Source organism: Chroicocephalus ridibundus, chromosome 5 (assembly GCF_963924245.1).
Source record: "Chroicocephalus ridibundus chromosome 5, bChrRid1.1, whole genome shotgun sequence".
NCBI lineage: Eukaryota > Metazoa > Chordata > Aves > Charadriiformes > Laridae > Chroicocephalus > Chroicocephalus ridibundus.
Window position 1 is genome coordinate 65,827,009 of NC_086288.1, and position 288,358 is coordinate 66,115,366.

Below are 288,358 nucleotides of genomic sequence, written 5' to 3' on the forward strand. Positions count from 1 at the left end.
GATTCAAGCTGTGAACGTTATCATACAACATAGGTCAGCAAGATACATTTCTTTTTATTACATTGTAATAAATGAATACCAGAGTACATCAAATACCCAGCCAGAACTTCAAGTATTACACAGTTTTGGTGACTTGCATAAATCACTACTCGCTTTCTATGATTTCTCTTAAAATTTTTGTTCCTCTACACTTTTTCTTCTTCCAGGAAGTAAGTGTTTCTGACATTCTCAGAAAAAAACTAATGGATGAGAATTCTCATGTTTTTCTCCCTTTTCCCATCAGTAAAACATCATGATTCTTTGTTTTTCTGGTTTCTCCCAAACATTTCTCAATGCTGCTCTTCCTCCTTTTGATTTTCTTCCTTAGATTTTCTTTCCAACTGGAGTATGTACGTTTAAAATAATATTATGTCTTGGTATCTCTAACTCTAAAAAAGCCCCCAAACTAAAACAAAACAAACAGAAGGCAAATAATGTATTCTGAACTCACCTGTCTTTCTTTCCTATATCTCTGTTTTACCGTGATGTGACTTTTAGGATTGGGTTCCTTCCACTCTGTTCTCTTCAGAGAACAACAGAACTCTTGGTTCTCTTAGAACCAAGTAGTTAATAACATTTTTTTCTGATAAAATTCCTGAATTCTTTATAAATCTTTCTAGCCTTATCCAAAATGTACATGAAAAACACCCCTTCCTTGTTCATGGAATTGTTAACGTTCTTGAAAGATCAAGCCTTCCCTCCATCTTTCCTTCTTCTCTACAGTACTTTTGGCATAGATGAGTATTAGGCCTTACATCAATTTCAGGTATTTTTATAGCGCAGGGTAGAGCAAAGAAAGATCTTAAATACATCAGCCTCCTGGCATCGTATACTGGAAGATCACTTACCCCATGTTTGTCTCACTAAAAGGAACTAGCTTTCTCTGACAAAAATAAACTCAAACAAAAACAAAAAGATACTTATAATGTTTTAAGTGCACCAGATTCTCCTCGGGATTTACAGATTTCACCCTGGTCAGCAACAGAGCCGCCTTCTTTAGCCATGTCCTCAATATGAAGACACAACTGCAAATAAAGCATGCCGTATCTTCAGCAGACAAACAAACCCCCAAGTACAAAGCCATTTTGTCTAATTCCCAGACAAAAGAAAGGACAGACTTCTTTTTTCTAGTAATTCACTTTTTACAAAGGTATTTCACAATGGGAACTATGGTGCACAATTATATAAATTACTGCTTTTTAACAAAAGGTGATTGAATTGGGATTCATGTTCAGGAAAAAAATGAACAAATTCATAGTTGCACATAGAAAGATACAGGAATATGCAATGTGTCTGGTTCTAACTTCACTGGATTCAAAGGTTTCCCAGCTTTATGCTAGTGACATTGACTAGTTTTAGTGCTATACTTAACCCTGTGTACATTGGAGAAACAGCGTGAAAAAATGTGAAATTGCTTTTACAGAATCATCTCACTTGTGAAGTACACATGCTTTTTGTGCAGTGTCCCAACAGCGTCTACATTAATCCTATAATACAAAAATGTCTAATTAGAGCAAATTCGATAAGCAGTCAGTTATCTGCATTAAACATATGTGTCACCATTCTTTGTACAAGTAAACCTATTATTTCTAAATGAAATCAGAGCCATTAGATCAGAAAGGCTTACTAAAATAGAACTTTCTTCGTTACTAAGCAAAATTGGGGATTTCTATTTCAGAAGGGAGCACACATATCATTTCAAACTAAATGACAGTAATAGACATAATTAGCACTATAAAGTGTTCAAGAGTCTTGAGGAAATTAGTATGTGTTGAGTTTGAATGGACTAGATTACTTCTTAGGTATTGCAAATAGGTATTAAGTATATTAACGTTTTAAACAGGCTTACAGAGAAATAGATAGTCTAAGAAGCAGTGCGCTGGAAAATAAATCTGAATAGACTGTGAAACTCTTCACATGATTAGAGATTGCTTAAAATGAGGTTTCTTCCCTGGATCTTTCCTCAGTCATGAAACATTATTCATCGGTCATGAAAAGATCTGTGGTATTGTTGTTAAATGGATTTTTATATAGCACTTATTACGTGTGACAGAAGCAGTTGAGCAATCTAAGAACAGGAGCTTTATTCACCACTTTGCATTCTTCTGTGTGTCTGCTAGGTTTTGGATAACCACAAGTCTTAGTGATTTCCACGGACAATAAGGAACAATGTTATTTCACCAAAACCTGTGTTGTCACAGTTCATGATTAGTGATTCGATATTTGTGGGAATATTAACCGGCTTAACCAAATATCTTATATGTTTCTAATCTTTGAGTAACTACAGTATCTTTGGAGTAATACTCATCTCAGGCTTTATAAAGTCAGATGATGAAGCTTGGAATTCAGCAGAACCTTACCTGCAATTCTGTTTTAATGAGCTATTTATAGAGCGGCAAACTAGGGTGAAGTAAAGGTGACTAGGAATTTTCCCAGATGCTACTGTAGCCTTGACCAGTTACGTTCCATACAGGTGACAGATCCGTGTTTGATTTTCAGTCACTAAGAATGCTTTTCATTTGACCGAAGGAAAATGTGCACTACACGCTTTCCCCATTAGGATGAGAAAGGAACAAAGACGTATTGATGCTTTATTCGCTCTTCTCTTACCCTTTAGAAGAGGCGGGGCAGCCCCCTAAATAGCATAAATGGAAGCATAGTTGGTGAATGGCAGTTATGATACCATTGACTTGCAAATATGTTTTCCTTCTTAATGATGCTAAGCAACAGAATTGTATTTCCAGAAGTGTGGAATTAATATACAAATGAGATACCGGTAGAAAAAAAAAAAAAAAAAAAGAAAAACAAACCAACCCAACCCTGGCTTTTGTTTCAGTGATGGCAGTAACCTGTTTCGGAGGGCGAATATGCCTTGAAGTCCCATAATCAGGCCTTCTTTAGCTAGGATGCTGTCTGTCGGCATTCAGCCGTTTTGTCAGGGGGTTTTCTGACAAGCAGTTTTGCTCACACTGAAACAATATATTTTTTTGACACAAAAAATAATTCGTTTTCCTCCCTCACTTCTTTGTTCAATGAAGTTACTGTTTCTGTTTCTGGGTTCTGCTATATTTTTGTGTGGATAATACGAAAAAAAAGTTCACTGCTTTACAGTAGCAGGGAAAAAAAAGCCCAAAGCTGAAAGATTTCAGTGTGTGCTTTGGTGCAAACAATTAAACCCCAAATAGCTGAAGGTATGTTTCAGTAAGCACGTACGTACATCAGATTGGCATTTGGAAAAAAGATCCTAACCTTATCATTCAGTGACTGAACAGTATGTTTGGAAAAGCCCAAGCCTTTAAAGCTTGTGGATGTCTAGGTACAGGTTTTATGGGGTTTTGGTATAATTTTTCAGGAAGCATTTTAGATGATGAAAATATACTTATTCTTGGGAATATTTGCTTCTGCCTTATTGAAAATTTACTTCCTGTTTTTGTTTCTAGGCATTTATAAACAAAATCAATTACGCCACACCATGTTTGCTGCTACATATTTTCATGATTGCTTACAGTATATTGAGCATGAATATTTGATGAGAAATAGCCATACGCTTTCATTTTCACACATATTTTGCACGCATTGCAAATATTTGCCCGTATGGATTTGCATTATCTCTCTTTAAGGTTCTTGATATAATTGTGCCATTTTGTTCATTTATAGCGCCTCCTTATTTAGTTATTTTGTTCATTAATTTTGCATAGCAGAATAGTAACAGGATTTATGGCAATTGGGATTAGCTTTTCTGATTCCAATTTGGTTTTCTAGAAAACAAAGTATGCACAGGCAAATGGTGGTTAGTGTTTAGTCCCCTAAGTTTATAGATATTGGTTTATTCTTTTGATAGCTCTAGACACACTGAAAACCAATGTGTTCTTTTATGAATTATGGGCTGTTCCTATTCTATGGAATTGCCCTATTTATTTCTTCTTTCTTTTTAGTAGTAGCACTTCTTGTCTGGAGCTATTTATCAGAAATAACCTAACCACATTGGATCCACACGTCTTATTTTCCTAAGTTTCTTAAAAGCAGAGGGCAATATCTTCATATCTTTTATTTATGTAAGTGTATTCTTTAACAGTTCAGCAAAAATCTTCATAGCCCTCACTTACCATACAATATTATAACTGACAGAAAATCGGTTTGTTTATTCAGCCATTTTCACATTTATCTTCAACTCAGTAGAGATGAACAGTGAAATATTAATAGAAAGAAAATCCTCAGAATGTTTTTCTTGTAAAATAGCAAAAGTTTTATTTTGCATTTTTGATCAGAGCGGGGGGAGAAGCATTTCTGAAGTTATTTTTACGACTCAAATGAACTGGCCAAAATGTTTTCTGTTGAGATGCCCTTAAAACATAAAAGATTTCCCCTTACAGTAAGCATAGTTTGGGCATCAGTGTTGCAAGGGTTAAGCTGGAGGATCAATTTGCCTAAACTAATAGCAATAATTCTGACCAGTAGTGCCAAGGCCGTGGACATACATCCTCTTCTGGGACTGTCTGTGCCAGTAAAAAGCTTCCTGCCCCTCTGACTGTCTCCAGCTACTAGTTACTATCTCCCCCCCGCCCCCGAGGATGCTTCTCCACAATGTATTCTCAAAAACTGTTCCACCATAATCCATCTCAGCCTAATTGAGATGCTAACAAAGAACTGTTGTTTAAGTTAAACTGGGTCATTTTGCCTGAAGGTTAGGAATCATTTGTCTGCTCCCTGAGTGCATGATTTGTACTTTATACCAATAAGTTACATCCCACCTCTACTTACTAGCTTAAAGTGCAAATCATCATGCTCAAGATCATTCACTTCTGACTATGGATGTTTTGACCCCCTTTATCTGATGGGTTCCCCAGTTTTGCTCACTGAAATTTTCAGTAGAACTTCATACTTCTGTGCCTATTTAAAAAAAAAGGAATGAAATTGGTCCCCAGACTGATCACTGAGAAACTTTTGTACTAACAGCACAGCAAGAGCCTTCTGGTTTGTTTCATTTTTCTCCCCCATTCATTTGCTTTTTCTCTGCCAGAGCTGCGACTTTGCATGCCTGTGTGCCTGCTGGACGGGTCACACAGCAGCAGCGCTTTCCCGGTCTTGACATATACTTGGTTTTTAATAATGAGCGCTATGTTTGTTTTGCAATGATTATTCTAATGAATAAATTAACCTGTTAATGTGCCAGTTGACATTTACCTACATTTCGTACCGAGTTCTTATGACAGACCACCTTCTGCAATTAAACTAAGGTCAAATACACGACTAGTGCATAGTTGCGAACACAACAGCAATACGTAAGTCCAAGCCCTCAAAGAATCCTCTGAGGACCTAGGCTCTTGTTCCTAATTCAGTCCTTAGCCAACAATTGAAAACTGTAGGATTAGAAAATGAATTTCAGAGCAATTACCTTGGAGAAACTGTTATAATCAAGAGACTGGAGAATAGAAATGTCTCAGAAGTGTCAGCAAGTTTTGCTCTTTCCACAATTTGACTGAAATGTATTAAATAATAATCTCTGCATATTGAGAGATGAACAATTGGAATAATACTCTTCTAAAATACAGTCGTGTTAGAAATGAGCAGTCTTTAGAAACCCCATGACTATAACAATTTTGGTGAACTAACATAAATGCAGTAAAGCCTTACTGTTAATTTAAAAATTATTTCTTTCTATTCAGTGCTGATTAAAGAAGACTAAGAAATTTACATAAGTATAGAGCCTACTATTAAGACACCATCACTAGAAGAACCGACGTTTATCAGAAGTTACTACTAGAATCTAGGAATAGCCATGAGCCAACAATCCTGCTGTGTGGTAACTTTAGAGAGAGCAGCCACACAACATCTGAGAACATATTCTTATTTTAGACTAATCTTGGTGCGCAGCAATTGATCTGACAGAATAATTTGTTTAAGAATATTTGTATCATTGGAAGATTGTTATTTCTTAAATGTTCTCTGAGTCTCTGTGTGTTTGAGTATACTATGTAACTATGATACTCCAGAGCCAAATAAAATATTCTGTGTTTGAACGCTGGTCTGGGTGAATTATGTTTTCACAGGATTGGATTTGAGTTAAATCTTAAATTGAGATTTGGAGTGACTAGGAATGGACTTCTTCACTGGCACTGTAAATACATTCTTTGCTTGCCATTGCTCTAGCAATGGCCATTCTTCACAGTTAAGAAAGGGAAATATAGATCTAAAGCACAAATTGTGTGTTTTTCCTATACAGTAGGATTTTTGTCTCATCCAGATAGAGCAGCTTTCAAGATCATAGAATCATAGAATGGTTTGGGTTGGAAGGGACCTTAAAGATATTAGGATTGCTAAAGTAACTGAAGCGGTACTTCAGAAAGCCCACCGTCAGTCTTCCCGCGTGCCTGACTTACACAGGCTCAGCCTCCTTGAAACTGCCACTCAGTGGCTGCCTAACCTCATACCAACCTGCGCCCAATATATCCCAGTATTTCTAATGAAAAGTCTTCACCCATAGGTTTACTTGGGGCTTTACTGATCTAGTAGTCCTTCAAGTCAGAAGAATTCCCTAGCCACATGAAATCTGTGTTTCTTTTCATGTTCTTTTATTGATGGACTCCAAAAATCATGAAAAGGCAAATTGCATATTTGATAATAAGACTGTCCCATTTTTAACAGCTATTTACTATTCAGCAAGATAAAACTAAATGTTCAGAATGCATTATGGATGATGTTTAAGATATTATCCTATACTGTAAGAGGAAAGACTCAGGTTCTTCAAGCAAATAAGAATCTGAACTCCCATATCCTCTCTCATTGATGTAACTCCCTCGGTATTAAATAAAAGGCAACTACTTCACCTACATCTTTTCTGAGGTCCAGTCCAGCATGACAGTTCTCAGTACACAGAACGTAGATGTGCCTATAGAATAGGCATGAAAGGAACTTCAAGAGGACATTTCTAAACCATTTTCCTGTACAAGGCGCAGGACTAACATAACTCTGTTTTTTCTAAGATACTCTGTGAAGTCTACTATTCTAATAAATCAAGCCTGCAAATGAGATGGACTCATGTGTGCTAGATCGTAGTGTGCTAGAGACGAAAATGGCATAGCACAAAGTAGTGAAAGCCGGTGTCATGACACTAGGAAAGTTGCCCATCTTCAGTTGTACAAAACTGTTACTTAGAGATTCTAGTAGGCAACCAATGTGCGCAAATGACATTATGCAGACAACTCTCATGATCTGGAAACCTAATTGAGTTGTGAGTTGTCCTTAAATGCTAAAGAAATGCCCTGCTTGTTTCTGTCCACTAAAGCTGTCATAGGAAATAAGACAGAAGCTTTAGATATACAGGTTTCTGGCTGCAAACAAGTTGTATGAAAACTTGTACTACAGCTTTATGCTTTATTTCAGATATATGGAAACCTGCAGTGGATACAACTGATTCAGTCTACAGCCTCCTTCCTAACCATCCTGACATCAATTTGTCGGTGGGTTCAAGTAATGAAACCAAGAAAATTATCAAAGCTCTGTTAAAAGCCATTGCATGTGTCTAAAACTGGAGTAAAAGTGTTTGCACATATCAGCAACAACTATGTGTGATCACTAATGGAGAACCTGAGCATTAAGCACCGTGAATGCTCACACAGTTCTAGAGATGTCCAGGAACAGACACCTTACCAATGAAAAGTTTAAAATCTTTGCCTGTGTACTACAGGTAACTCTAGAATTAAAAGACAAATGGAAAAATGTTTTGAGGACCTAAATTTTAAATTTATGTGCCTTATACTGGTGTTTGAGGGCTAATATCTGTTGTAGATTTAGCCTTTAGTCTTGAAGCACAGAGCTAAATTCAACTCTGAGGTAAACAACAGCAACTCTATTGGAATAACAGAAGAGAAATGAATTTGCTAGATGTATTTGGCACATAATCGTTAATGTTCAGAGCTATATAGAGTACAAGTGCCTACTTTTTTACTGAGAACAGTTATCCCTCTCAAAACCTATTTAAATAGACCAATGTAATAGTAAATTGCACTTCTCTTTCATGAAACATATCAAAGCTTTATTTAGAAAAACTGTTGAGGTAAATCTAAATTGCCTAACCTGAAATTGTGATACAGTTGATAGCTTGCTTTCAATTTTATTCAGCCTTTTATTTCCCCTGAATGTATTCACTAAAGATAAACCATTAAATATTCAGGCTCATGATTGTATGAAAAGACTTTTTCACTGAAGACAGTATTTCTCCACTGAAATCAGATGTTACATGTGCTCAGATTGGTATTATTGCACCTTCCCATAAGTGGTCTGTGCTTTCAGGAAGGTTTCATCATGTTAATGAAATCATTAAGACTCTGTTATCTAAATTTCAGTTGACATATTTACATTTTAATGAAATGATCGCCTTTTTTTCTTGACCTTGTGTTAAAAAAAGAAAAATACCTTATGTAATTCTTTTAATTGCTACTAATTATGTTAAGCAGGACTTTTTAGTTTAAAAAACAAATGAAAAAGCAAACCCTAAGGCCTTAGCTGACAAATGACAGGCAATGAATAAAGGTCAATCTCTGAGTATTAGTCTTTTTTTTTTACACAATGTGACTGCAAATTCTATAATTCTTATATTTGCCACAACTGACTAAACTGACATGTATAAATCTCTGTCACCTGTATATAGTAAAAAGTAAGATCAAAAGGTTGTGAAAAGAAAAAACATACAGATATAAGTCCTATTTTGATGGTGAAAAGTATCTATGACCTGAATTTCTTCTGGATCTAAAGCTATGGAGCATATAACAAGGGGTGACAATCAAGGTGCTTTCCTTTCAAGAAAAACAGAAAAGAAAATCACTATTAACTTCGAAAGGAATCTTCATCTACCTTTACACATTTCTCTTTAAAACAAATAACAAGGTAATTTGAAGATTTTGGTAGATCATAACACTGCCTTACTTCCAGCTAAATTCTTATGAATGCATCGTGTAATTTTGAGAGAATTTTAAGCCCTTAGTTCCACTTCTCTGAGCATATGGTTGAACCAATAGAAAGAGGAGCAATCGGGTCAGAGATACAGCCTGTCAAATATACAAAATACAGGATTTAAGATTATTCATTTCAATTACAAAAGACTGTTTACTTCAATCATGTTCATATCCCATGATTTTCATAAGTATAAAGTAGCATTGCTGTTATTGTTTAGGGAAAAAATTATGCATGCAAATAAATACATTTATCCACTATTCAGTAGTACTCAGTTATTGAAATGTGTTGAACTGGTATGAATTTCAATTTCAGTTGATGGAATTGAAATTCAATCACACTTTTTCTTCCTGTTTTAGTAAGTTTGTTATACCATTAGAATTAATTTCACATTATTTTGATAACTAGTCACCAAAACACTAGCAAATAACAAAACAAGTCATCAAACCAAATAGATATAAATCAAAGTATTCTGTGTAAATTTATACAAATCACAGAATCACAGAATGATCATGAAGATCATAATTTGATCATCGAGACTTAACAGACACCCAACTCGATCCAGAGCCATCTTACTATTCAAGATAGGCTGAAAAGAACACATTGACTTTTCCATGAAATTTAAAGGAATATAATTGGATTATAGACAAATGTGTAAATTTAAAATGGAGCTGCTTAAGTGTTGATCTCTTCAAAATGGACCCAGATTTACAAATAAATTTGACTTTTGTCATTATACTGTGCGAAATATAATTGAACAACCTTCACTGCAGTTCCTGTTTAATTTTTTAAGGTGGGTAGCAATAAACTCACGTAGACATTTATGCACACTCTCAACTTTTTAATTTGCATATGTATGAATGTAAATATTACTCAATAGGGGAAAAGTTCTAATATTATTGCTGAAAGAATAAAAAAAAGTTTTACATAAACATATTGAATAGACAAGGGAATATGCCATAATTAATCACACAGTTTTACTTTCCTATGGCAATGGTTGTCCCTGTATGCTACTTATCTTTTAAGCTCTCCAATTAACAGCAACAGTATTCAGGATATGGTGTTTTGGTCAGAGGTTAAAAATGCAAAATAATTCATTGGATCTTTGATCTGTTTCTAAGCACTTGTTCTAAGTTTATTGTGCCCTTGAGGTTGAGCCATAGTATAGCACACCCAGCAATCATTCTCAAATTCGTTTCATCTTTCCGGGCTTATTTCATGAGTAAAAACCAGAACAGATGTCAGAGATTTTTATGTTTCCCCCCACGTTCCCCTAGACATTGTTTTCCCTTTGCTGACAAAACATTTAAAAATTAGAAAGTGTATTGTTTTGGTAAACAGGGATTGTCATTAACCTTTTAATTTCCCTCGATGGAATGTACGATACATATCCACTATGACATTTACACGGCCGTATGTTTCAGTCTTATCTCTTCACACATCTTCTACAGCTTTTGCCATGTCAGACAAGACAGCCCTGGGTAGCTGTCACTCATAAAATTACTTTTCTGTTCAGACATACAAATTTTATTTCATGAAACCAGCTGTATCAGATAAAAATTTCTTGCCCCCCCTCCCATTTGAATTCCAGACTAAAGGATAGCCGAAACATCACTTCTTCCTCCTGCTAGAATCATAGAATATCAATGAATATTTGAAGGAAATTGACCCGAGAGATAGAGTACAATAATGATATTTACTTAAAAAAACCCCCATGATTACTCAGTATTGGGGTCTATTCCTAGGGTTCCTAGGGTTTTCTGTCTGTCCTTTCTCCCTTTCCATCTGTATTCTATCAAATTCAGTTCTGAGAGTGCCAGATAAACTCAACGAAAGCTGAAAAAGCTCAATTCAACATTACTGAAAATCAGCTTAACAGCTCACATATTAAAAGTTTCAGGGTGCTTATTTTTTAATGTTTTTGAAGAGACAAGGGGTTACACTGATCTCCAGAATCCTAAACTTCAGTCATAATCAGGTTATTAATATAATTTTCTTTAAGACCCTTACCTTCAGGATGATTACTGATACATGTATTGTATTTTTCATGGAAACAAAATGTTTACATTTAGATTAGTAGTGATGTTTATTTTTTTTTTTTTACCTTCTCCATTACCTTAACCATTGTAACTGGAGAAAAAAACATAAGTCATCACCAATAACGAGCAAAAAGATTTGCAGAAAGAAACACAAACTGAAAGTGAATGTTTTGTTTCTCCCTATGAACATGCTTGAATGCTGTGTCTGGCATTTTTGGATGTTTTTAAGCAGTTCTATACCCATACATCTTCCTCTCTCATCCTCAGAGATAACCACGCTCCCTCTTCACCCTTTGTGCACTTGCGCTTAGTCTTTCAGATATGCATTTTTTTCCATTTACTGTTCCTCAGTTCAGATATTCTTTGCCTACTGATCACTTGCCAGGAAACACACCTCTTCCACTGACCTTCTCTCTCACACAAAACTACGGGTGTAACATTTTTATGTGCACAGCTGGGTAACATCTCAGATACGTGCTAGCCTTTGGAGACCTCCAAATGACAACGCTCTAAATGAAATCCTCCATCAGCATAATATCCTAAACACTAGAATTTTAAAGGGGTTTCCAAACTCTTATCAATTCTCAGTCCACTCAGATCTTTAATAATACAGGACAAAGGTAAAAAGAATAAAAGAAAAAAAAAATCAATGTTTCTTAGAACTTTAAAAGCTCAAGATCTACTATCCAGTAAATGCTACATCTAAACTATAATGAGGAAAAATCAATCTTTAAAATAAATAAATAAATAAATAAAATATAAAAAAATTCATTACGATGTCATTGCACATGACATATCTGACAGTCCATATCATGGAAACATTCTCTACTTCTCAACTTTTTAAAAAAAAAAAAAATTCTCTCCAGCTGCTAATTTACTATTCAAATGTATAACACCATGCATTCTGTAAATTAAAAAAGTTTCAAGCAAGACGATAATTTTATTTTACCTATTTATTAAAATTTAGAATTTCCCTTCAGCGTACCCTTGACTGCAACAAATATCCAGCCGTATTTCCTTGAGTATCTCTTTCATAAAAGACCCCCTCATTGCAAACCAACGTTGTATGCACATAAGTCAACACAGAGACATTAACGGGGGTCTCAGTTTCTCCAGTCTTTCCTCTCCCCTACTCAGCATGGTGATGGTATTAGGGAAAGCAGGACCAGCTCCACACTTGGAAGCGTCATGTTAGAAGCGGTTCCTCAGCACAAAGTCCTTCAGCAGAGAAAAAAATGCTAAGCCATGTTGATGTTGACTATGTGTGTCTGCCACACAGGAGACCAGAGCAGCTACAATGGGATGCTGGAGTTACAGCAGCGCTGCAAAACATGGAGAACCCTAGAGACAAGGGGAAAGGACATACAACTCCCTCATCACCCCAGAGAACACATATTTTGTGCTGATATGTCTCTGGGCTTTGAGTCTTTTTTCCAACAAGTTAGAGGAAAACGTTTTACCAAGTTTTCTTAGCTGATAGGTTACAGAAATTCTTTCTATATTTAATATGCTCGGTTTGTTGCTTAGTGGAGGAAGAACAGGGACAAATGGATATGCTCTTTCACCTTCCTGGACATTACCCTTTCCAATTTAATAGTGTTAATTGATCCTGAGTTAAAAGCAGTGTAAAAGTCTTTCACAACACTATGAACCTTGAGTAAAGCATAAATCACATGTAGGGTTTCTATGCTGTTCTTAACCACATAAAGATTATGTAATACAATGCATATTATTAATTTGAGCAAGTTAAAATTATAACATCCTTTGTCCTTATGAGATTAACTGCTTATAACAGCCAGGCAGACAGATACGAACAGTTTTTTAGGAAAAGTAATTTCAATGCGAAGCTGGCTCTTATCAATCAGTTCCAGGTTTTTCCAGATTTTTCTTGGCTCCTTTCAATGTGCCTTTGTACATTGGAAAGTGGTAACACATGAATTGCTGCATCTTTAAGTATGCAATCGGCACTGCATATATCAAGGCAGGAACCAGAATATTCATGATCTGTTGCAAATCATAACCTGAGCATGCTTCTTTTCATTTCTTATAATCTCCACAGTAGTCTTCCTGAATTAACACAGAAACCGAAGAAGAAATGGCAAAGATTGCCTGTAAGACTTAATCCTTATTTTTCCAAGGTGGCATCTGTTTAGTAAGACTGCTTCTTGGATATGGGGGTTTTGTTTTAAGTCCAAATATAAGGTTCCATCCAGTTTCAGAAGGAAGAATGTTGTTTCTGGTACACTACTTAAATGATGTAAGTATCTATTATGTATAGGGTTCACTTAGAGCTAGTAACTATACACACATTTTACATTTGATTTTCAGAAATGCCAGGATATATATTTTACCATTTTCATTCGGCAATTTTTTACTATTCTGTTTGGTACTTGTAGAAAAAGAAACAGCAGACTTGGGGATCTTTTGTTCCTTTGGGTTTTGTTTCTACTTTTAATGCTGCAGAGTAGACTGGGAAATCAGACTATACCTCTATTTATTTTAGATACTGTATTAGTTTTCCATCAGGCTTGATAGAAAGGTGAAATTGATTTGGAAAGTCCTGTGCCATATGGTTAAAATTCAGTAAAGCTCTTGACAAACGCGGTTCTTAAACCTCTCTTCTTTTTTAATAGCATATTGTTAGACCTCCCTCCTTTTTCCAGTAGCATAAGGAGGTAGTTGCTCAGTCTGTTGGGATTTTTTTGTAAGCATATATGCCCGCATATGCATAAGGCAGTAGGCAAAGTTTTCAGAATAAAATTGCCATTAAGACCCATTTGTATTGCACTGACGTTTTAAATAATTTTGTCTTAAAGTCATACTGTGTTGTTAAAGACCATCTACACTGACGTGTATTTCAGAACTGTTTTAGCACATCAGATTTTCTTTGCAAATTGTTAAAACTCAAAAGCCTTCATATCCTGCCACAAACTGCACATTAATCACCCCAATGGTGTGTTATGAAATTCTCTCAAAATAAGACAACCTTTACTCTGAACAGAGTTTGTTTACTGGTGAATAACAGCTATATTTTTAGGCTTTTAACACTGCGAAGTTCTTGGAATCTTCCAAACATTATTTTCTTTTGTACTCCGGCAAAGAGACTCTCGTTATCTCCCCATATGCCTGGTCCTGCTGCCCATTCTGATCCCAGTTTACTTCTTGGTTGTACGCAGTGTGAGGGTTAATCCCTTCCTCAGTAGTTCAGCCTCTCCTGCAGGCAGTAGCACCCTCTGTGGAGAGGTAAAACGCTCTGCCTCCTCGCCCAGTTCCCCGGGACTCTTGGCACGCTGGGGTCACGCGTGCGGTGCGACGCAGGCAAACTCAGCCACGCTCCTCCCAGCGCTTCCAGCTTTTCTTTCTCTCCTTTCCCCACACACAGAGAGTACAGCTTTGATGAACTCTGCGGTGGTACCAGAAGACTGGGGAAGTGCTCCCGCATTCAGACAACAGCGTGCCATAAGCTTGTGAACAGAGCTGAGACCGTATACTGTGCACAAATGTGGACTTGTCTCCCCAGCTGCTGTCGTCAGACTATAATGGTTCACCTTTTGAGGAACTCCAGAGACATTCACACGGATTAGCTCTAGCAGTTTTGCATAATATAGTAATCAACCACTTTGCTGACAAATCAGCATAACTCCATTTCACCAAGCTAATTCATACGTGTTTGGAACCTGAGACCGTATTCCAAAATAGGAGGTGGAGATCTGAGTATTTATGAGCTATTCGTGATCACGGTGACAACTTACCATTTTTCTGTCTGACAAAGTAACTGACAGAGGTCAACTTCAGTTAGTCAAAGCACTGCTTTTTTGTATTGTTGTTACTGGCAGCAGTTGCTTGTCAGGACGAAATAAATTCCTGATCTGTAACTCTTCCTGCTGTTAACATTTCACCAGCAGTAGGACTTTTCCACTTAGAGTATTTTCTTACTGGGCTTTAGTCTTGTAACTTGGTTGGGTTCAAGATTCGCTCGGAATTGTGATGGAGGTTTCATTGATTCAGAACCTGAGTTGAAACGAAGTAGTGTGACTCTCTGCATAACGTAACTATTCCAGCTCGCGCATGCAAGAAATGCTTAAAAGTGCAGTTCCTTTGTAGGCAAAGTAAGAATGTCTTTCAGTAAATACTGTGCACACATTCGATCAAAAGATAACCTTTGCATCAAAGAACTTTAAAACCTCCAGAAAGCCTAAATATGAACAGTATGGTGTGCTAATGACTGTTACAGAATGATTATTTTTTTAACAAAATCCGTAACATTTCTAGGAAATCTTAGGACATTTTTGGGAAATCGAGGAGAATACTGTTGAGGCCACCCCCCATCCTTGTTTCAGAAATTGGTTCTCTAATTATGCATGAAGAGAATCCAGTAGCTGTATTTTGAAAAATGTTCCAGGAACGTGCTGTCAATCAAATTACAAAAAGCTTTTTAAGAATCCGCACACAAAATTCTCATGTATCTCCTTGCAGCTGCAAAGGAGTCCTTTAAAGGACCCTCCCCGTTCGATGAAGGGCCTGTTTGCAGGTTAGTCTTGAGCGGATGAGTGGAGACAGGACGGCTGTGGGGATGAGCTCCCCTCCACCCATCCCGCTGTTCAGGAAATACCAGGGAGGCCAGGTGCATTCCCAGACCAGCTGCATAAGCGGGTTGCCCTAATCACCATGAGTTCATTATCAACCCATGAGTTCTTTTCTGCATTGCTTCAGGAGCTGGTTTCTCAGCAGTTGGGGGCTATTGGCATCACTCAGCTGTCCACAGGTGTTCGAGTTCAGACCGCTTCAGACTTTTATCAGCAGCAGCAGAATGTAATAGGTGGGTTTCGTGTATGGGAAGCTTAAGTTCTGACAGTGCTTCCTGCGGTCTGACTTAAAAGATTCCTTCCTGGAAATATCTGGCCTAGAAATCTTCAGTACGCTATAAGAAGACTCACAAATATTTTATGAAGGCGAAAATGCCACAGTCTGGATGAATCGGGCTGCGAGGCTGGTGGTGGTGGGACTGCACAGCACTTGAGCCTTTTCTTAGTCACAGACACTACACCGAGCAATGCTAAAAATGCTCCATAGCCTTTTCAGTTTCTCCCTGCCTCATAAATTTGTGCCCACTAACAACGGAAATATTAAGCATTCAGAAGCACTGGAATTGCTATTAAGGGAATTAGAGTGAGGAACTGTGACTAGAATGAATCATTACGTTTCACTACTAGCAAACATAGATAACAAAAAGGCATCAAAATATTGCCTGTTTTTCATTAAACCTGGCCACTTCACATCTTTCTCCAAGTCTGGTATCAGCATTTTGAATCCGGGTACGTTCTAAGACTGCAGCACAGATTTTTTTTAACATTCAACATTTTCAAAACATTTTTAAACTTTTTTTTAGCATTCTTGTCCATCTGCATACTGGCCTTATGAATTACTGTGGAGAAAGCTTAATTGTGTGACACTTCATTCTGATGGCTACTGAATTGACTATTACCGAGAATAAACAGAGAACAACAGTTATTTTTTAAAAGCTCTAAAAGAATCACTTGGTTTATAGATTTTTTTTCTGGCAATAAAGAATTTGGCTCTGCAAACTGAATGTGGGTTGGAGCACACAAACCAAATGCAGAATAGCTGTTGCTTCTATCACAAGATACGCACCTATGATAGCACCTCCAGGAATGCTTTTCCACCCATCTGAAGATAGGGTTCTAAGAAATGTGAGATTAATTTCTATCAGGAAATATTGCATATCTCTACTGTCTATATGACCTAAGGTGCTTACAAGAGTGGCTTGGAATATAAACTTGATTCTTAGATTAAGTTCACCTCACCTAAATGTAGTTGCCTACAGGACTAAACAACATAACTAAGAAGAAATTAAAAGTAAAGTGTTGGTGCAATTAACAGGCAAAATCCTACGACGGGAAAATTGCTTAACATGAGCTTGCCAGAGATTTTGTGTTCATGAGCTTTCACAGAGAGGGTTAGAAGGCTTTATTTTGTTAAATTCCTAACAAATAACCTGACAAACTAATCTACATCTCAGATTTGCAGAAATAGATGCATTCGTTACAAATATAATGAACAGAAAACAAACCTCCAAATACGAATGTAAACTAAGTAAAGAACGCAGACAAACCTAGAAGTCCCAGGAAAACACTAGTGAAAACTGGGATACCTTCTGATAAAAACAAGGTTGGTTATTGAGCTTGACATTAAATGTAGTAGGCAAACAAAGGTACTTGAGGACAAAGACGGAGTGAGAGGAGCAGGTACTGCTCAGCAATACATTGGTTTTTGAAACTTCTTTAACTGCGTAGAGGGTGAGACTGGAGACAGGTAGACTAAACTACAGCAAAATGAACTTAGAGTAAAACCAAAACTTCAATCTGTGAGGAGTATCTCATAGTTGTGAGATCCACTTATTAAAGAGCTAGAGCGGGAGCACGCAAATAAAGCTACTACTGCCTTCATAAACGAAGTAGAACTGGTTTTCACTGCTCCAGCAATAAAAGGAGAACAGCTGCAAAAGTTTTTAAAACTAACTTTTGCTGAATTTCAAAAATCGTTTAACAATTAGAAGATAGATGATTCACTTCCTTCTGGCTGCTACTCCGATTTTAGTCCCAAATACTGTTGAAAGGTCGTGGAAGAGATCATTGTCTCAACTGCACTTGGGATAATGCATTTTTATACCATCTTATCCAATCAAGTTGGAGAAAAATTATCTTAATTCTTTGATATTACTTTTAATGAATAAATTGACATGGCTTAACAGCAAGACTTAGATGTGTCTTAAAACAATGTTTTACTTTTCCCTCTCTTTGCTTAGTTTATGTCCAGAGTTACTAAGGGAAACTTAGACAACTGAGACGTAAAGTAAAATTGTATCTGTTTCATTTAAGTCTAGACATAAGTAAGTGTAAAGGATGTTCAGACACTCTCAAAAAAGAAAGTCTCAAGAATATGAATTTATAGAGAAATATAAAATCAAGGCATTAATTTGTCCATGCCGTGGTATGTGCAATACACGAGAAGTTTCAGTGCCCCAGAAAGTCCCATATACTTCTCACATCCAGCTACCATTTGCGAATGTTTCCTGGCTAAAAATGAAGACTTCTGCCATAAAATTTCCGGAGGGAATCTAAATGTCGACACGGGAGAGCTCTGGGAGGACAGGCTGACCTTGAGTTAGAGCAGTGCCTACTTAAACGCAGCCATTTCCTTTCCTGACTGGCTGTTGAGAGGAGGTTGCCAGACCCATCTTCTTGCAGTGCCTTTGCAGAACAACTTTGTTTAGATTTATTTTGTTAAGAGACGAATTAATGTGAAGGCTTTCTCCTGCCATTTCATGGTATGCTAGAATGTACATAGTAAGCCTAATAGTTAGACATTATGTTTTGATTATTTTTGCTAAAAATTTCAGAAGTGCCAGTGGCATGAGATTTAGTGCTGCAGACTCAGAAACACAAACAAGAGTGGAGTCACAGAGTTCAAACATGTTTTCTTATCTTTACCTTATGTCTATTTAGTTAATCATCCAGTTATACTAGAAATTATGCAGTGTAGTAATAATACTTGTAGCACACTCTTCAAATCTTTCTTTGTCCTGCTTTCCAGGCAAACACAGATTTCCTTGCATCTCTTTCAGCACATTTTGAAAAAGATGTAAGGTGTTTTATGTAGTCCAGTGAAGAAACTTCTAGTGAATACCAAAGCACAACAGACATTAAGAAAAACAAAATTACACGTGATATACATTCACCCCCTGAATCCTGTCTTTCAAATACATAATGACACCAAGGCACAGGCTGTTTGCCCAGTTAACTAATTAACAAAAAAAAACCCAAAAGGCAGAATTATGTGATTATTTTCATACACTTTAAAATCCTCTAAATTTTTTCCACACTGCTAGTGAGTAATTCACGTTTTAGAGGCACAAGCATGATAAAACCGTCCCACAGAAAATAAGTTAGAAGTAATATGCACATAAAAAGATCAAAACTGTGCCTTCAGATGTTTCACAGAATATTTTTTCTTCAAACTGAGGTGCTTTTAAAGTTCAGAGTTTCATGAAAGGCAATCTTTGGCTAAAATCAATGTACCAGCAAGATAAAAGGTGCAACAATATGACTGCAGTGATCAAAGCTTTTCAAAAGAATGATCCACTCTTTTTAAACCACATCCCAGGCAACAAGTCCTTTAAATGCAATATGGCTTGTACCAAAGGTAGAGATGATGAAACTCTGTAAATCCACAAGAAATACAGCAGCTATGTTTTACTACACTGGGTGCTTTAGAAGTGACAATGACTTGACAAAAAATAGGTTATTTTATATACAGTGTAAAAAAACAGGCAATAATGAGTACAGCGAGTAGTAAAAAATAGCTTAAGAAAACGGGTCTGTTGCAAAGTCCTGCGCATAAATTCCACAGCCTTCTGTTGTAGTAGAAAAAAACCTTCAAGTAAGTAGGTTGATATGCTCAACTTGTGAGAAAGAAACATGTTTTGCCCCTTTCTCGAGTAGCAAAACCACAAAGTTGACATGCAACTGCAGGAAAAGTAGCAAGGTGAAAAACCTTATTTAAACTTATATGCCATAGACGGCAGAAAAGAGGACAGAGAATGACTGGTTACGTACCACGTTTTTTGTGTGACTCGGGCCTCTTGATCTTCTAGGTTCTTCTGTGAGCTACATGGGATGATGTGGTGGCATCAATCCCTTTCTTTATGGACAAGTATCTGTACCTAAGAAAGCTCATCACAATTAATTGTCCCCTTTGTCGCTGGGCTCAGTAATGAGGAGAAAAATTAAATGACACACACGAAAAATAAAGAAACACCGATTCCTAGAATTGATCTCCAAGCAAAAGGATCAAGCCATATTTACATGGAAATGTTGGAAAACTTCATAACTTCTAATTAGGACTTCAGCTGTTTTAGAGACCTAAATTATTTATGCATTGAAAGATCTATTTTTCAGAGTCTAAAGTGGAACAGGCTGCAACTGGTCAGACTGGAGGAGAGCGGTGGTAGGGAACATCCCTGCTTTCTCCCACTTGCTGACTGAAGGGGCAGGGTGCCCGTGCTCTTCAGGGGCTGACAGTTCAGGGGTTAGCAAGCCAAAGGATTTTCATGGCTGATAAGGGGTGAGGGAGCGGAAAGGGATATCACCTTTACACCACAAAACAAGAGTTTGGTTGCTACCAGCTTCGTGAAGGCATGGGACGTACCAAAATCAAAACAAGATTAGCTAAAGGTCATGTATGTATGTTGACATACCAAATAGCTGGCTCTAGAGGAGGGACTTCAAAAACTCCATTACAGAAGAGAGCATCTCCTTAGTGAAAACAAAGCGAAAAGCAGCCAAACTGTGCTAGGAAATACGCAGAATGATTTGGTCTAAAGAACAACTTCACTCTGCTGAAAGCTCCCAACCAGTGCAGCAGTGCCAGGAATTGCAAGTGACACAAGTCAGAAACCAGTCCTCAGCATCAGGAAGTATTCGGGACGGCAGGGAAAGGCCAGTTCTTAGGAAAGTCCATAGCTATTACTTGATACCAGATATATTAATTGCTTGTCATGTCATTAATAGGTATACTTAAATACAGGGAATACTATATTATGGCTAAATAAATTGTACAACTTCCCCTCAGCATGTCACTTTAATATAAATCCCTGTTAAAGGCTCAGGGTTTAGATGAAAGTTCTGATTCATTTCAAGAGCACTGACATCGCATCAAGCATTCCTGGATTTGCTTACTGCTTCTCCAGGGGGTATTAGTACAGGACAAGAACGTGATTAATGTGTGAATAGTTCCTTGGACCTGCTTAAAAGATCAGAGTCAACCCTTCTCAAAGATTTTAAAAGGGGAAAAAAAAAGAAAGAGTGATTTCACTTAAGATTATTGGCGTTGGCTGTTCAAGGTGAGTGAATGACAGCTTTCTGAGAGCAATTCCATTGTGCTTTTGTTGTTGTGTCCCCCCCTCCCCCCCAGCAACCTGATAAAACATAACCTTGAGACCAATCAAGGGGCATTTACAGTTCTATCTGCAGGTTAGTTGTAGGAAATATCAAAAATCTTACATTGAAATGGATTCACAGAAGTCTGAGATCACACATATGCACCCCTCAATGAAAAACTACCCAACAGTGATTACAGAATGCAATCATTTTATCAAGAAGGCTAGAAAAGGACTTGATTAGAGACCTTTAAAAGATCTTCTGTTCGTAGAGCGTTATCTGTGTAATACAATGTCTTCCATCAAATAATGGACTTCACCAACATAACTGTGCTCCCTTCAGTTTATTACGATGTGGTAATTGCTTAAAATTATTAGTTCTTATTCATTTTGTGCTCTTCATTTGTATCTGAAACAATTGATTTTGTATCTCTGACCCCCCCTATGAAAGATACAGGCTTGCACAAGATGTTACTCCCAGAACAAGTGGTTAGATTGTATTAGCCAACCGATCAGCGAGCAGTGCACTACTCAGCATCAGTTCACTCCTCTCTCTGAGGGCATTTGATCCGGCATCTCCTGTCTCCTCAAAGAACTTCCTCCAACTTCTCTTGCTGAAGCTTTGGTACACAGCAAAGAACTATTCAATAAGCCAAATGAAGTGAGAATGTCTGTATGTATTAGAGGTTATAACATGCTCTCACTAGAAAATCTGGCAGTCTGGATGTGAAGAGAAAGCAAAAGGACACTCCCTCGCTTTTGCAACAAAGCAGTTATCCTCAGGACATTTCAGATCAAGAAAGTGGACCCATGGGACGAGGTAATAGGTAGGTAGAATAACAGGTCTAGCCGTCATTACAGACTCGCTTGAGCTTATTACCTCTAGAGCACGCAGTCAGAGAGAACACCAACTGTGCAATAGTACTCCCTGTTACGAGTAAGAACTCACTGTTTTATTAGGGAAGAAAGACGTGGAAGAAATGAAGTTTCCTTTGCCACCCGTTAATTTCTGCCTGCCTAGATCTCACTGTGGTTCACTCCAGCTTAAGAAATCCTGAAGATTTCAGTGTATATTAATAGAAAAAAACAGTCTAAGGAACAAGAAAGGCAACTCATAAAGACAAAATATGTTTGATTTTAACTGATGAATAATGAAGAACAAAAAGCTCACAAAAGCTCACAAAATTAAAGCACATTTGAAACTTAGGAAATCTGTACAAAGTTGATACTGCCCCAAGATTATTTTTTTTTAATTAGTAATTATAAACTGAAAGATTTTTAATGTACTATTTCGGCCCAGAGAGGCATATATCTGATTTTTAATTATTTTTTTTTTTAGACCTGAAAAGACATCTTTTTAAAGCATGCCCTCTGAGGAGAGATTTTTGTTGCAACAATTCTTTCTTTCTCCTTGGGATGAGCTACTTTACTTTTTCTTTCTTCTTTCATATCACCTTCGAGGAAGCCTAATTTCTTCAGCCTACAGGGATTTTCACTAATCCCCCTGTGAGATTATCAGAAAGCCCACATTCCTGCCCTGTGAAGGCTGTATGTGGATTTATTCTTCAGAAGCACTTATCATATATTTCTCCCACCCCAAAAAATAAAGACTGCCAATCCTATTTTGAGCAGATAAGAGCTTATTCCATTTTATTGCATTTTTACCTGGAGGTTTTGTTACCTTCATGTAGTTTCATCATATCTTGAAGAAAGGTGTCTCTTTACTGTCTATTGCTACCAGCCCTTACTTAATAAATTTACTCCTGTACTAAGAAATGTAAAGGACTTCTAGGATTTAAATTATATTATACTGTATATTTTTCAGATCTAAAAACCATAAAGTTCTTTAAAGTAATTAATCTATGGAGGATACCTTCCAACAGGACTTGAGTATGACATTCATTTCTAATCCCCAGCAAAAAATGCCGACTTGAACCCACTTTGGGTGTTTTGGTTTTTTCTAATATAAATTACTAGCATTGGTTATGCTGAAATATGAATCTTTGTGTCTGTGAAGTTTTGTATGATCAAGGAATCAGTCTCAAGATTTCTTTCTATGTAGTTTTATTGTGTCATTTTATTTGTGCGTCTGCCACATGTATTCAGTGTTCCTAACACAAGTTCAGCCTTAGGCACCTGGGCCTTGGAGAACTGAGTACTGTGGTTTGGGTGCTGTTTTCCTCCCATTTCGTTAAGTCACTTCTTATTTTAAGTCTTAAAATTTATGGGGTTTGTTATTAAATCACCCAAATTTAAATCTTGCTAGAACACTTGTATTTCCCTCACAGATGGGTGAAAAAGGGAAGTTCACTGAAGACTGTTTTAAATTAGGAATTCTTTTTTTTTTAAAAAAAAAGATCTTAAGCTTTACCTCTGAAAACAGCCAAAAAAATTAATACTATTCAACAAAATCCAGTCCAATACATATCTTTTAAATATTTCATAAGGGCATCAGTGGGAAAAATAGCAACCTGTAGAAGTTTCTAGGTAATGTGCAATTAACTCATTCAACACGTTTTTTGTACACATACCTTATTTGGATCCATGATTCAGCATTTCTGATATTACAAATCTGTATCAAAGCGATAGCTCTTTTTATTTCTCATAAACACTTTCTAAGGGCAGCAAGATAGCGAAACAGAGTTAAGTGTATGCAGACTGATAGAGTGCTCTCGCCACATTACTTCAAGCTGCTATATGGTTTATCACTTTGCCTCAGAAAGCTTGCAAAATACAGCAAATCAAATCTGTTTTTAAATGCCTGTCTATCTCTGATTTGTTCCACAATTCAGGGAAAAATTCTTCTTGACATGTTATATTGCAGGCATGGTGCCAAAGACAAAAACAATGATATGTATAGCAGGCGACACTTTGTGGTAGATAGTCAGGATCTTCTAGGTGAAATTAAAAGTGAACAGTTATTATGCTATTGATCTGGCCTCTCCAAATTTGGAATACGCACTGCACAAAAGACTTATTTTCTTAAATGATGGTACTTTTGAGAAGCCCGTCTGTCTAGTGTGCATCCATTATATTAAAAAGGTGAATCACAGATGTTCAATTTATACTGATGAAAAGTAAGAATGACCCTTTCAGGGTAAAATTCTTTTTTTCCATGCAGACAAACAGAATACCTTCCTAAGAACAAAGATTTATTTGCAGTTTGGAAAAAAAAAAAAAAAAAGGAAAAAAAGCATCATCAGATCCATTTTTATACTGTTAATTTCTACATTCTCAGTATTAATTTCTACAATTAAATTTTATTATTTCATTGAATTTTATTCCTCTTTCAATACGAGTGTAAAAACATCTTAAATCCATTTAATAGCAACTTTCAAATACTTAAAAGGAGGTTATCAAGAAGACAGAGCCTGAGTCCTTGCAGTAGTGCCTGCCAGGAGGTTGAGAGACAATGGATGTTGAAGCCAGAGAGATTGTGACTGGATACAAGGAAAAACCTTGTGAACTGGAGACTGGATACGAGCTAAAACTGGGCAGTGGAAAAAGCTGTCCAGAAAGGCTGTGGAGTTTCCAGCATCGGAGGTTTTCAAGCCCCAACTGGATTAAGCCCTAAGTAACTTAGTCTGACCTCGTAGCTGGCCCTGCTCTCCGCAGGAGGTTGGCCTACAGCCCTCCTGAGATCCCTTCCAATCTGAATTATCCTATGAGCCTATGAACTTTTTGGAAGTACTCACTGTCTTTGATGAAGTCTAGGTCGTGGCCTCAAATACGTCATAGACGATGCACACATTCTATACCATACCTGTTGCCATTGAAAAGTCACATTAACTTCAACTGAACCTAGAGATTGAAATGCACCAGAAATCACATTTCAGTTGAGGTACCTCTGTGGCCTCTGAAAAACACACTATTTTCTCAGGGATATCACACAGCTTCACGTTGGCAACCTCCTTGACCAAATTGTACCAATCAGGATTAAACACCTAACTGAGCGCCAGCACCAGAGGCTTCCCTCACTGCCATCTGCTCTCCCTAACAGAGACTTCTGGTGCAAGACCACAGCAGAAATGCTGCTGGACAAATGAAATCTCACCAAGAGATGGACAAGCCAGAATCTGACACCTGCACTCCCAGTCACAGTTACAGAGAACTTCAGGGTCTGGTGGAAGAACCTGGTAAAGATATCTGGTTGCTTAGATTTTCTCACACACATGCAACCCAGTTTTAAAATAGCTGTAATGCTTTAGAGGTTCTCATGTATAAAGAAAACAAGTTTATGTACATATCTAATTCAAAAGATGTACAAGGATGTGCAAGAATGGAGTGGAAAAGTAATAAGCAATAATAAACAAAGAAAAATCAAGACTAGTTAATGTGTTTAGATAAATTATTATTAATATAATATCTTCAGTGAACTTACTTTTGATCAGATTCTTCCAAAATTAAGTCTTTTGAGAGAGACATTAGAAAGTATGTGTTAAGGCTGTAACCCTGCAGCCCAGAAGCACAGCAGTAGGCCACAGGCTGCTGAGTCTACATGGCCTCAGGACTAAAACTTGTCAGGCTTGCACTGTCTGAACTTGTCTTGACCTGTCTGGAGCTTTGTTTTCACTCAGCTTCATTTTACCAGACTTTTTTTTTTTGGACTTTTTTTTTTTTAATGACCAAGTGAGTCACCAAGTGACCATAACTACTTCTATTTATGCTTAGCTTTTTATGATACAACCATAGTTTTTATACAGATAGTAACAAGTAGCTATTCTGTGTAAAATGATATATTTATGATTACAACATAATAATGTACTGAGCAGAAATACAGGCCTGGTAGAGGCCTTGAGAAGTGGGACCACTGGCCATGGTGTGCAGGACTACGGGCATGGGATTATAGATGGAGACCCAACTAACACTGGAGACCCCACGGATGGGGGTCTCATTGGTGGTCAGTTAAAGAAATAGAGTTGGGAAAAAAAATCAGCTTTAGGGGTAATAAAGAGAATGAAGAATAAGTTAGAAAGCATAAAAAATTACCGCAAGAGGATCCCAGAATGGCAAAGAGGCCATCAACATCACATTCCTCCCCGCAAAGGACTTGCTGCTAACGTCACACTGTACTCCCCCTCCACCAACACAGATGCACCAGACTCATATCATTGACCCTAGGAGCCAGAAAGGCAGTAGCAGGATGAGCGTAACACCAGGACAAGGCGCAGTTACCAGCAAGTCTATATGTAACAGTTTTAACTGGATTGCTATTACTGACACTTTTCCATTCTACTTTTCTTTCAATTTTTGTAATAATTAGATGTGGACTAATAATGATTCCTTGATTAGACTGTTAAGATTTCAATTATAGTAATAATAAATTCTTGGCTTTATACACATAAGTTCCCTTTTTGCCCATAACATGACTTTGAGCATAACGAGTTATATGAGTATCTATAGAGTTCTTAGTAGTAGTAAAACCAGAAGCAGCTTAGTTATTCTGTATGCAAAGCAAATTCAGTGCAATGATTAGTACGGCTTTCATCTTATTCCAATAACTATGAATTAAGAGATAAAAAAAGCATATCCCAGTTGAAGAAATAATGTTTTGTTCCTCCAGTTCCTCTGCAGATAAATGTGATTTTATTCAGTTGACCTCCAATGTTTCTGCAATGAAATTGTGATTGATATGCTGTGCATATCATTTTAACTTGCTGTGAAAAGGAACCAGCGTATAGTTAAACAGTCTTTCATCTAGGCCTTCATCGCTGTGCTAGTGAAACTTCAGTCAGTTACTAGTAATAACATGGAACCCACAGCTGTATTTTATGAATGCGAAAAGAAGTTAGTCTACTTCTCACTGTATCTCCAATGAAAATGAAACACGTTAAATAATAAATACTTTACACACTTTTTACTTCAGATTATGAATGCAATTTGAATAAAATATAGCACGTATATAGTCATTTTTCAACAGTGAAATGATAATCAAGAGGAATAATATATAGCTCCCAACTACAAGGATTTTTTTTTTTTTTTTAGTTTAAGATATACTCAAAACCAAAATCATAAGCTAAGAAAGTATTAAGCTGGTTTCCCGAACTTACGATTTTAATTTACTGCACTGAAGTTCTCCAACTTATCATTCTGTTCCTGTGATAGGTGAGAAGAATTACAACTTTTTCCACTAACATTTAAGAGAGAATTTAACGCACAGAATTTTCTGGGAAGAAAACAGCTTAGGAGTTCTTCCCTCAGATATCAAATAGGGTTGTCAATGTGCTCATGGGTCTTTCTCAAAGGTCTTCTAGAACTGCTGTGGTCTATTTTGCTGCATTAGGATTCTGAATGAGGAAAGCAGAAGATACAGCATGGAAGTAAACAAGGAAGCATTTTCTTCACACTGTTCTGAAAACCAGTCCTGGCATCCTGAGGCTGTTCCACAGTTCTTTCTTCACAAGTCTTGAAGTCAATTCAGCAGCGACAGGCTTGTATCTCTGATAGCTCTTGTGGACATTCTGCCACCATCGCAGGCTTATGGAAGAGACGTTTATGAAAACTGTGTGTTGATATGTAATGTATTCCAAAATAATTATGTGGAAGAGCAGAAATGCCAGCGCCTGTGTAGTAACTCTTCCATAAATGCCGTGGTGGTGGCGATTGGGGGAGGAGTTAACAATTTTATTCAAAAATTATGAACTGAAAGAAATTTCCACAGACATAATACATACAGCTCTTCAAGCACAGAGTTATTGTATATTGACAATACAGAAATACGGAATTGAAAGTTAAAAAACTTGTTTACAAATTTTAGGTTATAATTAAATGTTACTGGGATTACAAATGGTCTGCTATCAAAACAAACTGAAATCTGAAATAGAATGGTACAAGTTTCTAAAAGATACACATCAATGTAAATCCTCCATTCAGCATCACATAGTGTGAAAACAACTGTAATCATAGACTCTCAGCCATGAAGTCCCTGATGCTCATCACATTCTAACTTAAACATCTTTCACAGACCTCCCAAAGATTAACCTCTTTATTCACTGAAAATATTGTCTAAGAGCATAGGAAAAGCTCTAGTGGCTTAGATCAGTGGTCTTTATCCTGTAGCAGGAATGGGACATTCCGTTTAAGGACAATACGAGCGCCTAACCTCTGCCATTCCCCCCAGACCCTCTAAGCAGTCACAATCATTTGAGATGTTCAAGGCTATGTTCCTGCATATTCACTTTAGTAACCCCTGTTTGTGGATCTCTTGTCCACGAAATGTGCACTCTCGTTCTGAACTTGATGATGTCCTTTGATATTCAGATGCAACTCTAGACATAATTTCCTTTTCTGTGAGTTGCTAATTACTCCCTTTTCTCACACCTCTAGAATTTTTTCTTACTTTTCCTCCTTGAAAAGGCTCTTAGAATGCAGCCCAACATTCTATTTTTTTATATTCTGTGGAAAACAGGCAATCACGAAATCCACAGTAAAGGTACCAGTCCACAAAGTAGGAGATGATGACTCTCTATAAATATCTGGCAGACTTCTGGCAAAATGGGTCTTTGAAGATCCCTCACACGGATCATGACAAGAGCAGATATTCTTAGACTCCACCACAACTTATTCTTGGTCTCAATGAAAAATTTAATCTGTATTTTATTTTTACCCCTATGCTAAGTACTATGATATACTGAAACATTCATGTTTCTTTTCTTTAAAAGGAAAACAATTTGAAATGTTAGATCTCCTCTGAGGATGTCATTCTCAGCAAAGGGAAATTCGTAATGAATGTTCATTAATGTTCTTTATCAGTTCATTAAAGCTGCTTGTGCTCTATGTTTATGAACATCTTTGATAAACATTTGGATTTGTTGTGCATGAACTGCTGATGAATAGTCATTAAACTGTCCCTAAGTTTATTCATTATGACTGCTTATTAATTTCTCATGAATTATTATAAAATTCAAGCTGCTCTAGCAGTCATCCATAAACAAAGAACAATCATTCACAGTATGTATTACTTATTAGAAATAAATTAAAAATATAAGTTCATTTCTAATGATTAATGCATAGAAAATGTACTTTGTTCTGGCAATAACTTAATCAAATCTAAGGCAATTTCAATGAAGATTACTGAAAATTATGTTATAATTTGGAGACACGCTTTCACTTACGAATCATCTGACAGCCAAATTCGGTCCATATTGCTGCAGAGTAGCACTCAGCTTCTTGAGTATGAGTGTAAAGATGCCCAGGTCTGTCCAGCATGTTGAACATCTCTCTTCCCTATATTGCTAATATTAAGGGAACACTACCTGCTGGGAGTATAGGTAGCTAACACACTTACATTAACTAAATGCTAAGTAATGCAAAAACTTGTCCTCAAAAAAATCCAAACGCATCACAATTACAGAAACCTATACAACTTTAATTTCCTTGTCCTGCACCCAGCTGTCATTACTCAGCCACTAAGTTTTTCCCTATCAAATTTCATAGCCTCCAGTGTCAAGAGGCACCATATTGCTTTGACTGTAGGACAGAGCAGAAACTTCCGAACTAGATTCATATTATTTAGGTTGCATACTGATAACATTTTAGGCCTTGCTGTCTCTATGCTGTGACAGATACATCAGCGCTTAGCATCTGGATAGCTCAGATATAGAAAACATAAAGCTAGCTCAGATACGTCTGCGCTATACTTAGCTATCTGTAGTCATCTCCGCTGCACTTACACCTGCTATAAAGCTGTTCTTTTGCTTGTTTGTTTGTTTTGTTATTAACCAAACAATGAATATTTAAGGTTTGGCCAGTTTTGATTAGTAAACCTTGACTCTAATTTTTCAGTTCGATTGGTTATTGTAATAGAGAGTATTTTTCACTAATATCACAAACATAGACTTCCCATCCTGTTTCAAGGCAAGAAAGAAGGAACGAAAACAGAGTGCAAGGAAAAGAACGTAGTTAAGTCCCTGTATCACAGTCTCACAGCAATTGCTGCAATTGGAAAAAAGTTAAGTAGGCTGGTCATGATAAATGCCATAGAAAGGTCAAAAAGATGCTAGCAAATGCTAAAAAAGTGTTCACACAGGGTAGTTTCTGAAAAACTGGACCATAGCAAAAGAGAGGACTTTCAGCACTAAGAACACAATCACCATAAAGGACTCACAAAACAAACTGATAATGTGGTTTTGTTTTTAATAAGCTCAAGTTTGATGAAATTCCCTGTAACAAAATTCAAACTGAGATGAGATCCTTTGGGCCTCATCATCAGCATATTAGTTTCACAGTATGGTACTTCAAGACTTCAGTCGTAACTTCTAATCTCCAGCAATACATTTGTATAAGTATGTACTGTCTACACCAATAAATATTCAGTCGTTCTGCAACGTGATTGTTTTCTATTCCTCAACAGACTACTCAGAAGTAATTTAAAACAAATTGGACAGAAAACATGTACTCTTCTTATTTCTATTTTATAAAAATGGTAGCTAGTACTCCCTTTCCTCCCTTTAAGGGCCTGATTTATTCACACAGAAAGGAGGTACAGGATTTCAGGCTTTAGGCTTTCCTCTCCTGTGGCCCATCCAGGGCCACACACATCTCAAATCTTACGCAGAAAATGTGCGTTACTCACGCGGCCTTTCAAAGTCACTTGTAAATAAGAACATCCATTGGAGTTGCAGTAGATTTCCATTAATGTAAATGAGAAGAAAGTCTATATTGGGGAGGGTTTAATCTAATTGCTTCTCTCCTTTATCTTCTCTTTTGTAGCCTTTTTTAAATTACTTTTTCTCTTCTTACTGGAATCTGGATTTTATTCTTTGTTTTCCCCACATAGTTATTTTCCCCCTTTTCCCTTTTCTTTTACTGAAACCCAAACCAGAAAGAAACTCAATGTTTTGCTTGAATTCACTCCTTCAAATCAAACGAGACCAATAACTTAAAAAAAACCAAACAAAACAAAAACAACAAAAAACCCCAAGAAAAACCCAAAAAACACTGTGCAATCATTAATATTCTAAAACTAAGACCATACTAAGAATTTTAGGTGGGCATATGAAAACTAATAAGCTTATCAGTCAGCAGTAATTCATCCATAAAGAAAAAACTTCTGTGTTCTCAGTTCATATTCAGTTGCAACAGCTACGAACAGGGAGGGAGAGGCGAGGAGCTGCCAAGCAACAGGGTGGTTAGCAGGGAGCACCCAGAAACACCCAACTTCGACGCCAGAGACACGACTCCAGTACTCCTCAAAATCTACTTTAATAATCTAAAAGCTTTATACTATTTTAGGATCTAGTCCATAACACACAAATAAAAAAAAGTGGTATTTGCTTTCAATATTTGAAGCAAAAACTGTGTTAATAGGAGTTAAGATCATACATCAAAAAGCAGTAAGAGCTAAAGCTACTTAATTTAATAAATTAGGCACTTTTGTCATTATTTAATTATCTAAAAGTAATCAAAAGCTATAACTGCATTTTCATAGATAAGGAAGTAATTCGAGAAAGAAGGCTGATTGAGCAAGACTACCTCATGGATTCTTTTTCTGGAATAAGCTAATTTGATAAGTATCATTTGGAAGAGCAAATCATTAAAATATACACATATGGAAGTGGTAGCTGTAAATTAACGTAAAAAAAGACTTCAGTAATCAGAAAATATACTTGGAAAGAATGTTTTTAACCACTGAAGAGCTGCATAGAAAGATCAAAGTCCTTTCACACATGTGGATGCTTTTTTTCCTGTATCACAAACTAACCTTCACTTGGTTTGCTGCTTACATGGTTAAAGGCAGAACAGATAGTAGCTCTTCAATATTTATCCAACACTTATGCAAAATGCCTTTTCAGGTGCTGAGAGTATGTATATTTAGGTAATTTCCAGTCTAAAGTAAGTTTTTCTTTCCCTCGGTGTTTGTCTTCAAGCTTTAGGGGCCTTCTCCTAAGGAGCGAACGCCAGTTTTGGCCTTATCCCAGCAATTGACAGCACACAATAAGAAGGGAAACATCCAGAAAATTACCGGGGTGGTAGAAATGACAATTCTTTTGTCCTTTACTTTTTGATCAGATTATCTGAGTGACCAGAGAGAGGTAACATCATACACACTGGTAAGAATATGAGTTCAGACACTTCTGTAACTTCCTTTAAAAACCTGCTGAATCACCTCAGACAGCAGTTCATCCAGCTGAGATGAGAATAGATAGTGGCTGATGGCTAACCCCTGTCTCAAGCACGAGTGGGTTCACGTACAGTGAGTGAAGTCTCCCTCTTCCTCCTGTCCTCAGTGTTGCTTTGATTTATGAAAAAAATACTCTCAAGTCAGATAACCTTAGTTCTTCAGCACTGAATGAATTTGTATAGAAACCTATTAAATAAACAGCTTATGATATATTAGTTTAAAATTGGTGTTTTCTAAGGTACCATCAGTAAGATGGTTTTTTGTCCTAATTATTCTTTATAGTGAAATACTGGAGCACTCAAACTCTCTACATGGTCTGGGTTAACTGACAATTTGTCAACCATCTATATTGGAATTAAATTGAACTAAATTAGTAATAGAGTAACTGTTGCACAAGGCCATTGTTCAGAGTAAGAGAAAGAGCTAGTTTTCCTCAGGAACTGGCAAGAAAAGTCTTTGTATTACTACTGCTTCCAGACCTGGAATGTGTCTAGTCCTACATACTAACTCTGGTTCAGAACAGAGCAAGTTCACGTTGAGAGCAATACGCTCAAACTTTCATGCTGCGTTCTCCTTTGGGAGTCTGAATATAGGACTTCAGACGGACTTTTAAAGATGCCCACTCACTGGTCTAAACCAACCAGGATTTCTCTCTGCCACTGTGCTGCTACTTAAGCTTAACTGAGCACTAAGGACTTCAAGAGAACAGTTTTGAGAACAAAAGGGGAGTCCTGGACTATGTCAAATTTACCATCCTACAACTGGGAACCTGGGATATCTAAGCTTCCCCTTCCCACAAATAGTATCAGCTTAACAACCCACTTTCTAAAGCAGCTACAAAGACCTGCATTCCCTTGTCTAGTCCAACAATATTCTTTCTGTTATCGGCTACCGAATTTTACATCTGACACTGTCAGTTAGACGTAGGTAAGATGTGGGGAAAAAAGGAAGAGAAAGTATTTCAACATGGAAAAGAAACAATAGGAGAGTGCACGGAAGGTGCCCAACTTGTCGGTTTTGTCTCTCATTTTTGTAAGGGGACTCGGAAGAGCAGAGAATGCCAAGAATAAGATGAAAGGATGCAACGTACTGGGGGTCCACTGGAAAAAACAGGCACGTGGAGACAGATAGGCACTAGAAGCTTAAGTGAACACAAACTCAGGCTTTTAATAACATGTACAAAGTGACTGGCGAGTCAAAGATAACATTATGTCTTAGAAATCAGTTTTTAAAAACACCAGCATCTCCTGATTTAGATCCTTTTTCCAGTCACTTTGGATGGCAAGCTCTGTGAAAGAAGGGAAAAACATATACAACTTCAAAATATTTTGTGTTTATTAATATACAAAAATAGTCTTCTAGTATTAATACTACCAATTGTGTCCACAAAAATGCCAAAATGGCCCTAAAGGAAGGGGGACTCACATCGAGAACACAGGCTATAATAATGGCAACTTCTCTAACATGCTTTGGTAACCTAGGATCTCTCTCCATCCTTTAATCTGAGTGAAAAGAGTTCAATTGCTTCAATTAATAAAAATATTTAAATCAATATCATGATCTGCATGGACCTGTAAGATGCGGTCTGATTTCTGTGGAGAAACTACCCAGTTGGTGAAAGTCAAGAGGGGACAGGGAAGATGGGACATTCCCCTCAGTGTGTAATCGTACAACAAAATGAAAGTCCTCTTCAGTCTGATTATCCTGATGCTTATCATAATAGCAGAGACACTACTCTCACATCTCTAGATTTAAGTCCTATTTTCAAGCGATTCCTTTTTCTTCAAGTCAATATTATTTAAGCTAGGAAACAAAGACTTTTAGTAGAAGACTCCTAACTTTAGGAACCAATCCTTCTGCTGATGCCAAGGAGATATGCAGATCTATAAGCACTGGGCAGGAAAGAATGGATCATTTCCACACTGATCCCTTCAGAAATCCTGGGTGATTACAAAAGGCTAATATTTAGAAGTGCCTTTGGAAGTTAGGAACACAAATTCCATTAAAAGTTGAAAGAACTTCTAAAGCCCAGAGTTTTAGAAAATCTTCGTTTAAAAAGCAGAGGACAGGGACATTCAGAACAAGTTGCTCTTTAAGCTACTAAACTCGTCTATCTCTAATGACTGGGCACACATTAGTCTGCACTCTACACTGAGAAAGTGAAGTTAAAGAAAATTATTTTTCAAACTATGAGTCATAAAGACAGAGAGACAAAGTAATTAACACAAGGTCATCCTGTACCTGAACTCAGAACCAAAACTGTATCATTAAATTTCCTAGCTCTCATCTCAGACAGTAACCTATCCTATTTCTCTCTGTCTTTTAAATAAACACAAACTTCTACTTCCACCCCAACAGAGGCTTATGCATGAATTGCTCAAGTTAATTTCAGCAATTAATTGATATTCTAACTAGGCTCTTTGGATTAGGGGCTGCTTTTTTTTGGGTTTGCCACTCTTACGTATTACCTGCACATATCTTTAAGGCACGTCAGATGAAAAATGATTTTTAGAGGCTATGTGGTCCTACAGAGGGATTGCTTCTCCTTTATGTCTGTGGTTCCAGTTTGCTGAGACACAAAGGACCACACTGAAGTCACGTGTGCAATGCTAGGTGAGCCACCAGCTCAGAAGCCCTATTGAAATGCTGCCTACATTGTGTGCACACAAAGGGCTTCTCCCCTTTGTGAGTCTTCCCATGGATAATGAGGCTGGAGCTGCGGGTGAAACGGTCACCACAATTTGAACACTCAAATATGCGCTCCCCGCGGTGTACCCCCTGGTGCTGGGTCAGAGCTGAGATGCGGCCGAAGCTCTTCCCGCACTGCGTGCACTTGTAAGTCTTCTTTGTCGCGTGGCTACGCTGGTGCCGGAGAAGGTTTGAGCTGCTGCTGAAACTTTTCCTGCACACAGTGCACTGGTAAGGACTCTGCCCTCGTGAAGCTCTTCCCGAGGCCTCAATGTCCTGGAAGTCTCTCACATTACTGTTTCTCTTCCCAGACACCTCTGTCTGTTCACCCTCAAAGGATATTTTCAAACTGGTATTTTGAGACATTTCACTCTTCTGACAACCTAGGTCACCATTGTGGAGTATGTTTTCTCTTTGATCTCCTGATGACAACTTGTGTTCTTCCATATGCCCAAGCCTTTCCTGCTCACGAGTCTCCATTTTTTTCTTCAAGTCTATCAACTACTGCAGGTTAGGAGAAAAAAAAAAAAAAAAGTAGTTTGATATTGTCTTCAAATAGCAAACTTAATTCTTTAGTACCGGTACTTTGGAGATAAGAATAAGCAGAGTAGTTAGCAAAATTAGGCTGCGGCCAGTTAATCTGAGAGCTGGAAGGCTCCCATAATTTTACAGGAGCTGCCATTTTCAGCGAGGTCACTGCAGAGCCTTTAAAGGCTCTGTAAACCTGGGAAGATACCAATCATTGTTGTTGCCTTCAAATCACTAGAAGTCAGATCAGGTATCCTTGAGAAATAGCACACATCTCACCCTGGTTCTTCACGCTGCTGTGGTGCTCCAGAATGGATCAAAGAGCAACACTATGTTGTATATATTCTTACTCCCAATTTGACGCAGGCACAGATGTTTGCCTATGGAGTTGAGGTAACTTTAAAATGCCACGAGAGGAGCGTTCTTTCATCCCAACACAAAGGAATATGCATCGCTTTTCCTCTACAGAATCTACATTGTCTACAGCCTGCTATGTCAAATTTGAATTCAAATTTAAAGAATGGTGGATTTAAGATACTCGTACTAGCTCCTAGACCTACTGCGAGTAATGCTAAGTAATTTTAGAGAGTCCAAATAAAGGTTTGAGTCAATACTTCCCATCTCTGTCACTTCCTCCCATGTGCGCTCTCGGGTGAATCACTTGGAGAGTTTATTTGCAAACACTTCCAAGTCCAATGGAAGTTACATTTTAAACATGTCCTCAGTCTTTTTGAGCTTTCACTTGTGTAAGGCAGATAACAATCCTTCTACTTTAAAAATGACACCGATGTCGAAATGCATGAATGTTCACCAAGAGCATAGATATGACAGAAAGAGATAACTCATCCATCATGTGTGTAATTATTTCTTTAATGCAGGAGATTTAATGTATAAGATTTAGTTGTATCTTAAATTTGTAAGCAGGAATGGTCACAAAGTTTTGTGCAAAGTACTTCTTAACAGAAACTGCAATTTGGTCAGGACAGTCTCAGTATAGTACTCAAACCAGTACAAATAATCCTTTGTTTTCCACATGAATTTTAGAAAAAAGTTTCATTTCCATTTTTTCCTTCAGACTTTTGGTTCTTCAGTCCATGAAGCAGAATTAATCATATTATATTTAAGTTTTCATCAAAGTGCACTTGTAGATTTGAGTTACCTAGCTTTCTACTTTGTGACAACTTGTACGCCACAGCCTTAAGCCTCTCTCTTTTATTCAGTGAGGTTTTTTCTGTTTTTCAACATAATTCATGGCATGCTCAGGCCTCCAGTTCCCACCCGGCAGGTAAAAGGAAAGAAGCCCTCCTGTAGGTACTAAGGCTGACCTACTTCACTTTGCATACCAGTCACGAGGATCTCATAGGTTCCTGATACTTTCATAGCTCATCATCATCATCCCTTCACAAAATCCCTCATTAGATTATCGCTCCCTAAAGTTCTGAGCTGTGCCCATGAAAAACTGCAGGTGACTGCACTTTGGGAAAAGCTAAGACAGCAAAACTTTAAAGCTTTACTATAGACAAATTATTATCATAGAAAGGAGGAGTCAAAGGCCTGACATTTCTATAGTTTCCCTCCTGCCTTAGGGATAAAAACCTCAGATTCAGCCTCTGAGTGGTCCTAGATGGAAACTGCGTGCTGGAACAGCTGCCCGCACTGAGCTCCCCGACCCAGCTTTTCTGGCGAGTTATGCAGGAACAGTTACACGATATGTGGACCCTTGACGATTGTCCTTTGTACGTCTCTGCCTTCAGCTTACAACTCCAGATGCATAAGCCCCACAGGTGCACCCAACCTACTGGAAGCAGAACTGTCTGAGCCGCTGGCGCTGCTTCTCCGTGCTGACACCTTCCTCTTGCAGAATTACTGCCTTCGCTGTTACGATCTCTGCCGTCTGAAGCGTTCAGGTTCCTAAAGAACTATCAGCTATTTCTAGGTGACAAGCAAGCTTTACCCGTTCAGTGTTACCCAAATAACCATCACTGAGCTCGAGCTGTGTGGCAGCTGCAGATTTCCGTAGGCTGACACAAAAAGGGAATGCAAGGTCTGAAAAACCTGCTGGCACCAAGTACCTTGACATTTTGCCATGCCTATATAGCATGGCTAATTACTCCATTGACACGCATCCTACTTTTCTCAGAAATTAACGACAGCGTCTTGTCAATCCACAAGTTTCCCAGTTTGTCAGTCTCCTCCCGTATTTCAGAGCTAACCCTGCCTCTGTTCATCATTATATTAAAACATATCCAAAGTAACATTCAGGCAACAGCATTCTAGTTCTAGCACTACCATCCAGGTAGTGGGTAGCCCTTTCTTCCCCACATCCAAATGGTGCAGAAATTGCTGAGCCTTAGTATTTAGTACCTGGTGAAGGTCGATCAAATCTACTCTTGCATCTCCGAGTCAGCAGCAGCAGGAAAAGAGTATTGATGGACTGGCAAGGGCAACAAAACACAGGCACATCAAGAAGCGTCACCTGTATATGTCACAAAAAGGAAGAATTAAAAAAAAATTACATACTTTACTGCTACCTACCACAAGATAAAAAAGAAAAAAAACCAAAACAAACAAAAAAGCAAACCCAAAACACCAAACAGGAATTACTCCAAAACCCAATCAACACAAGGCTCTGAAACCACCAGTTTTCACCGAAATCTCATTATCACTTATCTAGAATTTCTGTCTTCCTTGGATGCAATCCAAACACAAAGTAGGTGATAATTCTGCAATTTATGAAACACCATTTACAAGTTGTTAGACTTACACCACATGATTTTCATTTTAAAAGCTGAATGAGATACAATCTATACAAGTCGCGTAATATTGAGTGTATTTTGAGGGGCAGTTTACCTCGGAATTTCACAAATATGTATTTTTACTTTATAAAATTACAATTCAGTCCGATTATTTCAGACAAAAGTTTTAAAATAGAATTTAAGTACATTCTAATAGAAAAGGACAGTACATAAAAGTATAGCACTTTTTTACTATTTCATTAATGATAATGCAATTTTACAGCATTTGAACAGCTCTTTCATGAACCCATGAAGTTCTGTTATGCTGTTTACATAATTCTCATACTACAGAACCGCAACTTTAAATGTAATATGTAAGAGCAATAGAGTTAAAAATACATATTTTTCTCCTCACTGCAATTTAGAATTCGCATTTTTGAAAAGCTGAGTGCTTTCCCAGCTTGTGACAACTGGAAATCTATTAATACTGAACTGTCAGAGTCAAATAACTGAGATGGTGGATCTTCAGTCTCTGCCAGCATGGCAGCTCTTACGAGCTCAACTTTGGGGAATATATAAGAACTGCTGGACAGCAAATACTGTCACTTGCGCTAGCTATAGACTCCTCTATTACCAACTGCAAGTCATATTGAAAAATACGTTTGTTATGCTATATCAGCCTTTAAAAGGAAGGCATGCTTAGCACACTACTGCAAGAGCTATCTTAAGGCAGACGCATGCGAGTCCTGCGGTGGAGGGAAGCAAATGCACAGGCAGAATGGAGGTAGAAAACTTTGAAAGTCTCAAAATAACATTGACTTTGAGGAGGAGAAACTTTCTACCTGGTCTGAACAGACATTTATTCTCCTTTTCTGGGCAGTGTAACTGACATGCACAGTATGTCCTCATAATTATTTCTTACAGTACATTGTACTAAAAATATAGTCTTTAAAAACAAGCAAGAAAGATCAGGAGCTACAAGGCCTTGCCCGAACACCCCCACCTGGCCAGGGTCAGGGAGACGGGGGGGGGGGGGGGGGGGGGGGGGGGGGAGGGGGGGGGGGGTGCTTCCACCCTCCTGCCCACCTGTCCTGCCCCTGGAGGGATCTTGCACCTTGGGGTTCCACCAAACCCAGGTTCCTCAAGTATCAAGGTTTTAGGCTGGGCTGGCCACTAAACGAGTGACAGATGCTCTCTATTAACCCCTAAACCAGCTTTTATTTATTATTAACAATAAAGTATAGTAAGAAGACAATTAAATATATACAAAAATCAATATCAAGCTCCCAGGATGACGATCATGTCACCGGCCAGCACTGGGACTGGACTCAGTGGTAGACAGGAACTGGATTAAAGAACCGGATTCAGGAATGCACAGATCGGGACCAACGGTGGAACGGAATGGACAGAGTCCTCCTTGGACACCAGCCATTGAAGGAAGAGGCTGATCCCTCTGATCCCTCGGCTTTTATACTGAGCGTGATGCAGATGGGATGGAATACCCCGTTGGTCAGTTTTGGGTCACCTGTCCCGTCTGCTCCTCCCTGCGGGTGCGACCCTTCTATGCTCTTCTGCTTCTGACCCACCAAATTGGTACATAACAGTGTCAGCTGGCCTTGGTTGTCATTCCAATAAGTATAAGCAGGAGCCTCTCTGCGTACCATTCCTTGGTGTTAAATGTAAACGTCAGGCCTTATCCCTGCTAGTACCAGACACTGTCTGAAGAATACGTCACTAATTTTAGAGAGCACAGTCAGTTAGAAGAGACTTAAATTGAAAAAGTAAAATCACTGACAAAAAAATGGGGTTTGTTCTACCTCAAACCAGGACACTCCGGCTGGAACAGGTGCCGTCCCCCGCACACCTACTCAAGCGCCAAGCCGTAGGTGCAACAGGAACACGGCAGGCACCAAATCCCCCTTCCTGTTGTTCGTCTGGACCTAGGAATAATATTGCAAACTGCTTATCCTGGCACTTCAGTCACATTTCAGTTCTGCAGGGATGCCCGCCCTGAGGGAACCATTATGTGTCCCAAGCAGAAAACATAATGCCCTGGCAGACCTTTCAACAGCTCCGGAGGGCTAATTCACTGCTCGGCAAGAGGTCGGAGTTCAGGGCCTCCCTAGAAACGTTTCTCAGTTCTGTCGCATGTCACTGCATCCCCTCTCCGACTCCTCCTGTCCCCACGCACCTGGGGAAGGCAGACCTGAGACTTTGAAAAACTGGCTGAAAAACAGAATCCGGTTTCCCAAGCCCAGTCACGATCCGCAGTTCCCTCTTCGCGATCCGCTGCTGCCTGGACAAGCCTTTCATTCTCAGCTCACTATGAGATTTCACCTCAGGAAAGAGGGGGAATCCAGGCCTTGATGACAAACACTCCTCCGTCCAGGTAAAACAATACAGGGCTACCTAAACTAACAAAATGCTCCTAGTTTTTAATTAGTTTTTAACACAGGCGCACACACCACGCACCCCCCAAGGCTTGTTAGTCCAGCCGCGCGTTCAATGCCCTCGTTGCTCCTTTTCTTTTTTTTTTTTCCTTTACAATGGACAAAGTTTAGGCCACAACAGAAAGATTGTAAGGTACGACAAACTATCCACAAGAGCTTTCCTAAGAGATTTCTTAACTCTGGCAGGAAAACTATAAATAGGGAAAAAAAGAAAAAAAAAAAAAAAGAGAAAAAAAAGAGCCGAGTACCACCGACTGAGCGCTCTCTTTAAGAGTTCAAATAAACACATGCAGCACTTACGAAAAACACAAACATCCCCAACTCCGTAACACCCTCACTCGGAACTCTGTTCGCACACATTCAAAACGTTACGAATTCACGTCCTCTGCCACATTTGCCAAAGCTTTAGGCAGCCGTCGTTTACCCGCCCTGCCCACGGGCACCGTCCGCCGCCGGGGCCGGGTGCGGCCTTCCCCCGCGCCCCTCGGGACGGCGGGCTCCCCGGAACGCGAAGCGCGGCGGTTGTTTGCCGACGGCGCGCAGGGGACGGGTGGAGCAAGACAAACAGATACAACCGTCTGCAAAGCATCTGTCTTAGAACACGTAAATTGTTCTTGCACGTGAATATATGGACATATATATATCTATATCGATCAGGTTTTTAAAAAAAAAAAAAGATTAGTGTGACCAACGAGGCCACTTTTTCAACTCGCAAGCTAAACCTTTATAAAAATTCCTTCATGACCACCACACTTACTGCCGGCGACCAATTCCTACACAATATCAAGCACCACCACAAGAACGAACCTCCGTCTTTACCCCCTCTCTCAGCACACCCTCCCGCGGCGGCCCGGGCGAACCGGCGGCGGCCCCGCAGCGCTGGGAGCCGGGGTCTTCCCTCTCCTCCTCTGGGTCTCCTCGCTTATACCCGCTCTTTCTAGGCTGTTGCCCACCCCCCGCTCCCGATGCCGCTTATCTGTCTCTCTTTTGTCTTGCCTGGGCACGGGGGTGGGGGGTCCCGCCGGTCCGCGCCCCCGGGGCCGCCCCGCGGGCCCATCGCCCCCATCCTTATGCAAGGATGCACTCACCCAACGCTAGTTACGCTCTTTTAGCATGCTTATACTCAGGTGCAAGGCAAGCTAGTGTTAATGGCGCGCTCATTAACACGTTTTTAATACGGAGACGTTACAGGCTCTGTTTTGGCTACCACGCATATGCTCCTACAGCAGGTGAAGTAAATGGGCTACGCGTTGCTACTTTTTAAAAATAGCGTGGTTCTCTATTAATAGACTTAATGAAATACTGAATTTATTTACTATTAACGCTTCACATCCATGTAAGCTGTTGTCTCCTACGTACGGAAAAAGGGAAATGAGTATGCCACTAGGAATTGTAGAATGAGTAGTCCCAGGGCCAGTCCATCACGCAGCCTCTCACACTGTGAAGCACTAAGAGCAGTCCTTTTCAGAGTCCAGTGCTCTTCAGCCTGGTTCTTCTAGATACTCCATGCGTGAAGGGTGTAACAACAAACTTACTCATTTCAGGACCGTTAATGTTACACGGGATGTCTGATTTAGCGGAGTCATACAAAATACGCTGAAATCCCAATTACAGACGTTAAGTTAACGCTTAAGGAAAACGCCCGGGTACCGCGGTAACACCCCACCGCCCGCGCCATTCCCAGCAGCGGCCCCGGTGCCGCGCAGGCCCCGCCTGGGAGCAGCACGCGGGCTGGGTCCCGCGGGAGCTCGTCGCTCTCCCCGCAATACTTCTGCTGATTGTTCGGGGTTTGTGCTCTACGTTAAACGGAGCCACGTACTCACTCCCTCTCCTCCCCCCACGCTGGCCTGGCTAACCCGGGGAGGCATTCACACCCCTTTAATGGACTCGGGAAGAAACGCTCGTCCCACCGGTTGATCCACTCAACTGCTGATAGCTGCTCGGCGCAAACAAAGCCCACCCTCAGGTCCCCTTTGTGTTGAGATACAGTCGGCTTCTTTCCAGCGGCTGTGGGCAGTTACAGCCTGCATTATTCCCTGAGCTCATCTCCCTTGTCCATCTCCTCTGAGCATTGTTCCATTGTAGGGGTTTATTAGTCAGTCACAATCTTGGATCCTTTTCTTAAGTCAAGAAAGTACAGCAGGCTCTATAGAGAAAATATTTATTCTGTGTTTACAGCGGTTATATTGCTTCTAAATTAGCAGAAACAATTGCTTCCTGTTAATGGAGAGAGGCTTTTGAGTCAAATATGCATATGGAATTTCATCAGACTTGAGTTTGACACGCTTTTTAAGGAATACCAGTGTAAATAATCCATCATGGCAAATTTATGGAGTGATGTTTTCTACAGAGCTATAGAAAAGGCGAAATTAATGCTAGAAGCAAAAATAATACAACATAGAGAAAGACATACTCTGTGCAGGTTAATTAGGGCTGAGACCTATATTTGTTAACTTGTGAGTAGTGCTTTTTTCTGAATAGGTAAATACTGGCCTTTATTTGTCCAAAACTGCAAAGCCAAGGAGAATCTAATTATTATTCCCATTGAGATCCTGCCATTTTTTTAGATATCTATTTTCTGTATGGAATGGCAGCAGGTGTCATTATCTTCTGTAGATATTCATACCATCTCTCCTCTATCGAATGTTGCCTGTATATGTATTTTGCTTCAGTTCCTCCTCTGCCCAATGTTTCTGTTTCTCTCGTATTACCTAATAAAGTTAGAATCACAATTACATTCTTTCCATAAGTGTCCATTGAATTCTTAATCTAGAGTATTCAGAATTTTTTTGAAGGTCAGAGTCTATAGGAGTATTGACTTTATGAATATATTCATGAGGGTTTTGTGACAAACTTTCATTTAAAAATCATCTCTCTCCTTACTCTATACTACAGTAGAATATCTGCTGTGAAAGAATGTGCCTCCCATTGTGCCCACATGGACAAACAGCAAAGAAAAATGTGGACTATGCCTAAAATGCAAAAGGTGAAAAAATTGCATATGGATAGAGTTTATGACAATGGAACTGGAAACTATAGCATGGGGATTAAGCATCCCATCCCACTGGAATTTTTGTTGCTAAAACATTCTGGTATCTTCTAGGCAAGTAAAGATATCTCATTTGTGATGCACTGAAACAGCAAGGTTTTGTTGTGGGGTTGTTTTTCTTTTGAGGGCATGAAATTCATCATTTATTTTTATTCCTGTTAAGCGCGGAGCTCTGCTAGTTTGCAGAGCAAAACAGATGCAAGCTTGTTTTCTGTTTTTTAGAAAGAATAGCTCCCCTGCTGTCATTTCCAAGTTAAAGACTAATTAGACTTAGAGAGATATTTCCAGGAAGATGAACATAAAATGTAGGGACCTGATCCTGAGAAACACTGAAAACTTGCAATGCCAGTGAAACCAGTGCCAATAATAGGGGATTTGCTTGTTTATTTTTTTCCCTCTGGGCCCAATTTCATCTTCCCTATAATGGGGCCCATGCTGAGACAAAAAATAAAAGTTCAAATATAATCTGTTAAATATTGGCAATTTCAAGGCAGGTTACATACTTTGCCTTGCAAGCATATGGAGGTTGGTTTTTTTCATTCCAAAACAAGAGGAATTGTTCCATAGCCTGCAAACAGTTCTTTTATGCTCTATGAATTAGTATTGAGATATTACACCATTGCAGAACAGAAACTATCAGACTGTGTTATATTACTGGCGAAGAGAATCTTCAGCCCTTCTTTTCCCTTCTGTTTCTAGCAGAAAGCTAGTGTTTGAAGCAGTGTTGATATTGCTATAGTCTTAAAGACTTTTCAGAAGATTGAAAATCAAACTTTGAATACACCAAGGCATTTCAGAGAAGTATTGCATAGGTTAATTATCATATAAAGTTGGAAGGGACCATTAGATAATCCAATCCAATCCAATCCAATCCAATCCAATCCAATCCAATCCAATCCAATCCAATCAGCATACAAAAATACCTGTATTTCTTGTACTTATGTATTGTGTCTTTGTTGAAGTGAACCTTCCCCAAAACACATCTTTCAGAAATGTCTCTGCCTCAAATCCTGGTGTGGGCTTTTGCCAGTTTGCCTCAGTGGTTAACATCTCATTAACACCTTAGCGTTATTTCCAGTCTTGTCTAGCTTCTAGCCAGTGATTTTTTTGTTGTGTTTCTCTGCCTACCTGGATGGTTTCAGAATTAGCATTTTCTCTACATGTATTTTTCATCTTCAACAGAATAATCAAGATACTTTTCAACTTCTTTGGGAAAGTAGCCTAAACTTTTTTAAATGTCTTACTAAAAACATGACTCTTTCAACATAGATTTTTCAGTTTTCTGTACTTTCTCCTACATTTCAACTTCCCATCGCAACTGTATGTTTTATTCACATAATTGTAAAATTCATAGTGTTCATACAAAATAGGGCTGGGAAGATACTAGGCAAAGTCATCCAGTTCATCCACTACTTCAGGGCAGGATCAGCTGTACACATTCTTGATCCAGGTTTATCTAACTTATTCTTAAAAACTTCCACCACTGGAGAGTCTATAACCTCTCTAGGCAATCTATTCCAACGCCTCGCTATCTTTACTACTAGAAAGTAAATCTTCTAACTAAAATGGGGCACAATACTCTAGACGAAACCTTCCTAATGCTGAACAGAGCATAAGGATTACTTCACAGGCTTGTTATCCCTCACAGTAACGTATTTGATTTTTACAACAGCACAGCCCTTCACTCATTTTCAGTTTAAAATTCACAGTAGGTTCTGAAAGTCTTTTCTGTAAAATTAATAGCCAGCCAGTAGTTTCCCTCCTTGTATTTGTTCAGGTGGCTGTCCTAACATTGTTCTCTCCAGCCTTGTATAAAGAGGTTAAATTACTCCATTCATATTCACTACTGCCTCTTTTGTACATTTCTAGGTTTCATCAGCTCCTTTAAGTTACAACACAGCACTGAAACTGAGTTAGTTTCTCTGCCTTACGACTCCACAGCTCTCCCTGGTGATTCAGCTTTTCAGGAATGTATGTAATCTTTCAATCAGGCATTTATTATTCCTAGGAAGGCAAGCCAGTATTCTGTAGTGGGGAGCTGTCAAAGCTAGTCAATGCTAACGTGTCTTAAATTCTGCCCCTCTGTAGCATTTAGGTGCATTATTCAGAATTATCATGTATGTGCCTTGCTCAGGCTTACCAGGCAAGTTTGCTGATGACACAAAGCTGGGGGGGGTGGCTGACACACCAGAAGGCTGTGCGGCCATGCATAGAGACCTGGACAGGCTGGAGAGTTGGGCAAAGAGGAACCTTATGAAATTCAATAAGGGCAAGTGTAGGGTGCTGCACCTGGGGAGGAATAACCCCCTGCACCAGTACAGGTTGGGGGCTGACCTGCTGGAGAGCAGCTCAGCTGAAAGAGACCTGGGAGTCCTGGTGGACAACAGGATGACCATGGGCCAGCAATGGGCCCTTGTGGCCAAAAAGGCCAACGGCATCCTGGGGTGCATCAAGAAGAGTGTGGCCAGCAGGGCAAGGGAGGTCATCCTCCCCCTCTACTCTGCCTTGGTGAGGCCACACCTGGAGTACTGTGTCCAGTTCTGGGCTCCCTGGTTCAAGGACAGGGAACTGCTGGAGAGGGTGCAGCAAAGGGCTACCAAGAGGATTAGGGGATTGGAATGCTTCTCTTATGAAGAAAGGCTGAGGGAATTGGGTCTCTTCAGTCTGGAAAAAAGACGGCTGAGGGGGTCCCTTATCAATGCTTATAAATACTTAAAGGGTGGGTGTCAGGAGGATGGGGTCAGGCTCTTTTCAGTGGTGCCCAGGGACAGGACAAGAGCCAATGGGCACAAACTTGAGCATAGGAAGTTCCACCTAAACATGAGGAGGAACTTCCTTACTTTGAGGGTGGCAGAACCCTGGAACAGGCTGCCCAGAGAGGTGGTGGAGTCTCCATCTCTGGAGACATTCAAAACCCGCTTGGACGCGTTCCTGTGCAACCTGCTTTAGGTGACCCTGCTCTGGCAGGGGGGTTGGACTAGATGATCTCCAGAGGTCCCTTCCAACCCCTATCATTCTACGATTCTACCACATACTTGGATTTCTCATAGTTATGTGCCTTACTGAGAGCTTAAAATCTTTGCCTGATGATAGGTGCCTGCAGTCTTTGTTTAAAAAAATCAGAGAGATTGTTCTTAGCACAGCATTTACATACATACTGTAGATTCTTTTTTTTATACTGACAGAGCAATGTAATTGTGAATGAGTTATGACTTAGCATTTTGGGAATATTAAAAAATTGAGGTCTGATACTACAAATAAATTGACATGGAGAATCTACTCTGACTTCTTCATAAAGTAATTTGCACTGTCAGGTGTCAAGTTAACTACTGGAAAGAATCATATCTGGTTTCTGTATAATATAGCATCGTTCCTTGAAGAGCATCAGAAAAGTGTGTCATCCCCTCCACCCTCCTGAAATTTAACATAGAACTATTTTAAATCAGATGAGTTAATCTGCAAGTATATTGAAAAATCTGTGGATAAACTAGTTGAATTGCCATTTGTCACATACTTCGCATATTTATTTTATTTACTACACATACATTAGAAATAATGTTCCTGAGATGCATTGGATGTCCTAAGACATGATGGATATGGTGCATCTAAAAAATTGAGCAACCTGTCAAATGGAAACAGTGAGAATATGGCAAAAATGCACATAGGAGAAGATAATGTTGGACCATGAAATCATGAACAGGCTCAGATCCTGCTAAATTGCAAGGATAATAAAATACTGATCGGTAACAAAAACTGGTATTTTGTAAAGGATAACTTTGAGAAAGGAGAAGAAATGATGAGGCCAACAACACTTGAACTAAAGGCAGAATGCAGAGGAGGCACCAATTAATTTTATTCAAAAGTGCAAATACTATCTGGAACTTCAGTTCCTGATAAGAGGGTAGGAAATGGTCAGGAAGGATTTCCTTGGATCTGTAAGCCCCTTCCATAAACAGGATATTTAAAGAGAGAAAAAAAAACAAGAAGGATGGAAATAAAATTGGTTAACAGGTATATTCTGTGCGTTAAAGATTAGGCAGTGTAGAAAAAATAGAGCATGGAAGAGATTTAATTTAGACTTTACACAGAAAATGAAAATGAATAGCAAAAATGTCTTTTTGCCCATAAAGACAAATGTGCTGCTACAGACTTCTTAGTGTTACACATTGAAGGCAAATCTTTTGTTTCAATTTAGCTTAAAGACTGATAAGAAGTTAATGGCATAGTACCTAATGACAATGATATGAGAAAAGAAAATTGTAACATTAGATTCCAGGGTGCAAGCAAAACTTTTATTGCTTACTATGAAAAAAATTAGGGACCCTTAAACCTTTCATACTGAAGTAATTAATGCATGAAACTCTGAGCTGAATGGAAACTGCCATTAATAAGTATAAACACAAGCTTTTGTAAATGCAGTAATCTACTTTCACCTAAATGCTTGTTTACAGCCTTACAATATTACAATGGAAATACTTTAAATTTCCAAATTATGGTGATGAATAAAATAAAATAATAATACAAAAGTAGTGTGCAGCTTTTTGGTAGTGGGCACTGCTTTTTGGTGGGAATCATCATGTGTATACATTATCTTATCCATCATCGCCTAAAGGTGATATTGCTCCCTATTAGAATATATGACTGTAACGTTGCAGTACGTCCTTGCTTGAGAAGACCTCATTGGAAACACCTGCGTCACACAGACTAGACATGTCCATAGAGAAGGGAGTGACTGAAGTTTTCTGAAGTCAAAGTGTGCCTGAGTCTCAGGTGTTTCCTGACCCTCAAAGCTGGAAGAGAGCCTTGGGGATGTTTTGTGCATCCTTCCTCCTTTCTATAGACCCTTCTCTGAACATCCACTTTTGGTCGTATGAGGGAAAAGATACTGGACTACCTGGACCTGTGACTTGACACAACACCAACTTCTGCTGCTCTTAAATATGTCATATGTACAGTAACAACTTGTCAAGAGGGCCAAATTTTTGTTGGTTTGTGTTGCCAGTTTTATCAAGGAGACAAATTTTGGCATGCCTACATAGCCATCTTTCTTAGTGTCATCTATATTCCGTCTGTATTAGATCTGAATAGTCAGGGACTCTTTCATTCTAGAAAATTCTGTAGGGTTTTTTGGTTGGTTTTTTTTTTCTCTCTCCCTTCTAAAGTGGAAGTTTCCTCAAAAAACAGCTTGAGCAGAATCACTGTTGAAACTATCTTTTCCCTTGAGAAACTGGCAGAGATTAAACAGTCTTTTGTTCGGGTAGAGTCTGTGTCAGAAAGCTTTGTTTTACTATAAGGGAAAACTTTTTTGAACATGTAGGTTTTGGCCAGTTTTTGAGTTTGCAAGAACATTTCTTGAAGTGTAGAATTCTTTTCTTTAGCTCTTAAAAAGAGCCAAAAAATGATCTTTTCATTATTTGGATTCTAACTTCAGAAACCTTTTCTATGAAAAAGCTCTCTCAAATACTCATACATATACATTTTACTGGTAATTCTGCATTTTTTTATCAAAAAACTCTACGAATGCTTTTGTAATTTAAGTGCTACTGACATGAGTGTTATTCAATGTCACGTGTTTTCAACAGTGAACCCTACGGTTGGTTCATCAGTATGTATTGTCAGATCAACATTAACCATTTCATGTTTCTAACCCATGCTAAATGATAGTTTATATGCCAGTGGCAGCTGTGGCAAATGCATTTATACCTGTGAACAAATATTTCAAGGGAATGAATATGGATTATTACTCTGCATTCTGGTTCACCATGCAGTAACTCATGCATGTAGCCATAACCCTAGCTCCAGTATTAACATAGACACTCAAATTCATAAATCGTGAGTTACTCACTGGACTCAAAGACTACTCACAGAGAAAAAGCTGAAGGCTCAAATCCTGCAACTAGTTTTCCATGTGGTTATAAATCCTCCAATGAAAAAATAGAACTGATGAAAAATGAGAATTCATACTTCCCCTCCAAAATTAAAAATCTTTCAGACAAATTTTGAAAAATTGAAAGAAAACCTGATTGGCTGATAATAGATTATATCACCTACTAAAAAGTCCATAATATGAACACTTAATTTTTGGGGAAGCAGATATCTGTTTTAGGAATAACTTTGCATTGTCTGATTAACCTAATAGGGTAATAGGCTTGCCACTAATTAGAAAAAATAGTGTGTCTGAGGTGAGGACAAGGAAATCCTACTGGAAAAATATTTTTTTGTTTGTTTGTTTGTTTTGGCAAAAGAATGGCTGAAAGAAAAAAAAAATCTGTTTTGTGTGTAGGCAGATCTCTAGGCCAGCACATTCAGATTTTAAAATTTGATTATTTTTTTTCTTCAGTAAATTTCATAGTCTATTTAGGCTGTTAAGATTGAATTTCAGATAATTATTACAAGAAAGAGTGAAGAACTATCTAGTAATTTCTACCAGCAGCGGAACAGGAAAGCCTGGAATTGCATCATTCAGAGAAGTAGTAAGGGACTGCAAATGTATGTTGGCTAGAGAGAAATGTTTCATCATTCCATTTACTACTTAAAAACTAAAGAAAACAACTTTTCCATAAATTTCAAAAGTGGCATAGGTTTAAGAAGAAGTGCTTCAAGTCATTGAATATTGAAATATGTCCCTGACTTTGTAATCCTTCCTGCTTTGCTGCTGCTAAAGAACCCGCTTACCGTGAACTCCAAAGTTGACATTCTAGGCTGTGATGTGATAGTGCAAGTATTAGAAATGTAGATACAGGAGTGGTTTGATTTCACACTACAATGAAAGTGAGGCATCCAACTATGCATTCTTCCCCTGTTCAATAAGAATTCAATCAGAAGACACTTAAAGACTCATTTGTAAAATACATATATGTAGACAATACTTCTGGTGAAGTCAATAAGAACAATCATCTTACATTATATTGCCTTTTGAATTCATGTATAGATACTACGTTGGTTATTACATTAATTGGCTTTTGATTTCATGTACAGATTTGAAATTATTAAAAAAATATATCAGTCTACATGTTACATCTTAATTTCTTATGTAAATATTTATTATTATTAACAAAAACAATTTTAAGAGAGGACAAGTGGTCTAATTTACATTTAGATCCAGTCTTCAAGAAAAATGAGCTTTTAAATCAACCAGATTTATGACAGAGAAATGTTATAATACAGTATCCAATTGGTATCTCACTTATGGTCTCATTAAATTACTTGCATTCAGAATATCCAATTTACAGCATTCAAAATTTTTCATCTCACATCTTGTTCAGCAGATATTTGTGAATTTTCTTCTAGTTAAAAGTTATTTTTGTAAGCACTAAAAATAAAATAACAAAAACCCTCTTGTACTTATTTTAGTCTTTTTCTACTTAAATTTTTTTTTCTTGCAGAACCATTACATTTAATAGTTTCTTTTCCCTTTTATATATGACCATCACTGCCACTAACAAGTGCACAAGCAATCCAACTCAATACACAGTCATCACCACTGCAATCTTTACCATTGCCATTTGTTAATTAACATTATTTTGTGGTTGTTCCAACACAGAAAATAAATGTATTTATAGATCTTAAAATAAACAGCTTGAAGAGGCTTTTCATTCTGATATGTGTGGATTTGAAAACAAATCGAAATTTATCTTAGTGAATGACACTCCTTGTCGAAAGCCCACTGAAGAAACTGGCTGCTAAAAAAAGCAGCCTTTCTTACTCAAACATTGCAAAGAAATCAGAGAACTAAGGAGTTGTAAAATTCCGGGATAGCGACCTTTTCAGTAGCATAAGCCTCTGTAGTGGTTTAAAGTCACCGACACGAAGGTTACAGCAGTCCTCAGATTTCTCTCGCTCGATCACAGGCCAGAGCAAGCATCTGCGCCTGTGACTGGACTACACACAGTAGAAAGTCTCCAGATCCTGGGATTGTGCCTAGCCAAAGTTACGTCTGCAATCCCCTGGCTTCCCTACCTGTAGACTGATACAGTACCAAGGAAGGACCTTCTGCAGGGATTGGCAGAGTCAGTGTTGATTTGATGTGTATGGATTCTCTGGCACCCTGGGCTGATACAAGAAGAAACTCTGGGACTCATGATCCATACGCACTGTGATAACTCTCCTGTAAGCATGTGTAATAAGCTCCATTAGTTTGAAATGCTGAAGTTTGTTTTCAGAGAACATTTTAGTTAGCAGACTGTCACCTGGCCGTTTGTCAGATAACTTAGGCTACGGAAGCAAAAGCTGTTCTCATCCAGCAGATGCACAGTAACTGCTGCCGTTGCCCATAATTGGCTGGCTCTTTGTCACCCTGCAAGTTTTCCACAGTGATCGCAGCAGTGCAGACCCCAGACCCCTGTCTCTGTGCCCAGTAACACAGTAACTTTCTGATAAGTTTTGCACTGTTGCCCTGAGCACCTCTGTCAATAATGTTCCAGCTTACAGGAATGATCCAGAATGAGAGGAACTATCAGGTTCAAAACACAGAGAGGGAGATACTTTTTCATGCAGTTGTTAAATTGCAGAACTCATTGCATCAGGATGCACACCCCAAAGCCTGCATGCCACTTTGATAAAGGATAATGCAGGTGGCTCTTCATGACTGAAGACTCTGTACGTGCTGCTGGTGGACAACAGTGGAATTCCACTAGCAGATCACATCCCTCCAGAAGTGGTTCCCTGGAAGAGCAGAGGAAGAAGAATCAGCTGCAATACTGCCTGCAATGTTGGAAGCACATTTGTAGGCAGTCTTCCAAAGAGGATGGCAGCAGCACGAAGAACTTCTCAGTTCTTCAGGTTATGGATACTTTAATCTGTCGCTGAAGAGTCGGACAAAGGCAACTGAGAAACCAATGAGTCCTGCAGTTAGTAGTTTGTATGATCAAGTTGGAAGATCATTTATTAGCGCTACTTTTTCAAAATTTTTACAAACACAGGAAGACATTGCTGCATTAGTTGCATTCAGGTCACTGTTTTATGTTTGATAGCATTTTGTGGAACAGGGAGGAGGGGAGATAGATGGGTATCTTTTTAAATTCAATTGATTCTGATGTAGTCACATAATTCCAAGATGCGAATTGTAGAGCTAGATACACAGATGGTGAATTCAACATTGTCATGTCAAACTTGCCTTTCAGCTGAGTCGCAACTTTTCAGTTACATGCTAGGCTGCCTTTTTGAACAAGCCTGACTTGTTCTGACCAAACTTGGTTTTGTTAGAAAATTTTCAGTTCATGGAACCTAGAATAAATAAGTGTTTATATTTCTCCAAAGCCTAAACAGGATTTTATTTGGCTAATGCAATGCCAGGTACATCCACACAAGTACTCCTTAGACAAGGCTAGGAAATTACGCCGTGGGCAGAAGCTGGAAGGAATCAATGTTCTATGCTTGGTGCGCTCTGGAGCACGCTATTCCTGAAAAACTTAGAGATTATTTTAAGCTTACATGAGACTTTCAAGGTTAGATTTTTTGTAGGCCCAGGGATAGACTAAAGGTTTTGAGAATTTAAATTGCAGACGTAGGCGACCTATCTTTTGTGGACCTAGACCTTATCTGGATAGTTTCAGGAAGGTACCTCATTAACTGATTTCAAGTGCAGCCAGTTACCAGTTTACATTATTTCATTTTTGTGTTTGATACTGACTTTACAAAAATTTAAATCCATGTTTGAGAAAAGATTTCAACTGTGTTGTGGAATGTATTAGTAAAAATGTAGCCAGCGGGTGAAGGAAAGTCATCCTTCCCATTTTTGGCACATGTGAGATTGCATCTGGAATACTGTGTCCGGTTTTGAGCTTCTCAGTGTAAGAAATATACTAACATGCTGGAGCAAGACCACCAACATGGTCAGGGTCTAGAGTACATATGAAAAGAAGTTGAGGAATCTCTGTTCAGTCTGGAGAAGCAAAGCTCAGAGGAGACCTTGGTCCATGCACTACCTTGATCAAAGGATATGGAAAAGACAGAGACAGACTTTTCTCAGAGGCACATGATGATATGATGAGACTCAACAGACGGAAGTTGCAACAGGCAAACTTACAATTAGGTACAAGGATGACATGTTTTATAATTCTATAAAATAGAATTCTGTAAAATATGTAAGTAGAACTATATGGAGCAAGCAGGTTTTAGTTTCCATGTGCATAGTCTTCTAGATAGATTTCAACTGAAATACACAAAAAAACCTCTAGTTCATTTTCTATCAAAGTCATGCTTGGTGTTATTTTAAAGAAAGGATATATTATTTTCATTAGTGCTCTTTCAAAGAGCATTTCATGAAGGAACCTCTTTTATGTTCTGTTCAATGCTGTTCATTACCTTCAATTCAATTAAGTGGCTCATCAAACAAGACAGATGAGTGGAGTTTTTTATTTATTCCTGACCTAATAGGTGGCAAGTGTGGGAATCTAACTTACTCGTTTCATTGTTCCAGGGAGTTACAGAATGGATGAGTCATTAAAATGAGGAAACCAAAGCAGGAAGAGTTAAAGGGGAGAAAAAGCTTTTTTTTCTCATCACTGAAAACAGCTGTCCTTACATGAACGACATAATGAAAACCTCTTGGCAATTTTCTTATTATTAAAGACAACAGACACAATTATTCTGGCTACATGTGCAGCCATTTAGAGACAGACTTTGTAGACAGTATGCAGACAGCTTTAAAAAAGCTTGGAGTCTATCACAGTATCCTCTGAGCTTGCCAGTAATGCTAAGCACATATGTTGGTGATGGCAGTACAAAAACAACAACTGGTCGGTCCTCTGTTGCATCCCTCTGTTGTGGAACGATCAGGCCTTTGCAGTTAAACACGTGACATACGTTGTTGTAGCTGGGTAGTTTGATGGTGTGAGCTGAAACTTGAAATGTTGTGTTAGGTAAATGTTGGGAGCTTTGCTGGTCCTGATTCCGATCTGTAGAATTTCTCGTGTCCCTCAGGTTTGCCCATACCAGTCTGTTTAATAAACAACATCCTCTACATAAATATCTCTTTTAAAACGGATTAAAAATACGTAAGTAATCACAAAAGCCTCAGGTAAACTCCAGGACAGCCTTTCTCAGAGAGGTAAGCTCCTGAACGGCCAGCTGAGAACAATATTTTCTATTGGTCATGGCACAACTTTATGAAGATGGGAGAACAATCCCACTAGAAGATAAGATAATCAGGTAATTGGGTTGTTGGCACCTGGAGGATGTGAATGGGTCTGAGAAGGAAAATAAGTTGGAAGTGTTTCAAGCCATTATTCGAGTGTTTTCATGGCAGAAAATATTTCTGAAACTTTCACAGACTGGAACCTGTCCTGCATTTTTATGGAAAGGCTGTACATATTAATGTTCAGAACACAAGTTTGAAAAATTGGCACCCAAGTAGGTGAAGTTATTTCCCAACACAGATGTCTAAATAACCAACACCAATTTTTATTCATGCAGTGTTTCTCTTTGACTAAGTCCTGGTTCACCTGCTACTTGTTCTGAAAACCTTTCTGTGACTTATATTTCTAGATACCTAAAAGAAGAATGTTTTAGCACTTCTTTTAAAGGAGTAAAAGTCCTTTAGAGCGTACATGTTTTGCATTGTAATTCAATAATGAACAACTGAGAGCCCTGACGTACAGTGATCTACCTCATTCATATAGTTGCACAGGTTTTATCAGGATTTATCCCACAGTCCTTTCTGACGCAAAACTATAGTGGTTTGAAATACGGTTTTCCCCCAGGTTGGACAGAAGATTTAACAATATAAATGTAATTACATGATGAAAAGTATTATCCCAAAGTATACGGATACAGTGGTCATCAGTGGCAGTTACCATCGTTCAGCAATTACTCATTTCTATGCTAGTGACGGCTTTACTCTCTTGGGCATTTTTGTACAGTAACTTAATAACTGCTGATTTTCTAATGGTTCATATTGTGCTACTCATCAGCATTCAAGGAAGACCCTTAGTATTCAATCATGTTAATTCCTGCTCCCTGACTATTTTTTTATGTTAAGCTGATATAAAAGTTGATACCTTCCCTGTATGCTAATACATCCCCTTCTCCTTGAAATTTTTTAACTTGTAATGCCTTTCCCCCACTGTTTGAAGATAATTCATTACTTTCTGACTTTAAAAATCTAAGAACTGAAACAAGCTTATAGACTTTACCTTTGAGGTCTGATTCATTTCCCCTTTTATCCTTCTTTTTTTTTTTTTTTTTTTTTTTTTTTTTTTTTTTAAATGGCCTTTTCAGCAGTATGGTAATCTTTCCAGAAGGATATTTTGGATTTATAATCCTTTGTACACTCACATTCTTTATGTAACTAGTGGACTAGTTCAGGTAAAAGATTTTTTTGTGTTATTAAAAAGTAGAATTGAAGTATTAATCTCAAAATCCTTACTATCTAAATTTAGCTTAATTGAAGCACATACATTTTACCTGTTCAAGAAGTCTTTTGGATTGACTGTTTTTATATTTACCAACTGCATAATTTATTATCCATTAGAACTTAATTACATCCTTGCTCTGCCTCTTTTCATTTACCGGGGAAGTATGAGCAGTGATAATCCAGTATAGCCCGAACATTTAGGGACATGACATCTCACCTTACTTTGGAGGGTTGGATTAGAGCTAGTAATCCCTAATTTACTATGCATTTTGTATATATTCCTGTCTTTACAGTTCTACCCACTATTCCTCCCACATTTGGAATAGAAATAGGATACATAAAATGGATTGTGTAACAAGTACACCGGAGGTCTGCCTGAAACATGTTTTCCCTAACACAGGAGTAAAAGGAAAGCCTCGATGACCTTCTGGAAATAGGAGGCTGTAATTTTTAAAACTTGTCTGTAACCATGCTGTTTATAAAATTCAGACTAGCAGTTGTTACTGTTCAGTGTGTTTCTCACAGGTCTCACCAAAATTATCACAAAATGTCTCAAGTTTATTTGATCATTAATTGAAAAGTAAAGGTAATGTTTTTATTTTTAAAATCAAAGCATGCCCGCCAGTACTTTGGAAGCAAGGCAAAAGAGAAACGTAACTTTGGGAGTATTTCTAAGAGCTAATCTCCGAAATGAAGTTTGTATCTATCTGTTTACATAATGATTTTCTAAATATCTTAATCTTAATAGTTACTATATGAAAACATGACTTTCTGCATCAGACCACTTTTAAAAAATTACTTCTATACATACTGTCAAATCACATTAACCTTATATTTCATCACTAACCATGATTTTTGACAAATATTCTAACTAACCAAAAAATCACATCTTTTTCACAAAAAAGCAAGGTAGTTACAAACCTTTTGGATAACAATACTGTATAAACAGGCATTTTGCTAGTATCAACCCTTCCCCGACTAGTATTTTACTAGTATCGACCCCACCCTGACTCACATAGCCTGGTATGATTTAGTAGATAAACTGACTTTTAAATTCCTTATCTAGATTCAGCTCCCACAGTTCATGAGAGGTTTGTTTCAGAAAGGGAAGCAGTATCAGGGGACTACATGTGCATACTTTGCCTCATAGCGATAAAACAAACTAACATATGTTGTGACTCGTTCAGATTTTATTATTCTGTTTTGCACATTTCTCTCTAAAGATCACTGGAAAGCTTGCCCTGAAAATAGATATTTTCCTTGGTAAGGGTCACCACACAGAAAGTAGCTCGCAAAGACACGATCAAGGCTTGTCCCGGTTTGTGGTGAAGTAACACCCGCTTTCTGTTCGGTGAGAGAGGCCCTTGCTCACACTCGTTGCCGTGGCAACCAGGGTCAGGTGACTCGGGTGTTTACCCTGTGGGCAGGTCAGGTGACCCAAACTGACCAATGGGGTGCTCCGTCCCATCTGCCATGCTCGGTGTCAAAGCTGAGGGAGCAGAAAAGGCCTTCCCTTGTGACGAATGGCAGATACGGGCACGAGATGGTACTACGGAACAGATAAGCGGCCCACGCGCCACCCGAGCCAAGATTTCGTCAAATGTTGATGAAATGCTGTCCTCTGTGCGAACTTTGCTCACCACAATGTACCAAAACACACCTCCATCCCAGAGGCTACCTGCCCCCGAGGTGCGAACACTCCTCCTTGAGTACATAAATCATAATAAAAGTACGTATGACTAAAGTCACTCAAACTCCACTTTGAAGATAAAAAAATAGTACAAAAATAGCCCAAGAGAGAGGGGATGCCAGGGAAGGCACCATCGTGAAGAATTCCATCACTGATTTCCAGGATCAGTCGACGGGCTGAGCCTTTCTTGCCCCCCATAGGGACGCCTTTGGGTAAGACTTCGATTATACCGAGTGCTTCCTCGGGGACTTAGAAATTTCTCTAGAGAATCTCTGCCCTACATTTATAGCCAGGCTGTATCGTTTATAACTTTGTCACATGTTTTGTATACTTAACAATATCTATATTTGCACGTGCTTTGCAGACAGTGTATTTATCACCGGCAGTCCTAAGAACCCGTATATCTGTTGTTTAGACAAACTGCACTGTTTCAGTAGCTAGTCGTTTCGCTTTCTCACTGAACGCGACCAAAGACTCCAGAGAGGCTGTGCTAGTTCAGGAGCACGACTCGACTGAAGGTGCAGTCCACTATTAGTGTAACCAAATCATAATAGTTTAATACATATTAAACGCGATTGGACTGATAGTGCTGAATTGGGCATCACTCAGAATTTAAACCTAGCCACACCTAGCTTCCCACCTCGGTGAGCAGTGTTAGAACGCAAGGGGGTTTATCTTCTGCCAAAACCGCTTGGCCCCTTTTCACACAACAGTTGGCTCTTTTCCAGCGGGTTCTTGTATGAGGGCTCCTTGTCTTTGGCTCTTCTCTGTTGGCTCTTCTTCAATGGACTGCTTCTTCAATGGCTCTCTTTCTTCAATGACTGATGTCTGAGGAGGACCCTGTCAGCTCAGCTGCCTTTTGATCCCGGTCAGTGTGTTCCAGTTCTCATTTGTCACTGAGTCCAGTCTGGAACTTTCCCAGTGTCTGCCAGTGACATCCTCCTAGGAACTTGATCTGGCTTTGTATATATTTATGTATATTGTATCTATTTCATTATATCCTTTTTTAATTTTATTATTAATTTTTCATTAGTTTTTAGTTTTTTCTAAACTCATAACTCTCTTTATCCCTCTTCTTCCTCTCCTTGGAGCAAGAGGTTGTCTTGGAGCATCTGTGGTCTTGTTGGCCAGCCTGCCCAAACTGTGACAAGGCTTCATGGATAGGAAACCTCCTCTGACCTCATTAGTCTGCTACGCAAATGGGACAGATAATAGGCTGTAGTCTCTCAGCTTTGCTGAGAGGAAGCAGAATAAGTTCTCACTTGTCATTGCTAGCCAATGACACCAAGCAGTTTCACATGGACTCCACATTAGAAGTATAATTCAGCACAATTAATTATACTTCAACATACGAAATTAGCTTACAGCCAGAGTGCCTAATATACCCAGAGTTCATACTATAATATATAGCCTTTTTATACCGTTACTGCTTTTTTCTGTAGTATGAATTAATGTGCCATGAGTCAACAGTCATTGTGATATTCAAGGGAAGAAAATGTGTTTATATCCACTCTGTCTTTCTCTCCAACCCATTTATTACACAACCGACCCTGAAGATGTTTTTAATTAGTTGATAAGAATGGCAAATAATAAACTTCATGAACATTTTATTACAGTGTGTGTGAGTATTAATTGTAGCCAATTCATCAACCCTAAAGCACTTCAGTTCTGGAAAGATTTATTTTATCTGTTCTATATTTATGAGTACAATCTCATCTTCAAAATATTAGTAAACAAAAAATATCTTTTGAATATAAATTTTAGCACTGGCATTCTCCTATCTCAGCCTGACCTTAAATGCTATCCTAGGAAATATTTTGTTCATTAGTAAGTGAGTTTAAATTATATCCATGAGATTTTGCTTGTTCTTGTCCTTTTTAATTACTATACTGGTAATTCCTTGGACTCGTATCTGTATTTCACCTGAGATTCCATTATTATTAATGTTTTCCTCCTTACCTGGTTCGTTTACCAGTGCTATAGACACTAACTCGTGCCCAGTTTGCGATGAAAATCTAGACATCTGCACCAGCCTGAAAAGTGAGTCTCGGTGACGTTTACAGAAGGAATTAGAAATAGATGTAAATGCACAGCAGGACTTAAACACTGCCTAGAACAGATTAATAAATGTGTTAATTCAAAAGAAATAAATTGTTACAGTAAGGGACAATGCTGAAGGAATTGTTTTCTTTTAACTTGAATCTTTCAGTATTGAAATTCAGTTTATATGAATTCAGTATTCATATATACAAAACAAGGGAGTTTTGTATATAGCAGAAACCTTTTATAGAGTATCATCCATTTTGCCTTGTGTTACGCCCCAAGCAGCAGGTACTGGTATTATATCCCTCTTGACAGCACAGCAGAGGACAAGTTCAACATAGACAATGAAGTTCTTCAGTGCATGTTCATGTCGTGCCAAGAGAAAGGAGAGACTGTTTGCAGTCTTCACCCACACACAGGGTGTTACAAGGGAATTTTCCAGAAAAGAAGTCAGTCTCCTCACTTTTTAGAGTTCCCAGTTTTTCTATGGCATATATTCTTTTGCAGCATGTATACAGTGCCAAGGTCAATTACTCTCTATATTGATGAGTTCTAGGAACTGTCCTTAGAGAACAAAGAAGAACACTCAGTTGTATGTTACTAGAAGTTTCAGCTATTATGCCATTCATAACAGTATTGCAAAGTACAACAAAAAAGGGAAAAGAAAGATCTGTTAGAATAAGCAGCCTAAGCCAGTCTCTCCTGGATGCACTGGCCCTTTAGTTTCACCCAGTTACCTCTCTGGTGAACCCAATAACTACTGTGACAAAACTTCTCTTCGTTCTGTTTTTGTTTTCCTGGCAAGCAGCATTTCTCAGCCTATGGGCTGTCATCGGCTTCTGACAGGACATCTGCTGTCAAACGGGAACGCAGTACTTTTCAGCAGTAGACTGGAAAGCATGTGAACTTGCAACCTGGCATGTAAAACAGCGTTTAACCCCTTTCTACAAAGCCACAAGAAGAGCACTAGTCCTGGGAGTGCAATAAAATTGAAATAGCAATTGAAATCTGAAGGATTTTTTTAAGAGAAAAAAGAGGTTGTCTGCTTTACAGAATCAAGGATGATGTTGCAAAATACAGAAAAGCATAAGGGAAAAACAAAGTCCTAGCAAATGGTGATTTTTTAAAACATGGGGCAAGCTGAAAGGGTAAGGGATATGATCTACAGCTCTAATGAGGTGAAACGTAGAACACACCAGTCACCCCAAACACTCTTTACTTCCCAAAGTAACCTACATGGACTGCACAGGAGCCACGCTGTACTTTCATTTGTCTGTGATCTGGGTGGGGACTGGGATTTTGTAGAATGTCATGCTTATCCCTATTTATAAGAGTAGATGCAGAAGTGTTTGCGCTGGACACGGAGCCAAGCCTTACAGAGCAACAATGAGATGGCACTCAGTCTGTACAAAGCAAGCTAGAGAGGGGAGGAGTTAGAAGATTGCTCTAGATCTGTGTAGGCGTGAAATCTATGCCTGACAGTAATTAAACATGTCAGAATTTCTGGACCACTGGAGAAATGAGTGATGATCTGTGCCACACTGTGTAAAAGAATATTTAATTGCAAGAGTGGCTGTACTTGGCAGAGAAGTAGTTGGGATTGTCTTGCCACTGAGACTGACATTTCCAGGCTTCTGAATGTGTGATGAATGTTACCCTGATCCACAATGTTCTGGGTTTGCTAATGTTTTAATTTACTTTTTTTCTAAAAAGTTCAAATAAGCTGTTGCTTGTAGAAGTGCTCATGGAATTTTTCAGAATTTTCAGGTATTTTGGGCCTTGGGGCTTCACAGAAAAGAAAGAACGTGGATACCAACACACAGCATGATTTTATTTGCACTCCAGAGGATGTCGAAAACAGTCTCTAAACAAACAGACTGAATTTATTTTTTTTTCTGCATGAACATTTAGGTGCACTTATACAAAACTCAGCTCTAAAGTATTGTTTTATTTTTCCTTGTAGTGCTTTCTAACCCTCCACACTGTGCATAGGCAGAACTCCAGAACAGATGCTCAGTCACCCCAGCCTAGATTATGCTGTGTTCCTCACAGGTGATTTCTCAGATCAATTTTTATAATGGCAAAGACTTTCTGACTTCTAACCAGATCTTTACAGCGCTTCTTCAAGCAGCAGGAGAAGTTAGCAACACAAATATTTGCTGTCTTGTTACATGAAGAGCATTACGGTATTTTTCTATACGGCAATAATCCTTTCACAATAAGGTAATTGTCTTCAAGTTTATTCACCAAGGAACTGGGTTACTGCCTGACAAAGCAATACTGTTTTATTGAATAAGCGTGGCGTTTCCAAAAGAACTTTCAGACATTCCCTGAAATAGCATCATTAGAAATATAACCAATCCCTTTTTGATAGCCTTGCTGTTTTAACTGCTTATACAACTGCTATTAATGCTACATCTACCTTTGAAATACTTTTCTAATGCAATGCAATTTTTAAACATTTGCAGTCTCATGATCTTCCTTGAGTGAATGGTATTTGCAAACTAGCTCTATGCCTTGGTCCTCTTTGTCTTTGAAAGTCACGTGTTTTTCAATTGCATCTGTGCAAGGGCCTGGGGGCAGAAAGGTCCAATGACTCCTTGCCCCTCTTTACTTTAGCAGTGCAAGTAGAAACTCTGTGGAAGCTATTCTCCCTGTTGTGCTGAGACACAGCTAAGCTACAAAGAGTGATAAAATGTTATCATGCGTCCTTCCTTCTCTAATCTCATTCATATACCATTGTAGGGGCGGCTCATGGTCTTTCCATTTACACCCTATGCTCACTTCTAGAGAACACCTGACCGTAATTTGTCACATCTAAAAGTATTGTTTCATACTAAGCCACTGAGGCTGTTCATAGGCTTCTCTGTCACTACATATCAGTCCTAGCACTGGCTTAGGTTCCAGATAGCAATTACCCTGGTGAGCTATACTAAAAAATATTCTTCTAAAAGAATACTTTCTTCCGTGTAAATCTAAGTGATATACAAAATACAAACACGTAACAAATATCTTTGTACATAGCTGTTTGGATTAAAAGGTATTTCAAAGTCATTGGTGTCAGTGCCCAGTAAATGCTCTTGTATGTTTGAATTCAAAAATAGGTTAGAACAACGAATGGCTTTCTTAAGACAGCTGTGATCCTTCTAATTTGTGCACAGGCCATTTAATGACTCTCACATATCTTCCTTTGTGTTAACAGCATATAAGTTCAATTATTCCAACACATATGTTTTTCACTAAATTTTATAAACAGTTCTTATACTGAAAATCCATCACAGATCACAAAAGACTGAACAGGAATGTCTCCAAGTGCACTACCTCATTTGCATAACTGTAGATAGGTTACATATTAACAAGGTTATTGAAGGCTGGGGTAATGATTTTGCATACTAAACAGCAATGCCTTGTGCACACTGCCATACCATTCTTCTCAGTTATGTCATGAGCTATCTAAATGTAGTCTAAGGTAGGTGAAGTTTCTGTAGCTTAAAAGACTTACTATTAAGAAAAGAAAAACAAATAGAATCTCTAGTTGGACTAATTATTTTGCATAAAGGTCATCCTACGAGTACAGAAGCTCACAAAGTGCCTTAGCCTCAGTACAGTCAAAAGTACAAATGAGATACGAATTCCTTCACGCAAAGAGACTAGCAATCACTCACAAATCTGTTTGGTTAATAAGCAGTCACACTTTTGATTTTTTAGGGAGAAGTGGTATAATTTATTGGACCAGCTGGTACAGTTTGAAAAAAGGAACAAACGCTTAGCAGACGTCTGAAATAGACTCAAACAATTCCAACCAAAGTACATTGGAACAAACACTTCCAATTGCATTTGGTTAAGTAACCAATTTTAGAAAATAGGATAATTATTGGAGGAGAATAGTAGCAAGAGAAGAGGTGATAAAATCCTTGGCCTTGTGACAAGACGTCAGAAACGGGCGGTTAGTCATTTTGAGACCAAAGCATTGTATGGCTTTTTTCCCCAAAAAATCTATTTCCCCATCATTCTATTAAAGATATTATCTCCCTCTGGAAACTTACCTCAGTTATATCCCTAGACTATTACAGCTTCAACACCACTACACTTCTGATTGATGGCTTAGTGCACAGAAGACGCATCTGTCATTTGCTCTTTGGCAGATCTTAAAAACCGGTAAAGCTGTAGAAATACCCTTCTGAAGGTGGGCACCAGATAAAACCTAATATAAATCAGAGCTCAGAACCTGAGATATTCCCAAGCATTATGATCTCCTACTGGAATAATCCTACTCTTCTTACCCTTAAGAGAAAATAAAACATGCCCAGATGTAAACTGGGGAGTTGGTATTATCTCAGAACAAAAATTTTTAACTAGCAGTTTTGGCATACATTGTATGAGTATATGAAATTAGGCCCTAAAGAACTGAGTCAGTGAAGGAATTCATTACCTAAATTGGTGCTGAAATAGAAAATAGATATATAAATCCAAAGATGAGATCCCAAATCCTCTTGCTTATGTTGCTTAACTCGAGAAGTCCTTCTTTTCCAATCACTTTATTTGTCAGGGTTTTTATCATGAAAAGAAGGGCTTGTTTGCTTTGAACTCCCTTCTGCTAGAATGGGAGCTGAACCTGGATTTTCCATTTCTAGGTGGGTGTTCCAGTCACTAGGCCATTGTGTAAAATAGAGTACCACTGTCGTAGGCTTTATATCTCTACCTTCAGCGTGAGTTTCCTACTTGCAGTTATCTCTCAGTGTAATCTCCTACTAAAGCCACGGAAGAAGACAGCATTTTAGACACGTTCCTGTACTTGATGTTTCTTTATGCTTTGATCTAAACCATTGCTAATTAGTGCTATGAAATCTTGGCTTCTTACTCCCCCCCCTTATAAATTGCCTTTCATTGGTGTAATTTTCTGTTCGTCTGAAGACTTGCAGAAGATTACCAGTGTATAAAAAGTAGCGTGCTTTATTCTTTCAGTACATATTTTAAAATAGAGCTTCTATAATAAAGGTTAAAGGTGTTTTTTTTAAGCCTTTAGAGATATTCATTGCAGACTTGATGCTTTGCTCATTCAAGTCAGCAAGTTCCTATTGATTTTGGTACAGCCCAAGAACAATGTGCTAACTCACTATCTACATCTCCAGTATTGGTATGGATTTTGAATATGGTGTTAGCAGCAGAGAAGAAAGAAGGATTCACTAATGTGAGAGGTTCAGGTTACATTCCTATTAATTAGGCTTCCGTTTGTCTCATTGACGACCACACCAAAAATCTATGCATGGTCTCAAGGGACTTAAATGTAAGTTATATTCATGGCCCTTGGACAGTGTGAAAACACACAAGAACTTGGAGCTAAAACTATATGAAGAAAAGAAGGATTTAAGTAAACACCAGAAACAACTAAGCAGAAATACAACTATGCTAAGAGATTTCAGGACCAGATGGAATATTACATTATTTTACTAGATGCAGTATTACAAGCCATAGAACTCTCTCCAGTTAATCCATATATTGTGCCAAAAGCATTATTCAAAAGGTATCCAGCTTTGACTTCCTGAGAATTTCCCTATCTCTTCATGCTTGGTTCTAAAGGCAATTCATATTTCCCAGAAGCAAACAAGAATAGGAACAACAAAACCACATCAAATATTGAGGATTTTTTATTTCATCTTAATGCACCTATATACTTTATTATGAATATCATCCTATCTATTTAAACTTCCAAAAGCTTCAGGTTTGCAGTCATGAAGCATCTGAGCTCTACAGAAACCAGACGAATATTGGAATTCCTTTCAGCTGGTGTTGATTCTGTAGATTATTCCAGACTAGTGATATACAGTCAATCAATCAACCTGCTTGAGCAATCTGCTCCACTCCATCAGTGCCATATTTTGTCTATTCCACTATCATCACTGAAGACATTTGTCTTATTCTCAGTGCAGCCCAAAATTATAATGACTATCATGATTCATTTTAAAAATACTTACCATATTTTGCACAGTTTGGGTACATATGTCAGTCCTGAATATTTAATAATGTGATAGACATCATCTAATTGAAGGGTGTATGAAGTGAGTTTTACTTCAGTCATTTTCCATGCAGATTTGTTCAACAAACTTCAAACTATACACAAGCATATATGGAAATTTGTACATAGAAAACATTCAGTAAATACAACAAAAAATTCTGTTTGCTGAATTCCCTGTATTCCTAGACATTTCTGTACTGTGATCAAATTCAGAATGAGAGATGTATTTAAGGTATCTTCATGTATCTAACTACACTGCAGAGAGGAATATAAGCTTTCTTACATCCTGCCCCTATGATGGTACTCAGCTTTTTATTATAAAATTGTTGAAGGAATAGTTAGGAAATGAAGATTAGAAATCTGATGAGTAATCTAGTTTAATAAGAAACTATTTACCCTGAAGAAGTCAGAGCAGTTGAATCAGGCTTTTCATGTCAAAACATCATGTCCCCCAAATGGACTTCTGTGTCGTAAAACAGTGACCCTCAAATAACCCAGGCAATCTGATAACACAGAAGAGGAGGTGACAGTGCATAGTCAAGTTTATAACCTTGTGTTTATATACTGATTTCATGTAACTTAAGGAATAAAATCCGTGTGAATGCAGAAACCTTTTCTTGTGATTTCAAAAAAACTTCTGTTGATATAACTTTCACAGAAATAGTAGTGTGAATAGCAATGCTTTTTTTTTTTTTTTGTCACTGGCATGATTAGAATTTTCCTTTCCAATTAGTCCATATAATTAACTAGTTTAAGTTGGATCTTAGTTCATATATTAAGAATTAAATTATTTAAATAAACATTTTAAAATATTGAAATATAATGTAAAGCATTCACTTATTTAATGTTTTGTTGTTCAAGAGTTATTAGACCTACCTTTATTAATAAATAATTTAATACACAGAATAAGATTTAAACCAATCTCTTAAATGTGTTACTAAATAGACTGAATGCTTTTCTAAAGCAAGGTCTTACAGCTGTTGATAGGAGAAAATTTACTTGTCAAGTCCATTTTTCAGAAATCTGACATCAATTCTATATGATACATTCCAGCATTATTAGCTGCAGCTTTGCTGATTAGGAATTACTATCTACTATTTCCATAAATTACACATCATTAACAGTGACAGGCAGGCACAAGGAGCTGCTTGGTTAAAGCACAGGTCTCACACAGGTCTTGAGCTGTAAGCCAGTGAAGAACTTACTTTGTAAGAAGCTGTATGGCCTTCGATCCTTCTGACATCAAGAGTCTAAGTAAATGATAATTCATAATTGCCACATCCAAATTTTCATGAGAGGTGCTAAGGTGAGGGTAATTTAGAGATACACCACAGTATTAAAAAAAAAAAAAAAAAAGGCTTTTTTTAATGTATGCCTGAAAACCTCCTCATTTCACCCATCCAAGAAATCCTATTGATGACCTTGGATCTGGTAAGATGAATATAACAGAACCAAGTCCTGTATCTTGCATCAAATAAACCATTTGTATTTATTTTAAAATGAAGCAGCCAAAGTTAGTAAAGATGTATCACAACATATATTTGTAGAATTATCCTACTTATTCGGCATAGCTTATCATCTATTACATGTTATAGACTTACAGTCCGAAGTGCCCAGTGACAGCTCATTTTGAGTAAGCACAATAAAACCTGATATATGGAAACCATTTCATATCTACCCCTTTCCCTAACATGTAGAACTGTGGAACTCATGACAGAACTGGGCATAATCACAGTCTTAAGTATCCTGCAAGGTTGCTCTACTGTCTAAAAGATTCCTCTGAAAGGAGATGCCATGTCCTCCTACAGCTCTTTTTCTGAAATAGGGAGATGTTGATCTCCATGTTTTCCATAAAACTCAGTTCTGTTACTAAGTAAGTGTGCTATGTTCACCCCTCCCAAATCAAACTCGTTAGAGAATTTATATGAAAAGCACTTAGTTTAATGCAACTTGTTATACATATCAAAGCCAAAATGGTTATCAACCTGAAACAGATCTTTGGAATCTGAAAGACTCATGGATTTGAAACAAAGTTTTAAGTTACTTAGAAGTTCTTAGAAGAATAGATAAAAGTTCTGGGAATTGCATTCTTGGATATTGCTGCCTAAATGAAGAGTAAGTGTCGCTTTGAGAATTCAGTCTTCTGTTTGGACTTCATAACATTTTACATTTATTTTCTACTCGCTGTTGTAAAGGGGCAAATAACATTCCCCTTGGACCATGTCATCAGTGTAATTTACTGCTCTTGCATCTTAATTAAAACTGAAATATAATTTCTTTCTATTTCTAACTAATTTTGCAAGAAATGCCTCTACAATTAAGATACGAAGGTCATGTTCTTTCCTATGGTACTGAATTGTATCAGCCAAATTTTAGAATTGTATTTTTGAACTGTATGTTCGAATAAGTGAACATATCTGGAACCTGGAAGGATACTTCTGTACTTGTAACGTTAAAGCTGTGAGCTTTATCAATGATTTGTAGAGGTAAACAACCCCGTATGAACATAGCTCTCATTCATGCTTCTTCCTCTTCCTCTTTTTTGTCTGTTACTGCTTCCAGTTTGGAATGGCATTGATAGTTTTGTTCCTTAATTTCTAAGCTTCCCATGTAATAAAAAGATAAATATATACTTTTGTTTCTTACTCTTCATTTTACAAAATTAATATCTAAGAATAATATACATAAAAATAAAAAAAAATACCCTACAATTTTAATTAGTTGTGAGGGATTAATCGAATAATAGTGGTTTCTGGTCCTGAAAAGGAAAAGTATGTATGAGAACTAGTGGAACTGAAATTTACCTTACAGGTATATTTAAAAACATAATTCATTTTTACGTTCAATTCAGAAATAGAGGAGGAATTTGGAGAGTTTTATGCAGGAGGAAATAAAACTGTTCTCACCATCAAAACATACTCAATGGCTTTGTACCTCAGAGTAAAATTTAGTTAATATACAAAAATTTGCATTAATTTAAACATTTTCTCTATGGTCTTCAATTTTCAATGAAGTGGTTTATGCTTTTTCTTTGTTGACGTGTTTCTAAGATATGTGAAACTATCCTGAAAAAATATTTTATGCTGTTTATATGTTGCATGCTCTTTCTGACCTTTGGCTAAGGCATGAACAGAATGGTACAGCATTGTGCCCTATCAGCCAATTTTCTGTATTACAAGTTGGGGTTTTTTTATTGAATTATGGTCGTTGAGGACCCGAGTACATTGTAATAAATATTGAAAGTTGCTTCTTGTCAGGAGATTAATGTGTGTGGTCATTGGTCTCTCTGGACATTACTTCTTAAAAAAAAGCAATTTACTTAAATTACTTTTCTCACTACTTTTGTTAATATTGCAAAATTACAAGCAAGTAAAGGGAAAGCTTTTAACTCTGCTTTGCAGGAAGTAGTATTACATTTGTTCATTTAGGATCCTAGAGTAATTGATTGACCCATGGGAAACCTAACCTGACTAACTGTAACACAAAGGAGAGTTGGCCGATTACAGTTTTGCACATTCTTCAAAGATCTCATCTAAAATGTAAAGGGAGCTGTATGTGATAATGAATCATTACAATACCATGGCAAGTTAGATACAGATGATGTATTGTTATGCTCTGCTCTAGCAAAGATATATCAGTCTAACGTTCACCATTTCCACACAGGCATTACTTCAGGAGAAAAGTTGTTCTTCTCAAACAGATGCCAGAATTAATTTAAACATAATTCTCACTTCTCAAAGAACAGTAAAAGAATTTTGTGGATTTATGTGAAGGATTTTATCAGTGACTAAGCATCCTCCAAAAAGGTCTGTCTGAATCAATGATAACTCAAAGCCTGTCAGAGTAATAGGCTGGTATTTTTCATGTAAATAAATTTTATTTTGTTGGCTTCAAAATGAAACACCCGGTTTTATGGTAAAGGCAACTTTGCATTTGAAGATTTAAGCTGATTGTATTTAATAATCAAATGTAAATAACTAAAACTGAAAGAAAACTTTAAAGCAATATCTGAAGAAACACCCCAATGACTGTTTTATTTGCTTTTTATTTTACTCCTAATTGACTTCTTATACAGAATTCACATGACAGAAGTTTTCCCTATCTTGAAAACTTTTGCCAGTTAGAAATAGTGTTTCCATCCCGACCACCTACTCTTTGCTCTATGTAGTTGTTCCATGCCAAGGTGACTGGCACAATCAGGAATAATACTAATGTATTTTACATCCACTGTAAGAATACCTTTCTTCTAGAAAAGCCCAATGGCAGTCTAAATTACAAAAAACTAGTTTCACGATGTTTTATTCCAATACAGCAAGACAATGAAAGATTAGGTTTATTACAGATTTCTCTATATATGGTCCCTGCAAGAGTTAGGATGAAAATAGTTCTTCCTCCTTTGTAATTCAAAAGTCTGCACAAAAACTTATCTCAGTCACAAGAAGCTCTACAGCTGAATATAGGAAAAACAGCAACATGGGTAAGAAAATATTTTTCTTATATCTGACCTTGTGTACATGCATTATTATTAATTTTAAGTATTCTGACTGGAAATCTTACGTCATGTAAAACACTTCCCATTTTTCTAGGAGTTCAGTACATCAGGAAAGAAAAAATTCAGAAAGTTAAGGTCATGATGCAGCTGGATTTCTCTGAAGACACCACAAAAACATTGCCTTCACTAACTGTGAAGGATTTAATGGTTTCCAATGACATGGTCAAATGATGGGACATCATTATCCAGAAAAGGTCACAGACAATTTTTCTGACCTGTAAAACATGAAAATACTGTGACAGCTGGGAATACAATTTTCCTGCTATAATTTTTGAATAGTGGATGCTAAAAGCTATTTGTTTTGCAGGCCACAATAGCTGCTTTCAATGCAGTACCACAAAACTGATCTTAACTATACAAACTGGCATGAACACTGAAAATGTAGGTGTTTACTTGACTCTGGAGAGTGATAAACTAGCAATTAAATGTTAATTATCTCATATCATGCTGTGTGTGACTGAAAATAATGTATATAGTGCACTAAATACCTTCTGAACTACTCTGTCTAGATCTGACCTTAACTTGTAATGAAACTCTGATTAATATACAGCACTACAAGTATACCTGTGCAACAGAATATTCATCCATATTCTATTGAAATAAACTTTGAATTTCGTAATAGATTTTCACAATGTGGAATCTTTCCAACTAACAGATCTATAAACTTACAGAGCCGAAACAAGTGCTGTTAAAATAAGAATTTGAACAGCCATGATTAATGGCATGGCCAGGAAGCGCAAGTCAGAAGACATATATTAGTTAAACAATTATAGCTATTTTCTGTAACAAATCTAAACCTGTGGATGAGTCAGCAACGTAGCTTAATTTTCAATTGCTTTGACTATTTTTGCCTACCACTGAAGACCCTTTTTCTCTCTTTAGACAGCTAGCGAAGGTACAAGCTAAATGTTGTGTGCTTACACAATGTTTTAGACCTTTGAACACTCTAGGCATAAGTGGCTTATGTTATCCTCAGTGGTGAGGAATCACCTCGCACAAGATGAAAAGAAGCAGATTCTGTAATGCTGATGCAAAGCTCACTGAAATCAGTGAGATCTTTCCATAAATGACAATGAGCTTGATCAGTTTCTAGGGCCCTGATTCTATAACACCAGGCACTTTCTGTAGCTCATCATTTGCACTTGTCCAAAATTTGAACAAATCAGAATGGTAGCTTTTCCTGTTTTGTTAGATTGTTTATGGTCAAAGGAAATGTAGATCGTTGCTGCCCCGATGCATCTGATATGTTATTATGAACAGAATTGTGTTCAGTTTTATCAAATTTCTTCATTTCCATCAAAACCATAATCTCTACATTTCTTACTTTTAGTAAGAAGTAATTAAGATAGAACATTTAGGCAGAACAATTAAGACATACAACTTGTGTGTGATTATTTCCATGGTTCCAGTCATGGACTAGTTTTTTGTACTCAGAATATTTCATGTTGACCATTTTCTTGAAAAAGATATGTTGATAGTACTAAAGATACTGAAAATAAAAATATAATTTGTCTGTGAGGGATGTCACAATGATTTCCTACTGTTTTCCACCTGAGGCCTCAAAATATATGTGCTCATTGTTGACTTTTTACTTGTCTGAGCACATGTATTTCAATTCTTTAATTAAATTGGTTCATTTGATCTGTTCAAAACACCTATGCAGCTACTCTTGCTTGTGACTGGAGCAATTTAAGACGTTCAGAGCAGTTCAAGAAGTTTCCAGCTAGATTTCTGGTTTCCAACTAGAGTTTGCCAACTGTCAGCTGATTGGAGACAACGTGTGCATCCTCTGTCTGTTTAGCCTGGAGAAGAGAAGACTGAGAGGGGATCTCCAATGCTTATAAATATCTAAATGGCGGGTGTCAAGAGCATGGGGCCAGACCCTTTTCAGTAGTTCTCAGTGACAGATCAAGAGGTAATGGGCACAAACTGGAACATAGGAAGTTCCACCTAAACATGAGGAGGAACTTCTTTACTTTGAGGGTGGCAGAGCCCTGGAACAGGCTGCCCAGAGAGGTGGTGGAGTCTCCATCTCTGGGGGTATTCAAAACCCACCTGTACGCATTCCTGTGCAACCTGCTCTGGGTGACCCTGCTCTGGCAGGGGGGTTGGACGAGATGATCTCCAGAGGTCCCTTCCAACCCCTATCCTTCTGTGATTCTGTGACTTACGGAATGCTACTTCATCCATCATAAGAATTGAAAAGGAACATTCCTTTATTAGGAAAATACACAGGGTGCAAAAATCTCCCACTAAAAGAGTTGACTTAACCCAATCAAATACAATGAAAAATAACCATTTGAACACATCCTTTTTCAGTTTACCACAGTTGTCGTGGATGAAAATATTTGACATGGTTATGATTTAGCAGCTATTCAAAATTTATTAATGATATAAAGTAGATTGAGAGGTTGAATTTTAGCAGCAAGTAGTCATTAACTGGTTTAGGGGTTTACAAAGTGAGTAAACAAAATAATTGAACAGTGACTTAGTTACAGATTCGAAGATGGCAAGATTCCCACTAACGTAGTAGAAGGTATCCCTAACCAATACATATACGTATGAGCAGAGGTACAAATCATAGATTAATAGTTATATATCTCTCTCTAAGCAAAGCATATAAGCACACACACATACAGGTCTCTGATAGGAAGTTTCTTAATAGTGGGCAATGCTGATGAGCCAAAAGGTGCCACTTTTAGGTCCTACACATGCACAGATGGATAGAAGAGCATCCACATCCATAAAGCTAATGTGTGTCTCACAACATATAGGTGGAGAGGTGGATGAGAGAGGCTAGCCTATAGTTAAAATTTCCGTTTCTCAGATTCAGGGTAAATACTCATGATGCATCGGCATTCCTCAACGGGTGATAGTTGAGGCTTGAGAAGGGTCTTCTCTCACCCTGGCCTTGAAGTGTCAGCCTGAGAGGTATCTCAAGTCAGGGGAGTTACTGGCCACAGCCCGCTGCGATCCAGAAGAGCTCAAAGGGTCCTTACTTGAATAGCTACTTATAGGATCCAAGACAATTGACTTTTGTCAGGTACTTTTCCACTCCAGCCCAGCTCCGACAATACTTACACAACCCCAGAGCTTGCTACATCTTGGGGTCCAAGTGCCCCCCACTTGGTGTCCACGATCTATATGGTGTCAGGAGTGAACAATTATAGTTATTATCTCCCAGCGGTAGGACCCATGAGGACTAGGCACGCTCTTGTGTTCTTGGTCTGTTGCTCTCTACCTTTTCTTTCACGTTAGACCATTATGTTACGTTCTGGTCTATTGTGTTGTTCTGCGGCCCAGGTTGGGAGGGAAATCACACCAAGTACCGAGTGACCTGAAGTGTGTGTGAGGGGGTTGCACCACCACAACAGTACAAAATACACATATTCCTAGTACGTGTAGCTGAGTGGAAATAAGCATTCTCCAAACTATATTGCTCAGCTGTTTGTTTGGTTGTTTTTTTTCTTTTTCTTCCTAGTTAATAAAATTTGTTTACAGGTATCACCTAAACAAAAGTTAGACCATGAGGATACCAAATGCCCCCATTCTCTGCTGTCAAAACATACTATATTTCATATGATCTAAAGAATTCTGGCTAAAAAGTATAATGCATCATAAATAAAGCAAGATTTTCATAGTGTTTTGTTTCATCACCTTCTTAGTAATTCAGTATTTTGTCCTGATTTGAAGCAAAAAAGAGTCATGTAGAAATCCCAATTTCTACTTAGCTCTACTAAATTAACTTTGTTCCAGGTGACTGAAAGATGTTTTTTTCTTGCAGATGTTTCATTCGTCAGAATAGACTTAGATGAACTGCCTTAAATATAACCATTTTGTTTATTCTGGGTTTGGAAAAAGAGTGAACGAATGAGCTTTAAAGCAACGTTTGTCATGCCTTGGGGGACGAGTGAGTTTCCTGTTTCAAGAAACCTATCTGCTTTACATATATTGCTTTTTCTTTTTTGTTTTTCTCTGTGAAGCTTCTGGTTTCTGTATTTTCGAAGAATTGTTTGTGAATTCATCCCTACAACTACCACTTAAATCATGGGAAGATTTATTTAAACTCTGAACAATGCTTTGCCAAATTAAAGGTATGAATTTTGAGAAGATTCCCTTTAAGATACACTTTCAGGCAGAATTGTTTATTGCTTTAGCTGATGGCACTGAAACTCAGAATTACAGATGAAATGAAAACTAACTACAGGCTGTTTTTTGAAGACAAAATACAAAAAGAAATTCTTTTTATTCAAGGAAGATACAGATAATCTGAAAAGAAGTTGTGCAGAACATAAATATAAGGTGATTATAAAATATATACTTTTCCTATCCTACTCAGTGTCATTGCTGACACTTATTTTTCCAGCTTGGAACACCAGTAATGCTGATTCCTTTGAAACTGATGAAGCCTGCTGTTTTTCCCATTTTTATGTATCACTTGGTGCAGTAATCACTGTGTTTCAGAGGGGGAATAAGCTAATATGAAATTAGATAACTCTCTTAGGAAATTCTTTATTTTGGTATAGTAATAAGATGCTGCTTCATTGGGCATATCTGTGACAGAAAGTTAAATATAAAGACTTTTTTTCACCATCATTTCTCAGTATAGGCTTTTTCCTATACATTCTGCATTCATGAAGTCTGATGATAGGTATTTAAATAGGGAAAGCATTTTTGAAGATTTCCTCTACAGACTAGAAATATGCCAGCACTGTTGTCAATTTAATTTAGATTATTAAAGATACAAAGTGTAAATGTGACCCACAAGCCGATATGTTTTCTGAAGGAGCCTTACTGATAACAGATACGAAGGGATCAGTAGCCATCTTGCAGAAAAAAGGTGAGCATTATTCACATCATTCCTAGGACAAAGATTCCAGGGAAGGGTTCCATTTCCAAAAGCTTTTTATGTATTTTGCCTTGCAGCAATGTTGATTAACCATATAAATTTTCCACCGGTTCGATTGGACACTCTAGCTTTAACAGTCAGATTGCTGGTTTCATGAGGCTGGAGCCTTGCAGGTAAGATACTTTATTTTGAAGTATCACGTTTCCCATCTTTAAGGCAAGTGCACTATGTAGAAGCAGTTTTCCTGATCCTCTGTGTGTAGTGCAGAAAGAATGCAAAGGAGTCCAGGGACAGGCAAAATTCAAGACACTTTCTGCCCGCAACTATTTCCTGGGAGTTATTGCATTGGCTTCTCGCTTGGAGTGTTAGTCCTGCACTCTCTAAGCATTTAACATTCCCTAAGCACTGCGTTGTCGATGAGTTCAGGGGCTATAGATTCTGTTTTATTCAGCCTGTATTGATTGGCACTGAAACACTTTACTTTTGATTGCAACATGAATTGCAATGCTTAATTTGTCCTAAGAATGGTCTTGTGAGCTAAGCAGAGAAGTGCTACTTTCTGTTTTACAGATGGGAACTGAATTGGAGCACCTATGAAGTCCAGCTCTTCAAACGTACTTGGGGGAGTTCATCCACCACGTACGTACTGGACATCAGCCTAGGTTGCCACCTTAGGCCATGGGCATCTTGGTCTCATGCAGCGTTGAAAGTTTTGCTAGTTGGTATTTGCAGAAATCACTGAATAGCAAGCCACCTGCAATGGTACAGAAGTCTGTCAGATGTCTCCCATATAGCAATTGACAAAGAAATAGTGAAAGTTCCTTCTCCAAATCAAGCAGAGCTTGGCTTTGAAGGTAAATGCCATGTATCATAGCCGTTATAGCTGTTCAGGGAATAGCACACCTGCTCTGGCTTCACACAGGGTAGAGACAAGTACGGACTCAGAAAACCAGGATGGTACACAGATGGAAGCTCCTGACTGGCCATAAGCAGATGCCTTCCTCTCTACAGTCAGTCTCTTAAATCTGCCCGATTCTTTTATTCTTAATGAATGCTTAGCTAACTTACAGAGTTTCCTGTCAGCCTGAAGGGTATGCTTCCCTTTGGTGGAGCATTAACTATGAATTACGTGGAGCCTGGGCATTCAACTCGGGACGGAGGATTCCAGTAAACCGTTTTCTTTTCCCTTGTGCCATCACCCTCCCTTTAGTTCTCAGCTTCAGTTCTCAGCAATAAAAACAGCAACAACTTCCTGGATCTGAATCTTTTCTACTTTAGATACAAACACTGTCTTTCTTTGCTACTACACAAAATGATGGGCAGTGAGAAAGAGGAGGTAAAGGGAAGCAATGGCCTTGAGCATGTGTATTTTCTTCAAAGGTTTGTAAAATTTGAGTTAGCTGTGCCTTTTCAGAGATATGGGGGTTTCTCTGCATATTTATAAAGATTATCTAATAGCCAAAATGAGCATAAACAGAATTTTTTAATAAACATTCCTTATTCTGATCGAAACATCCTGTTCTAATCACGGCATTGTCACTAATTTCAGAATGAGCTAGTCTATGTAAAATATATGCTAACAGACATATAGTACAGTTTAGCAGTTTATAGAAAGTCTGGTTAGTTCTTCGTATTTTTAATGTCTGTGTTTCCAGAGAAGCCTGAAAGAGAGATGCCAAAGCCCTTCTAAGATTTTTTGACCTTCTAAATAACAAAGGTCCTGTGAAGCGTACAAGACAAGTTGTTACAAAACGACCGGAACCAAACTATTGGGTTAACTTAATGCAAGTGCTTTAGAATTCACTGATTAGATTCTGAATTTAGCCAAACACCAGTTCACAAAATAATATCTTTCCTGTCTCTTTTAGTTTCAGGTATTGTTGCAGTGAATATAGTGACTCCATTCACTGCAATAAGCAGAACTTAAGCTTCTCTGATCAGTTTTCAGTTAGTAATGTTTTAAAAACATAAAATTATTCATTCCATTTGATTTGCTAAATTTAATATTATGTCACTTGGGAAAAAAAGCAATATGGTAACAAAGTGACTTATCTGAAGAACTGTGCATTCAGAAATAAAATTTATTATTTTAACTGGTAAGATTTAAAAGCAAAACAAACAGTTTATATGCATAATAGAGTAAATAGAGCTTACTTGCTTCAAACAACATATTGACATCTCAAAATATGTAGTTTAGTTCTAAAGTAATACTGTTTCTAACGCTTTCTCCAACACATTATTATTTCTGCAGTGAAAGCAATTTTCGTCATTTATTGCTCCTTTTAGATATCTACCATGAGCTTATTTGATCTAGAAGAAGCTACATTAATTTACATCTTGCAATCAGCACTCTGAAGTACTGACTTTGAATGACATTTTCTTCAGCTCCTTTCAGAGATGACAAACACTGGCACTATTAGATGAAGCCTTAGTACTTTGCCTAAGAGTAAGTCTTAGGTCCATAGGTCATTCAGCAATTCTGCTGTTGCAAATTATGATATCTCTTGTATTAGACGAATTCCTTGCTTGTCAGAAATTATTCTTGTCACTGGGCTAAGACGCAGTTTGGAATGAAAGTGATAGTGTAACATATGGCCTTTGCTGTAGGATGGCAGACACATATTCACTCACTCAGAGGCTATTAATCAGCTCTTGATGCAGTGCCCTTAACTCGCTAACCTCACTTCTGCATTTTGCAGTAGAAAAAACACTCAACCAAAGTCTTTAAAGAAAGCTGTGCTTTGTATCGTACATTTCAGGCAAGCAGACTACCCTACAGTTTTTAATTTAAGCTTTTTGGGGGGGTTAAATATCATCTAGCAACCACAACAATATCCATGGGTGGATAATTTGGTAATAATAACTGATTTTGTATAATGAACTTTTATGAAAACAGTTTTGTTAGATAGATTCTGCATAAGGAGAAGGAACCAACAATATGCAGCTCATATTTTCCTTCCATCTCATTATTTCTCTTTTCAGTCATTTCTTCAGTATAGTTCTGTTTATTAAAGATCTTAGAAGGGCAGATGGAGCTGTTACTTGGACACAGATACTCTGTGTGGGCATAGCAAATAAATATATATTGCAAATGTAATAATAAAATAAATATAAATTATGTTAAGCCAATATTTTTACTTCGTTTTTCTAAAAAATAAATTCAGAGGCTGTTTTAAATAATCGTGAAAAAAAAGAACTAGAGCTAACAATGAGATTTACTGTGTCCATAATGAAAGAAGAAGAACATGCTGGCCAATCAGTACACAAATAAATTATGTCAATCCTTTTACAGCTCAATTAAAAGTTTAACCAAATCAAATTGAATTCAATGGAAGGATACACATTCAGAAAATCACAGCATCATAGCCAGATTTCGGTGGCTTCATTACCTCATGAAACAACCCCATCTAACAACAGTCACCATACAAAACTAGTCTGCTTTAGAGAATGTGCAAAATTATTTATTCTCAGTCAAAAATTTTTGTTGAAGCTTTATAGTGTGTGCAACCTCTGTTTTTGATTTGGTACAGCACTGGAGTGTGTGTAGTACTTCCACAAGAAGTAAAGTATGTAACAGGAACAGCAAAACACGTGCTCATATTTGATTTCATTTTGGGCAGGCAGTCAGCCTGTGTGTATGTTGACACCTGGATAATTGTCTGGCATGTGGAATTATATTCTTTTTTTTTTGATTGTATTAGGTCTTTCGAGAATAAGAGGTACCTGGCTTTTCTAATTTATTTGTTTGAGGAGATATTATATTTTCATTTTCATAGAAGAGCCAGTATACTAATTTTTATGTATCTGGTAAGAAAACTCTTACCTGAAGATAGTCATGCACATAATTCTTTACAAGACTGACACCTGTCTAAAACCAAATAATTTAGGTTTGGATGTGGGAAAACCTAACTGCCTTGTCTACGTCCACGTTCCTTATGGATGTCTCTCACAATATTTCACACTATTCTATAAAAGACTCTTGTAGTAACTTTGAGGACTATCCTGAGTAACACTTTACTCATTTCCAAGTATTTTTGCAGAAGCCAGCCTCAATTTAGAAACATAATTTGGTCTACAAAGTTATTATTATTTATTGTCACTTGCATACAGTGATGTAGTCTCTACATCACACATTTATTATCATTAGTGCTGAGAGAGGATAGTTTGATAAAAAAGAAAACCTACCATAGGTGGGGTTGAAGAAAAGACTGGGGATTTGGAACATGCAACAGGAAACCCCTGCTAAATTCCCTGTGATTTAGATAAAACTGTTGGCAACCCCTAAGGTTTAGTGAAGAGCTAGTAACAGAGGCTGCAGTAACATCCCTCGTGTCTAGCGCTAGGTTGTGGTCTGTGTAGGCAGAGCAGGAAGGCTCTGGCAGGCTCACTGGGGAGAGGCAGAGATAAAAAGTGAACTGGTAGGGTGAAACGCAGCAGTGAAGGTTCAGATGCGGAAAGGTGGAACGGAGATTGTATACAGAGCAGGAGCAATGTATACCAGAAGACAGTGAGTAGACCTAGTTATTTTTTACTGGAGGTCCTAGGGAGGACTTAACACCTCCCAGCAACCATGGGCTCCTTTTGTTTTTATTATCCAGAAAGTGGATATTCTATGGCACTTCACTTACAAGTACTCAATGTTTGCTTGAAGACCTGTTAGTAGGATGCATAAGTGCAGATAAGATGGCTGGATACTTGGTATAATGCATGGAATAAAGTCACGGCTTAATGAAATGTCTGAAAGCCAGAGCCGGGGGAGAAGGGAGGATTTCCCAGTTGCTGCATTTATGCATAGCTGGGAGCTGTCAGAATGATGCAGCAGGATATACTGAGGAGAGGATACCATTTAATGTTCATCCCACAGAAATACGCTTAACTGTTACGAAGTGGTGGGCTGATGATGGTCTGGAACAGGCACCAGCACAGTGATATATTGAGGTGCTCGCTCCTTCTGTCTGGGTGTACGCTTGCTAGTGAGGGGCAGCAGTCCTCCACCACTTCCACTCCAGTTCTCCTGACCAAAAAAAGAAGGCTCAGCTCTTACAGTTTGTTGACCCGTTCCACCTGTAATAAATAAGCACAAGGTTCCTTGAGGAGTACCCCATGACAGCCCTGGCCACAAGATCTGCATTGTCTGGCTGTCCTTCTTCACATCCTTGTACCTTCCTTTCTCAGCCCCAGCCTTCTCCCAAGTAAACAACCTATCTCTAATTACTTTTCCCCTATTGGTCCCAGATTTATGACATCCATACCCACATATGGCATTATGATCTAGTATCAGCCACATATGGTATCACTGCTATGGCTACATAGGTGATGTTGCCCACCTATGGAGTTGACTGTGCTCCCCTAAGGGTTCCAAATACTCCCCTCCAACAAGCTGTAGAGTTTAGCTGTTTCTCATATAACTCCTTCACTGCCTTTGAGATCCAGCCACCTTTCCTCGAGTTATCCATAACTTTTGTCAGCAGTTTCTCGTGTCATGTCTAGTAATTTTCCATAGTTAGCTTAACCTCAAGCCAGGGTATAGTTAATGGCCCACTGATTTGTCCGTCGCTCTAAAATTAACCCCAGAGATCAGGAAGGTACCTTTCCCAGTGAAGATTCACTATCAAAATCTTTCCCCAAATGAGGTGCGGTAGCCAGCCCTTTTCCTTGGTGGAACAGGGAAAGAAGCGGCAGCAGCACGCCGGTAACACAGTGATCACTGTACCTTTTCAGTGTACAGAAGTTTTGCCTGAAGACACTTAACCATGCAAGATCCACTTCCCCAAACATGTTTTCACTACAAAACTATGTGGTATTCTGCTGTCCTTAATCTTTTCTCTTGAGTCACTTGACTTTTTATAAATGTATTGTGGTTTCAGTTGGGATAGAGTTAACTTGTGAATCTCCGTGGGGTTTGCTGTGAACAAAGCACCTCATCAGTCAGTTTTTTCAGGTCTTTTTACGGACCTTCTAACAGGGCCAGTGGTGCACTAATATAAGTACATTTAGGAAGTATGACATGGTAGGTACAGTATTTTAGCAGCAAAAAGACATTTTGCAGTTTGAGTAAGCTACATTTCTCATTATTAGGTGGTTATATAGTTAAAAATTGCAGCAAAAGAAAGGGTTTACACTGGATTACAGATGAAAAGACAAGTGTTGTTGAAGATATTCAGAATACTTATGGAACTTCAGACATTTTCTAATTCAACCTTTTTTTCTTCTTCCTCTTAAATATTTCACTTTAAGATCCTCAGTTGGCAGTAATTAGGCTTCTCAGGTTAATTAATCCCAGAAACTTCATTAGCATAATCCAGATGACCATAGGAGTTGACCTAAACTTAATCAACCCCATTGTCAAATTGCTCTAGCATGACACACAATGAACTGTAAACACTATATGCTTTCATTTACTGAGTTATGATTTGATTCATAATTTACATATATTAATATGTAAATCACACCTACGAACAGCATTTTATCTTTTTAATGATATTACATTATGGAAGGAAGGTTTAGAATGCAATAATCATTTGCATACCTTTTTGAAGAAAAGCACTACTAATGATGCCTTACAGAAAACATTAAAAATCAGTCTATTACATATTTCTTTTGTGTTTCTTTTCCCTTATTCTTTATTTCTAAGCCAGTTAATCTTTGTTTCCTACACTGTTCATAGCTTTCTGAAGCTTCAATTCTTTACTACTCTATTCTCCCCACAAGATACCAATTATGATGAAATAAAGTAAAGAACAGTTTCTCTTAAAATTAAATTAAATATTGACATGAATGGAATCATACATCACTGACTTGAATCCAGTGTACCAGGGATAAAGGTCTAGGCAATATTTGTTAAATAACTTGATTGTTTCCTGCATCACCTCTGTTACTCCATTTATGGCTTTATGTATTTGTATATATTTTGTTATATAAACATAAATGTCTCTATATATCCAGTATGCATTACAAGATGAGAATGCTCTTCTCATCCTGAACATAAAAGGTGAACATTGGTCTAGAGAACATGAGAGTTGATTGCATTAACTCACCAGCATTGCAAGGAAAAAACAATAGCAGGCACAGACTTAAGAACAAAATGTATCAAAATGTAAGAAAAGGAGATCCTGATGTCAAATGCATCTGTAGTCATAAAGACTAGGCAAAGAGAAACACAGGTAAGTTGTTTAAAAGCTCACATGGTATTTGCTCAAACTTCTGTAGTAAAAAAGTCTGAAAACTATAAACTAAATGGCCCTTCATTTTACCATGCCAGAAAAGTAAATGTTAAGTTTTTCCTTGAATTTAACTTTTTTTTTTAGCTATCTGTGCTTGAATTACCAAAAGAAGACAGAGAATATAAATTAATAATAGGGAAGGTCTACAGTTATTATAGATTATTGAAGTCCATATTTGAAAGTAGAGTGTGATATGATAAAAGATTTAGATAACCACTAAGAGCTAGACAAAAACACCTGGCTGAATTCACACACACATTTAACTGAGGTTAACATTGTACCTCTTTTCATGACAAATGTACCTCCTGAATATTCAAATGCAGCAGAGGCAACGGAAAATAAATAATGAGCTCGAGATGAGTGAAGAGAGAAAAACTTCCTGTGACACTGCCCTCTGGAAAAATGCATGTAACGCCCAGTCCTTTGGACTAGTTCTCCCACTTAGTTTGTCATCAACTGAAAAAAAAATTGGAAAAATTTCTGTTCAAATGTTCATCTTGAGCTTTTTTCTGCAGGAGGGAAAAAAATTCTAAGCCATTGTAAACTTATGCTAACCTGAGGTATACAGACAAGTAAAATAAACAAAATTAAATGAGAATAGTATGACTGTGGTATTCACCAAGTTCAACTCATTCATTGAAAAGATCTGTTGAGTAATTGTCTAAAAACCAAATAATGATTTAGGTTCTTGAAGTGCAATGCACGCAGGTGATCTTACATTTTGATTTCTGTGGAAATCTGATAATTTCTATAGAACTTTACTACACAAATTCCCTGATATATGTCATATGAGAAATGTGTTATCCAATTTTAAAAAAAACACCCTGCACATGCTTGCAAAGGGAACTTCAAAATTAGAATAAACTATTAGAAAATAGTAATTCAGATTTTAGTAACAAAGACCTTTTTTTTCAAATTTGCAGCAATGACAATAAAAAGCATTAATCAAAACTATTTTTTCTTGCTATTTTTGAGCATGTCTTGCATGTCAAGATTATATAAAAAATGGGTACAGTACCCATGCTGCTTGAAAGAAGCCTACTTCACAGTTCATGATCGTGTTTAGGCTTCTGAAGTGCAGAGAGCTATGGCACTTTGAAGACTATAAATTCATTTGAAATAATTTAATACACTTCAATAGTCATTCTCATAAATTCCATTGAGGAGAAAAGCTACAAAAGACAGAGCCCAGAACTGGCATAAATGGTGGAATAAAGATACAAATAATGTCACATCTTACTGATCTATTTTGCTTAGACATAGAGGCAATCTGTGGTTCAACAGAGCTGTTTTAAAGATTGTCCTGCAAGAACAAAGAGTTACAAGACTAATTTCAAAGGGTCGGTAAACTGTGATGTAAAGAGTAAGGAGTAAGATGTTTCAGGTTTGTTCAAATGAGGAAAGAAAACCTTAAAACTCAGTCACACTAAATTGACACATTCCGGAAGATGCAAAGGAGATGCCGAATCAAGACTGAGAACCTCAGCCTGTGTACAAGGATTGTCTGTTACAGGTAGTGCTCATGATATGAGAAAGCAACTAATACGCTGAAGTGTTAATGCCTTTTGTGTGGTTAGACTACACAGAGCTGTGACCTAGAATTCCACTGGAAAAGCGTGACATGGACTTTCTGTAGTGCAAGAACGGGTTCAAGTTACATCAGGGGAGGTTTAGATTAGATATTAGGAAACATTTTTTCACTGAAAGGGTTATTAAACATTGGAATAGGCGGCCCAGGGAGGTGGTGGATTCACCATCCCTGGAGGTGTTTAAAAAAAGGGTAGATGGGGCACTTAGGGACATGGTTTAGAAGTGGCTCTTGTCAGGGTAGGCTAAAGGTTGGACTCGATGATCTTAAAGGTCCCTTCCAACCTCAACAATTCTATGATTCTATGATTCTGTGATTCTAAGAACACCTCCCACCAGCTGACCGTTGCCCTGCCGGGCTCCAAACAAAGGCAACTTTGGAAAAACTTCCCCTCCCCCGCCCAAGTTTATGGCTGAGCATGATGTCATATGGCATGGAATATCCCTTTGGTCAGTTTGGGTCAGCCGTCCTGCCTGTGTCCCCTGCCACGGTCTTGCCTACCCCCAGCCTACTCACTGAGGGGGCAGCATGAGAAACAAAGGCTTGGACACTGTGTAGGCACTGCTCAGCAACAGCTGAAACATTGATGTGTTACCAACACTGGTTTGGTCACAAATCTAAACCATAGCACCATATGGGCTGCTATGGAAAAAAAATAACATCCCAACCAGACGTAGTACCCCAGGAAATGTGCTGTTATATGGGTGTAGCAGAACCTGCTGCTGCTTTTGTGTGCTATGGTGATCAATGGTAAGATAAAAACAAAAGATTAATGTTCCATTACAGACTGTTAACTTCAGTAACTGTGGTACGCAAAATAATGTAAATGTTTCAAAAATAAAAAAACCAAAATCATTGAATATTGCAGGAGCACAATTTTGTGCCCATATTCTTCAACGATAAAAGCTAAGCTTGGGTTTTTTTTTTTTCTTTCAGCTTATTGCATGAAAATTAAATGTTTCTGAAGGGAAGCAATTTTACATAGAAACTACGGTGTCTGATGTATGTTCAAGAAATAAAAAAAATTCCAATAAGGTCTTAGTTGTAAAGATAAAAAATGCATTTTCAATGTTCTAATGAGCTGGAACTTGCATTTTGGGTGCTCAGAACCACAGTCCTTTTGCATCTGCTGTGCTTCCCTCGTGAAGGTAACATGCTTCTGTCTGATGCACTTTTTCCGTATTTTGGATGCCTGTTATGTATCATTTTTTCTTGGTTGAGTTTAAAAGTAAATCTATATCTCTGTAACAAAAATAGAAAATTCATTAGATATATATATAAACAATGCTGGCCTATTAGCTATATTTCATTTTTAAACACAAAATAATAAACTCGTTCATTTCCCATATTATATCACAGGGTTTTAGTTTGGGGTTTTTTGGTCTCATAAAAATCAGATACTGCCTCTTTATAGGATAATGAAAAATCTGAGTGTTTGACTTTTCAAGGTACATAACGATGAAAACAAGTGTGCATCTGAAGAGGGAGCTAAAATACAGTTGATATTTGTCTGTCTTATTTGTTCAGTATAGTTTAACTCCTGACTAATCTATCAGGAAAAAACCCCTCATAGTACTAGTACAGATGAAAAGACATGACTTATCTTCCTTGTGATATTTATACAGTGAAGGTATTTTTACAGAAAATTGCATGGGAAAGTTGACACTTCAAGAAAATCAATCACTTACACTACTACAAGAAATATGATCTCACAAATACTTGCAATAAAACCTCATTGGGAGTCATTGCTTTCACATTCCAAACTTTCAGTTCTAGGTAGTGATTGATACTAAAGTAATTAATCACAGTTGAGAAAATTACATTTTCTGTTATAGATTGAAATTAGAAACAGTGAAATTAATTTATGTGTGCTAATTTGTGAAAAAGATAAATAAAAAGCATTCCCCTGTAATGGCTGAAATTAGAAAAAAACCTCTTTTTTAAATGGAAACCGTGGAAAGTAGTTTGGCAATTTTGATTATAGATTTACTAAAGTGAAACACAAAATTCTGTTTAGAAGTATTGTCATTCCTGTACATGTATGTGTTGTTTACTTGGTCTAGTGGGAGGTCTCCCTGACCAGGGCAGGAGGGTTGGAACTAGATGATCTCTAAGGTCCCTTCCAACCTAAACCATTCTGTGATTCTATGAAATACAAATGCGTGTGTGAAGCACACACAGTGTTCAGCTAGTAGAGAATAGAAGATTGGAATACACTTGGATTTGAATGTCATTGGTAGAAGAGAGATGGACATTGTGAAAAGCTGCATAACATTGTCTCTATTTATTGCCTCTTGATCTTGCTGAGGTGCATAATAGACTTTTTCCTTTCTCTGTAAAATCCTGGCAAAGTTAGAAAAGACAAGATAAAAAATGAAATTCAGAAAGACAACAACAGTGACAAGAGATGACTTACATGGAAGCACAAGACATTGCATAACTCTGCACAAGAGTAGTTATCATTAGCTTGTTGCCAACAGGAAAGGATATTTTGAGATGTATCTTCAAAAGTGTTTCCAGGTCTAGTTCTATTCAGTATTTTCATTAATGACCTGGGTGATAAAATAGGCTAATTTGATTTGTGCATAACAAAAAGATAAGCAGACATGCTAGAACATTAAAGGAAAAGAATTCAAAATTATTCTTTTCTGTCAGCTTGAAGAAATGTTCTGAAAAAATAACGAAGATGAATTTCAAAACAGAATAGACTACTACGCATAAGTGGAAATAATCAATTCTGCAATCATAGGACAAAGAAGCTGAATTGGTCACAGTTTTTAGAAAAGGATGAGGAGATCAGAGTGTTCCAGTGTTTTTCAGTCCACATAGTAAATAAGTTTTTCTTACATTCAGACAGAATTTCCTGAATTTCAACTTGACTGGGCACAAAGTCTGGGTAGTCAAACCCCCTTGCTCAAGCTGAGTCACCTGCAGCAGGTTGTCCAGGGTCAATATGGGTTTTGAATATCTCCAAGAATGGAGACAACTCAGCTTCTGTAGCAACCCGTGCCAGCGTTCATCCACTGTTATAATAAAGAAGTTTTTTTATGTTCAGATGGCATCTCCTGTATTTCAATTTGTACCCAATTCCTCTTATGCCACTGAGCACCACTGAGAAGAGTCTAGCTCCATCTTCTTTGCACCCTCCCAGCATGCATTTATGCACATCAATAAGATTCCCGCTGAGCATTTTCTTCTTCCGGCTGAAGAGCCTCACCTCTCTCAGCCTCTTCTCGTATAAAAGATACTCCAGTCCCTTGATCATCTTTGTGGTTCTTCACTGGACTTGCTCCACTATGTCCGTATGTCTCTGGTACTGGGGAGCCCAGCACCGGACCAGGGCTGAGTAGAGGGGAAGGATCCCTTCCCTTGACCTGCTGGCAATGCTCTGCCTAATGCAGCCCAGGAGTTTGCTGGCCACCTTCACAACAAGAGAACATTGCAGACCCATGTTCAACTTGCTGTCTGCCAGAACCTCAGGTCCTTTTCCGACAAGCTGCTTTCTAGCCAGTCGGCCCCCAGAGTGTACTGGTGCATGGGTTTATTCCTCTGCAAGTGCAGGACGTGGCATTTCCCTTTTTTCAACTTCATGAGTTTCCTGTCAGCCCCTTTTTCCAGCCTATCGAGGTCCCTCAGAATAGCAGCAAAACCATCTGGTGCATCAAACACTTCTCCCAGTTTTGTATCATCAGCAAATGTGCTGAGGGTGCACTCTGCCCCATCATCCAGGTCACTAATGAGGAGGTTAAACAGTACTGGACCCAGCATCGACCCTTGGGCTATACCGCTGGTGACTGGCCTCCGTGTAGACTGTGTCCTGTTGATCACAACGTTTGAGCCTGGCAGTTCATGCAGTATTTGATCCACCTAGCCGTCCACTAGCCCATTTTTAGTCAGCTTGTCTATGAAGATGTTATGGGAGACAGCATCAAAAGCTGTAGTCAGGATAAGCAACATCTACTGCTTTCCCCTCATTAACCAAGCCAGTCATCTCATCACAGAACACCATATCCTTGCATTCCAATATTTTTATTCAATAATAAATTTGATAAATGGCAGCAGACCTAGCTTAAAAATGTGGCTGCAAATTTATTCATCATCTGGTATTTTTTTCATCTCCTCCCTGAATCTCATATTCTGCATCTTCAGGGTTCAGAGCAAAATCTAACATCCTGAGTCAAAAACAAATCAAAGAAACCAGAGCTATTATCGGGTCGTGCTATCTTGGATGTGTATGACAGCAAGATGAGCTCATCATCTAAACAGGTGATTCTTTGTATTTCTGAGTGATTAACAGACCCTCAAATGAACAAACAGAAGTGGGAGTTATTGCCTCAATCCCATTCTTACACTGCCAAGTGTTCTAACAAGAAATAATACTTTACTACGCAAAAATCTAGATGGTCAAAAACTATTTTAAAATTTCTAATAGGAGGACGCTCAGTTTAACACATACTTTGGTAATTACTTCCTCCCTGACACACTTGGAAACAGATATGCAAATAATTTTTGCGTGTTTGTTTTGGGGAAAAAATATGGCATGTCAAGTTGAAATGTTATTTCATAGTTATTCCTTTTTTAAGAAAGGAGATACATTTTTTAAATGACCCGACTCAATATAAGACCTAACTGCCATTGATAAAATAGAGATTTCTCTGTATACCTTAGAGTTTAATGATTAGGCACTTGCTGGGCTGCAGGAACCTTGGATTCAAATTTTACTATTATCTTGTTCGGAACTGTGACTGAGCTGGAGACTCTCAGCTTCATAAAGAGGAGCCTAATCAGTAGCTGTTACAGCTATTATGAGCTGGGGCTTTTCCTTCCTCCTAAGGCCTGCACCCCAGGTGAGTTTCTTCAATAAAAGCCATACCACCAACCTGCATAAGGTTATTCTTACATAGTATCTAAGCCAGTGAGTAGTCACTTGTAACAAAATGGAACAGCTGCATCAGGAAGAGACCGTTTTCCCTGAAATTTAGAAGGCCCAGCATGACCGCGGAGCTGAATGCATTGGGATGGTGGGAGGTATTTTCATGTAAGGTGGTGGAATGGGGGTGGGAATGTGTTAAGGGAAGAAAACAGGCACATCTTAAGATAAGCATCTTTCCTCCTGTTAGCCCTAGCGCTTGGCATTCAGTTGCGGGGGGCCGATGTGTTCTATGTGAGGCCGGTGCTTCAGCTGCCGCTCGGCCGCAGGTGGCCCGTGCCACCTGGGCTTTCAGATTAGCAGCTCCGTAGCAGAGGCAGAAGCCAGTGGCACCTGCATAAGTACCAGTGGCACCTGCGTAATTACCAGTGGCACCTGTGTAATTACCAATGGCACCTGTGTGATTACCAGTGGCCTGCCTTGCACCTGAGCGTGAGCATGCTGAAAGAGCGGGTGAGCACTCCGCAGAGGCAGGGGCGGCTTTGCATAAGGATGGGGGCGATGGGCCCGCGGGGCGGCCCCGGGGGCGCGGACCGGCGGGACCCCCCACCCCCGTGCCCAGGCAAGACAAAAGAGAGACAGATAAGCGGCATCGGGAGCGGGGGGGGGGGGGGGGCAACAGCCTAGAAAGAGCGGGTTTACTTTGAAAGTTCAAAAGTTGTTGGTCTGGTCTCCTAAATACGCCTATCACTTCAATCTCTAGTCACCTGATAACCATATATGTGTGTGTGTATATGATAGAATAGAACAGCTTGGGTTGGAAGGGACCTTTAAAGGCCATCTAGTCCAACCACCCTGCAATGAGCAGGGACATCTTCAACTGGATCAGGTTGCTCAGAGCTCCGGTCCACCCTGACCAGGTCCGGTCCACCGGACCATGTTTCCAGGGATGGGGCATCTACCACGTCTCCGGGCAACCTGTGCCAGTGTTTCACCACCCTCATCATAAAAAAGTTCTTCCCTTATATCTAGTCTAAATTTACCCTCTTTTAGTTTAGAACCGTTACCCCCTGGCCTGTTGCAACAGGCCCTGCTAAGCACTTTGTTCCCATCTTTTTTATAAGCTCCTTTTAAGTATTGAAAGGCTGTGATAAGATCCTCTTGCAGTCTTCTCTTCTCCAGCCTGAGCAACCTCAACTTTCTCAGTCTTTCAGGGAAGCAGCACCATCTTACCATCAAGCATCAAACCTGGTTAACATGGCTGCAATCTCTGTGAGGGGTTACTAAGAACCAGAGCAATAGTCCCAAGTCCCTCAGAGTTTCATAGAATCCTTCAGAGTTTCATTGAATGCATATTTACATACGTAAACATTCACTTCTAGCAATTTCAAAAAGCTTCAGCTTCATCCAGCCTGCTGTATTTGGGTTTTTTTTCCTGCTTTCTGAAAAGTTTTTGACCCCTCCCGTTCCTCTGTCTACTAAAATACATGCTGATCCAAGGATACACCTGATATATTTTGTGTGAGATTATATGTTAGATGAAAAAGACAATTTTCTACTAAAAATATTAGCATTTTGGAGTTACACTCGGCAAATATCCAGAATGAGTATGAACTTTAATGTTGTTTAACATCTTCCTTTTATTATATTTGATCTCCTTTGAAGAGTCACTGTAAAATCAATACAAATGAGGAATGTGAACTGAGTATCTTGCATACTATTACGAAATTGTTCATGTCGATCTATCTGTTAAAAATAAAACCAGTGCCATCATCAAAACAGCAAACTTCAATATCTCAAAATATAATTGTCAGCTTGGAGTAACTGCAGTTTTATACCGTGCTGCTATATAATGATTTTGTTCCCTTTAGGTACAATATACCCAAGAGCGTTTTCCAGTGCAATAACTGAAGAACATCCCTTCTATTTCGGTGTAAAGAAAACTGGGAATATTGAATCACTAGCTAATGAAAAATTACAGATCCATGCCAGCAACATAATGTATTGGTAGTTAGAAAGCTATGCTGCAAATTGTGCCAACAGAAGCTTTATAGAAGAAAATTAAGTTCACTGAATCCATTTGAGGACTTTTAAAGTTGCAAATATTGATTGATATGCTTTAGATTGTCTCCAAGGTCCTGATTTTTCCTCCAGTGTACACCAGGAGAACACAAATTTAGTTACAGTGAATTAAATCTGAGTGCTAGGACGTGATATTCAAGTGCAGAATATCTGAAGAATTGCTGTCAGGGTATTTTTTTTTCCCCCACTATATTGTTTATTTTCATTTCATTTTTTCCTTTACCATCTGTATAGGCCTAATTTCAAACGAAAAATCAGACAAACAAAGAGTGCTCACGGTTCTGTCAGGAAAAAAGTGAATAAAAAAATAATTGAATGGTTGTGACACAAAGAATATATGCAGTGTAGCATGCACTCGAGTGAGTGTGGGTGTTAGATATTGTAATGCCGTTACCCAGGGCGCACAAGGACAGGTCAGTATCAGGAAAAGCAATCTATAAAAAGGTGGCATTTTTGCCAGGGCTGAACTCAACCATTAATGCCAGATGTAGCTGTGTAATCCACCTTCTTCAGCCTCCTGTGTTTAGTTTATAGAGTTCGCCTGGTAATTCAAAGGAATAAGTCTGGATGAAAGGAATCTGCTTTTCCTTAAGATTTCATAGCTTTTCTCAGTTATTTTGAGTTTTAAATGGGCGGATAGTAAGTGCTTAGTTTCCAAGGATGCATTTTGCAACACTAATTGTTACAATGCAGTCAGTGCAATACAGCAGTCAGAACCCGGCTGTGAAAATTCCACTATTTATATAAACATACATGCATGGACGTATGGATGTATAATTCAAGCAATACAGCATCAAGAGATAACCAAAAGTTAATGAAAGGTAAAAGCAAGGATTTTGATGATACTGAATATCGGTATACAAAATTACGTAAAAGAACTCTTAAAAAAAAAATCATATTCTATCATCTCTATCTTACTGTTTGTTCTTAGAGAGTTTTGATTCTTCCAAACAGATAATAAGGGTCCTGCACTGAGTTTGTCCAATGTCTGATATAAGATTTCTTTGCTGGACCTGCATCTTTTTATGGCAGCTGAACCTAGTTTAGGGGTTTATCTTCATGCTTTGGAATCCAGTGTATTGGTTTTTTCCACTTCTAAAAAGCCCCCCCCCCCGCCCCCCCCAGTATTTTGCTTGTTGTTAACATCACATTTGTTGATGTTAACATTATCTATTGGCTTGACCCACGCTCCTCTGTGAACTACAAGTCATTTATAGCCTGCAACGGATGTTGCTACCGCAAGACTCACAACTGTGATATTGATGAAAAGCCTAAATTTTTAAGAAGTTCTTCAGTATGGTCTTTCTAAAGACATACGTGTGTCCTAAGAGAGATCTTTCAGAATTCTGTTTCTCTAGAAGTTAATTTCTTGAATAAAAGGTGCTAAAGTATACGAGCCTAGGTGTTCTATTTTAACTTACTAAACTGCTGGATATTGAGATTTTTATGATGTAATCTTTTTCCACCTACTATTCTGAGTTGTTTTTCTGAGAAAGGTTTAATAGATTTCTTTTTTTTTTTTCCTACCTAGTCTCATAGCTTATAGAAACTTACTCTGCCATTCCAGCTAACCAGGAAATGGGAGGTTCAGGTACGGGACTGAATCACAGAAGAAAATAATTCGATAGGTAGCCTTTCTGTACTTCTTCCTTCATGCCTTTAGTTAGGTAACTGGCTAGAGGCTTTTCAAATACAGTATACAGGTTCATTGAACCGGTTGATCCCATTAAAATGTGCTAAGCACAGATGGCTCAGTGATCTTTAGTTACCTATAACCCTGTAAAAGATTGGTAAACCCCAACTGGCTACATGAGTCATAAAAACGTCTGTTGTTCAAATAGGTAGACGCAGCTGGAAGCCTATGCTTTTAAAAACGCAACTTGCTTTCTACAAAGCAACACAGTCAAGAGTCAGCTCTTGCCCAATATGAGAGTCAAACTCCTCTGCGTCCACTTATCAGTACAGACCTCCCTGGACGGACTGACACCCTGCGCAGCTTCGCCTTCATACTTTTATGACTTATCAAGCCAGGCAGAGGTTTCCAGCAGCCAGCACAGTTACAGGTAACTCGTGCTCGCTGAACCAGCTCATTCCATCTGTGCTTAAGAGAGTTCAAACCACGAGGAGCAATCCACGTCACATTCACTTAAACATCTGGGAATCCTGATGCCGTTTGCAGCAGTGCCAGGGATAACCTCCTGCACTTTGAAGGGACAGTGCAGTTCTATGGCAGTGCAGCATCCGAACGCCGTTTGGTGCTATTATGCCTGATGGAAACAATAATCTTCTGTTATTAAAGGTCAGCTCATGATGTCAAACCAAACAGTATTATCATGCTGTACCTGGAAAATGCAAGTGGAGTGTAGGATGTAAAAATTAACATCTGAAAGAATTATCAAGGACATAGTAAAAGACAAGAAAAAGTTATATTTATGTTGGAGCCTTAATTAATTCCTCTGGGAATTTATATGAAAAGAATCCCTATCAAGGATTGTGCTATGTAGAACTTGGATCACAACAAATTCTCTGCTGCATCCATTCAGTTGTACTCCATAATACATGTCAGGTGTGTACAGCAGAAGATAACAAGCCTATCCCTTCAGGGTTGGCAAATCAGCATCTATATTCAGGGAAGAAAGGAATAATAAGGAACTGAGAGGGAAAAAGGTTTTCTGGTTTCTCTCAATCTAGACCCAATCTGACCTTCAGCAGAAATATTATCCCAAAACATACAGAAACACAAAGAAGTCTTACAAATGTATGCACCCAGCAGTTAACATTTCTTCAGTCAATTTTAGCTGAACTTGAACTATTTTAATCGTATTTTTATTTCATTTATTTTAAAAACTTGTGTTTGTTTTACAAAACCTAAGTTTTTTATCTGTCTATCGATCTTTGTAATTACTTGGAGATCTTTCTGCATTTTCCCCTGCTGCAAATGTCCATTCCTATAACTTGCTGTTGCATAGTACGCTACAATCTATTTCACATAAATGGGATGACAGAATGATGTACTGAATCAGCATGCAAGTGTGTTATGAAGCAATTATGTTTGATGGTGCAGATGTGTTCAAATTAACTTTCTTCCCCGACTTCAGAAAATCTGCATCAGAGACTTAAGGGAGCATTTCTTGTATTATTAAAAATAAATTACTAGCAAAACAGGGCAGAGATTGATCCCACTCTAACAGTTTAAAGCAGTGAAAGGGAAAACAAGCCTGCTTTGCACAGTTAGCAATTTATTACACCCTAGTTTTGGCCCTGGATTGCATTTCATAAGCAAAAGTATTTTAAATACATGCCAGTCCCTTAAAGGCTCACTATTCTGAGAATTAATTGGATGAGGTTTTTTTTCTCCTCCCAAATGTTTGAAATGATTAGTTTGAAAAGCTTGAGCCATGTACAATAAGGCATTATGTGCTGAAGTGACCATCTTAAAAGAGTGACCATCTTAAAAAAGAATGACAAGTACTGGCAAACATTTCTGTTATGACTGCTTTTTTTTTTAAAAAAAAAGCCTAGTATCAAAAGCTGGGCTAAAGAGAAGAAATACTAGAGATAACTTGCCTCTTAGAAGACGTCCATACACTCTTTGAAAATCCTTTAACAGCACCAGTAGTCTTGTTAGATATGCAATTATTTCTTTTTCTGTGACATGAAGCAGAGTAAATTTCTCTCTTCAGTATATTTTCATTCACACAGAATATGTGGTATAAAGACCTTCTGCATAGTTTGTTCAAGCAGACTCAAAACAATATGTGTAAGGTCATAAGCAGAGTCACCTCTGTCTACATGGCGTAGTCTTCAAACAGATGTATAAACAATAACTCCCAATTTGAGTTTTGAATATATTCCCTTGGAGACGTGCTGATCACAAAGCACCTAAGCTTACTTCTAATGAAATCAATGAGAAATCTTCTTGTGCGCTCACTGCAATCAGAAGTGCTACATTTTCTTTCTGTAATTATTTTTTTTTTCAAAGTTTGAGTTGGCTGTTAGGTCATGTGATTTCAGTGCCTAAAGCAAAACCTTTTATAAGTGACTGGAGATTAATTTTGCAAGCAAGATCCTTAAGGAAGGATAATTCCAATATATTAAATTCACTGCTTACCTGAAAGTACCCTACATTAACTTCCTGAAGGATATATACGTGCACGCCATCAAAGGCAAGCTGTCAAAACAAGATCAAGTGCTGCTTAAGTTCATTTAAAAGTCAACTTTCATTCCAAGGTGATGTGCTTCTTCAAGGTGAAGTGTGTGGAATCACATACATCCCTGTTGCAGTTCTGATTTTGCTTGTTAGTAAATGTCATGAATGTTCCTATAATTTGCTAAGGCTAGCCAGACTTCACAGGTTGAAAGTACATCTTAAAAGAAGCCCTGGGGATTGTATATTCTTCAAGGGTTAATTGGGTATGGTCAAATGTAAAGCAGACAAACAACCAAGTGTGTACAACAAATCATTGTCTCCTGTGAGAATAATAACAGCATTCTAGGTGAAAATACATCATTATCGCCATAGTGCTCTCATCTTTTAAATCATTGTATCACATCTATTTTCTATATTCAAAGAAAATCTTGAATGTCTAGACAATTAAAAATATTACTAGGAAAAAATTCAAGGAGAGAATCAGATACATAATGAAACATACTTAAAAGATTTTCTTTGTCAGTCTCACAGTTTTTCTTGAAGCAGCATATTCTATGGATAGTCCCCGTGAAATTTGTGGAACATGTATATTCAATGAATGTAAATTCTTGTTTTCCAGAATCTGTTTTATAATGGAAACACACTTTTGAGGTGAGAAATGTGTCATTTTTTTGTGGGAGAAAAAAACCCCTAGTTTTTAACAAGAAGATTACTTTTATGTTTAAATTTCAGAACTGAGACCTGAGAAAGATTTTTTGTGTTCCTTCTGGCAGACCTTGTTCCAGAGAGCATTTATTATGAATATAAGTCGTTGGCTGGGTAATGAATAATTTTTATTCACTTGCTCTTCATTTTCTTACAGGTATTTGCTACCTGTGATTAGCCCATGATTACTTGTAGCTACTTTTGCCGGTAAATTGTGTATCTGCTTCAATGTACACATATTACATGCTTTGCATAATGTGGGTTTCACGTAATCACTGGGAAATACTGGTTCCAACACAATCAAGATGGGTTTTGCTCTTGACTTCAAGTGGGCAGGGTTTTACCTTTTCTGCTCTGTTTTTCTAGGTCAGTTTAGGAATACAGAATTGCACCTGTTCCTGATGGGATGCATGAAATGTCTTCTTTAAAGATGAAAAAATCTCAGATATTTATTCTCAAACTTCTGCAATTAATTTTCAGGTATTCAGTTCAGATTTTTGTGGACTCGTGCATGTTTTCACAGGTATCTGTTACCTGCAAGGGCATTTATGAAGAATGAGCTATTTAATTCTTTGTGAACGGAAGCAAACGGAGTCATGCATTTGTCACAATTTTGGACAGTGGCTGATTTTCAAATTATGTGGACTGGACCGATGTTCTCCTCCAAGTGTTTCAGCATGGTCTCCACTTTGCCTACACAAATCGAAGTAAATTATAAATCTTCAGTTAAATAGGGATCAGTTTTGTTACGGTCTCTTTTCTCCCCTCCTGCTACAGATTTCATCATCTTACATTATTACTATACCCCACACTTCTTGCTTGTTGAGGGCATTTTAAGGATTTTCTAAACTTGGTAGTCAACATGCTGTGTTATGGCTTTTTTTTTTTTTTTTCTCTTTTTCAGATATTGAAGCCTATCTGTGTTTACCAGCACTGCTAGAACTGTATTTCTAATTCTTCTAAAAACTGTGAAACAACAGTATGAGTATCAGCTTACTGAAGCTTTACTTTCCTTTTAAATGGGGATACATCAGGCATTTGCTCAATGTCTGACTTGAAACCCGGTGCTATCCATATTAGAGAAAAACAATTATGCAATGGTATGATTATCTTCCCTCTTCAGCACCTCATGTATAATCATGCTAATAAGTCTGACACCAGCTAGTACATTTTCTAAGTGATAATTGGGGATTTAGCCATGCAGTTGCAATGATGTTACTGGAGGTAGTGTAGCCAAATCCTAGGACTTTGTTTTGCAAACCCTCACCCTGCAGCAGGTTTAATGAATTTCATTTGGTTACTTACCCAGTTATGATGAATGGGAAGAGAAAGACAGACTTCATTTTCAGAAAACAGCAGTGTAACAATAGTGTCATCTGTGAAAACAGTAATTTGCACCTAATGCTATTTACGCTAGTCAGGCACTTTTACTGAAATAGCAGCATCTCAGTCTCATTAACAGCTGCAGCATCATCTATTTTAAACTCTAAATAAAAGGGGTACCTGTGCTCAATCCATATGCTCCTGAAAAGAATATCTGTTGTTTATTCTGTATCCTTCATTTAACTTGCAGTTACGACTATGAAAAATCGGTCTGCAGTTCCCTTTTTTCGACTGCAGGGGACAAAGCATACTGGAAAACCACATTATAGACCTGTTTTGTTTTGTCTTAATTATTGCTATTGCTTCTCTTGCTGGACTGTACGGCTAGCGCTAATCTGTGACTTGCCCCTTCTCCACTACTGAGAATGTTTTCTCCGAAGAACCATCAAACTGATGCACAAAAGAACCAAATTTCACAACAAAGAAAATACCCTTGAGGGAGAAGGAACTGGAATATGTATTAACAGAAGAAAGAAGATGCAGTGGGGCAGTGCTGTATGAAAGGAAAGCAGAAAAAGACAGAAAGAGAAGTGAGTTTAATGCAAGAAATGATGGTCAGAGGTGATAGAGAGCCAGTCACAACATTTCAATTCTCAAGTTGATGAGTCAAAGGCAGAGTAATGTAAGTGCTGCAGTTAAAGTCAAAGGCAGCCGAGAAGAGGGTGTAATGTAGTCACCTCCCATTGCATCCCTCACCATCTGCTGTATCTTGACATATAATATATCACAGAATGAAGTGTAAAGTGCAAGGTCAAGAGCCAAGATATTTCTCTCATCAGGGAACTCCAGACAGAAAGCCTTTATTGATCAGTCACAGCTACCTAACAGCACCTCTGCAACTCTGTAATTGGTGCTGAATGATTTTATGTTTTTATAACATTAAGATTGCCATGCTATCCGGCACGGCAAGGACATGCAAATGGTATATTGGCTTACAGGCTGATTTAATACCAGAAAGCAAGGTATAGATCAAGGAAGGGAGTTAGGTGACACCTCAGCATGATTTAATCTTGAACCCGGGAGATGAGATGGCTGAGCAGGTAGAAAATGGTATTGGTTACGAGATTGATAATAAGGAAGTGAATGTGTTAAAAAATAATTTGCCTCATAAAAATGGCTTTTCAAATGACAGCAATTATACCAAACACAAATTGCTTCCTTGGGTGTCATACTTTCAGACAGAATTAATGAGTGACTTAATAACTCCTGTATTAACATAATAGGCTAGTTAGGCTAATTCACTGGAAAAGTAGAAGTACCATTATATGTTTTAACATGGCATTGTTATTGGTGAGGGCATTTTATTAAGTGAAAGGGAAATGAGTTAAATCACAGGTAAAAAGGATTAATCGCGTAATCCACCTCTAGAGAGGTGGATTTAACTGCTATCAATCCAAAGGGATATGAACAATTAATAACTAAATATGGATCTGCCATCACAAAATCATGTAATTTGGCAAACATGAGGACATGTTTTGCCTTAAGTGTATACACCAATCTGCAAAGAAGCATAAAGTTTTATAACAGCAGCAGCATTCACTCCACCATCATTAAGCTTCTTTCATACTTTTTATAAAGGCGTTTGTTACTTGGCGTTTGTTACTTACCTTAAAGTAAGATTTGCCATGCGTGTTCTTAGCGACTAATCCAAATTGGTGCTGAGCACCTGCAAATTCTATTGAATTCTTCCGTGAAGGTTACAGGTGCTATCACCAGCCCAGAAGTTAATTTTATTGTCTCTCACTGAGTCTTTGAAATCACTTCCACTGTGCTTTTGGGAACACAGTAGACCAAAGCCAGGCAAACAAATAAACACAGAAGTAAAACGCTCCCTAAGCTCCAAGTAAATTAATATTAATTTACTCATTTCCATTCTTTCAGTCCGCTGAAAATAAGGTCTATTTGAAAAGAAACACAGATTTTTCCAAAATGTAGAAAGTGGCACACACATTAGATATACAATAAGTCAGGGAAGATTTCCATGTCAAAATGTGCTCATTTTTCATCTCCCTGTCATCACTGGTTCTGAATGGAGTGTGTTATTGGTTGCTTCTGTCACAGATGGTACCTTCAGGCCCAGGTGAGGCTAAAATCCTGCTGCCACAGATATTTCTTGCTACCAGAAGTTTACAGTCTAAATAAACAAGATCACTACAAGCACTGCAAAGATGAGTCAAGACTGTTACTTTTGAGCGAATTGCATCCCACGTGGGAATGGGACCCGAATGGCTTGTTTACTTGTATAGGGGTTTTGCATATTCATATCTACAATGGAAGCACAGAGCAGATGGGTACCAAAGTCTACCCTAAACTGCTGCTCTTCTCAAATATCTCCAATGCTTAATATCTTGAGGTTGATATTATTATATTTATGTCCTGTGTCAGACGGAACAAGACATTTTTTCCTGTATTTCAATCTTTTTTCTTTAACTTCATAAGAATAATACAAATCCTGCCTCATATCACCATAATTCTTTCCAATGACTTAGGCACATGTCATCGGATTGCTCAGTTATGATGGTCTTGGTGAAGTCTGGCTTTACTTCAGGGGGTGCAAAACCAATTTCCCCCTTACCATGGCGATATGAAAGGGATATAACCTGATCTGAAACAAAGGTGTAAAATCATAAATGATCTGGTTCAATCTTGAGTTATATCCCAAAGGATAATGCTGTGACCTATGGAAAGTCCATTTGAGGGTTAAGCTGGAGCACATGCCGTAGGACCGCATGTGAAATGTGTTAAAAAATTCTTCCCCAAAGACAAATTCAAAGACGCATGTGGCTGTGATAACTGAAGGATGCACTTATGATGCCACCTTTTCGTAGTGAATGAGAATTGTGACATTCTACCAAGTTAAGGTGATCATCCCAGAAAAAAACCCAAGCAGATCTGATTTCTTTTGCCAAAAATGTAATTACTATTTGCAGTTGCCCTGTCCCTGCATTCTGTTTCTCATGAGAACAAAAAACTGATGTAATATTAAAATGCAAAACAAACACAACACGCATCAGGTTTCAATAAAGCCGCAATAGTGTATCGTAGCATCCAATCATACTGTAAGAAACAGTGCCTATAAATATCAAATAACCTCGAAAATCGCTGGGCTGCAGAAGCTTGGAAACAGGACTGTTGCAGTATGCTACTGTTTGCTCTCGATTCCAGCAACCTTTCTGTTTATCTGAGGCAGCTGCTGACCCATATTACTTTTTGTACTTTTCCAAATGGCTTTTGCATAGGTCCGAGCTGCCTAGAGAATAAAAATAGGTGTTATCAAGCATTATGGTATTCTGCGTCCTTATCACCAGAAAAGATCTGAACCAGTGGTCAATGCCATTTTCCTCTGGTATAAGTACTAGCTGAAATGACACAAGTCCAGTGTGAACACTCAGTCTGGCCACCTATGAAAACAGTAACTGTATCATCAGAGAATATATAGAATAAGAAACAGTCTGAACAACAACACACAAAAAAAATCGTAAATAAGCAGAATTAATTTTAGTGGGAAACTAACAGTCACAACTGGTATGAAAGGCAACATGATTTTTACTAGTGACTTCCTGATCGTTACTGCGTGCTTCCTGTACTTCAAGTGGTTTCTCTTTCATTCCCCGGAAAAAAAAGTTTTCCACAAGCATTCAAGTTGAATGGAATTTGGGGTAATGAGTGGTAGCTGATGTATAATATTTAATAACGCTTAATACCATTTCTTCCAAGCCTCCCCACTCTGCTACTGACACTACTCTCTACTCTGACACTAAAGAAGGTGCCTTAAACTCTTTGTGATAAAGAGAATCAGTCTGCCAGAGAAGAGTCTGAATTCACTTGTGGAAGAATATATTTCAAAACGTAACTTCCTCAGATCTAATGTTCTATTACACATTTATACTGGATACATTAAAAGAAGTTCTTATGTCCCCATGACATGGTATTTTGAGATACATGTGCTCTTAGGTTTTGCAAACCTAAAGTAGCAGGGATGAAAAACTATTGAAGCACTAAGTTTTTGTCCTTGGGGGTTTAGGCAGGCTTCTTTCTCCATGTGAACCCATCTATCTGCCGTCTAATGCAAAGGCTGGTAATGTCACACATTTGGAATGGTTGATGTATAAGCCTAGGATGAATTTCTCTTCAGGCTCAGATTGATACAGGCAGCTATTTGGGATGAAGTGCCTTTTGTCTGTACAATCTAATTTTATCCAGCTTGTTGTCTTCTGTTGTGGAATTCCTGCAACAATAGATAAGCAACTTTGCATGACAACAGAATGTAAGTGGAGGTGTCTCTTACAGCAAGGTGCCCAAATGGAAACTGAGGTGCAGAAGGGCCAGCATTAGCCCTTACTAGAAGAGCTAAATAAGAAAATATCTTATCTGAAAAAGAAAAATAGAATAACTGAAGTTGGAAGGGGCCTCTTGAGATCATCTAATCCACCCCCCCTGCTCAAGCAGGGTCACTGACAGCAGGTTGCTGAGGGCTGTGCCCATATGGCTTTTGAATATCTCCAAAGATGGAGACAACACAACCCCTCTGGGCAACCATCCAGTGCATCAAACATTTCTGGTTTGTATCATCAACAAACTCCTCCACTGAGGGTAAGTCTGCCTTGCTCTAGATTTTACCTCTGGTTTCAGGGGCCTGAAGACTAGCCTTACGGACTGCGGAAAAGAAAGCACTGAGTACCTCATCCTTTTCCATCTCCTTGACCACCGGTATTAAGTTGTTCCCAACACATTCCAGAAATGGCTTGGATTACTTGTGCCCTGCTGTGTTGTCCCTCCAGCAGGTATTGAGGTGGTTGAAGTCCCCCATGAGGCTTCTTTCAGCTGTCTGAAGAAGGACCCATCAACTTCTTCCTGATAAGGTGGTCGTTGGCAGATACCCACAAGAACATTGCCCATGTTGCTCTACCCACTAATCCTGACTGATAAGCTCTCAGGTGACTCATCGCCCATCCATAGGCAGAACTCCAGGCCTCCCCACTGCTCTCTCACATCAAGCGCGGATCGCCTTCCTCACCATCCTGCCTGGTCATTCCTAAAGAGCTTGTAGTGGTCCATCACAGCACCAGAGTCGTTTGAGTTCTCCCACCACATCTCCGTGACCCAAATGAGGTCATAGCCCTGTTTGTTCCCCAGGCTGCATGCATTTGTGTGCAGGAACTGTGTGCCATATCTGAGGGAACACATGGTTGGCTTTAATACTGAGGAAAAAATTGTCTCTGCCTTTACTCCCTCAGGATGCCATTGGGAAGAATATTGCTCAAGTTTTTACAGAAATAGACATATTTTGGAGGGAAGATATAGCCAGACACAGTGTCACACTTTGTGCTGTTTAATAAATACTGTTAATAATTAAATTAAAATGAAAATTTCATTTCCAGGAAAACCGTCTTCTCTTCTTTTGGATCTTCTGAACAACAATTTGTGTTGGTTTCTGGAACAATTAGATGACATAACATTTCATGGACCACGTTTATTGAACTCCATTTCTAATCAAATGAATTAAGAATAGAATATACCTTAACAACAAAGCTGAAAGTCTCCCAACTTCATTTTGCATTCAGATGCTGAGCTGCATCAATATTAGATTTATTTACAATTCTGTTTTCAACTTGCAATTTTTTCTGTGCAGAACCAGAGATATCCGATATAAGAACACTTGTGCTGCTAGCAATCTAAATAGAGCTGAAAAGCTTTAAAATCTGTAATACGATTTCCTTAAAAAAGAATAAAATATTGAGATTTGTTCATAACAAAGGTTCCTTTACCCCTTCTATGACGGTGTAATGCATTCTATGTCTCCTTAGAGACTTCTACACTATAAGAGGGTTATAACACACCTGGGTTGTGTCTTTAAAACCGTGTGTGTAACTTAAAACCAACAGTCTTTGTACAGAATCATAGAATGGTTTAGGTTGGAAGGGATCTTTAGAGATATCTGGTCCAACCCCACCGCCATGGGCCAGGACATCTTTTACTAGATGAACCTGCTCAAAGCCCCATCCAGCGTGGCCTTGAACACAGTTCGTGGCTTAGCTACGTGAACAGTTTATCACATAGCAGTTTATAAATGGTAAATTTTAATATGTGTAGTATCAGTCCATCATGAAAAATGAAGTAATTGGAGTTACCTTGATCGACAGTGAAAGATTAAAAGAAACTTGCATTGCTTGCACTTACCATTATGCACTAGCAAATCAATATTATTCTGGCCCAGCTGCTGTGCAGCAGCCTTTTATCCACAATAACTTAATTGTTTTTCTAATCTTTCAAAAACTTAGAAAAATTGGAAATCGTGTCTGTCTGTTCAGCTGACAAAGTATGAAAAAGCTTTTTCATACTTTTAGACATTTTGTATTGGTTATTGGGTACTGAATGGGATCTCTCCTTTAACTTTATAGTGCTTCAGAAACAAGGAAAGTATGTCTTTAATGACCAGCAAGAAAGGAGGAGATAGATTGGCATATTTAAAAGCTTTTATTAAAAATATACTATATATATATACTAAAAATATACCATACTTACTGAGTCAGTCATTCCTTTTAAAATATGAATACGGACTGTTGACAGCGTTGGTACAACTAGTTTTACAGTATCCATTCCTACTAAAAAAATATTTTTAAAATAGATACTTTGAAAAGTTTCTGAGTATTTGCAAGATGAAATTAACTTGTAGAGTGAAGTATTCATCACCTGGGGGTTTTTGATTGGAGTTTCTAGCTACCAGTGAGTAGAGTATCGACTCCCCACAAGATCCAGGTACGAAGTTTTAAATCATTCGCAAACCTGGAGACACAATTCCTCCTCAACTATGCTTTCTGTTTCTATGAAGTTGTCTTATCACCTCATAATCTCTGTATTGCGAATTTATACCATTTTGTGAAGGTGCCCTTGGACATCCCGATCCACTTATACTAACTAAGACAGACCAGCGATAAAAGTATGAGGGAACTCTGGAGGAATTTGCTAGAAGTCAATAAACAAATGAAAAAGCCAGTGATAGTCCCAGTCATGGAATCAATACTAACATACACTTGGTGATTTTTAAGCCACTTAAACAATGAAGTGCATATTTTAAAGATTTTTTTTTTCCAGAATATGTTGTGTGAGATAGCATAATTATTATAAATTTAGAGCCATTTTAGCTGACTAAGAACAGCTAAAAACCTTATTTTGCTCATTAAGGAATAAATGGCAAGAGTCCTATTAGTGGGATGAGGCTTGAAGCTGGAAAACAAAATACAATTGAATCCTTTCCTTCATTTGCGAAATATTTTACTCATGGGTAAAAAAGATATACATAACATTCAGATAACTACACTACAAATTCAGAAACACCGTAACACCGTAGTTAGCAACTCAGCCTTGGTTTTTTGCTTTGAATTCCCTGTTGTCCTTCAACATACGGGGCTTCCCTCTTTTTTTCTCTCTCCATTCCTTCTGCTCCTTAAAGTATATATGCAGTATAAACAAAATGTATGCACATAATAATACAATATATGCAATGCACATATATAGTAAAATGATAAGGTTCAGTGGAATATTCAGTGAAATAATCATTAACCTTACTTACAAGCACTTTGAGAAAGCTGTTACATAAAAAGTCCACAATCAACCCGTTGATAATATTTTATCCCCCCAAATAATAATAAGTTGTCATGGATCGGTTAGTACCAATGGGCAAGAATTTTGTATAAAACAGATTGCATCTTCCATTTCTTACTCCTTCGATCACATTATTTCCTCAGGGAGTAAAGCCTTTCATCACATACACAATGGACTTTGTGCATAACATGGGTAAATTTCCTTGGTGATTTGTTCCAACTTGTGGGGATAATTAAACACTGAATCAAATGACTTTGGGATATGATGGTTGCCCTTCATTTTAAGTCTCGAAAACCAAAGCTGTTGCCTTTTTAAAGGACATGCCTTAACACAACATGAATTTCGGTGAAGTGTCATAGTCCAGGATATGCAGAAAGTAATCAGGCTAGATCAGTAAAACTTTCCGAAACAATGACAGGTATCAATTACAGCTTTAAAATTTCTTGAAGACTAGCATACACAGAATAAATACAGGCCATTTATTATGACCTTGCAGACTGCTCACCAGCACGCAGACTGCGTTTTCAGAATCATCAATAAAGGTAACTTCATCCCTCCGTATCACAAAAGCTGTCTATGCCAATGGCAACAGACAGATCAAGGCGAATGCCCTGCCTATTTGCCAAATTAAATTGTATACATCTGTGCAAATAATTTTTAGCTATGCAGTACATATCAGCACAGTTCCTTTGGAATTAGCTGTTTAATGCTCAACACCTGGTCTTTCTTGTTAATTTACATTGCTTAAGATTTCTCCCCCTAATTTGCATAAAAGCATAAAGATTAAAGTATATATAGTTATTGATTTTTCCTCTGGGCATGCATTTTTTCTTAAAAAAATACATATTTAATTATCTTTTTATCTTTCCTCTTACTTAAATCTCCTGATTGTTCTGCTTATTATTAAGATAGTTTTTCTGATATTAATGAAGACATAATTAGCTTTGGATCCTCTACAGTTATTTTGCTTCACACATAAACATGAAACAAGACAGCAAAGGAGTAAGATATGCTATGAAAGCAAAGAAAAAGAAAGGCAGCCCACAATAAAGGTGAAACAATAGCTCCCCCCAAGCTAATATTTGACAATGGCAGAACATGAGTCACCCTTATTTAAATCATATTAATAATTAATAGGCTCCTGTGTTACACAATGTTCTCCCAACATTTTCCCCTCAGCATCACTCACTGGATTCTGAAATCTTTTTTTCAACTGACGTAAAATATAGCAGGCTAAGGCCAGTATTATTTTACCTAAACTCTGCTTGCCGTTTTGTTATATTTATGTTTGAAAACATAATGTCGCTTTTTGTGGATGTAATACTTTACAGATTAGAAAAAAATTAAAGGAGGTATTTTCTGTGCGGCTTATACCATGATCTACTGTAGCTGAGAACCACATCTCTTCCTGACAGCAATGGAAGCTGCAAGTTGTCTTAGACACCGAACAGTCTGGGAAGTTTCTCTCGGTTGCTAGGTTATTGTGAGTATGTGCGTGTTAAAAACAAACAAAGGAAAACAGCCCACAGCGTTTGGTGCCCCACTGGGGTAAATCAGTACAACTTCACCATTTGAAATTCCAATCCGAGGCTTTTTCTGTCCTTTAACATTAAACACGTGTTCAGAAGAATGCATCTTCAAAGCAGTTTTTCATGGGCAGCAATGCCGATCATCAACAGCTTGCAGTGCTCCATATGGCAAAAGATATTGCTGAGCTACTATATCACACAAGCAGTTGTGGCAATAGGAGACAACACCTACTACAGGCTATAGTTAAGAGCACGAGTCTGCGAAAACAGCAGTCTGAGGAGTACAACAGCTGTAAGAGAATCAGGATACCTTGTGGAACTGTCATATTCGAAGGAGGTGGAGAGTTAGCAGAGGAATACCAGCATTTTGCAAACTGCAGCTACATCAGGAGAAAGAAGTTATGAGCAACAGCGAGCAATAGAGAGAGGAGAAGCCTGGCCAGCTGCACCAGGTGAGGGACTTATTGGTACAAGCGGCTGCTTTGGTGAAAAAGAAGTAAGTACAGAAATGGGAGATCAGTGTCAAATTAGTAATTAATTTTTAAAGCAGTTTTGTGGAAAAAAGAAAAGGTACTATTTACAAAATAGTTCCCCCCCCCCTTTTTTTTTCTCTACAGAAGGCAGAATTTGAAAGCCTATTTTTTATTAAAATAACGACAGAAGTTTTCCCATCTGTTTTTAACACGTGTTGGAATATTAGCTTCACATGTTCCCAGCATTGGTCACTGTCATATGAAGAGGCACACGAACACTTTCCATTGGAATTGCTCACAGAGGCGTACCCTTCACATGAACAGAAGTCACCTTATCTAAAAGCAGTAGCATCAAGGAAAACCTCTGCATATCCCGTTACAAACTATAGCCAGTTCTACGCTGTTAATGGCGCAAGACAGATTGAGCTGAAGGATCTTGATCCACAGCCAGCATCTAGTTACTGTCAGGAATTATTACTACCCTGTAGTTTTCATTTATCCATGAACTGCAACTGTGACATCTCTCCTGGGATGTGAAGATGACTAGTCACCTCTCTCTGGCAGAAAAATACTGAAATCATCATCTGGTGGAATCAAGGTAAAGACGAAGTTTCACAGAGTAATTTTACTGTCTTTGACCAGAGTACTTGGTCAAAGCTCAGGGCACTGTGTATTGATTCTCTTAGGAGGAAGGTGGTGATGGAGTCAGATGCCTTTGATGTAATCTATTTACTTACAACGAATGAGCAAGCTTCTGAACCGCTGCAGAAAGCAAATAACAGTTTCCTTGATCATTCCTCCAAAAATCTTTCAAGCTGGCACCCAGAGCCAATTTCCTTTCTTAGATTTTAGACAAACATTTATCAGGTGGAAAAGGATAAACAACTCGAGATCCTTTCTGGCTCTAATTTCTGTGGTTTTTACAACTCTCGGAGCCATTCTCCTGTGTCCCAGTACCTTCATAACTGTGTATCGTATTTCCTTTCTTACGCACTTGTTTTTCTCAGGCATACGTTTCTACATTCAAAGCTTCATATGAGTGGATGAATGTGAATTCACTAGCCCATGAATGTCCAGTCGAACACAGAAGGTGGAAGCCAGTATTGTTCCATCTAAATAGTTTGGCAAAGAAGCTTGAATAATTTCTCATAGCTAGTGTAAATGAAGGATGGCGGTTATATCTCCCGGTTCCTGAAATACTACGCTGAAATGTTAAGGGAATACATGCATTAATCAATATCAGTTTTCAGTTCTGATGTTGAATCAAAAACTTAGAGCGTTGTAATTAGTTTGGGATCAGAGATGGCACTCATCTCCATTTGTTATTATCTGGCATCCAGTAAGCACTCGTGCTCTCTGCTGTAAGCATAGGTGAACGTCAGCAGATGCTCTGAGATTGACCTTTTTGATTTGTGCATGGCGAGATGGTATGACGATGGAACCAGGGTTATATATCGCGGTATTCTTGGCATTACCTCAATGGGGAACAGTGTTTCACACAGAAGATTAGCCTTCGCTAGGCAGTGAGGCTGCAAAATTGAATCAGACACTCCAAAAGCTGTCATACTGGCAGTGCATTTGGGTAGCGGAAGACAAGTAAAGGGAAGGGAGGCTGGATGAAATTTAGATTTTAATTTTAATATGTATTGTTACATATCAGTAATTTTATACATTTTGAGCCCATTTTACTTTACTGGTCTGAATAAAGAAGCTTGTATAGAGCTGTTTGAGTGCCACGGGTGTTTAACATCCATTCCTTGCAACACAGCGTGTTTGAACAAACCATGAAAATACCTGAATCAGGTCAAATCCAGACTGGAATATGCTGCATTGTAAGTCTACTGCGTATGTTGCATCCTACAGCTGCGAGGCAAACTTAGAAGAAAATGAAGACAGCTGGTATTAAGGAAAAATGGAAAAAAATAGCATCCTTGGAAATTCTGTATCCTTATAATCTCCCACTTCTTTTCTGGTCACTGGGAAATATGCAACGCTATTTGTCAAATGCATACACCCACTATGTTATTTGGAAGGACAGAATAGCCGGAACAGCAATTTATTTTCAGGAGCGCGATCGCAAGTGGTTTGCAAGTACACCACTTATTTATGAGGCAGAGATTCAACATTTTTTTTAAAAAAAAGGTTATACTATAGCAGCTTCTTTGTCAATCATACCAATTCAGCTAGTGCACGGTATTTTCTTTTTACATTAACAATGTCTTAAGATGGAAAGAAACACAAACGATAGACTCAGTCAAGCACTATACGAAAAGATATTATTCTGTGCTCTCTTCGGAAGAGAACGCGCTCCATGCCACAACGAAACACAACAAATACTTTTTTGAAAAAAATCAAGATCTAAATAAATCAACAGACAAAGCCGATTTTACTCTTTGTCCTATGGCTCCAGAAAAGCTTGCACCATTCAGTGCAAGCCATGGCAGTAGCTACAGTAAAAGTCTCGAATTTAATTCTACCTCTTAGAGCAAGCCTCAGCGACGTGAGGACAAGAAAGCTATAATAAGCAGGAAAGCTGATTCTTGAGAAAAAAATAAAGATTTTAGAGCGCATTTTTTTTTTTTTTCCCCCAAGCTCCTGGCATTACGGTGTAAGAAATCAACCGGGGGTGGTGGGGGGGTGGTGGTGGGGGGTGCTGGATATTGTAACAAACAGAAAGCCGGCAAGGGCTGGTGGATACACGGCGTTCCGTGTAGCAGAACAGTTAATTCTCCAGCTGCAGGGGGCGGGGGGGCGGGGGGGGAGCGCCCGGCAGCGCCCATTCGCGGGGCTGCAGCGCCGCCTATAGCCCCCGCGCGGCCCGAGGGGACCCCGCTCGGCTTCGCCTCGGGGAAAAAGGCGGGGGGGCGGTTATGCTATTTTATTTTATTTTCCCCACCCTCAGGCAGAGTCTAAAGCCTTTTGAAAAGGATAAAGTTAAACCGCTCAGATAATTTTAATTGCCTTATTATTATTATTATTATTATTATTATTATTATTATTATTATTATTATTATTATTAAAAAAGGGCAGCTGGATTTCTTAAATGTATGCTTTCCAGCCATGAACTTGTCTCCCTGATCTTCATCTGCATGGATTCTCGTGATAGCCGATTAGCTCCTGTGGATGGTCCAATTATAAGCTTTAGAAAGTCATCCAAAGCAGCAAATTAATGCTTTAGGGGGCACCGAGGAAAAGAAAAACTTTTAATCTTTTAGAAGTTGTGAATGAACAAACTGCTGCCAATTTTGCAGGCAGGATATTAACAGAAACATTTTTTTAATATCCGAACCCTTTTTCCCCACCAAATCTGTAAATACATTAAATAGACATCAAACGCTTAGAGGGAGAGTAAAATTATTTGATTGCTGTCCCTGGCATAACTGTCAGGAAACAATTTCTTAGAAATTTCAAATGTTAAACTGTCACACACTGTTTATTCAGTTTGTATAAACCATCCTTTTTCTGCAACAAAATGATTTACTCTAGTTCTTATTTTAAATCTAAAACGACACTTCAGCCACTTCACTTTAAATCTAAGATACCACTCTTGAAAATTCAAAGGAATATTTTATCTGTCTTGAAAAGTACTGTCCTGAGACTTAAAAATCTTTTTTTGTCTTAAACATAAGATAAAAGATACAAAGTCTTTTTTCTCTCCACCTGGGATTCTGGATGTACACTTCCTCGGTTTTTCATTTGATCTGCTTCCTGCCCACTCTCTGGCCCTGCGTTAGGCTAACAGGCTCAAACCAGCCTTGGTGGGTTCTGTCTAAAACGAAACATTTTGCTGATGCTTACATCAATTTCATTGATTTATATGAGCCATATTGTTATGAATGATACATTATGAACAATATTATTGCCAGTTATAATATTATTACTGCATTAAATGAGAAGCGAAGTGTGACCAAAGCAGCATCCAGGCTGGACGGGACCCCAGGAGGTCTCCAGTCCAATCTCCTGCTCACAGCATGGCCAGCTCTGAGGTCAGACCAGATTGCTCAGGGCAATCTCAAAAAATGCCAAGGACGGAGAGCGTGCAACCTTTCTGGGCAGCCTGTTCCACATCTTGGCTGCCCTCATGGAGGACAAGGTTTTCCTTGCATCTGACCTGAATATCCCTCATTTTAATTTGTGCCTGTCGTCTTTCAGCCTTCCGCTATGCACTGCTGTGAAGAGTCTCTCTCTGTCTTCTTGGTAGAATCGTAGAATCATCTAGATTGGGAGGGACCTTTAAAATCATCGAGTCCCACCATTAACCTAACACTGGCAAAACCACTACTAAACCGTGTGTCTAAACACCATGTCTATCTGTCTTTTAAATACCTCCAGGGGTGGTGATTCAACCACTTCCCTGGGCAGCCTGGTCCAATGTGTGATAACCATTTCTGTGAAGAATTTTTTCCTAATATCCATCCTAAACCTCCCCTGGTGCAACTTGAGGCCGTTTCCTCTTGTCCTATCACTGGTTACACGGGAGAAGAGACCGACCCCCACCTGGCTACACCCTCCTTTCAGGTAGTTGTAGAGAGTGATAAAGTCTCCCCTCAGCCTCCTTTTCTCCAGGCTGAACACCCCCAGCTCCCTCAGCCGCTCCTCATAAGACGTGCTCTGGATCCCCTCTAGATACCAGCTTTTTTGCCCTTCTCTGGACATGCTTCAGAGATGACCACCTTGTGGAGGCTGAAGGGCTGCTGTTAGGTCCCTTGGAAACTCTCTTCTAGGCTGAACAAGCCCAGCTCCCTCAGCCACTGCTGGAGGGCCATCTCCTCCAGCCCCTGGCCAGCTTAGGGTCCTTCTGCTGAACTCACTTCCGTGAGCATTAACCCTTTACTGGAGACCCCAAGACGGGATGCGGTATTTCCAGAATCCCCAATAGTTCAGGGACACGTGGCCACTGCCTCCTCAACCGATATCGCCACTCCCATATTTTTTTAATTTGTTCTTTCTTTAAAGAAGCAGCCTCTCCGTTCTTATGAAAGCAGAACGTTATAACATTCACACAGCAACTTTCCTACACTGGAGTTTTGCATCAAGAATTCACATCATATAATGATATATCACAACATAAACTCAGACAATATTCTGTGACTCCTGAAGCTACTCACAAGAAGATTTTACTTGCCCTGCTAAAGAATGATTACAGTTCTACTGAAAAAAAATCAGCATCTTTTCTTTAAAGTTCAATATTTGGAAACTTCTTGGACTTCTCTATTTTGTGTAAATTTGGATGTGGGACATCCAATTCAAAATTAACTTCACCTCTTAAAAAAACACTGTCTCACAAAATCCAGGGAATTCCATTACTACTGTGTTTAATTCCAAGTAGCTACAAAAGGGAATGAAGGATGGGAATATAGCAGATATTTTACGTAGTTTTTTCTGATATTAAAAACATCCTCTGCTTGACTTGCACTGAAATGAGATAAATTCAACACCGCAGTACAGCACAGCCTCAGACTATTGCTTTCCAAAGGGTTCTTTGTCAGGCCTAAAATCTTGCCAGGGAGCAGCAGGAGTGGGGCTGCTCCATATGGGAAGACAAACCAGGAGCTGGAGGCAGCGCAGGCAGAGGGGCAGTGCCGCCCCTGGCCAGGGCACGGCCCCAGGGTGCGGGGTGTGAGCAGGGTGGGCAGAGCAGGGTGCCAACAGCAAGGTCTGCTCGCAGTCCCAAGCTGCAAGACAGAGCTAGATCCAAGGTCCTTCCAGGGTCTCCAGCCCGGGACCAGCAGGAGACAGGACAACAACGTAGGTCTGAGGACACGACAGGGGCAGAGGCAGGGCTGGAGCCTGAGCGAGGCGCAGGAATGCCCGTGGCAGAGCTCAGGCAGGGACTGGGTGCCCAGGGGTGTGGGTGGTCATCCCAGGTGGGGCTGATCAGGTTAACTCAGGTGGATCAGGTGAAGCCAGGGCCCCAACAGGTTTGGTTTTTTTTTTTCATAACTATACAAGATAATTGCTATTTTATTGTTGAGTTGAGAAAAATTAGGTAGGAAAGGTGATCAAGGGGAATATAGTGCAGTCGAAGGAAAAAAGGTATAATATGTGCTGACTTGCATCTTTTTTCATGAGTAATTTAAAAGTTTTCAGTTTTTCTTTTTATATATAAGAATAAAAGTGAATTAAAACACTTAAAAATGTATTGAAAAGGTACAAATATTTCTATTAAGGCAACTTTGATGGGCTGTGCCAGAAACCCGGAAAGCTTAAATAAAAACTTCTCTTTCTCTAGGCTGCTGGAAAAATTCCCAGTCTTCATTAAAGATTGATGTTTCAAATAAGTTCTTCAACTACCTCCAGAGTCATACTCAGGGATGTATCAAAACCCACATACCTGTCAAGTCACTGAGATACTGAGAGTGATGCAAGCTCTGGGACTCCTTTACATAGACCTGTGGCCATTGTCATCATCACTGATCAACCTGACAGCTATCAGTTTCTGCCACAAAGAACTAGGATTCACCAGTATAATTCCTTCTTTACTGCCCATTTTTCATCGCTGCATCTTTCTGTTGAGTTAACCATTTTCATATAGAGCCCTCTACCCTCCCAAAGGACGTGTACTTCTTCCTAACAGTACAAAAGAAAGTCGGGGTTTTGACAGGACTGTAAATATCTTAGTCATAAAGTCAAATCTTATTCTTCCAGCTAATGCATTCAGAGACACAGGGATGCCTGCAGTAAGTGCACTGAATCACAGAGAGCGGTGGCTGGGGAGAGGCGCATCCTTACTGCTGGGCCCATCTTGGTGCAACCAGCTGCAAAGGGGGTCTGATAAAGCCGGTTCATACAGTGCTGGTGCCTTCCCTTTGTTTAGCTGCTGGCTGCAGCCAAAACGTAGGTTTCTCCTGCCAGTGCTCAGCCAGGCTCTGATCTAACTCACCCTGCTGTATTTCAGCGACCTCGTATCCTTGTAAACGGTACTATGACTGAAACCATCCCGTAAAAACAGCGCGTTTCTTTTTGTACTCTCCACTTTTTCTTCCTTAGTTAGCCATTTGATTATTTTTAAGTATTTAGCTGGTTACCAGTTATATGGTCATACGTTTGAAAACACTCAAATGTGTTTGCCTTGTTGCAGTGATGTGTGCGCCCTTTGTGCTTAAGCCTGAGTCCTCATTCTGGAATAGACAGATTCCCAACAATATCCTTCTCTCTGCTGTGTCCTGAGGTATTTTTCTTCTGCTATCTACTCTCTTTTTATCTCATGCAATGCTGTTTTGCACAGATTTTCTGTCAAGAAAGAAGGAAAAGGTAGGATTTTGTATTTTATCCGGCTCTGCTCTTTATCTCTCTTTGCCACTTTTTTTTTCTACCAACTCCCTCATTCAAAATCCACATGCTGTCCAAGTGTGGGAATGAAAGCCACCAGTACAGAACTGGGAGGTAAGAAATTCTGCCCGTGAGCTCTTCAAGGTTAGTATGCTCTTGTTACCATCCCAGCAGGTGTGTATCTTCATGTCCAGACATGGACATGACTCCAAATGCCACCACCAAATGGTGGCGGAAAAAGGAATCTAGTCAAACTGCGCTATCAGTCAACTTCGTAGCCTTCTACATCTGTGGCTGACTGTAGGAAAAGGAGGTAAGTAGTCCCAAGAGAAAAACCTACCCTTTTTAGGGAATATTTCCAGTGAATTTATTATGCTGTTCCGTCTCCTCACTTTTTCCACCAGTTGATCTGCTACTATGGCGTTACTCCATCCACAGAAGGTCTGTAATCAAACCTGAAAGAGGCTACTACCAAACTTGAAAAATGCCATAACGTTTCATGAGTTTCTTCCATAGTCATTGTCCCCAAAATGTCAGAATTTATGCACATTTAAATCATACTGATTTGACATCCCACCCGTGAAGAGTAAAGAAAAAATGAAATATTTCAGATTCAATTATGTGGTAACTATCAAAATATTCTGAATTTTAAGAGCTGACCAGTGTGCCTAGTTACTCAGCTTTCCGAAACTGAGTTAATGTTAGTGTTACCAGAAGAATGATTGCATTTGTTGAATTTTATGGCCTAAGGCTCAAAATCTCTACCAGCTCCTATTATAGTTTATTCTAAATGTAGCCAATACATATTATATTTTTGTACAGAATTTTCTACATAATGGCCTTGGCTGCTTGTAGAAATAGACTTTCAATGAGATGCAGCATCATAGTTATGAATTTTCTGGGTAAAATATATTTAATAAATATGCAAATATTTCTGTCTTCTCCAGTAGAAAATAATATTTAAAAATAACAAAGATTGGTTTTAAGATTCTGTTTTTTTTTAAAAAAAAGCTCGTATTATGTACGTATACATACACACAAAATAAAGATGAGTTATACAATTTTCATATGAATTAAATAAATTTCTCTATCACTGGCATGATATATTTTCCTTCAGGAATTCACACATGCAGATCTTCATAAAGATATATGTATTCACCAGGAAAGATATATATAGGTATAAAAATATATGTACATTTAAACACGATTTGCAGTGTAGCCTAATCAACTTTTTAAGGAGAAATGGATTAAAATTTTGCCCATCATATTGCACCTTGAGACACTCAATGTATCTCAGTAGATCTATTTTCATTTCAGACCTTAGTTAAGAATCTAAAAGAGGACAGGAGGTTCAAACAAAGGGCAAAACATTACCTCTGTCATTGCACTAAATGTGCCAAATGCAGACATCTAGCTCTCCATGCTTCAGTGACAGTCTCCCCCAGCTCCTTCCCATATCCTCTTTAAATACTGTTACATTTCTGATTATGTCATCTGTATAACATGAAGCAGAAAGAAATGTCCAGTGTTCCGGCACTGGGCTGAGAGCTGGGGATCAGAAGTCGGTCCTTGCTTGGCCAAATAACCTTAGGTGTCTCATTTTGTGTCTTCCAAGTACTGGAATTAATGATACTCTTCTCCTCACAAGAAGTATATTTTAAAGCAGTATATAGTAAGTATTCCTAGGTATTCAGTTATAAGAGTAATTTATGCAACTTGCAAAAAAAATGTTTCGTTATAACTCACTACCTCGTTGTAGTTAAAGCCATGGGTCAGTAGGCAACCCACGCAGCAGAAAAGTGGGCTGCATATTTTATACTATGGAAAATCCAAGACATCCTTATTAGAAAAGAAGTTGATCAATGTAAATGAAAAATGAAGTAATAGAAGGAATCTAACTATATCACAAAATAAAGTCATCAGTCTATTGATGGTTGTACAATGTACACCAAAAATCCACATTTCAGGAGAAAATATGTTGTTACATTTTTCAATCACTGATAGAATTATACTCTGAGGAATCACTCATTTTTCATGAAAAATTACTATTTGACTTCAAAATACATCTTAAATATTTTTAACGTTCAGTTCCTCAGAGAGAGCTACTTTCCAGGTGAGTATACTAAGCTGAAGCTTAGCTCCTGAAAAAAACTTACCTTCTGAAGTTGAGTGTGCAAAAGAATGTTACTTGTGAATGAGGAGCGCACGAGAGCAAGATACTTACAGAGCACTAGAAAAACATGAGGAAAAGACTTTATGGCCAGGAGTATCCCTCCTGCACGTCTATAGCATACTAAACGTGCTGAAGGATTTGCTACTTTTTGTAGGTAGGCAGCTGTCATTCACTAGCATCACTACTCTGTCTTATTACATGCTTCAGAATATCTCATTATTTTAATTTAAATGGGACATCTGTAGATTGTTCTAAGGTTTGTTCAATATTATAGTTTTCAAAAGCAAAGTGAGGAAAAAAGCCTTGAAATCAAGATTTTTTTTGTTGAAATTCTGCACAGCGTCTTAAAAAATAGAGTAAAAATTAAGAAGTAGGCACCAGTATTTTTTTGTTTGAACTGTGTTTTGGTTATATAATAATCAGTTCCAAAGAATGACAGAGAACATTATCACAAAAAGCTACTATTTCACGATACTTTTTAGGCATTCTTGTTTTCTTTGATAAAAATCAGTCTAAAGCTGCAACATAATTAGGGGCAAGACCAAGACATGCAGAAGCAAAGGGAAAGATTAGGTACCTGATACATGGTGGAGGAGAGGAAGAGTCCCTTACCATGACCTGAAGAACAGAAATAGACTTAACTAAATATCAAATCGTTTATGTACTGACAGTCCTAAGAAGCTGTGTGGTCTTTTATTTCTGAAGGATTTTCCAGGAAACCCCTTTGGCTGGTGGGTTGGTTGGTAGCTTAATAGCAGTTTATGTTGTCTGAAATCCCTATTTTACATCTGTATTTTTTTTTTTTCCTTTTTACTCACAGGCAAACTGAAGTCAACACCTTCCAAGACAGAATGTCAGTTATATCATGTATAGTTATATTATAGTATTATTTATCTAGCAGGTTGATATTTCAATATTAAGCTCACTTTGCTGTAATCATTTAAGCAAAGTGCCTTTTGTAATTTTCTTTCACTCAAAGACTATAATGTTAAGATTTTTTATGAGAGCAGAGACACCATCCATTTTGTTAGTCTTCCGTTTGACAAGAGTTATTCTAATTGATTTAGATGGACCAAATAACCAAAAGGCACCTCTCAGCTGTTATACAGCTTTTGTCCCTTTGGTTGTCCAGCACTGGGAAAGATCTATAAATCCCTCACCTCCCTTCGCAGAAAAACTACCATCTTACTCGTTGTATGAGAGTTTTTAGGTCTCTTGATCTATATACTGCATTCCTACCAACAACTTTGCATTTTTTCTATAGCCTGAAGGTAGAACCCAGCATTTCAGATCACCCTGAGCTACTGCTAAGTAATAAACAGATGTGTAACATGTGGTGAATATGTATGTCAAGACCACCGTCAGCTGACCCAGAAAAGATCTCATTATTGCTCTTGTCTTTCATGCCAAAAGAATTCCAACAACTTTCAGTGACATATCATTGTGCATTATGGAAAGGTTGTATGACTATATGCAATTCAGATAGTGAAAAGATATATTTAAATAGACGCTCTGTTAAAACTGCTGTCCTCTTGAAACTTGAATAAGTAAAATATCTATATATATATTTGCAACATTGTGCTGGTATAACTCACTGGCTAAAGTAAGAGTGTCAGAGAGAGAGAGATGTACCATTGCCCAGTTAACCCACAGACAATTGACTCGGTTGCAGGAGAGTCTAATCTGACTTTGTCAGTTCTAAGGCAGAAATAGTTTTCTGAATGTATGGAATGGTGACAGATATGCTGATGTAACAGTATGACTGATAACAAAACACGAAGTGAGTACAAGGTTGATAAAGTATGAAACGCTTTTTATTATCTTCTTCTGATATTCTCCTGTAGTCTGAGTTTAAAGCCTATGGTGTATGGGAATATCAACACTAAGCAATACAGCGGCTGAAAGGAATATATAAATCTCAGTCTTTAACACCTTATTCTATGCTCTATAGCTTTTGGGTGCTCCATATCTTTAGCTGCTGTTACCAATAGTTTCTGTCCCACCTTACACTTCTCTTGCTGCATCTCAGCTTCAGAGGTCCTTTCTGCTATTCTGTGACCACACACATCTGACAAACACAATACCCACAAAAGTATGACTAAACAGCATCCTAATTCAAAAAGTCTTCCTCCTCATGCGCCTTGATTTGGGGTGTCACCAGCAGGCCCATCCCATACACCTCCATCTGTTCTCCCTAACTGAATATAAGCATTACACACTGGGGCACAATAATATCTGTAATATCAGTGAGACAAACTGGTTTAGGAGGTTCATTAGGCACATGCAGAATGAAGGGGGGTTTATTTTTATAATCTGGCAGTAGCAAAATGAAGTTCTTTGTAGAGAGGCAGAATCTTTCCCAGAGAGGCTGACGTGATGCATCATTGTTACGGTATGTTTAAAGCAATCTCTTCTAGCAACTTTTCCTGATTTTACAAGCTTGTGAGGGCAGGTTTCACACAGAAGCAACTATATCATGTAATGAAGTTCTTCATGCCATAAACTGTACCTATGAAATCGCTGTGCTACCTGTCACAACGTAAGAGAGATGTAAAATTTGTGGGTTTAACTCCTACCCATTTTGAAATTCAAGAGGGGGATTTGAAGTTTTTATTTCTTTCTTGATCTGTTATTTTTTCCTAATGAATTGTATTGCCCTGAGCATGAATATGAGCTAGGAAGTGCTTTCAAAGCAAAATTAGTAAAGCTAATCAATTTATCTTTTATTTTATTTTTTAAAATATGTTCACTTATGGCCTTTTGTCAAAGTTACAATTTTTCACAAAAAAGTCATTACATCTGCTTTTTACTATCGCCCAGGTTTTTATTTTGTGATTGGTACCATATTTTTGGCAAAAACCCCACAGCCCAAACCCAAACCTCACTAAAAATAAAATCAGCAAATCAAGAAACAAAGCGTCAATACTTTAAATGAAAAGATCATGAAAAATGTTGTGAAAAATGCATAGTTCAGAATCTCATGCCTAACCATCTAAGTGGCAAAGGCAGACTCAGGGAACCTTTGTAATTGGGGAAACATTATAATTGCACTCCTGTGACCCTAATAGCTGACATGAGCCACACCAGTTTGTGCCGGATGAGGGCAGGGTTAAACACATCTAACCTCTTCCAATACTGCCAGACCTCCTCTCCTGCACAAAACCTGTTTTTTTTTCCCTGATGTATCACATGAAGACCGTATTTGCTGTTGTGGTAACCATTGCTCATTTAAGGGTCTGCCCGGCGAGTACTGAAGTAGTTAAAAGGATTTTATTCCAAGGTAAGGTGTAAGGAATTCATCTTGACTGTAACCCCATTCTGGTCCATCAGACTATCTGAATGCCTAAAGTTTTTTTCACATGTTTAAGTAGCACGTAACGAGACTAAAATAACAGCATGAAGTGGAGACATTTTCAGCAGCCTGTCAGGATTTGTGTGCAGATATTATAAAGGATTCCCCGGTTTGGGTCTCAGAGGAGAAATTGGTTTCAAAACCTGCAAGACACAAGATAATGACAGTGAAAAAAGAAGCGAAGGAACGAAATGAAGCTGAGAATGGAAACAGACACTATTTTGTTAATTTGGCTTTGGAGGATTTTTACTGTCAATTTATCCAATTAATACTTCAGTTGGAGTATAAAAACTGTTATTGCATTGAAAATATTTGTTTTAGAAAAAAAAGAAAAGATTGCATGTGCTAACAGAGGATCCTAAACCTAGGAGAAATAGATAACAAATTGGTAACAGCAGGTTACAAATTGGTGGCAGCAGGTATGCTATCCTAACAGCGAAGATTTAACAAATCACATTTTATGTTCACTTTTCTGAAGTAAGTGCTACCACCATAAAAGAAATAAGTGAACCTTGCTCTTGTCCCATAGATTTTAAATTGTGTTGTGTAACTTGGAAATAATCCACTCCCAGTGTGTATTTTTTTCTGTCCAGTGGCACTCAAATCATGTTTCATCATGTCTCTTATTACAATTCCAGCATGAACACTGGAGTGTAAGTTTACAGGCTACTTGCCTTATAAAAATTATTAATATGAAAACATGATTACATCATTTACTAGGAAACAAGCTTTAAACCAGGCTGGCTTTGAAAAATCCTTTAAATTAAGAACATAAGCATTACCTGATGCATGGCTTAATTCATAATTATTATAAGGGTTGGTTTAATGTTTGTGAAGATGAATAGGCTAGAAGCAATTGAAAATTAAATCTTATCTACAGATCATATATAGCTCAAGTTTCCTTAGAATTAGTCTTCAGACTATAGAGCTAGAAACAAAGAACTTGAGTAAGGTGACCTGCAATTGTTTTGTTTATGTACAAAGATTTTTGTTTCAATATGCATTGTCATCTGCAAAAATTAAGGAACGATACTGCACCTTGTACTAAGTGATTCATCTTTATACGCCTAATGAGTTATACTCCTGATTGTATAATGACTAGTATAATCTTACTGATGAATCATTCCCTGTTTTTATCCTTTATATATATTACACGAATAAAACTTTCAATAAGCTTTTTTTCTATGTTTTTTTAGCTGGTGGTATCGTAAAATACTAAACGCTAGACCATCTCTCTTCTCTGGAAATAGAATATTGCATTCAAAACAAACAAACAAACAAGGCAATGCAGGATTCATCTCTGGATGAAAAAAAAATCTATCTGATGAACCACTTACAAAAGGCTGCTTCTATAACAGATCATGAGGTCAACCCAACATGGGTTGTTACTGCTCTTCCAGACTACAGGACAGCTTTTGTTTGAGGCATGTTTTCTCTTGTCTTTTTCTTAGGGTAAGATGCAGAGTGTTCCTCAGATGGGCTCTCAGCGAGGGTTATTCTACCAGACACAACGCGAGGGCAGCACGCCGATGGAGCCTCTGGTGCACTGGAGTGTCTTGCTGTAAAACAGCACTCAAACTGGTGTGTGTTTGCAAACAGCTGTGAAGACCTTCCTGTAAAATGCCAATTTTCTGGGGACAGGGCCATTTCTTTTTTCCCTACTGGTGTATTTACGCTGAGCACAGCAAGATCTTGATACTATTTGGGACCACATTGAAGTAGAACTGACAAATATTTGCAGTTGAGCTAATGCATTTACCCAAGTATTTCTGTTTCAGATTTGTCTTCACATTGTTCTCAAAGAAGATAAAGAAAAGGGAAATTATATGTAACTTTCCCCCACATTACATCATCACTGCCAGACCCATCAAACTTTCTGGGATTTCAGGACTTACAAAAGGATCTTTCTAGTTAATGAAATCAACTGTCCTTTGTGGGGGTTGCTGAGATTCTTTATTCTTTATGCACTTTTCAAAAGAATTACAAGCTGGCTTAATTGTACCAGTTTGTTGCAATGCATTTAATCAGTTAACCACTACTCACCTTGGAAACATACAATGTTTTTAACTCTAATGGTCCTAGAAGCAAGTAAAATGGAGAATTGCATTGTTATTCTGTGACTGGTCTATCTCAGTTTCCATAATGTAAAACTTTCAATCCACCTTTTAAATAGTAGTAGTGGTAGATTTTAAATTAAGGCATGGGGGTTTTTTTGTTTACCAGTTTTCAAGGTTTTTGGAAAATGGATTCCAAAGGGAAAAGTACTCATTTTTGTACATATTATACGCCTACTATTCACTATATTTGGTACCTATGTACCTGGCAGGCCAAACAAATCTTATTCCCTAATGCACATGTGAAAAGCTATGTAAGTGCTTTGTAATATTTTTAAAAGCATCATTAAAGTTAATCTATAACTGTACTCCTATTGTGACATGAATCGTGCTAAAAGTGGACTTCTTATTCCGCAATTTCATGCTAACATATGCTAATGTCTATGTAAGACTAGTCGTAAGAGACGTCAAAACTTCTAGTAAAAACACTTCCATGTAGCACTGAATTTAGCCTCCCCTTTGGCATTCCCAGGAGTTGTTCTCAGAGGCACGATATGACCATATTTTGTATTCTTACTGTGTATTAACATCTTGAATGTTAATGTCAAAAAATTACACCTTCAAAACATTTCTAAGAAATTGTGCTGAAAGAAAACTGTCATTGTGTAGCCAGGCCTTCTGTGCCTAGTTTCATATGTGTTTATGAACATAACTTGGGCCTCTTCTACATAAGGCTTCTGAATCCATTACCTGGAGACAGAAGGATTTGGGTCCTCATCTGCGTGATCATCCACAGAGCAGTCATTTCTCGAAGCACCACAGCCATATTTGCAAAGGTAACTCTGACTTTGTTCTGATACTTAAAATGATTGTAAAGAGTGCATGAAGTAACTAGCAGGGAAACAAAAACAGCAAGAAGTTGTCAATATGTGAGGTTTCTGAGTTTATGGACTCAATAACTGCATTTCTGAAAGGTTCCTATACATAAACTTTATAATAAGGTGGAGGTAATTTCTGGTTGTTTTTTCTTTTTTAGTTTTTTTTTTAAAAGGCAATTTCACAGTCTGTTGCAATTTTTGTAAATAAAACAAGAGGGATCAGAAAAATGTAACACATCTTAAATTCAAAACATAACCACTTACTCTTATTTACAGATTTGGTTAGCAGTGCTCGTCACACGGAGGGAAGAGGAAGAGAAGAGTTAGTTTTCAACCTTTCAAAAAGATCTAACACTGAGGAAACACTAAAGATACTGAAATGTGACATGGCAAAATTGTAAAGTAATACATAACAATTTTCAGTCTTGAGAATGAGAAATTCCAACCAGTGATTATAAAAGTAGGTAACTGAAGAGCAAGATGACAGATTTAAGTTAATGTAGACATCTGCACTGCAGAACACATTTGAAAGATTTTGCCCTTCAAAATGTGTCTTTCTGAAGTTATTCCATTCAGGAGAAAAATTCCATACAGAGATTGTTGAAAACACCTTGGAAAAATACACTGGCAATACGTTACCTGTCTAAATAAAGAGAAATTATTGAAAATGAAATATTAAGCAAAATAGGAAAAATATGATATTCTAAAGCTACTTTGTTTATCTTTGTTAAATCTACACATACCTGCCTATTGATGGCCACCATCCCAAAAACCAAAACAATAAAACACAGATATATGTATTTTTGGGGGACAAGTAAGAAAATTGTTATGAGCATGGAGTAAAAGAATCTCTAGAAGACATAACAGAAATAAAAATGGCATTTGTTTAGTTTATATTATTCTCATATCTTCCTTAACTAATACATATTTTGAAGACTATAAACAGACAATCCTGTTTACTTTTTTTCCCTTATGAATATAGTTAGCAAAATGGAGAAGATACCAATTACAACTGATGAAAATAAGTCATCTTTTACACACAAAACAACATCGTGGACACTGTTAGTACAAGGGAACAGGAAGGTGAGATGCTCAGTCCAATTCTCAAAAAGAAAGCTCTTCTGTACGGGTAATGGAGAGGATTGTGGGAAGGCCCCAGGAGTTCAGAGTGAAATTGGAGACCATGAAGCATTAGGGCACAATTACAATACGGTGAATCAATGGCCCTATCTATCTTCTTAAACTGAAGGTGGGGGCAAGCGAAATTGATGGTGCCTTTGCCACTCTTGGCCCTGGTAATAACGGCACATTCACACGTTAAATAAACTGATATTAAACTAATGACTTCCCTCTTTGAGCCAGAAACTATTTTAGACCTCTAACTCATGAGTTTGAATAGGAAAACTGATGAAGTATTACAATACATAGCAAAAATTCTGACCAAAATGGGCTGCTCTTGCCAGGCATTTACTCTTGCCTCTCAGCTGAAGGGGGAAAAAAAGAACCCCCCAAAAGTGCCACCTGCTTTCCAGTGGCCTGTGAAGTTGTATGACCATCAGTTAGTCTTTCATTTCTTTCTACCTGTTTCAGCATGTCTCTTTCCTCACCGCTCCTCTCCGTCACCTGTTTTCTCTAAAGAAAGATTTGGGACTCCTCATTATACAGTAAAAGAACTGATAACGTTGTCTAGATTTTTTTTGTGCTTTTGTGCAGAAAATTCTAAGGAAGACTGAATAACAACAATATGAAGCTTTTTTTTTTAATACTGCATGAAAGATAAAACCAGACATTGTTAGCTGAAACCAGGGTTTCCAGTAGATCTTTACTGGATTCTGTAAGATTTATTGCAATATTCTGCCTGTACAGGGGTTAACTGTGCTTTCCATCAAACAAGAGGTGACTTCAGCTGGTTATTGTTTGGGTATCTCTGACCATTTTGAGACATTGTCCTAAGTCTTATCAACTCAGTTTGAGGTAGTAAGGTACCCTTAAATCTTCTGTGATGGCATCCTTATTTTCCGCCAACCTCTGTCTGAACAGTAGAAAAAAGAATGTGTTGAGAGATATTAAAAATTATGCATTCAAAATAGTATTGGACAAAAATGTTTAAGGGTTGTAGAATTATTCCACTTTATATAATTCAGCATTTTTCTATCATAATCCAAGTAAATCTTTGTTCCCATCCTCCTATTCCAGTACTAACATTGTGATATCTCATCATCCCTTTGTCATGCTTGCCAAATTGAAAAAGGTCTTCTTAATCTTTGTTCTAATGGATTATTTTGCTATTCCAATTAGACAATTAATTTCTCCATGCTAAAACATCATCCCTATATGGATCTAGTTTTAGTCAAACCTTTTCTTTCCTCACTCATCAAGCTCTACTTTCATTTAAATCATTATTTACTTACCCAGCAGTCAAAAGCACTTCCATAATGGATTCACATGATGAAACATGGATTTGTTTCCATGTCATACCTCCTCTTGCATGTCTGACCTCCCTAATGATTGGGAACTGCAATGCCATCAAACCACTTACACACTGTAGATGTCCAATAAAAAAATCTTCATACATCTTTCAAAATAAAATTAAACTTTTGGAAACTGAATCTAACTGCATTTAAAGCCCAACATAGAAAGTCTATTAAATTGTGGGAAACACAAGACCTACAGAAGAATTTCACCATGTTTTGGACATATATTGCTTGTTAATTTAAAGCCACAGTCAGCTCACTGACTATGTAAGTAGTAAGGGAAAAAAGGGAATTATTTTTTATGAGATTGCAAATCTCAGGAAAAAAAAAAAAAGACGACAACCTTGCAGAGCTGCAAACTTGTTTAATATTTTATAGCAGGGGAGGGGGGGAAATCCAAACTTCCAGTTTAGTTTCTCAGTTCCACTAATGAGCTATAAACCAAGAAAGGAGTATGTTTTATTACTTTTTTTTTAAATGTCATTTACCATCTATTTATTGATGTTCTCATTTATTCCAATTCAACTCTAATTTTGCAGTGAGGAACAAAAATGTCACCTAGTTAAAAGAACGTCAAAATACACAATACACTAACGGTGTACTGGAGAGATACTGAAGATGGACACATTCTATGGTGTGTCTTTATTTTTCCCCTTCAGCTGGTGAACCAATAGCCAAATGTCTCTGCCAGCTTTTGTTGTGAGGAAGAACAAAACATGCAGTAAATCTGCAGAGGGAATATCGTGATCGCCACCTTACGCTTACTTTGGCCTTGCTGCTTTTACAGTGATAAAGCGCTAACTGCACTGTGCATTGTCATCGCAGCTGCCTGGAGGTGTCTAAACACTCTGCATGCCTCCTGCATCATACTTTGTGAAGGGCAAGGATCAAATGTTATTCGATACATTTTTCCATTTTGACAGTGACCCTCCTGGTAGCTAGTCAATGACTGTTGGTATCCAATCAGTTTTACACACTCTTGGCAGTGACTATGTTGCCCTAGATTGCTAATGAAGGTAGCACTGTGATTGTTACAAAGCCTTAGTTAGGTGATGATATATGCCATTTCATTCTTCTCCTCTGTCATAAAAGACTTAATTAGCTGTTATGCATGTGTAAAGTCAGTGTCTTACCTATGCTTTGCACAGTTCTAGTGACATAAAGGTAGGACCCAGTGAAGGTTTAGACCTGTTAAAATTCATTCTGTGGAAAGACGCACATTCTTACGTAGCTGCTATGCCAATTCTGCCAACATCAATATTCTACATCTCTGCATCCTGCTGCCATCTCTACCTGAATGCTCCATGTTCTCCTGATAGGTACCATTTCACAGCTCTTTCAGGCTTTCAAGACAACCTTTCTCTGATTCACGCTACTGGCAAAATGCCTTTTCTTTCACTATTCATACATGCTTTACACTGACTATCAACATCTTGCCCTGCATATCAGCATCCTAGTTAGCATCCCTAGAAGCTCTGCTGTTACAGATAGTGTTTACCATACTTTCCTCGTATATCTTCATCTCTTTGGAGTGCAGCTCCTACGGGGAATGGTGTATGCTCTGCAACCCCTACCAAGCCGGTCAGCTATTCCGGCCAACAAACAGCTGGTAAAGTCAGGACTCCACCTGATGCTGACTCTGTTCATGTGACTGGTAACACTTGCCAGATACGGTCATTGTCCTCAACTGAGCTATAGAGGAAACACAGGCAAGACGGAGGGCAAACGGCTGAGAAAGAACAGCTGTAGGTACTAACTGTGAGCAGGAAGGGCTGCTTCAGGAGGAGGGATTCTAATGAAAGGACAATTTGCAGTTGCGTAAAAAGAACTCAAGAACCAGACAAAAAATAGATGAGTATGTAAAAAAGGGGGTCGGGGGAAATAAGAGAAAAGGAAGGCATTAGAGAAAGAGATGAAGACATGAAAGTGAAGAAGTATGGCTTATCACAGGACTAACAGGGAATAATTTCAGTGACAGAGGTTTTTACAGTATTTTTGTCCACTTGTGATTACAGTCACAGAAATTAACTCAGTAGTTTACTGAGTAATTTCCTTAGCTTGCAGCTTGTGTTTTAGACTGTCTCTAATTTTCTGTTTCACAGACTTATTAAATAGTCGTTTAAAACTTGCCTCCTCAATAAGCCCATCAAATAAAATGTTTCAATCTCATATTTGAGTATCTACGTACTCAATACCTGTCTCTTTGCTGCACAGGTTTTCCCTTTTTACTATTTTTTTTTCTTAACTGTACTGTTTATTCAGTTTTATAAGCTGAATTATGGCTCCTAACCTTTCTTTGTAACGTTACTTCCCAGTTCCTGCTATCCCTCGTTTTACATATGCAGAGCAGTAGTAGATTTGTCAGGGTGAGTACCATATGTGGTAAAAGACTTATTGTACAGCACCGAACTATGTGGGATACTTAACAGGAACAAAGAAAAGCAAGGAGGCAACAGATGGTACTAGAGAAGGGAAAAAATGCTGAAGCACAGACACAATTTTATAAGGCTGTGTTGAAGGGGGAAGAAAGTAATATCATGACTGAAAAGGGAAAGAAATACCTAGAGAGTCCACAAGAAAGCTGAGATAAGCAGAAAAAAATAATGTAAAAGAGGCAACTGGTTGTTATAAAAAAAAAAGAAATTAATTTCCATCATCCTAAGCAGTTATTCACTGATCGCTCCAGCAAATCTCCTGTGAATCACACAGATAGCTTGAGTTATCAATTACGCTATGTTTTGCTTGGAATGTAAGTCAAATTACACCATTCATAAAACATTAAACTCTGTAGTAATTGATGAGTCATTGACCATTCCTATGTTTTAATTTTACGTTCTCCTCTACTTCATTGATAATTAAAAAGGGGTGAAGGTTGCCCTAGTAAAAAATGAGGTGATTGGCTTTTTATTGAGTGTTAGTATGGACTCTGTGCTGTCTTTTAAAGGATAAACTTTTGTACCTGCTTTCTCAGTGCAACAAGATAGTATAATGTTATGTATATTATTGGTATTTGCAATTTATACACACATTGCACTGAAAAATAAATTCACATTTACTGTAAACATGCATTTGCAAATCCCAAATCTATTTAATTTAGTCTGGGTTAATCAGCAAAATGCAAGAAAAACATGAAAGTGAAAATACGATTCAGAAATGAAACCATCTGAAATTCAGTGGAAGAAAACTTGGCAGCATGTCTAGACCTCTCTATTCCTCTGAGATAATGACTATAAACTTTGCTTGTTAGAAATATTTATTCCTATGGCTATTATTTCTTCCTTGAGTCATCTCTTTGTGGATAAGATACTATATGAATAAAGAAAATGGTGCAGAAATCCTCCTTCTCCTTCACTCACTTTCATTGCTTCTTGTCTTCAGTACAAGTTGAGATTGTCTTTAGATATCACTTTTTCCACTCCTGTAAGGTAATTTTGTAATCATGTTGAAACGCAGAAATAAAAGTGTCCTTTTCAGTAATAATAGACTACGTTTTCCAGACATCTGAATCATTCTTGTTTCTGCATCTCTCCTCTCTCCGTGCAATGACAGCCACCTGTGATGAAGTAGATTGTGAAGAGGTTATGAATAGTCTCTCCCTACCAGAGAACAATAACAAAGAAGAAAAATAAGCTCTGCTTAGATGCGGGGGTCTTATTATGTACTTATCTGAGATAAAGACAGCATCTTAAACTGTTACGTACTCAGCCGACTTCTATTTTTACTTGAAGTCAGCAATTTTAATAATAAATTTATGGTATGTATAATTTCCAAGATTAAAATAGGACAATGCATAGGCTTTGTGCTGCTCCATGCTCAAGGATGGGCAAACAGGAAGGGCACGGGACAGATCCTGAAAAATCCTGGGTTACCAAGTCTAACAGATAGGTATCTGCCAACATCACCTCTGATCTCAACAGAAATGCGAGAAAAAAATAAATGTGTTCCCCTGCCTTATTGTCTTTCAAAGACAGAGAAATACATGTAGATATATGTAGAGATACAATACTCTCTAAATCTAGATGTGGATGAGGAAGCTAATGACTCATTTTTCCTGTCATAATAGCGACCACAAAAATGTTTTGTTCTGGGTTTTCCCTTCTGTTTATTTCTGTGTTGGCCCTAAGCATCTATCAGGACACCAAGTTATTTCACCATTCCTAAGGGGAAAACGATTCAGGAGGTGATTGATGGAGTTAATGGAATCTCACTTCTCCTCAGATGCCTGAAAACAAGTTATCCTCAAAATTGATTTGCTGTTTCTTGTAGCCATAGATCACAGACTGAAAGTATCACTGAAACAGAGCATTATACAAATTCTTAAACTAGTCAAAATCTGAAATGGTAAATCCACTCGGATGCATGCAGATATTGCTATCACATTTTAAATTCAGTCTATCCATGTTAGTGAAAAGAAAGGTACTTAAGTCTGTCTAAAGTCAGCCTAGAAAGGCAAATTATGACTGTGGGTGAGCTGAAAGTTGCTGCATAGTATTTGATTAGGTCTTGGCTAGCTCAGTTATCTCGGCATCATACACTATTCTAGGCTGGAATTACATCCAGTGTGAGCAGCAACTGCAGGGGATATCAAATCATGCTTGTTAGGAACAAAATTCTCTGGATGTCTGTGAGGAAGGAAGAAGGAAAGACTGCGGTGGAAAAATGCTTGCACAAGAAGAAGAGATATAAATATTTTTGGAGTATCTGATGATCCAGAATATTATTGAGTTTATAAACCAGCTGGAGATCCTTCACTGTTCTAAGTCAGTCAAAACCATTGTACTGTTCTCCCCTGTTAAACCACTCTTCAGGGTTCGTAGAGTGCTACCTTTTGGAAGCTTGTTCTAAAGATGCTGCCTGGTTCCTTCCAGCTGCTTTAGTGTTTCTGCCTCTGAACTGCTCTAAACTCTGTTGCTCTTCTTCCTCAAATATAAGGTAACCAAAAAAAGAGAAAGAAATGGCAGATGGCCATTCTGAAGTGATGTCCAATGTCTTATCTTTGCCTTGCTGGTCTTGAAAACTTGTGTTAGAATTTTTCACATTATTATACCTATTTAGAAAATCAATAGATCAATTAGAGCTATTACCTACATTCTGTCTGGCAGTAATATCCTGTAATTAAATATTACACTTAGAAGATTTTCGAAACAATGTTATGAATTTGCATAATTTTCCTTAATTATATCCTTTCTGTGTTCCATTTTCTTTGTGAAGATGCAAGTTATCCATGAAGCCTTTTAGCTTGGATTTAGTCCACCCAATTAATAAACGAGGGATGGAACTCTGACTAATCTCCAAATTTTAATAAACAGATGATCAGAGACTGATTCAGAATTGTGCAGTTCCTGTTACACGCAGAGAGTTTCTAGCACTCCCTGTTGACGAGACAGTGAGCTATCAGACGTGACAGTGACTTATCACACACTCCTCTCCTAGGTTCATGGAGCTATTAGAACAAATCAGAGTCTTTCTGACACGTAAGCAAGAAAAAGAAATGGCACTACATATGCAGAATAAACTGTCTCATTAATTAACTAATGAGGAATGAATTCTACACATACCATGACAACTGTTGTTTTCTCCTTCCTGTTTTCTGCACTCTTTACTAGCCATTTTCATGAATACCTCTTCGAGTCTCCTATTACTAGAGCTACTCCCCAAGACTTCTGCCTCTAAAACTCAACTGAGCATATTCTACGGTGGTGTGCACACTTTGCTTTTTAACACACACCTTTTTAACCACAACCTATGCTGACTCTATCAGTAATAAATGTAAAGTCATTCTACTTCGCACCAGTATAAAAGTTTTCCCTAGTGACAATACTGTTCTGCATCAAGCGGTTTCTCAGAAACAGCTTTATAAGAAGAAGCATTATGAATGCTTGGTGTTATCAGTTTGGAATGGAGATTCAAACAAATGGAAGAATTAAAAACTAAGCGGTATAGGAAAAAGTGATGAACAATGACAGAAGGAAACTGAAACTAAGATTTATTGGCTGAGGAATCCAAGAAAAAAAAAAGTATAGCAGTTTGGGCATGGTTGAGTCTCTCCAAAATGTTTCTGTCTGTGAAAGAGATGGGGAAAAATGACTTAGCAATTTGGAGGTATTTTTATAAAAATGTGATACATATCTGCATAAATGCAGCTGTTTGTCACGTGTCACAGTACTAAGCAAGAATGTTGTTCAGAACTTAACAGCGTGACCAACTTCAATAAACATGTGAATTCTAAGGGACCGGCTTCTTCAAAGTAATAATAAAGCGAACTTGAAGAATTCCCAAATCAAAGAGAATAGTTAGTCACTTCGTGGGAAAAAAAAGTGCTTGAATAAGAGCAAATTGGGACATAAATATCCGAGCCACTGAATCCTCAGTGGAAAACTGTGTATGTGAAGTTGTTATGAATGCTGTATCATGGCAGCAGGCATTTATCAACGATACTGCTTTCCATTTGGGAGTGTGACACTAGATACTACTCTTATCTCTACGATCAAGCCATGGAAAATTTGTCCTTAATTAGCACAACTGACTAACTGAAAGGAATCCTGTAGAAAATTCTGAGAATCCTTTTCATAGCCTCCCCTCTGGGTTTATTGCGTTTTTTTTTTCTTTTGTCTTGCCTTTTTTTTTTTTTTTTTTCCAGGAGGCCCCCTTTGAACTATCAGCAGCCACTACAGCAGCACAGCTCAAAATTAAATCAACAGCCAGGGGACCTCAGCGTCAGAGCAACAGATATCACTGAAGCGTCAATGCTTCCAGATATAAACCAAACCCACCCTGTCCCCCCAATCCATTTACATTTACAGGTGAAAATGTTCATATTTTGTTTCATTTTGAAGGAGGGAGTTACTCCGGCAACAAGTGGAGCAACACAGGATCACATCCTTTCCACAGCTTTCTTATTATTCAGAATTTTGTGTAAAAAGTGGTATTATTCTTTGTAAAAAGAGGCTTGAAGTTTAATGCTTTCCATTCATTAGACTGAAGTACTGTCTCCTGTACCCTACAGGGAAAGCAATTCATTAGTAGAGCTTTAAGAAACATGCATTCATAACACAAGTTTGCCCTCTTTAACTGCACCTCCAGGCACCTTGCAAATAATTTATGAGGTAGTGAGATGTTTGACAATCAAAAAGAATGAAAATTCACTAAGCAGACTCCCAGAAAAAGAGATCTTAGTCAATGCATTTTAAATTCTATTAAGCTTTAAACACAATGTTCAAATTCCTCACTCAGCAATGAGTTTTCAGTGATGTTCAATAGTTTTTTGTAATACGAATATTTTTGGCTTCGCTAAGCCAAATTAATCTCCCTCTTACCACTTGATATCACAGCTAGACAAGTATGATGGCCCATAGATAACTTGAACATACGAATATCATTTTTTGTTATTCTGTATTAGAACTCCAGAAGCATTTCTTTAGGCTTTGATAAACAAAAACTTTAAATCTTTACTTGAGAGAAACACAATGCTCAATTTCCAAAATTCTGAATTATCAAAAAGCCTGAGTGAAACATATGAAAATCCTAAAAAATTAAAATAGGATGTCCAGCATGCAAATAGCATCTTTAGTTTTCAGCAAGACCTATGGCATGTTTACACCTCTCAGAAATACTCAAGTCAGCTTTGATGAGCTAATTAGAGAACAGGAAATCTTGTCACTGTGGAGCTGAAACTGAAAAAATTAACAGTGAGTTTATTATCACCATTCCACAGTGAGGAATATTTAGTACGGTATGGAGGAAGCTCTGCTCAGCGAATGGACTGGCAAGTTAAGCAAGATAACTGAGCACAAAGTCATTTGGTCTGATCTTGAACAGAAGCTGTTCTGAATTCAGTTTTGAACTGGATTATTAATTATTCTAATGCACTGCAGGGTGCGCACAAAAGATGAAGGAGACACAAAAGGTGAAGCAGAAGTCTGTCTCATTATGCTCTAACCTTTTGGGAAATCACTTTCTGCAGTGTCTGGGAAAAAGAATTTCATATGGGTGGGTGAGGCAGGTCTTTGGTAAATCCCCTCCCACCAATCCAGGTAGAAGGGCTAGATCTTCAGAAAGAGCGATACGTTCCCGCTCAATCGCTGGAGATTTTTTTTTGTCATGGATCTTTCTCTACATAACATGTCCAGAAAGACCATCTCTTTCTAAGACGCAATTTTAATAACCTTTTCCTTTGGGAAAAAAAACCCACCCGCATGCTGCTCTCTTAAGAGGGCAGCAGGGAAACTGTCAAAGTGTAGCTCCAAGTGAGATAAAACTATAGGTGACAATGGAAGGAAAGGAAATGATTCGTGTTCAGACTTTTCTTCATGTTCTCAGAAATTATTAGGAAATTAAACTTTGGAACAAACATGAACATAGGTTATCAAGGAAACAATATTATCTCTCATGAATTTAATAAAGTATCGAAAGGAGACAGGAGAACCTTTACCTTCCAATAATCCTTATCAAATCTTGAAAGAATATTAAATTCTTTTATGAGGTGCTGTATATGTGTCATTGCACAAAGCAAAACATATTGTTTACAATCAGGAAGCTTTTCTGATGTGGTGAAACCCACCTTACATTACCAGTTAAAAACTCTAGCCTCGGTGTTTAAGAAGTACAGCTGCACGTACCTATCATATCAAGGAACTTGCAGATGTTATGCATGGATATGAGAATGACAGACTTTTCATTCCGGAGACTCTCAGTCATGTTGGGAGAGAAAAATCTCACAAAAATTTCACCAGAGAGCAAGAACTGTAGTCTGCTCCTTCTCAGTCGCTATTCAAGCTTAAACAAGAAACCGGGAAGAGGTTCTGAGATGGCTACGTAGTGGTTCCGTGAGTTCTGCTGGCCACCAGGGTCTGTAGGGGTAACTGTCACTTGCAGTAAAAGTTTTGGAAGCTTGTTGAAGGAAACGTAGCCGAACCGACCTATCGACTTTCACTCTTCCTTCCTTCCAGTGTATCCTTTTCCAGTGTTTTCTCTGATTTGATCAAATCGAAAAATTAAATCAAGAGATAAAACACAATAATTTTCATATTTCAAGTCACCAGGACAGGACTGTGTTTTACTGTCCATAAAGTACACCCATAAAGAAAATATCAAATTGTTGTAGCACTGACTGCAGGTTTACGTGCCAGACTGAACAGATCAGGACGTTTCCTTCCGTCCTTAATTTGGATGTTTCTGATTAGGAACAGGAACACATACCCTCTAACCTTCAGTGAGACAAACGATCTTTATCTTTTTATTTAGTGAGTACTCATAAATATAAATAAGCTTTAATTAATGGTAAAACATGTATGTATGTGGTAATCAACTGTGGCTAGAGAAAGAGAAGATTTCTTATTATATCTCTCTGCTTTGTTCCCTTTTTTTTATTAGTTTTTATATTCTGTTATATTAAATACTCATTAGCTTTTAAAAATCATCTAGTATTTAGAAGCTGCACACCTTAGATCAGCCCAGGGATTCCTGCAGATATCAGGAGATGGAAAGCAGCACATATTTTTTCTAATTTATATTACCCACTTAAAAAAAATAATCATATTTCTTGAGCATAATGGATGGACTGCAATGATTTACAAGGAAATAATTTCACTGAGGGACTTTGGGTTGGTGGTATCATATAACATGAGAAAAAAGTCTGATTGGTTTATGATTTCACTGGGAAGCTGAGAGGAAATTAATTCTATTTAACTCACTACTTGTCAGTTCCTTTGTTGTTGTTGTTGTTTGTAATATATGGACCTAACACTGGGTTTTAAGTCTGGAGATATTTCAAGCTACTAAAACATTTATTAGTTTAATAATAATGTTAGAAATGATTGAAATGCTATAAATGTTTAAATTGGAATAAAGAAACTCCTGGATTTGGTTTTCATACTAAAGCCATTTTGGCTACAGTTCCTAGAGCAGCCAGTGCTGAGGCGTGTTAAGAAAACCTGCCATGCTAAGGTTGGGTTGGTAGGTTTGGACTTTCTGAAATCCAGAAAGATGGGTCGACATACAATATTAAACAAAGCTTATCATAAGATTGGTGTACTACCCCTGCCCAGCTGTGACACTTCTGCACATTTGCACAAAACCTGGTAACAGGAGGGAAACAGCGTCAGGGAGCTTTGGATGAGAAAACACTGAAAGCTTTGTGGCGACACCGAGTAATTGCCTACTGTATCTATACATCACATAACCGCGGTGGGTCAAGTATTTTTGATTACTTTCTTAACCTAATGCCCTCAGAATCTAAGAGGGAATAAGATTTAATGACTTACACAAGCATGCCTTGTTCCCTGATCAGCATTGCCGTTCCCAGGTGAGTAGCTCCCGTTTCTCTTGCCTGCCCTTGCGCTGAGAGCTGACCTCCTCTCCAGGTAGCTCAGCCTAGTTAGTACTTGTGCTCCCCATAAAGACACTTACAGTTTCCTTAGATGAAAGCGTTAGCCGATAACCAGATTTCAGTGCCTTTGTTGTCACAAGCAGGAAGGAGGAGTAGGCTGCTGGGGCCACAGTTGAAATGCATCATTTGAGTAAGGATGTGCATCCCAACAGCTTAACTGGAGCCTTTCAGAAGGTATTAACCACGGTATATGCAAATATCTAGCAGCCGATAAGTCCCCAGGTTATAGTAAATTTATGAATAACCCCAACACTTGGGGTATCACTTTTTGTTTTCTCAGAAACCTGCCTTCTGACCAAATGCCACCACTGTCTTCCATGACTACTGCTTTTTCACAAGGCTTTTTTTGATTGGTGGCCTTGTATTTCTGATCTGTCTCTGACATACCAGCTAACTATTCACCTCCTGATTGTAAGCATATTAGTATAGTAAACACTGAGACAGCAACTATTTTAACCTTTGTGCTTGTGAGGAGACGTCTCTGTTTTGCATTAAGTATGAGTGGGGACTTATTGCTGTCACTGGTTAAAAATACTAGTAACACTTCGGTATTTCTTTTTGGCTCCCACACCACTTAGACTTCTTGACTAGCGCTGGAACAATTCAGTTCTCTGTGATTTGATCCCTCGCTGGTGCGTGCAGAGGGAAGGGGATTTTGGTGGCTGGAAAGGCGGGCAGGCTGGCAATTACCATGCCCAGCCAGCTCCCTTCCTCATTACGATGTCTCCTCCTCCAGCGCAGACATTCCACAAAGTTATGGTGACAAACAAAAGGGAGGCAACAGATGGGGAAAGAGAGAGAACTTCCCGCTGACTGGATTAGCAATTGCATTTTCAGTGTCGCTGTCTGATTCTGGAGTACGAGAGAAGGGGAAAGGGTTTAGATATAAGATGAAGTACACTCAAAAGAGATATCCCTTCCCAGGATTTGAACTGAGTGGAAAAAAAAAAAACAAGCAAATCTCGGGTAAAATTAATTTTTAAGCAAAAACAATCTTAAAGATTTTTAATTTAATCCACTCCACCCTTCTCATGTTTCTTATTAATTAATTGTTTCTTCATATTAAAACAAAGATTATAAAAGACAGAAGGGGTAAATAAGACATACTTTTACCTCCATTAGACATAAATCTTCTCAAAATTCTGAAGATTTTGAAAATGTTATTCACTCAATGTTTGTCACCAAATGATGCATCTTTTAAACTTCTCCAGAGTTGAAAGTAAATGATATTTACATATCCTGATGACATTTTGTGGTGATATTTCAATAATACTTGGTGGCAATGAGGCAAAAAGGTACAATTAATTTCACATGCAGGAAAGTTACACAAATGCTGTATGGCTCACTGCACCTCCAGTCACTGCTGAAATGACCATCCGTCCTTCTGAGACTAGTTTTTAAATGTTTTACATGAAAAAAATTCCTGCAAATTTTTTACTTTGTGAGAATGATCGTCTTCTCACACCAGTAAAAGCCTGATTTATCCAACACATGTTTAAATCCTATCACTCTAAATATTTAAAATACCATTACTGCAAAGCCATCTTGTGGGAATTCTGCAAGCTTTATCATCTTAAAATTGTTTCTCCAAAACAGTAGTAAAATGAAGTAATATTATAGTCCAGAATGTGTGTTCCTTGAAAGTTTTAAATGTTTCTTCACTTATTTAACAGAAAATGAGATTAAAAAACACATTTTCAGTATTGATCTTACATTTTGAACTATTCATTTGTACTATTTCATTTTCAGCCAGATTGGGATTCTGCCAGCTCTTCATCCAGTGATAGTTATCAATAAACTAGGCAGAGATGGAAGACAGTACTGCTCTGAACTGGGAAAAACTGCCATCCGGAGTGATTTATCATATGCATAAAAGTCATAAAAAGACTGAATGATCTTTCTGAGTGGCACAATACATTATATCAGCATTGAATAACAGAGAAGTTGAAATAAGAACCTTGTGATACAGCAAAAAGTAATGGAAGAGACTTAGATACAAAGTATGCATACAGAAAAAACACAAGTTCCTATAGTGAAGTAAAAAAAAATAATAATTATAGATTCATTTCAAAGACAGAGGGAAATGGCATCAGAAGCAGGAAAAGAAAATATTTGTGAAGTAAAAAGTATTTCCTTGCTTGGACATCTTTGATTGCCCGTTCTGAGTGATGTGGTTATGCCCAAATATGTCAGTGGTGAGAATGGTGGGCAGCAAAAATTTTCCATTGTCATTAAATTCTGGCACCTGGTATACCACTGGTTTTGTATCTGGGTTCTTTTTTTTTTTTTATCAGAAACTTATCTATCTTTATTTTTAACTTATTTTGTTATTATTGATAATAAATTAATAAAAATACTTATAGTGTAGTATCTTTTTGCCTTAAAACACAACATAGAGAGAAACGCTATTATAAAGGTTCTGAATGTTTTTATCACACGTATGATATAGGGTAAATGTAGAGAGTCGAAATGTTTCAGTCGCTAGGACTGACAATATTAGAAGCGATGTTTGCTTCGGTACTGACAGTATCCCCATTCCCTCTTCTTGGATTGCCCAGCATTTTTCTGACCATTATGACTGCCCCGAAGCAGATCACCACGGAAGGAATTGTAGACTAGGTTAGTAGTGACTTTGAGCTGAGGGGCATTGATCAGCTCAACAGACCCAATGTTTCATTGCAGATTTCTGGCCACAGTTCCCAAAGCTTCCAGGTAAAGATGAATAGAAGGAGCAGAATGCTGTGAAAGTGATTTGATGACAGTCAATGATTAGCTGATTAAATAGGCTGTATGGTCCAGCCTATGGAAGAAAAATCTGTGATGTGTATCTACATTTAACAGCTCCAATAAAACTGCCTTACAATTGACAATAATGTGATATATAATTCAAAAGAAAGCATTCTGGTTTTCAGCTGAAATAATTCCCCAAAACATTGTTTGAAAGACATAGAAAAGCACAGTTTCAAATAAATTCTAGTCAGGATCTTTTTCTCCTTCAGATCTTGAGACATATCTTTCCAGAGGCTCTGCTAAGCACTCCATTTTTACCCTCTATCAATAATCAAATCCCGTCAGTCTATTTTCTTATCTAGGAAAGCTAATTTCAGTAGCAGCATCATACTGAAATGGCCCTGCCACTCAAAGGTAATTGAATCCTTTGGAGATGTTGCAAAAAATTGTAATTGGTCCTTTTGAGATGGCAGCAGCATCTTTAATCTGGGCTAAAATATGCAGATACAGTAAGTTTGGGACAATTTTATACTTTCCTGTTTTCTGGTGTCCCCTCTCTGAAGATTCCTATTTTGTAAGTGATTCATGTTCCACAGTATTCAAAAATTTTTCCTTAAAATCTACACTTTGCAGAACTAAAGCTTTTTAAAATCAAACATAGACCTCCTTTGTAAATCTTTGCAATTTAAATCTCACTCTAGGCAAGAAAATCTAGATAGGCCTAGGCCAATTATATTTTTATTAATCAGTATTTATTTTTCATTGAAATTTTATGAAATAACAATGTCAAAGCATTTTTTTTTTATAACTTCTGATCGTTTCAGGTTTGTTTTGACAGTGTAAGTTTGTTCAGTCTAAGTGTAACTGAAGGGAGATGAAGGACAGTCACTCTGAGGAAAGCCATATAGAGCTGCTCCCACAAATTCTTCTGCAATGAACTGTTCAGACTTTTCAGTGTTGAACGCTGTAACAGCAAAATAAAATGACCAGAAACAAGCGGTGGAGGATAAGAACAGAGTAAAGTTGATATGGAAAAATGCTCACCTAAAGATAAATAGCAGAACAAACGTTATTTTTTTCACTGGCTGGCCAAATACCTTAGGGAAGATGACTTGTTGCATAGAATGAAAAAAAGCATAGAGGGCAAAACAGAGCTGATAAACTGCTGCTTTCAACAAAGGATAAATGACCACAATGGTCTGGCTTCCACATTTATGAGTGGAGACTCTTTTTTATCTTAATGAGGAATGCAGTTTTTACATTTCTGTTCAGCTTTATTTTTATAGAATCCAATTTTCCCTTTGACCAATTAAGAGTTAGACAAAAGTAAACATAAGAAAAGGAATAATTTCCAGAAGCTTCTATTTTTTTTCCAGTAATCCACAGCGCATCATATTGCAAAGTATTTAATTTGCACAGTCATATTCATAGTAATGTTCCAAATTTCATGGGATAAAAAGTTTTCATTTATTTTTTACTTGTAGCCACCTATAATACATCTTGATTTGCAGGACCATGCTCAGAAAGGATGATCCAAAAAAGTGGACCCAAAATATCCATGTTTCCCAGCAAGCAATCGTAATAAGAGAGAAGTTTAGAGTGAATGAGAAGAGTTAAATACTAGTTCAGATCTCAAGGCTGGCATTGCATAATTAACAACCACTTCCATTACTGTAGTAGCTTCCACTTCAGCACATTAACAAGGGAGTGTCCGATACCCCAGGCTCCATTTCACACTCATTAACACTTCCCTCCAGTCATCATTAGGATTCATTACAGAAGACTTTAAACATATTCAGAAATTTTCTATGTTAAAATGATCCATTTTGACTTTGTGGATTCATTCCAGAACTGACTCCAGATTTGTCTGGACAGCCCCAAGGTAGACCCAGAGCACATTATAAGGAAGTGAAAGGAAATACCTGAATTTGCTCTTCGTGGTCTTCTCTGACCATGGTTAGAATCCTTTCCCTTTTTCAAACCAGACCTCCTTTACCATATGCCTGAAAACCCCTTCTCAGCTGCTGCCAAATGGATGAGGTACTTTCATTCTGTTGTCTCCTTGGGTTTTGCTCAGGTAAGTCCTGCTCCTCAACCAGGTAAGAACTGTGGGATGTGAGCTTGAGCTCTGTATCCATACTTCGCTTGGCGGTTTTCTGGCCATGACTCCCGCCTCCCAGAAGTGCTGTGTCTGAATTACAAGCTTTCCCCACTGATTTTCTTTTATTTTCTTTTTTCTTTTTTTTTTTTGTTTGTTTTTGTTCTTGTTTCCCCCCTAGCCTGAACTCACACATGTTGCAGTTCTTTTTCTCTAATCTGATTTACCAAAAGGTCTATAAGCCTGAAATAGATTAGGCTGAAATATAAGTTTGTCTTAATAAACCAAGATCAGGTTCATGGATGGTTGGGAACCTAGTTTGAAAAAATTCATAGAAGATGATTGCTCTTGTTCTGTTTCCAAAAGAAATCCAGTCTCCTGGATTACCTTCATGTACTGGCCACTACTGTAATTCTTAAAAAAGTAACCAAGAAAACCAGTTAAGTAAACAAGATGAAATATTTACTGAGTTAACAGAAGGGTAAAACTGAATTTGCAATTTTTTGAGTAGGAAAAGAATCCCATTTTTTATTGTTATTACTACTGGGTAACTGAATATATTTGGTTTTAGAGAAACAACAGTTCATATTTACTGCCTAGTTTGATACTAACACGATTATAGTTAGGACTGCTTTATTGTAGTAATGTCAACAAGGTCTCCTCAGGGCAGAACAGCCCTTTCAGCTTAAAATTCTCTGTTGTCAAAATATAAGAATAGTATGACTTAAAATCAAAAGAGAATCCTATGTGTGTATTGTAATTGTTTTGCCACACTCCCACACATCCCTGCCTTTCAGACAAAAGTGATTGGATACCTGGAGCCATCAAAATAGAGGGAAAATAAAAAGGTAATTTGGGAAATTATGTCAATAATTATCTGAGTCCCCACTCCACTGGACTAACAGCTGAATCCTGAGTGCTAATAGAAAAGATTATCTTAAAAAAGTCCAGGGTTGCATTGTCGTAAATCACTAGATTTAGAAATCACTAATTCAAGTATATTATAATAGATAATTACAGTGTTTGTAAGTAGAATTGTTATAAAATGTTATAATACTTTCTACCCTTCGTACTCTGCACACGCATTGCTTTAGGTAATATGTACCAGCAGAACAAATAATGAAGAAGAGAAAAAAAACCCCACACATCTGCACAGAAATTTTTTGCTAAGACGGGAGTGGGAAAGAGGATATTTTCAGCTTAGTGTCCTCTCCCACTAGCTTTCCTTCCTCCCTAAGCAGAACAAAAAAGAATAGATAACAAAAGTTAGTTTGCTTCCCCCAGAGAGAAAAATAAACTTTGACTTAGAAAGATTAGGCTTATGTGTGTAAACAAAGCTGTTTTCAAATCAAACTTTGTTCTTCTGGCTGGATCCAGGACTTCCATGTTTCTCTTTCTAGCCAGTATGGAGTAAGAGTACATCCAGTACTCGTTGTGGGATCTCTAAGCTCAAAATGCTTCACATACTTCTCCAAGATAGAATAATTTTTCTTTCTTCTCACTTTTAGGTCTTCTGTAATTGAATGCAAATCTCACCAAAACCACTTCTATCTAGTTGGACAGTACAGCGAATTGTTCTCTAGTCCTGTTCTTCTTCAATAAAAATGGCTTGAAATAAGGATGTGATTTATCTACAGTAGATACCCGTAGGCATCTTCCAAGTACTTGCCTTCACATAGAAGATGTCTTTATATCAATCATGGTGACACTACCATTATGAAGTAACCCCCTTCAGTTAGCATACCGAAGGGGCTACCCACACGACCTGATATTTGCTGATGTACTGTCTTCAGGGTACTTTTAGAAAAGATGCCTGTCAAGACAGTGAGCAATACATATACTGTCTCAGAAGCAGAACGAATAGGGAAGAAGTGCTTGACTTACCCACAGGCTTCTGTACATTACCTTGTTTGGGAAATCCTTCTTTGTCAGTAGTATGGTGTCCCTAAGCAACTAGCTGCAAAAAAAGAAAAAAAAAAAAAGAAGGAAAACAGATAGGTATGATCCATCTAGCACAGAATGCTTTTAATGAAAGTATTGTGCCTCTAAACGAGTGCTATCCATTATCTACTTTTTAAAACGGATGAAAAATCATGTTGCTCTCACCCAATATGTGCCAAACAAAAAGGCACAATAAAAATGGCATTGAAATATATGAGCTGTTTGACAATAGTATTAGTCACATCTTATAACCTGACCTTTCTGCTGCCAGGGACATTCAGTAAGGTGTTATAAGAGGGCAAGCATTTTCAGTAGTAAGAAAATTCGTTATATCAGTCATGCACTAAACAAGCATCATTCTCTCCTGACTGACAATTTTTCTTCTCCCCACATTGTCTTCAGTGTTCATGTTTGCTCCCAAATGCCAAAGAATATTCCAAAAAGTTTCTACAGTGCTGAAATAATTGCTGGGGAGAATACAAACTGGTGATAATTACACCACCATGGCCATTGGTGGTCATACCACCATGGATCTGTACTTAGAGACAGTGCTTGTAAGTACAGCCCTAAACAAGAAGAAATTTAAAAGCTCTGTCACTCAGGTCATAGCTTTAGGAGTCGCTGGATTTAAGAAATATATCTCAGGAATACAAACCTCTTTCTCTTGTTGAGATGACTGCAGCAGCTGCTGTTTGTTATTGACCTGTGTTACTTCTAGATAATATTTCCTAAATTAACTTAATGGGTTTGTTGCTGCAAAAAATCCAGCCAATCTAAGCCAAGGCAAGATGATCCACAAAAGAGGAAAAGAGTTTATGACAGTGCCCACTTCTGCTTACATCTTTAATAGGGAGCCAACATGGCTTCTGCAGACTCTCACACCAGGTGCTGGAGGTCCACACTGTGTTTTCACATATGTGCAATTTGCATGTGAATTTGTAAAGCAGAAAGATAAAATTGAAGTGTGGGGGCGTACCTTGCTTTATGAAATACAGAAAAGGTACCCTCGATGATCAGAGGTAGCGACTGAAGGCAATGCTCCAGATTGTGTTTTCTGTCATCAGAGTCACTGATGTGTACGGTCAGCACAATGTTTTTTCCACAGCACACAAAAAACTGAATTGCATTCTTTCCACCTGGTTCCCCAAATGTATTTTGAAATGTCCTTGATTTTGTAACTCCAGTTTATTTGATTTGGGACTCTAGTCAAATCACATTTCACTATTTAACTTTGGTTTGGTCTACTAACCGTGTATCGTAATGGCCACTCTTTAAGGAATAAAGTAGAAGAGGGATTAGATTAGTTCTTGCCCAAGAATCAAAAATCCTTTCCTGGTTGCATTAAAGAGAAGAGAGTCCCACACAGTGCTGGTATTTCAAAGAGCTGATTTTTCAAGAATAAAGAAAATCACTAGTGAAATTATTGGAAAGTAAACATAAATGTGAACAGAAGTGGGAGTTCTACTATTTTTATCACAAAGAAAGATGATAACCATGAGTAAAAGCCCAGTCTGAGGAAGAAATGAAATGAAAGCAACAATATATAACAAACAGACAAAAAAGGAAGTAGGTAATATCAAAAAGAAAACAGGAGTTGCTAAGTATAGGAAATTTATGTAGAAGGAAAAAATAGCTGTGAAAAAAAAAAAAGAAAATAAATGACTGGCAGCATTAGCACTATACAAAGGAGTCTATGCGTGAAGAACAAAAATTTCTGAAAATAATTCTGGAGAAATGGGTATTAAAATTGCTCATAATGATACAGAAAAAAGGTTTTCAGTAAGTGGTTTTTATTTGTGTCTCATGGCTATTACTTTTTCTAAACCATACCCACATAAGACATTAAGCACTATAAAGGGCATCCTGTTTCATTTAGCAGCCCCTCACAATTTAAACCTTAGAGTTCTCATACACTAATTTATTTGAATACTAACTGGAGTCAGTTTTTAGCACATTAAAGATGGCAATGAAATTCTGGAATAATTGAAGGATACAGAAGTTGCAGGCACAGATTTATGCAAAGGAAAAGGAGCAGGCAAGGAACGGAAGATAAGGGTGTAAAGGGAATATAATTTCAAGTCTGTTCCCAACCATAGCAACAACTGCAATGGCCCATGCCTTGTATCAAGCGAGCCAATCCAGCCAGATCATAGCAATATTAAGAGTTGAGTTGCTTTTCTTTAATATTGTACCGGTATTCAGAAGGAATATAAATAAAGAAAAAACTAAATTAGCCTGACATTAGTTCCGAGTAACACGTAGCCACCAATTCAAAGTACTGTTTCTCTGTCAGCTGACAATCAACTACTGCACAGAAAATAAGTCTCCTCAAAAAAGGCCTAATTTTCTTCTTACAGGGTATTAAGTGGGTTTTAGCTCTGCAGTGGGTAATTTCAACATCAGTCACGGTGTTCTGTGACAGTATATTTTCTAGGTAGCAAATCTCTGCATAAACTTGAATACTGTCAGTTGTAATTACCAGGTGGATGTGCAGGTGGGTAAAATACTTCATAAACAGAATACTATATAAAACTCGAATAATTTGATACATGAACAACGTGATTAATGAAAAGCAGAATGACAGAGATCTACCGGGACACAGAAGTCGCCAATCAGCAAATTTTCAGATTGCTCAAGCCAGGCAAAGCTCTTCAGTTCTTCCAGAGGTTCAGTGTTAACGCTACTTACCTAAGTGGATAAACAATCCGTTTAAGCACGTTTAAACCAACACATTAAAAATAAACTCCCATTAAGCTACAAAGGAGGCTGATATAAGTGTACAACGTAAGATTCAAAGAATTCTTAACATTTCTACAGAATAGGAGATGGCCTATTAAGGCAGGTGGGCACCAAAGAGCGGTGGTCAGTATGCAGATATTTCCCCTGTGTACTCAAAAACTGGCGTCTTTCTACCCACCCATAGAACATAGTTCTTTGGCTTGTAGCTGCAGTGCAGCCTCCCAAATGAGACATCAGGATGATCATAACGTGAAGCTGGAAAACCAGGAGAGAAGTGCACTTCAACTTTTCTTCTTCCAGGAAGGATCCAAGTGAACCAGTTCAGCTTGAGTGTGCCTCCAGAGTAAAGCAGATTGCTTTGCTTTGAAGAAGTTTATCAGTGTTCCTAGCGGTTGGTTATAACTATTCTATGGGAGATATCACTATATGCTATTATAAATCGTACCATGATCAAGGTCGTTTATTCCCCTTCACTATGTTTTTTCCCTCTTTTTCTCTGCATTTGTCTTATTACCTAATTCGGATTTGACTTGCATCCATGTATCTGTACATGTCATGTATGCTGCTAGATATGCATGTTAAAATTATCTCATACACCAATTACAGATGTGGGATTAATTGAGAAATACTGAGTCTTTTGAGAAAAACAGAAAGCACTATATGACTTCTTCAAACATGAGTTAAAAATAACATCAAGCACTGTTTTATGCTATTTATTTTAAATCCTTACAGTTTTGTCTTTTACCTATCTAACCACCTAGTGACAGAAAATACTGACATATTTTCTGACATTTTTAAACTAGAGGTAGGTCTCCCAGCCATCATAAAATATGAGCTTAAAATCACCACACCTGTGGCCTAAAGTCTAAGCAATTGATCTCAGAACTATTATCTTCCAGCAGCAGTGGAATTACAGCTGCTCTGAGGTAAGGATAGCATCTAATTCTCCAGCATTAATCCACACATTCTTTATACTACACAGATTACACAGGGCTGTCGGGACTTCAGCGAAACTACTGCAGGCCAGATTTATGCCATGCTAAGTTGTAAACAGAGTGTATGAACTTTCATATATCTCTTTGAATGCCCACCTGTGCACTGTTTTTGGCTGCAAATAAGTCCCTTTATAAAGGAAATAAATGTTCCAGGTGGTATTTCCATCACTTAAATCAACAGTCCTACAATGTAAGTCGGAAAAGTTGCATTAACTTTTGTCAGGTTGTTCAGAAATTCATCATCCTAAACTGAAAAGACTTTAACTGCTGAACACACCATGTTTCACATCTCAAAGGCCAGCAAAGGATCAGAAATTCCAGTCAGACAGCTGTGAGTTCCCAAAAGGGTGATTTTGCTTTTACAGTGTATTCTCCCTTCCTGTCTGCATTTCAGACTCTGATGGATGTCTCTGCAAGTTTTGGATCAGGTGGGTCATTAGCTGATATAAACTGATCTGTGTGTTTACAATACTGCTTACAGGTATATGCATGTATACACGTATGAAAATAAACTACTTACAAATTTGCCATTAAAAGAAAACGGAAAAAACAGTTTTCTCAAAAATGTTCAGTGAATTGTGGTCTTTATGATGACAAATAATTAACAACATTTCTAATCTACCTTGCAACATTTTGTTATCATTAGAACCATAACATAAAAGGAACTTAGACACCAGATAGTAAAACAAAAAATACGCGATGCGTGCTGCTAGCACTATTACTTACCAATCAGCTTCCAGCTTCCTTTCATGAGATAGTTCCACACCGTGCTCTTTAGTTGCTTTGAGAACATGAGAAACATGAATATGGGAATGCCCTTTTTTGCCTCACACAGCACATTCTTCCCATAATTGATAATAATTAAAACAACTTGGGACTGTGACACTGCATCAAATAAAATCCACCGAACACACTTTGTAGAATATTTCTAGACACAGAAATAAATTTCTTAAGAATCTTAAATATGTGCTGATGCTTAAAGAGATATAACATTCAAGAATTTAGTTCTGTGTGCTAGCACATACATACAAATATGACATATATACACCATTTTCAGAAACTATAGGGAGCATACAAAAATCCCCAACCCAATCTCAGAAAAATGCTCAGACCCTCATCCAGCCTGGCCTTGAACGCTTCCAGGGATGGGGCATCCACAGCCTCCCTGGGCAACCTGTTCCAGTGCCTCACCAACCTCACAGGAAAGAATTTCTTCCTAATATCCAGTCTAAATCTACCCTCCTTCAGTTTGAAACTGTTACCCCTCGTCCTATCATTACACTCCCTGACAAAGAGTCCCTCCCCATCTTTCCTGTAGGCCCCCTTTAGGTACTGGAAGGGGCTATAAGGTCTGCCCAGAGCCTTCTCTTCTCCAGGCTGAACAACCCAGCTCAGCCTGTCCTCATAGCAGAGGTGCTCCAGCCCTCTGATCATCATCGTGGCCCTCTGCTGGACCCATTCCAACAGGTCCGTGTGCCTCTTGTGCTGAGGGCCCCAGAGCTGGACGCAGTACTCCAGGTGGGGTCTCACCAGAGCAGAGTAGAGGGGCAGAATCACCTCCCTCGACCTGCTGGCCACACTTCTTTTGATGTAGCCCAGGATACGGTTGGCTTTCTGGGCTGCAAGTGTCCATTGCCTGCTCATGTTGAGCTTCTCATCCACCAGCACCCCCAAGTCCTTCTCCTCAGGGCTGCTCTCAAGCCATTCTCTGCCCAACCTGTATTTGTGCCTGGGGTTGCCATGACCCAGGTGCAGGACCTTGCACTTGGCCTGGCTGAACTTCATCAGGTTCACACGGGCCCACCTCTCAAGCCTGTCAAGGTCGAATCTTCCAATGTTAAAGGTCATAGTAAGAAGAACGACAAAAAATCTCAATTTATTGGTGGAGAACATAACCAGAAAGTGTTCCAGATAGCAAAATAATATCAACTATTTGAGAAATTGAAAAAAAACCCCATCTTTTTTAAAGAGGGAAAACTAAATTTCCCTGTAAGGTAGCATTACTTAGGGAAAAAAATATAAACCTGTGATTTCCTGAGTGTTGTGTGTGAAACAAAAATGAAGACAAAAGGACAACAGAAGTATCAATGAGAGCTCAAAAATATTTCTACAGTTGTTTTAAGAGTATCGGTTGACATGAATTAAACGTTTAAGATGCTTACTAGCAAGCAATGAAAACAATCAGATAAATAATAACCTAATGGCAGGAAAATTCTCCAAAAGCAGTCCTGTTTGAAGACACTCATCATCATACAAGACTGGTCACATCTAATTCAATTCGATTTTATACAGCTTTTTAGTTACCTCAGGAACTTCATTAAAACCTCTCCCTCAGAAGAGAAATCTATTTGTTCTTGAAGACTTCAAGGGAACTGAGAATTCACTAGCTCAGATTATTCCGCTGATAAATCATTATTATATTTTTCACTTGTCAGCGAAAGCAAATATTGGCTACCTGTTGGCTTAAATATAGTACTGAACAGACTTAGAATTATGGAGTAGGAATACATGTCAGCCACTATTTACTGAGGACATCTATGCAATGAAACAAAGGCATCTGTTGGGGTCCAGCTCAAAAGAAGAAAGTTAAGCCTGTGTGAAAAGAAAAAATGTTTAAAGTGCAATTTATAAAAAAGCTCATTTCTTTTCAAATATTTGGCAAACTCATTGTTGCATAAACCCCTACTCCCAACAAGAAAAAGATCGCTATTTTATCCAATCATCCATGTATTATCAAATTCTGTCTCTGAAACTTACTTAGGAAAAGCAGATGCGTCAATTTCGTACTGATACCACAGAAAAAAATTTACTAGATTTTCATAACAGCAGCTTGATGTACGAGGGACGGGTACTGTTAGGGTGCTGCCACTAGCAGTCCCTCTGTTAACTCTAAAACACAACTATCATCCCCAGAACATAACAAAGTACACTGCTTATGAAGAGATGTCACAAAAATTTCACACGAAAGACTTCTGCACCAAGATTTATGCCATTCAGATTCTATTTTTATTACAGAACGCTTTGCCTTCCTCTCTTTTGCCTGAAGAAAGTAACACCATCTCCAGAGATGAATAATCTGGAGGGCCCTATCAATTACAGAAAATAAAGAGAAGGTAAAGAAAAGGAAAGAAGAGTAGGATTCCTTAAAAGGTTATTTAACTATAATTTCTCACAAATATCCAGACAGATATTCTTGGGGTTTCAAGCCCTGAGAAAGTCATATCCTCAATTGCCTTCTACCAAAGTCAAAAACTACCTGATATCTGGAGATAATTTAGACTTGGAAAAGGAAAATCCAATGGAATAAGGACAATGAATTTTAATGAGACTATTGGCTCTTAATATAATCAAGTTCAATTAAAGTTCAAAATATAAATTTAAATGTCAGTTACAGAAACCTAATGTGTATTTATGTAATAGGAATTTCCAAGAGAGGTGTAATTTGTGATTCAGACATTAGTTTTTTAATGATTCAGATTCTTCCTTTTCCTTTATAATATGAATAACATACAGTATATACATCTCTTTTCTGTATTTCCATTTTTCTTCATGTATAGGAGGATCTTCCTGTAAAGGAAAGTTTTCACTAAAAAAATTTCTTTATAGTCTTAAAATGCCTGCTAGAAAACAGAACTGTTTTAGAGCCTAGCAAATTCAGTGGGACAGTCTCACAACGGTCTTTCACATATTTGTCGTACGGCATATCCTGATACATTTCGTTAGACTTTTATGTCGCCTGAAGTTGCACTGCCTTGTTTATCTATACAGTCCTACTTGGTCGTAATGCAAGGATCTGACTTGCAAGGGCTGGACATGCCGTGAACATTTTGCAAACTGCATGCGTTCCCGAACCGTGATTTCTCCATAGTTCTCGGTAAAACATTTGGTTTCACATTGCTTCCTTCTTCCGATGCCTATCACCTGACCTGTTATGATGTTCCTGCAGAATTAATCTAGGAAATTCATATAACCCTTTGCCATTTTCCAGCATTTGTTGTCATTGTCCGATAATTAGACTCAGTATTCACCTGGTATTGTCTCTAAATTGCTGCTTCAGAGCGGTCTTTCCGCTACATTAGGGATTTTTGTCACATACTGAGTTAAAAGCCTCTATCAGAGGCTTCTTAACTTCCAGCTTCAGCAGTTCTGTAAAATAATTTAACTTTCTTGTCAATATACTTATTCCACCAGGGTCGTGCTGAATGCCAATCTAGCCCCAGGAAGCCCTCAAATTTATTAGGTTTGAAACTGCGTGATCATCAGTGCTCTTAATGCACTTTTTAATTTAAGATAGAGTAGGCAAGGCTCAGCTAACACATTTGGCATTGCTTTGTGTTAATTGAAGCACAATTACTATTTACAACACAAAAAAGGAAGCCATAAAAGCCAGCTGATGTTTAAAAAGGACAATGACAAACACCAGGCACACCTAGTCATATTCATTATGGGCAGCTGAAAAAGCATGACCTTAAAAACCTTTAAAAGAGAGAGATGACCATTTGTGCTCTAATGCTTATACTTCTTGTTTACACAAATCCATCTGGAAGTGAATAAAAGGAAACTTGAGAGTGACAGTAAAGCAATATTTTTCCATTAAAAGAAAACACTCTGGGCCTCTTTCCTTATCAGATAACTTGCCAAGACCAGTACGTAACAGTAACACAATTAGTGTTTGAGACTGATCTCAGTGAGTCTCACAGAGTTTTAACAATGACAGAAAAGAAAAACACAGCTTCCTTGAATATTTCATCTATGTTTCATCTTCACTGTTCTGTAGGGAAAACATTGTGACCTTCCCTTTGCACACTTCATTCCAGAGTTTATATCGGTTATGGTCTGTACTTCTGCAGCACTGCTGAGAGTTTTATTCTGCCATCACATACGCGATGTTTGCCTCTCACATTTTCTCAAATGAGAAACTTGTGCAAAATCTCTCTGCTGCATTTAAACAACTTTGTGACTGCTTTTTCGTAACACTGGCTGAAGGATAACAGCCATAGCATCAGACACAGCAAAGGTCAGAGCCAGATAGCCAGAAGGGCCTCCTGAATCTACATCAGTGACTTTATTCTCCCAGTCAGAATTTCAGGATCACCAAAGGCCACGTCCAAACAATTTCACTGTCCAAGACTGGAGCTGCATAACTGAATTTGGACAAAGTTCAGTAGATAAGCTTAAGGGTCCCTTATCAGCTTCCACTAATACTAAGGGCTGAACTCCATACTAACAGCCTGTTTTGAATATCCTCAGGGCGAAGGAGGAGGGGGAGGAGGAAAGTCTCTGTCCCTTTTTTCAGACAAATCGTTGTATTAAGTAGTGGTACCACTCCACCGGCTCTACCTATGTCACACAAACAATTAAATCCAGTGGATACTGTCAGAGCTTGCCTAGCAATAGAAGTTCTCTACAAAATGCAGTGACAACCGCCATTTTCTGTTCAATCCAGCAAAAAGTGAGTGGTGACAGGACAGTGATGTCAGTCATGGTTCAGACCAGCTAACAGCAAGTTAGTGGTGTTTGCATGAATTAAATTCAATATGAGTCCGGTACAAAACCTATTATATAGTTTTGTAAGTTTCAGTATCGACAAGATAACAGTGAAACTTTTCCTAGAATTACATTTCTTTTCCTTCGCAATTTTAAGAAAAGGTGAAACTGTGAAAACAAAAAAAAACCAAAAAACCAAAAAACTCGAACCCAGTGTGCTAGACTTTATGGGTACCATTTCATTTTCATAATAACTTATGTATACGTTACTATTCACAAATAAGAATATTCACACCTTGACTCAAAAGAGATTGGTATATTTGCAGAATTAACATACGGCACCTAATCTGGCACGCCTGGCCCTTCCACGTTAAATCCTTGCGCTACATCCAAGCAAGGTTATATACAGCCAGTGATGTGGTGCAGCTTGTGGCATACAAGGCAGTAGATGTGTATTAAAGCAATGCCACATCCAATCGGATGAGTATTCCTCCCAGCAGCTATTTTGCACAGCAATATCACCACAGCGCCCTTTACAAAAGAGAACATTACTGTCCTATGCTCTGTTACACAGTATAGACAAACTCTCAAAGTCTCTTACCTCGGTAATAATGAGCACATTTCTGCAGCACATATAGGTGCGCTCAAAACATTTACATGAAGCATGAGGTACAGTGGGATAGAACTGCTGTTAACAGATTTTCCCCAACGTTGAAAACTGTATACAGGGCAAAGGAGAGTAAGTGACTATGAGCCATACGTTTGGCAGATCTCTGCACACACTGAGACCTTCCTGTCACACAGGGAAAGACTCTGCATTTCAAAGCGCTCACTAACTTTAAAACAGAAGTGATGGCCAAATACAGCTGACACTGACTCTTCCTAAATAATGAGCAGGAAAAGATTTCTTCACATATTTAAGTCCTGCAGGAAGAAATGAAGTGTCTCAGAGATTTTGCTGTTCTGTTTGCATAGCTACAAGAAAGAAAGGGCATTACAGTTACGGACATGTAGCGTCACAATTTGATTGACAGATCCTCAGATTTAGTCACTATTTAATTCCATCTATATATATAAACTTTATACGTACAATCTAGAGACGTATCAGAAAAACCTTGAAGTCGGTTGTATCAAACAGAGTGTAGGTTATGGCATTATACACAAAACTTAATTTGCAAAGCTTGCAAAAAACTTAGCAGCCTTCAAAATAAATTTAATGGCACAGCTTCAATGCTAAGAGAAAATTAATATACAGAAACACAGTATAGTAGTTTAATTACCTTATCTGGATATATTTTAAGCAATTAAATTTGACTGAGTTAAGTAATGAAAGAGTCACTCATGCTAAACTGGAGACCTATACGGCCATAGTTCTTAATACCACTATTTGTATTTCTTTGGCTCATATACGCTTACAACAGAAAACTTGTCTGAATTGAAAGAAACCTCAAAGTCTAGACGTCTTCCAAGTCTTGTTTAGCTATATATCACTCTTAACAACTATTTTGAAAAAATAATGTAGCCAACCCTAGCATTAGTTACTGTTAAACATAAGTGTTAAGAACAATGACGTTTTTGTCAGACTACTTTAGTGTAAGAGAAAACTTAAATGTGAAAGCAGTTTTTTCGGCTTGACAGTAGAATTTCTGTCAGTCTAGACAATGGGAATAGAATTTCACGTCAGGCAATAGAAAATGGCTCTGAGATCAGAACGTTGTAAAGCTATGCAGAAGGTATTTGTTTGAGGTCTGTTCAGATTCTGGCCTTGAAAACACAGTTCTCACCATCTGGGTGTCCTGGTCCGAAAATTGGCTACTGCAGGTCAGCGTTCTGCCAAACCTTTTACAATCTAGGTAGTAACTATGTACTGGATTTCAACCTAGGTTTTACTCACTCAGTTGTGTGCCATTACCAAACTATGCAGAGTATTCACTGGGCCAAAAAGGCTATCAAGAATAACTCTCAAGACTTCACTCGTACGTAAGAGTGTGTTCTCTTAGGGTTTATGAGACCAAATTCTAGCTTATATCAAACAAAACAGGAATAAGCAATTTGAAATTCTAAGCTATTTTCTACATGCCAGAAGAATACTCCACATCAGAATATTTGTTCTCATAAAGTCTCTCTCCTTTTCTTCAAAATGCTTTCAGTCCACCTTCAATCAGAAGAGGAGCAGTTTTGTGGTCTCCGAATGTTTCTCAATACTTCGGAAACTCTTCTATTGTCCTACTTCTTCTAAGGAAGATTCTACATGAGCAATAAAATGCCATCTGGTTTTCCCAGATACTTCTGACTACTCGTATCAGTCAGCTCGCAATCTATTTATTAGGATTTTTTTTTTTTTTTTTTTTTCTGAGGGGAGTGACCTCTGGAACTCTTCCTACATAGAATTTTCTGTTATAGAAAACAAAATAACACTGCACTTTTGATCTATATTCTCAAATTCTGAGACATATGGGAATGCTGAGATGATGAGCAAGAGGATTATTTTGCATTTATTCCTATCTACTGACATACATCTTCATGTTCTCATTTTTGTTTCTTGTAAACCTTTCCAATAGTTGCCCCGAGAGATACTATTTCTTTTTTCAACTTGAACATGTTTACAGTATTCTAACAATTTATTTCAGTAGAATAACTCTTGATTTACACAAGTGTGAGAAGATAATCAAGTCTATAAAATAAGCATTAGCATCAAAAAAGAAATTACCTATCACTTTCTAATGTTAACATGGAAGCGTCTTGCAGCACTCTGAAGTATGATCAATTCATCCTGTTATAGTCTAGTACTGCCATAACTTATACCTTGAGTTCTATAACTTTATTGATTATAGCTAACCGGAGAATTATTTTCTTTAGAATCACTTACTCACTTTTAGTTATTTTAAATTAGTCTTTGTTCCACAACAGAAAGATGCCTAAGATGATAAGTACTTTAAAAACAGTCTAAATAAAAATTAGTATTCCCATTTAAAAACTACTAAAATATCATTTCTGCTTGGTATATATCCTCTCATATGTTTTCATGTATGGTATACTCTTATCATTACCATTAATGACATTAGATGACTTCTGTAAATTCCAGCGCTTGAATTAAGCTTCTGTGCAATACAGTTTTTTCAACAAGATGTGAAACATTTTGCGCTTGATATTCATGACAAAACTCAGAAGAGTCTGCTTTATATGCAGATAAATCTTTCTGAACCTAGATACAGATTATAGTATTTAAGCACCCATAATATTACTTTGTTTTAGTGGAAGACTAACCTTGCAAGCTACAAGTGAGCCAAGTTGGATTTTGATGTCCTGTACAACATTCCAATCTAGATAGCTAATGCGAAATTCAGCTTAATGTGTGTTAAAAAATGGATCTCTTGCAGGTCTAGTAAAAGATCATTATGGAGCCATAAAAATTACCTAAATCTGGCAACATAAACAGATGAAACCATGTAAAGAACCAGGACAACTGTTCACGTTCTTCTCCACAACAAGCTATAGATGGTTCGAGTAACTTTTGGGCTTTAAATTTGATCTTCGGTCATTTTGTGTATTTAAGATGATTAGATGTGGCTATTGGAATATAGATTTCTGTGCATTAATACAATTATGCCTGCAGTGGGTTTTTTGTCTGTTTGCTTGTTTTTTTTTTTTACTTTTAACATTCAAAGGGGAAAACTAGAGACAAACAACAGACTTTGAAGTACTATGCATACATTACATATTGATTCCAAATATCCACACTGTTTTGAACTTAGACAACATATAAATATTTACTTAAATGTTTACCTAAAAATTTAAATGTTTACATAATGTCATTACTGATATTACTCGCTGTGTTCTAATGCAGAATAATCTCCATAGTAGAACTAAGCTTCCACCAACTAATTCATAGTAAAAGTGAAGGGATCTTAAAATTTCTGATCTCTGTCCAACTTGACTAACTAGTCAACTTCAACCAGGATCAGACTTACCTGTATTACACAATGAACACTGGAACAGGTTGTCCAGAGAAGCTGTGGATGCCCCATCCCTGGAGGTGTTCAAGGCCAGGCTGGATGGGGCTTTGAGCAGCCTGGTCTGGTGGAAAGTGTCCCTGCCCATGGCAGGGGGGTTGGAACTAGATGATCTTTAAGGTCCCTTCCAACTCTAACTGTTCTATGATTCTATGATTACACAGAGAGCAAAACTAATGAAGACCAGAATTAAAAAAACTTCCATTAACACAGTACTAGACTCAAACAAGCACAAATGATCATAGTATGACTGGAAATTTGTCTATGTTGCTTTCAGGACAGCAGGTAATATCTCTACACAGTGCTGCATCTACAAAATCACCATCTTTGCTCAGCATTGCTTCTGATAACTTCATGTTGCTCCTGTATGCAGAAACGTCCCAGGATGCTGTGGATGGGATGTTCATTGGTGAGTAATTTATCAAAAGTAGCAATATCCAGCTCCTCTGTAGCATTCCCTCAAACTTATTTCGTAGGGCAGACCTCTCATTATCAATAGCCTGTTGCTCTTCAGGCAATAAAAGTTCACTACATGGGAATTAAGAAAAAAACCCCATCACTTCTAATACATGACAAAGGTATTACCAATGTGGGTCCTCCCTTCTGCGTACCACTTCAGTATAAAATTAGTAATTTTCTTTTGTACAAAGGTTCTTCATCTTGGTTCAGGTGTATTTTCTCCTTTAATTTTTTTTTAAGATCACTGTGGTAGGTAACAAACGTTATTTTTCCCAAGCCTTTCTACTTGCCTTGTTTGTCCAGCTTGCCTCACCATGTATTTCAACACTCCCCTAAGATAAATTGTACACTCTTCATCTGGTAACACCATTTTGCATGTACTGTAGTCCTTTAAAGCACCAGAATTTACAATTCACAGCTTTGTCAGCGCTAAGAGACCCTTACTCTTTCTCTTTAGGTTGTTGATGCTGTTCTGAGAGCGTATACAATCTGTCGAATATGTTACTCATCATAGTAAAATGAGAATGACTTAGACATGATTTCACCTGGTGAAATCATTGTAATTATTGCTAGTGAAAGCCATGAAAAAATGTTTCCATTTCCATATTTAACAGTCTCTGAAATGTGATTTTATGTCATACAGTCAGTTTTCTGTCAGAAATTAAAAAGGAACTTAATCAGTTGTTTTATGCTACTGTGAGTCACTTTTGGGTAGTAGTAATGGACTTCAGAGATTTCATCTTTTCTTTCTGTACCTGGACTGCTCTGAATGGAACCTGGTTTAAACCACAGCTTTAGATTGCGTGAATCTGATACAAACAGAAGAGAAAAACCCACCGGAATCTTAGTGTTTCATTTAAGCTATATGTACATTTTTATTTTTTTTTTAAATAAAGAACAGCGACATTCTCCCCCAAATGATAATATTTACATGGAATAACGCGATATAAAGAAGTTTAAGATGCTTGCAATGTCTCCAACGAAATTTTTTTTGAGTTTTATTTCCATTTAGCTACTGTTACGACTATCTTTACATGAAAATATCATACACTTACAAAAGCCTTTCCAGTAACAGGTTTCCGAAATTGTAAGGTTACAAATTACTCTCCCACTTGACCTCTTTGACTGACAAAACACCAGAAAGTACCTTATAATATCCAGTCATTAAATGGGTCATCAAGGTAATAGTGCAGCATTGCAGGAACTGATTGGTTATTGTGTTGCAGGGCCAGTTTCAGGAGCAATCTGCGACCAATTTCTGTAGAAGACGAGGTTTCAAATTTTGAACTCTGCTGGTTAAACAGAGTTGCCGCTGTGAGTCTTTATGAAGGTTGAGCAAGTAGAATCTGCTGATCTGCTGGTTGTTCCAAAAGACTGTGCTCCTGTTGTGAGAATACTTCTCCCCTTTATGCATGACTGACCTTCTAGTGGGATCCTGCTGTGAAGTGTGAATGTGGCCATTGTGAATGGATTGCCAGCCGAACTCTAAGCAAGGGATATAGTAGCCAAGCTTTCTCGCAATTATGGGCAGTGATGTTGAATTATGTAGGCCTTTTTAAAATTACCCACACTTTCAAAAAAACCCCACATGACTGACTACCTGTTTTCCTAACTAAGTTCTGTTACTGTAAACATCAAACAGCTGTCATTAGCCAAATTTATTTATGGAAAGGCTTTTTATACATTTCAGACAAAATCCATATCTAGTCATTGTACTAATGATTTTCTTCTAGGTGTTGTTTTTTTTTTTTTTTTTTTTCCCTGTGAAATATGTAGACGAGAATGAGAATGCTGTATTACAAACACATTTTCCTTGGAATATATCATATGAAATATGTACGCCTGGCCAGTTCTTTCTTTTTGAGATAGTGATAAAAATCTTCTGTTTGATAATTTTTATTGCAGCTAACTCTCAAAAAATAGCTACACAATTTGAGTATGAATTAATGCTCCTTAATGCATTCCTTCAGTGATACCTCCTTTGTTATAGTCCCTAGATACCATGGGTTTTTTTCTGGAAGACCTGAATGTTGCTGGTTGTACAGAATGCAGGAATACCCTCCAGCTCCATCCTTGGCAGAGTGAATGATGGTCACGGTTTATGCTTGTGGAGTGTTCCTGCATGGAAAATTATATTCTTAATTATCTGTATCTGAACTTTTCATTCCTGTTGCAAAATACAGGTAGCTTCAGGAGAATTACTGAATCTGGCAAATTATGCATGTTTTGCAAAATTATAAAGTACAATTATGTTTGTGACAAAAAAGAACTTTTATTTGCTTGGGGTTTTTTTCCATTCACATATATTTTTTCTTCTGTTTACAGTGGAAAAATACATCTTAAAGATGTATAATTCCTTAGCTAAAATGAGAAATAGAATCCTTCTGTAGAAATGACAGGAGACTAAAAAACAAGTTTGTAAAGAGTAAGAAATGCCACCATAACTTTATGAAGTAATGAACACATCTCTGCTTGTGTGATTAGTGTGTATCCCTCATGAATGCAAAGTGTTAACTGATTTCCAGAAAAGGAAGGCACAGGATGAGCAACTTCATTGCTTAAGGGGCGAATCCACAGATCTAAACCTGCTTTTAACACTTTTAAGTAAAAGACATAAAATCAGATCAATCAGGCTCAGGTTTTGCTGGAGGTAGAAACTCTGAAATGAGTAACCGAACTTCCTGAGAACGCAGGAGTTCTGTTAAGGGTCAGACTGAAACAAAAGCTGTAACGACAGTCTTTCACACCAAACCCTGGTGCTGAGGAGTCAAGGAGCACAGGTAAACTATAATGGAAGGGGATTTGGAACTAGATGATCTTTAACGTCCCTTCCAACCCAAACCATTCTATGATTCTACAATTCTAAAATCATAACTGATTGTACTGGGAACTTTGACCAGACAAACCATGCTCCTGTGACATATCTCTGAAACCTCTCCATTTGTGGGAGATAATTTTGACATACAGAATGGAGATTTAAATGTAAATCAGAACATGATTATTTAGATGATCTCTCTCATCTCATTTCATTATGGATCTTTATTTCATGACCTTGACAGTTTTAAACTATGTGTGTGTTCTCTTTACTTTTTTATCTTTCTCTGTTTTTTAAAACATGTTAAATTTCAGGTTGGTCCTTATCTGATTTATCTTACTGTTTACCACTAAGTCACTACTAAAAGTTTAATGCAACTCTCTCTTTCTCTCTGTTTCAAATTCTTTTTACATTAAAATCTTTCTTTATGCTGATAACATGACTGGGCTTCTTTCTCATGCATATGATATCTACATGCCTGCGAGGAATGAAAGGGTCTTCTTGCCTGTCAGTTTGGCTATGAGCTATGGAATGGAATTGAAATGGCTCCCAGGTGTTGCAAGTTTTGCTGTAACCACATGGAGCTTGAGGTCAGAATTAAAAGGGAATTGCAGAAGAGCTGGAGGGAAGATCTAACCTTCTTTATCATTTTGTCACATATAATGAAATTTTATTAATTTAATCAATTTTAACTATCTCACATAGATTTCTGCACTTATCACCTTCTGTACTCAGGTGCCAGGCTCTGTTCACATTCTGTTTACCATTTCACATGTCTGTTTATATTCTGTTCCGGCTTTCTAAGAACATTGTGGTGAGTCTGGACACTTGATTTCTGAAATAAGCTACCCCTGATTTAAATACTATCTATGATCAAAAGTGTATAAAAGCTTGGTGATTTTATTTATATGCATAGGTTCAATGGGTATTTTTCATGGCTTAATTATTGCTTTATTCTTTCTGATTCAGAGTTGGGTTTCATGCTCTTACCAGGTGTCAGGATTCATTCTGAAGACAGCGGTTGGTGGTAGAAAATTCTGCATGTGTAACGTAATTTGATTGTTAACAGACTGTGAGATCATTAAGTTATTTGCAGGACTATTGAATAAAATGTGTTGATGTTTCCCTCTTTTCTGGCCTATTAAAATGAGGAAAGTAACCATCATTTTCCGAAAGGAGTGTCTGAGAATACAAGGGACTAACTAGTGTCTGATATATTTTGATAGTTTGCTTTATATTTCAAATGTTGTATATTCTGTTTATTGTTGCCTTGTGAATCCTAAAGAAAAAAACTTCCAATTTTGTCATTAATTCTCCTGAATCAGCCTAAACAACCTCATATTGTAAATTTTCAGGGTGGTACTGACACCTTTGATTTTCAGCGTCCATTTACTCCAGTTAAATTAATAGAACAGGTATGGTCCTTTCCATTCCCATGGTAGAGTTCTGAGCTTTGATAATGAGAACCAGTATAATGACATCTTTTAAAGAGCAAAATTACAGCTAAGTAATTTTCTCTTTCAGGCATATTATTGAAATCTCTTGAGTTTGGGGAACACTGTCATTAAACATGCAGATATGTTACTATGGTGCCACCTTTTCCTTCAAATTGAGTTTCAGGGATAACTGAAAAACTTTTGAAGCTTCAATACTGTGTCATTCAATTTCAGAAGTGAAAATTTCAAAGGAGTTAAAAAACGAGTGTCAGAATCTTCTGAACTTAAATAGAAGAGTTTTAGTTTTATCAAAGTACATTGAATTCAAGATATTTTTTTTTAAACAAAGTCTATTTTCCTCCTTTAGTTCATAGTTTATCACTGTCGTTCCTTACATATATATCTCTGTGCTGGGAGTTCCTTCCTTTAATTAATTCAATGCATCTATCTTTAGTTATTTCTCTTATGAAGCCAAGGACTGTGTTAATGACTCTTCTAGAGCAATGTGTCAGTTTTTAAAGTCCATTAACTTTCTACGACTTTCTGCACACTAACACTCATTATTACATTATTTCCCCTGATCTTGAAATCCAATTTAAATTCAAACCATGAAATTTCAGTGATGGAACATGTTTTTTAATTGCTCTATCTTTCTACACTCAGTACAGAACTGAGATAAGAAGTTGCAAGTTATATTTTTAAGGTCTCTTTCACACGTTTTCAATGACAAATGATCAACATGAGACAAATTTGGTAGTTATGAGACTCAAAGCTTTCAGCGAATAAAGGTTCTTTTAGAATTTGTTATTATTTAAGATACATTGCTACTGACATCTTCTTACAATTATTTCTTTAACATCTTTCCCAATTCCAAATGCTATGGGTTGGAATCCTAACAGATCTTCCAAAATTATTCCCTGATGTCATATTTTGTCTCTGGTCCACAGAGAATGAATGTCATCTTCCTTTGCAAGCTTTCTTGAAGAATGCCACTTTCATTCTTGTCACGTCAGGACTGCATGTGCATATCATGAGATCTATCTTGCAAAGGGCAAGAAGGAAAATCTAAATTAGCTTTAGATCCTTATTTCAAGGTCAAGATGATGATGGTCAAGATAAGCCTCAGTCTCTATGAGGGCCCGATCTGGCCACAGAACAACCCTCTTCTAGGTCTTGACCAGAAAGAAAACCAAAGAATGGGATACAGATAGGAGCTGAAGTGCAACACTGTGTCCTCCAGTCTATTTTAACTGATAACCAAAATGACAGGCTACACACAACACGTACTTGCAGGTGTTCAGATGCAACTGATAGAGTGCATTAATTGCCACTTAAATTCCACATAAGTTCTTCTACTCTTCAACAGTGACAGCTTACACATATAAAAATTCCACAGAAAATGTAAATAAAACACTGAACAAAACCCATGTAAAATAGCCTGCAGGAAATACCCAGGGCATGGGTAAGTCTTAGTCCCAGTGGTTTTAGTTATAGCAGGACTGAGTGAGGTATTCTCAGTTTTGAGCTATTTATCTTAATTTCCTGATGAACAGTCACTGCAATCTAACAAGACTTCAAAGCTTAGTAGCAGTTGCTTCATTTTAACCCAAGTGATCATTGAACCGAAACCATTTCCATACTGAAATCATATTCTTACATGAAAAAGTATTTTGAGGAAATCTGCATTTTTTGGATTGTTTTTAGCAAAAAGCAATACATTTTCAGTTACTTCAAAAAAAAAGCTTAATTGAAGTGGACGGGGATCTAGTTGTAGGGAGATGCCTCTAGTCTGTTGTTTTCACTGTGTTCAGGACCTTTATTTTATTTTTTTAAAAAGTGAACCTTAGCTGACGACAGATACAACTGTGACATTAATAGAAGAGGCCAATGCTCCTCCTTTGAGTTACGCTACATCAAGTTTTACCTTTGGGTCACATAATTGTGGTGTTTTAGTCCCTTCTGCTCCGCTTTAAATCATGCGGACGTCATTACGAAGGGATGTCAATATACCTCAGTGTACCTGTAAGAAGTGCTACATCTTTTCCTGGCATGGAAGAAATCAGGTAGAATTTACACCATTGCACCACATCGAGGATAGTGCTAGTGCCATAGAAAGAGAGTTAAAATCATAAGATAATGGAAATGGGTACGTTCCAAACATTTTCCTAGTAAAACTGGTTTTGTTATGTTCACTTTCAAACCATCTCTAAATCAAATGCAGAGCTACTGCCCAAGTTGTCTCCAGTTTCATTAAGATCTAGTTTTATTACACTGATGTGCCAGCAGCAATAGTATCTGCCAAAAGAGTGCTTTTAGTTAAATCTATGCTTGAACTACAATTGCCCTGAAATTAAAACTGGAAAACAAAAACAACCCTGTAATTAATATGTCAGATCTTATTAGATCTTGAAAACTGGCTGTACTTCATTTCAAGGCTGGCAAAAATGACGAGCATTATCTGTATGCAGTTAAATACCCATGGCACTTTTGTTTCTCCCATGGTTTCAGTATAAGGATACACTTCACTTTTTGTCAGGGATATAAGCAGGGCAACTAATAGATTTGGCATCAGTATTTCACTGGTCTTGTATGCACTTTTTTAAAAATAAACCCCTCCATTCCATTTAAATCATTGCAGTTTATACTCTTTTCCTCTATTTAGAAGGTATAAATTCACATTTTCCTTTGGCTGTACACTAAATCTACAGCTTCTATAATAAAAGTAAAAGCACCAGTGCAAACTGCTTAGTCCAAGTAGTAGGACTAACCTTTGACTGACTACTACTTGAATGGTCAGAAATTATCAGCTGCCTTTATTTGCTGTCAAATGGACAACGGATTCTCTTCTGGATACCAGTTTAGTGTATTGGTTCTAATTCCTCCTTAAAAATATGCCATCACTTTTTTTAAAATTGAAATAGGTTCACCTTTCATGGCGCATTAACTATAAAAACATCGTGATCAGAGGCTGAAGAGGGCCTCTGCGCTCATATTGCTGCTCCCTGTTGTGTCTGTGAGGGGCATTGGCAGATCATGTCCGTGCATCCTGCCAATATCTCTGAATAAAACTGTTCATCTGGTCTTCAACTCAGGGTTTCTTTAGTTGTAATCAGTTACTGCTTTTCTTTTTTAAATCATTCTGTACTAGTTCAAGGCAATTTTATGTACTTTGGAGAAAATCGTGAAAACCATGGGGTCAGTACAGAAGAAATATATCTTGTACTTCCTCTTAGAAGAGGAAAAGTTATTCACCTATCAAGGTGAATAGGCTTGGAATATATAGTAAAAATTCTGCTAAAATTTCCATGAAACTCCAGTCTCATGCAAGGAATCCTTTACAAAGAGGGGTAACCTACATGACAGTATGGCATTTATACACTATACATTAAAACTTGGGTCAAATGCCTTGCTAACTTGATAATGTTAACCTGTTATAGGAGTTGAGCTAATTTATTTATTACTACCTTGAGCATTTTCTGAAAATGAAGCAATACCTTATACTAATAAACCACTTTTTTTCATGTTCACTTTTCAAAGTCCAACTGGTCTAGAATATGATTGCTAAAGTTACTATGATTTATATATCTGTTTAGTAAGACTGGATGTGTTACTCTTATTCAGTTTTAGAAATTTCTTCTTTCTGAACTCAAAATATTTTACTTAAAATATCTACACTTTCACTTGATTTCATGATATATACAAGGCTATACAAAACTGAAATATATTTTACATATATGTGAGATCTACAAGGAAATATGTAGTGTGTATATTAAGACAGCATATTTTACAGATATCTTAGAAAAATGGAAGAATGTTAATCTTAAAGTTTTTCTGGGGGAAAAGAAGATCTGTTGATGTGAAGAGGTATTAGCTTTTACTTCACTTAAAGACTAAAATACTTCCTTAATAATGTTGCTGTAAGCCCCCAGCATCCATAACTGTGGGTGTCAAAAACTGAGGATTTAGAACAATCTTGAGAAAAGTAATTTGGTTTACAAAATAAAAAAAAAGCTTATAAAATCTTTTATTAAAATTTTATAAACTGAAAGAATATTTTCTGATCTTATATTTAATTTGATCCAATCTGATATTGAAAGTGATAATTTTGAAACATTTATTACTGCCATTTAACTAGAAACAGACATTACCTCTCTCCCTTAAAAGAATTATTCATGTTTTTTGAATAACGAAAAACAAGAATGTTAACAGAGTTGTGACTATGTTTAAAGATCAACCAAGATTTCCACTATACCTCTCAACCATGCCTTGCCTTTATGTAAGCATAAGACCACACATAAATTAAACTCAAAGAATAAAACCAACCAAGAAAACACCACCACCTACTTCCCCAAACTAACAGAAGTATAAAGGCCACTTCTTTTATATCATATCTATTTCCCACTACGATGCCCCACATCACACTAATGAGGAAGACTACTGCTCAAAATAACTCTCTTATGAAAAAAGCTTCCATCCACACCAAATCCTGCATTTACTAGTTGAGACATCAAAGATAAAAAGATGTTTCTAACTGTAGTCTGATGTTCCAGACACATTTTTATTTCTACAGGATAACAGCAAGACAGTGCACTGCTAGTTGTCAGATTATCTTTTCGTTGACTATCATGATCCCGTGGCTTATCAGAGACATATACAAGGAAACTTTTTCTTCCTCTCAGCCCATAGCATAATGCCTCAAAAACATACCAGCAGTGCTAATAAAATTTAAATAACATTTAAGCCACATGCCTTTTTGTTTTGAGGACATTCACTTTAGGAATCTTTCCAGCATCACCCCACTGTACATGTATGTTGATAGTACCATGTCTAAAAGACTAGTGGTGTTTTCAGGACACTCACCTGTTATACGGTAGATGAAGCTCAACACTTTGGCATGAGGGTTGATGTTTGAAGGAGGCACTCAGAAGACCTATCAACCATTACTTTATTTTATTCTAACGAAGCATTCTGATCCCACAGCATTAATGCAACTCGTTGCTGTAACTATACCTAGCCACCTTTCTGCTAGACGGATAAAAACATCACAAAACCATTTATTCATCTACGGCTAATTGTGAGACTGTTCCTGATTTATTATATCTGGGCAATCAGTACCACAATGGCTTCCAAGAAACACTATTCCAATAGACTGCAATCAGGTAAAGCGACTGCCGTGCCACTACCACTCCCCTTCATCCAGAACTCAGCAGCCTGTTTCCTTAACCAGAGCACAACTGATACAAATCAACTGTAAATGTTTCAGATCTGCCAGAATTTTTGTCGTATGTTTTAGTGCTGTTTTATATGACCCCTCAGGACTACCTAGTCCCTAAGAGAACAGTGCCCTAGATATTTCATGTGATAAGTTAGAAGATCTGGATGATGTCTGAAATTTGCTAGCTAGCAAATTCCACAAGCTTACAAATAATCAGACTGTTTAATTTATTTTGTGAAAATGAAAATTCATTTTCTGATATGACTCACAAACAGCACAGAGGCGATTTCTTCTCACCTACTTTGGGAAATCCATCTAAACTCTGGAAGGTCAAGACAAGAACCAAACCTATTTTTTTCCCATTAATATTAAACTTATCTATATTAGCTATTTGAAATCACCCTTCAGAATGAAAGTTCTTGTCACTTACACAGTATCAGGACAACTGGACCACTATGGAATTTCTTTCATCTTGGACAATTTCTATCAGGAAGTTCTATATCCTGTTAAGATCCAGGGTCTCGTAAATCAAATACTAGGGTTTCTGTCAAGATACACTTTTCCTTAACAGGAGGTTAGTTTCCAAAAACAGCTGTGTTACTTGAGACGTGTAACTTGCAGATCAGTGAAGTGAAAGGCTCACCTCAGCTGGAAATGATATTTCACTCCCGCAAAGTCATTATGGGATACGATGTGACAAGGCATGCCCTTCACTTCACTGACATGCATAACATATGGCACAAAATGCCACAACCTGTTCAAGTTTAGGGTATACAACTCATGCAGCCACATAGCTGTATGGTTTTTTTTTTTCCACAACGCATTAATGTGAAACTGTTAAGCAGGAGGGAACTATTAGGAAAGCGTTTCAACAGCACTTGCATTCTCTCATGACTGATTCCTACATAATTAAAAGACCAAAACCAAAATACTTATACCTCTCACTCCCCAAGAGCCTGCAATGGTGTGAATGGAAAAATTAACTGCTCTAAAGAGGAAAATATCTATCTGCAATTTTCCTGGGGTAGAAATGAATTTCAATTAGGTAAAAACTATTTCAGGCATCTCACTGCTGCCTGCAAGTCAGAGATGGTGCACATTCTGATGTATTCTACCTTCTACTGGCTAGAAAAAATTTTCTACTGGACAGTCCACGCCTCACATAGTCTTTTGAGCTGCAAGATATGGCAGTCGGGAGTGACAGGCAGAGAGAACACACAGTACTTTTTTATTGAATTTAAAGACAGCTCTAAGGGAGAGAGGGGTTGTGTTTACTAAATCAACCTAAAAATTATTTTAAGTTAAGGTGATCTAGTCACTGGAGAATTTATATTTGGTTAAATAGAATGATCACCTGACTGAATATATTTCAACCTGTTATAATCTTTACTTTGATACGTGATGTAATTTTTCAATGTTTAAAAGTAATAAAAATTGTCAGTATTTATTTGTGTCATTTTGGGGATTAAGTGTGGTGATTCTGAAGGATTTTATTAAGTTCTCTCACAATTTGCATAAGTATGCTCTTACAGTTTTCTAAGTTAATATATATACAACTTAAACAAACAAATAAAAAGCCTACCAGTCAAGTATACAATGCATAACTTCCTTGGTTAAATTTGAGGGAACCAAGCTGTAAATTAATTGAATGATGGAGGCTGAGTTTACTAATTCAGGCTTTAAATAAACTAGTTATTTCAACTCTTTCGGCCTGTAAAAGTTACCCAGAAATTTCAGAAAAACAGGTGTTCTTAAAGGAGTACTTGTCATTCCTGCTTCCCGATTGCCAAAAGTATTATGACATTCATTCTGAAAATCTTAATGCCCACAAAACTTTTATTAGTTTCAATGAAAACCATGCAGGTATGAGTATGGGACTCGCATCCCATAAGGGCATCTATCATAGCACTGTTTGATACCTTTGGTGATAGCTGAAGTGCTGCCTGCTGTAATGAAGGAAAATAAAACTGATCAATAAATGTTCTAAAATCTTCTACATTCAATTCATGTTAAGAACAGAAGTTCTAAGACTCATTTTCTTGTTGTTTTTAATCAAACCTTTACACATATCCCTACACATACACACTAATATAAAATGTGTTAGGCATTTACTGTGTGTGAGAGGAAAGCCATCAGAATTTTCCTCTATTTTTCATTTATTTGGACATTCTTAAGAGCAGAATTACTTTCTCTGGGCACAGGCAAGAACATTCACCTATAATCCTGGGAAAGAGGACCACAGCTGTACTATAATGCAGAAGATCTGCTAGGGTCAAAGTTACAATGTCTCTAGATTTTTCAGAGATCATAACTCTGAGATCTCCCCCACGCCCAATGAAGGTTTATAAGAACAATTGGCTTTAGAATAAACATATAAAGCACTAATTACGCATTCTGTTTTTCACTTGGACATCAGCCTTCTTGTACCAAATCTTTTCTGAAGAAAGGGAATATGTTTTAAAGAAGTTCACACTTCTTTACAGCAGTCTCATTAAAAAAGAAGAAAAGAGAGGTGGTTTCAGTAATGGTACTTAAGTCTGGGGTAAAACTATCAATTATTGAAATTCATTAATTAAGCAAAATATTTGCTGAAAGTTGCTGCATACTTCTCAGTTTGAAGATTTTCCTATCAAAACACAGTCTCATTAAAATTTTACATGCTAATCAGTATGTTTACAATTTCATTTTATGAGACTATAATTTTGCACCGAGGTTTTGAATTCTTTTCATTATAATTTTATGCCAATTAACTCAGAGGGGAAAAATGTAATTTACAGGTTTGCATAATTGCCCAGATGTTAAGATGTAGCACAAGTTGAGAACAGAAACAAAGACTTTTTAAGCTTACGATATAAAAAAGAAAATAGCTCACTTTAGTTTCTTCCTGGCTGCTAATTCTGAAAATCTATTTTTGGAGTTAACATACAGTATTCTGACTTTGATTAAAATCTGAAAATTGTTTTAATGTTCTAGCTTTCAGCACAACAGCTTTAAAAGGAAGACTTGATACGAGGATAGAAATCTGGGCTTTTAAAAGCACACATTGAATATTGACCTTTCTACCAAAGGTAGGTAATCATGATTATGTTCAGTGGGGAATCTTGAAGGATAAGAAATTTCTCTATTCACAAATTTTTGTTTATTTCTATACCCTACCTATATAATTAAATATCCCTGTTAAAATGCTCTTTTGGATTTATTTATGATGTAATTTTTCATCCCCTTCTCTAACACCTTCTCTTTTCTGACAAAAAGTTTCTAGAAAAATGCTGGTTCACTATATTCACTATGCATCATACATGCTTTTTGGGCTTCATTGAGAAGACCTGTGGTGAAGAAAGATAGCTTGTATTGTGCACAAGGGTGGCTCATGAACACCTGCGAATATTTTAGCTTAAAGCAATGGGTATGTGCAATTCAAAGAAGCAAAGCATCTAGCAAAAAAAAATAAATAGTTAGCATGGAAGCTGATCCATACTGGTAAAGGCATCTGTTCAGATCATCCGTCATTTAAGAAATTTCCAAACTTAATATCAGTTTTGTATACTATTTCTCCATCTGTCTCATAAAATTAAATACAAGGGAAATTAAAAGTAGAATTATATGGACCTTTTTTACTCTCAGATAGCTGGACAGTACAAGTTATTATTACTATGTGTTATGCAGGTAAAGTGTACTGTAGAGTATTTATATAATCAATACAAAGATGAATTATAGAATGGTTAAAAATCTCATGTTTCAAGCTTCAAAAAAATTTTGCAAGGAATCTGTGAGGAACTAGCGCTTCTTCTAGGGCATGTTTTGGGGAAGAGGCAGCAGATCACTTAAAAACTTGTATGTGTTTATTAAATACCAAGTGCTCACCATTCTTGAAGACATTGGAACACATGGACCACCATCAGGGAGGCTCTCTAGTAAGTAGCAGTAGACTCAGGAAAATGACTTTAGAGTACATATAAGATTGGAGGAAATAGATAAACAAAAATATTTTCCAAAAAGAAGCCAACAGCAACTTACATGCAACTCATATAAAAGGGAAGTTGCAATTTATACCAGAAAAGGCTAAGAGTTAGGGGAAAAGAGTCTTTTAAAATCAACCCCCAAATACGTGCATTTTCTTCTAAAAAGGTATATTTTTCTCTTAGCTGGACTAATGTAGGATACCAAAACCTTTGTAAGAGGAGATAGATAATTTTCCATTTTTTAAATTTCCTCTGCATCACTCACATATGAAAAAAAAATCTATGTTTTTCAGCTTTGTGTTTTCATTCATCTGGCAGCACCCTGCTGGAGTTTGTTTCTTTGGTTCCTCTCATGCAGTCAAACCTCCTCTCCCCCACTGTTTATGTAATTCTTTCATACACAAAAAGGGAAAACTGAAGAAAGAATATTTTAAGCTAAATCAGTCGTCCACACTTTTTATAATTTCAGAGGAAAGAATTCAAGTTGATTGATTCATTAGGACACATATATAATCGTATACACTATTATCCTTGGATCCCTATGTATGCAGTAAAAGACAGTGGGGGAGTGATAGGTTTGCAGTGGGAGGATGAAGTGAGGCAATGTCTCAGAGTCTCCAGAGAGTCTAGATTTGAACAGAAGTAATGAAATGATGCAAAGGACCAGCAGGAATAAGAAAAGGAGATCAGGAAAACAATGGAGAATGTAGCAGTGGGGCAGAAACAGTGGAAGCAATGAGCTGGGACAAGAGAAGAAAGATCCAGTGGGTGAAGAGTAAGGAAGAAAATATGAGTCCGAGATGGCAGAAAAATGAATCCAGCTGAACTTAGCTGAGTTGTAATTGTAGATTCAGCCAGCAAGGCAGCAGGCAAAAGGAGGGTTTGCGAAAAATTATGGTGAATGCAAAGTATCCACCCATACTAGAAATGCAGGAATTAGATAAGCCTAATAGAACAAGTGATGGGCACAGTGTCTCAGACAACTACGTAATGTGGAAAGGAAATAACTCTGCACATGCTTAAGTCTATCTACATTCGTGGCAGCCCTTTAAACATATGGATGTTTCTCTGAAGGGGGCTCAGGACACCTGTAAACACTGATTAGACAGAATCCAATTGGATAGTGTATGTCCAAACTAATTCAGCACATGTATATGAGTTGAGATGAGAGCGTGCATTTTTCCTGTGCAGAGAGAGGGAAACGGCTCTAGGAAAGTCATAACTATAATGTAGTGGAGTATTCCCTTTTGAAAGAGGAATAAGGTGGGGAAGATTTTGTGAACAGAGTTGAGAGAGGAAAAAAAAAGCAGATTAATTTGACTGGCTGCCATTCTTCCAAATTAAAGAAGTTGAAAAAACAACCATAAACATCTTTAATCTGGGGTCTCCCAGCATCAACCCTGACTTTTTCCAATGATTCTCAGCATTGCACGGATATTTGGTCCATGGTGACCATGTCTAGAATCTGCAATGCAAGCAAATCCCAGCAGCTGTAGGTTTGATTCCCCCCTCTTTTTGTTTTGCCTCACAAAATCGTAGATTATGAAAGCTTTTTCTTTCCCTGAAGAAACTTTTCAGGTGATTGTCACTGTGTCTTTTATTTTCAGTGGTTCATGAGCCAAAACGGACTATCTCTACAACTATACCTAAGGTTGGATATATCATAAACATATGAATAAGGTTTCTGCTTCTCAGTCTTGCTGCTATCTCACAGATAAAGCTCACTGAGGAATTCTTTGGATTTGTGATATTGATATGAAAAAAGGAAATGAGATAGAAAACATTAATGAAACAATAGCTCTAGAAGACTGATCCGATGATGAAGTGTCAACACAGACAGCTCCCACTCTTGAAGTCTATATGACAGTTTTAGTATGATGAAACATGGTAAAGAGGCAAAGCAATCAAAGGAGGTAATTTCATCCAAAAACATGACTTGAAATTAATCCTCCTGATATGTCATCCAAATATAAACAATATAGGTTTTTTATTGTCCTTCATAGAAGCAATGCAGGTATCCAATTTAATTCAATGAGCTTCCCCATTTTTCAGAAAACCCGTCTTTCCTGTCTTTCCATGCCCTTAACTGCCTTTTTCCTCCTTCCAAGTTAGCAGTTTTTTCCTAACGTCTTAGAGAAAAGTTACATTTGAGACCTCACCACAGATTCTGAGAAAATTCAGCCTATTTCAAATTGAAAAATTATAAAGCAAAAAAGTAATCTGCCACAAAGATGGAAGTAGCATTTCAGGATAGGTACTGAGAAGTTCAAAATAAACTCTTCAGGCCTGTAATTCTACTTGTTCTACCTGATTTCTAGGTTACTCTCCTCGTACTGTAACACAGGAGTACATTTTGAGAGCCTTCTTGCAGAAATGTTAAAGTGACTAAGCTTTTGCTGTTCAGAACAGCATATCTGAAGTTATACACTAATTATTAACTTTTTCCAAACATTTTTTCAAAATAAAATTAAAACAAAAGGTTAAAACCCCATTCTCAAAGATTTTTTGTTTCCACTAAAAGTAATTGCAATTTATTGCAAATATTTAAAAAAAGACTTTGTTTCTTAATATGGGATCAATTTCTAAAAGTCATTCCTCCAAAACATGTACCAGCAAAATTCAGAAAAGTACCTTTAGATGGATATCTGCAACTAGCTGTGTAAAAATCACACATTTCTCCCTCCCTAAGAAAAAATACGGGACATAGACCATATACAATAGTGTCTGGACAAACAAAACACAATTTATGCCATCAGTTTTGTAGCCAGATTCTTATGTTTTCTTAGATATTGCTAAGATTGGATTCCATTGATTTCAGTGACCACTGAACAAGATTTTTTCTACAGATAAAATGAACAACATATTTATAAAATAATTGTTTCAGGAATTGTTCCCTTTTCAATTGGAGAATACTACTTTACATTAACAAATTTAGTTATATGAAAATAGAAATATACTGCACATAGCTAATTTATCTGTTTCTGCATTAATAATATTCAGATGTCACTCATTTTCTAATTTAGATGTTTACACTTTGGTAATTAAAAATTCTTTGTAAGTTTTACTTCTGAAGTTGTGATGTCTACAGGCATGCTGCTGTAAACAATAGATGTTCCTACTGTTGCTGAAGTGACAGAGTTATTTTTTCTTTTTTTTTTTTTTTTTTTTTATTCAGAAGGTAACCAATTGGAGTGGCACAAAATAAGTCAGAACACATCAACTGAGTTGACATCAGCTGCAAGGTATAAACAAATGGATTGAATCTCTAATATTTTAGTTTTCAAATTCTGTTGAAGAAGATTAAATTAGACTCTTATTCAGATAAATCTTCTGTTTGACCTCTGACTTGAAATCAAGCACAATCACTGAATAGCTCTGCAGTGGAGAAAAACCGTGGAGTTTTATTAGCAAAATTTGTACTTCCAGGTCATTATTACATCACGTTTATTCCAGAACAAGAAACATATATCCTTTCTGTCTAACGCTCCTGACTGATGAAAGACTTTTATTTTATTGGGATTTTTTTTGGATTTACGGGACACAAACTGATCTTTACTGTGCATAAGTCATTGCATAAATGACTTCTAAGTGCACCAAAATATATAGGGAACATTTATTCTTCTATTATTACATGAAGTGTCAAATTTATTAGCCATTGCAGAATTATAATAATCACAGAGCTAAACAGATACAGTGAAATCCAACTAATTTGCTTTTACAATAAACATTTCCTTAATGAAGATTTCAGTAAACTTTTTTATAGAATTATTAAACTGTAACCTCCAATCCTTTATTTATGAGTTGTGTAACTACTGTAACACTAAGACAACAGAAGTGCTTTCTTCTGAAGTATGAATATTTTTGATAAGTCTATCCAAGTATTTGAAAACATTTGCATTAACAAAAAAGCAGACGTGTCTGCATGCAGACGGGTCAGACAAACACATCTAAATTACGGTCTGGATCAATTTTAACAGTCAGAACTCAACAACAACTAAAGAACATTGCTGGATGTCTTATTTGAAAAAAAAAAGTTGGCGATTTCAGCTTAATTTTAGTGAATTACAGACTACATCATACCAACAAAACAAGGACTCTCAGTTAAACCTGTGAAACAATAATAGAAACAGGTGTCTGTTTCAGCCCTGAAAATGATCTGACTAATAGACACAGAGTGGCTGTACTCTTCTTATCTCTTTGAACCTATTTTGTCACCAAGAGTGCATTTTATCCTAAGCCTCTCAATATTGAATGTTAGACAACATACAGCACTCATAACCTTTTTTCCAATTTATCTTCCTGAAGATTTTGACTCCCTTTTAATCTTGTTTTACCTTTGTACTTTTATCTCTCTTCATATTAACAGAAGATGCCATTTCTTGGTCTGAAACAGAGAACTAAGACGAGTTTATAAGATCCTTTACCTAGAAAATGTGCCGTAGTTTATCCCAGCTCTATATCAGAATAAGAACAGGGCACAGGACACACCCCAAAATCTATCCTCTTTGGAAAGAAAACTTGAGTGCACAACCTAGACAGGAATCAGGGCATGCTCCATCAAAGCCTGTAATTTCTTGATTGCAAATATACGATATCATGGTACTTTACAGTATGGACCTGCTATTTACACAGCTGATATTGTTGTCAACTGCAATTATGTAACTGTGAAAGAGGGTAATGAGAATATTTATCTCAATAATAACATTCTATTTAAACATTTTAAAAACCATAAAAAAGTCACTTCTATGATCCTATGATTCTATGATTTTAAATACAAATATATTTACTATATTACAATTAGTTATTCAAGAATATCATGGTCTCACAATAAATAAGTTGACCTATATAATGTACTAATGTATTCAATGGCAAAGATAGTTTAACTTGTATTAAGGCAAGGATCCATGGAATTACAGCCTTAACCACCTTACTTAAACTTTTAGCAGAACAATGGAAAAATAAGCAAACTTGTTAGCGCATGTATGATAATAAACTGGGCAGTTATCAGCACCTTAGAAGCATCGAAGTGTCAAATTAACCTCATTTATGACAGCAGAACAACAGATGTAGGATTGAAGAAGCAGCTGAAAGGTAGATCTTGACTAAGACAATAAAAATGAGCTTATGAGGTTGTTATGTGATGCACAACAACATGGTCATGATATTGTAAGACAATGTAAAACTGATTGACAAGTCATGTATAAAGAACCATTATCATTTAATACATTGCCAGCCAGGAAAATTGCATCAAATGAGGTTTGGAAGATTCTCATTAATATGTTCAGCAATGAAATACTGAAAAATTGCTGAAAAAGTGTCATGGCTTTGGCCAAATTGGCCAATGGCCAGCGACAGATGCTCCCCCCCAACCTCTCGTACATGGAGAGGAGGAGGAGAAATAAAAAAATTTATGAGTTTAGAATAAACTAAACTACTTTAATGAAATATTAATAATAAAATAAAAAGGAAAATAATGAAATAGATACAGTATAAACAAAACTGTATTAAGCTCCCAGGATGACATCACTGGCAGGCACTGGGGAAGTCCCAGACTGAACTCAGCAATGGGTGGGAACTGGATTCCACAGATGGAGTCAGGAACACATGGATCGGGATCAAAGGCAGATGAACAGACAGGGTCCTCCTCGGATGTCAGCCACTGGAAGAAAAAAAGTTGACCCTTTGATCCCTCAGCTTTTATACTGAGCATGGGGCAGATGGGATGGAATATCCCTGTTGGTCAATTTTTGGTCACCCGTACTGTCCGCTTCTCCCTGCAGGTGGGACCCCTCTACACTTTTCCGTTTCCGACCCTCCAACAGGGCAAATAATGAAATTAGCTGACCTTGGTTGTTACAGCAATAAGTATAAGCAAAAATCTCTCCGCATACCATTCCTTGGCACAAACTGTAAACATTGGTCTTATCACTCTGAAAATGAACTGTTTTTGACAGAACATGCTGTTAATTTCATAGAGTTAGAAGAGGCATAGCTAAGAAGTAAAATTACTGAAAAGAAAGTTGGTTCTGTTTTACCTCAAACCAGGACAAAAAGGAATTATTTTCTATGTCCAAACAGGTTAGATCAAAAGGAAGGAACTAAATAGGAGGAGGAAGAAACACTTTGACTAGATAACGGGAAAAAAGAAGAATTGCAACTGTGAGATGATTAATCATAAGACTAAATTGGAAGAGGATGTAGTACATGTAGCATCAAAACAACAATTGCCAGTAGTGGTGAAGGTATGTTTTCTTTTAGTCCATTATTCCATTAAAAGATTCCAGACCAAATCTGGGAAAATAATTAGTGATGTTCATATTTTTATGCATAGTGTTACTAAATCTAGTTAGAATGCCTTTTGTGCACCAGTCAATGCATATTCCTGCTTTTGCAGGGCTTATATCTCACCCGATAAATTAATCGCTCATTTTCTAAAATTATGCTTCTCTTGGTTAGACCAACGGCCTGTCTGACCTGCCTCTTGTAACAGCAGGAAGAGACGCTATTTGGAGAAAGTCTGCAAACCAACCACTTTCTGCAATCCGCTCCCCACTTCCTCACCCAGCCACCAAAGGTAGTGTACATGACTGTACATCCCCAACTGTCCTTTTAGTTCCCACCTGTGAAGTTTTTTGTCCAGGAATGTGTCTAATCTCTTCTTGAGCCTGCTAATATTTTCTGTGTCCACAGCCTCCTGTGGCAGCATGTTTCAGAAGATCACTACCTGCTGTGTAAAGCACATAATTGAGCCTGTTTTGAACTAATCTCATGAAAATTTCATTGCATGCCCCTGCTTCTGGTATTGTAGTATTTAATGAACCTTTAGTGGTCTTTCTTTCAGTGAAGGACCTGTCTTAAGCTGATTGTCTACCTGCATGATTTTGCAGACCCGATCATATCCTGTCAGCCTTTTCCTTACCAAACAGAAGGGTCCTGGTCTGCTTAACCTCACTTCATCAGGCAGCCACTCCATCGCCTCAACCATTTGAGCTGCCCATCTCTGCAGTTTCTTTCACTCCCCTGCACACTTCTGAGAAGTGGAGACCACGACTGCAGATTAACTCAGGAGATGGTGCATCAGGGCTACACACCATCACAAAATGATGCTCTCTGTCTTGCTCTCAGTATCGTTTCTGGTGATCAGGATTTTGTTGGCTTTCTGGGCTGCTTTGACACAGTGATTTCAGAGAGCTGTGAATGAGGATTTCAGGATCTCCCTCCTGATCGTACCTGCCAGTTCCAAGTTCAGCGTGGTTGATGCCGAGGTTGTTTGTCCCTAGTGATTCCCTTATGTTTGCCTTTATGAAGCTCATCTGCCACCTTTCTACCTGCTGTCTCAGTTTTGTGGGGTTCTTCTGCAGTTCTTTGACATTGACACAACATTTGACAACCTAAAAGAGCCTTTTGGCATCTGTGACTGTTCTCCAGGTTACTGGTGAAGTCACTGAACAAAGCTCGTACTCGCAGTCATCCTTAAGAAACCACCCTGGAGAGAGACCACCGTATCCTGACCCTGTCCTGTCCTTTAACCAACTTGAACCCATCGACAGATCTTTCTCCAGTCCCCTGGCAGATTTGGCCCTTTTGTAACTTTTACTATGGAATCTTCTCAAATGCTTCTGAAAATCCAAATACTTTATGCCCACTGAATCCCCTTCATAAACTTTTCTTTGATACTTCCTGTTGGCACCACACAACCTAGGGGAAGCCATACTGATTCTAAAGCTTCTGTTTACTATAAATTCTTCTGTCATACCAATGACAAAAATCCATCACCAATCTCTGGTTTCCAGAATCCCATCCTTGGCAGTTTTTGTAGAGTTAATGCTGTCAGTATCTGGTGGTGGATGTTTGTAATGCACTTTAGATAGCAGACAAGCAGCTTCGTATTTGAGACATTTTAAGACTCTTGACTGAATGCCATCTGGTTGTGATGACCCTGACGTCTGACTCGCGTAGGTGACTTAATAGTTCCTGCATATTTACTTGGATCTGATGTAGCTTCTCTGACCTCTGCTACAGAGAAAGGATAGGTCAGTTGTTGGTCCTTGCCCCGCACCTTCAGCCAGGATCAAGTTTGAAACAAAGAATTTATTGATATTTTTAGATATGGCCTGATCACAAGCTCTTAACACCAAGTACTTCCACGAATTCCCTAGCTGGCTTCCTGCTTTTGACGTGTTGTTTAAAGTCTGTTTTGCTGTCACTTTGAGCATGCTTTGCAAGGTTTTAGGTCTGAGCTTTCTGGTTCAGGTCTCTAAATTTCCTTTTTACATTTCACCTGACATTTTTGTCTGTATTCCTTTTCTTCCTATTTAAGCAAGCTTTCCATTTTTTAGAGATCAAACTATGAGCTGCAACAGTCTCCTTAACTTTCCCAGGAAGATGTGCAAGGGACTTTTGGACCACTTGATTTCTTTTTGAGTTATGGCACCCACTCTAACTGGACTTCTAATATGGCATTTATAGCAGCCTTCATACTACATGCAGGCTTTCTGAACAACTCCATTTTGTCTTTGAAAATTTCTCTTTCTTTACAGTTCCCTTTCTTGAAATCAAGTATCAATTTGCTTGATTTATTTGTCTTGCTCTCTCCCACTGCACTCTTAAAAATAATTGCACTGTGGTTTCTATTACAGAGCAGCTCTCCCACTGATCCTTCTTGGCCCAGGTTCTTTCCACCTCTCAGGCCAAAAATTCTAAATAGTCTCTTTTTCTATGAGCTCTCAGACAAGTTGTTGCAGTAAACAGTCATTTACTGAGTCTGAATTTTTTATCTCTGCATCACACCCTCGTAAGGCATTGATTGAGTCTACTGAAATAGCTGAAATCTCAAACTATCACTCTTTCTCTGATACTTGTAGCTTGCCCAATCTCATTTCACATTTTCTGATCGTTGTTTTCATCCCAATAGGAAGCAGACAGCGCAACCCTCAGACAGCTTTTACAATTAGGAACTGGGGCACCCACCCAAAAGGTCACCTGAGTGCTTCTCCTTTCCTCCAACACCGTCATGCAGCTCATGTAATTCTTGGCTGACAGCGCCACTCTTGCACCAGCATGTCCCGCTTGGTTCTTAAAAAGCTGATATTCTGGTACCACTGTACCTGATTAGCTGTCCTTCCACCAGGTCTCTCATTGTCTGTTATTATTGGGTTGTCTTTTGGTGCTTGTATTGGGTGTAGGTGGCAAGGTGTTTGCAGTGCAGGGGGCGTATGTTATGGGCGTGGAATGAACATACAGGAATTTGTGAGTGATACTACACACTCCAAAACTGTGCTGGAAGGATACACAGATCAGAAAATTCACTTTGTTAAATTTTCTCAGAAAATGGCAATGATTTCTTTCAAGGATATTACAACATAGTGAAATACCCAAAATTTTCATTGCAAAGTGGCTATAAATTAGGTAAACTCTTCAATGGAGTGACGTGTATATTTAATAAAACATATATGCAGACCAATCCAGAACTGGATTACATACAGAACTGTAAGGTAACGTGTTATGCTTTAAAAACAGGTAAGGTAAGAATAATGTTCAAAGATAATGCAGCTTGAGCATTTTCAAGTCTTTCTCTTCTAAGTGAGAAGTGAAGAAACATTTAGTTATAAAAAATAATGATTTTAAGAAAGTAAAAACTAAGATCATTTTTCAAGGTGTCTGAAAAAGAAAAAGATTTTTTTTTTTTAGTCTAGATCAATACTGTCCTTCTCTTGATGCCAACTTTATTACTCTTTTCACTTTATAACTTCTATTTATACTGAGTCCTTTGAGTCCTAAACTGCTTTTTCTGCATGTCTAGCTGCTTGTTATAAAACCTTTCTCTCTCAGTACTCTGACAGCACATCAACCAACAAATCTCACTCGTGACAAACTCTAATGATTGAAGCACATATCTTGATTCCTCTCAGTACCTCAATACATTTCTGATTCAATACAGACTTTACTGTTATTAGCTCATCTTGCCTTTTACTGTCTCTTTTCATCCATCAAGCATAAAATAGATGTCACTCCTACAATAATCAGATTTCAAAAGCCCAGGGCGGGGGGGGGAGGGGCAAGAATAAAAATATTAGCTTTATTTTCTAGAATACCTTTTCAATATGCTGGCTTGGAAAATACTAATTTGTTTTGAATTGGTCAGTCTTCCACCAGAAAATCTTTATGCTAGTTTTATTATCACTTGAGAAAACTATGAGACAACAAATTGCTTATAAAATGACCGATCATTAGAGCTGTGCCTTACCAAATATTGGAACAACTAGCATAACAATTCTGTATTTACAAATGTACTTATATACCTATTGTGGTAGATTTTACAGCTCATTGGGGCCAACATTTCTTTGACAGTACAATTGCATCAAACATGACACCTACCGCAACCTCAACTTAAACAAGGTCATATTCAGAATGTTTTCAGTGCAAGTAATTACATCAGATGTTTAGCCATTGTTTTCTTGGTTGGGTTTTTTTGTGGTTTATTATATTGAAACTGAACTATACACACCCATGTTAGTTCTGTTCTGTACGTAACCCATATAAGCACCGAAGTAACATTGAACAGGTTTGGATGGACAGAATATTTCCACATGAATGTTTGATTTTTTAAGGAAGGAACAGATGCTGAAGGATGGTTGACAGTTTAAGCTTTTAATAGCTATTCTCAATGTCTATTTGATTTGATCAGTTGAGCTGGATGTAAGTCAGTGGTAGTGAGCCTACCAGGACAAACCTAGTAAACTATAAATATTTTTGTCAGAAACTGAACCTAAGAGAAAGGACAAAAAGTGAGGGACACATCTTTCAGAGTTTTTGGCTTACAGACCAAGTGAGAACTGGGCAGATGGATGGAAACCATGATCCACATCACCAAATCATATGAAGAAATTAACGAACTTTGTACACTCGTTCTCTGTAGATTAGTTATTCACAGTAAATCAAAACTGAGAAATATTAATTTTATGTTTAGACACAAAGAATTTAATTAAATTAGTTAAAAATTAACTTTATCTGGTTCTGTTTTGTTTCAAGCCACAGTTAAAAAAGAAACAGTCTCCATTCACAGCTGTAGATTTTGTTAACTACAGTGATATTTTGTTAACAACGTGCCCTTGTGGCAAAGCAGGCCAATAGCCTCCTAGGCTGCATTAACAAGAGTATTGCCAGCAGGTCGAGGGAGGTGATCCTTCCCTCTGCTCAGTACTGGTGAGACATCTCTGGAGTGCTGTGTGCAGGTCTGGGCTGCCCACTAGAAGAGAGGCATGGACATACTGGAGTGAATCCAGTGAAGGGCCACCGATATGATTAGTGGACTGGAGCAACTTCCATACAAGAAGAAGCTGAGAGAGCTGGAACTGTTTTGTCTGAAGAAGAGAATGTTCAGGGGGACCTTCTCAGTGTGTATAAATAACTGAGAAACCTGCCCTACCTGATCCGTCTTCAAGCAGGGAAGGTGATCCCCAGGAGTCCCTCCCAAACTCAGCCATTCTGTGATTCTGTATAGACACCATCTTCCAAACACAGTCATGACTTAAAAACATTTTTGTAATTCTATTATAATGTGAACTTGAAACAAGCTTTTCTGTATACAGTGAGATGATAGTGGACATTCTGTGGTCTACCACAGAATTATTTGAATATAATTACCTCCCAAAAGGTATTAACTGTGTGTGTATATATATATATATGCATACATGCACATAGATACGTAAATTGGATGAGCAGAAAACAAAAAATTAGAAGTGTTAATCTATTTTTGTCACCAGACCTCCTGTGTACAAAACAAAGGGGCAGTCAGATAATGTTAGTGCCAATAAGCTTTACATTCAAAGGAAAAACAAATAGAATAACATACTTTGTGAGGTGGAGCAGGTCACTAAAACACCACAGATGAATTTTATCTTTTGCTTGCAAAGTTCAAGATCAACACCATCATTTATTTGTCTGACATCCTAATAGAGCTTTTGTTGGAGGAATTCTTCAAGATAATGCATCATGTGCACTCTAAAGCAGTAAGTCCGCAATACAGTTTTCTAAGATAAACCTCTATATCCTGCAAAATAGTAGTGATCCATTAACATCAGTCATATGCTGCACACATGCAGGGTTCTACACTGAAGAATACAATATTGGACTATTGCCATGAGATTACTTATTCTACGGTTTTTAGAGAAGACACTGTGCACCTTAAAAGTGGCCTATATTTAACCTGCTCTTCTGGAAAAATCCAATATTTAGGATTTTTGGCAAAACAAATGATTCAAATCTTACAAGAAGACAAAAAGATATAGGGGAAATTTCTTGAAGGAAATACCACTCAACTTCTCTGACTGCAGAAAAATATAAAGAACCCCAATTGGGGAAGAACTTCAGACATCCTAAATATAGTAATTCTTTTGTTAAAACTTGTTATTTAGACTCTCTCCTTCTCTCCCTTTATAAGCTAGTAGCAGATTAATCCTGTCTTCTGCACATACATAACAACCTTACTTTTTTTATTTTAGCTTCTTTTATCATTGTGCCCCACACTGGCCCATTGAAACCTGCAAGCAGGGACTGGGACGTGGTGGTGGTATGAAATCATGCACAGATTCTTTTTGAGGTTTGGATACACGCTATGAAGAGCAAGTAGCTTATACTGGAAGACAATGACATTTTGTATATTAAAAATGCCCAAACTTATACATAATCAGTGTGTGGTTTTGTATACACAACATCATAGCAACTAAGTTGCTAATAAATTAATGACTTAGATTTTCCTAGATAAAATAAAGGTTGCAAACATGAATACTCAGGAACAATATTGCTAATTAATGTTTTAGGCACTTACCTTGGATGAATTTCAAAACCAATATTCACACAATTTCTAGTTACTAAAATCCCATCAGCCAAATTTTTAATATGGTTAATATTGCTTGCCTGAGGTTCACCCTATTGTCTCCACCTCTCACTTGTTACTGTAATTCTGCTTTCATGGGGGTCTAGCTGCAAAAGGAGCTGCATTTCAAAGCTAGTTTACACACTGGTATAGATAATTTGAAAAAATCTTTTTGGTCCCTTCAGGGTGAAAGCTGCAGCATAATAAGTTGGGTTTGTTTTTTGATATTTACAACAGCAGCACTGTGGGCTTTGTAATTTAACACTCATTTTAACAAACTGTGTTGATATGTATTTCCCAAAGAGACTTGAATAACATTAAAAAAATTGTTCCAACATCTCAGGTATATTGTATGCATCTTACAGGATTCCACTGAAGATTTATGAATTGCCCGTGAAAAGAGATTTGGAAGAATTATATTTTGGTAACAAGAAACTTCTATCTTACACTGGAAAAATTAAGGATGGAGAAATGCTGCATACTTAACATACGTTGTAGTATAGCGCTTTCTTTTATGATTTAAACCACGGATCAAGTGTGTGACATATTTTTAGTGGATTTTACTGGTTCATACCCAAACCCTTAAAGCTGTTTATACATTTATAATACATATGCAGAAGATTAGAAAGAGTTTAGAGTTCAGGTTCATAGGCTTTGTAGTATTAAAGAAGGGAAATATTCTATCTATAGTGATACGACAGTCTACAACAGCATAATTTTTCCATTCAACTTCAATGAACCAAAAGGTACCTACCTAGAAATAAACCACTGTCTTTCCAGCAGTTTCCTTCTGCCAGAATTGTCCAGCATTCAAATTGTCATGGATTTATTTTTTTTTATCTGTTTATTAGGATCAGGCTGAAAACGCATATAAGAAAGCGTCCTCTCATATATACTCTGGTTTGTATCTACACCACTGAACGATCTCTAGAATATACTTTACAGGCTGTCAAGAGATAGCTCACAGCCCCGCACACTGTAGAATAGGATGGAAACATGGATATTGTGAAGTTGTTCAGAATTTCCATCAATATCAGAAACGTTTCAGGCTTATGACATGAAAGCAGTATTCCCCAAGAGAAAGTAAGGGACAAACGCAAAAAGCAGATGAAGCTTACTCAGGAGGAAGCATACTGAGCAAGAAAGGCATGATTCACCTTTTTCACTGAGTCATTGCAACACCAAAAGCCATGCGCCAGAATGCATAGCCAAACATCATCTAGTCAGCAGCAGGCCAGGAAGAAGAATCTATTATTAGTTCCCAAACTATTCATGATAATTAAGCACTTCTGAGATCAACTGACTGCTCTAGACCAAAAGGCAAAAGGGCTTTCAATGAGGATTGCTAAAAATAAGTGCAGACAGGTATCAAAATAAGATTCTGACCCACCGTAGTAGTTTCATGAAGGTTATCTCACACTGTAACAGAAAGTGGGACTCCGCTCTTTTTATCTGTTGCCCTGGATGCGTTTGTCCCTGAGGTGAAGCAGGAAGGCATTCATGCCAAATGCTGAAGCAAAGCATGCTTGTGCATAAAACATGAGCCAAACAATTCAATGAGAGGACAACCTTTTTGCCAGGTCTTTCAAGTCATGTTGGCAGGGTCAAGATCTGCAGAATGTAACTTACTACTTTTATTTTACTTTGAGTTATTAACCTGTGGGTGGATTTAAAATATATTGAATGCCTTCTCAAATGTTCCATAGCAACATTTTTATAATAAAAAAAGCAGGAGAGACTATTTGATTTGTGATATCAGCACTGTCATCTTTATCTTATTTTCTTCCCAGTCGAAATACAAGCTATAAAAAGAAGCAGTTTTATTTATTTATATATCTACTGATTCCATTCTAATGTGCTTATCTAAGCCTTTGGTCCAAAAGCTCTGAAATCATCACAGAAAGCAGATAGATGTATCATTTAAAGAAAGTTGCTCAAGAAGTAATTGCAGTAAATTGTTGGGAAACAACAGAGGAGATTAACAATTTGATTTATTTTTATGTTGTGAGACAATTTATTTTTTTTCTGTCACAGGGAGATGCTGGTTCTCTGCTATTTCATATAAATACTAACTTTTAAATAGCATCTATATATCAAGACACACCTTTTGTTATACATAGAAAATCAGATGTTTACGTGTATATTTATATACGGGTACATGGGAGAAAGACATGTCATACTTCTCCTTCCTATACAGAAATCAGAGTGACCAGCATGTCCCATATTAACACAGGAAGCTTAATGATCTTGAAGTGTGCGCCTTTACTAGATAAGAGGAAAAGAATTGGATTGCTGCTGTTGTTTTTACAGTTGTTTCAATGGATGGCCTGGAACTCATTTGTTAATGACCATGCAAATATTCAGCACATTTGTAAAAATTTAAATTATTTTCCCTCATGCATATTTATGTATGTATGTGTATTCTGCATCACAAAAGATTCTGTAACAATCATCCCACTTCCAGCATTGTCCTGGAAACATATTTAGTAAGGGCAAAATTCAGGAAGATACTTATACATCCCTAATTTAAACATATGAACAATCAGCTTTATTTCCCACCACACACCTGGACTAACCCTCAAAATTACACTTGGAGTTGGGTGCATTTCTGGATTCTTGCACAGTGAGGACTAAGTTCTACCACTTCATACAACTGAAGCTTCATATTACAAAAAAGATAAAGCGTTGTGGGTTAACCCTTAGCTAAGCACCCACACCACTGCTCGCTCACCCACTGTCACCCAAGTGGGATGGGGGATAGAACAAGAAAAGCAAAGGCGAGAAAATTTGAGATTTGAGATAAAGACAGTTTAAGGAGTGAAGAAAAGAGAAAAAAAGAAGTAATGCAAAGTCAACCACTCATCACCTCCCACAAGCAGACTGATACCCAACCAGTCTCTGAACAAGGGCCACTTTGGAAGGCAAAATCCCTCACTCCTCCCTTCCTCTACCCATTTGTATTGCTGAGCATGACATTCTATGGTGTGGAATGTTCTTTCATCCAGTTCACGTCAGTTGTCCCAGCCGTGTTTGCTCCCAGCTTCTTGCCCATCCCAGTCTACTCACCAGGGGAGAAAAGGGAGAAAAGAAACACATTGGTGTGTTATCAACACTGTTTCAGCCACAGACCAATTTTTATTTTTTAATGTAAAACTTAGTCTGTAGTGAGGCCAAGCAGTGGCTGAAAAAAGCACTGTCAACTGGGAAACATAAGAATGTATAAGAAATTATATTAAGAAATACTCATGATATCTAAACTAAATATGTAGTTGTTCCATAACAGTTATGTTTGGAGAGAATCATATATAAGACAGCACTGTCACTTCCAATGGCATCACAGAGTTTATGTTCCTGCAAAGTCCAGTAGGTTAAGCATATACTGTTAGACGTTGGAGAGCTTCTCAGTCCATATGCACGCATATGCGCATCTACCTGGCAACCCCGTGTTTGGGTGACATACAGGAGTCGGTTTCCCTGGACAGTCAGGGGACAAAATCTCCATTGTTTCCCCCAGCACGCTCCATTAGGTAAGTATAAACCTACGCAGAAAGGAATTTCTCACATATTCTGTTTTGCAAAAAAAGGTACAAGCTATCCCATTATAAGTAAGCACAGGAGAAAATGAACCCATCCTGTATTGCAGGAAGGACAGAATACAGGCTTGTAGTAAGCCATTTGGTGCCTTTATAATAGTGTGATATAAAACAAAGCTGGAATTGTAACATCCCTTCAGATTTAGAAAAGAAATATTAAAATTTATTTCACTTTTATTCTTTTTTATAACGGTAATTTTTAAAGTTATTAAATGCAACATTAGTCAGGGTAGTTTAATCAAAACACATTAAGAAAATTATGAAATTATGAAAAAGTAATTAAGATGAAAAGTATTTTGATATTTAGGCCTATATTTATGTATCTGACTACAGAAGAGTGTTCTGGTCACAGGCGAATATACCTCACTTCAGAATATGCAATACCTATCTTATTTTGGTATTAAAAAAAAAAAAGAAAGAGAGGAAAAAACTGAGAGAGGCTTCAGAAAAGCTGGAGAGAAAAGAAAGGGAAGAGAAACTATACAAATGAATTGTTGGGAGGACTAAGGTACATATCTGAATTCCCTCTGTAAGAAACAAGCCACTTAAAAGCAGAGGATGCTAATGCAAACTGAGGAATGAAATGAGATACAAAATTTACGTTGGATAATGTCTCAAACACTGAATAGTCCTATTGAAGACAACGTGACTAACTAAAAAATGAAGTGCTATGCAGCATGTTCACAAGGTAGCGATAAATTACACATAAAAGACAGCACTGAAAAATTTAGTGCATTTCAAAGGTCAGCTTTCAGCACTACTCTCTACAAAACCCCCGCTAAACTACAGAAGCATTTGCAGAGCAACTTGTGATTCCCAGCAGCCCTAAGAAGGAACACATACTAAGCTTACATTTTCTTCACAAAATATTTAGGCACCAAGGAATCTCTACTAAGCACAGGTATCTAACACGGTTTATGTGATTTTTTTTGTTCTAAATGTAATCCTTTATTTCTTTTACTAGTATCATTTTTTTCACTTCTTCCTATATATTTCATCATCACAATCCTGCTTTTAATACTAATGTGACAATACTGGAAAGATCCACATTGATTTTAACGTGCTTTGCCTCATTATCCAAAGATACATAAATTATACAGTGAGTGTGACACAGTACTTTTTGCCACTATTTGTTTCTCATTACCGCTATCCATTTGACATCCACTTTGCCTTCTCTTGCTCAAAGAAGACATACAAAATCTTCTAAAATATTTATAATTCAGTAGAGTACATGTAGTTATGCCATGTTTAGTGAAATGATGCTTTGTTGTTACCAATTTAAATGATTTTTAAAAAAATTATTTTTGTTATATATTTTTGTGGACTATCACATAACACTTGTAATCCCATTTTGAAGGTTCGAGTAATATTTTGCATCATTGTAAAAACTGAATAAGAGTGATTAAATGCTTCATACTCATCTTTAAATATTCTAAAAAGTTATTTTCTAATAAATTAATGTTAATATATAAAATGAAGAAAAAGTGTTAATGGAAATAGCTCTTAAATTTCTGATAAATTCAAGAGGAGCAAAGAAATACTTCTAATTAATATTCAGCTACTATTTAAGCAGAAAGCTGAATTATGGTACAGCTAGTCTCAAAGGAACAGCCTAGTTTACTCACACTATTGCAACTCTTTCAAAAAAACAAATGAAGCAGATCAGCCTTTGTTGTTAACTTAGACAACTTCTGCCTCCAACCTATTTAAATACAAATAATATGCACAAAAAGAAAGATAACTAAGATAAAAAACCCTAAAGATAACAACACCATCCGGCTGTTTAAAACTTTGGATTACCTTTGAAACAAACAATGTAATTGATCGGATCCTTTAGAACCTCTCTAATTAAAAGACTCTCACCAAATATATTGCATTTTCAGTAATATATACTCATAATAGCAAAGGGACCTGATAAATATGACACACAGTTAATCATTAAGGTTGCCTTTTTTTGGAACACCTTGTTATACTGTATTATTTCTCCTTACTCTTCAATTCAGTTTGAAACATGATCCAAAAACTACTGAAAAATTGAAGTACTGAATTCTTCATAACAACAGATATGATAAAAGTGCCAAAACCAGAAATATTCCAAATTTTTCAGAAGCTTAACACTCAGTGGCAGTGGGATTTACAGTGTTTTGTCTGACTGAAAGAAAGGTAGCTCAGATCTCAGGTAAATTTCATACTGCAAATATCACATGCTGAGCATCAGTTCATTCTGTGCAGACACTTTTTCCTTAGATCAATACTGCTCCTCTTGCCTACTTATTGTTTCAGTTTATGCCTGTTCTTTGTCACCCTGCCACCATGGACTACGATGAAGAGCCTTGCTCTATCTCGTGTAGCGATAGGATGAGGGGTAACAGTTTTAAATTGAAAGAGGGTAGATTTAGATTAGATATTAGGAAGAAATTCTTCACTGTGAGGGTGGTGAGACACGGGAACAGGTTGTCCAGGGAAGCTGTGGATGCCCCATTCCTGGAAGTGTTCAAGACCAGGTTGGATTGGGCTTTGAGCAACCTGGTCTAGTGGGAGGTGTCCCTGCCCATGGCAGGGGGGTTGGAACTAGATGATCTTTAAGGTCCCTTCTAACTGTAACCATTCTATGATTCTACGATCTTGACAACTGTCTGTGGGTTATGGGGTGCTGCTCATAGGTTCTCCTGAAGCCTTCTCTTCTCCAGGCTAAACAATCCCAGCTCCCTCAGTCTCTCCTCACAAGGCAAGTGCTCTGGTCCTTGTCATCCTGGGGACCCTTCCCTAAATGTGCTGCTGTTTATAAGGACCTTTCCTCTGTCAGGAAATGGATGCAGTTCTCTAGATGGAGCTTCACAAGTGCTGAGAACAGGGGGGGACAATCATTCCCCTGAATCTCCTAGATGTGCTCCTGTTATTACACATCAAGAGGTTCTTGGCCTGCTTTGCTGCCAGGACACAATGTTGGTTTATGCTCAGCTTGCCATCTACCAGCAACCCCAGGTCCTTCTCAGAAGAGATGCTGCTGTGCCAGTCAAGTCCCAGCCTCAGTCATTATTCCAGAGATGTTTCAGGGCTGTGACCACACGCAGAGCTCTAGTTCTTCCTGTTTGTTTCCCAGGTGGCATGCATTTGTGTGCATACACTTGGGGTGGGTGTCCTTATCATTCTTGTGTTCTTATTCCCATCAATGTTGCTCCTTGGCAGTCCAACCCTGCCTACCACTTTCTCACTTAACTGTGGGTTGCAGTATCTCTCCCTTGATGTTATTGATTTAGAGCTCTCCTCAATAGGTCGGCCACCCTGCTGCTGACAAAGATGCTTTTGTCCCACTTTGTCAGTTGGATCCCATCACTCCTCAGCAACCTTCAATCCTCAGAGATCCTGTGGTCACATAAAGCAAATCCCTGCCAATGACCTCAGTTGTGCAACCAGGTATTGTTCTCCAAGGTATACCCACTCCTAGTCCAGCCTTTATCCTTCAACAGCAGGATGAAGGAGACACCGAATAGGCTGCATGACCTTCACCCTTCTCCCCAAAGCTAAGCAGTCAATCTCGATGTGGCCAGTGTTTTCTCTGGAAGTGCTGTGTGGATTATAATCCAAATACAAGACAAGCCTTGGCAGTGTCCCTACAACTCCTCGCGTCTGAGTGCCGGGCAAGCAGCAAACTTCCCTAGACAGTAAGTCGGCTGATCCACCTCCCTGAGATGGTAACCTCTCTCTGCCTTCACTTGCCATCTCTTCCTGGTGCTGATACAGCTCAGGCTCAGTTGTGATGTGTCCCTAGATATAATTTTCTCCCCATTGTCTGCTAGCAGGGCACCAAACCTGTTGTGCAGTGCATTTGTAGGGGAGAGGAACCTGCCTCATGTTGCAAGAAGTCACAAGCCTCCAGCCTTCCCCAGTCTGGGACTCTCCATTTGCCATTGAATCAAGGATTGTTCATGTTACCTTACTCTGTGATTCTCTTTTTTTTTTTTTTAGGTAAAATTTTTCTTTTGCCTAAGTTTTAGGGTTTAAATACAGATGTCTGATCTTCGCTTCTCTCTACTTGAAAGGAAACCTACTGAGTGACAAAACCACTATAAAATTTAGAGTACAGTCCATTTCTGGTTAACATAGGCCCAGCAGGATTTTCACCACTGCATATTTATCCCACTGCGTATTCTTCTGATGTGACTTTCACTGCAAACTGATATTTCCTGGAAGAAGAAATGCCTTTTTTAAATTGAATTAAAAGGCACTAAAAGTGTGCATTTAAAAAGACAACTATGTCAATTCTGTAGAAAACTAAGTTAAAAGACAGTGAAAAATGTCATTAAATTTTTTAAGTTACACAGCTGTATTACCGAAGGAAAAACAAAGTGACAGAGATTCTCAGCAAAGCATAGCAACAGTACAGCACTTGGAGACTTTCACCAAACAACCCCTAAATCTGGTTGTTTTCATCTTTGTTTCCGTGTTTCACTATCATGGCAAAACTCTGAAACAGACTGAAGGGATGTGGGGGAACTAGGAATGAGGCCTCAGAAATCAAGCCTAAATTGCAAATTCCTTTCTAATTATGAAGAGCTGATTCCAGACAATAAGCACGTGTTTTGGTCTACCATCAATGACATGAAATGCGAGGTAGTAGTTCATTTCAGGAGACGTACCTCACAGAAATGAGTGCAAATACAGGTAAGCAAAATAGCGTCAACAACCAGGCAAACAAGTAAAACTAAAGGGTCTCAATGGAAAAATCGGAGACTTCCCCAGAATGGACTTAACCCAGTATGGAAGCACTGAAACCTACATACACAGGCCTATCAAAATCTGTAAAGTAAGTAAATGAAGATACAATTTTCTATTATCTCAACAGGAAAAAAGGTCAAAATAAATGAGTCATTGTTAGCAGAAATAACATTTGAAATAATAGAACAAAGATAAAAAAAATAATTAATGTACTTCCAGAGAAAAGTGTATGTATAGAGCCTTAATCCAAGATTAACTAACAAAGTATCTAGCACCCAATGCATCTTTGCAGCAATGACATATAGGACTGATTTGAAAAAAAAAAATTGCCTGAAATGTATCAGGTAATATATCCCATATCTGAGCATAGCGATAAGCTCTGGATACTAAAGAAATTGTTAGGATGAAAGTTATATTAAAAGTCAAGAAGGAAGTTTGTTTTTAACAAATTTGACACCATGACATAAAGTGCTCTGCTGGAGATAAAAATGTGCAAAGTTTCATTCAATAGCATTCAGAACCTCATGGGTACAGCAGTATAATATGTCATAATGGTCAATAATATATATTTTGTCACAGAAGGGGAACTAAAGTAGAATAATATCTTAAAGTAAGCTATTCTCTTTCAAGAGGATTCCTCAGGAAATAATGAGGGGATCATGTTGCAAAAAGAGACGATAAAATACTTCTCAGAACAAACATTTACTTGAAATATAGTGGAAAAAATCCCTTTATACTCTACTGTTAGAAAGTTTTGAAGTTGAGCACATTTTCAGTTGTAAATTTGTGAAAATTGCCCTCTCCTTAAGTATTAAGCCAATAATAATATTAAGCCAATTAAACCCATTCTGTGATATTTTAGTGACAAAAATCAGAAGTGCTTAGTCATGAGTATCCAACATGATTTTGATATATTATTCCCATTTTAATTGATGGCCATTTAATAATGACTCACGTAGAAAAGTACATGGTCCATTTTTTGTATGAAATACTTCACTGCAGAAGAAGCAGCAATGTCATGAAAAGAAATGAACAGACAATATGAGCAGCAAGTCAGAGAGGCTGGAACTCAAGTTTTGATTTTCAGTGTTCTTAGTACAAGCAAATGACTTTTCAAAGCAGTAGCTAAATCATTTAAAATGGTTTGATTTTCCAATGTCTCGACGCAAGATTTGGTGAGATACCTAGCTTTCTAAACACCACTTAACTCCAATACTATATTTATTTAAGAAGATTATGGAATCTTATAATATCAATTACTTTTTAAGACGACTTTAATTTAATCGTCTTAATTCAAATCACTATTAGGTAATACAAGTCTTTTCAAAATTGTACTGAAATATCTTTGCATCTGAGTTGAACTCAAAATGGCTCACAGAGATTCCTAAGTTTATAAATCAAAATGTTTGAGAAACTGATATTTAAATGCATTTGTTTTTAATTTACACTAATCTGAAAACGTACACATGAAGTCAGCAGAAAGTCAAATATAGGAAGCATAAAGGGTATGTCTGAGATAATTTGTACACATGATATGTCTTACAGTTAAAATCACTGAAACAAAATAAAAAATATTTACATCTTCGAAGACAACGTTTTTGTCTCATGAGGGACTCTCATTACCCAATAACGGCTCAGTCTTTCACACAGCTACCCCTACACATTCAAACAAATAATTCTAGACCTAATGAGATTCAATCTAGACTAAAATTATTTCCCTTTTTTCAAAAGATATATTTTTTAATGTCTCTAGACAAAAAGCAAAAGAAATATTTACAAATCTTACAAATGAGGGAAAAGTTTCATATATTTAGTCACCAACATTCATTATGTATCTAATTTTGATATTTTCCCTCACCATGTTAAAATGCAAGACTAAAAGCATTGGCATAGAAGAGGAAAAATGACAATACTTTTTCATTTTGAATTTGGGTTCATCATTGTTGGACTGTATCAGAGATATAATTTGTTTATTTTTAATAGGTTTTTATCTCACTATAGAAAAAAAAGTTTCTGTAAAAGGAGACACTAACAAACATCATTCCTGTAACAACTCATTCCATTACTCGACAGAGATGAAAGTATGCAAATTAAGAAGTCATGAAAATGGTATTGCAAAAGTAGAAATGAGGTTCTCAAACTAGAAGAAATGTACCAAAAACAAATTCTGAAAATTACAGAGAGAAATAAGACAAGGCAAACAAAATGACTTGTCATTACCGTGAACCTACTTGTACTTTTATCGGTGTGTCAGAATTAATAAAGAAACAGCAAGAAAAAACCCAACAAACAATGCATAAACATGAGGTTTATATTATTGCTTCATGGTTACTAAAGAAAAATTTTTTTGTAAACCTCCATGTTGGTAACAACTGGGAAATTCTCTTTTGACTGCTACATATATAAGTATGTAGTATATGGAAGTACAACATTTCCCAGCCACAGGTGTTCCAGAATTTATATTCCACACTGCAATTTGTTGACTCAGTTATGATTTACCACTCTATATAATATTTACAGATTAGTACACATAAAATCTACTCTGTATTGCTACTCAGGTATTTCCATTATTGATATCTGATGGAAAGTGAGTTACAGTCATTTATCAACTGTGTGATTTACTCTAAAACATAAAATGACACTGTCTTCTATGTGTTTTCTGAAAAATAGCATGCATCATGAGCCACCACTGGATCAATTTCTAAATCACAGAGTGCTGCAATGGCCACATCCTTCTAAAACCTGGGGGTTTTAAGCTCTTTAATGAATTCAGAACATAAGGAGATGCGGGTTCAGACGGCAGTCTCTATGGGTGACTTCAAAAACCACATCATGAGTCGCCCTCTCACCCATTGCATCAGCTGATGATGAGAGTAGATGAAACAGAGACTCCTGCCACAAAATGCTGTCATTTTGATTGGGTAAGGGCTGAAGTACTGCTACATAGAAATCATCTCCTGTCATACACCGCATTGTGGTGTTCAGTTACTGATACTTTCATCATTTCCTCTCTTGTGTATTCTCATATTGCAGTTGCTATCTAGGAAAACAGACTGCATATAACAGGCTGCACAGTGTGTTTCCTAATAATTGGTTAGGAGGAACAAATAGACCTATGCTCTGGACTCTATCAGTCCTATCTGGGATCTACCTGGATTCTACCAATCTGTCTCAATACTTCATAGTCACATTTTTTTGAAAAGGGTTACCCAAGCAGTTTGGTGTTAATACTTGTGGAGTATCTGGCCTTTAGAAGAGGAAATGTTGTTATATACATGAGACATTTATAAACATAGAAAGTATATTACAAATTATATAATGTGCATAGATCCCTAGTGTTTTCATATGGTGAATTTTGCTATTAGTATTTTCCAATAACCTTCAAGAATTTAGTCTTACGTGAAAGCATCTTCATCCTTCTCAAAGATACTGGCACATCATATCTTTGCTCAGTGTATTTGGCAACTACTGCAAGCATCCTAAACAGCTGAAAAGCTGTTTAATATCTGGCAATACAGAATGCGTAGATACCAATTCCTTGTCTGGCACACAAATAGCAAAAGTTTCTTATGTGGTTAGGTGCCTCTAGTGCAGTACCAACCTAATTAATGGACATAAACAGCTGGATACACCCACATCTAAACAGGAAAAACAGTCAATCCATCGTATATATGAAAGTATAAGGTGTTTTCCTGTTTCCTTGCAACACAAAAGTGGAAAGATATAAAAAATAAGAATTGCACGTGTAGTGCTTTAATAAAATTTATGTGACTACATATATTTCAGTTACAGTACCTAATATAGTTATACTGCACGTACATATTAACAACCAGAAAAATAATTCAAATGATTGCAATGTATGCACTATGTTTCTGCATCTTACTATGTTATTGACTTTTTAAAAAATCTGTAATTATAACTCATTGCTATGCTGAAAAATTCTTAGTATCTTAAGATATACTTAGATATTTTTAAAATGCCTGGAAAGAAGTATTTTTATCTGTTCTGATACCTGCATACAAATCATGATAGGAATTTTCCTCCTAATTTCACCCTCAAGGCTATAATTTCCAGTTCAGTTCAAATGTATCTTTCTTGAAAACATCAAAAAGGACTTTTTGTATTCTCAGTCTCAAAAGTTAATGCAAGCTTTGGAAGTTGCCTCTAAGGAAAAAAATATTCTTATTTCTTTTTGGTATAGCTTAACCCCATTAAATAAATGTTCTGATGCTGATTTACTTCTCTTCATGCTAGAATAAAACTAGTGTCACTCCAATTAAATTGATCTTTTCAGTGAAATTGGGTTTAAAATAGGCCTATCTCTATCAGCTTTAGTGCAGTTGTCTGGAGAGAAGTGAACCTAACTGAATTCAGTGTAGGATTAAACATCAAGTGAAGATTAAGGATGTGAATATGTGCTTTGTAGGATGAAATTCGAATGGGGAACACTTAAAGTTCCCACATGGTTGATCATTTATTTCTTAAAAACAAGCAGGAAGTGCCAGTAACCCCATCCATGCAGAATGATCTAAACAAGCTTTCAATTCTGACCTTACAGTAAGGTCACTTTTCATTTGACAAAAATACAGAGCCAAAGCCATTATTTTTATCTTTATACTTTAACATACATGACCTTTTCACAAGATTGTACAGAGGTAACACTATAATCCCAATGATGCGTTTACCCAACAGTTTTTATGACTGCTTAGGGCAGAAGAGTGACTGGTAGGTCCTAAAATCTGAAATATTATCATTAAATATATATTTAACTCCCTCTAATCATTAAAAAGCCAAATTTATTTTTGTGGAAGAAATGGATTACATGAGTAATGTCATTTTTCACACTGCAGATAGGTAAGAAAGAATTTTCAACAATGGACACCAGATACATTGTACATTGCTCCTTCTTTGCAGTAAGACAGAAGAACCTCAGAAATAAGATTCCTGAAATATAATAGAGAGCTTTATCGTTTTATCCATCAGACGAGAATTAATTCTCTAGAGTAGACTGCCAAGCTTCTTACCAAAAATATCCATACAATTTATGCTTCAATCATGGCCAGATTCTTTCAATTACATGAGGACTAACTGGAACCTCAGCAACCTCTCCAGTACGCTATTCCACTTTCATTCCTTTTATGCCAGCAGATGACAGGTTGTTGTTGAAATTGATCTCTTTTATGAGGTTCATAACATACTCTTCAAATTACTGTGCAACTTCAGATTTTCTTCTTTACTCAAAGGTCTTCAGAAAGGTTAATAACATCAACAATGTACTCTTGTTTAAAGTAGTACTACTTAAAGGGATAGCTTTCATCAAATTTGGTTTGGGTCATAAATTAGCAGTTGGCAAGGCCAGATTCTTTCACCCTTACTTTGTCGCTTATTTTCTTGCACAGGCAGTAATTACAATGATTTTTAGAAACATCTCAAGAAACAAGACACTTCTTCACTGTAAATAATCCTGCCGGAATCTGACTTCCAAAATTCTGAACAACTGCATTTCTAAATGATCACAACCTCTCAAGATCTAGCCATAAAAAAAGAAAGTATATTCTGTCCTACCGCACCAATTAAATGGTCTGAAGAGATCAGTTCAGATTCAGTTTTTCAGTGATTTTTTTTTCTGCTTTCCCACTGGGTTACTCTTTCATTCATTTAGACTTTTTGAATAACGACTTTACACTAGTGTTATTTTAATTAGAGGATTCTGTTGTCATCATCTGTAGTAATTTATTTGGTAAATTATCTGGTGCTATCACTTGGACTGCTGCTGATCCTTCAGCTAATATACTTTAAATCTAGTTTGGTTTTTTCTACATTATATCTGCAGTCACTACAGACATACTTCATGCACTTGAAAATTCTTTTAAAATATATAGACACATATATATGCTCACACTTTCAAATAAAACTTTTTGGTTTATAAAACTTTGCTTAATACCTTCACAGGTAGAGTAAATGCAAGTCTTTCAACTGCATGTTGTGGTTTGGGCCAGGTTGATCAATAACAAGACAACAGATGCTCTCCCCCACCTCTCACTCCAACGGGAGGAAGAAAGATAAAGAGATTTGTGAGTTTAGAAAAAGCTAAGCTACTTTAATGAAATATTAATAATAGCAAAAAAGGAAATAATGAAATCCATAGAAGATATACAAATACACACAAAACCATACCAAGCTCCCAGGGAGATGTCACTGGCAGGCACTGGGAAAAGTTCCAGACTGGACTCAGTGACAAATGGGAACTGGAACACACTGACCAGGATCAAAAGGCAGACGAGCTGATGGGGTTGTCCACCTCAGACACCAATCATTGAAGAAACAGTCCACTGAAGAAGAGCCCACTGGAGAAGACCCAAAGAAGAAGCGCCCACAGAAAAGAGCCCTCAGAGAGGAGCCAACCTGACCCCCCTGCTCCCTCAGCTTTGACACCGAGCATGGCAGATGGGACGGAGCACCCCATTGGTCAGTTTGGGTCACCTGACCTGCCCACAGGGTAAACACCCGAGTCAGCTGACCCTGGTTGCCGCGGCAACAAGTGTGAGCAAGGGCCTCTCCCTGGACAGGCCGCTGGCTCTGCTTCGCCCCAAACCAGGACACTGCAATAAAGTTTCTGAAAAGTAGAATGCTCATCAATTGCAAGCATGCTACTTGTCAAATCTATTTAGAACTCTCTTTTAAGCTGCTTCAAACATTGTGCCAACCTTTAGCACTTCTGCTGGATTTTTTCATGACTGGTGTTGGCCTAGGGTGTGTGTTTTGGGAAAGCTTCAATGAAAATTGTTCAACTATCTTTGACATGTGAGTCAAGGAAAAATGCATCGTTTGATCAACATAATAAAGTTGGCAACCTTTTCTTTGTGTTAACTGCAATGCTTCCAATCTTTGGAGCGGAAAGTTGATATTTGGCATGGTAGCTTCTATATTAGTTATCTCCCTTCTTTCATCTCCATGAACTTGACCAAAATATAACCAAATTATAAGAACTTGAAATATTGAAGATTGCACATAGTCATAAGTTATTTCATTGATTTTATCTACTAATGTGGCTGCAAAACCATTTAGCATGTCCAAGCTTCTCATGGCACTTACTAAAATGTCGTTTATTAAACTGTACCTCCACCTTCTTCAAAAAGCAAAAGCTGCAAGTGCTAAGAATCAGACTTGTGCTTAAGAGGTATTAAGTGCCCTGAGTTGAAAAGGGCACAAGGGCAGAGTATGTGACACCTAATTAGCCTCTCTTCTTAATGAGGCCAAGGAAACATCATAGTGACATAGAGGAACCGAACAGACAAGTAGAAAACAAAATTTTGGCCATAAATCAGCTAGGAGAGAATGTGAGAATGAGAAACGAGATCTATTAAAGAAAGAAGGTAGGATTAGGAAAAAAGAAGGGACATGCTGGACAGGAAAACTGAAACATGAGCTTCTGGCAGAAAGACCACAAACTAGGAAAAGCATGAACTCCAGACATTGATCAGCACAGGACATATTCTAAGAATACTTGGGTGAGGGGAAAGGAGCTATGGATACAGGCATGCACTCATGACAGCACCTAAACTTTGAACAAAGATGTATAAAGTGAGCTTGTGTTAGTTCAGAGAAACACTAGGGATCTGGACACCTGCCTTTGAAGTCATGAATTGTTATTTATTATCCTATTGCGTCTTTAATGATATTTTTTTTTTTTAATTCTTTGAGAAACAGAAGCAGCCCTTTACCAGCAGGTTATCAGATACATTAATGGATTCAAATCATACCAGCTTGGAAGAAGTTAATACAGAATGGCTTCTCTCATGGTTGGATCCTGTGCTTTCCAGATCATGAAGATATCCTTTAGCGATTAAAAGAATCTCTATGATGAATTGCACTTTCCTGTATTTTTTGCCCAACAGATGTCCAGTTCATTGTAAACCCCCCTGAGCAAATTATCTTGTTGTTCTGAGATCTTTAATACTTGGCCCAGTATTTTCTTGGGTTTGTTTTCCTTTTGCTCTCTTCAGTCCTCAGGGTCTGTAGCAGATGTTTATTATAGTTTCTCTTTTGTCTTCACTATTATTCTGTCTGTATGTAGAATATTTTGCTGACATTCCACACTTCTGGAACTTTTGAAGAATGGTGGCTGAAAAACATTAGGGTGAGAGACATGGGAAAAAGCAGACATTAGCTTCTGCACAGTAGGCGGAGACTGGAAAAAACTGCTGGGGGGGCGTGAAGGGGAGTGAGCGAGTGGCAGTGGGGTGCTTAGTTGCCGGCCAGGGTTAAGCCTCAACAATTACAAATACAAAATTTGCTGCACCCAGACCACTAGTGTCGATATACTGTATAAAATGATCCAAATTCAAAATGAGATCCTCATTTCAGAATACCTTAGAATTTCCTTCACATATTTCCTAATACGTGAAGAACAGTTCAATATATTCTTTACACATCCAGGTAGCTGTGCCGGTCAGAAAACATGTAGTCATGTTCTTGGTTAATCTGTACTTTTTCTCAACTTACAGAACTGCTGTACTTCTTCAAAGGAGAGAGAGGAGCATGCCTGCTAAAACCATTGTTTATTATTCTGCCTTATCTTTAGAGGGGACATAGGTCCAGTAGAGAAAACATAATCCTTAGTCCATCGTGTTGAGGTACCAGTAAGAAACTGTCAGGCTATTTACACCATGACTAGCTCTTTATTTTGTCTGTATTTTTGTAACTTTTTAAAAGTAATCTAAATTGCACCGTCAAGAATGATATAAGTATTCCAGCCATACCTCCACAGCATAACAGAATAAGGTCCAGGGGTTCCCAAAAAACCATAGACCTGAATTGGCAAGATGGCCCAGCAGTTTATGAGCTTATTACTTTGACAGTGTAAACAAGCTCCTGCAAACTTCTCTTTGTGATAATAAACCTTACCAGCTCATATGGGGAAATACCAGTTGCTCCTGCACCCACAGTATATGCATGCTTTTAAAAATCACAGGACATTCAGTGACATCTAGGCTCTTCAGTACAGAGCACAGCTATGAGAACACAGTTTTGGTTTCTGAATCACTCATGGGTGATTGATCTCACGTAACTTTAGCTATTTAAAAGTTAGGCTTTTCACTTAGAGATACTTAAAATCAGCAGAAGAAGGGAGATAGGCACCTCACAAGGAAAATTAATCCCATTTATCAATCTTTTTCAGGATGGGTGATTATGTAGCTGCCTATTTTTCTTGACTTGTCACTAGATGACAATTAACTCTAGTCACCTGCCTTCTAAATGGCTGGTTAAGTTAAATGCATCATCCTACCCATAAACCCTACTGAAAATCTGAAGTGTAGCACACAGTCTCGTACATACTGAGAAATGGTTAAGCATGGCGATTTCTATGCTTACTTTTTTTTTTCTAAACCAGTCTTTTTAAATGGTACCTCTCTTTACTCTCCTAGGAAAATCTATGCAAAGAAACTACAGTAAATACTGGTTTTGATGAACAAGCTTTTCCACTACAAAGACAAAAAAAAAGTAGGAGCATATTTCACTCCTTGAAAAGGTTAGCAAACTATTCTGTAAAGTGGTTTCCTTGGGGCTCTCCAAAACAACTGGGCCAGTTCAATGCAGAAACAATGCACAGAAGATATAAGGGGACCAGAGTCTTTTGAACCAGCAGCTGTGCTACCTGCGGCTCTCCATAACAAGCAGACCAATTCCATGTGGAAGCAGAATGAGCACAAGATATAAAAAGATCAAAATTGTTTGAACCAGCAGCTGTGCTACCTGCAGCAGTTAATCTTTCCTGGCAATCTGTTAGAGACACACATTCCTCAGGCTAAGAGGACTAAGAGGCTTTTGCTGACTGCTGTTCCTCTGAGAGAAGCCAAGTCCAATTCTCCCTTCATATTACTGGAACACTTAAATTGTGGACTCATATATATTGTGTGGAAAGAAGTCACTTTCATTTGCTTTGTTGGAAAGGACATTTCTGATAAGATGCTTTGAATAAAAGCATGTTGACAGCTCATTTCTTAACACAATTTTAGTTTAACTAAATACTGAAATCTTTTACTGTGAAGAAGCTGACACTACAAAAGTTAAAATGTATTTAACAATAGTGATATCAGACATGGGCAAAAAAGTATATTCTTCTGTGGACCCAATGTCTGCAGTGAAGTCAAAATAGATTTTTTTTATTAGTTAAAACTGAAGTCTATTTTGCCTTTAGAATATTGGTATTTTTTCTCTTTAAAGAACTGTTTATCTGTTTACTCTCATTGGACAAGTATTTTAATAAAACAGTACTTTGTTCCTTCAAAACCTGCCCTCTTCCCTTCTAAGACCTATATTTCTAAGTATGTTCTCTGTCACACTGTAAATGTCAGCTTTTGCATTATGGATAATGATCTAATAGGTCTCAGAATAGTTTCAATTTATATCTTTGCTTTTTCACGGTTGCACTATTTGATCAAATATTTTGTTAGTTGGGAGAGGAATATTTTGTATTTGATTTACATTCCAGAAGTTATTTGTTCAGTGGATGTACAAAGGAGCTGTTTGACCATATTTCTTTCAGCAACTTTTGAGAAATGGAATAAGGAAAAAGAGACCATTTGCCACCATGTCAAAAATTTTGCATATGTAATTATCCAAAATACACACAAAAGCCTACGTCCTTGGGACCAAGCACAGAGTTACTTAATCTTCTGATCTATAGCCAGGCTTTCCATCTTCAGTCAGCCCTCAGATATGCTGGGAAGCTGTGCTGCTGCTTGCCTTTTATGTTCCTGCCAACAGAGGTGGGGTCAATGAGGCAGGAAATGGTGTAACAGAGAGAAACACACTTTTGTGTGTCCATGAAGCATCCTGTCTGTCTGTGTTTTGTACCTACCTTCATGCCTGAGTCCGAACAAGTATAAGAGTGTACAGATGTCTGCAAGCATCAGGGAGATGTATGTTAGACCGCCTGAAGAGGTTTTCTGCATTATGTGCAGACAGGAAGGTAAAAAGAAAGGTAATTTTTGGTTTTCATAATAAAATATGTGAAAGCTGTTCTGGAAAAGTAATGCTCAGAAAGACTGAGAAGGAAGAGCACATTCTATTCAGATGATGGCATATTAATTTGTTTTCAAGTTCAGAAGCAGTTTCTTAAGAACTGCCCTGAACTTTACACAAGGGTGCTGTCAACTAAACTTCGAAGACATAATGGCTCCTTCTGTAGTTCCTAAACAATGATTTTGACTAGTCTATCAAGTGGTATGGAAGTCTACTAATAAAAAGTCTTTTTTTCTGATTACCTCTCTATCCCAGATTTTACTTTCTTCACATATCAATCTCAGAGGCTTTCCAGTGCTACAAGTCCAAATAATTTTACTGATGTAGCACTAAAAAACACCCTTGCTCTAGGTTCTCATAATTTTGTAAATGTACATCTTCCATAATTTTTTAATCTTCAAAGACTAAATAGTTTCAGTAGCTAATATCTCTGACCAAGAGCTGTTAGAAAATTAAATTAAGATTTATATATATAAAATAAGGACTAATAGCAAATATAACTCTCTTTTTCTAATTACAGATGAAGAAAACTTAGAAGTTATAAGCTAAAAGCCTGTCTAAGCTTTGTTCAAAGGAACTTAATTAATGAAGACATGGCTTTCAACCCTTTCAATGTGATGAAATCTGTGTTCATTTTGGTCTTAACAGTGTTCTAAATTATTCTAGTCTAAATTAAGACTATTACACAGCCTGTATTTTCTGGAGCATGAGGTTCAGACATGCTCTATATACTGAAAAAAGCCGGAAGAAATGCTAAAGGTCTATGCCATATGGAAGTATAGCAAAGGCTGTTTCAGGACATTTTTGTCCCTTGTATTGAAAATAGAGATCTATGTTTGGTATTTAGCAGTTAAGTTCTATGTGGGTAATAATTTTATTGTTGAAGGACTTTTAGGATATTGTCACTGAGGTGGATTAAGGACAAAAACGAAAGAAAGTTATTCTTAGGATTTGAAGAAAAAAATGTACATTTTCAGAACAACATCCAATTATCAAGAATTATTCTGATTAATTTTGCTGAATATCTCAGATTCTTCAACTTTTTTTCAGAAGATTGTATCTCCCATTTCTCAGTGTACGCTACTGTTCCCTGCAAATACACTAATTCTACAATAATTACCAATTGGGGAAACTGAATCCTTCTCAAAACCGATTAAAGAACTGGAGAATCTGTCATACGAGGGGAGGCTGAGACAGCTGGACTGTTTAGTCTGGAGAAGAGAAGGCTCAGGGCAACCTCATTTTTGTGTATTAACACCCGATGGGAGGGAGCAAAGAAGATGGACTTAGATTGTTCTCAGTGGTCCCTGCTAACAGAACAAGAGAAAATGGTCAAAAATTGAAACACAGGAAATTGTATCTGAACATAGGAGAGCACTGTTTTTACTGTGAGCATCGTCAAACTTTGGAACAGGTTGTTCAGAGAGGTTGTGGAGACTCGACCGCTGGACATATTCAAAACCCAACCAGGCACAGTCCCACAGTCCTGAGCAGCCTTTATTTGAGCAGTGGGGTTGGACTAAACAATCTCCAGAGATGCTTTCCAATCTCAACCATTCTCTGAATCTGAGCCTACAATCTATAAGTAAAAGAAAGTCTGTGCTTAAGAACTTTCATTAAAACACGCAGAGAAGTTCCAAAGATCAAGAACAAAAGTATCAGCAAACTCTTAATCAGCAGAGTAATCTCTGCAGTAATGGTAGGACAGGTATCACCAGTTAGAAACTATTTCCATTCCTATAGAACAAAAATCATAAATAAGGCCATCTGAGATCAGGCAGATAGTAAATCTGTGAAGAAAGAAAACATGTGGGATCAACTGAGATAATTATGCTGAACTCATTTTTTTTTCATTAGGGAAAGGAAATTACACAAAACTTAACTATGCAAACCAAAGAACAGTGAGAGAAAAGAGAAAAATATATCTTTAAGAAAATAATTTATCTACAGCTTGTGAGTGTGTAAGCCTGTTATATCTTGTATTTATATAAATCAACAATGTTCTGATGAAAAATATCTTAATGTTTGCAATCTTTTATGTAAGTCTGATTGTAATGATAATTAAAGATTCACAGATCTAATCAAGTGCCCCATTTCTGATGTAGGATCAAACCTTGTTCTGTCCACAGGCAGCAGAAGGACTGTACTTGCTCTGACAGCTTTTTCCAGTCGTATGTTTTTTCTATCCCCAAATGCCAAGAATGCTCAATATGCTCAGCACATGATATTTGTGAATTTAAAAAGCTCTAATCTTTATGTTGTTGGATCAGACATCAAACCAGCATTCAGATGAAACATTAATCAAACATTTTCTTGGGAAAGCACAAGCTTTTGTTGTGCGTACTCACTGTCCTGGGAATGGAGAGTGGTCTGGTTTGGAGTCAATTTGTGTTTTACATCTTTGATAAATAAATGTTATCAATGTAGCTTTGCAAGCTTAGCATGCTAAAAAAAAAAAGTTACGATTTCTTTATAACAAAGTAAGCACCAATACTCCAGAGGAAGCACAAACTAAGACTGTTTACTGAATCATAGAATCGTTTAGGTTGGAAAAGACCTTTAAGATCATTGAGTCCAACAGTTAACTAACACTGCCAAGTCCACTACTAAACCATCTCCCTCAGCACCACAACTTCTAAATACCTCCAGGGATGGTGCCTCAACCACTTTCCTGGGCAGCCTGTTCCAATGCTTGACAACCCTTTCAGTGAAGAAATTTTTCCTAATATCCAGTCTAAACCTCCCCTGGCGCAACTTGAGGCCATTTCCTTGTAACAAGTCCTATCACTTGTTACGTGGGAGAAGAGACCGACCCCCACCCGGCTACACCCGCCTTTCAGAGAGCTGTAGAGAGCGATAAGGTCTCCCCTCAGCCTCCTTTTCTCCAGGCTGAACACCCCCAGCTCCCTCAGCTGCCCCTCATAAGACTTGTGCTCCAGACCCCTCACCAGCTTCGTTGCCCTTCTCTGGACACACTCCAGCTCCTCAATGTCTTTTTTGTAGTGAGGGGCCCAAAACTGGACACAGTATTTGAGGTACAGCCTCACCAGTGCCAACTACAATGGGACAATCACTTCCCTAGTCCTGCCGGCCACACTATTTCTGATACATCTTGATAAGATTCCTCTGAGCCTTCTCTTCTCCAAGCTAAGCAAGCCCAGCTCTCTCAGCTTCTTCCCATACATCAGACGCTTCAAGCCCTTAACCATCTTCATCTCTGAAAGTATAATAGGTTTGATCTATGTTTATACCTATTGAGCTGAAGATGGAACAATTTTGCTCAGGTTTCCCACATACTATATCAAGCTATTAATGTAGGAATTAAATAATATAGCAATGCTATCACTACCATCACTGTCATAGGGCGCATGACAAAGGCAGAGGGAACTTTCCCATTTCTTTGAAATAAGAGATGGAGCTGTCTCCTCTGAGATCATTTCAGGCCATTTATCTCAGTCTCTAAAAAAAAATAATCTAGACACTTATTAGGTATCTATCTATCTATCTATTAGGTATCGTCTAGACAAGAATTAGGTATCTAAACTGTAACTGGGCTTGAAATTTGAGAAAGACTTTTTCAGGGTTCCTGGTGTTTATTTCTATGCAGTTTTTGGCTCTGCTTGCTAGAAGAGCTAAATACCATTGTTCCTGATCCTGTACTAACTCTCCTCACACGCTTTGTAGGGAATCCAGTTTCTGCCATAAGCATATGAATCCTACTGTAGGGGTGAGACATCCAGAAGCTAAATGCTACATTTGCAAACTAATAGATAATTAATTAATTTTGATTGAGACTACTAATACTCTTAGCATCTAAAATATCTGAAGAATAAAGTGGTGTGACCATTTTACTGAAAAAATGAACAGTTCACTGATAGGTGAATTTGTGGACAAAAACCAAATGTATTTACAATATTACATGTTAGAGGAAAAAAAAAAGAACATGAAACAGTTAAATTACATTTTATCTCCTGAAAGTATTGACTAAGAGAAGCAATTTCATTTCTACTTGGGATGAATAAGACTGAATTTTATTTACAGTTCATATTTACAGTTAATATTTTCAGAGAAAAAAATTCATTTTCTTTACAACTTGTTTATGAATTAATACTCCTATACATTAGGAATGTATTTTATTAATCTGTTTGCAAATGGCAGTCATTTCAATAGGCAGAATATATTAAGTTCAAAAGAATAAGTTTCTTTATTATGAGAACAAAGCCTTCATCCTGACTGGCTTGGAGATACTCACTAGAGATACATGTATTTGCCTCAGCATTTTGTTTGACAAAAGTGTGCTTCCTCCTTCACTAGAGGTTTACTTAAAACTTTCAATACACAAAGTCCTTTATCTTTCAGCCGCTTTAGTGTTTTCATTAGCTTTATATGTTCTTTATTTGGGGTGGAGAATGGGAAGTAAAATACAGTTATGGCATGAAACCCAACAATCGGCTAAGCTGGGTCTTACATTCTTTCAGATAATCTCTTTATCTCTCGCATACAGGAGTTACGCTAGTCTCTGCTGCAGCTTTTACCTTGTGCTGAATAAGAAACTTAAAGTTTTCAGACTCAATGGAACTTGATGTGCAAGGAGGAGTGTCAGGTTTTTTACAGGAACTTTTCAAGGTATAACATGAACAACTACTTTACGGTATAACTGAACCACAAGCATCTAGGAAAAGCTATTCAAAATCTTTATTTAAAAAAATGAATTCTTACTGTATTTTTCCCTTTTTTCTTACTTCTGCCTGGGATTAGAGGTGAGAAAGCAGAATTACAAACAACGAGCAGGCAACATGGTTTTTCCAATTTCTATAAAATAACAACGTGCTAAAAATATTATGATTTAAACTTAACCTTGAAACTATTTAAGATTGAATTTTGGATTAATGATATCTAAATATATTTTGTTCAAAATCTGAAAAAGTGTATCCAGCAACAGCTATATCTATACTTCATATCTGTATTGATGATTATCTGTCATTGCTGTAACTATGTATGGGCAAAAGGCAAAAAATTCCAAACCGGTAAATATATGTTTGATTCTTCAAGGGCATTAACTTACAAAAATTATAAACTGACTGGGAGGGAAAAAAAGTGCTAGGAAAGTCACAGTAGATATTAGGATCTTTTTTTTTTTTTTCCCCACAGGATCATTGGCTGCTGGAAGGTGAGATGAACAGTGCAGGTCTTTCCAAAAGATTTGTCACAGCCAAAGTATAAGTTCATGAGTTCAGTAGAAGGAAATGTAAGCGAAATGTAAGCAAAATATAATAATGTGATAAGTAAGGAAATAAAAAGGGAGAATTTATAGGCTATCTCTGTATTTCTGGCCTCTTAAGTTATAAAGTTATTTTACCATAGGGTTGGAGAACAATAAATTTAAAAAAAGGAACACACCTAAAAGAAAGCTTTCGAAAGGCTTTCAAAGCCTAATTTCTACTGATTTTGATACTGGGATAAATGAAATCATAAGTGATAGATACTACAAGGAAAAGATTTTTGGACCCATGTCTAAAATTAATTTAGTCAAAATCTTACTTTAATGGTGTATGATTGAGTAGTCATTTAATATTAAGAAATAATAATTACACTTTTAGTTTGAATAAACCTATATAGTATTTTCTTAGCTATAAAAACCTAAAGACCACTGACACAATGGTTGATATTAGTTGATCTGTATCTGTAGTGATAGAATATTCATATGCATGGTGATAAGGTATCTTCTATTCATGGGAGTAGATCTTGGTTTGGCGTCTCAGAAACGGTATGCAGAAGGCCTGACAATGTTTGAGTGGGATCTGAACTGAAAGACTTAGATGTCTATGATAGCAAAAGTCAGAAGGACTCAGTCAGGAAGCCTGCAAATTCTATGCTCTTATGAGGAATAAAATTAAGATCTACTTAGTCTAGTATACAAATAATACAAAAAATAAAAAAGAAAGGTATGACAAAATATTGTGTTCAAAGGGAGAAGTCATTATGACAATTATGAAATACAACAATGTATTGGCATGTTCTCCTCTAGGTAGTTCAAATCCACCAAAGCAAATAATATTCTATGATTCTATATGAATAATTAAAGCTCTTCGATACCTCGTTTTATTTCTGTCTTGCTCCCCCATCCCCAATAGCAGATACTCTCTTGCATTTGATACAGTAGTATAAACTTCTTGGAAAATGTTGACAATTTAGTAGAAGAGAGGATTTAACTTAAACTCAGACTCCGTGAAGAAGAACAAGTCTGAGTGCAACAGATAGTAAAAAGCTGAGTTATTACATTGAGTAATTTAATTTCTGAAGGGTACTGCTGTGTTTTAAGAATTCCTTAAAATCCTTTTAAAAGGGATTTAAGAATTCCCCTGTCATTTACTTTGATTAACACTCATTACTTCTTTAATTACCATGCCTTTACCATTGAATTTCTACCATTACTATTGAACTAAAACCTATATTAGCATACTGTACATTATTATAATAAAATCATAATATACACTATTTCAAGAAATGGATGCATTTTAATTCAGTCTCTTTAAAAGTACTCGTGGTTATGCTCATGATGATTAAAAAAATTGATGTATTTAATTTACAAATAATTTCACACAGACAAAAAAAGGGAAAACACAGTTACTTCAAAAGTTGTTCTACCAAAAATCTTTACTATTCCACAAGATGAAGTTTCACAATATGCCAGGCTCTTTCAAATTTTTAAAGAGATATATATACATATATATATTATTTAAATCAGTGAAATCAGACATTTTAGTCTTTTTTAGTTTTGGAATTCATAATGCCTCATGATCTATTCCTCGGTTTTTACATCACTCTTATCATAAGCAAATATCCCAAAGAAATAGGTATTTTTCATTATGCAAGCTCTCCAGCTCTGTCTACACTAGAAACTCAATAACTGTGTGTATGGCCTGCAGTTACAAGTTATAGGCTGCAGTTGTTGAGTTAGGCAAAGCAGAGGTATTTATAGGGAGAAGGATCTCTTTTATCCCAGTAATTCAGAATTACATCTCTTGAATGAAAATATGCCCTACCATTATTTTATCAGTAAAACCTTGCAGACAGTCCAGGTTTTTCTACATAATATTCTAATTTAGTTATAACTTTTAACTTTGCAGAGTTTTGAAATCATATCCATGCCTGATATTATGTGCTACAAAAAGTGTTATGTTAAATATTGTCATAACAATAGTGCAAGTGATAACTTAAATAGATTTCCAGTGTTCTCTGTGTAATAATTGATTTTGAAATAAGGCATTAGCCATGTTTTAGTTGGCATTAACCAAGTTTTGACTGAAACACTGAAAATATAATGCAATACAAACTCTAGGTAATAGTTTAAAATACACATATAATACATTAAGCAAATAATAAAAAATATGCAAATAAAACATACCATGATTCCTGTAAATCTTAGATATAAGGCATTACTCCTCTGCCTTGAGATAGTTACCCACACACGGATTTTAAGAAAAATAAGCACTTAGGCCGTTACTTTGGTTACCTCTCTTCTAGGTGTAAAATGTACATTCATTCATTTCCTCCTGTTCCGCCTTTCTTTTGCTGACAGCATGTATCAGTGGGACACATCTGCAGTGATAAAAGCCCATTAGCCACAAGAAGAGACAGATGGGAGAGATACAATTATAATTAATAATGAAATAAATGCCACCTAGCTTTTCTAGACACTGTTCACTTTTTTAATGAAAGTTTTAAATTAATCTCCAGTTTATAAAAATATTGAATTTTACTCTAAGCTGTCAATATTTCCCTGACATTTTCAATTCATCATGCTAATATGTGGCCTTCTCTAGATCACTATGAAAAAAAAAAAGGTGAAAAAAAAAGATCTCAGGTTTCCAAAACAAGTTCAAAGTTACGTGGCTGATGCTAATATAGCAGCATTCTTTTGTACTTCTGGATTATTTTTTCCAAGCCATTTAATGTCAGCAAGAGGTTTCTTAGGGTAGAATAAAACTATTTTCATACTCATGTGAACAAATACACAAGTGCTGTCTCAGGTGTTATCCTTCTTTTTTTACAAGGTGAGACACATGGAGGAGTTGAGAGCATTATTAACCTTAGCAATGAGGCAAAGAAGAATAAACCACAGGACAACTGTGGGAAAAATGTCCAAGGAAACGACAACGAAATTAATACATCTGTGAAAAGAAAAGAACACATATCCTACGAATGGGAAGTTTACTTTTGAAGGCAATTGTCTAACTTAAGGCACGTGGCAGGAATTTAAAGCTGAATAAGAGCATAAAGTACGTGTTACGAGATTGGCACTATCCATTACATGGGATGACACAACACATACAGCATTCAATATATGTTAAAGAAGTGTCTGTATGGTAAAACCTATGGTTTAGGTTAACATTAACCTAACACATTAACCCTAATGGCTCAAAGTGTGAGCCATTGCCTTACTTCCCAGATTAAAACATAAAAAATTTATCTTCTCACTTTTACCATCAATAATTTTCCTCATGATTGAAGATAATGTGTTCCATATGTTGTCTATTACAATTATCAGACCAGAATATTCCGAAGATAGGTAAAACAATGACCTTGATGTTATTGCAGATTCTGATGATGAACCCACAGGACTAACCCTTATTGATGTAGTATCTGTTAAAAATTGAACTGCAGTAGAAGCAGACAACAACGGCCAAAGTTCAGAAAAACAGATGTTGTGTATGAATTTTGCCATGCTCAGAAGTTTTAGAGATACGGCAACAGGAATCTGTGATGTGGCCAAAGGAAGTGCTGCTCACATTACCCCTGGATCAACAGCATTGGTGATGCCTTTTCTTTTTGGAACAATTCCCACATTTATCTAAATCACTATCAGACACTTTGCAGCAAGCACATTAGTAATAATAATAACATCTAATCTCGTTCTTAGCACAATGATTTAGGGATGTTAACTTTCCTTTATTGTGCAAACTATTATCCCCCCAAATCATTTCTCGCAGCTGGTGATGACTGATTTGTAAGGTATTATTTAAACTGGAATACTCTTGTCATATTCTGAAAACTTTATTAATAAACCTATAAAAAATGCCGTAGCTCGGCATCAGTAGCTTTCTATTTTGAAAGGGATTATGTTATATAAAACTCGAGGGGAGGATTTAATAGCAGGATCTGTTCGTAAATTGCGCATGCCAGTGCCCTAATCCTAAAACAAGATATAATCTCCAAATATCTACAAAACCAAAACAGATTCTTCGGATCTGATCCACCAGTTACAGAACAGCTACATCCTGTTAAAAATGTAGTGTGTAAATAGATGTTCTCCCTGAATCTTTTTGTACATTAAGTGCCGTGTACAAAAAAGTCTGCAGAATGTGGCTGCAGTGGTAAGCGGGTAATTTCAGTTTATCTATCCTTAAGAGAAAAACAAGTTGAAAAGGATGACAGCTATCTTACTGTTAAGCTGATTTTTCAGGCTGTCAGTCATCCTGTCGTGTTAGCAAGAATAAATTTTACTGCTTTTGTTCTAGATTATGCTTAACTGTGTTTAAACAGTTATGATGACTGTTATTGTTTCCTGAAATTGTCTCAGGTTTTGAAATCTCTTTTAGATTCTTTCATGTCACATACCTAGGTATTTACTTGCTTTTTTTTAAATGCTGAAATACCTAAATAATCCAAATATTGCAAGGCCCATTGTTGCAGCTGCTGCATAAAGAAAATAAAAACAGCCTTTTTTCCAAATTTCTGACACAGGAGAAAGCCAGTAGAAGAGTTGAACATGCATATTAGGACAAAGAACAAGGAGTCATGACAACAGACATAATGAGATAAACCGGAGTCAGAAATGAGTGTAAGTTGTTTACGAAAACTTTTTACATTAAAACATGTCGATTCATTAAACCTGGAATTGTTATCAGAACAAGATAGTTTTAGATGAATACAGAAACTCAGTAATTTGTAATTGAAAAAAACTTAATCGAAATTACAGTAATCAAACACTTTTATAACATTTTGATACACAAGACATACAAAAAACCTGAAGAGATTTTTTCACCCAGCATTATTCAGTACAATAACCATGGTGCATTACACGCTTGTGAGTTATAGGGTTGGATTTTCTGCACGTACTAAGAAAAGTTGTGTCTTGAAAAGGTACCTGAAGCAGAAGGTAGTTGTCACAAAAGGATAAGACATAAAAGTTAAAGAAACCTGGGATAAGATTAAGGTCAGCATCATTTGGCAGAGTGGCTCTCAGAAATGTCCTTTCAATACGATCAGATGGAAAGGGTACAGATCAAAAGTGTATGCCTCTGAAAGTAAAGAGAAATAGCCAAGGAACAGATGTACTTAATGTCAATTGTCTATTTGTGGCTGTAAATAGGCAGGCAGCACAGTTCAATGTGGAAGATGATTCTAATACAGTTGCATTTTTAACACAATACTTTTATACAATGTAGATAGTTTTAAGTGAGACAAGAGAGCAAGAGGAAGCAGTCTCAAGTAATGCTAGGGGAGGTTTAGATTGGATATTAGGAAAAATTTCTTCACCAAAAGGGTTGTCAACAGGCTGCCCAGGGAAGTGGTTGAGATACCATCCCTGGAGGTATTTAAAAATTGTGTAGACATGGTGCTGAAGGACCTGGTTTAGTGGTGGATTTGGCAGTGTTACGTTAACAATTAAAGGTCTTTTCCAACCTAAACGATTCTATGATTCTATTCTATGGTAAGAAAAAGACATACTGTCTGTTGTTACTGCCATTGTGTTGCAAAGTCATTGTGGTAGTCTCTAACAACCCCTGAAAAGTAAAAAATTAGAGATGAAATCAGTCAATTTTTACTTCCTTCCTTTTGTGTTTTTTTTTTTTTTAATCTCATTAAGAGAGCACATGACTAAAAGTTGTGTAATACTTTGAAAGTTTTTACAGCTTTCAGAGGCATTATGTGATTTAAATGATAATGGGATATATCCAGCTCTGCATTGAAGGATCATATAAATTTCCAAAGAAAAATATTGAAGGGGAAAATGAGATAAAAGGCAAAAGAAAATATTAGCAAACCTGTTTTCTGTTATCCACAGAGGACATTAGCATACAGCAGAGCATTGCTACCTATAAAGGCTGTTGCAAATGAATGTCATATATAGTTATTGAAGATGACTTACACACCAAACCAATACTGAATTTTCTTGTGAAACTTAATGAATATGAATTAGACTTGATTTTTAAGGACTAAAGTTTTAAAAGAAAGGATTTTTTGTGTTAGAATTAATGACAATTAATTATGTGTATAATTAAAAGGTCTGTTTGATTACTGTTACAATACAGACTTGAAGATCTGAGGAACAAGCTGTAAATATTGCTACAGTGGAGCTGAAGAAGAAATGGACTTTTTCTATAATGAGGTCTGTCCTCCTGAGAAGATAAAATTACTACCTCAAATCCATTTGCTGAATATTCAGAAATCCTCTATCTTTCATTGTTTCCTTTGATGGCGTATTCTTTATACAAGTAGAGACAAAATGCAAGTGAGATGAAAAGCCAACTGCACTTATTAGACAGTTAAAGTTTTGCTGGTTTGGTTTTGGGTTTTGTTTTTAATCTTAGGAAATTTCATGGTCTCAAAACAAAACAAACAAACAAAACTCAACAATAAAAAATGTCAGAAAGTCTAAAAAACAGAAAAGTCGGAGAGATTCAGATTCCTCTTCTCCAAGGACTGAGACCCCACAACCTCTCTGGGCATGTTGTTGGTTCGTGTTCAACTTGGTGTCTACCAGGACCCCAAGCACTGAAAAAGCTGCATTGTATTTGACACAAAGTTGTAGATATTTCATTCCCTTTTAATGATGCTTTCCTTACATGATTGTCATGTATCCATACTCCTCCTTGGCAGCCTCAGATAGAAAAACTTCCAAAGAGAGAGAATTAGGAAAAGCAAGCAAAAAGTTACTAAAAAAAAAAACCCAAAGAAAGCTGCTAAAGACAAATTGTGCCTTACTTAAAAGTCTGACTGACTTCTTATTAACTGCAATATAGACACATCAACCGTGAAATCATAAAACTATACCAGCTTAAAAGGCAGAGGACAGGATAGAAATTGTCTTCATTTCTTTCCATTTGCAAAGGACAGGTATATCTTCCAACTGCTTGATTCTCTGACCTAGCAAAATAGTATCAATTGAAATTAATTGTGCATGCCATCATCCAAAACCTTTTCTGACACTTGAATAGTGAAAGTTCCGGAGGATCAAGAAAGAGGTCATGATGCATATTTAGGAAAGTACTGGCAATTTATCACTATTTCCCTGCATTATAAACGAAATCAAGGTTTATAGTAAAGCTTCCTGAAGGTGATATCAAGAAAGATATTGATTTCAAACATTTCAAGAACTTAGTAAAAATGAATTAAAAGGAGTTGGATACTCATAGTGTCCAACTGGCAAAGGAGAGTCTGGCAAAGAGTTAGAGCCAGAATTGTCACACCATCTGTTGTCCAATATAATGTCTTTCAAGAATCGAGAATTTAACAGAGAATCTGTCTTATTCTTCTATCCAAGACTATTATGCAAAGAAATGGAATATCATGAAAAAATTCTAGTATTCTAGTACAGAGTCAATGTTCCAAACAAGCAATACATTAGTAGCTGTCAAAGAATTTCCAAAAGTCATCTTAGTCCAGAAACATTAAGTTATTTCAGGTTAACATACATGGTCTGTGATCATTCTTAGATCTTCAGAAGATGAGGAAAACAATCCACTTGGAAACCTGAAGATTTTTGATCTTTTGCTGGGATTAATTCAGATTTGTACCAATCCACTTCTCAGTGCTTTTAATCACCAAAAAAACCCCAACCCAAACCCAGGACTTGAGAGAAAGTCATAGAAATTTGTATGAAATTTTACTGTTTTCAACATTTAAGACTGAAAGAACATGGAGCATGGCAACTGAAGGCAATGCCTTGCTAGCAAAAATAATCACGTAATAGAATTTGGTTTATGCATTCATCAAGTTTCATACTAAGACAATTAAGGATCTTTTTCCCTAAAATATGACTGTCACAGCATCTGACATCTCTGATTTGGGATGAAATACTTTACCTGAATTATAAGAAAACTTCTTTTAATATTCAGTCTTAGTATTCACAACCACCTCATATCCATTTCTTCATGTGTCAGCATTGCCCTTTGAGTCATCCATATTAATGAAAGCTGGAATGATATTGATACATGAATATTCTCTTTTTATTACTTCTGGGCATTTTGTAGTAGATTTGGTTTGACCTTATTCTGAATGCTAAAAAGCCTCCTAAAACCTTGAATTCTGTGATCTGTCATACAACCAAACTAACCTTCCCTTACTAAAACATTTTTTTTTTAGTGGCTGTATGATCAAAAGGCCTTGAGGTGTGCCTCGCATGCCATCTTTCTTTCAGAGACTTTCTCTTTAAATGAAATGTAGAGTTCTTAGTTTCACCTGTGGTGTAATTTTTTGTTACATAAATTTATACTGTTTTTTTTTTTTTTTTTGCAATCAATCAATCATGAGCACAGTTGTAGCAAAATCTGTTTTAGCAAAGTCTCTTTGAAGTTCAGGTAAATTTTCTTGCTTTATAAAGATAAATAATTAGTAGGATGAAGGAAAGAAGTCTATGAAAGATTTTTTTTTTGCTCGATGCCCTCGTAGATAGTATCAGATACTGACATTTATTCATCTGTGTTTCTATATGCAGACAAAGGGACGTCTGAGGGAAAGATTGCATATGAGGAAAATGAGTGAAGCATCTTAAAAACCCTTTCTCCTCATTCATATGATTTAAAATATTGGCAAGTCTGAATGTAAAGACTTTAAAAATAAATGTGTGACATTTTCAAATTCAGATTACAAAACGTGGTCCAACATACAACTTAAACTATCAAGTTAGAACTTCTCTAACATAGAAAAGTAGTTGGAATCACACAAAATAGAACACTTGTAAACATATTTAAGTTAATGATACATATATTGGAAATTCAAAGTTCACCTAAAAGGGCATTAAAGAAAATCTTCCAATGACTTCAGCATCTTTCCTCAGCACAATAAATTCTGTGGAACAGGTGAGAATCGCTAAAGTTATTGACTTGTGAAATGAATTTCAGAGTTCTTTAGAAAGAAACAAATAATTCAGAAATCATACTTGCTTTAGAGTGGTTTGCTTTTTATCAACTCTGTTCTTTAATAGACTCATGAACTTAATATAATTTAATTTAATTTAAAACATAAAATACAAGCCTACCTGCTTTATTAACGGCAACAATTATTTACGTAATAACATTTATGTTACTAAAATGAAAAGGTACTGAAATTATTCCAAGTTCACATTGTGGTAAAAAAGCTTAATTTGCAAATCTCACCGTTACAAATATGATCTTTAGTGCTGTTTTTAGCCTCATACACAAAATTAACTTAGTAATTACACATCTTATCAAAATCTAAGTGGAAAAGAATGAGATTTTTTAAAAAATGAAATGAGAGTAATGAAGAATGCCATATTTATGAAAAATAAAATGCTCAGAAAAACATTCTTTTGAACAAAACAGTACTGATAACTCATGTTTTAGCTTTTGCTGAACAGTGTTTGCACAGAAACAAGGTCTTCTCTGTTTCTCACTCTGCCCCCACAGCGAACAGATTGGGCAGGGCACACAATAGGTTGGGCGGGGACGCAACCGGACAGATGACTTTAACCAAAGTGATATTCCATACCATATAACGTCATGCTCAGTGATAAGAAGGAAAACAGGGGCTTTTAGGAAGGTTATCCACCTTTTGCTCAGGAACAGGCTGGACATCAATCTAACCATGGGAGGTGGTGAATCATAACTTGTGATCACTGGTTTTGTTTTGTTTCCTTCTCTCGTCTTCCATTTATCTTTTGATTGTTAAACAATTTCTGTATCTTGACTCCAAAGTTTTCTTGCTTTTATTCTTTCTTGTCTCTTCCTCCATCCCACTGGGAGGAAGGGGAGTGAGCAAGCGCCGTGTGGTGCTTAGCTGCCCACTGGGGTTAACACACAACAGAAACAAAACCTTCTATGTTATCTTAGAGGCAAAGGAAGAATATTTATTAAATCTATATGCAATCCTAAATATAGCATATTTTAAAATTAAATTTATGGCAGTATGCCATAAGAAAGTGATTTTGAGGTTGTCCTCCCTTCTTGTGATTATTCTGGTAAAAATACAGATAATAGAAGTTGCATATCCTTTTGACTGAATTCTGTAGCACTACTCTATTAAGAGTTAAATTCAATACAACAGTTTGTTACAGAATTTCTCAGGATTAACTTCTCTATCTCCCTGTATATTTCACTTTTTTTCCCTATGCACTTGCTGTCTCCTTTAGTTCACATCACTTCTTTTGACATTTGCAGCTTAAATGGTGAAAGTTAAAGAGCATGGAAACTAGAGAAACAGGTTTGAAACCTGAACTGTTGCTTCATGCTTTCATAGATCCCCATAGGTACAAATCCAGAAACACCTAATGGAGAAAATCTTCAAAAAAGCACCCCCGCCTAGAATTTTTATACCAACAGAAATTATCTGAAATGTTATTATTCCCTTCTTAAAGTTAGAGGGGAAAGTCAAACTACTTCAAGAAAAGGAAAGAGAGAAAGAAGTACTACACAGTCCACTGTTAAGGAAAATAAATTATAAATGGGCAGTTAGCTTTTGTCTAATGAGGTGCTGTAAAAGAAGATGTATTTATGGACAGGAATGTTCAGAATAATTGTCTTTGTATAAGTTTTCCTTCTTTTGACAAAAATTAATTTTTAAAAAAGGCCATGCAAATAAAATTCGTATTCAAACATTCAGGGAAAATGTAAACCTAACTAAAACTATTTTTTCTTTAAGTGCAAGTAGATGAAAATATAACTGAAACACTGAGTGAACCTGTGATGGATAGAGAGATGATTTGTAATTTTGTCTGTGAGATATTTGCAGTGCAAATTTGTTAAGCTAGTCTGAATAAAAACTGTAAGGAAGAATAAGCATGAAAAAAAAAAGAACAGTGTGAGATAAACTGCTTCTTAAAAAATGTTTAATGTTTGTTAAATGCCCAATGGCCTTTTTGTTTGCATCATCTTAGAACCTCCTATAATGGACTTGATACACCATGGAGAAGGCACCTGTGCTAAGGTGTTGTACATATAAAAAACTAAAGAAGAAACCCACAGTCTCAGTGATCTTGCAAACAAATTACAAGCAACATGCAACAGAGTTATATGTAATTGAGAAAAAAAGTAATTACATTGGTCAGAATGACACAGACTAGAACAATATGTCAGTTGACAGTTTTATCTTAGAATAAAGGACAGAACTAGATGACAACCTGAAGTCCCTTTCATTGCTGTAAGATTGATCAAAGCCAGGATACACCTTCCTGGTACAGAATGAGTTTCATTAGGTAGAGGAGCAATACGGCCCTTAACAGATTATGCACGTGAGGACAGGGTGGGTATTTTGGACACAGCACTATATAGAGGGTGTCTAAGACTTTTGATGGGGGCAAAACCTTAAAGATTATTGCAAATATAAAACAAATAGTCATCCTAAGATATCTGGGGTTTACTGTATACCAGCAGCTAACAAATCCTGATAAGGGGAACCATAATATTTGAACTCAGTCAGATACGGTGAGCAAGCGTTGAAGAACCACAATTAAGCAAAATGACAAAGTCTATCAGTTAGGTGAGAATACACAAGAGATTATGGAACATGCAGTAGTACTGCGATACAACAGAAAAACTGAAGATTATACCACATAATATAGGTGGAAGGACATTCCAAATGGCATAGAAAAGGAGCTCCATGGTTGAGACAGGAGGATGACAGTTGTACAAGGGAAGTGAATGATGGGAAGATCTAGAAATGTGAGGGACAACACAGGACAAAGAGAGGAAAATGAGCTTGGTCTTGATGTATTTGAAGATCTAGAAAAGTAGTGATTCATAAGATTGAAAGGTAGAGGGGAGTGTGGACAAAATACTAATGGTACATAAGATAATTTTAGAGGTTAGCTTTTATATTGGTTGGAGAAGAGATTAGGAATGCTACCAGATAGCTGTGAAGGAGACCTGTGCTACACTTAAAACAGAACACAAGCAGGGCACGTTTGCTAATCTGGGGAAGAAAAAAGCACTTTAAAGGAATAATCAGCCCAGTTGTGCACTGGTGAAGACGTACAGCAAGTACAAACTCGGAGATAAAGAGAAACTGAAAAAAAGAGAATAAGAAAGAGTAAATTTAAATACATTAACTGGGATTGCAACAAAAAACTTGCATACAGGTTTACCATTGACTTATTGAATCACATTTCTTTGCTTTCTCTCTGGTTCAGTGACTCCAGTGGCACATTTTCATCTCTCTGAATGAGAGCTGAAATTCCCAAGCTGATTTCAAATGCCTCTTATTACAATGACATCATAAAATCAGAGTTTGTACCTTAAATTACCACTGCCTCAGGTTATGGTTTTAAGTTCTATTTGTCCTTTAAAGGAAAAGTGAGACACATGCCTCATGCAAATTAAGAAATTAAATTCAGGATTTGAATTTTAACTTGAACAGGCACTTAAATTAAAGCTGATGTCCTAGTGTAAGAAAGGAACATGACTTCAGACTTTCTGCGCTCTTCCACTGAACTTGAAAACACAGACACTTTACTCATCATTGTGGATTCTCTACCAAGTGACAGCTACCCACATATTGGGCTTGGCAGTGTCAAGCATTATGGTGACGTGGTGCCTCTGCAAATGTTACTCTGTGCCACAATGTGCCAATTAAAGGGAAGTGCTCATTTCTATATTGCTATACACTTTGAATGGGTGAAGAAAAAAACAGAAAAAGGCAGAGGAGGAAAAAGATAACAAAGAACAAAAAGAAATATCAAGAGATCACCCTTATATAAGTTTTCATTTAATTATTCGTGTCTCAATTTTCTGAAATAAAAATCAAGATGTAAAAGTACAGGGGGAAAAAAAAGACTAGGAGTGGGCTAAGCTCTAGGTAGTATGACATAATGGAAAAGAGGCCCCTTTTTAAAAGTTTGATTGATTCCATGGAGTTCTGTAAAAGGAATCTGAATATGCAGTTTAATGAAACATTGTGAACCAATCTGGAAACACACGTCCAAATGTTCTATTTCTACATGTCAAAGGAAATTTAAGTGAAATGTACTTGCAATTAACATTACCTAAATGAAGGTAAATGGTGGGTGAGCCATTTCAACCTATATTGGATTTTGATGAATATTTTAAAATATATTTTCTAAAAGAATTGAGCTTGCCTTGTCTTACAAAATGCACACACACACTTGTACACACATGTATAAACCCATATAAATTTTGTGACAACATCCACATATTTCTTTGATCAGCTATCCTAAAATTACAATTTTGTTCAAATTAAAAAAAAAAAACCCATATCTCCCACCCTAAACATACATAGTGCATCTCATGTGCACACCTGATCATTTTCTGTCAGAGGCCATAGAAAGAGTCAGTAAATATTTTCTATTATTTTGAATTATGAGGCCAATCTAAAGACCACTTCTCCACTGCTTGGAACACGTCCAGGTCCAAGACTTGGACCACTCAAGGATTGTCAGTAGGTTGTATGCAGTAGCATCCATGCAACAACCTAAGATTTTGGTTATGCCTTTTTTCTGACTCACTCTAGCACTGGTCTTTTGAACCAAAGGTTTATTATTGCCAGGAGGTACCAAAGACACAGAACTGTATGTTCTGTGGAGCTTTTCATCTCTGTTTCCTAAACAGTAATTTCCTGGTTTTTCTCACAGTGCTTGTAAGTGAAATTCCTAAACCAGACAGTCCTTCCCGATTCTTTGTTCCCAAGTGCTATTTTCTATTTAGTTATGACTTTATCTCCTTTACAAGCCTTACCGTTGTAAGGGATTTTTAATGACCACAACATACCAAACACCTCGCTTTTAAACTTTGTCCCATATATGGAACTAGGTGTCCGAAATCATACTCAGTCAATAACAAACTGTTAAGACACAGTGACAAAAATCAGTTCTGCCAGACTGTGTTTAGTGTTCCACACCCTTTACAGTAATGAAAAGTCCAAACTGTTGAATTACATTTCTTTACATTAAATAGATAAACCAAGTCGGCTGAAATTCTCTGAAAAATATTCCTCCCTAATGCATCCCAGGTCTCAAGCTGGAGCACAGTTTTACAGTTTGGTTGTGAACCTCTATAAAAGAGGTATTTAAAATGGAAATCCTGGCAGACGTAAGGCTAGCAGAGCTACTTGGACCTCCTATGTTATGGTTGTAAATTAAAATGATGTTACTACAGATGCATCAACTGGACACACACTAACACACAGGCTTGTTTGGGGCAGTCAGAAACACAGAAGTTATAAATTGATCATATTTATTGAGCTCTGAATTATGAGAAATAGAAATACTGCTGTTTCCTTGAAAGCCCTATTGCAATTTATATAGTCATTATTAGGCAATTAATGTCACTTAATATAAAGTGCTACTGCAGGGATACAGCACAATAATCCTTTTTCACAAATATTTCTTACTGTGTGTTTTAAAAGTAACTCATGTGAGAAATTCTGGCTGCTAAATTAAGTAAATCAATTAAGAGATTATAAAATATGACCTCCTAAAACTTTTGAAAAAGAATTATTCAACTAAAAGCCTTTACTACACCAAATAATTTTGAATTATTATTTCATTCTGATTTTTTTTTCTAATTGCTAGAGGACTAATCTATTGTAAACACTAAATATTAACTGGAATGGCATTTTACTTTCATTGAAAAGAAAGGTGAATTTTAAAGGATTCACAGACCCAATTTGTAACCCTCTGCAAATATGTTTCAGCTTTGCCACAGTTAAAGTTTTCTCCTCATTTACAAATCCTAGGCCTTGTACCTTTTTAAGTCCCAACACCAGTTGTACAACTCTGGAAGCCTAGGCCAGGCCTAAGGATACAGCTCTCTACGCATTTGTTATGCTGATCCAGTAAAACTGACTGGCTCTGGAGGTTTTGTTATTTGGTGAGTCTGTGCCCAGATGAAACAATCCTCTTAAAGTGATTTTTAACAGTAAGAACAGCACACTTAGAGCTATGGATTTAAAATTATAAAGCGGTCTCTATATCTCTATCTTACCTCAAGGCTTACTTGCTGCTGATACTGATGTAGAAACAGCAGGCGTCTCAGTCTGTTTCTCTTCAACAATCTCTCTTCACTTTTGATACTGTTCTTTTGAAAGGTTCTTTTACCCTCTGTGTTCAAGGACCTTTTCCTCTCCTTGCTTACTTTTCGTAAATCTCAAATACTTTCTGAAGGGTGATTTATGTAAACCATTTTTTTCCGTGAGCTTCCTATTAAACTTAAGCAATTTATTCAAACAGTGCAACATCCCAGTCAGCAGACTAACAGTATTCCTAAATTACAGAACAGTTGCATATCTACTAGAGATTACTTGATATACCTGGATTTTAAATATTGCAATTAAAATAAAAAAAAGTGTAACGTGTCAATGCTGCATTAGTCTTAAGAGTTTTGTACAGTCAATTCTACCGCTCAAACAATAAATGCTCAATTTTCAAATAAGAAAGTCCAGGGACACAGAACATCACTGAAACAGAGAAGCTCTGTGTTTCTGGATATTTAATCCTCTTTGTCCCATTGTTTGACACCTTATTTGGATACAATCTGACCTAAGCCAGTACTTTTGAGGCTGCAATAGGCTTTTCTCTTGATAAATTCTTGAACTAATCACATTAACTTTTTCCTTACCGTTGTTTCTGGAATTATATCCCATAAGGGAAAAAGCTTCAATAGAAGACATTGACTACAACCTCAACAAACTAGTCCTCACTAAATCGTACTTTAATGCTGAGAGCATTTTACTATCTTCACTATTCACTGACAAGTTCAGGGCCACAGGTTTGAACTCATGTTGGGAAAGCAGGGAGCTGAAATTCAGCATAGGGAAAGGTTATATATTGTAGGCTATAGTATCAGAAATGTTGAAAGACAATTTAAATTTTTAAAGCAAAATGGACTTTACTGAATTTTTGTTAGAAAGAAATTAGGTACTTCCTGACCAAGGAGGTTTCCAAATTACAAAAAGGAGAAAGGGATGGTGGCAGTAGTTCATAGTGCTAACTAAAGCACATAGGTAGCTGTGAAATATAAATATTAAGATACAATTCATTCACAGTTTAGCTATTTAGTCTAGTAAAATGAATACTGGTGGCACTGGTATATCATCAGCATCAAAAGCAGCTATAGAAGTTTCACTCTTATACCAAAGTTCACTATTCCCTTAGGTACAGGCACAACAAATGGTACTGTAACTGTAACTGTGAGAATTATTTCTGTCCTTTCAATTAGCTACGCTATTCCATGTCTGGAAAACAGCTGATCAACATCTTGTATTGGGGCACCAAAGCTTGTCACAGGGCTCCAGAAGTGATCTAACAAGTACAGTGGAGCGGGGAATAATCGCTTCCCTGGACCTCCTAGATGTGCTTCTCTTACTACAGCCCTGGTTGCTGTTGGTCTTTGCGGCCAGGGTTCATGCCCAACTTGCCATCTACCAGCACCTCCCCAGGTCCTTCTCAGCAGAGCTGCTCCTCAGAGAGTCAGGCCCCAGCCTGTATAATTGCAGGGGACCCTTCCTACAAACCTCCCATGTGCAAGGTTTGGTATTTATCTTTGCTGAATTTCAGGAGGTTCCTGCTGGCCCATTCGCCCAGTCTCCTACACCTTTCTGAATGGCAGAGATTATCAAGTAGTCCTCCCACTTTGATGTCACCTGCAAACTTGATGAGGGTGCTCTCTGTAACCTGCTCCAGCTCAGCATCCTGCAATCTGAGTTGACATGCCTTATTCCCTTTCCTGACCAAGCCCTAGAGACTTAGATGATATAACAAAGATAGATATTTACAGCAAAAAACCATTTGTTTATTTTTTGCTTACAGCAGCTTTTGGAAGATGCTGCCTTGTTTTTTTCTTTTCTTTAAAAACAACCAAAAAATCCCAAATAAAAAATAAAATCTGAGATTGACATTTCAATTGAGTACAAAAGCTCAATTTCTTACGTCTCTTTTCCTAGTTTCTACTGGGAGCATCAATACTCCTACTGTCATTTTAAATACCAAAGAAGCCATCTGCTCTCCCAATACACACAGACAAAGTATCTGCTTTTTAAAAAAATATAAATGAAACAACAGAGATAATAATTGCTCTGCACATTTATAATAGTAATGAGCATAATCCGTCAGGTTTTAGGACACTTCTCTTACACAAGGCAGAAAAAAACATTACTATGGAGGGACTGTCCTTGTGTTACGTTCCTGATAATGTAAAATGACATCCCAGTAGATGTTGTTCATTCATTAAATTCAAATTTTCCAAAGTTTAAAATTATCTTGAAAACTCATGGCACCCTGTTCCTATTTAACCAAAGCAGACTTTTAAAAATACCCTAATATGATGATATTCTAAAAAATATACTTGAGGGGACGATAATTTGAGCGCCCTTTTAATAAACATGGTATTTGGCAGTTTTTAGTCATGGTTGTGGATATGGCTCCAACTGGTCTATTGAGGGCACATTAAACTCACGCATTTCCATCCACAATCTAATATTATTTAACCTATGATGATTCCAAATAAGTTCCAATGGCAGTAGCTACTGTTTGCATGACATGGAAGCAACCACATGATCCTGCAGCTTTAATCCACATTTGACTAGCTGTCTTAACTCTCCTCAATTGGAATGACACTGCATTTGCCAACCATGACTTACATAAAACCAGCATCATCGCATGAAGAATAAGCAGTATCTTTCATTGACTCGAATTTTATATCCTTAAAAGACATGGCAAAAAAAAAATTATAATTAACTTAAATGAGAGTGTAAAAGGTCTCTCAGTCCTTGGTTACGTGAGTCCGAACATGATTCCAGTTTAACACATTCCTTGAGGCATAGACCTAGTATATCTAGCCCAGTTGCTTCATTCTTTCAGTGTACTATGCAAGTAACTAAGCAGGCACAGTATCTCCAGAAGCACAAGCAAACAGAGTGCATCTCTGCATCACCGTTACAAACCATTGCTATGGTCAGATAGTTTTGAACCGTGAATCACATAAAATGAAGTGTGATAAGTTGCAGTCTGCCTAATAAACTGTGACTTGGCAGTCTTGGCTCGTGATTCTTACAGTTAGTATTCCTGAACTACTCCTACTAGACTTTAAAAACATACAAAAAAAATGAACAAAACCACACACACATGCACACACACAAAAAAAAAAAAAAAAGGACAACAAAAAACCCCCAACCAACAGGACAAAACTTCTTGGAAAATTATCAAAAGTTTACAATATTTTCATTTCCACAGAGGGAACAATATCCATTACGCAAAATGGATTCAGTGGAATTTTATTTTCCGAAGAGGTTTTAGAATCCTTAGTCTCTAGTTTTGCTTGAATTCAGCTCTGCCCTTGATCTATTTTTAAGTGGTTGTGATTTTTCTGGAGCAGAGCTTGCTATGTCAATTTACTGGAACAAATGGTCCTTCTGTTTCCCTGTGAGATTTCTATACCTCAAAGCAATTTGTCCCCCAACTTATTTTGAACTCTCTCATATTTTTCTATGTTGTCACTGATTTGCGTTTCAAGTTTCATGAAGAACTATTTACTTTTTCATGCAGAAACTTAGTTCTTTAGAATCCTTTTGTAGCTTTGCTCTCCTGCTGGGTATTTTTAAGTTTTTTTTACTTCTTCTCAAACAAGAAGAGTAGAAAAAGTTTTTGTTTCCAATTGATAAGCTTTGGTCTATCATCACACAAGTTTTATATTCTTTTTACTTTCTAGCTGTGTACTAGTGGCATCCTGCTAAGTCAATATTTTACTTTATCGCTTACATCTTCCTGAAATGCACTCATTTCACAATTTGAAACCATACTATCTCTTTTGCTTTACTCAAACTGCTCATTAGGTTCTCATTAGAACATATTTTCAAAAATGTTTTGATTTTTTATACAACAAAAGTTGTGATGATAAGTACATTAATTGGTGGTGCACAAAGACAAATGGCTATGCCCTTAACAAACTCACATATATTTCAGTTTTGTAGTCTGAATTTTGCAGGGATTGTGATTTTCAGTAATGGATGACCATAAAAAATTTGCTATGCTGATCTAAGTATCTCAAAAAGGCATTTCAAATAAATTGAAAAATCAGAAAAGATTTCAGTTCCTTCCACTGGATCAGCTGTATATTTTTCCTGAAATTTTGTTTTCCTTAGTAAAAATGCAAGTTTCATGCAACTTGTGAGCTATTCGTGAGTACACCTTTTTTTCCCACAACTCACCTGCTTTCTTTAGCTAAAATCGGGAAGATTTTTTAATTCTGGCTTATGACATTGGAAGGCCAATTTTGATTAATGAACAGGCAATGAATCAACCTTCGAAACCCAGACAGAAGGCAAGGAATTGAGTGAAGCAGACAAGCAGCTGTGAGAATGGGAACAGAACAGGAGGGGACCCTGGGCTGTCTCACTCACCAACCAGCAGAAAACCAAGGTTAGATCCTCATCCCAGGTGCAGCTTTCTCAGCTTGAAAACAGCGTCCACCGTTCCACCCATTTCCAGCCACTTTTGCATCCTGTAAACCTAGTTTAGACAGAAAGAGATTGAAGATGGCCACTGTTCTGATCCCATCCTCATGATAGTTTAAAATTTGTAGAAGGAAGGAGTCCTGAAAGCCAAAGTCCAGAGTCACAAAGAAGCCAATATTATTTCAAGCTTGGAGGAAACAATGAATGACTTTCTAAAAATTACACCTTGCAAGTGTCATATACCGCGTCAGTAAAGTCAGTGACAATACCATTACAGTCTAGAGGAATTTTTAATGGGATAAAGTTGCAGAAGATGACGAATGAACTGTTGGCCTAAAAGCAATAAAATGCCTAAGCATTTAGGCCTAAATGCTTAATTTTCAGCAATGTTGGTGTGCAAACTGCAGTAATGCTACATGTAGCATTATGCTACATCACTACTGAAGAACATAAAATAATACAAAGGCCAGGGTCTGTAATATAAACAAGTAAAATGCAGATCTGGCTACTGTTTATCCAAAGACAGAGCATATCTGAATTCATTTAAGCTGATGTTAGACACTCCACTGAGGCACTGCAGTTAGATACACAGCTGCCCAAAGCATTCTCTGTAGTTGCTGAGGAGATGTAAATGTTTTTAGAGGGCATTTACAAACTCCTGAGATCTGACTTTCCTTTCAGAATACCCATCTCTTTGCAATGGAAATAGAAACAGCCTTAGGCAAGTTAGCTCCTGATTTTATCATAATTATCTGCCTAGAATAGGAGGATCTAAAATCAGTCAAAAACTATATTTGTTAAATGTTTGTTGATGTAACTTGCGAAAAAACTTTTGGTTTTCTGCATTGTGTTATGCAGTCTTCTAATACTGAGTGGTGTTTTGAGGAAAAAGGAATCAAAATAATTGAGGAAGGAACCAAAAATGTTTTCTAAGGGATGGAGTAATTCTTACCAGTATGGTAAGAACAGTTTCTGCTATGGTGAAAGTGTAAATTAAATAAACTTATATCAAGTTCAGGAAACAACAGGATGCATACATTAGTTAGTCCAAAATAGGAAAGAAAAGATAGATTTTCTATTTATATGAAAAGCCCCCAAATTAGCCAACTATCTCAATAAAGAGCTTTTTCTTAGTCTTAAAAGGAGAACATTTTAAAGAAGTGATTGAAAGCCAAAAATTAAAGAAAAATAAATCTATATTTGATAATTCAGTAAAGATTATAGTTGTTAGAAAGACAGAGCCTATTTTGTGCACATTTATAACATCAGACTGCTTATTGGGCTGTGTTCATTAACCCAAATAAAAAATGGAAGAATATATCTTTCTTTTGATGCTGTGAAGAAAAGCTTCTCAAAAGGTAAATAACTCAGTCCTCAAATTTCATTGGCCATTAGACTAACCTTATGGAATTGGAGAGCTGGTAAATTCTACTGCCTATAATGGTTCCCCTCAAAACAGTTTGAGAACTACTGGCAAAGACAGTGCTAAGATCTAGAGAGAAGTGATTTTGCTCCATGGAGAAACAGTAGGACAGAATACGTGCAGTGAGGCATTAACAGAATTGCTCAGAATAACTGCAGTTGGAAAGCACCTCTGGAGGTCGCCTGGTCCGAGATGTAAGTCATCTGACCTTTTTAGCTGAGGCTGCCAGTGCAGTAGTAGAAGAATTCCCAAGCACTATTTCTGACTTAATAGAAATATTGCTATCAGACCAAGTCTCGTTTAAATCGATGAGAGGGTGATACAGACTTACAGAAATATTTTTTTTTAAAAGTGATAATTTATGGAATGAAAATAAAAAGAACTGATCAGGGATTTTAAATCCTCAACCAAAGGGAACATTATCACTTTGGAAGCTGCAACTTAGTTTCTTGCACACGTCAGAAATGCAGATCAAATCAAGCATATAAAACACCCACAGAGAGAGAACGTTGGACCTTAGACAATAGACCTTACAGACAGAGAATTGTTCATCTTGGCCAGGAAAAAAGCAGTTGATTAAGCCTGGACTAGAATTATGACTTCCTATAAGAGGATTTACAGATAATCAGAGCTGTTGAATCCATTTTCACCTGGTATGGCATAACAATTATCGTAACATTTGTCAATGGAATACAATTTCTTGAACATTAATTGTAAGAATTGTGATTTAAACACAACATAGTGACAAGAGACCAGTAACCTCCCTAAACAGTTCATGGAGAAAAAAAGCCAAAAAGAAGAGCAGATGTGAAAAGGAGCAGAGCATAACTCTGAGGTGTATTTGACATTACGACATCATGTAAAAGCTCTGATGCAGAGTGAGTTGCCACCTTCTGAAAACCTGTTCATTGCAAATTGAATAATACTAGCCCTTTAGAAATGATGGACAGAGATATTGAGCCCTGCTTCACTGATTTGGGTATGTGGAAATTACCACCGACTCCTGGAATGATGCAGTTGTTTTCAATGGAAAGCCACAGATTCAAGTATATTAGAATCATAGAATGATTTGTGTTGGAATGGACCTTTAAAGATCATCTAGACCACTCCCCTAAAGATGATCTAGCCCAATCCCCCCTGACATGGGGTAGAGACATCTTTCAGTAGATCAGGTTGCTCAAAGATCTATCTGCCCTAAACTTGACCATTTACAGGGCTGTGGCATCCGCGATTTCTCTGCAGCAGTGTCTGCCTGCTGAGGTTAAAGCACGACAGTCGTCAATAAAGACATTGAACAATACCAGTCCCTATACAGACCCCTGGGGGACACCACTTGTAACTGGTTTCTATTAGGACATTGAGATGATGACCGTTTGGATGTGGCGATCCAACCAATTCCTTATGCATCAAATAGTTCATCCACCAAACCCACATCTCTCCAATTTAGCAGCAAGAGCGTTGCGGAGCACTGTATCAAAGGCCTTACAGAAGTCCAGGTAGATGACATGCATAGCTCTTCCCTTGTCCACTGGTGCAGTCATTCCATCATTGAAGGCCACCAGAATAGTCAGGTGTGCTTTGCCCTTGATGAAGCCATGTAGATTGTCTCTAATCACTTCCCTCTCTTCCGTGTTTCAACATGTCTTCCAGGAGGAGTTGTTCTCTAATCTTACCAGGCACTGAGGTGAGGCTGACCGATTGGTAGTTCCCAGGGTCCTCCTTTTAACCCTTTTAAAAAAATGCATGAAATGTTTCCCTTTTTCAAGTCATTGATGACTTCACCTGACTGCCATGACTTTTCAAATATGATGGAATTTATGTTACGTTTATATTATATTATTTGGAGTTTCAAATATTATGCAGTTTATAAAAGATCACTTTGCACTCACATATGACAGTATATGTGTAAATACTTGAAAAAGACCATACAAGTTACTTATGTTGAAAAACAAAATAGAAATCTCAGTAAAAAGTGAAGGAACTCCACAGGCAGATTTATGTTTCATCTGTGTCTTTGTAATTTTAGTTTGGAATTTTACCTGGATGCTGTACTCTGTGACAGCACAGTAATTTCCTATTTGTAGAAAACAAAAGCCTTGTACTAGGTACAACAAAAAGTTGCTACAGTGAAGTATAATTCTGGAATGGGTGATCTTTTCCAGTAGCTTCAGAAGTGCTCTAAAAGTTTATTTATTTCATATGATTAGGAGTCTTGAGTGACAAGGCTTCTGTTTTTCTACTTGCTTAATGCTTGGCTGAACTTAAAAGTTCAGGATGTTTGGTGCAACATTCAAAACTAGCTTTGATGCAGTTTTGGATCAGAAGCTTTGATGCTTGACTGTCAGCAGAAGATCCTTTCAAAGTTAGTCATTATAGTAAAACTTCACTAGAAAAACTTATATAAAAAATATTTTTAAACCCTTATATATATATAAAAACTTTTATATATATGTGTGTGTGTATACATTCCAGTGAATGAGTGGTGTTTCTTGATACCAAGAAACTATAAATACACAAATAAATATGAATATGAACATATATATATACACATTCATATATATACCTTCTTATAATATTATTATTTTGTTATTAAAATTTCATTAGTGTAGTTTCTTTTTCAATTCATAAGTCTCTCTCTCTCTCATTCTTCTATCCCCTCTAAGGCAGAGAGGTTAAAGGGAGCATCTGATGTTTATTCAGTAGCTAGTCCAGCCCAAACCACGACAGTCATATGGATAATCTTTCACATGCTGACTGCCAAATGTTCATCAGCATTAATAAATGTAATACATTTTCTTACATGTACAACATAGATCTGAAAATTATCCATAAAATAAAAATCTTTGGTCTTAACCTTAGTCTCCATTGAGAGGAAAAGGCACATGCAATGTTCATTGGGCATAGAAGTTTTTAAAATAACACAATATTGACAAAATAAACAGATAAATGAGACTCTAATCAGCATTTGGTTTTAATATTTTTTGATTATTTCGTTTCTGAAAATACCATTCCAAATAATGCAATGTCTATGTCCTTGAGATTATTCTGGAATTATAGAATCATAGAATGGTTTGGGTTAGAAGGGACCTTAAAGATCATCTAGTTCCAACCCCCCTTCCATGGGCAGGGACACCTCCCACTAGACCAGGTTGCTCAAAGCCCCATCCTGCCTGGCCTTGAACATGTCCATGGAAGGGGCACCCACAGCTTCTCTGGGCAACCTGTTCCTGTGTCTCACCACCCTCACAGTAAAGAATTTCTTCCTAATATCTAATCTAAATCCACCCTCTTTCAGTTTAAAACCGTTACCCCATGTCCTATCAGTACAATCCCTGATAAAGAGTCCTTCCCCATCTTTCCTGTAGGTCCCCTTTAGGTACTGAAAGGCCCCTATAAGGTCTGCCCGGAGCCTTCTCTTCTCCAGGCTGAACAACCCCAGCTCTCTCAGCCTGTCCTCATAGCAGAGGTGCTCCAGCCCTCTGATCATCTTCGTGGCCCTCCGCTGGACCCATTCCAACAGGTCCATGTCCTTCTTGTGCTGAGGACTCCAGAGCTGGATGAATTCTTCTCTCCAGTATAGTGATGCTTGAATGACAGGACTGGGTACCATTCCTGCCAAAATAAAAAGCCTATTTGTAGAATATACAGAGTTGGAAATTGTAGAAAATATAGACCAAGAAATTGAACATGGATTTCCTGAATGAACCGTTACAGTTAATGGCTAGCATTGTCTCTAAGTAGCTTTTCATTTCCTAGCCAACATCCTCTTAGCAATCCTATGCCCATTAAATTCAATTATAGTTTATTGAGCTCCAGTTATTTTATGTCTGGACATTTTTAACGTGGATCTGGGGTGGGCCCGATGAAAGTACACATACAGCAGATGGTTTGGGGCAGAATCCGTTAAAAAAAATATGTATGCTTCAGACAGCTCTAATTAGTGTAACAGCATACAGTGTAGAATAAAGTATAGTATGGCAAGGGGAAATTATTCCTGGCAAAACCCATGGTATCAACCCTTATTTAATTCTGGTCAACGTCTTATAAAAAGAATCATTCAGATTAAAGGAATAGCAGAAAACAGAGGCAATGAAGAAATTATATTTTGGAATTAATATGGTATTTCATCTGCAATTACCAAGTATGAAAAAAATGCATTTAATGAATCTGTTAGTCCCTTTACTAAAACCACAAACAAACATTTAGTACAGATAGTGTATTGCAAATGCAACAAAAGAAAACAAGTCGCAACCATTGCAGTTATTACAAAATTAGAGAATTTAAAAGGTGATTCACAGTTGCTATTTAAAGAGAGTCACTAATGTTTGTAAATGCATGCCTCCACTACGCCTTGTACAATCAGAGTAACTCTGTATCCAGCCATCATATGCCTCTTTTTCCCAAGTGCTCCTAAAAAACTTAATCAATAGATTCAATTTGATTTATGACATAGTATCCATTCATTTTAAAATATCTCTTTGTTTTCTGGGCTTAGTAAATTAATCATGTCACTCCCTTTTGTGAGGGAGGATTGTTGAACTGTTCTTTATGGCCAGCTCCCTCTCTCTTAGTGTAAACCTGCGCCTGGTAATGTCCTTGAATGTTTCTTCCTTTATTACCGTTCTCCACAAATATTTTGTTTGGTGTCCACCAAAGGAGTAAGTCTGCACCTACATGTTCTGTCTTGCTTATCAGAAAGTATTGGAAAGTCTCACTGCTGATGTTTTCCTGAAACGATGATTATGTCTCCCTCCCTGTTTACAAAGACTGTCTCCATAATACTTGTGTCCTCCCTGTGATCCCTCCTGGGATCCTGGTCATTCCGGTTAAAGACAACTTCTTTGTCTGGTCACTTGCAAGGCATCTAACCATTCACAATGCTTGCCAACACTTAATTACATTTTATAATTTGTTTTTTTTTCATCAGCAGTTTCAAAGGCAGTTTTAAAACATGAAGAACCACTGCAATGCAATTGTGCTTGTGTCCCACTGATAAGACCAAGTGCTTGCGCCAAAGCCTAAGTTTTTGAAGTATTTCTTCAACTTCTAAAATGAGATACTTTTTTTGCTAGTTTCTGGTTAATATTTATTTGCTCTTCATCTGAGATAAAATGGAAGAATTTCTAATCCAGCAAACTAAGGTTAAACTTCTGTGTAAGTAATTCATCTCATGCTATTGCTGAAATGTACCTTGGTTTTATGTTGTGCTAGAACGGCAATGGGAATTGTTTTTCTGACGATTTCTAAGAAAAAAATGGCAGACGATTCCTCACTTTAGCCAGAAAACCATAAAAACATATTAAAAAATCTTCAAGTATGTCTGTGTCTTTTAGGTAGTTATATAGCTGGATTTGCTTTTTGCCTTTCAATGAATATTTTAGAGAAAGAACAAATTGTATTTGGGTTTGAAGAAAAAGATGTCTGGGAAACACACTGCCACAACCCGTCTTTGAGGGATATCGCTTTATATCTCCAAACACATCTAACACTTTTGTGTATGTGAGGCTTGTATGTAATTTCCGATACTGATTCTATGTCATTATCTGACCTGCTAGATGACAGGAAGTAAATCATATGTATGCTGGATTAAAGCCTTGAGTTTTTGAAGGACCGAGCCTTTTATGTTGGTTCTAGGACATACATAATAAAGCCTGTTATTATTCTGAGAAGTCTTTAGCTATTAGAACGTCCAAGTTATTTACAGAGTGTCTAATGCAAACCTCATAACAATTTGTCTTTTTGTAATGTATTTATTGATATTTACAGAAGATTATTTTTAGACAATATTAATATGTTTATAAAATTCTTAAGGACAGCTAAAATAATTTTACTATGGATATTATTCAAGTGTGAATTTCAATAGTTTTCCTGTAAAATTGGTTTAACCTTTTTGCCTGAACACTGTCTCCCTAAAATAATGTACCAATTTATAAATGAGCAATAACAGAATTTTAATTTTCACGTACTGTACCAGAATTTAATTTTACTTTGGGGAAATCTTACTATAGAAAGATTTATTCAAAGCATATATGAGTTTCAGTAAATGACAACCAAGACTACTTAAAAAAAAATTCTATGTGCATCAAAAGGCAACAACTTTTCCTGCTATTTGTAGAGAAAATTTTCTGTACTAAAATGTAAATTTTTTATGAATGAACATTGTGGGAGTCTGCCAAATATGAAACAACTTTAGGTCCCCTAGCTTTTAATAGAAGCAGCAAACTGACCTTTCTAACTCAAATAATAGATGTCGGAAGATATCAGAATTAGGACCGTAGGATTGGAAGGAATTGACATGACTACTTGTTCTAGTCCTTGGTAATAATGAAGAAGTTTAGGTATAGGACAATTCCCAGGAACTTTTAACAAGCTTAAGGCATAGTATAAGTCCAAAAATCACAATTAATAATGCTACTCAAAGAGATCAGGTAAGATCACGACATTTGTTCTTTTAAATCCCTGCCAAGGCTGCCTTTTCTGTAACATTCAGAGGAAGGTCAAAATGCAGTGGTTCAGGGAAAAGCAAACATACAAAAATTCTAGAAGCATCAAGGAAGAAAAACATATTTGTGACCCACAAGCAACAGTGGAAGCCCTATCACATGCTTGGCCAGTATTTATTTCTAATCCCTGACAGTAGTTTAATTTAGCATTACAAAGAAACAAGATATCCAGAAGCTTCAATAATAGCAAAACCAAAGGAAAGCTCTATTAGCTTAAGAGAAAGAGCAACGGGGTTTTGTAATGAATCTAGAACCAGTATCACTTCACAGGAAAACACAGATGAGATTTTTCAAGGCAATTGAAACTGTAGAAGTGGCCAAACACAACTTATGTCTCCAGAGAGAGCAGTTTCCTAACTAGGCTGGGTGGGAGAAGTTCTGTGTTGTTCCTGAGAACATTATTGTCTCCTTTGCCGGCTATACTTTTCTTATTCAAAATCATAAGTGTCTATAAAGCAGTTGCAAAGTGAGGGTTCCTCCAATTAGAGAAATTAATTAGAATACAGAAAAAAAGCATTCCCTGAGAAAATTACTAGTCTTTTTTTTTTTTTTTTTTTTTTACCAAGTGCGGATGGTCCTGGTCTGGGACAGTTGGCATCTCTGAAATAACAAAGCAAACAAGTAGTAATAGAAAAATGGAGCTGGGAACATAAAAAGGAACAGAAATAAATTGCCTTGAATGCATTGAACCAAAATGAAAAGAATTTCGTGAGACCCTCTTCCGTGTCTATTCTGGAAACACTTAACTGTATCCTTAACCTGAATTACATATCTAAATTTCATTGCATACAACTGGAATTCTTCTGGAGTTAAGGATACGCTCAAATATTTTGCTGAATTGAGACCTAAAGAAGCAGAAAACTTTATTTTCTGTGTAACTCCATACAACTAAAGGGAGATGACACCTGCTGGGTGGAATTAATAACAGTAAATCTAATCCCATTTTTCCTTTTATGTCCTTCGATGTCCTTGTGTCCACAGTTTATGGTTCTGGGCACAGATGTCCTCTCAGGAAGACTATTATATGTTTTAGCAAACTCATCTTACAGTATTACAATCCTGTCCATTCCACTTTCTGTCCCCAATCACTCCTTCCAGACAGTCATTCTTTCATGCTGCCAATAGTTCTAATCTGCTCAAGTCTACTACTGTCCCAGTAAATCAATATCGTAGCCAATTTCTCAAGACTGTGTGGCAATGAGAAGTAGCGCTTTGTTCTCATTCAATAACTATTCTTCCTCCAGTCATCCTTCCTACCTACCACTGAGTGGAGAGACTCTGCAGCCAGTGTGTGTTAAGACTTAGCAAGACTGTGCCAAAAAAAGCATCACGCAGGAGACACAGGCTAGTTCTTTAATTCAACAGCCATACCAGAAAGAATATAATGAAAGCAACATCCTGGAATCAATAAAGAAGAACTGAAGTAACAAGAGATGTATGATGAGAAGAGTTGTTAGATGAGCCAAGCAGCAGCCTGGAATTAGTAGAAAAAAGAAACTGTTAGAGAGCATTAAAAGGACTTTTCCAGCCACCTGAGATTGAAGGACACAACAAATGGAGAAAGCAGTCATGGTTAAGAGAGAAGGAGTTAAAGAGGAAAAGCAAATGAAGACAGGAATCCAGGAAGGAAACTGCATTTTCAAAAGGTGTTAGGTTTGGGGTTTTTTTTCCTTTCAAGGATCATTGAAATATTTTATATATGTACAAGTGAATTTCAGATTATTTTTCTGTGACCTTTACTTTGATCCTGCCGAGAAATCATAAAAAATTATATAACCTAAAAGCCATCAGGCTGTCTATGTGAACCCTTTGTAGCAAGAAGCAGAGGAAAAGGTAACCTTCTTTGAATAGCTAGTGGCATACAAGCCGTGTTAAAGTTTTTGAATTTGTTCCTCAACCAGAACCTCGGGGAGCCTCTTCTTGTGGATGAGAAAGTTCCCTATTCTTTAGGGAAATTTAACTACCCTCTCAGCAAAGATTAACATTTCCCAACTCCAGCCAGTTGCTACTGTGTGGGATGTTTTACCTTCTGTAACATGTGCAGCTGTTGGTCTGAAATATCTTTTCAAAGCAAGGAAAGTGATAAGTTGGCACCGCGGAGCTGATTTTCTTGTAGATGACAGATGAAAAGAGATACAGATGAAGATGTAGAAGATGGATGAAAACATTCTTAATCTAAACCTATAAAGTTAAATTTCAATTTCTTCCTTTTGCCACTTTCACATGTAACAAATTTGGAAATAAATTTTGATAAAAATTCATAGAATCATTTAGCTCGGAAAAGACCTTTAAGATCATCAAGTCTAACCATTAACCTAGCACTGCCAAGTCTACCACTAAGCCATGTCCCTAAGCACCACATCTACACATCTTTTAAATACCTCCAGGGTAAATACAAGACCGTGTTATCCGCATGCATCATTTCTATCTGCTGTTCGTTCATAGTGCAACTAAATGCTAGCAGACTACATATTCCTTCAGAGTTGCTGCAATATATTGACCTTTAAAAAAAAAATCATATGGTTTGAAAGGTTTTAAAAGATAGTTTAACCATGAAAGTTATATTCTTCAACTTAAACTATTTTAGGACCTGATATTTTAAACTTTAAAAAACTGTTAAGTAGAACTTGAGCCAGAGAAAAATAGCATTAATCAGATTTGCTGTGGCTGGTAATTAATAGTGGCTATGCTGCATAATACCCAGTAAGTAAATTCTATGCCCTACACACCGCTTCGGGATTTAATTTATCATGTTCCAAAGTAAAAAAAAAAAAAAAAAAAAGAGACACAGAGACACACACAAACCTAGAATCACTTACACAACATTTGTCTGAAGTATCATAGACAATAACTTCTGGCTTTATGTTTTTATTTAAACACATTAGTTGCATGTAATTTTCATTTTTAACTCTTGTATGAATGCTGCAGAACAAGCATAAATATTTAACAAAAACCTCAGATTTTTCTGTGGCACTGTTAGGAAAACCGTAGCGATAGACCATACCAATGCCTACAAGCAATTCAGGGGTACTACCTGCTGGATTCTACTAGTGTTTTTGAGGACAGCCATTGCAAAGAATAATCATGGAAGAGCCCAGCTACTGGAATAGTTAGCTGCTTCTTAGTTTCAGACAGTGTACGTTGACACTGTCATTTGAGCATTAGAAAGAAGAAAAAATTACCAAGAATGTGTCAATTATTGTTTTTCAGTACCACAGAGCTACTGACTGTGCTGAACCTACTCCAAAACATAGAATATTAAAGACCTATAATTACTAATAATAGTGTCATGTCTTCCATGATTACCGTTCATTCAAGATTCTAAAATTTTTGTGGTTCAGTTGTTATATATTGAAGGTAGAATGATATGGGTCTTTAATTACTGCATTCCTTGTGGAAAGCCCAGATAATGGTATTCAAAACAGTTCAAAAAATTCTTCTGCATGTTCTTTCAAAATGTGATAGCATTGTAAAGGGTTTTTTAGCTTATGAAATGTTTTTTAGCATTTTGTTCTGCCACAGTCTAATAAGAGTACTATAAACATCACCACTGTTCCATTTGCTAGATTAGCTTGATCCACTTGAATGTAAACAATTGCATTCAGTTAAAACTCACATTCTTTTAAGAATTCGGAATATATTAACGTGGAATAAGGCACTTCAGATATTAAATGACAAATTTGATCAAATGATGACAAATTGCCATCAAGATGGCAAATTACTCTTAGTGCCTTCCCGTTTGGAATCTCATCTATTGCTTCTTAGTTCACAGTCTTCTGAGAAGAAGCCAGCATATTTACATCGTAAATCCATTGCAGTCTTGGACCTGCCAATATTGTGAGTACTCAAAGATTAATTAAGGTATGGTAGTGATTAGAAGCCTACATTGGAGATAAACACCCTTTGCTAGAGATACAATTATAAAAGAAAGAGTTCTCACTCCCCTACAGATTTCTAATCTTCTTGTATTATGAGAGACCGCAGATCAACATGTCGTGAAATAAAGTGGCTTTGTATGGGAAAACTGCAGTAATGTATATCTTACTGAAAATACGGAAAATCCACTGTGGTAGGTTTGTTTGTCCATCTCCCCCCACCCTGCCGTTTTTTTCTTTTTTTTTCTTTTTTTTTTTTTTTTTAAGGGATGTGGCGTATTTCTCTGTTTCTATTAAAGAAGGACAGATAAGTGAAATGTTAACAGTTGGTGTTCCATAGAAGAACAAATGGCTTTTAAAGCTCGCATTAATGAGGGATCTTTAAGACCCCAAATAGACAGAAACGGTAGATCTCAGCTTTGGAAAGTAATCCCACTTTTCCTAGCCATTAATGTCATAGTTACCTTACAGATCCCCGGATCAGACCCAGCTCCCGCTGAAACCTGTCAGTGGGGTACCCTCCCCCTTAACTAACCTTTTCTTTGCCTGAGAAACAATGTTAAAAATACTGCCTTGTAACCAAGAGGAACTTAATCTAACTTGTATTTCCTGAAGCAAGTCCAAGAAACAGCTTGACTGTGATAACACACTTTGTCACTTTCTTCTTATTATGGAGCGTGTGTGTGACATTTAGATCCCCTTTGCTTTAGTAATATATTCTCAAGACTGTTAATTAGTTAAGCTAAATTAATTATCCAAATACATAATATTTGCTACATCCAGCAATTTTATGCCTATCAGAGTTTTCTAAAACAAGCTAACAGTAAAAAAAAATAATTCTGAAGTACTTAATGGTGTTCAATATCATTTAAGGGGAGCCCATGACCTCTAAATACTAGATTCAGAGGACCAGCTCCTGCTCTTGGGTAACATTTTCAGCAGGCCTAATAGTAACAAAGAAGACTTGACTATTTGTATTCAATGCTATGAAAGCCAACACCTTTCTGGATTCAGCATCTCATTATTATTGGATAAGCATTAAGGAACGATAATGAAACAATTTAATTTAGCTGTGTTTACCTGAACTAACAATAGAATTGTCAAAGGGGAGAAACTCCCCAAAATGGAGAGATCCTGAAAAAATAAAATCGTGGGAGACAAACTAGTGGCTAATATTTTCTCTCATAGTCAGGAAAATAATAGCAATTATGACCCTGACAAAAGATTTCAGATCAGGATCATGGTCCATTTCTCACTGACTGATATCTAACGAAGCTGCAGCTTAACAGCACATACTACTCAACTTTTTTCTTGAAGCTGCCTGGAACTCTGCTTCTGTGCGTATACACGTAGAACCATTTCATTATTGATACAACAAAACCCTGTCATCCTGAAATTAAACAATCCCCCAACTAAATCCTGAGGAAAGTAACATAGCAAAGGCTCTCAAAGCATGCCTACCAGTCCATGATATCTTGAAAAGAAATTTCTAAAAAGTGGTAGAAACTGTTATTTTCTCTGAAAGCGGCCTGGCAGTATGGTCTTTGTAGCATCGTGTATGTTGTGATAGACCCAGATACAATTGCTTTCACAAGGAAGATCAAATCTGAAAACCCAGCCTCAGCAACAAAGCAATAGGCTGTTTCTGGAAAGGAAGACAAAAATAATCTCAATCCCTTCTATTACACATAAAAGAACGCAGAATTCATTGGCAGAGAAGAGACTGAGAAGAAGCGTAACTGAATGTCTAGAGCGGTTTCTTGGAAGACAAAGTAAACCAAACTACGAAGGACTTCTTTTGAAATGCACAAACAGATTCTAGAACCCCAGTCCTGTTTCCTGCCAGATGAGTTACCCAAGCATCAGCAATAAACTCAAAATAATTGTTTCCTGCCTGGGTTTTGCAATTTTGTTTGCTTGGTGAGAAAAGGTGATGGAGTCAATCCTGACTCTAGAAAATGTCTGAACTTTGGACAAGACAGACCCAGCTGTATTCTCACTTTTTTTCTATCGGCCACCATTAGACAACCTACTTTTTTCTTCCACCTTATGAAGACCGTTTTTGATCCCAATCTTAATCAGTTACTGTAAGGGACGGACCGTAAATTCCCTGACGAGGGGCAGAAGGCCCTCCAAGTCTTCATTGGAAGGCCTCAAACACTCGCAAGGAAAGAAATAATGCAGGTCTGGCCTTCAAAGAACTGATAAGGCTCACACTTCTGGTGCCTGAAAGTGTGGGGCAACTGTCTTGTGAAGACAGGATCGTTCTGCCACTCGTGTGGTGAGCTTGCTAGTTCTCAGTTCTCAAGGCCGTTGTGTCCGATGAGTGACCTTTGCTTCATTATCCGCAAAATGCATATGAAAACGCACAATCCTGCATATGCTAATGAAGATTATAGAGATCATGCTAAACGTGTATGACTGTGGCACTCGTCTCTCCCCCCAAATCACGCTACACGTCACCTGGGAGGGGGAGAAACCTGAGAGGAGGCTGTCCTCAGCAAGGGGGTTGGACCATGCTAATTCAGCAAACATAAAAGGGGAAAATAAGTGCCCCTAGCGGGGAACAAAGGAAAAACAAAAGAAGCAGATAGTGCCTGGGAAGATTCTTCCCAAGAAAGAGGACCATACCTGGGAAGATTTTTCCAAGAGAGAAGAGGATTATGCCTGGGGAGATTCCCTGAAAAAGACGGTGGAACCAGGACTGGTGATCTCTTTATTTCGGTCTTTTTTCTCCGTCTTTTCCTTTCTCTATCCCTCAGTTTCTCTTTTCTCTTAGAATTGTTAAGTAATGGTTAGAGTTGTTAAATAACTACCTTGAGTACGACCTTAAGTACTGCTTGCCATAAGTTGTCCTATACCTGTTGTTAAGTAACACAACACGTACCTCACCATTTGCCATAATTTGTTATATACCTAACCAATTATCGTGGACTTGTTAAGACCTATACTAACCATTTTGGGAAGCTAATAAATGTTTCTATATGGACCTTGAGATTTATCTTGCCTTAGTCCGCACCATTGAGAATTTACGAATCTGAAGTCACTTACCCCCCACCTTTACTGAGAGTGGGACGTGAGAGTTACCTCTCTATTCATGCATTCTGTAGGAGGCTCAAAGTGCTTAATTTTGGAGATTTTGTCTGAAATAGCATTATTACAATTAGACCACTTTATGAATCCAGTCACAAATATTCCACCAACTTTGCTTATTTCTAAGCAAATTTCAAAATAGTGAGATAAAAGTAATCCAGATATACAGTGACATATCACAGGCTACATAGAAAGTTGGTGTAAAAAGACTTTACTATGAGTTCATTGCTTGTATTTAGGCCTGTGTACACACCTGCAGCCTATAAGTCAAAAAATATATAACCCTTTTATTCTACCCTTCCCGACCAGATTGAACAGTATTTTACTCTGCTCAGTAGCCCAGGTAGCCCTGCAGCATTCAGACTAACACAATTCAGACTAACACTAGTTATAAAGAGGAGCAAAGCCTCTGCTGTACTTCATCTGCAGACAGCAACCAAACAACTCCACAAATACAATTGTAAAAATACCTGACAAAAACAATTTCATTTTTGTATTAGTGCCTTTAATATGTCACAGCCGACAGAACAGGAACATGAACAAATGGTGGTCAGATTCCCACTCTGCCTAAGGAAGGAGAAAGTAATAATGAAAGTTCACTTAGTAATCTCATAGTCAGCAGCTTTATAAGGTGATCATGACAACAGAGGCATGAGAAAAGTCGTGACATCCCTTCTTTCCTTTCCTCAAATCTACTCTCCTCATGCACCCTGTAGAGATAAAGGGTGCTTCTCAGAATTCTTCTTTAGTGTCAAAGAGACTGCTGAAACCACAAGACAAGCCTCTGCACAGCAAGAGAAATATTCTTAGTTCGCTTTTATGGATCCAACATAACAGTGATTTTTAGAAATAAACAATGCTTAACAAGCCTGTGCTCTGCCTAGGTCAAGTTCATTCCTGGTGTTATACCATGACCTGTTACCCTCCTGTGTGTAATATATTAACCTTCCTTCAATGTATTACATAAAGGAACCTGCCTGTCTGCTCACCATGTTTCTCTACGTTTCCCTAAATATATTTCCTAAACTTCTCCTTCCTCTATTTTCCTTCACTTTTTGTAAGGCTTTTTGCCCTTTTATAAGCCAGCTTCCATCCTATACCGTTTTAAACAACTTTTAAACCTAAAATACATGCAAGGATCCAAAAATTCTTGCCTGATATTTTGACGTTGGGGACCTGGCCACTGTTGACTGTAAGTGATTTAGTTTCTCTTTAGATGTATCATCCAGCTATTGCAAATCTTTGCAGGCATGAAATCTTAATATGCCTGAAAGTGTCTGTCAAACTATCCCCCCACCCTTCATCCAGTTGTTCTAATGCCCAATAAATGTCTTCTCTTATCACAGAAAAGAAATTCAATGCCATTGCATGACCTTGCCACAGGCAGAACATCCTTGACTGCTTTCATGTTAAAAACAGCCTTGTAGATGTACACATACACATGGAAGCCTTCTTCCTTGCTAGTTGGGCACCTGCTTATAGTTGTTATCCAGTGCGAGCTGAATCACCCCCAAAATCACTGCTAGCAAAAGTGCATTGTAAAGACGTGCTACAAACCAAGCACCTTATTTTGGTCATGTCACAGATTGCTTGGAAGGGGAAATGAAATAATTTTAAGGGCATATATTTCCTATAAGCAAGCCAGCAAATTCTATAAGAAAACCAGCAGAAAGCCAAACCCGCAAATGTCATCTTCTTTTACGAGCTATAAAGCAGATAAAGCTTGTCAGTTTACAATCCAAATTCTTTCAACTTGGTGAATCCATACTTCATCTTGAATAATCACGCGGGACATAAACAGCCTAACCCTGCTCCTGGACAAACACTTTTTTATCCTTTAATTATGTGTATCCCGGTAAGCAGTCTTTCTCATGTTGCTTTCACCAATAATGGCAACACTAGTTCCTACCTAGTAGTTTCTAATAACGCTGGAATAGCCAGGAGTCTCAGTCACTGATTCCTCAAGTCTCAAAAAAATCCCTGTTAGATTACATAATTTCGTATGATTATGTAGCGAAATCCTCACTCTGGGACGGCTTTCACCAGCGAGGTTACACCACCGAGCCAATACCAGCACTATGTAATAGAGACACTCTCAATATAACCTACTACTGTAACTACAGCCCACCACCTGTGCAGGCACCCCGCTTGTGGCCTGCTTTCTTTCCAGATGCTGGAGATCTCTGCAACTGAAGAATGCACTTAACTGCTGAACATAAGCTTCCAGCACTGCATATAGCTGAGCACCTTGATCAGTTGCTCTCCCCAGCACTGTCAAGTCGTTGTCCAAGACCAGTAAGCCAAATGTAAATAAAGTTATTTGTGATTCAAGTGGATCGTCACTTTGTAATTACTTGGGAAAAAAACCCCAACAATTTGCTTAATACATTAGAACTGCCACATCCTTCTCTAGTTGGGGTTTTAATGTAATGTTCTATTAAATAAACTATATGATTTTGTACCTTTGGTGTTGCTGCCAGGAAGAGTTTTATGATTGCCTCCAAATGAGTCAGACTCCCTTTAAACTTTTCTCCCATACGCATATCACTCACTCCTCTATATATTACTCACATATTCTATTAATTTTTTTGCAGCCTATGCATAGTATATTACCAGATATGACTCAAGTGCATCAGCTACTCTCTGGATTTTTACAGTAACATGATCTTACATCCTGTCTCTTTCTCTCTATACCACTACATGCTCTCACTTTTTAGTGAAGTTACCGATTTCATTTAGATGAAGGAAGAAATTTTTTTGGCATCCCATTTAGATGGTGAAGTCACAGTTCAGAAGAAGTGCAAAATGTAGCAAATGTTGCAGTAACCCTCATGGCTAAATCCACATGTAAATGAGGCATTTGTGGAAATTGAACTCACATTCAAGGAAGTGCTATTTTTTCTAACTTCCATGCTTAGCAACCGGCAACAGATATAAGAGGTTACTGCTTTTAAGACAGACCATTAAAGAGAGCCTAAGAGCCTCTTGTAGCATTTCTGCATTTGACCTCAGTCTCCTGTTTCATAAGATCGCTGCCAAAATTCAAGCAATATGAGCAGAAACATTTGTTCACAGCAGGAAAATGAATTTAGGTTTCTCCAGTTAAACAAAACATGATGAAAGAGCAAGGACTGAAAAGTCGGTGCTGTGGGACCCATTCACCATCCATCAATGATATTTCTTTACAAACATTTACATTTGCGGGGGGGGAAGACAAATATAAAAATGCCTGGAATAAACAAATTATTGGCAAGGAGCTAAACATTACTGCCTCTGGGAATTTAAATGAGAGGTGATAAGGACATCAGCAGTTCCTATTCTGAGTTTCCCTAATATGGTTATGTTTACCTTTTTCAGTATTCCTAAAGCCTTTCAAGCACATAACACAGTGAGTGCCAATGAGTTGGAACCTACTGTTTCACCATGTTGTACTTTTTTTCTTGTCTCCTACCACAGGGCCAGTGTTTTCTGGCTTTGACAAAATATACACTGTCCACTTACTTTCTATAACAAAGGTAACATTTCCATTGCTTTGGTATTATGCCAAAAAGCCACCGGTGAAAAAGAAAGTAGTGTAGGTACAGGTGCCGCATTAGAGAAAAAAAAAACTAACTCAAGCAGTGTGCAGGTGTATTCTGAATGTTAATGAATGGATCTTTTTTTTGGTGTCAAGACTTCCATACAACCACTGCTGTTATGTAAATTTGCAACTACATAATAGAGAGCCATTAAAAATCAAAGCCATTCCTGGCTTTGATTATTAAAGTCCTCATGTGGGTCTGCATGGAAGAAAAAGGTTGTTTTGCCTCCACAGACGTATTTTCAAAGTCCAAAGGAAGGTTCCAGTTAAAAAAAGTTAAACAACAATGATCACACATTCCAGATGTGTTCTACACAGTTCTCAACAGCCAAGCTATAAATGGAGACAGAGCAGAACATGAGACACATCTGATGTAGGGATGATGCTATTTGCTTCTACTTTTGGGTTTAGACAAGACTAATCTGGGTTTGCTAACTCTCCCTCATGCCATGATCGGGTTCATATTATTTTCCTAGGTCATTGCTGTCTTCCATCTGTATAGTAAGAAATGATGTGTTACCACTTCCTACAAGGATGCTTTGGTATGAGAAGAAACATGTTCCTTATAAAGCATGACTGAGGTGGGTTTGCAGCAAAAAAATACTAGGCACAATATGCACTGTTACAAAGGAGCAGCCTCAGGAGGTACTGAGAGTTTGGCTTCCCATAAACTATCATCAGAGGTTAAACACAGTATTTATCATAAGAACGTTTGAGTGTAAAGACAGTACCATTCAGAGAGACTCTAAAAAAATTGCCCAAGCCCAGCTTAATTTTATGGTATAATCATGGGATTTATCTCACGTAATATTAGATATCTGTATTCTAAGCTTATTATATTAGCCTTCCTTTAGTCAATGTTGAGAATAGGCACATTTAAGGCATAAAGTGTCTGGCCTGTATTAGTCAAATGAACTGTGCTTTAGAGTGTCTATAGAAGTCTCCATTATAAACAGAATCTCAAAAACTAATTCAAATATAGACAGTCTACATTTCACCAGACGAAACCATCAGATGAGATTAAACTAAACACAGTGCCAGAGGAAGCAGATGTTGAAAAGCAACCACCTGCAGAGGATCCTATGCAGCCTCAGATTCTCTGGTTTACTAGTCTCCGTTACCAGCCTTCCAGCCTCACTCCGACCATGTAATTCCAGCTACATCCACTCAACCTGTGGAGCCAATTCCAGGGGAAGCAGGAGGGGAAGGGGAAGAGAAAGGGTAAGGGAAGTTCCATGAGTAATCTGAAAGTTTCTCTCCTAAATTTCAGAGTCAGTTCTCTGCTACTTGTTTTCTTCATTCACCTCAGGATCTTTAACTCCACTATTCGAAGGTCACTACTGCCAATGCCACCATTATTTGTTCTATCCCTGGTCGGTCCTTCCCTGTCTGTGAATAGCAGGTCATTTACATATCACCCCTTAGCCTATCCAGTACCTGTGTTGAGAAGTTATTCCTGGCATCCTCTGGAAATCTTCAGGCTTCCTTGTGTCTTGCTGTGTTGCCCTTCTGGAAGACACCAGGGAGAGCACAGCCCCTCCATAAGAGCCAGAGACTTCTGAGTTGGTTAAAGAAGACTTCATCTGATTTTTCATCCTGATCAAGCGGTCTGGAATAAACTTCCATTGCAATGTCAGCCTTCACATCTTGACCCAAAAGTGAGGTAGATTTTTATTAGTAAAACGTACAGCACTAATAATGCCAAACTAATGAGCTCAGCTTTGGGGAAAGGTTCACTGTGATTTATTAGGTGATATACAAGACTACATAGAGGAAATCTGGACTTAGTGCCCAGTTCAGCAATTCACTTGCTGTTTGACCTTGAAAAGTTATTTTGTGTACCTGTCTTTAACTTCAGAATAAGAAAAAAAATAATCTCCCCTCTTTGCTCACAATTTAAAATAGCACTCAGTAAATCCGACTTATTCTACTTGTTTGAATACTATATTGGAGCAGCAGCCTTATTGAAAATTTAAAGGAGCTGTGTTCAGTGAACATTTTAAAAGCTTTATTTGTTAGAGTACATTTTGTTCCTTCTAAGCTAAGTGAGTACAAAATGTTTGCAAATTTGTGCTCCTGAAGTCTCTCTAGTAAATATGCTTGCATCTTTTCAGCCCATAAAACTTCTTCTGGCTGCTAAATTGGCAGGATCCTAGAACAGTACAAGAAAATATTTTCTTTTAAAGACTTTCCTGGAGACAATCAAATACAGGTTTTATTCCTTTGTAGGTGACAAATGTAACAAATGTCAGTTTATTAAAGGGTGGAATACTTATGGAAAGCAGATGTTTCTTTGTGCTATTTTCTCATTAAAATCTGCATTAGAAGATGAATACAGGTATTTTCTATATATCATCTTGTACATACATATAGCCATTTTGATTTGCATCATGACTCCATGTAAACAACAGAGGCTATAGGATGCGTTAATGAAAGAAGCTGCAGTCTCAGTTCAACAGTGTAGCAATAAGCAATAGCAAATTCTACTTAGAACATGAAGGGAAGTGAAAAATAAAGATTAACCAGTTTATGGCAAACACTTACAAGAAATTACAATGACTAAAATACAAAAGAAAATAATAAATTATTCTACATGCCATTTTATAGAAAAACAGTATTTAAAATAGTTCTTGATAACCAAATGCTGGTAGTTCAAGAAATTGTGACTTCATTTTGCTTTATTGCTCCTGTGTGCTTTGAGCTTTTGTATATCCACTAGGTTTTGCTTGGTTCTAATGGGTTTAAAGTGGATGCCTGATCAGAAACTGAATATTATCATCTCTGAGTATTACCTTTCTTTCTCAGTCTAAAATTCTGTCTGGAATCACTGTAGGATACCTATAGTAGTGATGGACGAGGGATTAGTTCCTCAACAAACAAGTAAGGTAGTTGTGGATGGAGAGGCAAGCCAAGAGCCTGGGGTGATGGAAACAGAAAGGGCAGAGTAATCAACAAAATAGAGCTGAAGTGGAATCACCTCAAGTGTGGGCATGTAGAGATGGAAATGCATGTGAAACAGCCTTACAGAGAATGCTCTCAAGCCTGTACTGGGGAATCAGCATGCTTGGGTGCCTCTCTGAAGGGCCTCTTCAGCACTGCACATAACATGGAATTAGAAGAAAAACAGGATTTAGAAGTCTGTACAGTTACTGGGCTATGACCTCACTGGGATTAGGGAGTCAGGGTGGGATAATTCACAAGATTGGAGGGCTGTGATGGACGGATGGATGCATGGATGGATGGATGTATAGGGTTTTTTTTAGGAAGGACAGGCCAGGAAGGTGAGGAGGGAGTGCTTCACTTCCTGTGGGAGAGACCTTGTGACCTGGAGTAGAATCTGGCAAGGGAATGAAGGGCAGTAGGAAAGGATTCTGCAAGTACATAACAGCAAAAGGGAGTCAAGGGAAAACTGAGCCTGCTGCTGAATGGAGTAAAGGAACTGCTGACAAATAAAACAGAAAAGGCCAAGGTACTCAATGCCTTCTTTACCTCAGTCTTCAGTGATAAGACTGACCTTCAGGAATCCCAGATCCCTGAAACACAAGAAAAAGTCTGGTACAAGGAAGACCTACACTTGGCGGAGGAGAACTCTTCAGGGAGCACTGAAACAAACTGGATGTACATAAATATACCTATGAAGTCTGAAAGGTTGCATGCGTAAGTGTTGAGGGAGCTCTCTGATGACATTGTGGGGGTCACTCTTGATTGTCTTCAAACAGTTATGCTGACTGGGAGAGGTTCTGGAAGACGGGAAGGCAAGAAGGAAGAACTGGAGAACTACAGACAGACTGGTCAGCCTTGCCTCAGTACCTAGGAAGGTGATGGAGATAATCTTCCTGAAAAGCATTTCCAAACAGATGCAGGACAGGGTGGTCAGGAGCAGTCTACATAGAAATATGAAGGGGAAATCATGCTTGACCAACCTGTTAGCCTTCTACAATGAGGTGATTAACTTGCTAAATGAAATAGTGGATGTTTTTTACTTTGACTTTAGTAAGGCTTTTAACACTGTCTCCCATAACATTCTCTTAGATAAGCTGATGAAGTACAGGTTACGTGAGTGTACAGTGGAGTGATTGAAAACTGTCTGAACAGCTGAGCCCAGAGGCTTTTAACCAGTGGCACAAAGTCCAGTTGAAGGCAGACCACTAGTGGCGTGCCCAAGGGGCTGATATTGGGGCTGATACTGTTCAAGTTCCTCATTAATGACGTGTATTGACGTATGGGACAGGAAACAGATTATGGGGATGAACAGTTGACTGTGGTGATGTAGTCTTGGCTAGCAACCAAACACTCCCCTCCCCCTTTATTGTTCATTTCCCTCACCCCCAGCCCTGGCAGCACAGGGGGAGAAAGCAGAAAGAGGAGGAACGAGAAAGTTCATGGTTCAAGATAAAGACAGAGAGATTACTTCCCATTGCCATCACTGGCAAAACAGACTCGACTTTGGGAAAACTACTTTAATTTATTGCCAATTGAAATACATATTTAATTCTTCATTCAGACAGTGTAAAACAAAGGTAAATATTAAAACAACACATTTCCTTTATCCTTTCCTAGGCCTAACTTCACCCTGGTCTCCTTTCCCACCCCAAGTGTCACAAAGGGGATGGAGGTGGGGGTATAAGGATCAGTGCATACTGGTTTCTAACTGCTGACCAGCTGGAAAGGAGCTTTGCTGAGAAGGATCTGGTGATCCTAGTGGACAACAAACTGACCACGAGCCAGCACTGTACCCTCTCAGCAAAGCAGGCCAACTGCCTCCTGGGCTGCATTAGGCAAAGCATTGCCAGTAAGTCGAGGGAGGTGATACTTCCCCCCTACTTAGCACTGTTGAGTCCACACCTGGAGTGCTGTGCCCAGTTCTGGGCCTCCAGTATGAGAGACATGGACATAACTGGAGATAGTCCAAAAAAGGGCCACTAAGATGGTTAAGGGACTGGAGCATCTCTCCTATGAAAAAAGGCTTATAGACCTGGGACTATTCAGCCTGGAGAGGAGAAGGCTCAGGGGGCTCTTATCAATATGTACAAAATTCTGATGGGAGGGAATGAAGAAAAATGAGTCAGACTCTTCTCAGTAGTGCCCACTGACAGCATAAATTAAAGAATACAAAAATCAATCCGGACGCAACACTCTTTTACTGTGAGGGTAGTCAAATGCTGGAACAGGTTGCCCAGAGAAGTTGTGAAGTGTCCATCTGTGAAGATATTTGAAAGCCATCTGGATATGTTTCTGGGGAAACTGCTTTAGTTTGAGTAGGGGGTTTAGACTAAACTATCTCAAGAGGTCCCTTCCAGCCTCAACCATTTAGTGATTTTGTGAATAGCCCTTTTACAAAGTAATATTTTTAAGGCAGTAGGTGTTATACCTGAGCCATTCGTAGTGTAACAATGATAAATAACACACATCAGACCTTTTTGTGCTTTTTTGCGCATCACCCATGAACACTTTGAAACTGTATTTAAACACCAAAGCTCATGTTAAATGGGTCAGTTGTACAACAGCAGAAATACCCAATACTGCTTTTTTAGAGTTGTCAGATCAAAATAATTGCTATTACTGATGTGTATTTTGAAGTAGGACCAAGTTGCCAAAATTAGGATCCATAAGGACAAACTCATTTTGGAGTTTATCTTCACAAAAAAAAATATAAAATTTTTGAGGCCAGTTTATTCTATTCTACGTACATCCTTCCATTAGACTACTCGCATAGCATGAAGAGTCCTGAGCATAATAAGGCTGTCATCCCCTAAAACATTCTAAAACAGTGGTAGAATTAACATAAATGATGAGTTACAGGTTCTCCTCCTTTTATAGATATATTGTATAGCTATTGAGCTACACGTATAGACAGTAGTGTTTCAGAGGTAGGATGTTTAACCTCCATCTCATTCTTATAATATTGGCCATTGCCAAAGATGCAATTTTCAAACTAGCTACCCCATTGGTCTTTTCTGCTATGCTTATAGTGCCTTTACGTTCTTATATAACGGAAAAAGAAAAATGATAATAACATGGCAACACTGGTAAACTCTTCCGGAGGTCTATAGTGATTTAATTCTACATGGAAAGTTGTATTCATCTGCATAAATTATATAAAAATGCAACTTTAGCTTCCAAGGATATTGAGAATTTGCATTTTCAGATGCCTTAACAGCATTATATTTTAGTTTCCTGATGATCTGAATTTCATTAAGCAGGGTTTTTTTTTAATTCTGTATGAATTGTTGACTCTTGTTTTGTACTCAACCATACACCATAGTTAATTAAGTTTGTTTGTTCATGCTACAAGGACTTTGCACTGTTTTGAAGCAAGAATAGGTGAAATCAGGGGACACTCACTCAGCTGGTAAGCTGTCAGTCCATCATAACTTGAATATTGATTTTGGGGGGTTGGTGACATTCCCTAGATGTTTGTGTCAAGTTTGTTGACAGAGAGCTCTATACTTAATTGAATGTGATGTCTGTGTGTGAAGTGATGAAGTATGTCAGTGATGTATATGCTCTGCCTCCCCTCCAGCCCCTTCCAATATATTCAATGGAGTGTTATGAAATTCCACGCTGTTCTGACAAAGCTTTCTTTAACTTCATAAATTGAAAAGTTGGTTCTGCTCTCACGTAATTTCCTCACAGGTACATCTTCACTGGACTGTGAGACAACAAACAAGTCCTGCCCTTTTAAACACTCGTTCAGTTCTCCTGAATGTTTATGTGAAGGATAAAGGTGAACTAATAGGTAGAAGTCCACATTATAGCTTTAGGCAGTCTTAATAAAAGCTTTGCATGTTCTGCAGACCACTGCAAATAAATAGTATTATGCCATTCTTACTCCATTCATCAATATTATGCTAACTAAACAAAATGTATTGGTTGCCATAAAGCTTATAAGAAATATATATATATATTCCTCAGTGTTCCTAAATCACAGGTAACCATCTTACTATCCATGCCATACCTTGCCTATTTAAGGTATGAAAAAGAAATGAGAAGTCAGGGGACTTCTGTCTTCAGTTATCATCATATTTGATCCTGCAGAGCAACTCAGAGGGGTCTTTGTATGTACCTTTTTTGTAAATTGTCTTGATCCCTGTTCTTCTAAGTGGACTGTTATTCTCAACCACGAAAAGCAAAAAGAAAACAGTCTCATAAATGTGCTGGGATATTCCTGCCTTGTAACTAGTCCTCTTTGCTTCAAATAACAAATTTGAAGCATATGTTTATAAAACCTGGTTGTCAATTTTCACTTTGTCTTCCTGTTTATTGGAGTTGCCTCTCACAGATTTCAGAGATTAGATTTTTTGCAGAAGGAGCTCCTGATGTTAATTTTTTTTAAAAAAAGAGACAATATGTATCTGGAAAATACATATCTATGTGGAAATTTGGAGTAGGCTCAGCAGGCAGGTGCAAGGCACGGGTTAGGACAGCGATTCACACCCTTTCACCAGCCAGGAAAATATATTCTTGTTCCAACAGAGAGGTGGCAGAACCAAGGACAAAGGGAACTGACTGAACAACTGAGAGTAATGAAGGCAAGGAAAGCAAAAATATTCCCACCAAGGATTGTAGTCTGCTTCTAACAGAAGAGGTATCAGCACAAGCCAGAGGCACTGATGAACAGCTCGGTGAGTGGGGTTAGGAAACGGAAGAGAATAAGATAACATCTATAAATTAACAATGAAATTGTACTAGGTAACGGAGGCACCGGCCAAGCAACGTGAATTTTCATTTTAAAAGTTCATTTAGCTGCAACAGCAAATCCACGTGACCATCAGAATCTTTTCTTATTTTGTTGATATCTCCAAATGGGGAAGGAATTTTCCACAAAACAGGAAGAAGTCACAATGTGGCTGTACAGAGCCAAAACACAGTACGAAAAGATAGACAATACTTCTGTAATCTTTGATATGAATCTGATTTCTGAAATGACAACTGTTTTAAAAACTTCAAATGTAAATATAATCCTCTTGCTCAAAATCTCAATTAGAATTTAGGTTTTTCAGCAAAAGAAGTTTGAGTCAGAACTTTTATGTTAATACATTTTCCTTTATCTGTCTCTATCTACACTAAAACGTCACTATCTACACTAACATGAGAATTTTTAACCACATTTTTTGTAAACATGTGAATTTATGGAATTACTGAATTACAGAATTTTTCCACAGTTGGAAGGGACCTCTAGAGATCATCTAGTCCAACTAACTCCCCTGCCAAAGCAGGATTGCCTAGAGCACATTACTCAGGACTGCATCTATGTGGGTCTTGAAAGTCTCCAGAGAAGGGGACTCCACAGCCTCCCTGGGCAGCCTGTGCCAGTGCTCTGTCACCCTCATCGTAAAGAAGTTTTTCCTCATATTTGATCGGAACTTCCTATGTTCCAGCTTGTGCCCGTTACCCCTCGTCCTGTTACTGGGAACCACTGAGAAAAGTCTGGCTCCGTCCTCCTTAAACCCACCCTTTAGATACTTGTAAACATTAATAAGGTCTCCCCTCAGTCTTCTCTTCTCCAGGCTAAAGAGTCCCAGCTCTTTCAGCCTTTCCTCATAAGGGAGATGCTCCAATCCCTCAATCATCTTTGTTGCCCTGTGCTGGACTCTCTCCAGCAGTTCCCTGTCTCTCTTGAACCGGGGAGCCCAGAACTGGACACAGTATTCCAGTTGTGGCCTCACCAGTGCAGAGTAGAGGGGCAGAATGACCTCCCTTGACCTGCTGGCCACACTCTTCCCTATGCAGCCCAGAATGCCTTCTTGGCCACAAGGGCACATTGCTTGCTCATGGATAGTTTACTGTCTACCAAGACCCCCAGATCCTTCTCCTCAGAACTACTTCCCAGCAGGTCCACCCCTAACCTATACTGGTGCCTGACATTCTTCCTCCCCTGGTGCAGGACCCTACCTTTGTCCTTGTTGAACCTCATTAGGTCCTTCTCTGCCCAGCTCTCCAGCCTGTCTAGGTCACGCTGGATGGCAGCACGGCCCTCTGGGGTGTCAGCCACCCCACCCACTTTGGTATCATCAGCGAACTTGCTGAGGATACACTCTGTCCCCTCGTCCAGGTCATTGATGAATACATGAAACAATACTGGTCCAAGTATTGACCCCCGGGGGACACCACTGGTTACAGGCCTCCAACTCGACCCTGCTCCATTAATCACAACCCTCCGAGTCCTGTCACACAGCCAGCTCTCAGTCCACCTCACTGTCCCCTTGTCTAGTCCACACTTCCTCAGTTTCCTAAGGAGGATGTTATGAGAGACAGTGTCAGAAGCCTTGCTGAAGTCAAGGTAGATGACATCTGCTGCTCTGCCCTCATCCAGCCAACCAGTTATAACATCATAGAAGGCTATGAGATTGGCCAAGCATGATTTACCCTTCGTAAATCCATGTTGACCACCTCCAATAACTTCCTGCTCCTGAACGTGCGTGGATATGACATCCAGAATGAGTCGCTCCATTACCTTCCCAGGGATGGAGGTGAGACTGACTGGTCTGTACTTCCCTGGGTCCTCCTTCCTGCCCTTTTTGAAGACTGGAGTGATATTGGCCTTCCTCCAGTCCTCAGGCACCTCTCCTGTTCTCCATGACCTTTCAAAGATGATGGAGAGTGGCCAAACAATAACATCTGCCAGCTCTCTCAGCACTCGCGGGTGCATCTTGTCAGGGCCCATGGACTTATGGATGTCCAGTTTGGCCAAGTGGTCTCTAACCTGATCTTCCTCTACTGGGGAAAACGCTTCCTCTCTCCAGACCTTCCCCCTTGCTTCCAGGGCCTGGGATTCATGAGGGACAGCTTTAGCAGCGAAGACTGAAGCAAAGAAGGCATTCAGTAGCTCTGCCTTCTCTGTGTCTTCCACCACTAGGGCGCCCATCTCATTTGTTAGTGGGCCTACATTTTCCCTAGTCTTCCTTTTTCTATTGATATACTGAAAGAACCTCTTCTTGTTATCTTTAACCGTGGTGGCCAAGATGAGTTCTGCCTGAGCTTTGGCCCTTCTAATTTTCACCCTGCCCACCTAATTTTCTCTGAACAACAAAAAAAAATTAACTATTTAACATAGTGAAAAGAAAAAGCATCAAGAATTCTTCATCTGATATGAGCTTGGAAAACCAAAACTTACCTTATTATACCCTTACGGGCTGAAATTCTGTGGGATTACTTCTGTCAGGCAATAAGGCTGGCTCAAAACTTCTGTGATGGAGGCTACACCAACTCTGAAGAAAGAAAAACTTTTTTTAAAAAAATAGATAGTGATTGTACTAAGTTCTGTATTAGGAATCCAAATAGGCTTTCAAAAATCTTTCTACTTTAAAGACAGTTTGACCTTTAAAAATTGAAGTCCTTTACAAAGTCACATATTTTCTGATGTGTTTAAGTACTTTATGTGTTCAGTAAATGTCATAATGCCATTAATTCTCTTTGCAGAGACATACAATTTTATCCTGTTATCAAGGGGGATTGCACTGTAGTGCAACCGGTGGGGTGTTTCTCTGAGCCCTGGAAGTCTGGAGTGAATTTGTCTGTAAAAAAATCAAAACTAATTGTTTGGAATTTGGGGTTCATTGAATGTTTGCGCCTCAAGTATCTGAGCAAATTGAAAACAATTTTTCAGGTTATTCAAATCTAGTTTTCTTTTCCCCTTACAGTCATTTTGAAAAGCATATTTGGTAAGAGACAAGTACCCCCTCCCTCCTTTTTTTATAATTTTAATGTGAACTTCTTTGGCATCCCAGTACTTATATCACATGACTAAACCAAGGAGGTTGCTAAGCAACCTTCTGCAGCCAGGAGAAAGCACAGGAAGTCTTAACAGATTTATGACGGTGACTGTAATACTACAGAAAAATTAACAGAACACCTAAGATCCTCCATTGTAAGGACAACTACCCTAGATCCTGTGCACGCTTGGGTGGTGGGTTTCCTAGCACTTTAATAATGCCTTAATACTTACATTAATACATATTAATACTTAGACCCTAGGTGGGCAATTAACTAGATTGCAATTTTACAATAGCACGAAAGGTGAAAACCAGCAGAAACACAAAGAAACTGACATTCAGTGAATGGTAGAGACAAGGAAACCAACCTTGTGAACCAGGGGCCTGAAGAGATAAAAGACATTTGTAATTTTAAACAAAAACATTTCTGCTGTTGTGCGATTCCTGCTGTGTGCATAAGACCACAAATGTGTACACTTTCATTGTATGTGTGCGAGTTTACATCATGAATTTATCTTCTTAAACCAGACAACTAACACGCCATAAATTTTGGTGAATGGATCAAAAATATAATTACATCACCTAAATATTAGATCCCTAGCTAATCTTTGAGATCCATTATTTATACATTTCCATTATTTCCTTGAATTTTCATTACTTATTGTTTTTAAAATATCTAAATAGCTGCAGATTTCTCACGTAAATCAGATATTTATGTAACTCATGACTATTTTAAAAACAAAGAATTGGACAAGTGTTCTTCTACCCAGATAGTAGCTTCATATTTACTGTGACAGTTAATTTCCACCTGTAATTTCTGAAGGAACTTTAGCATATTGTGGACTACTCTGTAAGAGAGTGACGATGACAAGGGAACCCTTGCCCTGCTTCTCACGTGTACTGCACCTTACTCCATAGGCCAGATTCTCCCATGAAGCACCTCTGCTTTGTGAAAGCACAAGAGAAATCTCCTACTTTCAATCTCTGTTGTAGATGAACACCTCATGAAAGTTAATTAATTTGTCCTCAGAACACCATTGTTTAATAGAAGAATGCTCCTGGAAACTAAAATGCAAAGAGAATGTGTGACTTCCTCAAGGTCATCTGCAGAGTTGTTGACAAGGACAAGAACTGCTACCTCTACGTCTCCTCTGTTACCACTGTCTCCGAGAACTGTCACTTCTCCTCCTCTATGCTTCAGTGTTTCAGCCAGGACACGTTCTGTCACAGCCCTACCTGAGGTAACCCACGATCCAGCAGTTCTTTTTATAAAGAAGCATTAGTCCCTCTCTACACATTGGGGAAATTATTGAGGTGAACTAATTTGCCCAAGTACACAAAGGAGCTCAGTGACAGAAGATGAAAATTAACTTTTTTCTTCCCTTCTGGGTCCAAATGCAATACCCCACTCTCTCAGCCACAAAGCATAACTTGTTATAACGGTATCAGCTCTGTTCAAGGAAAAATCACCTGGAGGCATACACAGAGGCTGGTTTATAATCATCAGGGACCAGGAGGCAGACTGCTAAACCAGCTCTGTACACAGAAACCTGAAAGATAAGAGAGAACACAGAAAAACTTCATATCTGTTCTCAAGGCCGCTCGGCTCTTTAGAGGTTTAATTTTGCAGATTACCAAGAGGGCATCTTGCAAGCTGGGGTCACTTCAACTTAACTCCCAGCAGTGTGGTAAATCAGACCCTGTCCATGTAGCTGCAGTATAAGCTCTCGTTTGGAAGAAAAATCTACACTTGGGAATCTATTGTGGTGAAGAAAACACGGTGAAAAGAAACACGCACTGTGAGAGCTGACAGTTCAGCCGGCAACAAAAGTAGATCTAGGAGTGAAGTACGCAAGTCCTCCACTCATCTCCCTGAGCGATAATTCTAAAACCTATTTTGCCACCAGTGAGTGTTATTTCACTGCTGAGCAGAGAACGAAAGAAAAAAGGATGATAACACTGTAATAATCATCAACTTCTTTCTCCCCAGAAGAGGCAGAGACTGAACTTCAAGCAGAGTTCTTAAAAATGCTTCTGTTCCGCTGAGTGAAATCCTGACTTCACTGAAATCAAGAGTATTTTTGCCGCCAAATTCAGTAGGCCCAAGATTTCATCTACAATTTACCCAGTTTAATCTGTACAATGAGCACTGGCATGTGCATTGTCAAGAACTCAGTTCTCGATGCTGGTTCTCCTTAAAATATGGCACTTTAATACAATGCTTAAGGAGAAATTAAGCCCTTTAGCAAACCTAGCTGAAATAGTCCACATAGTTCAATCTGGTAAGTCTTTTGGCATTTGGATTTGTAATATGTTAGCTTAGATTGCAAACTACTGGGATACAAAGCTAAAAATGTCAAGGTAAATTCGGCGACAAGTATCTTGTACCCAGGTTTTTTGATACCTAAATATCTGTAACCAGTAATTAAGTATTAGAGTTTCTTAGTTAACAGAGCTGTACATCTACAGGCCAGTGAATTCCCTGCTGGTCTACGAAATTATCTGAAGGGAGGCTGATCTTTGTCGAACATCGAGTGAAGTGAATAAGCATTAGGATTTCTGGCATGCAAGGCAGGGGTTACAATTAAAAAAAAAGCAGCAGCATCAACAAATAATCATAAGTAATGTTCATAAACCTTTTAGGAAACTTCTGCTATGCAATGAATAACTGGTATTAGAAACAGACCCCTTATCTCTGGAAAACACATTTGTTAGGCTTATAAACAAGATATAAATTATGTATACCCTTGCTGCTGTGACAAAATACAACAAATACATTAAAAAAACATTTCATTAAATTTTAAATAAATTGCAGTTTTAACTCATGAGGAGATTGTTTATTTTTTCTAACTTTGTTTTATCCTTATACGGCAAAAGTTGGTGCCAACTCCTTCAGAAAAAAAAAATAAAAATTACCATTAATGTTGTGGAAGAGAAAAAATAATGACTCACATAGCCACCAGAAAAAAATAATTTTTTTTCAGTGCACATGATTAATGGCCCTGTCCCCTGGCCAATCTATGGTGTTAGAGCAGCAAATTAGGATGGCAGTCACCAAAAATTTTGCCCACAAATTTGGAAAGAAAAAAAGTACTTCTCAATAGTCCTCAAAGACATTTCAGTTTTCACGATTTCACCAGACGGTTGAAAGTTTTTTTCCGCCAAAACACTTGAGCTTTCCTCATGGCTGCTATGGCCTGTGCTAGCATAAACAACTGTTGCTTTCTGTTTCATTTCGAGCTTTTCTGACAGTGACATTCAGGTAGCACAATGCTTTAAGATTGTTTTTTCTTTTGGTTGATCTTTCTGCACTTTCCCTTTTCTCCTCACATTCATCACTCTTTTCATCCTCCACATTCTTTACCACTCCCTCCACATTAGACAAAATTCTCTTCTCTGCCCATACCCCATAGCCTCATTTTTAGTATACAAAGACTTAAGAGGAACATGGCAAAAAATGACAGTGTCAGAATGTGCGCTCTAATGATACAGTTTTTGCAAAGAAACCTCAGGTGGCAGAGCTACCTATTGACAATATTACTTTTAATATATCCTACCTACAACATTTGTTTAATTTAGGAGGAGAGCAGGCGATAAGTGGGGTTTGCATGTTGCGTCAGTTAACAAATTGTTCTACCTATCAATTACGTGCATTTGTGAAAGGTCAGAGTTTGCCGGAGTAGCAGCTGAGTGGATTATCAGTTTGTAGAAAAGTACAGTTGGCAGTATCAGCAAACTGAAGCCCTTTGAATCTTTTGTTCTGACAGATAATCAGAAAGAAATTCTATAGCAGCTGAAGCAAAGTAAGGTAACTGGTTTTGTTAGAAAAAGCATTTATCCATTTAATCTTATTCACTCCAAACTGGAGCCTTTTAAAGCAGGGAAAAAAATGCAGGACCATTCAATGGAATCAAACACTTTCTCTACATCAAAGTATAATAATGTTTAATGATTCTCATTGTTTCAGTGGCCATGTGTACAACTGAAGAAGGCTAAATACAGTGTTTGAAGCTGGTCCTTTGTCATAAAGCTGGATCGATCAGGTGGAATGAAGTTGCCTTCGAAAGGGATTTTCAAAATGACTAAGCATTGGCCTAAATGCAAAGATAGTTTATGCTGATAGGCTGAAGAGAAGCCCATGGGAGAATGAAGCACTTAGACTTCAGAAAAGTGGGAGTTTCAGTCTCAAGAGAAATATCGAAATAAGGTCTGAATGATTAAATTATAAATACTTACCTGACAGAAGCATACCTAAGCATTGTTGATATAGTTCAAAAGGAAAATGTCTTGACCTGGTCATTGCTGTTACTGCATGTGAATAAATGAGTTACGGGTGAAATAAAGTGTTCCCTTATTAATTATTGTTCCCACATTAACTGCAGAAAACCCTGGTGGTTACTAGAGGGTAGCGACAGAGCCATTTTCTAAAGTGAGAGCATTGCCATGTTTCAGAATTCAGGAAAAAAGTGGCTCATTTTTATTTCCCTAGTTAAACTTTAATTTCAGGTTGAGGTAATTTGATACTTTAAGCATTTGCTTGGGTTTGTTAAGGGAGGTGGACTGCAGTATGTGAATAGTTGAGTTTTGGACAGTTCAGTTCAGTAGGTGTTTTATACTAATATTCTGAATAGCTACTTTGAAAGTTTTACTGCCTAAGGTAAGGAAAGGGTTTCTGGCAGGTTTTGTTTGAAAGTAGAATTAGATTTTGGACTGAAGGAAACTATCACTTTGGAGATTTTTAAGAAAGGAGGATTTGCAGCACAACATATCTTCTGGAATAATAATTCCAACTTTCAGTTTGACCAGTGGTCTAAGAACCCTCATGCTTTGAGTCTTCATTCATTTTGCTTAGAGTTAAAGAAAAATCTGTATATATAAACGAGAGAGAATCTGGAATTAGTACCAATGTTGACTCCCTAATAAGCTGAAATCCTATAGAAGATTGAATGCTCCTTTTAATGTGAAACACATTAAAAATGTAATTCTTCTCCTGGTCAGAAAAAAATCTTACAGAACAATTCTAAATTAACAGAGCAGTTGAAATTTCTACCTGTGACAGTATCCAGACTGACCTCCCATCCCTTCCACATCCTTCAGGCATTATCTCTTAGAGGTCTAACTAGCAAATCTATTTTGAAGTGACACCATGCAGTTGTCCTACACTCAAATGCCATATGCTTGTTTTCACCAGAAAAATCTTGAGTTAGAGTCACAACATTCAAAAATGAGTATTGCTTAAATTATTTATTTAGGACAAAGCATAAGGAGAAAACAGACTTTACACCAACAGAACAGAAAGAAGCAGTCGACCAAGTACACAACCAAATTCATAAAACAAGCCTAATGTGTCTAAAGTGGATGGATCGATCTTCTGCAAGATCTCATGTCATTTTCCTTGATTTAGAAACTATTTCAGTATCAGAGAGAGAGCACGCGCACTCTTGAGAAACTGCCTTTTTGCTCATCCAACTTCTTCAAGGATCATAGCACTTTAAAATTTTAACCCTTTGGCAAAGATTTTAATATCATTGGAGACAAAAAAATAATCAAAAATCAATGAATGAGGCTTTCCATTGCAGGCCTAGGGGTCCTCATCTGCAACTACCATTATGTCTGTACTGTTTCTGTTAAATAGCAATTTTATATAATTCACAAGGACCAATAAAAGATTCATACAAATTTTATGTTGCTATGTGTCAGTTGTATTACTAATACTGGCATGTAGAAAGAAGACACATGCAGAAAAATTATTGAGGTGGTTTATTACTAATAGCAAAACAGGTAAGAGCAGAATGTTTACTTTTATTTGGGCTGGATTTTAAAGAGAAAGTCAAGAGAGCAGCAGTGCTGCAATTGTCCAGATATTTGCTCCACGTGCTCCTCTTCTTCCCAATCAGAAAATCCATATCTGTGGATAATAAACAACAAAAGCACAGAGAATAGCACAGAGTCTTATCAAACTTATTTTCCAGTGGGAGAAAGAGAATATTGAAAATCTTCTAACCTAGTTAGTAATTTGACAATTGTTACAGCTTTAACTTGCAGAAATACAGTAATTTTTCTTCTATTAACACCGAGAAAAATTGTTTCCAATTTGTATTTACATGTGAGTTATTTTCTCACATTCTATAAAACCTCCTTTCGTTCATATCAGGATTGGTATAGATTTTATTTTTCATTAACAGATAGCTTCTAGGACTGCTCAGATTGAAACTGTAGCATTTTCTTATCCCAAAGCCTTTTTCTCCACCACCCCAATATTGATCTAGTTGCAGTGGTAAAATACTAAATTCTTGCATCATTTTAAATCTAATTTCTTCCACCATCTGAATAATCTGCAGGTGTTCAGACAGAACATGTTTCCAGTTACCAACTGCAAGGGTTTGAAAGTTTTTATCTTTTTTTGTTTGTTTGTTTCTTTTTTTGTTTGCTTAATATATTTCCCTGTATTTTAGACCTTATATTGCAATACAAGTAGGGAGGAAACTGGTAGACAATAGAAAAGCACTATTTATTATTTTCACATTGAAAACAGGATAACCAAAAGGTATATTTGAAGAGGACAATCTACTTGCAATTTTGGTAAATTTTTATCATTAAGATCGTTTTTTTCCTATTTCCAATGGATTAATCAATTTAATATCTTTCCTAAGACCTTGTGTATGTGCATGGAGCATAAACCAAGAAACTATGAACAGTTAAAATCTTAAAATCTCATTGCCAAATTCTAATTCATACAGTCCAAACCCCAGTAAAATAAGTTCATATGAAATAGGAATCGTATTTCTAGCTATCTGCTGTTGTTTCTCTAATATTTGAAGTTTCCAAGGAGAATAAAACAACTTTTTGCTCATTTTACAGGCTGTTTCATTTCTTAGACCTAAGATAAGGAACATAGAATGGTTCGTTTTGGAAGGGAGCTTTAAAGCTCATCTAGTTCCGGCACCCCTGCCACGGGGGAAGGGACACCTCCCACTAGACCAGGTTGCTCAAAGCCTCATCCAGCCTGGCCTTGAACACTTCCAGGGATGGGGCATCCCATCCACAACCTCTCTGGGAAACCTGTTGCAGTGCCTCACCACCCTCACAGGAAAGAATCTTCCTAATATCTGATCTAAATCTACCCTCTTTCTATTTAAAACCATTACCCCTCGTCCTATCACTACACTCCCTGACAAAGAGTCCTTCCCCATTCTTCCTGTAGGCCCCCTTTAGGTACTGGAAGGGGCTATAAGGTCTCCCAGAGCCTTCTCTTCTCCAGGCTGAACAACCCCAACTCAGCCTGTCCTCACAGCAGAGGTGCTCCAGCCCTCTGATCATCATCATGGCCCTCCGCTGGACCTGTTCCAATAGGTCCATGTCCTTCTTGTGCTGGCACACCAGAGCTGATCACAGTACTCCGGGTGGGGTCCCACCAGAACAAAGTAAAAGGGGAGAATCACCTCCCTTGACCTGCTGGTGACGCTTCTTTTAATGCAGCCCAGGATGTCGCTGGCTTTCTGGGCTGTAAGCACATATCGCCGTCTCATACTCAGTTTTCCATACCCCCAAGTCCTTCTCCACAGGGCTGCTCTCAATCCACTCATTGCCCACCCTGTATCCGTGTTTGGGATTGCTCCGACCCAGGTGCAAGATCTTGCATGAGTTGAACTTCATGAGGTTGGCACAGGCCCACCTCTCTAACCTGTCCAGGTCCCTCTGGATGGCATCCCTTTCTGCTAGAGTATCAACCACACCGCTCAGCTTGGTGTCATCCACAAACTTGCTGAGGGTGCACTCAATCCCATTGCCAATGTCCCTGACAAAAATGTTAAATACTGGTCCCAGTACACACCCCTGAGTGACACCACACATCACTGGTCTTCATGAGTGGTCCACCGGATATTGAGCCATTGACGGCAACTCTTTGAGTGCAACCATCCAGACAATTCCTTATCCACCAAGCCTGTTACCCATCAAATCCATGTCTCTCCATTTTAGAGACAAGGGTGTTGGGCACGACATTATCAAATGCTCTGCACAAGTCCATTATCCACCAATCCCGTAACCCCATCATAAAAGGCCACAAAATTTGTCAGGCATGATTTGCCCTTAATGAAGCCATCTCAGCTATCACCAGTAACCTCTCACTTTTCCGTGTGCCTTAGCATAGTTTTCAGGAGGATCTGCTCCATGATCTTGCCAGGCACACAGGTGAGACTGACCAGCCTGTACTTCCACAGTTGTTCCTTTTTTCCCTTTTTAAAAATGGGCATTATTTTCCCCTTTTTTCCACTGGGAACTTCACCAGTCTGCCACGACTTTTCAAATGTGATGGATAGTGGCTTAGCAACTTCATCTGCCATAAAAACAATGACAGCTTGTCATTTGGAGTTCATGGCCTGGATGAATTAATCCACTGCTTTGGTTTCTGTCCTGTTCTGTCCCTACACAGGAATTACCCTTGCAGCTCTTATTAACTTGCTGTCCTGGCAGATGTCAAGACAAGTTCTTTAGAAAATAATATAAAAATCTATGATACACAATCTAATATGCAAACATATTATGCAAGTAGATTTTTCTCTGATCTCATATTTTAAGATGGAGGATTATTATTTTATACTTTATCCTAAATCTTATGTGTCTTCTGTAATTTTAACAACCAGTGACAATGTTTCTGTTATCCTCACACTTATACATGTATATGGCAAGCTAAGAGCAAGCCAATGATGCTCAATAATTTGGTCAATAAAATAATCTTATATTAAAATTCAGATATGATATTTTTTAAAATTACTTTCAGAAAGTAAGTTAATCTCTCTCTGTTAATTTTTCCCAAATCTATCGTGGGTTAAATCTACTTTTTGTCTTCAGCCAAAGAATATTGCGTAGCTGCGTAGAAATTATGAATTACTATATTCTGCAGGAAAATCACTTTATGTGTTATGTTTTCTGCTTTGTGTATATTGTGCGACATATAACTAAGAGATAAAACTACATCTTACTGGCTGTATGTTGTCCATTACTCCACAAAGTTTCTTCTTATCTGAAAGGACACACCAGCGTGTATATTACCCTCATCACTGAAGTACCTTGTTAATTTTGCAGCTGGAGACAAGACAAGAACTGTTCCTGTTCTTAAGACGGTTATGGCAGAGGACTTGGAATTCCCCACCTAGTAACTTCACTGTATAATAACTTTTCCTTCTTTCGATATTATTTCACATTTCTATTTGATCTCCCTTTTCCAGAACAAAATGACAAAACAAATTTAGGAATGGAGGTAGCAATAAGCAAAACAATGATACCATATTGTTTTCCGAGATCTGTAACTTCAGAAACATCTATTTCATATTTCTTCAGGTTTCAGCAGCAGCACTATACTTCTGTTAAATCATAACTATCTCAGTAATCATGACTTTTTCCTGGAGATGTAAGCTGCCTTTTTTTTTTTTTTTTGAGCACTGCATTATCATAAATACGTTTATGTTTTTTTCATCTATCAGCAGCTATCAAATTATCTAGCTTTAATTTTTCTTTCTAATATTTCCCAAAAAAGCTCCCCAGCCACAGGCAAAGTGTGTAAGTGATAATTTCAGTAAAAGTTATCAGTTCATATTCACCTCTCTTTTAGCCCATTGGTACTGATTTCTAATCACTGTATTATTTCAGTCTTTCTCTGTGATGAAAATTCATTCACATCTTCACAGTTTAGCTTCAGGCGTTTTTATTTTTCATATTCTTACCTCTTTGAACTCTCTCACCAGTAAATTAGTCTTCTTTTGAAACACTACTAAACAAATATGCTGCTTGAAAAATATTTTTTTCTTTACTTCTGTTGTTTACTGGTGGCCCTTATATTAAACAGTGTATTTTCAAAGAGTAGATATTTGATTCGTCTAAGCAGAAGAAACTACACCATATACATAAAAATAAGTACATGGTCCTTTTGACACTTCACAAATACCTTCATATTTTTCAAAACATACTAAAGACACAAAAATGATCAATGAAAACAAAACTAATGATGGATCTCCAACAAAACACTGAAGGCAATTTTTGAACTGAAAGAACACATTGACTACATCCTAGTTATGGTTTAGAAATTCCACTTGGAGATAGGCTACCCACAGCCTTCCTTTAAGTAACATTCCTGAAACTGACAAAACTTCAGAGTGTAGGCACTGGGAAAATGTGACATTTTCATGGGTATGTTGCTTTGTAGGAATATTTCTCTGAAAAATAGCTCACAAAACAATGCACTGTATAGAAATGGTCAGTCTTAGCTTCATAGCAGCTCATACTCTTTTGTAAAATTCTACCTATTATTATTCATATTAAGATGGTGGATTCGTATTTGTAGAGATTATACAGTGCTACAGTACCCTGGTGCTTCAAGAAATTAATGAAGAAAGAAAGAGAGAGGGAGAAAGAGAGAGAGGGAGAAAGAAAAAGAACAAAAGAAAAAAATGTTTTTGTTTTTAAAATCACATTTTGAATTGCATTGTTTGGGCTTCCATATCTTTTAAAAAAAAAGACACAGAATTTAAAGTTATGAGATGTTGTACAAACCTGGGATGCAATTGGGGAATAGGAAAAGGGAAAGGAAAAGGAGTTCTATTAGGCTGGAAAAATTGTCATTTGTGTTGTTATTTCTTCTTAGCAGTAAGTGTGCTGCAAAGGAAATCTAAGAGCTCACACACTAGCCCCATTGTGTCGTCCAGTTTAGTGCACATCATAGTGCTGGAAGGAATAGGACATGTAGAAATGAATTGCCTGTTCGAAGAGTTGGTGTATACAGGTTTCTGAGATACGTCCTTTAATATTCTTGAAGTATTTAACAGTTATTTCATAAAAATCAGTCCTCTCTTCACGTATGGTTTTAGTCCCTTTTTGATCTGATCAAGGTAGCAGATAACTAGGTGCAAAAGAGGTAAGGATTATCACTTGCTTGAATTGTTCCTACATGTCAAATTTGTTGAATATTTATAGTATTGGTTTATTGACCTACTGAACAAACATCTTTCCACTTGCTGTGAATTCTGGGCTCATCTGTAAAAGACTATGTTGTGCCTTGGTGAGGATTTTAAATTGAAATAAAATGAATGCCAGTGACTATTCAGTTGCGTGCTGTGTGTTCTTTTATGAAATTATGACATTTGAATTCTATAATAGAACCCTGAAAATCAACCTTCCAATTTGCAGGAATATAGAAGTCATTATCATTTTAGGTTATCCTGAGGACACAAACAGAAAACTTTAACGTGGAGTAAAATATGATACTTGAACAAGGAAAATTTCCCAGGAGTCTGATTAAAGAGAAAATATCAAAGTCATTGAGAAAGGTCAAAATAGGAAGTATATTTGACATCTTCCACTGAAGCAACTTCACAGTATTCATTCTGCTATTTCTTTTGTTTTCAGTCTTATAAGGGAACAACAATAAATAATTACTCATTCTGTTAAAAAAAATCCAGGCAAAAAAAGGAAGAGTATATTTCTCCATTTTTGCATAGGTTTTTTTTTTTTACATATTCAGTGTTATTCCATATATGGGCAACTTCGCTGCTCTCAGTTTCCTCTGCTGTTTGTGTATGCCACACTCCAAACAGTAGCATAAAAAAAGTCTGGTAAAATTAGGGCATGCGTTTGCAATTCCACAAAACTTATCAAACACCATTATCATCAGGGATAATATATAAAAATCTTTTTCGTTTTTAACTTTGACTCCACTAGATTTGATATTTGGCAGATCACCATCCATGCGACCTCTACCCGGAACACCTAGCAATCCCAGTTTTGCTCAGTTCCAGTTTTCCATTCTTGGACGTGTCTTAGGTGACGTTAACGAACAGCAAGGGTGGGGAAGACAGAGAGCTTTCACCAGAGGAGGGAGGGGGCGAGGGGGAGGAAAAAAAAACTTTTTCCATAATCAGACACTCCTCTTCTCTGTAGGGATGTTCAAACAGTTAAGAGTCACCTGCTGTTCTTGGGACGAGAAACATTTATACTGCCAAAGAAAGTAATTTGTGTGAAACTGCATGGATCAATAGTGACACCCAGCGGCCAATGCTTTTGCCAAAGCGATGCGTTTACTAGAGCCGCGTTTCCCTGCTCTTTTGTCTAGTGTGCTTTCCGCACGCAAGGAATAAGTCTTAAGCAAGTCTGGTTTAACAGGATTAAGCCAAATATTGTTTGGTGGGGTGCGTTCTTTTTTTTTTTTTTTCTTTTACTCATGTCTTTTAATATTATGAACAGTCTGCAGTGCATGGTGTTTGCAAATACCAGTTTTTATAGGTTTAAGACAGACTTCTGGTTAATGCTAAACGTAACGTATGCAGCCACTGTGAAAGAAAAACGAAGGCTATTTATACCGACAAAATGGCATCTTTGCATAATACTGTGAAAGCCTTTAAGTTTAAGGAGTTCTTACATATAACACAATATTATACTAACTTTAATTAATATTATATTAGTATTATAATATTAATATTTTAGTAAGATTCCATTATCTAAAAATAAGCACACACATTACTACTAGTAAGCAATTATCTATACGGTTGCACTCACATTTCGTCTTCTTAAGCCCCCATCTTGTCAGTGAATCAAAGCAAAAGGACTGCAAATTCCTCCAGGCACAAGCTGTGTTTTAAGGTTTGTAGGCAGGATTAACTGAAATAGAAGGAAAAAAAAGGATCTATATTTAAATTTTATACCTTTCTTTCAAAGTGCTAGGGTATAGCTAACTGAAGTGTGTTCCTGTATGGTATATGAGGGAAGGAATTTTATCCAAATTACTCTACCTATGGTTTTCAGACTAATCATTACTATGATTTTTTCCTGCCTGATGTTGTGGATAGGAGTTTCACTTCCGATATGACAACACAGTCTATTCATTTCATTGAAGATGAAGTTAATCACTTCTTCACCACAGGACTAGCGATATATATACAAATCACTGTATAAGTCTATGTATAAACATGTCTTACTCTCCTTGGATCGTTTATTATCCAAAGAATGTAAACACTGTCCTGCTCAGACTGATGAGCAGTATTTGTTGAATCACTGCCCTCGTATGCGATTAGGTAGCGTAGCACCGATGGCGAAGCATCATAGTTGTAACTGAAAATCCAGAGCGCTGAAAGCCAGGACCCAAACCTTGAACCGAAAGTGAAAAAACACATTAAGTCTACTACTGGAAGTATCAAAACTGCAGAGCAGGTGGCCTAATCCACAGATAAATTAGGTTTCCTAAAAAATACAGATGGATTTGAAAACTGAGAAAAAATAATCTTGTTTTCTTGTAACTGAAGCTTTGTTAATAAGATGGTGCTAAGGAAGGCTTTTCAATAGGCTTTCTAACATTTTCCTACAAATATTCTCTTCCAGTGGGGTTTTCAAGTTCAGTCATGCAGTCTTGTTTTTTTTTTTTTCAGAAAACAGTATAGCATCCTTCTGTAAATGAAGTATTAACTACTTAGAAGGACAGTTTTGAAATATGGGGGAAAAAAAAAAAAGCTTTCTGCCTTTTCCTCTCTACATCAGTCAATTTTGGAGGTACTGCTGCTTTCTATGAAGCAGATTCTAGTGTTCTGGCTGAGATTCCTAAAAAGTAGGGTTGCCTGCGTATTTTGTATTCCTTCTTTTCAGAAGCAGGAACATCAATACAGCAAGGCAGATTAAGAAAATATCCAGATTCTTCCAACCAAAAACTGACTTGCAAGAAAGAGCTCAGAATCTATTACTGCTTGACAGATGGTAAGAACAGAATTCTATGGCATGGATACAAGATTAAATTCTGTATGATTTCTTAATAAATACATCTAACACTCCACGAATCTCTATTAAAAGACATATATTTCAAAGTGCTTTCTACAAAAAAGGCTAGTTGCTTTCATACTTAAAACTTTAAAAACAGAGCGTTTTACGATGTTACCGTTCCAAGGAGACATCCTCCTCCAAGCATTCTCTCCACTGCCCTTCTACCTGCCAAGGATAGTCTGATTAACACTTCCCTCTGGGAAGCATTTCTGCTAGACCAACACTCTGCTTTATCAGCTCTTTGTAGCTTAGTGGAACAGCATCCGCAACCTTTCAAAACCTCCTTGACCTTATATTATAGTTTTCCATGGCTAAGAAATATGACCACTTCTTCCAAAAGAATATTCGACAGCTATAGTCGGTCACCCCAGAAACACTTCTGTCCCAGTTATTACTAGCAAGTAAAAAATCTAGCAGCTAGCTGGTATTTGATATAAACAAGGCATTTACCCACAGCAAATTTCCTTTGCAGACTAGAAAGAAGTTTACATTTCGGTTCATAACCACTTACACTAGAAAAATTACACTTTACACAAATACAAATAGCCAACAATAAATGGGCCCCATTATTTCTCTTAAGAGAAGGAAAGATGTAAAAGTAATAAAACAACCACAACGGGGTAGTTTGGGATGAGTGGACCTTAAATCTCGCTTGCCGTGTTTCAGCAAATGAAGGCCATCAGCAATTGTTTGAGGATCGGTTCAGGATTTTTTGCATAAAATTAGTAAGAAAACATTTGTTGAACAAAATTCTCAAAACAATGAACCATTCATTATGGTAAAATACTTTAAGTGCAATAAATTTAAAATGGAGATTAAAGAAAATATTAAAAAAACCCAAACAATAACAGAACAGGAGAAATTATTTCCTTCTCCTTTGCAGAGAGATTGCTTTATAACAAGAACGTGAGTATTTTTCTATAAGTTGTTATTTGTGCTATAGCTATGAGACACATAAAATTAGAAAGAGTTCATTTGTCCATGTCATTCCCATGCTTCAGACAATTTTTTCATTAACCGACAAACTTATTGCAATTAATTCTTTTCCATACCAGCGATATAGGAGGAATATACTGTATGATTTGCTGGACCAAGGAACTGCAGTTCACAATCTCATTTTACAACAAATATCATTTAATGCAGTCCTCAGGGGGCATTCTTGTATACTCCGATATCTTGTTTTTGTCGTCACCCACTTGACAAGTCTTTTTAACACTGATATTTAGTAGCATTTAACTATGCTATTTTGATACAACAGAGCAAATTATATAGCAGAATTTTTCTCAGAGTGACAAGCATTAAGTAAAACCATGCGGTTTTTAATTGAAAAAAAAGTATTTTGTTTTCAGTAACTCAAAACAACTTACTTATACAATCTATAGCGAAGTCTTAGTTTCTGGGCATAAACACACAACCAACCAAAATCTGTGTAATAATATTCCAACAAAATCTACTCTTTAAAGCCGTTAACGCCAGTGGGAAGAAAACGGATAGGCCTTTTGCTCAGGATAGCTTTCTTCTTTCTCAGACACTACAGGAGATGTTAGAGGAGGGAGGATCTACGAGTGGGGAATAGGAAGTGTCTGCTCTGATTTTGGAGCCCTGCCGTGCTGTCTCCTCCATTGTCCTATGTAGGGAAAATTTTAGAAAATGCTATTGTAGTAATCGAGGTCTTCATACTTCTTTCCAAGAGCTTCTAAATCCTGTTCCCGGATGTATTCTCTCACCTTATTCTGTTGCATCGATCTTAACCTCAGGTCCTTTCTCAAGTTTCAAATTATGTACACGGGTCCCTTGTCCACCACCTTTACACATGGTAAAATAAGGAATGTATAGTCCTCACCAAGAAGTCACAGATGCAGCTGACATCTGCCAGATGACTGAGTCTTTTATAAAACAATATACACTGTCTCTTCCTTGCAGGCGGTAGCTCTGGGAGCAGACACATCGGTGTCATCCAACAGGGTGTACCTTTCACTGTGACCATTTTCCCCTTTGTCTGTCAGACATTTAGTGGAACCTCAGTTCTGGTACTTTCATCACTATGAAATACAGTGTTATACGCTAAACCCTCCTGCAACAAGGGTCAAAGCATCAACAAGCACCAAAAAGGTGGCTACAGAGAATACTTCACAACTTCAGTAATAACTGTCTATTCATTAGAGCAAGTAGTCCCTCTCCTGGCCTCTTGGTGACCCATACTCTTTCTCCAGACTCCAGCCCAGTTAATCCATGTCCTGTGGAATAATCTATTAAAAAGTGGCTTTACGGCTGGAAATAAAGACTTAAATATTTTTATGACGTGCATGTTTTTAAGGAAGTATTCAATGCTTGGAAGGTGCTGTAATCATCACTAAATGATAGGCAAGATAGAAAAGTAAACACACACAGAATAATGAATTGCTTCTCAAATATAATAGTCCTCATGCCCTGATCATAAGTCATGTAAACTCAGGAGACTGAGTGACCTCCTGACAAATCAATGACAGTGCAAAGGAACAACCCCAAGTGTTCACAATTGCATTCTTTTAGTCTTATCCCAGAAAAACAGCAGGCTCAATATTTTTTGTCTTTCATTAAATTTCAGAATACATTAGAAGAGGGAACTATGATATTCTTCATGGAACAATAACTTATTCCAGCATTTCAACATTTTGTTTCTATATAGGGCAAACTTTCCACAATAGCTTCAGCTCTGATTTTTTTTATTTATATTTTTAATTTAGTTTTCTGTAGGCTGCTTTGCATTATCACATTGTGATTCAACTGAGCTCAAGTTCCCAGTTTTGAATAAGCCTCCCAAGCAAGCTAAAGAATTTTTATGTCTTAGATCCAGTTGAAAAGGTTGCTGCATTAAAACCATTGATGTGTGTGAACTAAACCTTCCTTCAGTGTTGGTGTTGGAATAAAATATTCAAGACCATAAAAGCTGGCCTCAAAAACTCTGCAACCTGCAGTAGCATTAACAGTAGTATCAATACAATACCATAAGGTCAATGATGCTTTTCTAGTTTTATTATTACTATGTATAAGTATATATATATGTATTTCATATAAACTCCTTCAAAAAAAAAAATTGAATCTGACAGTCTACATCAGCAACATAAAGGCAAAATCTTCTTGAAGGCTGTTGCTACATATCAAATGGAAAAAAAACCCCGCATTATAGACGAACAAGAAATTTAAACATACAAAATGAAGGGTCATCTGACAGTAAAGAAATAAAGAACTAAGATACCTCTTTATTTTAATATCACACCAGATGAATATTTTACCTGGTATACTGGTATTACAAAAAGTGCTTGTAGAATAATTAGAATATATATGAAATATCTAGAGCATATCACAGCTGCTACACAGCGTCATACTGTTGTTTTCTTACTCTCCAGCAGGAACATTAATAATAATATAGTAATTACCTTACTTTACTAGTAGCAAAGTATTTACTGCAATTAAAGGCCAGTATTGAGAAGGAAGACAACAAAATAGAAATATTTGAGCTCCCATAAAAAACACACTTCCAAAAATTCTTTAAGAGTTATTTTATATGCTCTGTATTTTCACTTACAGATTCCAGGTTTGTTTATTTTCTGAAAATAATCATCTCATCCAAACTAATCTAAACTCCAACATTGAGCAGAGGGGATTTTTGTACATAACTTTCTTAATTGTTGGAGTCTAGCAAAGTCAAAGAAAGCATCCTCTGTTTTCATTGACAAGGATGAAATCTGACCGAGACTAGTCTCAGAAGCGTAACAGCTGTTGATTTCAGCGGGGACAGAATTTCATTCATCCCTTAGTATTCCAAGTTGTGAGGAGCTTTTTTTCTGCATGTTTAGACTAAATATAAATGAGCATTGTGGTTTAGACTTTCAAAGCAAGCCGTGACTTACAGAGAATGCCCTTGCAGCCACAGGAAATTTTAAAAAGTTAAAATCAAGATGTCTGAGAGAGATGAATATTTTTCGTAACAGCACAGCCCTTGTTGGGCTATGTTACCACAAAGGATGGAGAACACTGATTTAAGTTCAATGTGTTACTGATAGCACCTGCTCTTTCCACATAAACATGCAGTTTAATCAGCCCGAGTTCATATTTAAATCGTCAGTTACATCATGTTGGTTCAGTCTAGTGGCATAATTTGCAGCAGTTGAAATAACGCCACACTTAAAAAAAAAAAAAAAACCACGATAGAATTATTTGCATGATTACTTTGCTTGCTATAAGCATTAGGCTTCTGCCCTCTGGAATCATAAGGGAAGCGTTAGATTATTTTTCTTTCAGACACGATGAGTTTAAGATGCAAAACAAATTTTAATCTTGATTCTCAGGTATTCTGAACCCTATTCATCACTGATCCCAGAGGGATGGAAAGATGTACGTTTGAAGTCTCTGCTTCCCAGTTCCCATGGAGCTTCATCATCAGCTTCATCCCTGTTCTAGTACATATCAGAGATGTTCACCTGTATTTTGATGACAGTCGAGATAGTCGTGACCCCAAGGATCATTTTAGAAGATGACTAGGATGGCTGGGCTGGCAATGGATGTTCAGTTTATTCTCTCTCCTTCAGACAGCCGAGAGGCAAACGTCGTGAGGGACAGCTGGCTTTGCTTTTTCAAGTATTTCCTTTAAAAGGTTTTGGATTGCTGCTGGGCCTGCTGATGTTGCAACCTTTTTTTACAGTACGACAGTCACTGAAAGGAACAGAAAATTGTCGATATAGTGTTTTTCCACCAAGGTGTAAACAGCTGAGCTGAACTGAAATTCTATTATTTGCAGATAAAGTGAAATCTCTAACTTGACCGGGCATACGCACCTTTAATATGCCCGGGTTTTTATTTTCCAATATACTTTGAGTTAAATATTAATTTTGGGGGAAAGGTAGCATGCACTATAAAATAGAGCTTAAAAAAAAAAAGGGGGGAAAAAAAAGCTATCATCAACTGTGACTGAGTAAAAGTAAAGATTGTGCCACAGAGCTTAATAGCAGTGCAGTGCTCACAGAAGCCTGGTGTTTAAAAATTAATTTCAAGTTTGAGGCTGTTACTGGCAGTGCCAAGAGCATACAAAGTACATTTGTTCATCACCAGAGCTAGCTTCAGAGTAGAAAATTCAAGAGGAAGACAATGAGGTCTGTCCAGTTTCTAAAATAGATCTGGGAAATATTTAAAATCTCCAGGCAGTGAAAAATAGATTTCCATGAAAGAAGAGCTAAAGGGCAAATTAGGGAAATATCTCATCCCCAATTTTACAAGGCTATAAACTTGTCTGCTTCACAAAGGATGGCCTCCTATTAATTTGATAAAAAGCTAATCAGATGCAACTTAGGGTTCTCTAAAATAGATATTTAGGGAACAACTCCTGCTCTATCTGTTCACACTTGAAAGGAAAAAGATGTTTATCAGACCATTGACTTCTTAAAACAGAAACAAATATTTCTCACCACTTTTCATGCTGTAAATGGAAAGAGAAACAGATTTGCAAGTTCAGTCACCGAGTTGTAAATATATTCCTGCAGCTACTCACAAGCGTAGCAGAAAGACTTTATTGTACCCATCAAAGATGTCACCATGTGCACCGATATCACATAGTTTGTACTTTCATCTGTGAACTGAAAATTCCTGAACAAGTCTGAGCACTCCTGACCAGCAGTCCTAATATTTTAACAGAGGTACTGAGAATGTGTTTTATCTATCCAAGCGTGGTTACCTGCTCTACTTCCAGCAACTCAGTGAATGAAAGCGACGACCTAAAGAGATAAGATTGCACACTGCAGGAGCACAGAAAACAAGCAAGCACCAAAATTTGAAAGCCAAGACTGTTCTAAAGACCAGCTTTTGACGGTTAATAGCGTTCTTCCGGTATCCGAAGTGGACATAAATAATTTTGTCTTTTGGAACAACTGAGGAAATTATTCATAGTAAACAAGTTCCATACTGAGTTCTGTTCAGCAAACAAAGATTTCTTTCTGTGAAAATGCTTATTATTTAGACCTACTTGACAGATAGCCAAAAAATCCTGAAACATTTTGTGGATTCGGTTGTTTGCCACCTTTTATTCATGGCATGTCAATGGTCATCTAATAGTTAGCGTTTGTTTCTGTTCCCTGATTGGTTGGTTGAAGTGCTTTAAAATGGAAAAATACAAGGACCGAATAATCTTTTCATTGCAGAAATACTTGTTTGCATGCAAATACATGTCTCTATATGGAAAGTAGCTATTCCCCAAACATCCTCGGGACCAATAATACACTAACGTGAATATTTGTTAATAGCAAATAAAAAGGGGGCAGGAATATGGTCAAAGACGACAACTGTTCAGAGTTGCAGTCATGTTTTCCAGCATCTAGACAAAAAAAATGTCAGTGGATCTGATTTTCCACTGCATGTACTTCACTTAGTCATTTACACTTGTGCAAAGCATGAACTAACGTAGGAGTTACTCACTAGCAGACCAGACTCGTCCTTTCTCATTCTAGTTGCACTTCTTGCATGTCCAGTTTTCCAAGCAAATGTTGGGGGCAGGTCATGCCCTAACTCACTGGCTGCAGTGAGGAACGTCTCAGCACAACTTTACATCACAGTTAGAAATGCCAGTTAAGAGCTTAATCGTGAAGCAGCAGCAAAAGATCAATTAAACTGATAATGGTATTGATAATGGGCTGTCAACCTAGCAGCTGGCAGTATAACAAGATCCTATATCTGGCAGACAAAGTTAGGCAAACTCAGCCTTTTAATCAGGTACACATTTCTAACTGTGAGGGGAAGTAATTAGAACAGGTTATGTAGGTTTCTGTTGGCAATTTAAAAACCAAGACCGATTATTTTCTAAAACATATACTTCATTGCAGGTGGAAAGTTAAGGATGACCTATGGCCTGGACTGGGAAAAGGAGAAACTAAATGATCACAGTGTGAATGTATCTGATCACTTATTCAGAAACTCCTTCAAATTAACCGCTGCTGGTTTTGCCATCTACTAACTACCACAGCTATTGAGGTTTTAATGCTACTAGAGTTAGTGACAGCCTAAGACCCGAGGGAGAGCAAGGCTTAAAAGGAGACGAGATTTTTCAGAAAAGGTTAAATTAAAAGAGGAAAGAGGAATAAGAAGACAAGATTAGGGTCACATAAGCGATTCACCAGGTTGAAACGGAAGCAACAAATTCTGAGATTGAAGTTAGGAATAGTTATTCTCATTTATTATGTTACTCATTTATATAGTTTGAAAGGAAAAGGGAGTTCAACGCCTCTAGAACAGACAGGATTTTACCAAGTATCTGAAGAACAGAAAAACATTATGCCCAAGGTTATATTTCCCCTACTGTGCACAGTTATTAGATGAGCACTCTACAAAAAACAAAATTTGAATCTGATGTGTTAAGTATGCAATCATGTTGCAAATAAATAAAATAAGCATCTTTTCTATTCATTAGTTAGAAAACAGCATCTTTATCTCAGTTTTAGCTGTACCACTTTAACGGAAAGGACAAAGCAGGACAAAGAGGTGCCAATTTTATTCTACACTGACTGCATCAAGGTTTAGTACACATGCTGAGGAGAGTGCAGATACTTATTAAAGATGCTGACACTGGCATAAAAAGTAATTACAGTATTGTGCCTCCCTCTATAACAAACAACTCTACTTCCCTATCTTAGAGGTGACTCAAAGCCTTAAATTAGAATTCTCAGGGTTTGCCACATAGGCAAACACTGCAGGATTTGAACAAGTGGATATGCTTCCTGCTCATATCGCTTACTGCTAACTATAATTATAGTATTTATGAATTTAAACCTTAATGACAACAAACACAGTAGCTCCATTGCTCTTGTACTAGAGATGTCACTTTTAGTTTTTCCATAAGCCCTGTATTAAAAATGGGGAACATTCAGAGGGTATTAGAGAGATTTTTTTTTTTCCCCCCTGTTCCCCCTCCTTTTTTCCCCTTTTCACCTCAGATGTAGAGGTGCTTGGAGAGACTTGTATTCAACACATGGAAACACTGATGGCAATCCTTTCAATATTTGTTAAATCTTTCCTGAAAAATAAATAAATAAATGAAAAGGAATGGTTTTCAGCAATTTTTCCTGTCTCAAGGTCTGCTGGGGTTTCTGGAAACTATAAACTGGTGACTGACTACCATCTCTGGTAAAAGGGAAGAATCTATAATAAAGAAGAGCCCTAGAGTCAGGATGGGCTTTGTGAAGGACAACACTGTCTCAGTAACCTCCAAGCATTTTATGAGCATGTAAATACTTGCATGGATAAAGAGGGTTCAGTGGATGCAAAGTATTGGGATTTTTCAGAAGAGTTTGAGAAGATTCCACACTAAAAGCTTTGACAGAAACAAAGCTGCCGTGCTCAAAGTCTTTGAATGTAGGAAAGGTCATTTTATGAGTTGAAAGCTGGCTAAGAGGTAGGAAACAAAGGGTTAAGACTTAATAGTTTCTATCTGGGATAGAGAAGAGCCAGAAGTGATGTCCCACGGGGATAACTGCGTGTACTGTCTTTGCTGTCTAAGTAACATCACTTTTTTGCCACTGCAAGAGTCAGGCCGGACGGGCCACGGCTCTGACTTAGTAGGCTGGTGTCCAGCACAGCTGTCTTCTTAGGGCTTGTTATCTTTTTTCCAACAGTTTGGGGTTTTGCATACCTTGAAGAACAGCAAAATATCTGGGGTAAAATTTAAAAGGAAATTGCACGAAACGTTGTAACAAATTAAGGACGAATCTGAGCCAGCAAACAACCCCCTGTCCAAGTGTGGGCATACGCGAGTTAGGCGGCCTGGCAGAGGGCGTCCCGTGCTGGGGGTAGCTCAGCCTGCCTTACAGCACTGTTCACAACCTCTGCTATTTTAGGTTGGTTTGGCTTTTGCTTTGCTCCTAACATTGTGTCTGTGAGAGAGGAATATCCATTTTCTGTTTCGCTCTATTTTGTTCTGGTTTTTAAGCATCATCTCTTATCCACCAGTAGCAGTTTAGTAAGGCCTATTACATTTTGGCAGTTTGAAACATGAAGCTGTGAAGATAAGGTGCTGCTATAGCGAAAAGGGCCATTTTCTAGCAACGGAACAGCAATATATTCGAATAGCGAAAGGGGAAATATAGTACCATCCATTCCCCCCCCCCCCCAGCTTTTGTTTCTGTGATTGTTATCTCCTTTCTAATGAATTTCTTCCTCTTTTGTCTCTTCATATTTTCACACTGCTGTAAGTCTCATTGAGCAAAGTAACTTAAACACACGCAACAACCCTGAGAACAGCCCCACACGAGCACTAACGTCAACGTGGGGTGATTCGATGGGATGAGGCGCTCCCTGAGGTGGTCCTCATAGAGGCAGCCCCAGTATTGGGAGCTTATACCTTATTGAAAGCATCGCTTGTCAAGATAAATTTCCAATTTGGCGGAGATTAATACTCCAAGGACAGTACAAGTTCACACATTTAACAGTATTCATAAAATATCTCAGGTCTCTCTATCTCATAAACTCCCCTTATCTCTCATGCTGCAGCGTTATTTAGTTAGTTTTTGGGGAGAGAGAGAAGTTGTTTTGTTTTTTCCATTTTTTTTATAGCCAGATAAGTACATAATGGTATTATCATGAAGTGGAATTTTAAAAAATTAAGCAAACATTTTCACGGCTCCTTCTGAAGAATCTCTCTGCCATTTCTTTTTCTCCTTTCCCCGCTCCATGTTTGCCCAGGTATCATGGGCAGCTGTAGTCAGTCACCTACAGTAGAGGGGACATAAAACAAGATCCCCTCCCTGCGCCGCTGTGCAATGAGGTCCCCTCAGAAGATCTACTGCTATCAAGATCAGTGAATGCAGGACTGCAGCCACAGCCTGAAGCCTGCAATGGATCTGAAGCACCTCTATACTGTGAAGGTTGTCTGCTCAGTGATGCTACCACTCTTACATGAAACATATCCAGGACTTGTTAATACTTTCATGGGTTCTGGCAGAGATACCCCATCCAGAATATTTTCCAGTTGGAATGAACCTTTTTAGTTAAAAGAAAATCTATTTTCCTGGAGATCTGAGACTGCCATTCTATGGCACTAAATAAGAGCATCTTCTATTCCCAACAGCTCCCAGAAATAGAAAAGTTATACACAGCACATAAAAAATAAATAGGAAAGAAGATTATTTTAGAATGTTTTAGTTGTATCTTTTGTATATACAATAGAGTTCAAAAGCAAAGAGTATATGATTTATAAAGATAATTTTCTCGCATTCCCTTAGTAGTTTTATAATTCCTTGTCTTTATTTTGCACTTCAATAGATTACTTTGCTTTGTCATGACTATCAATGCATCAAAACTTTCTCATCTAACTTTTGCTGAAGTATTTTAATTAAAATGGGAGTATTTACAGTTGTTATATCATATTAATATTCCAGTAGACATAAAATTTTCACTAAATAATATTGAATAATTAAGAAGGAATACATTATTGATCAGATAGGAACAGTTTCATACAATATAAAATGCTATTGTGCTTTGTTTGTGTTTTTAATATCTATTATTGAAACCTCAAGTTGATATTGGTAAATGACTTTCTACCATATACACTAAGCAAATTTTAAATGAGCATCACCTAGTGTTATAGAGATACAGAGGACTTTACCTAGCATTGTAAATACTAAAACGAACATCAGAGTTGTTTATTCCTCCCTCAAAATACGTTTTAAAATACCTGAAGATAGTAAAAGTTAAATTTTCTACTTACTGTACTATTTACTAAGTTTGCTATTTACCGTATCATCACATGATTCCCTTTGGGTCATTACCCCAAAGGAATACCTTATCAGGTAATTTGTTATGTATAAATGTGGTTCTTGGTTACGCACCTTGTGATATTCTTCAGGAAAAGCCTGAAATAGGTATTATGGGGGAACCTGACAGTGATTATGAAAAGGAGATCATATTCTCCTGACAATGAGAATACACTGAGACGCTTATCTTCTTCTGAAAATAGTCTGTTGATGTAGAATTTCACAGTTTGAATTTTCTGTGCAGTCTCTTGGTTTCTCTTCATAAATTTTTAAGGGTCAGTCTTTGAAAGTGCTCTCTCTCAGAAACTTTTCAGCCCTGCTTTTCACTTTTGACCAATTTCTTGAAAAGAAATCTTACAGAACATCAAGTAAATCTGATACAAAGGTGATGTGCGGACTATGTTTTAACCTTGCTTCCTGAGGAAATTAAGTTCTTCTGATATCAGTCTTTCTTTCCTTTCCCTCTCCTCCTCACACATTTTTGATCTTGTTTTCCAGGTCTGTTTGACAGAGGAGTCTCAAAGGCTTTATCCAAACTAGAGGACCTACATACCTAGCACAGCCCAAGTCCCCACTTACTGACTGCATGAGATCCAGCTGCACACCATCCTCTTCCCCAAGGGCGAAGGAAAGCTCCTGTCCTCTGTGCCGTGAGAAACATGGAGACAGCACGTTACCTCTGGCCCCGTGCTGCGGATGCGAGGAGATGGGGACTGCACCAAAGAACATAGTTCAGGGGCAGCCAAAGTCCTTACATTTTTGCGTGAAAGGCAGAAGATGGACAAAGAGAAGAAATTCAGGTTAGTGCCCTACCAAAGGAGAGGCTGCCCTGTGTGTTTAGCAGTATTTGTGCTATTTGGAGAATCAACAGGTCAGTCAGCACCCGCAGACTCTTCCCCAGCACAGAAGGGTCCACTCAGGTGCCTGACAAGTGGAACCAAGTAAGAGGTGATGGATGGATAGCGCAAGCAACTGGTGATTCAGTGAGGTTGGCCGGAGAACATGAGTAGGATCCAGAAATATTGCCAGAGGGAATCAATGAGGAAGGCATACAAGATACACTGTGGATCTGGAGAGAGCTGGCTATACCATGATGGGAGTGTGGGAAGTACGTAAGACACAAATTGCTAAGAAACTGGGGTTTGCTAGTTTGAATTCATGGAATTGTTATTTTTGAGTCTGTTGTTGTTGTTGACACTGGTTATTATTGACTCATGGAATTTTTAGTTAACATCTACTAAGCTATTTGTTCAAGAGTTCCACTTTGAAGCATAGTTTATAAGTTAGTACTCACTCCTGATCATTGGAGAAGAGGCTCGGATATGAATGGCACATAAAATATTGGCTATGAAAAACTGTGACATGTAGACCTAAATAAAAACAGCCAGCTTTCTTCTATCCCCCCACAGGACCAGGGGATACTTTAAGGAACCATCTTACTCACAGTCCTCTGTTAAGCATTATAAACCCTAGGAAAATAGTAATGTACATTAAAAAAGAAGTTTTTTGGGTTTTTTTTACATTTGTAAAGAGCGTATTAGCTGCTCCACTTCCACAGGCTTACTGAAAGGCTACAAGAACAGGGAATGGCAATTATGTCTGCCGGTATTTATATTTCTACTACCAATGCTTTATTACCCAATTACCATGTGCCATAGGCCATGCTCTGGAATGTGATCCTCTCCTAAATCACCCTTTCCAAGCACAACTAACACCAAAAAAATCTTCAGTTCCTAATGCAAGTCTAATAGGACTGAGTGTGTAGACAAAAGAAGGATGACAGTTGGGATGTGCTGAATCAATTCATCAAGCAGAGGGACCCAGAGAACTCAAGCAATATAAAAACGGTAAAAAGAAGTCCTTAGCTTGTAAAGCCTGCAGAAATCTTTTATGTTTCTATAATTTCCCTTTACTTTTTGCAGCGTTCACCAACCTTGTTGTACTCACAGCTTATTCTACAGTGAATAATTTGTATTTTATATTTATTCACCATAGAATCATATCATCTTCATGGTTGGAAGGGGCTATCATGGATCATCAAGTCCAACCAAACAACCTACAATCTCTGCCACTAGAGCATGCCCCGAAGTACCAAATCTAGATGTTTCTTAAACACCTCTAGGGATGGTGACCCAACCACCTCCCTGGGCAGGCTGTTCCAGTGCCTGACCACTCTTTCAGTAAAGTAATTCTTCCTAAGATCCAATCTAAACCTCCCCTGCCGCAGCTTCAGACCATTTCCTCTGGTCCTGTCATTATTCACCCGGGAGAAGAGGCCAACACCCACCTCTCTACAACCTCCTTCCAGGCAGTTGTAGAGGGCAATGAGGCCTCCCCTCAGCCTCCTCTTCTCCAAGCTAAACATGCCCAGCTCCCTCAGCCTCTCCTCATAAAACTTAGATATAAGAACTTAGATCTATTCACCTTAGAATTGAGCCTTTGGAAATCATTTGACTACTTCTGTAACTCCCTAACTTTTCTTCACCACTTTAAATTGACAGATTTTATAGTTTTTATTATTTTTTTCTCTACTGGCTACGTACATTTCAGTCTGTAAGTAAAAATATCATGTATGAGCAGTAACTTGATTTTAGGATTGGTAATAATTTCCTCAAAAATATTATTATTTTTCCTGCAAAGATTCTCCTCTCCCGGTGCTGAGCTCTCCCTACCCTTGACCAAACAAGCATCTATTAAAAAAATGGCTACTTTACTTAAGAGTAAACTCAAGTCCACCGAGCAGCAGGCTCAGAGATTCATCATTCAATTTTGGATGAACAAGGCTACATTGTAGAGGTATATACAATGGGAGGATTTCTTTTTCTAAAAAAAGGACACCCATCCACCCCTCCCGCACATGCACAAATAACAGATACAAAGTGGATATTTCTAGTTTTGAGCTCCTCTTCTTAAAAAATCAGGTAGAAATCCTAACTCTGCTGTAATCTTTGATATGGTCAAGCGGCAGAGAACTGGAACAGGTTGCCCGGGGAAGTTGTCAATGCCCTGTCCCTGGAGGTGTTCAAGGCCAGGCTAGATGGGGCTTTGAGCAGCCTGGTCTAGTGGGAGGTGTCCCTGCCCATGGCAGGGGGGTTGGAACTAGATGATCTTTAAGGTCCCATCCAACCTGAACCATTCTGTGATTCTGTGATCTGTGAAATAACATACATGCCAGTATATTACCAGCAGCCCAGCTCTAGGAAGACTCTAGGATTAAAACCCTGAGCAGTATAAGGGCAATCTGCAGCACACCCAGAGAGTCAGGCTGCATCCATTCTCGTCTTCCAATGAGCACTTCAACACAGCAGTTTAGAGACCATGCAGGTCGCCGCTGCCGTAGAGCACGTCACTGCTCCTGCTCTTTGGGAGCTTTGCGGGCAAAAGCAGAGAAGCGGCATAACCATGCCCAGGGCTACTCCTGACAAAGAAATGTAATGAAGCTATAAGACTATAATGAAGCTGCACCTGGGTGCAGGAGATGGGGAATGATTCTTGCTATAGCAATATTCAGCATAACCTTGGACATCGCCAATGGAACCTGAAGTGTCCTGTACACTGATAAAAAGTACTTCTCGCTAGCCAAACTGGAAACGTTAGAAACAACTTGTTCAGCTGAAATCTTAATGCTCTGTGTAGCTTCAGCACCATATAAAAGAAGCACAAAGGTACTTCAATTCAGGTCCGGAAGAGTGGTGACATAAATAAAATTATTTGCTACTCATTTTTGTCTGAGAAGAGGATAAGGTGAATTGCTCTTCACCCTGGAGGGAGTCAAACCTTCTCCCTAAAAGTAAACAACATGAATAACAATATCAAGTGTACAGATGTAATTATAATTCAATACAGAAATATTAATATAGTAGAATAAAGCTTTGAAAAGGAAAGTGGATTTCCTGGGTTTTGAATCTCACAAGAAATTACATACTTACTCTCTTTGCGCTAAAAAAACCCCAAACAATTTAAACAATTTTAATGAAATAAGATTGTAGATATCTTATTTTTGGGCTACTATTTTAGGGCTACTAGTTTTCTCTGATTCATTAATGACAGAATTCCATTTAAAATTCTAATACTTTCAGTAATTGGCTGATACAGAGAATTCAGTGATTTGGCTGATATGGAGAAAATGTTTTTCTACTACCTAAACTGCACACAACAAAAAAATTTTGATCTGTACCTCACACAATATTTTTTGTCCTTTTTTCCAAGTTAACCAGTCATGAAATTCTGTTTTGAGGCAGGTACTTTGTTTACACCATGAAACTTGTTTTAGCAGGAATTACATACCCGCACTAGGATTTATATTACAAAGTTTTGACACCTAGATCGATGGAGTATGTCTCTAGGGGAAAGGAATGACATTTATGAATATGTTTTCTTATTTTTATTTTTTCTATTTCTGTTTGTTGCCTTACCTGGTGGAAACAGGTAAGGCAAATGGAAAGTCTATTGAGACTGGTTTTCTTGCATTTAGTGAAACACATGAGTCAAATTTCTCAAGATAGCATCAAACATATATCAAGAATCACACAAATACTGGGACTATGACAGAAATAAATCTGATATAAACTATAATAAAAGGTTAAACTTGATTTACAGTATCAATTAAATCTATAGAAATAACATTCAGGTCTCTTTTCCTATTCGTATGAATTCTTACACTGCTATAGTACCATTAAATAAAATATACACAACGTTTTCAAAAGCACAAAAGTAGGTGCAAACACAGCGCCAATCAAAATAAATACGCGCACTTCTATCAAAAGAAATGGTGCCATTCGTTAAATACTTGGGAATATTATTTCCTACCATACCAAAAATATAACTCCATTTTAATTCCTATTTTAAAATTTACAGAAAGTCCGGTGCTATGTTGTTATACAAATGGGAATATTCTAGATAGGTTGGGTTACACAGTGTAAAATTGACTGCAGAGAAAATCCTGAAGTTTTTTACAGCGAGTGAGTCTCGGTGCAAGGGTGCGGGGGAATCATGAAAGTGTTTCTAAGGCATTTGCAGGTGCTGAAATGTTATTACCAAGCTAGCAACTGCTTTGAGGAGTCAGACGTGAAAAATTCATTTCTGGTACCAGAGGAGCCACCACTGAAACAAGGTAAGAAAGGATTTATATGTGAGGGGCTTCGGTTTCTGCAGAAATCTTCTACACATCACAAAACCTGAAAGGCTCCTCATTAGGATTCATTTGAAGATAAATGAACATGCTTTGCATGAAATCCAAACAAAAACTCAGTGAAAAAACTGCTTTTAAAGAGCCTGAAAGTGATTTTGCAGCCATTTCAATGTAGCACCTTCCAAATAATTTATTTAAATCTCTTGCTGTAGTTCACATTCTCCTCTAATTATGAATTGGAAACACCAGTTTTCAGCATGTCCTGGTAATACTCTGCCGAACCTGTAAGCTATTTAGTATAAAATTATAATGAAACAATAGAATACCAAGTATAATCCAAATTCAATGGGAACAGAACCACCTCAGGTGTTGGAAAAGGACTCCGTACCCTCTCGTTTCTCAAGAGGCAGTGTACGCTCAGCCAGGCTGGTAGCAAGATGCTTTAGCTAAGAACTGACCAGGGAACAAACGAGCAGTCTGCGGGTGCAGAACCCCCCACACTGGTGAGGGGCCATGGCAGCCCTCACCTCTCCATGGCGTTATACGGCATTGAGCAACAGACGAAAAAATGAAGGCCCCGGACTGAAATAATAAACATATTTTAACACTAAATATTTGAACAACCTCAATGAAAACAAGAAATTACACAAGAATAAACCTGATTGATTGAAAAATCTCTCTCTGTTTACCTGCGCTACATAGGGACATCAAAGCCAACTTGCGATTTGTCATTTCAGAGTTTAAGGTCAGCGGGACACACGCTCATTCCTTCCTAGGGAGGATGTTCTTGTAAGGTGGTGGCATTTCAGTCTAGACTACAGACGTGGTGAATTCAGGTGTACTTACCAGCTGTGGGTGCCCAGGTCCACTATGGGGTGGCTTCTGTGAGGAGAGGCCGGGGCTGCCCCGTGCTGGTGTCCTGGTTTGAAGTTCCAGCTGGTAACCACCAGACCCACCACAGCTGACCCCTGCAGGCAAGATGGTGGCACCTGTGAAAACATGTGTAAGAAAGGGCAAAAAATGCTGCATGGCGGCTGTGAGAGAGAAGAGTGAGAAAAATGAGAAACAGCCCTGCAGGCACCCAGGTGAAATCCACGAAGGAGGAGGGGGAGGAGGTTCTCCAGGTGCTGGAGCAGAGATTCCTCTGCAGCCCATCGAGAAGACCATGGTGAGGCAGGCTGTGCCACTGCAGCCCATGGAGGACCACAGTGGAGCAGATATTCACCTGTAGCCCATGAAGGACCCCACACCAAAGCAGGTGAACACAACCTGTAGAAAGGACCCACGCTAGAGTGGTTCTTGAAGAACTGCAGCCTGTGGGAAGGATCCATGTTGGAGCAGTTTGTGAAGGGCTGTTTCCTGTAGGAGGGACCCCACGTGGAGCAGGGGAGGAGCGTGAGGAGGAAGGAGCAGAAGAGACAGTTTATTTTAGTTTAGTTTCTCAGTATAAACCTATGCTTACCTTGCCACTTTCTCTTCTGTTTTGCCATTTTGCAAACACGACACATGAAAATAAACCTCTCCTCCTTGGCTTCTAAAAGCAGGTTAGCCCATTCTGAAATGCTGAATTAATTTTGTTTCAAATCGACATGTTTTCTAGTGGTTTTGAAGTAATACATGAGAAGATCATGACCAGAAATTAGTATTTGTTCAAGACGTTCATATGTGTAAATGGGTTAATAGTTCTACACCTCTAACGGGAGAAACAGAAATTGGTAATTCTCTATCCATTCCTCTGGTTGTTATATGATCCTTACTACTGCTCTGCCTTGTGGGTTTTGGTTGTTTTCTAAATTTAATCAGTAGCATCACAGAACTCACGTCTGTTGGTTAGATCTTAAAAGATACCTCATCTATCATTTCTGATGTTTGGTGCTTGGCAGGTCTATTTGCAAGCACTCAGTCAATGAGAAGATAAATGTGGTATAAATATTTAGAAAAGCAGATGCAAATATAGCTCTTTTAAAATTCATTACTTTCAACAAAGTACTGATCCTTACAAAATCATATGAATGGTGTTTTATGAATGCTATTAACACAACTTTTATTGTACAAGTCAAAAATGCAAATTAAGATGAAAACTCTCTCAAAGGAACAAAGTTATTTTCTTCTAACTGAAAGCCAAGTTCAATTGTTTCAAGCACAGCAAAGTTTAGCAAAAAAAAATATATTATTAAAAAATAAAAATAAATATCATATGGGCCCTAAAGAAAAATAAAAAAGTTTTCCTGAGAATTTTTACTGAAAGAAATGTAAGATTTCCTTTATTGGTAGCCTTGGCCCATATTCTCAAGTGCACAACAGTAGTAGTTAAGGACTAGTAATTTTACACATAAATGAAAAAATAATTGACAAGAACAAATCTTGGCTTTGTCATGAATTTTATGCCGAAAATTGCATGAAAAATGCCATGTATGGCATTAAAATTATTCTGATTCTTAAAGTTAAGATAACTAATTCAAAATAAAAGAAAATACATGACCTACTTACCCCACCAAAGCAAGCCAGAAACTCTGGAGTTTTGCGTACTAGAAAAATGCTCGCTAACAAATTTTACCTCAATAACTATGTGTAAAAATTATTAAAAGAATAATTTTAAATACAGGAGAAAATAATACACCACCTATTTTCAAATTACAAAACATATTGTTTTTATCAATTTATTTTATTATGCATCTATTTTTGCTGATGTTCTATACCTAAAGCTAAATGTTTCCTTTCCTTACCTCATTCTCTTGTGGTGTTAAAAATAATATAGAAATGAGCCAAAAGTATAAGTAAATAGGCCTTTTCATCTTTAGACCGTGGTATCCATGGTATCTTTAGACCACCGTCACAGCCTGTAGAAAGGGAAAACATACTGAAACGTACAGTCGCTATACTATTTGCATCACTTGCTTGAAAGAACAATAGTAAATTCCTTTCCCCTTACCTTCTTGGTTGACTCAATCAGCATTTTCATCTCTTAAATCAAATATATGTGCTCAAAACAATTGTCTTGCTTTCAAAAAGCTGAAAATAAAAAAAAAAAAAATTCCTTCAGATTAAGACCATCCTGCTTAAACAAATGTGAGATTAAGAATGTCCAAATAAGCAATTTAACTTTCAGAGTTCTTTCATGAGGGGTTTTGCCATGCCAACATCACTTAACCATGTCCTTTGCGATGAAGAGATGGCTTGGGCACAATAAGGGGGTTTTTTTTGTTTGTTTGGTTTTTGGTTTTTTTTTTTGAGGGGTCCGTGCATATACATACGTCAGGAAGTTGCAAATGTACAAGTGTGTTTAATGAACTTTAAGTTCGATATAGTTTTCTCATTACCAATGTTCAACACTGCTGGCCATCTCGTTTGCCATGCACTTCATGTGGATACTGGAGAGCCTCAGTAAAGCCCTACAAAGGCGTTTCTTTTGTTGTTTGGTATTTCCCCCATGGTGTAGCTGAAGGAGCAA